The following is a 259,635-nucleotide window of genomic DNA, read 5'->3' as shown; positions in this document are numbered from 1 at the left end:
ATAGTATATCAATATTAAATAGCCTGATTTTGATAACTTGACTGTGGTTATGTAAGAGAATATCCTTATTCTTAGGAAATAAATATTGAAATAATTAGAAGCAGAGGGGCACGATACCCAGAACTTTTCTCATATGGTTTGGAGAGAAGGATTGATGGCAGAAAGGGGATGAAAAGCTCATGAGTTAACTCATGACTGAACCACTTGCCAAAGTCGTCTACTGGCATTAAGAAATTTCTTTTATCATCTGAAATCAAAAAATAATTGCTGAGGATTATATTAAAGGAAAATGTTGTAAGTCCTTAACTTTATTATAATAATGTCACTTCTGGCTATTTATTTTAAGGAAATAACGATGGAGAGGCACAATGGTTTTGTCAGAGGGATATTCATCAAAATTTGTATACGATTTTGGAAAATTGGAGGAAACTTACACATCTAACAATGTAGCTTTATGATTATGCAGTCCTTAAAATGCTATTGAATATCAATGATATGTAAAAGTGCCATTAAGTGGCAAAATGGTACACACAGAAAGACTCAATTTCTGCATATAGATGTACATACAAATATACCCACAATCCCATACACATAAAAGAGTACAAAATTATAAATTAATGTTACTGTGGTAATTTGAAGATGTAGTAGAAAAGGTAACTTTTAAACTTATTTTTATTTGTATTTTACAGTACTATGAAAATTTCCTAAAACAAATGTTATTTTGTTATTAAAAACAATAATTATAATAACAAGGAATCATAAAAAAACAAAGAAATAGTAAATCTTTAAAAAGAAGTAACCATAAATTTCAACAAAATCCCTGTTTTTTACACTCCCCCACTCCTCCAATTACATGCTATAACTTCTTTCCAATTCCGCAAGCTTTTGCTGCTGAATTTGGTGAGTGAAATTTAGAATATGACCCCTAAACTCTTTAGTGGAATATTAAAGGATAGGTCATCGAGAGGAAGTGACCACCGGTTAACCCATCAGCTGAACCCAGATAATTGGAGGCTCCTCACTCCCTCCGCTGTCCTTGGCATGAACGTTCAGCTCACCATTTACAAGGAGGGAACAAGATGTTGTTGACATCATCTGGACTGAATGTGTGACTGAATCCCTGGTTGAAACATCTGTATAGGGGCGCCTGGGGGGCTCAGTGGTTGAGTGTCTGCCTTGGGGTCAGGGCGTGACCCCAGGGTCCTGGGATTGAGTCCCACATCGGGCTCCCCACAGGGGATCTCTCCCCAGAGAAAAAAGGCTTATTTATATTCCCCAACCAGATTCCCCCACCATAATCTCCACTTCTCCTCCTGTAAGCACGTGACACACATGCATTGGTACCTTTCCTGGAATTTGGGATGAGAGCCAACTCACAGTCATCTGTGGTATGAGTGCCAGAGATGACTGGAAGAAATGACATCCATCAGACATTCCCAATGTCCATTTTAACCAGTAATTTTAACCTCCTCTATGATCCTAATTTTCTTTTGCTATTGATTTTAATGAACACAGAGAAGGCCACAATGAAAAGCATAGGGTCTAGTAAATTAAAAAAAACACATGATCAGGCAGCCTGGGTGGCTCAGCAGTTTAGCATTGCCTTCAGCCCAGGGCATGACCTGGGATCGAGTCCTGCATCAGGCTCCTTGCATGGAGGCTGCTTCTCCCTCTGCCTGTGTCTCTGCCTCACTCTCTCTCTCTCTCTGTCTCTCATGAATGGATGAATAAAATCTTAAAAAAAAAATACTCCTAACAATAATAGTAATAAACACTTATATAGGGCTTACTATTTGCTGTGAAGCTTCTAAAATGTAGTAATATTAAATCCTGATAACAACTCTATGAGGTCTGTAACTAGTTTTGTAAGACTAGTTTTGTAAGACTCACTTCTCACATGAAACTGAGGCACAGAGTAACTTGCGCAAGGTCTAATGGGTAGTTTCAACATAAGGTAGTAAAAATACAGAATATACCCTGGTCTCAGAGCTGCTGTAACTAGGGTGGTCAGAGATGCATCTCTGTGGTCATATATGAGCAGAGATGTGGAGAGATGAGGCGAACCAACGTGTGAAGCCAAGGTATTTTTGACCTGGACAGGAAGTATAAGGACTCTCATGTTTGAAAGACAGTGAGATCAGTGTGGCTGGAGCATGCTCCATGGCGAGAGAAGTCAGAGACGTAGACAAGAGTAGAAAATTTATAGGGGGTAGGCTTTGCATTCTGTTAACAATGCAAAAAGCCATTGGAGGGTAAGGGACAGGGTGGTGATATAATCTGTATTTCTAAAAGACCAGTCAACCTGCTCCATGGAAAATAGGCTAAAGAGAGGCAAGACAAACCTGGAAGATATGGTAGAGGAAATTTAAATCATCTCCTTAAATTATAACATGGCTAGGGCAAAGATGGTAGTAGTGGCAGTGATGAGAAGTGGTTGAATTTGGGCTGTATTTAGACTGTACTTCATATCAACAAGACTTGTTGATGGTTATAACCAAGAGAACAACTGAGAGAATACAATGACATGAGAGTCAGGAGAAAGAAGAAGTCAAGATTTCCAGCAATAGTCAACACTGTCTAGCACAAAAGAAACTTAGAAAAAACCCAAGGAGAAGAGAAAATGCCACTGGTTTTGACTTCTGAATGTCATGAGTGTTGAAAGTGTGTTTTCAGTGGAAAATGAACATGGATATCAGATTGCATTAGATTAAAGGAGTTGGCTTATATAGGTTATAAGCCCTATATAAGTGTTTATTACTATTATTGTTAGGAGTATTTTTTTAAGATTTTATTCATCCATTCATGAGAGACAGAGAGAGAGAGAGAGAGAGAGAGAGGCAGAGACACAGGCAGAGGGAGAAGCAGGCTCCATGCTGGGAGCCCGATGCAGGACTCAATCCCGGGTCTCCAGGATCACGCCCTGGGCCAAAGGTGGTGCCAAACTGCTGAGCCACCCGGGCTGCCCTTGTTAGGAGTATTTCTTATTTTCTTTCTTTTCCCATTCAAAATACAAATTCTAGGCATTATCTGTCTGTTCATCACTTTCTAAGGATATAGAAGAGTAAAATATATACTAAGCCTTCAGTAAGTAATCGTTAAATAAATAAATGAATGAAAATATTTAACCATTTCTTATGCCCTCACTGGTTCCTTTTCTTTTACCAACTTCTTGGTAAGAATGCTCTGTGACTCAGAGCAAACCACCACCTTTCCAGAGACTGTATTCTCCTGTAGGTAACAATTATTAATTATTGATAATTATTAATCTCTACTTTCCATCTCAGATAGTGCATTGAAACAAAGAGTTAATAAAAGTGAAAGTGTTTTGTAAATTGTTAAGCAGTACATATAGTTTTTTACTTGACGCTCTCAAATACCTCAAATATGCTATTTATATATCTATACCTGCTGCCACCTTAAATTAAACATATTTAAGGTAGATTAATTTCCTTTTTCCCAAACTGAATTTGGACTTTGGTTTCTCTCATTTGTCATATGCATCACTAAGCACTGTTCATACTCCTTCTGTTATGTGCCTAAAATTTGCTTCCTGCTCTCTCTTCTCCCAGACATAGTCTTACTCTAAACTTTCTTCAGTGTACAACTAGGTAGGTCACTTTACTCAATCAGTTGGTCTATTTCCAGCCTTTCTCTTGATCAGTCTTCTCAAATAATCTCATTTCAATCTTCCCAACATTGTATTAGATTTCCATTACTGCTGTGACAAATCACCACAAATTTAGCAGCTTAAAACAATAGAATCTATTGTATTATGGTCCTGTAGATCAGAAGCCCATCCAACTTAAGCCTCAGCCAGCTAAAATCAAGGTGTTGGCAGTGCTACATTATTTTCTAGAGGCTCTGAGGGAGCATACATATTCTTGCCTTCTCAAATTTCTATAGGCTACCTGCATTTCTGGGTTTGTGGCCCCTTTTTTGGCTTTCAAAGCCAGGAACTGTGGGTCAAGTCCTTCTCAGATCACAGCTCTTTAAACACAGATGGGAAGAATTCTCTATTTGTAAGGCTTTAGGCCCACTGGGCTAATCCAGTATTGTCTCCACATTTTAAGGTCTATAACCTTAATTACATTGCACTGTTCTTTTTGCCACATAGATGATATATTCACAGGTTCTAGGGATTAGGACATGGACATTCTTGGGGGATAAAGGGTATTATTCGGCTTACCACAGCAATTTAATGGTGTCATTCCCGGACCAAGTGCTTAAATGATTCCCTATTAGACATTAATGTAAAGTTTATCTTCTCAGTATGGCTTTGAAGATCCTTCAAATTATATTCTTTGCTATTCCAAAGCAGAGATCCTGTGCCACCGTCAGGATAGTCTTTGTGACACACCTATGATATGCTATGGTTTTCCTAGTGTTTTTGCTGATTATTCTTCCATTTGACATGTTCTACAATACTTCCTTTGCTTTCAAAGTTCTGTCAATTTTCCAAGTCGAGTTAGAGTCCTGCCCTCTCAATAAAAGCTTCCCAATTGATCCCATTTTTATCTAAATTGTTTGAATGATATTGTTTGGTTTATGTGGTGGACTTCTCTGTTTGTTCAGAACTCATTCAATCTTTCTCTAGTAATAGCACACTGGTTTCCCTTTGAGGGAAACTTTCCCCCCTTAGATTAAGAACTCAGTGGCTTCTCAAATAAAATGAATTGCCCTCTTGGTCAAGAGGTGAGTCTGTGGGGCAGTCCGGTGGCTCAGCGGTTTAGCACTGCCTTCAGCCTGGGCTGTGATCCTAGAGACCTGGGATCAAGTCCTATGTCGGGCTCCCTGCATGGAGCCTGCTTCTCCCTCTGCCTGTGTCTCTGCCTCTCTCTCTTTCTGTCTCTCATGAATGAATGAATGAATGAATGAATAAATAAATAAATAAATAAATAAATCTTAAAAATAAAAAAGGGTGAGTCTGTGATCCTGGCTAGGCAATCAGATGTATCTTTCTAGACTGCAGGCACCCAAGAAGTAAAAGTGACTGAACTTCACACTTTCTAGAAGCAGCTCACTGCTAAGAAAATCCCAGAATTTTCTTGGTTATTTGGCTCTTACTATAATTCTATCAACACCCCCCATATCCTTCCTACAAATTTTTGTCTTTTGGTTAAGACAAAATCATTTTCTGTTTCATTAAAATCAAAGAACCCTAACTGCTAAAGCCTTGCATTGTTCTTTAAATATACTCATGACTTCAAATTCTTTTTTTAAACTACAGTATATTTTATATGTCCTTTGAATACTCCAAAATCCCTTGTGTATTATTAGATGCAAAAATGCTTTTCAATAAATATTGGTTGAGTAATTCATAAAGCACTGATTTTTTTTCCAGAATGTGATTTGCTACTGATAGCAAGCTTGTGGGCAAGGAACATGACATGTACTTCCTTGGTTTCAATCTTGCCATCCCTAGAAGGGAAAATAGAAAAGCATTGCTCCCTCCTAATAGATGGATTGGAAGGGGCACCACTCCACTGACTATTTTTTATGCGTTTGTCTTCTATCTCCAATGTTTTCTATAATGTGATCACATGACCTCCATCTGCTTAGCATGTAATGGTCTACTCACAGTGCCTGCATTAAATGAGTCTAAGCTGTGCTTATTTTCTTAATAGATACATTGCACTTCAGGCTCATATGAAATGTTTAGAAGACTTTCCCCAAATTTTTCTCTGAAATTCAGATAAACTGAATGGACTATCTGTGTTTGGCTTCATATGGTGAGTAGTTACCATTAGCTGGCGACCAGATAGGTTATTGAAGAGAAACCCATGTTTTCTGTATCCTTCTTAATAAATCCATGTTAGAACCTAATGAATAGCACTATGTTTTATAATGTTTTGTGATCGTTTAGGAAGAAATATGTTTTAGAATGACTCAAAGTCAAATTAAAAGCCTATAATTTTCTCCTTTAGAAAGTTGTGATATTTTAACTCTGGTTTCCTGGAAATTTCTTCCCTCTGTATGATCTCTACAGAATGAATAATTTTGACATTACTATAAAAAGTTTAGGTTAATCTTCTCTGAAATCTCTTGAAAGTGATTCATTCAGCACTCCAGAGGATTATACCGTGTTTTCAATCTAGGGTACAGGACGGATAGAATTGAATTGAACTGAAATGGGAACAGTTTAGAAGGAACAACATTTTAGGGGAGGATCAGTGACTGAACATGTTACTTTTGGATGCCTAGTGGATATCCAAGTGAAATGTCACATAGGGAGTTGTATAAAGAAGTGTAGGACTACAATAGCCAAAATGTGGAAAGAGTTCAGATGTCTATCAAAAGATGAGTGACTAGAGGAGGGGCACAATGGCAGGAGGGTAGGGTCCCCAAGTCACCTGTCCCCACCAAATTCCCTAGATAACCTTCAAATCACCCTGAAAATCTACGAATTCGGCCTGAGATTTAAAGAGAGACCAGCTGGAAAGCTACAGTGAGAAGAGTTCGCGCTTCTATCAAGGTAGGAAGACGGGGAAAAAGAAATAAAGACACAAAAGGCCTCCAAGGGGGAGGGGCCCGCGAGGAGCCGGGCTGAGGCCGGGGCGAGTGTCCCCAGGACAGGAGAGCCCCGTCCCGGAGAGGCAGGAGCTGCACCAACCTTCCCGGGGGAAAGGGGCTGCAGGGAGGTGGAGCAGGACCCAGGAGGGCGGGGATGCCCTCGGGCTCCCGGGGACACTAACAGACACCTGCGCCCCAGGAGAGTGCGCCGAGCTCCCTAAGGGCTGCAGCGCGCACGGCGGGACCCGGAGCAGCTCGGAGGGGGGAGGGGAGAGGGCGGAGGAAGAGGCTCCGCGGAGGGGGCTGCGCGGCCCCCGGAGCGCAAATCCACCAGCGCAGGCCCCAGAGCACAGGGCGCCGGGACACAGCCCAGGATCCGGCCTCCCCCCGGGACAGGCAGAGGCCGGGAGGGCCCAGGACAGCAAGGACGCTCCTGCCCCAGCTGAGCAGATCAGCGGCCCCGCCCCGGAGCCTCCAGGCCCTGCAGACGGAGAGCTCTGGAGCTACTGAGGGAGCTGACTCCAGGGCTGCAGAGCTGCCGCCGCCACTGCGGTTGTTACTCCTGAGGCCTCACGGGGTGAACAACCCCCACTGAGCCCTGCACCAGGCAGAGGCAGAGCAGCTCCTCCAAGTGCTCACACCTGAAAATCAGCACAACAGGCCCCTCCCCCAGAAGACCAACTAGACGGACAAGTTCTAGGGGAAGTCAAGGGACTTAGAATATACAGAAACAGAAGATACACCCCCGTGGTTTTTTCTTTTTTCTTTTTGATTTCTGTTTGCTTCCCCCACCCTTTTTTTTCCCTTTTGTCTTTCTCTTTTACTTCTCTTTTTTTCTTCCTTTTTTCTTTTTCTCTTTTCTTTCCTTCTTTCTCTCCTCTCTTTATCTCCTTTTCCCAATACAACATGTTTTTGGCCACTCTGCACTGAGCAAAATGACTAGAAGGAAAACCTCACCTCAAAAGAAAGATTCAGAAACTGTCCTCTCTCCCACAGAGTTACAAAATCCGGATTACAATTCAGTGTCAGAAAGCCAATTCAGAAGCACTATTATACAGCTACTGGTGGCTCTAGAAAAAAGCATAAAGGACTCAAGAGACTTCATGACTGCAGAATTTAGATCCAATCAGGCAGAAATTAAAAATCAATTGAATGAGATGCAATCCAAACTAGAAGTCCTAACGACGAGGGTTAACGAGGTGGAAGAACAAGTGAGTGACATAGAAGACAAGTGGATGGCAAAGAGGGAAACTGAGGAAAAAAGAGACAGACAATTAAAAGACCATGAAGACAGATTAAGGGAAATAAACGACAGCCTGAGGAAGAAAAACCTGTGTTTAATTGGGGTTCCCGAGGGCACCAAAAGGGCCAGAGGGCCAGAATATGTATTTGAACAAATCCTAGCTGAAAACTTTCCTAATCTGGGAAGGGAAACAGGCATTCAGATCCAGGAAATAGAGAGATCCCCCCCTAAAATCAATAAAAACCGTTCAACACCTCGACATCTAATAGTTAAGCTTGCAAATTCCAAAGTTAAAGAGAAGATGCTTAAAGCAGCAAGAGACAAGAAATCCCTGACCTTTATGGGGAGGAGCATTAGGGTAACAGCAGACCTCTCCACAGAGACCTGGCAGGCCAGAAAGGGCTGGCAGGATATATTCAGGGTCCTCAATGAGAAGAACATGCAACCAAGAATACTTAATCCAGCAAGGCTCTCATTCAGAATGGAAGGAGAGATAAGGAGCTTCCACAACAGGCAGAAACTGAAAGACTAAGTGACCACCAAACCAGCTCTGCAAGAAATTTTAAGGGGGACTCTTAAAATCCCCCTTTAAGAAGTTCAGTGGAACAATCCACAAAAACAAGGACTGAATAGATATCATGATGACACTAAACTCATATCTGTCAATAGTAACTCTGAACGTGAACGGGCTTCATGACCCCATCAAAAGGCGCAGGGTTTCGGACTGGATAAAAAAGCAGGACCCATCTATTTGCTGTCTACAAGAGACTCATTTTAGACAGAAGGACACCTACAGCCTGAAAATAAAAGGTTGGAGAACCATTTACCATTCGAATGGTCCTCAAAAGAAAGCAGGGGTAGCCATCCTCATATCAGATAAACTAAAATTTACCCCGAAGACTGTAGTGAGAGATGAAGAGGGACACTTTCTATACTCGATAGGTCTTCTAAGCACAACATCTCCAAAGAAACGAGAGCTTTAAATGATACACTGGACCAGATGGATTTCACAGAAATCTACAGAACTTTACAATGAAACTCAACTGAATACACATTCTTCTCAAGTGCACATGGAACTTTCTCCAGAATAGACCACATACTGGGTCACAAATTGGGTCTGAACCGATACCAAAAGATTGGGATCGTCCCCTGCATATTCTCAGACCATAATGCCTTGAAATTAGAACTAAATCACAACAAGAAGTTTGGAAGGACCTCAAACATGTGGAGGTTAAGGACCATCTTGCTAAAAGATGAAAGGGTCAACCAGGAAATTAAGGAAGAATTAAAAAGATTCATGGAAACTAATGAGAATGAAGATACAACCATTCGAAATCTTTGGGATGCAGCAAAAGCAGTCCTAAGGGGGAAATACATCGCAATACAAGCATCCATTGAAAAACTGGAAACAACTCAAATACAAAAGCTAACCTTACACATAAAGGAGCTAGAGAAAAAACAGCAAATAGATCCTACACCCAGCAGAAGAAGTTAATAAAGATTCGAGCAGAACTCAACGAAATCAAGACCAGAAGAGCCTGGAACAGATCAACAGAACCAGGAGTTGGTTCTTTGAAAGAATTAATAAGATAGATAAACCATTAGCCAGCCTTATTAAAAAGAAGAGAGAGAAGACTCAAATTAATAAAATCATGAATGAGAATGGAGAGATCACTACCAACACCAAGGAAATACAAACGATTTTAAAAACATATTATGAGCAGCACTACGCCAATAAATTAGGCAATCTAGAAGAAATGGACGCATTCCTGGAAAGCCACAAGCTACCAAAACTGGAACAGAAAGAAGTAGAAAACCTATCTCCCTAAGTCTTTTTTTTTAAGATTTTTTAATTTATTTATTCATGAGAGACACAGAGAGAGGGAGAAAGCAGAGACAAGGCAGAAGGAGAAGTAGGTTCCATGCAGGGAGCCTGAATCAGGATTCAATCCCGGGACTCCAGGATCATGCCCTGAGCCAAAACCAGACACTCAACCACTGAGCTACCCAGGCATGCCTCCGTAAGGCTTTATATCTAAATATGTTGTAGTTCTGTCACTGCTTTTAAGTTAATTTATTAGGGAATAAAAAGAAAAAAAGAGAGAGACTACATTTATCAGTGAAACTCTTTTATGCATGATATTTAATGTATTTTTCTTTCTCAGTCATGTTTTTTTCTAGTTGCCAACAAAAATAAATAAACATTAACAACATCTTGTGAAGTATCTATATTCTCCTTCAATATCTTAAGGTACACAATTATCAAAGCTGATACTGAACACAAACAAATTGATACAATTCAGTACTCTGATAAAATCCATTCTCAAATAAGTTAAACTGCATGCATTACAAGTTTATGTTCCATAGCATCTTCAATATAAACTGTATACCAAAAAGGCTCTTCAAACTTAAAAAGTGCAATTACAAAGTGCAAAAACAGCAAAGATAAAAATGCACTATCTTACATTTAGCATTATCCAGTTTGAATAACAGACATGTTTTAGATAAAATTATTTTTTGCTAAAACATTAAAAATGTACAGTGCTTTGCAAGTTGTTACTCCCCTTCTCCCATATGAATAAGAGTAGGAAAAAAACCCAGAAAATATTGGGCAGTGAGTAAACACATCTTTTTCCCTTCAAAGTCTACAGAGTGGTTATTGGAGTAAAAATGACAATGTGGATCACAGATGAGCTTTTCAAAACAAGATTACTGAATTCAACAGAAAGTAGAAACTAGTGCATCTGTTTCCAGCATAAATATTGATTTGATGCCTGAAAGCAGTGTTCTCAGTATGTTGGATATATAGGCTCTGCTACAAATATATATAGTGAGAATCTGTAAAATAAGGAAGATAGACTAAATATTAATCCAAATCTTTCCATTGTTTGTAGGAAATCTGAGCTGATGGCAACCATCTGCTATGTTTGCTCAGCATTATCCTCATTAAAACAATTATTTCTGACTTATTTTCATCCATAGAACGCAATCTAGGTCATATTTTTAAAAAAATTTTAATATACATCTATAAAGATTTTGCTTTTACAGGGGCTAGTTTTTTAAGCACCCTTAAGATTAAAAACATTGCAAACTACATACAATCAGTTATATAATATGAAATAGGATGTTTAAGATAAACCAATATAACTCCCTTTTTGTAAATATAATAAGTGAATTGCTGTTGATTTCTCAGTAAACTGATTTTCTTTGACACAGTCAAGATCACTTAAAATAGGCAGACTTCATTTACATCTAGTAGGTGTCAATAACAATGTGAGGGACTTAAAATGTATTCTTACACAGCACATTTGACTTTAACTATATTAAATGTGAGACAGAAATGTGCTTTTAGATCTTCCTGAATTTTTATTTTGTTTCTCTGTTTCTTGTTTTTAAGTTTTACATATTTTTGAAAGAGCAACAAATGACTAATTCTATGATTGAGCTTATGTACAGGTGTGTATTTGCATATGAATTTGTATATTTTATACATTTGTATATTTTTATGTATGTATATATTACACACACACACACACACACACGTGTGTTTTTCCCCTATAGTAAGGGACCAGATCCAGCATTTTGGAAAATAGTCACATGAAACACCAGAGGACAAATGAAGGGATACATATGAAGGCAAGTCCTGGCACCTGGCACTTCAGAAGTCAGTCATTGTTGACTTTCTCGTTGTTGCCCTAGCACCTGCCAGAAAAAAAAGATGAAAAAAGAATAGTCCCTCCCCAGCAAGGTGTGTGATCCTGAGAGACTCTACTCAAAGGTCTAGTATTCAATGAGGCAGTCTCCCCTGAGACCAGGAGATGCTGAGAGCTGCAGCTCCTTCTGTGGTTGCCCCAAGTACCCTTAGGAACTCACTGAGACCATGGGCTCAAACACAAGAGAAACGTTTGTCTCTTCCCCCCAAAATAAACAAAAGACAGAAAACCGGGCCCTAGATTCATCTCAGTCTCCAAAAGAAGGCATGGTTAAGTCTCTAAATTTTACTTTTCAAATGAATTTGTTCATTTGGGAAAATATTATTCCACTTCCTCCTTCAAGATATCATTTTACAAATATATTTTTAAATTGTAGAAGGAGCTACTTACTGCATTGTTTTACACTAAAACTCTCTTACAGGGCAACCCTGGTGGCTTAGCAGTTTAGCACCGCCTTCAGCCCAGGGTGTGATCCTGGAGACCCAGGATCAAGTCCCACATCAGGCTCCATACAGGGAGCCTGCTTCTCCCTCTTCCTGTGTCTCTGCCTCCCTCTCTCTCTCTCTGTGTCTCTCATGAATAAATAAATAAAAAATCTTAAAAAATAAAAAATAAAAAAATAAAAATAAAACTCTCTTGCAAAGAAGATGAAATAACTGTATTTCCATCTTTGGACAATATATAGAATTACTGTCTTATGCTTTAAAATGGTGACCAGTCCATCAAATTTTGGACTACTATATAATCTTAGGATTCTTAATCAAAGTCCCTATGAAAATAAATACTCATAAAAAGAAGCCCAAATTTTGGCTCCAAGTGTGGATATCTTTTTTATTGTCTCCTAAAAAAGAAAAGAAAAGAAAAGAAAAGAAAGAAAAGAAAAGAAAAGAAAAGAAAAAATCTGAAAAGAAAAGAAACATCTGAAAAGAAAAGAAAAGAAAAAAGAAAAGAAAAGAAGAAAAGAAACATCACGAAGCTATATAATACCTACTATTTACATAAAAGGTGGTATAGAATGAAGTTGTCAACTCATTTAATGCAAGGAGAATCTGCAGATTGGTGACCAGTACCCACAGGAGCCATGAGTTGGAATAAGGAACTGCCCTCTCGGCGTACAGGACAGTAGACAGTAAACCTGGAGTCACAGCGGAGGATGGGGGTGGAGGGACACAGCCCTCCCTGGATTAATGTGTTCCCCGCATGTAGCTTCTCCCAATTCCCACCGCATTAGTGTTTTAATACAGAACATAATGGTGCCAAGTCATACATCGAAGTACGATACGGTGAATCCAATTATCGCTTGAGGGGTAGGAAAATCTACTTGTTGAGTTGATTTAACCATATATTTAAGCTTAACAAAAATCCGTCATTTGTGACACTTCCTGAGCGACAAACTGGATGTCACTCACTCTTAGGCATTGCATACCTGGCAACTGAGCTTTGGAGTGAAAGCGTTTAGTCCAGGAAATTATTTCTTACAAAAATATCAACTTTTTTCTATATTATTTGTTTTATATACATTATACATTAGCAAATATTCTGTCAAAAATAAAACAAAAAATAAAAAAAACTTGTCTATATTAAAAATGCACCATTGTTGACTTAACACATGATCCAACATAAATATTATTAATAAAATAGGAATATTAACATAACCAGGCATGCTGCGCATCCCTGTCTGTAGCTTGATGGCACCATTCAGACTTGTGGCAATGCTGGATCCCCTGACGTCACCCTTTTGTATTCCTGCTTTGGTTCTTTACTTTTTCGATTTCTGTACCTAGAAATATTCAGAAATGAAACTGTTAGCTCTCTAGTTAATAGTAGTAAGAACAAAGGATGCTAACAAAATAAACCAATAAATGGACTCAAAAGGTACATCAGCATAGTGTTTCCAAAGTGACGAAGGTCAACAAGTTTAGGTTGGACAAGAGAAAAAAAAAGGAGGGAGAAAGGGGTAGTGTTCTGTGGTCAAACAATTTGCAGGAGTGCAGGGAATAGTGAAAGATAGATAAAGGATTTCTCAGACACTAACATGTCATGAAAATTATACAATCCCAGGAGAGCATGTGACCAAATTTAAGCCTGGGTCTTTTGTTCTCTCTCTCTCTCTTCTCTTTCCATTTCCTTCCCTTCCCTTCTCTCTCTCAATCTCTCCCTCCCTCCCTCTCTCTCTCTCTCTTTCTTTCTTTCTTTCTTTCTTTCTTTCTTTCTTTCTTTCTTTCTTTCTTTCTTTCTTCTATTCTTCTTTATTTCCTACTAAAAACACACCATTTGTGGGGCGCCTGGGTGGCTCAGTCAGTTAAGCTTCTGACTCTTGATTTCGTCTCTGGTCATGATCTCAGGGTCGTGAGACTGAGCCCTGCATCAGGCTTGAACGCTGGACATGGAGTCTAACACTCTGCCCTTCCCTGCCCCTCTCTCTCTCTCTCTCTCTCTCTCTCTCTCAAAGAAAAAAACCCGAAGCCCCAGTATTTGCATATCACACATCATTACATTCTACCCATCACACTGATATAATGTTATCACCAATAGCAATTAGAATAGCTGCTGAGTTTAGGTGGCTGACAGTGCCCCAAGGGCTATATATGCATTATTCCTTCTATTCTCATATTTACCGGTATCATCCTCATTTTACATATGATGACAGTGAAGTACGAATGGGTCACATGAGCTGGCCAACTTTTTCCAGCTAGGATTCATAAATTTGTCACCATTCTGAATCTTCATTCATTCATTTGTTCAAGCAATCCTCCTAATATTTTGTGTTCATTTTTTACCCATTCTGGAGATGAAGCACGCAGCCCTGAGGAAAGTGCATGCTTATGCTTAGTGGAGGAACACAATTTGAAAGCTTTTGTTTAGACACAGTTCTGCCACTTGCCAACTCTCTGAGCTGGGGCATGTTGATTTACCTCCTTGAGTCTCATTTCCCCCATCCTTATAAAGGAAAGGATTATAGCCAAAGACTTTTTAGGGGTATTTCAGTTTTAATAGTATTCAGTTTTGTCATCATAATTCATCAGGGAGGCACTATAATTTGATGAATGCTTAGAATCAAACACAGGCAAAATAAATTTAATCTTACAAAAGTAGCACACTCTCAGACCTTCAAAAGTAGAAGTGTATTACTTTCAGCAAACAAATAAAATGAAATCCACTCAAATCTACACTGAACAGGCACCTGGGTGGCTTAGTTGATCAAGCATTCGAGTCTTGATTTTGGCTCAGGTCATGATCTCAGGGTTGTAAGGTTGCGAGATCAAGTCCCACCTCAGGTTTTTCTCTCTCTCCTTCCCTGTGCCCCACCCCACAGGCACACTTATGCTCTCTTTCTAAAAAATAAAACAAAAAACTGTACTGAAAAATCTGTATCAGTTACAAAATGAGACGGGTTTCATGGAGACATTTCAAAGCAGCTGTTATTAACAAATTTACATTTTTCCATACCCTAGTCCTAACCCTTAAACACTGCCAGTCTGATATACTGTCAGCAATATCAACGCTCGTTGTCTTTCTTTCTCAGTTATCAGCCTATATCAGTGTAGCATTGTACATCAGGTTGGAGTGTGAATGTTCTGGGGGACTGATCTGATGATTTTTTTAAAGTATGTTCTTAACAACTGTCTGGAAACTTCTACTAGTCTGCCTTAAATTTTAAGATCCTAAACTCTAGGGTTATTAATTTACAAAGCACATCTTTTATGAAATACAAAATTTGACCTCATAAATTAAATACAATTGGTTGAGTATAGCATAGACATCATGCTTTATGGTTTCTTTAACATGTATTATAACACTCAATATCGATCCTGTCACTAATGCAGGGGAGGATCTCTATCTGTATACAACAGAGGAAGGAACTGATACTCCAAGCTGGACTGGTATAAGGTTATAAAGATAAGAAATAGCAGAGCTAACAGTAGAGTCTAATCCACACATTCTGCTGCTGAAACTTCTTTGTAAATATAGTCAGTGCAGAGTCCATCTTATCCCTTAAAATAATACTTTGTCCATAGTTTTACCCAGTTTGTAAGTCTGTATTGCATGAAAATAATTTATAGATGCAAAGTATAAAAAACACTGGCTTACCATCTGCAGAAGTAGTATAGGGAACCGGCGACTATGATAAGAAACAAGATAATGAGAATCACAGTCAAAGCCACATATTCTTTGCTCAAGGGCTGTTGGACAGTTAAATAGAAGTGCTCGCATCGGACACCAGTGTAACCCACTTCACACCTAAAGGAAAATATGAGAAAAAGATCAGTTATTCAAAAAAGAAATTACTATTATGAATTGGTTTTTCTAAGAACTAATCTCACACTGTAATGCAAGAAATCAACCAGGTTTGCCAAAAGTTGTAAAGAGGATTTCAAAGACTGACCTAAGTGCAGGGCCAGCTTTGGTAAAGAGCTCCACGTAGCTCTCAGCTAAACCGCGGTGGTAAAGGGACAGGCTAGCTCAGCTGCACGGTGGCCAGCAGTCTACAATGGTGCTTTCTAAGTTTTGTAGGTTTGAGCTGCCTTTTGTCTAAAGCAGTGCAATGAATTCATAAAACAGGGGTTGATGTAGAGATCTAGTGGAGCTGCCATTTTGACAATATGAAGGAACAATCAGAGCCCTTCCCCGTCTGCACCCCTGAAGTATCTGTATGATTTGAGAGCTACCGTTTGTTCCCTAACTTTAAAAAACTCACTTAATAATAGTGCATATAACTGCATGCTAATAGTATGTATAAACTGCCCATAGGTCAACTTCAAAAAATATTAGAGAATATAAATTTTTAAAAAACACTGGTTTTTGTTGGTTTTTGCCAAATTACCTGCAGTACGTTTGACTCATGTCCACCAGGTAGATGCATTGTCCATGCAAACAGTAGCCATTCATGTCAGAGCCACACTTTATTATTGACACTTGAGCCACACGTGGGTTGTCTTCTATCTGAACTGTGAAGGGAATGGAAAGTTGGATATAAAAAAAAGCTGCAGCTTTCTTGAAGGCATTAATCTTAAACCTTTTCACATAATAAATGCTGAGCTACCCCAGCAAAGCAGGTCAGGTGCCAATCAGTTGAGGAGAATTTTTAGGACTAGGAAGTCCCTCTAGTTATGACATTCTCTACACCACTAAACAAACATTTGACCCCTAAGGAAAATATCCAACAGACTAAACAAACAAAATAAGACCTAGGGACCTAGGTCACAAAAGAGAACCTTGAAGGATAGAAAAGACAAGTTTAAGACACTCAAAAATTATTATCCTTAGTTACTCAGTTACCCCAAATTTGCCTGATGTTTTTTCAAATCTCAAAATAATTCTGCAGTTTCATTATTCCAAAATCAATTGCAAACTGAATCCATTAATTAATTCCAGAGAGCATTTTTTTTTTTTAGATTTTATTTACTTATTCATGAGAGACACACAGAGAGATGAAGAAGCACAGACAGAGGGAGAAGCAGGCTCCCTGCAGGGAGCCCGATGAAGGACTGGATCCCCACACAAGGATCATGCCCCGAGCCAAAGGCAGACTCTCAACCTCTGAGACACCCAGGCGTCCCCAGAGACCATAATTCTATAATGGGTTTTAAGCCAGGAATGCATGTTTTGGTGGGCGGTCCCAAATTTTTGAGGCTACCGTCAAAGAAACCAATTAAAGCCTCCCCAACATCTGTAACCATGAGAACTGAACTAGACAAATATTGACAGGTGCCTGGGTTAGACAATACAACAATGAAAATAGAAGCCTCATTAGAAATAGTGTTGCAGCCTATATGTAAAATTCACTTTAGGATGATTTAATTACTAAAATGTGAAGGATGCTTATGAAATAATCGAACAGTAGCATCTTGATTGTAATACTCCTGCTCCAAAAAACAAACAAAAACCTTCTAGAGAGCCCAATGATGAAGGAGGACAAGAGAACAAAAATACCATTCAGAGGGGTACACATACCCTGATTTTTTTTTAAGATTTTATTTATTCATGAGACACACAGAGACAGAGGCAGAGACACAGGCAGAGGGAGAAGCAGGCTCCACGCAGGGAGCCCGATGCGGGACTCGATCCCAGACCCCAGGGTCATGCCCAAGCCAAAGACAGCCACTCAACCACTAAGCCCCCCAGGCGTCCCACACCCCGATGTTTATAGCAGCATTATCTACAATAGGCAAACTCTGGAAACAGACCAAGTATCCACCAACCAATGAATGGATTAAAAAGTGGTATCTATATATGATGGAATATTATTCAGACATAAAAAAGTGAAATCTTGCCATTTGCAATGACATGGATGGGGCTAGAGAGTATTATGCTAAATGAAATAAGCCAGAAGAGGACAAATACCATATGATTTTGCTCATATACAGAATTTAAGAAACAAAACCAATGAGCAAAGGGAAAAAAAATAGAGAGAGAGAGAGAGAGAGAGAGAGAAAGAGACAAACCAAGACAGACTCACAACTACAGAGAACAAGCCGATGGTCACCAGAGGGGAGGTGGGTGTGAGGATGGGTGAGATAGAGGATGGGGATAGGAAGGCACTTGTGATGAGCACTTGGTGTTGTATGGAGGTGTTGAGTCACTATTTTGTACACTTGAAACTAATATTACATTGTATGTTAACTAACTGGAATTTAAATAAAAATTTTTTAGAAACCAAGTACATAGTGGAGGCATAACAAAAGAAGAAGAGATGGTGAAATCGTTGTGGGAAATACCCTGGCTCCTTGGGATAACTCTTGACTCAATACTGACACTGATCTCTCTTGAAGCACATCCGGAGTCCTTCCGGGGTCCCCAGAGAAACAGGCTGCACATAACTTCTCTTTGTATTCCTATGCCTAAGCGCGGTTTTTGATATGTATTAAGTGCTCCATAAAGGCTTTCTGAACAAATATTGTAACCAGAAAGGACATCATTTGTTCCTTTCACCAAAAAATAGCAACAAAGTATATTGATTATCTACTTTGTACAAAGTTTCAATTTCCTGTTTTGCCTGGGATCCAATCTCTAACAATGGTTTCCCAGCAAAACCAAGAGAAATAAGAATCTGATTTTCATTGTTTCCTATCTCTTTAATATCCAGTCTTTCTATATAACTAGATGCCCAGTCCCTCTCCCACCAGTTGTTCTTTTATATTATTTTTCCAGATCACTAGTTCATAAGGGTGTAAAAAAAATGATTCTAACACAGCGGCTATCCCCCTCTTTTCTCTACACTGTCACATATTCGTCTTTGGGTACATTTCCATTAAGAACCTGTGAAGCCAAGAAACGCCGGGACACCTGCACCCCGATGTCTCTAGCAGCAGTGTCCACAATAGCCAAACTGTGGAAGGAGCCTCGGTGTCCATCGAAAGATGAATGGATTAAGAAGATGTGGTCTATGTATACAATGGAATATTCCTCAGCCATTAGAAACGACAAATACCCACCATTTGCTTCAACGTGGATGGAACTGGAGGGTATTATGCTGAGTGAAATGAGTCAATCGGAGAAGGACAAACATTATATGGTCTCATTCATTTGGGGAATATAAAAATTAGTGAAAGGGAAAGGAGAGAAAATGAGTGGGAAAAATCAGAGATGGAGACAGAACACGAGAGACTCCTAACTCTGGGAAACGAACAAGGGACAGTGGAAAGGGAGGTGGGTGGGGGGTGGGGGTGACTGCGCGACAGGCACTGAGGGGGACACTTGACGGGATGAGCACTGGGTGTTATGCTATATGTCGGCAAATTGAACTCCAATAAAAACATAAAAAAACAAAAAAGAACCTGTGATCCTCTGGTGCAAGGCTGGCAAAGCGGCTTACCTAATGCCGTGCAATTATCTTCGGATTCTCCCGGCATGCAGGAAGGAATCACAGTGGTGCTGAGAACCGCGTGGAGAAGATGGAAACCTATTTATGGGGGAAAACCAAATATATAAACAGTGCCTCAAGGAAAAAAAAATTTGATCAGATTTCCATGTAACCACAGTACTATAGGGTTGTTTCAATTATTTCAAGAATTCAATCCATCAAAACAATAAAATAAACTAATTTGTGAAAACAGGCACATAATTGTCTCATACGGGGAATATAAGAAATAGTGAAAGGGATTATAGGGGAAAGGAGGGAAAATGAGTGGGAAAAATTAGAAAGGGAGACAAAACATGAGAGACTCCTAACTTTGGGGAATGAACAAGGAGTAGTGGAAGGGGAGCCTGGCAGGGGGATAGGATGTCTGGGTGAAGGGCACTTGACTGGATGAGCACTGGGTATTATACTATATCTTGGCAAATCAAACTTCAATAAAAACATATATATATATAAATATATATATATAAAATAATTAATTAACTAATTAAATCTTTTAAAAAATAAAAAAAGGAAACAGTCACATAATTGAAAATAAATGTCCTCCCCCACCTCCCTGTCCAAGGGTGAAAACCTTGGCATAATATTCCTAGTTACAGATTTGACCTGCTCTAAATGGCAAAGATCTGATTTTGAAGTTTGCTATTGCTAAGCTTAGCAATTGAACTTGTAGAATTTTCACTATTTTGCCCCATGATGTATTCAGAGCAATGCTCCAAGGGAAGGGCTCAGTAGGGATGCCTGGGTGGCTCAGTGATTGAGCTTCTGTCCTTGGCTCAGAGCGTGATCCTGGAGTCCCAAATCAAGTCCCACATCAGGCTCCCCACAGGGAGCCTGCTTCTCCTCTGCCTATGTCTCTGTCTCTTTCTCTCTGTGTCTCTCATGAATAAATAAATAAAATCCAAAAAAAAAAAAAGGGGGGCTTCAGTAAAACTCAGGTTCCATTTACAGTGACAACTAAACGAGACTCAACCTTAAATGTGTTCCTTATTAATCTAAATGCCAAGGTTACTCTTTGCATTGTATTACACACAAAAGTAGATTTTAATGGACAAAATGTAATCTAAGTCAGAACAGATCTAAGATGGGAAGAAGGTCCATGCTACATGAGCCCCTAAGCCCCAGGACCCAGTTTCTGTCAACCCAGTAAAAGCTTGAATGAGGTGTTTTATCATGTGTTCACCACTTGAAAGATAAATATTGGAAAACAGGCTCCAGAATGACTCAAGGAATTTCTGAATTGCCTGAAAGCGTAAGAAGAATCCTTCTAATTGCATGGATGTTTCCTGACTGCTTCTGTTTCGGGGCTGGGCACTTGCACTTCACCCCTCTTTCTGGTCAGTATGAGTAACTGTTATATAAATACTAACAGTGGTGGGAGCATTAGTTGCGGTAGTTGGCAGCAGTTAACATTTCATGAACATGCTTATCTAATGGTACTTTCGTCATTATCTCTGCTATAATACCCGAATTCTTCAGTTGGTTGTCATCTTTTTCTTATCTCCTTGAAAATTTTCATAAAATTAGAATTCTATCTGAAGGGGAAAATGTATTAAACCATTAATAACTATTGATCTTGATGTCAAAATAGAATATTAATTTCTGGGCGCCTGGGTGGCTCAGTGGTTGAGTGTCTGCCTTTGGCTCAGGTCATGACCCCGGGGTCCTGGGATCGAGTCCCACATCGGGCTCCCCAGGGAGCCTGCTTCTCCCTCTGCCTGTGTCTCTGCCTCTCTGTGTCTCTCATGAATAAGTAAATAAAAGCTTTAAAAAAAGAAGAAAAAAAAATTTTGTGAACATTGACTATATACAGGTGTGGTTCTTATCCTTTTTATCTATATTATCTCATTTAATCCAGTCAGTGACTGTTAACGCACCAGACGTGAGAGAAAACTGAGACTTAGAAAGAGTTAAACTAACTTTCGCAGGAGTGAGTAGCAATGTTGTTAATGGGCCACATTATAGAACTTGGACATGGGTGATAATACTGGAGTATAATGGCCATTATACAAACAAACCAGGGTAAATATAATTGAAGCAGGGTAATTTAATCCCATAGGAAGACAGCAGAGTATGATGGAAAGGCAATCCTGGGAGAAAGCTTGCATTATGTGATTTTGGAAAAATTAATTACCTTCTCTGGATCTCAGTTTCCTCTACCTTACAGAGTTTGGGTGTTGAATTAAATGGAAATGATATTTTTTCAAAATGCTTAACATACCAGAGACTCCCACAAATGTTCCATAAGACTCACGATCTGATTGGGCCTCTAATTTTAGCAGTGTATGCGGGTAGTTCCCTCTACTGGTCGGTAACAAGATTACAAATCTCTTTGTAATTGGGTATTTTAGTGTGACTGAATCCACAAAATAAAGGATTTTGTTTTATTTTTTCTCAATCAGAAGGGACGTGTATATGTTAAGCATATTGCATATTACTGAGGTGCTAAAAACTAAATTATACATCAGCATCATAGCTCATAATTTCATAATGTTTCAAACTTGACCCTTAGAACAGTCCTGTGAACTAGTTGTTAACCCCAACCTCAGTGCAATTAAATTGTCTTGTCCAAGACCAAGTATGTATTGACCCCAGAAAATAAGAGTCAGGAATCTATCTTTGGACAGCAAGTCTCATAATCTTTCATTGATTTGACAGTATGACTTGGAAAAGTTTAGATCTCCTCCCCACCCCATATTTCTCCTATAACATATACTGCTTCCATCGGTCTTAAAGGGAAAAAAATAATCATCTTTCTTAAATGACAAAAAGAAAAAAGGTTAAAGTTTGTATTTCATTGTCATATGAACAGAGATAGAGAAAGATGACTTTGTCTATGAAGCTTTTTATGGAGAGTAGGCTAGATTCTCATCCAAGCCAATTTTGTTCTACTTCTCAATATAACTCGGCCTTGCACTTTCTCGATCGAAGACTTAAACCCTTTGACTTACACCATCCGCTCAACACCAGCTGGGGCTCTAGATGTATGTTTTAACATCCTGACATTCCTATGCCTTCACGCTTCTCCAACTGAAGAAGGATTTGGCGAAAACATTAGAAATTCTCCTGCCAGCCCAGGCCACGGTGCAAACACACCTGTGAAGCTCATTTCTCTATCTCTTGTGGAAATCAGATACTAGCCTTTCCTGTTTGGATTTGCTGACAATGGCAACCTGCAATTATGACAGAATTCAGCTAATTGTTTTGGGCTGTTGCTTCTTCATCTTTTTTTTTTTTTTTTTAAGGTTTTTAGTGTTTGTTAGCTTTCCCACTGGTTCCACCTGGTCAAGCCACAGATGAAATATTTCTTTGTGAATTAAAGAATGTTCAGTGCAGGGTGTGCCTCCACAAAAACTGGGCTCTCCTAACCTGTGACGCTCCCTTGGACATCGTCCATGGCTTGGGGATGGTTTCTATGAGACTGGCTGCATGAATTCAACATCCGGGTCTTTTACGGATGAAACTGTAAATAATTTTAAATATTTTCCTGAAATGAAAAGCTGCAGTTCCATTGTGAATGTACATGACCAATAGAATAGCAAAATCAGTTTTAAATCTTGCATCCCTCTGCACAGCTCTATTGCTTTAAGAGTGATTCTCAAACTTCCATCAACTTCATCTCTGCCCCAGGCCCTTGCAAACTCAAGTAAAACAGTAGATGGAGCTATCAAAATATTCAGAGTCAACCCATGGAAAATTCTGATACCCACCACCTCATCACCCTTAAGAATCCCTACTCACTATTTTAAAATCATACAGGAAGGAATATATGGTAAAGGCATACACATATATTTCCTTAATCTTACAGGTTTTTTTCATGACTTCAGTGTTATTTGAACAATAATGGCCTATGATTTAATTGCAAATATTATATCTGAGATTTTGATCCTCAACCACAGGTCCCTGCTAAAAACATTATTCACTATGATATTAAGGATTTTGGATAGTGTCCATGTGTCAGAAAACAGGCCTGGCGGCAAGCTCCACATGAATAACTAAAGTATAGAGGAATTGTGTGCAAGGTGGTATGGGGGGAATGATCTATAAACTCAAAATTGGCTGTTGAAACTCTGTTTCAATAATGCAATAAAAGTCAAAATTCCTCTAGAGGCCATTATTCCTGTCAAATTTCCAAATGCGTTTGAGGAATTTGAAGCACACTTCTACATCTCTCTGCCTTCTTCACCTTTCAGAGATTGTGTTTCAATGAAATCTCCAACGTGCCAACAGGAAGTGGTACAGATGACTCACAGGATACAAATCAACCTCTACTCTGTGAGTCAGGACCAAGCCTACATCCTTACACAATATTGGGCCACTGTGCGTGGGAGAGGTTGAGGATCATCATCCGAGGGGGGTAGCTCTAAATGCCGTGGGCCCTGAGGCGCTAAGAAGTGCTTGCCCAACAGTCAGGAGAAATGCCAGATGTAGGAAATGTCCTTATTTCACAGTTTCTTTTGACCTCGCTTCCTTACGATTACATGGAGGTGCTCACTAGAAGGAGGCTGGGATTAGCTGACAAAGCCGATTCTGCAAAGTCCATTGGCACTTCTCAGGGATAAAACGACTCTTCTGAGTGACGATGAGGCAGATAAAAATGAGCCCAGAGAAAATGAGATCAGTTACAGAATGAAAGGAATGCACCCTATTTTCCTGACTTAAACTTTTAGAATATTTAGACCAGAACAGGAAACTTATAATGAATCATAATATTTGCCCAGCCCAAACAGGTAGAAAAATCCACTTTGTTCACGCTTTTGGTGTGGTAACATGCCTCCCCTGCTCATGGACTGTTAGTTTTCTACCTTCTTCCATGGCAGTCTATAATTTTAGGATTTGTCTGTAACACAGGAGGCTTGTTAGGACCTGTACACTTGCAAGGAGTCAAATGTCTTCAACATTTCCAGATGCCTTCCTATTTAAAATTAAAATCCACTATTAGAAAAGGTCTGGCTTCACCTTGGCACATCAGATCCTGAAAAGAACTCCTGTTACTGTTTCTTAATAACAGCCTACTTTTCAGAGAACTACAGAGAAAGAGGATATTAACCTTGTCTTTTTCTAGCCATTATCCTCTTCCCACAGTTTTCCAGCATTAACCTTATAAGTAAGCTTCATTAAAAAATAGATGTAAAAACCAACTATAACTATTTCAAATAAAACAAAATGAAACCAGAAGTTGTTATGTTACAAATAAGTATTTCTTTTAATTTTGAAGTTTTAAAAGTAGCCATAGGATCTTCCTTGTCAAATGGCAAGAGAAGATTTAATAGGCCATGCTTTTTAATTCATAGGCATTAAATAATACTCTTCAATTCTAGTAGTAATTCCTAAATCCATACTTCAATGTGCTCACATATTTTATTCATCGTACAAGACTGTTCTTAAAGCCATCCAATCAAGAATCAGTTAGTTAAAAAGTGAGAGTGCAGTTTAATTTACCCTAAAAATGGATTTAAGGATGCATATCTTATTCATAATGAAAGTGTTCTCTCTCTCTTTTTTAAGATTTTATTTATTTATTCATGAGAGACGAGAGAGAGGCAGAGACATAGGCAGAGGGAGAAGCTCCCTGCAGGGAGCCCAATGCAGGACCCCATCCCGGGACTCCAGGATCACACCCTGGGCCAAAGGCAGGCGCTAAACCGCTGAGCCACCCAGGGATCCCCGAAAGTGTTCTCATAATGCAGAAGAATGCATATCAACTCTTGTGCAAAGGGTACAATTTATATAAATCTGAGTGTTTGGAATTTGTGACAAAGAGCTCTAAATATGGGACTTGTATTCCCTAAAAGCCAAAGTTTCATCTCAAGAGTATTATTTCAAATGTTCTTTTGAAAATATTTTTTTCTTCAAGATGTTACATGAGGGAGTCTTTATACAACACTCTGTACCTTCATCCTGTTCCATCTTGCTTCTTACACCTATCCCTATTGATTCAAATCAGAAATTTAAATTATTGCATTACTATGTCAACACAAAAATCTCCTAAAGGAGCAACAGTCTAGAATGTTTGCCATTTGCCTTCGTTTCATTATGACCATATTGTGGCCTGAAGTTTTGAAAACTTAATGGTATTTGTAGAAGCATATTGACTATCATATCATCCATCCTTTATAGAAGCCTACTGCCAAAAATGAATTTGCAAAAAAATAAAAAATGGTTTTGAATAAGTGATCATCAAAGAAATGGGTATATAAAAGGTAATTTTAAAAGCCTCAAAGTTAATTACTTTTCATTCACAGAACCTGTGTAAGCAACTAGCACTTTGGAAGCGCTAAGAAATTTTATTTTGTGAACATACATCTTTTGGTTAACATGGGAAACTTGAACTTTGTGAGCAGCACATCTGCATCTGTAGTATGATAAGAGGGTAGAAAGGGCTTAGTTTTACTGCATAAAGGAGGAAGAAGGGGAGTAGCTTAGCCTAGATTTACTTCTAGTAACCACATGTCTCAAGTTATATCTGTTCAATAAATATTGAGATTTTTCTATATGCAAGAGATTGAACAAAATGCTAAAAGGAAAATTAATGCAAAAGACATAGTTTCTGTCCTCAACAGAGTTAATAGGCTAGAGTCTTATGGGTGGAGAGAAAAGGACGCAATTCATAGGTGATGCCAAGGTTTCTGAAAATACTAGGGACGGTGGTGCCATGAAAAGAGTGGAAGACATATGCAGAACAGTGGTTTTGTGGTGGCATTTGGAAATAGTGAACAGGAAGGGAAAACACAACAAGTAAAGGAATTTGAGTTTATAGTTCATATATTATCTTTTTATATTTAGGGGGCATTTGGGAATACAGTTCTTGAATAAGAGAATAAATGAGGGCAGCCCAGGTGGCTCAGCACTTCAGCGCCGCCTTCAGCCCAGGGCGTGATCCTGGAGACCCTGGATTAAGTCCCAGGTTGGGCTCCCTGCATGGAGCCTGCTTCTCCCTCTGCCTGTGTCTCTGCCTCTCTCTCTCTCTCTCTCTCTCTCTGTGTGTGTGTGTGTGTGTGTGTCTCATGAATAAACAAATAAAATCTTAAAAAAAAGAATAAATGAATTTGTGGAATCTATTTGAAAGTCAGATATGAAAATATGATCTTTAAAGGCATAGGAGCCATTCATATGTTCCAAAGGAAATAGTATGGAATGGAAAATACTAGCGCTTGGGGAAAGAAGTGATGAGGAATGGATAGAAATGGTCAAAGAAACGGGAGAAAAAAGGAAGCTCAGTGTTGTGGGATCCAAGAGAACACCGACTTTTAAAAGGAGGTGTGGGGGTGGTTAGTGACACAGTGATTGTAAGAAGTATGAGCGACTCTATCATAAATAAGATTCGGCTTTATTCAGGGCAACTGGCACTAAAATCAGTAATAAACACTGCTAACTTGATTTTTTTAAAACACTAGCATTGATTTTGTATTTGCATCCATCTTACCATTAATATCAATTTTGTTTTTCTTGGCAACTTGAGCACTTATTCAAACTGTGCATTATGAGTGGCAATTTGTGATAGCAATGGAAAATACATTAAGCTAGTGCTTCTCAACCTGGGGTACTGTCAACCAGGGACTTTTGGCCATGTCTGGAGACCTTTTCGTCACAGCTGGGTAAGCGCTACTGACACCTAACGGGCAGGGACCGAATTGCTGCTAAACACCCTGCAGAGGAATGCCCACAGCAAAGAATTCCCTAGACCATAATGTAAATAGAGCCAAGGCTGAAAAAAACCTGCTCTAGACCCCTGAGGCGTGGAGTCCACTTCTAGCTCAGGTAATACTTTGAAACCCCTGCTGCTGAGTTTCCTTATCTCTGAAAACATTGACCTAAGGAGTGGGGTAGGCTGGGGCAGGGGGGTGGCGTGAGGGGGGGAATGGAATTTCAATTAGATTACTCTAAGGATCCTTCCATTTCTAAGCCAATACTTGTCTTTGTCTTACTGACTATCCATCATCCAGTCATATCACTGCTTGTGAAATTTCTCTTCCTCTTCAACACACGCACACACACACACACACAGTACAGATATCCTTAAATTTTATTAGGTATACCATCAGTGAATCTGGATTATATTAAGTGATGGAAATAAGAAAAAAATCTTAAAATTTATCAAACAGAATTGAATTTTCAAAAACTATCGCATAGTCTCAAAATATCTTGCTTCTCAAGCACATTTTCAAAAAACAGCCTTGAAGTCTATAGCGGTGAGGACTCTGAAAAAAGGTAACATTCTAATCATCCATCCAGCAAACATGTAGAGGGCTTAAGTCTATCACAATATGGATGATCAAAGAGGAGCATGGGAGCAGCAAGGAGACATAGGGCGGACCCACACAGGCTGGCATGACGAAGGCAGGACCAAGGATGAAACTTCGCAAAGGAGGCAGAGGCCTGCTGCAGGCTGACTGTGGAGAGGTAGGACAAGGGAGGAGGCAAGTAACTGAGAAGCCTTGATACTTCTCTCCAGTCTTAAAGGATGAGTAGAGCTTTCACGAAAAGTGACATGTGAGCTCGGGTACAGTAGAGATCATGGCATACCTAACGAGGGAACCTTACACCCTGGGTTACTTGCTTCTTTTTATGTCTGTTCTCTCATTTGAAAAATGGGAATGATAATACATTTCCTAGCTTAAAGGGCTATAGTAAGGATCTAATGAAGCTTTTTCTAAGAAAGCACTTGATGATGATAGCTCTCATTTTTAAAGTGCTTTTTATTATTTTATAATAGCATCATATTTACCACATCTATCTACAATAACCTAACAACGCAGCTATGATCTTCATTTTACAGATAAGAAAACTCAAGGGATCCCTGGGTGGCGCAGCGGTTTGGCGTCTGCCTTTGGCCCGGGGCGCGATCCTGGAGACCCGGGATCGAATCCTACACTGGGCTCCCGGTGCATGGAGCCTGCTTCTCCCTCTGCCTGTGTCTCTGCCTCTCTTGCTCTCTGTGTGTGTGTGACTATCATAAATAAATAAAAATTTAAAAAAAATCTTAAAAAAAAAAAGAAAACTCAAACTCAAACTAAACTCTTCCTAAAAGTATGAAATAAAGGAGCAGGGGTGTGGAATGTGTGTTCTATTCACCATGTCTCTTGGTTCAAAACTATACAGTTTGACATTTATAAACATGGTTATATATAAATATGAGAGGGGGGCTTTTTCTCTCTTATCCTGAGAATATTTTTAGGAAACTTTGTATTTTAACTCACTTTCATGACTTAAATTTAAAATTCAGGATTTTTGACCTAAGAAATTAAGGGTTAACATTTTTTTCAGGAGTTGTCAGATCATCTTGTGTATTATAAATACTATTAGAGGAGTGCTTAGGTGGCTCCGTTGGTTAAGGGTCTGGCTCTTGGTTCTGGCTGGGGTGGTAGTCTTGGGATCCTGGGATCATGTCCTGTGACCTGCTCCATGCTCAGCATGGAGTCCACTTGGGATTCTCTCTCTCTCCCTCTGCCTCTGCCCCTGCCCTCCTCTCCTCCCCCCACCCTCACTCCCCACACTCCTCTCTCTCTCTTTCTGACGTGAATGAATAAATCTTTTTTAAAAATACTATTATAAAGAGCATCCTAGTTAAGAAATCATGACTTTAACCTAGAATGTCACCAAATCTTTACTTGCCCTGTAACTAAACACCAGTTTTGCATAAACTGCATTGCCAGAGGAGACTGAGTCTGTTGCATTATTTCACTTTTTCTTTTTCTTTTTTTTTTTTAATTTATTTCACTTTTTCAAAGGTTCCAGAATTGCCATACTAATGGCTGTCAGGGTGCTCCTCCCTAAGGATCTCTCCTATTAAAGCTCTGGTGAGTCTTCCCGTTGTCTTCCAAAGGAATGTTCCCAATAGCAGCCATATTACTTAGACTATTTGCATAGTCCTATATTCGGAGTAAAGCCCAATGGATGGGGAAACCACACCTTAACTTAGTCTCTTTGAAGAGGATTTCTTACATGCCATTTGCATCTCTTAACTCACCATTAACCAGGAAATCTAAGATTCTTGGGCAAAAATAGACAGAAGGCATTCAAATTCAAGTTTACCAAAGCGATTGTGTGAATATTATGCTTTTTTTCCCCAAGGAAGTATATTTATTTTCTTACTGCTAACAGACATATGCTAACAGGGGCACCTGGGTAGCACAGTCGGTTGGGCACCTTAGTTTTGCCTCGGGTCGTGATCTCAGGGTCATAGGATCCAGTCTGCATGGGCTCTGGGCTCAGCAGTGAGTCTGCTTGGGATCCTCTCTTCCTCTCCTCTGCCCCTCCCCATTATGCTCTCTCTCTCTCTAAAATAAAAAAATAAAACTTAAAAAGAAAAGAAATGTGCTGTAGATTCTAACTTAGTCCCTTAGTATCCCTTATTGATACTATATTAAATTCACAATAGTATAAAAAGATACAGGGAATAAAAAGGACATAGGTACACTTCTTGATTGATTTACTTAATATACATCTAGGCAAATTCAGAAATAAGGCCTCAGTCAAATGATGTAATGACTACTTGGAAATAAGATTCATTTCCTGGGAATTGTGTTGCTGAAAAATGCTGACTGAAGGTTCAGTAAAAATCCAACATATTTTAGCACAGCTTAAGGAAACAGTCACACGCTTTCTGTGCCTGATTTTGAGTGATACCATAAAGATACGATTTTTGTACATATGCTTGTCCCCACAACAGGTTCAGAGCCTTGGGACAGCCCCCAGACTACCCTGAAACTTCTTTATTAGAATCTGTGACTTTTATTATGCTTCTGATAATCCTGAGACCCTCTGGCTCCTCATACATTGTTCCAGAACGACCATGCCATTTACTGTCTCTAAGACCTTGTGAGATATTTGACTTCACTTAGGTTTAGTCTCTTCATCACAAGGGTTAATCATATCTACCTCATATATTGATTTTAAGGAATAAATGAGATGATATATATAAAGCACTTAACACACAACAGGGTTAGCTCACAGTAGGCATTTGGTAACTGTTTACTTCTTTCCCAACTCCTGGATTTGGGCCCTGGTGCCGAACCACACATCCTAATTACCCAAACTGTTCACATGGTGAGATATGATGGATGAAGGCAGGTAGGTGGTGCCAATACTCAGGCAGTCCATAAACTCTAAGGTCAACAGAAAAGATCAGGGGTGAGCCAATGTCTCATTGAGACCTGTGCTTCTCATATTCTCAGGAAAGAATGTTTATTCTGCTCAGTTTTCTGTCATTGTACAATTACAATGTCGAAGTAGGACTAAATTGCCTTGGAGATGGCATTCGGGAACATGCTCAAAAGCCCATTTGGGTATCAATGAAAATGTTGGATTTTAGATAGAGATCCTCTCTAAACCTTTATTGCAGTACTCAAGACAAAAATCTCTCCTCTTTGTTCTGGACCAATCATTATATTAGAAATGCTATTTCAGTTCTAAAGCTGTAAATTACTTATAAATGTGTTACCTAGTTTGGGGAATCTCAACCGCTTTACTTAATATTCAGCAAGCTAAAAGTGCCAGCAAATCCAGGTGTGAACCTTCTCAGTTTAGCCTTGGTTTTCTATGGGAACTTAAGTCGTACTTTCCCATTATGTAAGGCAAGAACATCAATATCGAATATTTATGAAATTTAAAAGTAAGCAATCGATCTTATAAATGTGTAGCAATTTAAATCTGCAGGTATTGGAACGGAAGATGAAACCAAAACATTTTTTCCAGTTATAAATAAACATAAATTCCACACACACACACACACACACACACACACACACACAAAAAGGTAACAAAATATTTGCCGAAATCTGAAATAAATACCTTCTTTGTAAAGCCGGACATTTGGGAAAAGTAGTTCTAGGTAACCTTTTATTTGGCATGGGGAGGCAATTTCAGAAATGCCGGTGGCCTTGTCATTTTTACATGTGCTCTGGAATAAAACTATTGGACTTGCATCCCTGATTAGAGTACAGAGATATGAAAGAGAACTTCAAACAGGAACTCTTCTAGTCGCGGGAAATATCTAAACAAACTGGGAAAACAGAAACTGACCTAGCTCATTTGGAAATGGGCTTGGTGGCTGATGAAATAGGTGAACTGTAATTAAGCTACGCAATAGAGGAGTTAAACACTTTCATGACAACAAAAACACACACAACACACTCTCTAAGTGGGCAGTAACCAGGTGGGAAGTAACCAGGTTATTCATAGGCTCTTTGCTGTCTCTAATTAGAATATTCAATGAGTGGCCCAGAACAGACACTGTCATTGTTCAGGTGGAACCGGACAATTGGGGGGAAAAAAAGCACGGAGCCATTCTGACCTCTAGGTTAATTCCTAACTCTAGGAAGACTCGCTTTTCCAATTGTGTTCTTTTCACAGAGCCTTCAAAACAAAGATAGCAAAGCCACTTTATTTACTGAGAATGTTCTAGCAAGTCATGCCTAGCACAGTGTTGGCGGAAGCCACAGATCCAGTATCTACTACTGTCCCTAAACTTGTACGAGTAAGTTCCAACTATGCATAGTATGCATGTCATTAGGTCTCCAAGCCCTGAGATAAGGCGTGTCGAAATAATAATTTAACTGTCACATCCTGCATAGGTCGAGTTAATTTGTTAGGGGAATTTGCCCCATTGCAACCCCAGAAGGAATGTGAGACTGGCAACTCTTACTTCCTTGTTAAAATTTTCCTATACACCTGCGAACTCCTCTTGAAACGTGAGCAATTAGAAACGATCTTTCTCTCAAACCAGAAAGCTCACCAAGGATTTTTGTCTTTCCCCCAGTCCGCGAGAGCTGAATCATCTCAAAACAGAAAGACAAAGACGGGCATTAAAAGTTCCAGACTAGGGATCCCTGGGTGGCGCAGCGGTTTGGCGCCTGCCTTCGGCCCAGGGCGCGATCCTGGAGACCCGGGATCGGATCCCACGTCGGGCTCCCGGTGCGTGGAGCCTGCTTCTCCCTCTGCCTGTGTCTCTGCCTCTCTCTATCATAAATAAATAAAAATCAAAAAAAAAAAAAAGTTCCAGACTACCGGGTGCAGCAGGAGGGCTTTCGGGGGGGAAACGCGAGGCCTCCAGGCGCAGGGCAGGTGCGCAGGTGCGTTTGCTTCGGCGCCTCCCGGAGCTCCCGCAAAGCTGCCCCGAGTGCGCCCCGGAAACTAACTGCGCTGGATGGAGGACACCGCGGTCGAGGCATTTGGGAGGAAAAGCATTTCTTCCCAAAAGGTCTAGTCTCCAGCCCCGAGCCCAGCCCTACAGGACAGGACAGAGCTTGGGATGCCGGCGGTGCTGCCCTGGTCTTTGGACTCCCAGACCTGGCAGCCTCCAAAGAAAGAAGCCAAGGCTTTCACCTTTTCATTTCGCCTGTTCGGAGCTGCGTGGACCCGTGCCGGACACCTACGGCAGCGAAGGACTCGGGTGCGACGGATGCGCCCCGCCCCGCCCGGCTGCACCCCCCGCCCCAGGCCGCGCGGGCCCTTACCCAGGCACAGCAGCAGGCGGCGCGGCTCCATCCTCCTCGCGGGGCTGCGGGGAGCGCGGCGGGAGGCGGGGACCAGGCGACGCCCCGGCCCTGGACACCCGGTCCGCCTGCGACTGGGCAGCGCGGCGGGGCGCGGCGGCCTTTATAGCGCCGGGGAGGGGCCTGGGGACTCGCTGGCGGGGCGAGGTGCGGGGAGCCCCGAGTTTCACAACGGGCCGGGGCGTGGCGGGGCCGCCCGAGGGTCATCCTCCCTTGGAACGCCCGGAGCGCTCGGGGACGGAAAGCGGCCTCCTGGCGAGCCGCGGAGCGCTCCCGGACTTCTCCATCCCGTCTCGGATCCGGGTGGGGGGGGGGGGGGGCGGACCAGGTGCATCGGTTCTCCCGCCGGGGGCACCTGCGCTGCAGGGGGTGGTGCAGCCGCTGCGGGCGACGGGCCCAACCCGAAGCGGGGCGGCCCGGGCGGCGTCCCAGGAGGTGCTCGCGGGGGCCTGGGCCGGGAGCCCCTGCGCCCCCCGCCCCGCGGCCCCATCCGGGCTGCTCTGCCCCGCGGGCTCCCCGCCGTTTGCCGCCCGCCCGCCTGCCGCGCCCGACCTTGCGCCCCGGATCCTGCGCTCGGCCTCGCGCACCCGCTCCGGGACCTTCCCGGGACGCCCGTGGCTCCTCCGACAAAGTCCGCCTCGGCGCGGGCCCAACCAGGCCGCCCCACGCCCGCCCCCATCCACGGCAGGCGCTGGGCCCCGCCGGCGCTGGAAGCCCTTTGCCCTCGCTGCCCCCGGCTCCCTCCTGCGCTGCTGGGGTCCCGGCTGCCTTTCACTGCAGCTTCTCGAATCCTCCCGGTTTTCCTGTTAGGCGGGAAGGGCCCGGATTCCCTGAGCCCGCAGGGATCCCCCTTCACTCGGACCTCTCACGGCTCCTGTTGTCTCTCTGCCCCTCAGGCTCACAGAATCCTAGATCTAGTACTTTACGCAGGATGAAAGGACTTTGTATTGGTTTCTTTTCTTTCCTTTTTTTCTTGTTTGTGAGCCTTATGTTCAGATCCGTGTGAATACATGAATCGTCTTTGCTTCGTCTTGCATTATTCCCCCGTAGGGTGCAAGAAGTGAGCCAGTTTAGAAGTAATGAAAACATATTCGAATGGAAAGTGGCCTCTGCTGGATGATGGTGGTTCCTTTCCTTTCTACCTTTTTATTGTTTTCTTCTTATTCTTTTTTTTTTCTTTTTCAATCTTGCCCTTTTTGTTCCTCCTCCCAAGGGGTGCCTGGTAATGTCTACAACTCTCATGTTGGAAACATACTTTACCCTTCCCTCAGTGGGGAAGATCATGGGTTTTGCATTTAGACTGTCTGCAAGTAAATCCCTTGACGTCTTATTTCATCTCCCTCAGTTTCCTCATATGTAAAATAAGGATAATAATAGTACCTCATAGGAAGATAATGAAAGTGCTTACCACAGTACCCAGCACAGAGTTTGCATGCATTAAAAATATTTATTATTGTACATAAACACTGACGCAGAGAATGATGGTACTTGACCGGTATTCATGAGTTAAATGAATTCATGAATGGGACCTTAGAGAGAGGATTTTGAGTTACTAAGTCTAGCTTCTGAACCTACCAAGAAAACAAGTAGTAAGTGACTTCTCATTTAACTGCTATTTTATAAGAGAACTAGCAGAACCAAGAAAGATGATCCCAGCAATGGGGTTAGTTTTATGGAGCATTGATAGGGATCACAAGTTTGATAAATTTGAATTTGGAAAGGGGACCACTGGCAACATAATGCCTTTTGTTTTACAAATTGCATTAGGAAAAGAAACAACACAAGTGTCTGGAAAACTAGAACAGGATTCCTAAGAATGGGGTGTCAACTGGAAATGTTTCCTTATTCCGCACAGGGATGCTGTCAGATACTTGCAAGGAGTGACAGGAAGAAAAATTTTATTAGTTCTGATTAATATCCTGTTTAATCAAATATACCTTGTGCTCTGTGCTCGAAAGAAGGAGAGGAGGGTGGGAACGCACTGGAGAGAATGGGGTCAGGCTGCAACAGTCAACTCCATGGTATTGATATGTGGGGAGGAATTTTTTGACTTTGTAGTGATGCCTTGCAAGCATGAGATATCATCATGAAAAAATCCTTGTGCTTATCCTAAAATTTTCCATGGTAGTGTGCTCTTCTATGTGCTGATTTCACATGGTGTGAAGAAATCTTTTCTTTATTGGTGCTTCTATGTTTACTCAATTTTCTAGCCATTAGTTTTTGAGAATGACTCCGTCATGACACATCAGGGAATATTTGCCACCTGCCTCGGCAAAACAGTCTTCTTTTTTTTTTTTTTTTTTAATAATTGGGGACAATTTTCATTAATTGTTCATTTAAATATATATACATAGTATGAAGTACAATCATAATTCCTCTTAAAGGCAAAAAACATATTTAAAGATAGAACAGTTTGGGAAGACAATAATCAAGTCATACGGAACTTTTTAGCGTCATTACGTTGTGATTATTTTTTTTTCCCGAGGGGTTAGTAAATCTACGTATTTATCTATAGGCTATAAATATATATCTATCTCCTGCTACTTTAATATATTGAGCCTTTAATGTGATGATTAAAATATATTCATTTTAAATTGATCCTGAATTCAAGGTGGCTTGGTGGCATATGATTTTCAATTGATACATAACAAACATGTAATCACCATCAGTTGGAGAATATGCTGCAAAAATAACGTTTTTACATTAAAAGGAGGTCCTTTTAGAAGTGAGGAACCCAGACTGGCAGCATAGACGTATGGGCCCAAACTGGTATCAGCATTACAGACTGTAGCCAGAATAGGTCCTGGGCCTGACCAGAGAGCCAGCACCTAGCCTCGGACGAGAAGTTAGAAAGTTTGCGATTCTTTCATCTCTTGCTTTCTTCCTCAACTTAGTGCTCTTTGGGACTGCAGCTGGCACTTGTTTATTATGAAATCACTGCTTTTCAAACTGACAACTAACCATACTTGCTTTGGTGAATTAGCTTTTATACAACACAAATGTTTAAAGTCTTTTATTAGCTAGTCCTTAGCAAGAGCCACTGAGATGGATTGGATTGCTTTTCTATAGGGAAGGCACTGACAAATCTAGGAAAGGGTCCAAGATCAGATTGTTAAATTTAATATTTAAAATATAAGACCTAGGGGAGCCTGGGTGGTTCAGTCAGTTGAGCATTGGACTCTTGATTTTACTCAGATCATGATCTCGGGGCCTGGGATTGAGCCCTGAGTCTGGCTCTGTGCTCAGGGCAGAGTCTGCTTGAGCTTCTTTCTCTCCCTCCCTTCCTCTCTCCCTCTGGCCCTTACCCTGCTCTCTCTCTGTCTCACTCTCAAATAAATAAATAAATAAAATCTTAAAATACATATTTGGGGCACCTGGATGGCTCAGTTAGTTAGTCAAGCATCTGCCTTTGACTCAAGTCATGATCTCAGGATCCTGGGATTTAGCCAGGGGCATTGGGCTCTCTTCTCAGTGGAGAGTCTGCTTCTCCCTCTGCCTCTGTCCCTCCCCTCCACTTTAGCTCTCTCTCCTGTACACTCTTTCCTTCTCTCTTTCTCTCTCCCTCTAAAAAGTAAAATCTTAAATAACTAAAATCTTTTAAAAATGGGGTCCCTGGGTGGCTCAGCAGTTTAGTGCCTGCCTTCGGTCCAGGGCGTGGTCCTGGAATCCGAGGATCGAGTCCCACGCCAGGCTCGGGGCATGGAGCCTGCTTCTCCCCCTACCTGTGTCTCTGCCTCTCTCTCTCTGTGTGTGTGTGTCTACCACAAATAAATAAATAAATAAGTCTTTAAAAAATAAAAAGAGGGACCCCTGTGTGGCTCAGTGGTTGAGCTTCTGCCTTCGGCTCAGGGAATGACCCTGGAGTGCCAGGATCAAGTCCCATATCAGGCTCCTTGCAGGGAGCTTGCTTCTCCCTCTGCCTATGTCTCTGCCTCTCTCTGTGTCTCTCAAAATAAATAAATAAATCTTTTTAAAAAAGAATTAAAAATGGAAAGTTCTCTTGTTTTACTTTCAGTGTATAATTAAAGTAGAAAAATAGAAATTGAGAATGCTTTCAAGTCTACTAAACAGTAAATTATATTTTCTCATTGATTGATCTGATAATTTGAGGTTCTTCTTAAATTAAAAATGATTCTGGTGCACCTGGCTGGCTCAGTCAGTATAGCATGCAACTCTCTATCCCAGGGTTGTAAGTTGAAGCCCCATGATGGTATAGAGACTACTTAAAAATAAAATCTAAAAAAAAAAAAAAAATATATATATATATATATATATATATATATTCCAATGTATTTGAAAATTTACATGGCATTTAAATGTTGAATGAATGGTGTGAGTGGCTAATTAACTGATTGGATGAGCAGAATCACTAAAAACAGTATCTTCTTTTTGTGGTTTAATTTGGATTCAGAACAGTAGGTAGAAGGAAACACGAAAGCAGTTGATATTTGTTCTTAAATCTAAATGAGATGAACCTAATACTACTAATAGCAACTAATCTTCACACCTAACATTTTTAACTCACTAGAGAGCTTAAAATATATTGGTAGAGTAACCCTATATTTTGTTTCTAGTACACAGATGAGACTAGGGCAAAAAATATTAAGAAGCTAGTGCAAGGCCCTTCAGCTCATGAACAGAGACAGGATTCAAATTAGACAGCCTGACTCTAACCAGCACTACACTCTTTACCACACGCTGCATGAATTTTACGTGTCATATTTAGTGCCCTGAAAGTTCAGGGCTTGCTCTATATATTTTCATTTCAGATTACTTGCAAAGAGCATTCATATCCCTTTGTGGATAGTTTTTATACCCTTCCATTAGGAAGAACATTCTATGTTGTTTTCCTATTAAGGAGAAAAGCATACACACACACACAAAAAGGGAGAAGATCACGTGTGCCAGTCTTCTAGATTCCTATGCCAAAGCACTTGTTAATCTTTTTTACTGTTCATTGCACTTATGAAAAACATTTTATTCTAAAAAACATCACATTAAAATGCCATTTGTGAGTCTCATCAACAGAATCCTCCAAAAATCACTTTGTAATCATAGGCTATAAAAAGATCCAGACACTATTTGGTTTGAGGAGCCCGCCGATTCAGAGGCTGCTGCTTCTTGGACTTGCCCTGAGTTGTGTCCCAGTAATAAAAGAGCCTCCCCTCCCATCACTTATGCGTGCCCACAGAGCATTAATCACACACGTAGTGATGATGAATTAGGAATGCAGCTACCCCTATTTAAAGCACTGCTATTTCACATTGAGCTAACGCCTAGTTGCCTGTAATCCTACATTGCTTTCATCCCTGATGCTACTCCTTCAACATTTTACATTAAAATGTTAACTTTCTTAAAATCATCAATTCAACAGCCATGTTTGGTCACTCAACAACCATTTTATGTCTCAAAGGATCACAAATCAGCCTTTGAGGAACTTTGCATTGTACTGCTAAATCATTGAATGAATGAATGAATGAATGAATCATTGTACTGCATGATCATTGAATGATTACAAATGGATTTACATGGTTTTATAAGTTTCTAACATTAATGTTCTTCTCAGGTGTGGAAAAAGGAGATAACTATACACAACAGACGTTTAAGTTTGAAGCTTCCTTGTCTTTCAATCTCCCAAAGTTACTTGAATTATTTTTATAAAGTTTTTTTTTTGTTTTTTATTTATTTATGATAGTCACACACAGAGAGAGAGAGAGAGAGAGAGGCAGAGACATAGGCAGAGGGAGAAGCAGGCTCCATGCACCGGGAGCCCGACGTGGGATTCGATCCCGGGTCTCCAGGATCGCGCCCCGGGCCAAAGGCAGGCGCTAAACCGCTGCGCCACCCAGGGATCCCTTGAATTATTTTTAAATTTAAGTCTCCATAAACTTTACCTAGGATCACCGAATTTATAAAGTCCCAGGGGTAAAAATACCTAGAAGACAGAATGGAATCCCACGAAAACCCTGGGAATATTTTTTGATCGATACTCTTGTTTTTGTTTGTTTGTTTAGCACTACCACTCGCAGACAAGTAAAAAATTGGTAGCAAAAGCAATAAAACAATAGTTATTAAAGTCTTTATTTAATGGTATTGTATATTACTGATAATATTTGATTTAAGAAATCTTACCAATAAAGTTACACACAAATAAAATTATACTCTATCTTGTAATACACTTTCTCTATAAGGAATTATTTATGTAAATTGTTAATTTGTTGTTTGGCTGGCTAGACACAGGTTCTCACCCATGGCTTCACTTAAAAATCACTTGATCAGCTTCAGAAAAAGTAGATGCTTGGGCTTTATCTTCTCAGAGATTCTGATTCACTTGGTGTTAGAAGGGCCTCAAATAAATTTATTTTTACGAACAGACAGCCTCAAGTTTTAACTAAAATATGGAAGGAGAAGTAATACTAAAGCACACATTTTAGATCCAAGTTCTAATCCTGCCTGAAAATAAATTGTTGGGTGATCTTGTATAGGTCACTTAACTGGGCCAGACTCTTCTCATCCTTAAAATGTGAAGTTGAACTACATGATGTCTAATGGAATGGCTTCCTATGACCTCTGAAATATCGTACTAAGATGGAACACAGCTTTATTATCTCTTGCTTTTCTCAGTTTTAGGCAAGTGTGCAAAGGCATTGGCTTAAATATCCCAGAGTGATAGCAGAGATAATAGCCTCCGGATATTCAAAGGTACTTAATCTTATAAACAGGCTTCTCCACTTTTCTAAAATCCTGCTTCAATCTCCTCTGGATCTTTGCTTAGCTTTGTTTTCCTTTTTTTAAAAAAAATTATTTCCTGGGGCACCTGGCTGGCCCAGTCAGTTCAATGTCCAACTCTTGATCTCAGCTCAGGTCTTGATCTCGGGGTCATGAGTTCAATTCCCACTTTGGGCTCCACACTGGGCATGGAGCCTACTTGAAAAAAACAATCTTCCTATTGCTCACAACTTAAGAATCATGAACTTCATAAAAAAAAAACAAAAAAAACTGGGAATTTAGAAAGTAGAAAATCTAGATCCTGTTGGACATAAAGAGGACTGTATTGTTGCATGACCCAAACCATATCCACAGAGAAAGTTTCACTTTCTGATGAAAAAACAATGTAAGACTTGGAGATAATTATTTCTGTCTTTCATTCACCTCAGTATTTTCCTGGGACTCAAATGAGATAATGTTTAATGAAATTGTGATATTGATTGTTGATATTAATGAATATCAGACATGTATTTAGTACCAAGATATATAACAAAGCTAAAGAAGTTTATTGAAAGTATAATGCTGGTGCCATATTCCCAAAGCAAAAGGAAGTGGGAGTTCCGAAGAAGAGGCAGATGCATCATTAGGTGAAGCAGTGAGGTCAAGACGGTAGGAATGGAGGAAGAGATTTAGCAATTATGAGCTCACTGGTTGGTAACCTTTCAGGAGAAAGTTCAGTCGAATGGAGAGGACAGAAGTCAATACCAAATATTACTATCTAAAATGTGTTGTCTCTGAGCCTCAACTCTCATAAATGGTCAAAATTAAGTGTAAAAACTCACATAATAAAGATGAGTCCTTCTTCCATGGGGGCCTTTGTTTAGTCCAAATGAATGAGATAGAGAAGCTGCTTATGCTGGGTTTTACTATGGCATACATTTCTTATCTTTTCCTTAATTTAGACAGAAACCACAAATAATTTTTTTTCAATATCACATAAGCTCTGAGAAGATACCCTCATATACTGTAATAGAGGGATTAGGGACAAAGTGATTTTCTGAGATACTGAGATTCTATACTTACTATCTCACTCCTTATTTAAATGTATTGGTCTTCCCTTATTTACTCCTTTCCCACCAATCCCTATTCTACTTGGTGTGGTGGGGGGCACAGAGATAAAGAACAGATATTGCATATATATGTATGTATATGTATGTATATATGTACACACACATATCTGTACACATACGTATATACATATACATACAGTTATCCTGTCATACCTTCAGTGAGGGCAATAGCTGACTCTAGAGAATCAGACATGAGTCAACATCTGCAGCCTTTATATGGTGCTTTGGAACATAAACTTCAGACATAAGATCAGAAAAGTGATAACATGGGAAAATATCGGCTTTATCACTCCTAGATACTACACTTAAGTTCCTGTGTCTCTTGGACCATAAATCCAGACTCAGTATCCTTCCAAACTGCTGTCATCCCACCCATCAACCCCACAAACTCCCTGGAACAGGATCAATTTTCCTTCCTCTAAGGGCACCTCTTAACACATACCTATTTATGAAATCCAGTTATCTTTCTACCTTTGTACGAGATGAAATAGTATTTTAGATTTATTCTTCCTGGTTTAGTACAACCACGGCATACCTAAGACTTTATGAAAAGTGAAGTTCAATAAAACCCCAAATCTCACTGAAAGAAAACCTGAGTTTTACATGAATCTTGAGACAATTTCCTAAGGGCCTTCTGTACCCTACCTAGATGACAGACTGTATCTTTGGATTTGGAAACTTATCACCCACGGAGCTATGGGGTTCCAAAAAGAATGGTTGTAAACTGCTCTTCTCTTTACACCTACCCTGTGCTCCCAGTCTTACAGTTGATAGTATGGCACCCAAAAATGAAACCTTCTGCTCTTTGTTACAATATCTGTTGTACCATAAAACTTATCAGTTCTTCATGCATTTGCTTCTTTGCTTCTCCCACTAAGAGATTAATTCTATGAGGAAGAGATCAACAACTATTTTTATTGAGTAATTTATATGCCAGGCCATGCTTTAAAACATGAAGTTAAAAATTTTAGAAGCCTTTCCCCTAAGATCAGGAACAAGACAGGGATGTCCACTCTCACCATTGCTATTCAACATAGTACTGGAAGTCCTAGCCTCAGCAATCAGACAACAAAAAGACATCAAAGGCATTCAAATTGGCAAAGAAGAAGTCAAACTCTCCCTCTTTGCTGATGACATGATACTCTACATAGAAAACCCAAAAGCCTCCACCCCAAGATTACAGCACTTTGGTAACTTGGCAGGATACAAAATCAATGCCCAGAAATCAATGGCATTTCTATACACTAACAATGAGACTGAAGAAAGAGAAATTAAGGAGTCAATCCCATTTACAATTGCACCCAAAAGCATAAGATACCTAGGAATGAACCTAACCAAAGAGGTAAAGGATCTATACCCTAAACACTATAGAACACTTCTGAAAGAAATTGAGGAAGACACAAAGAGGTGGAAAAATATTCCATGCGCATGGATTGGCAGAATTAATATTGTGAAAATGTCAATGTTACCCAGGGCAATGTACACGTTTAATGCAATCCCTATCAAAATACCATGGACTTTCTTCAGAGAGTGAGAACAAATTATTTTAAGATTTGTGTGGAATCAGAAGGACCCCGAATAGCCAGGGGAATATTAAAAAAGAAAACCATAGCTGGGGGCATCAAGACAGTGTGGTACTGGCATAAAAACAGACACATAGATCAATGGAACAGAATAGAGAACCCAGAAGTAGACCCTCAACTTTATGGTCAACTAATACTTGATAAAGGAGGAAAGACTATCCATTGGAAGAAAGACAGTCCCTTCAATAAATGGTGCTGGGACAATTGGACATCCACATGCAGAAGAATGAAACTAGAACACTCTCTTACACCAGACACAAAGATAAACTCAAAATGGATGAAAGATCTAAATGTGAGACAAGAGTCCATCAAAATCCTAGAGGAGAACACAGGCAACACCCTTTTTGAACTTGGCCACAGTAACTTCTTGCAAGGTACATCCATGAAGGCAAAAGAAACAAAAGCAAAAATGAACTATTGGGACTTCATCAAGATTAGAAGCTTTTGCACAGCAAAGGATACAGTCAACAAAACTAAAAGACAACCTACAGATGGGAGAAGAGATTTGCAAATGACGTATCAGATAAAGGGCTAGTTTCCAAGATCTTCCAAGGGCTAGTTTCCACTTCTTAAACTCAACACCAAAGAAACAAACAATCCAATCATGAAATGGGCAAAAGACATGAACAGAAATCTCACAGAGGAAGACATAGACATGGCCAACAGGCACATGAGAAAATGTTCCGCATCACTTGCCATCAGGGAAATACAAATCAAAACCACGGGATCCCTGGGTGGCGCAGCAGTTTGGCGCCTGCCTTTGGCCCAGGGCGCGATCCTGGAGACCTGGGATCGAATCCCATGTGGGGCTCCCAGTGCATGGAGCCTGCTTCTCCCTCTGCCTGTGTCTCTGCCTCTCTCTCTCTCTCTCTCTGTGTGTGTGTGATGACTATCATAAATAAATAAAAACATTAAAAAAAAAACAATCAAAACCACAATGAGATCCCACCTCACACCAGTGAGAATGGGGAAAATTAACAAGGCAGGAAACCACAAATGTTGGAGAGGCTGCGGAGAAAAGGGAACCCTCCTGCACTGTTGGTGGGAATGTGAACTGGTGCAGCCACTCTGGAAAACTGTGTGGAGGTTCCTCAAAGAGTTAAAAATAGACCTGCCCTACACCCAGCAATTGCACTGTTGGGGATTTACCCCAAAGATACAGATGCAGGGAAACGCCGGGACACCTGCACCCGATGTTTCTAGCAGCAATGTCCACAATAGCCAAACTGTGGAAGGAGCCTCAGTGTCCATCGAAAGATGAATGGATAAAGAAGATGTGGTCTATGTATACAATGGAATATTCCTCAGCCATTGGAAACGACAAATACCCACCATTTGCTTCGACGTGGACGGAACTGGAGGGTATGATGCTGAGTGAAGGAAGTCAATCGGAGAAGGACAAACATTATATGGTCTCATTCACTTAGGGAATATAAATAATAGTGAAAGGGAATAGAAGGGAAGGGAGAAGAAATGTGTGGGAAATATCAGAAAGGGAGACAGAACATAAAGACTCCTGACTCTGGGAAACGAAGTAGGGGTGGTTGTAGGGGAGGAGGGCGGGGGTAGGGGTGAATGGGTGACGGGCACTGAGGGGGGCACTTGACGGGATGAGCAGTGGGTGTTATTCTGTATGTTGGTAAATTGAACACCAATAAAAAATAGATTTATTATTAAAAAAATTTTAGAACATTGGCAGATATGAGTTACTCAGTATTGACTCTTGTTACTGTTAGTGGTGATTTAAAAGCTGTATTCTTTATTTTAATTTTTAATTTTTATTTTTTAAGTAATCTCTACACCCAGCGTCGGGCTGTAACCTATAAGCCTGAGATCAAGAGTCATGTGCTCTACCGACTGAGCCAGTCAGGTATCCCTAGGAGTTGTTTTCTCAATACCAAATTCGAATATTCTTGAAGTCAAAGTGATGCCTTGCTTGTGTTTGGATAATCCACTGCTGTGTCTTGTGTGTAATAGGTACCAAATACATACTTGTTGAATGAATTTGTTGATTACCAAAGCTGAATTCCATATTATAAATTATAGGAAGAGAAGGAAATTATGTTGGGACTCAGTCGTCCTATATTTGGTAGTGATCAGACATTACGATGTTAATAATTATTGCCATTGTAATTCCTATTATATTAATGACAGGCATATTATCTCAACTAGCTCCTGGACCAGTTTTGTTAGACACCTATGAATCAGATTTAGGGCTAATGGTGAGGAAGACTTGTCCATTAAACAGGCCTCTTAGCATTACTTCTTGGCATTCATTAGTACCACACACAGGTCACAGTGCCATAGGATGGGTTTGGTGTGGATAACTAAAGGCCTAATGATCAGAAGAAAAACTCAAGTCTTTAGAATATGCTGCTTGTTGAAGATTCTATAACGTCTTGAAACACACTGAGACCTGGTCAGATGATGAAGTAAATCATTTTCACATACACTACAGCGTTCTTCTATTGGAAACCACCAATTAGGAGCTCAACGAACACAAGACCCTGTGCTCCACGTGAAAAAGACTTGCTAACATTTGGATGCCCGTACTATGAAAATTACCACAGGAATGATCCTGAGACCTGAAAGATAAACATATCCGCGATGTTATTAAAAGAAGTGGCATCACCAACTCCATGGATTAACTAAGTTACTGTTATTGCCATTTTTCACATTTCAAGAATCTGCAATAGTTTTACATGTGCATCCCTCCCTGATTTTAAAGGACATACTGGGTGCAGCCACTCTGGAAAACTGTGTGGAGGTTCCTCAAAGAGTTAAAAATAGACCTGCCCTACGACCCAGCAATCGCACTGTTGGGGATTTACCCCAAAGATACAGATGCCATGAAACGCTGGGACACCTGCACCCCGATGTTTCTAGCAACAATGTCCACAATAGCCAAACTGGGTAAGGAGCCTCGGTGTCCATAGAAAGATGATGGATAAAGAAGATGTGGTCTATGTATACAGTGGAATATTCCTCAGCCATTAGAAACAACAGATACTCACCATTTGCTTCGACATGGACGGAACTGGAGGGTATAATGCTGAGTGAAGGAAGTCAATCGGAGAAGGACAAACAGTGTATGTTCTCATTCATTTGGGGAATATAAATAATAGTGAAAGGGAATATAAGGGAAGGGAGAAGAAATGTGTGGGAAATATCAGAAAGGGAGACAGAACATAAAGACTCCTAACTCTGGGAAACGAAGTAGGGGTGGTTGTAGGGGAGGAGGGCGGGGGGTAGGGGTGAATGGGTGACGGGCACTGAGGGGGGCACTTGACGGGATAAGCACTGGGTGTTATTCTGTATGTTGGTAAATTGAACACCAATAAATATAAATTTATTAAAAAAATTAAATAAATAAATAAATAAATAAATAAATAAATAAATAAAGGACATAGCGACTGTAATAGAGAGCACAAGAGGGCCCAAGTTATTCAACAATCTTAGGTTTGAAATTAAAACACTGTTTTTCATTGACAGGAAAAGGTTTTAGCATGGCACTTATAATTAATAAATTATAAAAAAAAATTAAATACAACATAATGCTTTTTTGACCCAGCTACGTCTTTTTATTGTTAACAAAAATTCTTTTCTCCAACTTCCTCACCAATTGACCTACACCTATGTTCAATCATGCATTTTTTCTGAATAGAGTTCCATTTATGTAGAGTTGTCATTACAAAGCCATCTTACCAAAATGTTATCATTTTCATGAGGTTTCCCAACCTCGCAAAATAGGTAGACTTTTCTGGATTGAGACCTGAATCAGTTTACATTATGATGCAGTATACCCAGGAATATATATATATTCATATATATCAGAAATAAATACTTTAAAAGCAATATGTTATCTTGTTCAGGTGCACTCTCGTTGAGATCACTCAGGTGATGTTTTCTGTTTTATTTCAGGGGAAAGAGTAAAAAAATAGCAGACTCATTAAAATCTATTGAATAACATATTAATTGATTGCAATATGCAATTTAGAAGAAAAACAAGTAAGTCAGCAGTGGTTTTCCTGTGGCTCCTGGAGCTCTATGAGGGATGTGAAGGGGTGGAGGACTCAGTCTCTGTAGTGGTCAGAGATGGCAGAGCAAATGCATATCCCTGGAGTGGATGGTTTCTACCTTTTCACTCTCACTTTTGATATGTTTTGTTGTGTGCCTGGGTCTTCCACATAAAATTTCACTTAAAGAAACATATCATTGGCTTAGAAGGTTTGGCAGTTACCTCTGTACATTATAATTTCCTTAACTTATAGGTCAAATTCTGTTATAACAAAAACCACTGCTTCTGAAATAATTGTATAAAATAAAAAATTTATCCTATGATGTTCTGTTTACTTCAAGTACTTCAAGTACTCTAGGCACAAAGTTTCGCTAAAACTCAAATATTTGCCTGGGTCCTTAGTATTTCCTTATAATGCAGTTTTCCTTACATTTCCTGACATTTTCTACCTGGCGTCAGGTAAAATTTCAAATTTATATTGTTAGGTTGTGTTAATCTGGTTAAATAATTTGCATGGATTTTAATCCCTTTGCTCAAAATTCAAGGCTAAATTTTGAGGGGTCACTGTTTTTGTTTCTGACAAGTGACTCTAGTTTATTCTTTAGAGGTTAAGATAGTTTATTGATTGCTTTATTCTTCATGCTGTTGCAGAGAAAGAACATTTCATTTCAGTCAATGGGAAAAGTCAAATCTTTCTTTAGACATTATCAGTTGACCAAAAATGAGAAGAGAATATTCCCAAAGAGATATGTGATATTTTAAGCACAAGAGTGACATCCTATGGCTTTAAACTAATTGGAAAGAATTTAGAATGGTTATTAGAACTTCCTAAAATTACGTGTCTTTGGAATAGAGACACAGAAGCAGTTTATAAAGATGAATCAAGATTCGGATGGAGTTGGGGGAGGAGAGGCATGGGAAGCAAAAGAAGGGCGAGAACTTGTGTTGATTGATGGGCTGTCTGTGAAACATTAAGCTAAGAGCATGACACATATTCCTTCTTTTAATCCTACAATATGAGGCGCCTGGGTGGCTCAATTGGTTAAATGTCTACTTTCAGCTCATTTCATGATCTCAGGGCCCTGGGATTGAGCCCTGCATTGGGCTCCCTGCTCAGCGAGAGCCTGCTTCTCCCTCTCCTCCCTGCTCATCCTCTCTCTCACTTTCTCTCTCTTTCTCAAATAAATAAAATATTTTTTTAAAAAAAAAAATCCTGCAACAACCCACTGAGTAGATATAATAATCATCAATTTACTGAGACTCAAATAACACATCCAAGGTCGTGCAGTGATGAAGCCGGGTTTGAAACTCAATTTGTTAGATTTCAAATTCCTGGTCTTTCCTGGTATTCTCTTTGCTTCTCAAGACCAGTCTACTGGTTCCCTAAGTTGCCTTCCTCTCTCCTGCCTAAGCACAGACTCTCTCACTGATCATGGTCAGAACCCTGAGCCACATTCATCTCACTCTCCCTCTCCTCAGCCCACTTATGGCCAAGCCCTTCGTGGCTCTTCCTCCCATTTGGGGACCCATCTCACCATTCAGACTCAGGTCTCTTAATCCTTAGCTTCCACTTAACCCCGTTTTAGTTTTAACTTTTGACTGCACAGCATAAGGCTACCTTGGGTTAATATGCCTCTTGGTTGAAAGCCGTACTAGAGCCCCACTTGAGTAATTCCTCCTATAAGAAAGTCACATCTCCAAAAGGAGAGGATTAACACTTACGCAGACACTTCACCTCCTTATGACTCAGGCTTTGGAGAGAAAGTATTCAGGCCTAAGATTTGAGATTTGAACTGTTAAGAACAGGTCTATTTGCATGAGGCTTTAGAGGAGCTGGAAAAAATTTTTAAAAGATTTTATTTATTTGAGAGAGAGAGAGAGAGATAGTGAGAGAGAGGGCAAGCAGGGAGAGACGGAGAATCAGGCTCCCTGCTGAGCAGGGAGCCAGATGTGGGGCTGGATCCCAGGACCCTGGGATCACGACCTGCGCCAAAGGCAGAGGCTCAACTGACTGAGCTACCCAGGTGTCCCGGAACTGGAGAATTGAGACTACTTGAGGCGAATATCTAGCTCCCAATGAAACCCTCAGGGGCATGCAGAGCGGAGTCAACCCTTTCCCCTACCCCAAGCCATATATCAGGTAATGAAGAGAGTCATTCAAAGGGGAAGATGGTAAGGTGTCCTTTGCCTGAAGTGGAAAAGAACTTGGTGGTTGCGGGTGGGAGACTACTGGGTACATAGAAGGCAGAAAATTCAGAATGTTTTATAGAAGGGCTTCAGAGGCTAAACAGAAAATGCTGGAATTGTAAGTAACCACAAAGCTATAGCATCCTGTTTTATAGAAAGCTGAGAGTATAGGGACATAGTTTCTTTGTAACATAACAACAGAATATAATGCTGTGAGGGAAAGGAGATTTCTCCCTGCTTTTAATCTTGAGTAAAAGAAAACAATGAAGAACTTTCTTCAAGTGAAGTATAGATCCTCAGGAATGGAAGTTTATTGCAACTAAAACCCTATTGACCATCTGGAAAACTCTGGTGTATAGTGTATAGAATTCCCAAGAGAACTTCCTCTTCTGTAGACTGGAGAAGGACATGGGGAGGATACTCAATTGCCCTAGGCCACACTAGAAAGGCCTGAGGAACACTTTTTTAAAGTTTCTCTCCTTTTCTGGATGGTGAAGCAGGCTCCATGTCTCCACTTTTTTCATCTTCTGTAGCACCTGGCTCTGTACCTGGAGTGTAATCAATGCTCCATCAATGTTCTTCAGGGTTGGGCATTAAACGAGATGACAGATGTGAAAGCATGGAAGAGGGGGGATGGTTAAAAATCATGGATTTGGAGCCAGATTTCCTAGGTTGAAATCCTACTACTCCATTTACTAATAGGGTGACCCTGGCAAGACACTTAACCTTTTAGTGCCTCAGTTTCCCCCTACTTATAAAGTAGAAATAATATTACTGTGTTTTAAAGATGTTATGATTCTTAAATAAGCATGAAGTGTTTAGAACTGTACCTGGCTCACTGTAAGAGTTCGGTAAAGCTTAACCACTTGGAATTTAGCAACTTGGAAACTATAAATTATACAAGGTTTTCATTGTTTTTAAAATGACTGAGATTGGATAAGAAGCTACTGTGATACAGTAAACCCATGACATTTGATTGCTTAATAATTTCCATTTGACTGTTTATTTCCATACCTGATTGTAACTTGGAGTAATTTGTAATTTGACTTGATCTTGCATGCAAGATGAATCTTTTCTCTGGAAAGTGTGCCCCAAAACATCATCCTCAGCACCTGAAACCTCCTATAACTACACAGTCTTTATCTATTTTCCTAATAAGCAATTTAAGAACAAGGATAATGTCTGTCTTATTTCTAGAGCCTGAAACAATAATAAAAATAGCTTAAAAATATGATGCATCTACTACTTGGCAGCTACTATGCTAAAAGCTTATATAATTGACCTCGATATCTCATTCAATACTCACAACAATCCTTTGAAGTTGACACCATTATTGTAATAGATTATTGTTCAAAAATATTCACTCCCCTTCCCCGCACTTACATGTGTTGAAGGTACTTCCCTATGTCTTGATTCTGCTTTCAGCCATATGACTTGCTTGGACAAATGGGATGTAAGCAGATCTGATGCTAGTTGAGGCTTGAAAAGCATGTGCATGGGTGCCCTTGCTTTCTCGAAGCTCTGCAGTTATCATGAGAACCAATGACTAGTCTACCCACTGGTCCCAGGGGAAGGATGAGGGACATGTGGAACAGAGCTAAGTCCCTAGCCAACACCAGTCAAGATCAACCCACCTCCAGACCGATTGCAAACTCATGAGGAAACTCATCCAAAATCAACAGAACTGGGCAGCCCAGGTGGCTCAGTGGTTTAGCGCTGCCTTCGGCCCAGGGAGTGATCCTGGAGACCTGGGATCAAGTCCCATGTCAGACTCCCTGCATGGAGCTTGCTTCTCCCTCTGCCTGTGTCTCTGCCTGTCTCTCTCTCTCTGTATCTCATGAATAAATAAATAAAATCTTAAAAAAAAAATCAACTGAACTTCCCGGCTTCCTGTAGAGGCACTGTATCCTATCAATTTTAATAAGTTGTATTTTTATTTTCACTTAGTTCAAAATGTTTTTATTTTCACTTGAGACTTCTTTGACTGTGTGTCACTTAGAAGTGTGTTGTTTAATTACAAAATTTTGAGGATTTTCAAGCTATTTTTGTTACTGATTTGAAGTTTAGCTCCACTGTGCTCTGAAATAATTTTTTGCATGATTTCTATTTTTTTTAAGCTTGTTGAGGTATGTTATATGGCCCAGTATGCGGTCTATCTTAGTGAATGTTCCATGTGAGCTTCAGAATAATGTGTTCTCTGCTTCTGTTGGATGGAGGATTCTATAAATGTCATTTAGGTCATTTTGACTGATATGAACTTCAGGTCAACTGTATCTTTCTGCCTGCTTGACCTATCAACTACTGAAAGAGAGTTGTTGAAGTCTCTAACTATAATAGCAAATTTGTCTATTTCTCTCGTCTATTTCTTCTATCAATTTTGGATTGATTTTTTTAATATTCTGTTACTGGATGCATACACATTTAGGATTGCTTTGTCTTCTTGGAGAATTGAACACTGTACTATTATCTAATGCCCTCTCTATCCCTGGTGATTTTCCCTATTCCAAAGTCTGCCTTTCCTGACATCAATACATCTCCTCCATCTATTTTCCATTAATTCAACATGGTATATCTTTCTCCATCCCTATACTTCTAACTTTTCTGAGTTTTTTTTTTATTTAAAATGAACTTCTTACAGACACTGTGTAGTTGGGTCACTAACAATCTGTCTTTTAATTGCTGTATTTAGACAATTCTCATTTAAATTGATTTTGTATACAGTGGGTTTAATATTGACCATACTTATATCTATTTTCCATTCATTGTATTTGTTCCCTGTTTTCATTCATGGCTTCTACTATTTTTCTGCTCTTGCTTTGTTTGTGTTTATTCTTGCCTTTTATCATATCTTGTAATTTTTTGTTGAAAGCTGGGCATTATGTATCAGGAAATAGAAACTGAGGTAAACTTTAGTGTCAGGTTTTATGTTAATCTGGCTAGTTAATTGGGCTATATGTAATGTTTCTTACAGTGGTCAGTATAACAGGCTTAAAAATTCCTCTAGAGTATTTGTGTGTGTGTGTTCCCTCATTACTTTGGGCTTCCCTAAGTACTTTTCTTCAGAGAGAGTCTGCAAATCTTGCTGCTCTTTCAGCTATAATCTACTCTTTTATACTGGAATCCCATTGCATTGGTATAAGTTTGTGGGAAGAGAGATGTTCTATAATCTTATGATGAAATCTGCTTTTTCATGAGTCTTTGTCTCTGGGCTGTGAGCTTGACAAGTGTTCCTTAGATTGTTTTATCCTCTGTCAGATGAGGTAAGAAGACTAGAGGGAGGTAGAGTGATATAAATGCCCTTGCCCCATGTGGGATAAGGCTGTGGTAAAGTATTTCCTGTGGAAAATAGATGTTTGTTCTGGAGAATGCTCTATGCATATTTTGTTTTTTTTCTATGCATATTTTGTAAGGTTATACTTCCTGTTCTCAGTCAGAGCCAGGAAGGTCTCTTTCTTAGCTCTTCACCAGGAGAAACTTATGGCTTCCTGGAGATAAAACCCATTAAAGTAGGGAGCCCCCTCTCTTCTCTGCCAACAATACAACCCCCAGACATTTCTCACTCCCAAAGAATTCCATACTCAGCCTCTAACAAGCCATCAGAATTACCGTCTATTTACTAGCAACATTTGATGAATTACCTATTTGTCAAAATTACTATCAGTGTGTAGCTCTAGGGGCATCTGTTTCAGATAGAAACAGCAGATTTCAGCAGTGACTCTAAATTCATCTGTCTCTTTAGATTTGGGTAGCAGTTTGTCCTGTGACCTTAGTTCTCTAATAGATCCAAGAAAATGAGTTGATTTTTAATTTGTTCAACAGTTTCTTTTTGTCAGAAGTGATGCCTTCTAAGCTCTTTACATGTTGGAACTGGAATCAGATAACCATCAAATCATTTTTTAAGTAGTGAAGATGTTAGTCATAAATTACATTCTTACTTGAAATAGATTAATCTCATTCTTTTTTTTTAATTTTTTTTATTTATGATAGCCACACAGAGAGAGAGAGAGAGAGAGAGAGAGAGGCAGAGGGAGAAGCAGGCTCCATGCACCGGGAGCCCGATGTGGGATTCGATCCCGGATCTCCAGGATCGCACCCTGGGCCAAAGGCAGGCGCCAAACCGCTGCGCCACCCAGGGATCCCAGATTAATCTCATTCTTAACAGCATTCCTCAAATAAACTCTACTCATACATTTTCCAATTTGTAAAAAGTCCATTAAAAATAATCTGAGACACAACAGTTTTGCCATTGAATATCAGATTAGTATGTGTATTTGTCTTCTATCAGTGAACTTATTTTCCTCTTGGGCCCACTCCCATCCCAATGGAACCTGTGATTTTAATTGTGCGATAAAAGTGTATAGTAACATCAGAGACCAGATAAAGACAGTTTCCAGAGAAGAAGTGCCTATGGATCCACTGTTTGTACCTGGAAACAAAGACAATGTTGGTCTTGCAAAGAAGCTATGTAATAATAATTATTATTATCATCACATAAGAATGAACAGTAATTATGTCATAGATATGGTTATAGAAATATACTGGTAAAAATACAGGTAAACCCCACTGGATTTCTTTCATTTATCTATTTGGTCAAATTTGTATGTATTTAAACTCATCTTATTTTCCTGTTCATCTTCTTGTTTAAATACTCATACAGGTATTTAAGATATCCTGAGTAAACCCCAAGAGTTTAATATCTAGCCCAACTCAGAGTCATTCTCATTTGAAATAAAAGCATAGATTAAGGCTGGCAGTTAGTCTGTTCATGTAAGTACCAGATAGACTCAGAATTTACCAGAACTGGGATTTGGTGGCAAGATCACCCTGGAAAGCCATGGTGAAACCTGAGAACAGATTCAGATCAGTGTCTGTGTTGGAATTTCTGGGCTGAGCAGAAAACCAAGAACAGCCACAGGAATGGGGTATGTTGAATGGAAGGAAAACCTTTAAATTTTGAGTCGTGGTGAACAGATTTTCTCTCAGTTGAAATGAGACAAATCAGGATGTCCTCAAAGGGTAAGATGTTTCCAGGAGGTACTCTGGGTGGTAAGTATAGAGACCGACTAGATCACAAAGGATTGGTGCAGTTGTTGTCTTTAAAAACGGAGGTGGGGTCTGGCAGGCAGATGGCTATCTATGGTTGGAGTGAGATTTTGCCAAAAGTCAGCAGAATGGATCAGATAGCTTCTTGAAGGTATTGAGTCTGCTATTGATGATTTTCACTCTTTTTAAACTTCAGCTCTACACACATTAGTGTGAAATTAACAAACTTGAATCAGTTTTATCTGTAGAATGCAGCTAACAGAATATTCACCGTGGGACACTTTTGAGGTTGAAATCATTTCACATATTCAGAAGAATTGCTGACCCATAGAAGGTACTCAAGAAATGATACGTCAATTCCCCCTAAACACACACATACACACACAGTAATCAAGAAACAATCATTGTCCATGATGAAGCTCACAGATAAACAGTATATGCCAAAATGTCAGAGAGGGCCCTTTAATTTTAATCTAAGATAAACAAAAGTTTAGCAGATATAGATTTCCTCATTGTATGGAGTGTTGCAATGCTGTGACAGTTTAAGCAATATTTTCACATATGCATAGGTGCTGGATATCAGAAGGATACTTAATTATAAACAATGAGAGGAGGGGCAGATGGCGGAGGAGTAGGGTCCCCAAGTCACCTGTCCCCACCAAATTCCCTAGATAACCTTCAAATCACCCTGAAACTCTACGAATTTGGCCTGAGATTTAAATAGAGACCAGCTGGAATGCTACAGTGAGAAGAGTTCACGCTTCTATCAAGGTAGGAAGACGGGAAAAAAAGAAATAAAGACACAAAAGGCCTCCAAGGGGGAGGGGCCCCACGAGGAGCCGGGCTGAGGCCGGGGCGAGTGTCCCCAGGACAGGAGAGCCCCGTCCCGGAGAAGCAGGAGCTGCACCAACCTTCCCGGGCGGAAAGGGGCTCGCAGGGAGTTGGAGCAGGACCCAGAAGGGCGAGGATGCCCTCGGGCTCCCGGGGACACTAACAGACACCTGCGCCCCGGGAGATGCGCCGAGCTCCCTAAGGGCTGCAGCGCACGGCGGGACCCGGAGCAGCTCGGAGGGGGCAGGGAGGCGGCTCCGCGGAGGGGGCTGAGGGCGGGAGCGGGAATCCAACAGCGCAGACCGGGAGCCCAGGGCGCCGGGACACAGCCCAGGATCCGGCCTCCCCCGGGACAGGCAGAGGCCGGGAGGGCCCAGGACAGGAGGACGCTCCTGCCCCGAGCTGAGCAGATCAGCGGCCCCGCCCCGGAGCCTCCAGGCCCTGCAGACGGAGAGCTCCGGAGCTACTGAGGGAGCTGACTCCAGGGCTGCAGAGCTGCCGCCGCCACTGCGGTTGTTCCTCCTGCGGCCTCACGGGGTGAACAACCCCCACTGAGCCCTGCACCAGGCAGGGGCACAGCAGCTCCCCCAAGTGCTAACACCTGAGAATCAGCACAACAGGCCCCTCCCCCGAAAGACCAGCTAGACGGACAAGTTCCAGGGGAGGTCAAGGGACTTAGAGTATACAGAATCAGAAGATACTCCCCCGTGGGTTTTTCTTTTTTCTTTTTTTCTTTTTGATTTCTGTTTGCTTCCCCCACCCTTTTTTTCCTTTCTTTCTTTTCCTTTCTTTTTTTTTCTTTTGTTCTTCCCTTTTTCTTTTTTCTTTTTCTCTTTTCTTCCCTTCTTTCTCTCTCTTTTTCTCCTTTTCCCAATACTACTTGTTTCTGGCCACTCTGCACTGAGCAAAATGACTAGAAGGAAAACCTCACCTCAAAAGAAAGAAGCAGAAACAGTCCTCTCTCCCACAGAGTTACAAAATCTGGATTACAATTCAATGTCAGAAAGCCAATTCAGAAGCACTATTATACAGTTACTGGTGGCTCTAGAAAAAAGCATAAAGGACTCAAGAGACTTCATGACTGCAGAATTTAGATCCAATCAGGCAGAAATTAAAAATCAATTGAATGAGATGCAATCCAAACTAGAAGTCCTAACGACGAGGGTTAACGAGGTGGAAGAACGAGTGAGTGACATAGAAGACAAGTTGATAGCAAAGAGGGAAACTGAGGAAAAAAGAGACAAACAATTAAAAGACCATGAAGATAGAATAAGGGAAATAAACGACAGCCTGAGGAAGAAAAACCTACGTTTAATTGGGGTTCCCGAGGGCGCCAAAAGGGCCAGAGGGCCAGAATATGTATTTGAACAAATCCTAGCTGAAAACTTTCCTAATCTGGGAAGGGAAACAGCATTCAGATCCAGGAAATAGAGAGATCCCCCCCTAAAATCAATAAACCGTTCAACACCTCGACATTTAATAGTGAAGCTTGCAAATTCCAAAGATAAAGAGAAGATCCTTAAAGCAGCAAGAGACAAGAAATGCCTGACTTTTATGGGGAGGAGTATTAGGGTAACAGCAGACCTCTCCACAGAGACCTGGCAGGCCAGAAAGGGCTGGCAGGATATATTCAGGGTCCTAAATGAGAAGAACATGCAACCAAGAATACTTTATCCAGCAAGGCTCTCATTCAGAATGGAAGGAGAGATAAGGAGCTTCCAAGACAGGCAGGAACTGAAAGAATATGTGGCCTCCAAACCAGCTCTGCAAGAAATTTTAAGGGGGACTCTTAAAATCCACCTTTACGAAGAAGTTCAGTGGAACAATCCACAAAAAACAAGGACTGAAAAGATATCATGATGACACTAAACTCATATCTGTCAATAGTAACTCTGAACGTGAACGGGCTTCATGACCCCATCAAAAGGCGCAGGGTTTCAGACTGGATAAAAAAGCAGGACCCATCTATTTGCTGTCTACAAGAGACTCATTTTAGACAGAAGGACACCTACAGCCTGAAAATAAAAGGTTGGAGAACCATTTACCATTCAAATGGTCCTCAAAAGAAAGCAGGGGTAGCCATCCTTATATTAGATAAACTAAAATTTACCCCAAAGACTGTAGTGAGAGATGAAGAGGGACACTATATCATACTTAAAGGATCTATCCAACAAGAGGACTTAACAATCCTCTACATATATGCCCTGAATGTGGGAGCTGCCAAATATATAAACCAATTAATAACCAAAGTGAAGAAATACTTAGATAATAATACACTTATACTTGGTGACTTCAATCTAGCTCTTTCTATACTCGATAGGTCTTCTAAGCACAACATCTCCAAAGAAACGAGAGCTTTAAATGATACACTGGACCAGATGGATTTCACAGATATCTACAGAACTTTACATCCAAACTCAACTGAATACACATTCTTCTCAAGTGCACATGGAACTTTCTCCAGAATAGACCACATACTGGGTCACAAATCAGGTCTGAACCGATACCAAAAGATTGGGATCGTCCCCTGCATATTCTCAGACCATAGTGCCTTGAAATCAGAACTAAATCACAACAAGAAGTTTGGAAGGACCTCAAACACGTGGAGGTTAAGGACCATCCTGCTAAAAGATGAAAGGGTCATCAGGAAATTAAGGAAGAATTAAAAAGATTCATGGAAACTAATGAGAATGAAGATACAACCGTTCAAAATCTTTGGGATGCAGCAAAAGCAGTCCTAAGGGGGAAATACATCACAATACAAGCATCCATTCAAAAACTCGAAAGAACTCAAATACAAAAGCTAACCTTACACATAAAGGAGCTAGAGAAAAAATAGCAAATAGATCCTACACCCAGCAGAAGAAGAGCGTTAAAGATTCGAGCAGAACTAACGAAATCGAGACCAGAAGAATTGTGGAACAGATCAACAGAACCAGGAGTTGGTTCTTTGAAAGAATTAATAAGATAGATAAACCATTAGCCAGCCTTATTAAAAAGAAGAGAGAGAAGACTCAAATTAATAAAATCATTAATGAGAAAGGAGAGATCACTACCAACACCAAGGAAATACAAACGATTTTAAAAACATATTATGAACAGCTATACTCCAATAAATTAGGCAATCTAGAAGAAATGGACGCATTCCTGGAAAGCCACAAACTACCAAAACTGGAACAGGAAGAAATAGAAAACCTGAACAGGCCTACAACCAGGGAGGAAATTGAAGCAGTCATCAAAAACCTCCCAAGACACAAGAGTCCAGGGCCAGCTGGCTTCCCAGGAGAATTCTATCAAACATTTAAAGAAGAAACCATACCTATCCTACTAAAGCTGTTTGGAAAGATAGTAAGAGATGGAGTACTTCCAAATTCGTTCTATGAGGCCAGCATCACCTTAATTCCAAAACCAGACTAAGACCCCACCAAAAAGGAGAATTACAGACCAATATCCCTGATGAACATGGTTGCAAAAATTCTCAACAAGATACTGGCCAATAGGATCCAACAGTACATTAAGAAAATTATTCACCATGACCAAGTAGGATTTATCCCCGGGACACAAAGCTGGTTCAACACTCGTAAAACAATCAATGTGATTCATCATATCAGCAAGAGAAAAACCAAGAACCATATTATCCTCTCATTAGATGCAGAGAAAGCATTTGACAAAATACAGAATCCATTCCTGATCAAAACTCTTCAGAGTGTAGGGATAGAGGGAACATTCCTCAGCGTCTTAAAAGCCATCTACGAAAAGCCCACAGCAAATATTATTCTCAATGGGGAAGCACTGGGAGCCTTTCCCCTAAGATCAGGAACACGGCAGGGATGTCCACTCTCACCACTGCCATTCAACATAGTACTGGAAGTCCTAGCCTCAGCAATCAGACAACAGAAAGAAATAAAGGCATTAAAATTGGCAAAGAAGAAGTCAAACTCTCCCTCTTAGCCAATGACATGATACTCTACACAGAAAACCCAGAAGTCTCCACCCCAAGATTGCTAGAACTCATACAGCAATTTGGTAGCGTGGCAGGATACAAAATCAATGCCCAGAAGTCAGTGGCATTTCTATACACTAACAATGAGACTGAAGAAAGAGAAATTAAGGAGTCAATCCCATTTACAATTGCACCCAAAAGCATAAGATACCTAGGAATGAACCTAACCAAAGAGGTAAAGGATCTATACCCTAAACACTATAGAACACTTCTGAAAGAAATTGAGGAAGACACAAAGAGGTGGAAAAATATTCCATGCTCATGGATTGGCAGAATTAATATTGTGAAAATGTCAATGTTACCCAGGGCAATATACACGTTTAATGCAATCCCTATCAAAATACCATGGACTTTCTTCAGAGAGTGAGAACAAATTATTTTAAGATTTGTGTGGAATCAGAAAAGACCCCGACTAGCCAGGGGAATTTTAAAAAAGAAAACCATAGCTGGGGGCCTCACAATGCCAGATTTCAGGTTGTACTACAAAGCTGTGGTCATCAAGACAGCGTGGTCCTGGCACAAAAACAGACGCATAGATCAATGGAACAGAATAGAGAACCCAGAAGTGGATCCTGAACTTTATGGTCAACTAATATTCGATAAAGGAGGAAAGACTATCCATTGGAAGAAAGACAGTCTCTTCAATAAATAGTGCTGGGAATATTGGACATCCACATGCAGAAGAATGAAACTAGACCACTCTCTTACACCAGACACAAAGATAAACTCAAAATGGATGAAAGATCTAAATGTGAGACAAGAATCCATCAAAATCCTAGAGGAGAACACAGACAACACCCTTTTTGAACTTGGCCACAGTAACTCCTTGCAAGATACATCCACGAAGGCAAAAGAAACAAAAGCAAAAATGAACTTCATTTGTCACTTCATCAAGATAAGAAGCTTTTGCACAGCAAAGGATACAGTCAACAAAACTCAAAGACAACCTACAGAAGGGAGAAGAGATTTGCAAATGACGTATCAGATAAAGGGCTAGTTTCCAAGATCTATAAAGAACTTATTAAACTCAACACCAGGGATCCCTGGGTGGCGCAGCGGTTTGGTGCCTGCCTTTGGCCCAGGGCACGATCCTGGAGACCCAGCATTGAATCCCACGTCGGGCTCCCGGTGCTTGGAGCCTGCTTCTCCCTCTGCCTATGTCTCTGCCTCTCTCTCTCTCTCTCTCTCTCTCTCTCTCTCTCTCTGTGACTATCATAAATAAATAAATAAATAAATAAATAAATAAATAAATAAAATATAAATAAATATTTTTAAAAAATAAAAAATAAACTCAACACCAAAGAAACAAACGATCCAATCACGAAATGGGCAAAAGACATGAAGAGAAATCTCACAGAGGAAGACATAGACATGGCCAACAAGCACATGAGAAAATGCTCCGCATCACTTGCCATCAGGGAAATACAAATCAAAACCACAATGAGATCCCACCTCACACCAGTGAGAATGGGGAAAATTAACAAAGCAAGAAACCATAAATGTTGGAGAGGAAGTGGAGAAAGGGGAACCCTCTTGCATTGTTGGAGGGAATGTGAACTGGTGCAGCCACTCTGGAAAACTGGGTGGAGGTTCCTCAAAGAGTTAAAAATAGACCTGCCCTACGACCCAGCAATTGCACTGCTGGGGATTTACCCCAAAGATACAGATGCAGTGAAACGCAGGGACACCTGCACCCCGATGTTCCTAGCAGCAATGTCCACAATAGCCACACTGTGGAAGGAGCCTCAGTGTCCATCGAAAGATGAGTGGATAAAGAAGATGTGGTCTATGTAGACAATGGAATATTCCTCAGCCATTAGAAACGACAAATACCCACCATTTGCTTCGACGTGGACGGAACTGGAGGGTATGATGCTGAGTGAAGTAAGTCAGTCGGAGAAGGACAAACATTGTATGATCTCATTCATTTGGGGAATATAAATAATAGTGAAAGGGAACAGAAGGGAAGGGAGGAGAAATGGGTAGGAAATACAGAAAGGGAGACAGAACATAAAGACTCCTAACTCTGGGAAATGAGCTAGGGGTGTTGGAAGGGGAGGAGGGCGGGGGGTGGGGGTGAATGGGTGACGGGCACTGAGGGGGGCACTTGATGGGATGAGCACTGGGTGTTATTCTGTATGTTGACAAATTGAACACCAATAAAAAATAAATTTATTAAAAAAAGAAAAAAATTATAAACAATGACTCTTCAAAATTTAGAATGGGAGGATCTTTTCCTTCTATAAAAGAGGGCTGAATAATAGGACATCTTTTCTTATGTCTAAATTTTGGGGAAATAAATAATGAAGAAAATAGAGGAGTATGTATACCATCAGGAACAATATGTGAACTATTTTTACTTTCAGCTATTTATATCATCCTACACATGTAAGCATAAAGGACAAAAAGAAGAATTAATTTGGGATGCCTCTGTGGCTCAATAGTTGAGCATCTGCCTTTGGCTCAGGGCGTGATCTTGGTCCGGGGAACGAGTCCTGCATCACGCTCCTGTATGGAGCCTGCTTCTCTCTCTGCTTCTCTCTTTGTCTCTCAGGAATAAATAAATAAAATCTTTTTAAAAAAAGAATTAATTTAATATATTTTCTTTCTCTAGTTTTTGTTTGCTTGTAAGTGTGACATCCATCTAAATTTTGGTTGTTAATTGACATCAATTTTATTTTGTAAATGCTGTAATATAAACTCTGTAAACCTGAACTTAATTTTTCCCTTAGAATTATTTTCAGAAAGCATAAACATTACAACAGGCTTGCAATAGCAGCATATTTGAAGTTTTATTTTGTTCAAGGACATATGAAGTTATTAAACAAGACTGGATAAAATCCAGAGTAGGGAACCCTTGAAAGCACAATGTTACTGATCTAAAGTTATAAAAGTTGTAAACATGCATCCTAAACAATAGCAACATTGTAGGCAATCTGAAAGATTCAGTAGTCTATAAATTCTGTAGTTATCATAAAACTACAGGTTAACTAATATTGACTACAAATACCCTTACATTATTTATTCACTTTAAACTTAGTCATACACCACAGTATTTTATTGCTAGCATTGACTATAATGAACTTTACAAACAATTATTTATATTTAAATAATTATTCTTCATACCTTTACTATCTCTACTGGTTAAACTAATTGTATTGGTTTCTTTAGAGTGAGAATAATTTTGTACTATCAAGATAAAAAACATATCATTTGAAACAGAAATGGACAATGATTTGTGTCCTGAGCTGAATTTTGTTCCTCCAAAATCCTTTTTTTGTTTTGTTTTGTTTTGAAGTTGTGGAATTCTATTGGTTTCTAATTTATAGGCCTCATCAGTGCCTCTGGTGGCACTGTTGAGACCAGTTTACGTAGTTTAGACCTAAATGGAGATTTTTCCATTGCAGTCACTTTCTACAGAAGTTAAGTTGTAAGACATTTCACTTAGCATTGTCATAAAATACAAAGTGTCCTGTATGCTTTCTGCCGCACTTCAAAGCAGCTTGAGAAACTGATTTCCCTTTCACAACGCAAAAGTTTTAGGATCAAATAGGGTCTTTCAAGAATGCTCAAATGGTCAAAATTCACATAGCAATATTTCAAATTTGCCAGCTTTCCAAAGCCAAGAATTTAATGGTTGTCACCCAAATTGTGTTAAATTCACAATATGTTATAAATTACCACTCATTTCTCAAGAGCTCTTTGCTTTTCATCCTATTTACCAACTTCAAACTGTCATCTTTCAATATTCCCTTCATTAGGCAATGTTATTGGAATGACACTTAGCAAAACCTCTAAGACATTTTCAGACTAAAAACAGAGCTTACCCTACACTCCAGTCCAAATGGATCCTTCCTCTCATTAGGTATTTCCCATTGCACCTCTTCAAACTTTGGGTTTACTCTCCAGTGTGGTAATGTTCCCTCTTCACCCAATCTTGCTCTTTAAAGATGAAAATTCCTACTTAAAACGGATTTCTAAGTTCTTAAGTGACTGTGAACTCCAGTAGCTTTTCTTCTACAATCTAGATACAATTAACACTACTATGAAGTAAAATGTTATCAAATGACTCTCATTTTAGGTATTTTTAGTTCAACATTTGTAAGTGTGGCAATGCATTCCAGTAAGTGAGAAAACTAAAACATGACATTCTATTAACAAGTTTACTTCATAGTGATAGAATACCAATTTTATACACAATACACTGACTTTGGTATTATAGAATTTAACCTGTTTTATAAACTATCTTATGGTGTTACTTATCGTGTTACTCTGCTTATCTAAGAGAAAATGTGTTGCACCAACACACCCCCTTTTCCCATAGCATTGTTTTTCTATGTATTTAAACAGTTTTTTTTCCCCTTAAACAAGGTGAAAATCCTCAAGTTCCCACCCAGGAAAACAGTTAACCCAAATTTTAGTTTAAACACTAGAAATAGATTCTGTGCAACTCTCATCTTTTACCCGAATACTATACAAGGTTACAGTGTTGACCAAAAGAAGACACAGGTTTCTCATTAAACTTTTGTTTTAATGGGTCTCAAAATTCTGTGACAGATTTTTGGTCAAGTGGTTTCCATTAAAAAGTACTGATTTTAAAAAATTAATAACTTAAAACTGCCACAAACGCACACACACACACACACACAAAAAAAAACCAAATGGTCCACACAACATTCTCCCTTCCTTCTGAGGGTTTTACGATGCGCTGTTCTCATTAACCAGACTTTTACTATTCAACCCAAGTGGCCGATTGACACAGTTCTGAGGCCGTTCTTCCACCACCGATCAAGACTGGGGTGGCAGGTGTTGGGGATAATACTCATTTAGCCTCCTGGGCTTTCTGGGCAGACTGGGGGACTCTGCCAGCTCCAGCTGCCTTCTTGTCCTCCGCTTTGAGGACATCCGCGCCACCGTCTGTCTCATGTCACGAGCAGCAAAACGGCCCAGAGGAGGGTGGTCAGAGAAGCTCTCAACACACATAGGTTTGCCAGGAACCACATCCCCAGATTTCACGAACTTGGGACCATCTTCCAGCTTCTTTCCAGACCGACGATCTACCTTCCCCTTCAGCTCAGCAAACCTGCAAGCGCTGTGAGCTGCGGGACGGCCCAGCACAGGTGCGTGTCCAGCACCGATTTGGCCTGGAGGTTCAGGAGAATCACCTGAGCCGCGAAGCCAGCTGCTTCCACGGGTGGGTCCTTGTTGCTGTCGCCGGCCGCGTCGCCGCGACGAACATCTTTGACAGACACGCTCTTGACATCGAAGCCCACGTTGTCCCCAGGAAGAGCCTCACTCCAGCGTCCCGGTGCATTTCCACAGACTTTCCTTCGGGTGTAACATTGACCGGAGCAAGGTGACCCCCTGCCAGGCCGAAGAACACCAGCCCCCCTCGGCCCCGGGCCGGTACCGACACCACCGATTTTGCAGGCGTCCCGGAGGGGCAGGTGCAAGGGCTTGGCAGGTGGACGAGTCGGCGGCGGGATGCAGCCAGAGCTCCGAGCAGTGGGTTCCCGCATCCCCGTCCTCACGGGGCACTTTCCGTCCCTGGCCCCACGGCGTGTTACCCCTGGCTCCAGCCTGTCGTCACCTTTCCAGCCAGAGACGGCACAAGTGGTGCTGCTGCGTGGGGGGTAGCCAAGCTCCGTGGTGCGGGTGCTGACTTCCTGGGCGATGTCCTCGGGGCTCCTCGGGCTGTGGGGTGGCTCAGTGGGATCCGTTTCGTTAACACCAACGATTAGTTGTTTCACGCCCAGTGTGTAAGCCAGAGGGCACGCTCACGGGTCTGCCCATTCCCCGAGACCCTGCTTCAAATTCACCGACACCAGCGGCAACGACCAGGACAGCACAGTCAGCCTGACGTGTGCCCGGAATCATGGTTTTGATAAAGTCTCTGTGTCCTGGGGCATCAGTGATGGTCACGTAACACTGCTGGTCTCCACGGGGAATTTCCACAGGGACACATCAGTGGTGATGGCACGGGATCCCTGGGCGGCGCGTAGATCAGATGGCCAGTAGTGGTAGACTTGCCCGAGTCTACGTGTCCAATGACGATGATGTTGTTGTGAGTCCTTTCCTGTCCCATTTTTGGTTTAGGTTTAGTGGTGGTTTTCACAACACCTGCTTTCTGGTGGCAAACCTGTTGTGAAAAAGCTGTCCTTCCAAAATTCTTATGCGACTGTATTTGGAGATAGAGTTTTTGAAGAGGTAACTAAGTTAAGATGAGGCCCTTTAGGTAGGCCCTAATCCATTCTGGCTGCAATGTGTATAAGGAGAGGAAATTTGGACATGGAGCGATATCAGACATAAACACCTGCACCAAGCAAAGAGCATGTGAAATCATGGCAGGAAGGCAAGCCCAGGAGACAGACCTCAGAAGAAACCAAACCTGCCAATACCTTGATCTTAGATGTCTCAGCCTTCAGAACTATCAGAAAGTAAATCTCTGCTGTTCAACCTACCTAATCTGTGGTATTTTGTGACAACAGCTGTAGCAAACTAATACAGATTTGATTCTTACAAACCCTTAGGAAGAAAGTATAGCTACTATTTTTTAAAATTTGTTGTTATTTTATAGAAAAGAAAAGAAAGAAAAAAGCAAAGGAACCAGGGTTTGATGTCGGCAGTAAAAATCAGAGTCTTGCCATTGACCTCCAAGCTTTCTTGTTCCTCTTACTGCTTATTATATACAATGTTATTAAAACCATATTTACATTATACATATTTTATTGTCGAATTGAGTATATTGTTATTAAAAGAACAAATTATAAGTTATGATAGGAATAAAGAAGAAAAGAAAAGAGAAAAGTGCAGGTTTAGAACATTCATAAGAAAAATATTTCCACTGAGCAGATAAAAACCATGACAATATATTGCCATAAACTTACATGGCTTGGAGTAATAATCAAAGTTCACGTAGATAACATAGAGGACCTCAGGACCTGTGATGAGACAACAGAATGACTGGAGGCCCATTGTCAGCGCTCAAAAATTATATAGAAGTAAACTTTCGTATAAATGAACACCTTTTTGAAATAGCAAGAAAAAAAAAGACAATATGCTTAAAACACATAAGGGACATAGAAGACAGAATCGAGAAACACAAGTGAAATAATGTATATAAACAAAATTACTGAGCAGAAAATCTTAGTTTATTTAAATTTTACAGTAATGATAAAAAGTGGAGAGACTATGGTATGTGGAATTAACCTCTCCACTAAGAATAATTAGAAAGACTGAAGCAAAATGAAAGAAGGCATTGATCTGAAGACATCAGACAGTAGGCCAGGCAGAAAGGAACGGAGGGACCTGCATCTAGACAGACCACTTTGGACTGCTCTTCCCTTGAGATGATTCCCAACACAGAGAATAGTGGATGAGGGACTGAAAAGCTGAATGGGACTATTGACATACTTACCAGGATGGAAACAAAAATTAGACTTTAGAACCAAATAAGAGGTTCCCTGTTAGCACATGTCCAGCCTTTCACTTGGGACTTGAAGAGTTACATGCAACTAGTGAGAAAGAACCAGAAATATACCAGGCCTCATATTTTACGTCAAGGAAACAGATATACAGAGAGGTTAAGTAATTTGCCAAAGGCCCTACAATTACTAGGAGCAGAACTGGTATTTGAGCTTGGCTAGTCTGGCTCCAGAGTTCATGCTTTTTACTATCACTATACAGTATTATCTCTGTATAATGTAGGCATCCAAATCCAACAACAACAGCACAAATGAGATCTTAGACCAATTTCACATATAAATTTTGATACAATAATCTGGAAAAAACCCAGAAAACAAAATTCAGCAGCACATTAAATAAATGATATAAAAAGAGCAGGTGTGATTTATGCTAACAGGGCAAAGAGGATTTACCATGAAGAAAATTCATTTTGGTGACTCTCTTTATTGTGCCTACACTACTGATTAATCTAGCTACAGGATTTTATTTAATCCCAAAGACTGAATTTAAGATTTTCACTTGTCTATTTTTCAATTCCTTACTCTTATTTTTATGATTTACTTTATCTCTTTGAACAATTTTAGCTACACATTTTAAAAAGTGTTTTAGATCACAAGTCCTCTAACTACTTAAGTGTTAATTCCACAATTCTTGGGTCTGTGGACTCTCCTCTCTGATATTCTTCATGTGTTTTCTAATTTTTGTTCATGTGGTCATCTTAAGTGGGAAACATACTCTCTGGAAGGCCATCATCTATCTACTGTTGGCTATGGAGATCTCTCTATAAGGTATCACGATGAACACAGCTTAGGTGCAATTAGAGTCATAGGCTTAATTTTTTTGTTTTTTCAAAAGATTTTATATATTTATTCATGAGAGACACAGAGAGAGAAGCAGAGACATAGACAAAGGGAGAAGGAGACTCCCTACAGGGAGCCTGGTGTGGGACTCGATCCTAGGACCCCAGGATCATGCCCTGAGCCAAAGGCTCAAGTACGCTCAACTATTGAGCCCAGGTCATAGGCTTTGAATCTTTCTCTCTTTTGTCTTACATTCAATTTCTCAGCTTGGTTGTCCCATGCTATATGAGTAATGTGATTTCTGGCCCCTGTATCATTATTTTGTATATCTTCAAGCTCTGCTCTCTTGAAATTGATTGTTTCTACTCACAGCCTAAACTGGGTATTTTTCCACCAACTGGGATCTTAGTTGACAGGTGGAACTTTTCTAGTCCTTGTACATAGATAGAGCAAAGCTTTTTGAGCTCAGGGCTCTAAATATTTGCCCAGAAGAAGATCTTAAAATCCTCAGCCCAAGACATATATCTATTATAGATTCCAATCACTTATCCCTTTCTTTCCATATAACTTCAGTTTCTACTCCATGACTCTGGGATCACTCTCTTTTTGAAACATAATCATATCCATTTCTTTCTTATGAGTTCAGTCATGCAACAGCAATTTCTGACACTAACATCATTTTCCAGGTTAAAATATAAGCATAAAAACGCAACAATTGTGATGATATCAGAAACCATAGAAAAAGAACTCTATGAAGTTATGTTTTGAACCCCTGTGATAGCATCAGACTCTGCAGCTGTGTTAAGTGACAATGCAGCAGATCTATATGCATAGTTTTGTTGTGACAGAGTTGTCTTAATGGTAAATGATCATTCCACTGAAGTGAGATTATTGAGATTCAACCTGTCTCACTTTGTACTTCAAAGTTTACAAAGTACTTCAAAACGGAACTGATAGGGCAGCCCGGGAAGCTCAGTGGTTTAGCGCCACCTTCAGCCCAGGGTGTGATGCTGGAGACCTGAGATCCAATCCCACGTCTAGCTCCCTGCATGGGGCCTGCTTCTCCCTCTACCTGTGTCTCTGCCTCCCTCCCTCTCTCTCTCTCTCTGTTTCTCATGAATGAATAAATAAAATCTTTTAAAAGACAAAAACAGAACTGATAGTTGAAAGGCCACCTATACTTTTGAAAAGATACTGTTTGGATAACATGATAGGCAATGAAAGTCAAATTACAAAAATGAATGTGCTAAAAGGTAGCAATTTGACACAAAAGAAAGTGTAGAACATTCCTAGTGCCAGCACAACAACGGGATTCAGAATCAATTTACATGTCAGAACATTTTCACATCTATTCTAAAAAGGAAAAATTTCCCCGCATTTATTATGGTGAAGGTGACACTAACCAAATTTTTATTTTGTCTGACAGTCCCACATTAATAAGAATTAGCATATGAAAAATTTTACATGGATGACACATAGGAAAAGCCATGACACATAATTTTAACTGCAATAAGATTTATTTCCTATTTTATTCATGTTTCCACTCAACAAGCTAGAACCAATGTACTCATATAATTTTAAAGCCAAAAAAAAATCTTATGGCTAAATTGTACATAAACATTTCTACCACATACTGTGAACAGGGGCTTTTAAGAGCAATCTGTTTGAAAATCTCTGATGCTAAATATTTCAGATTATTTTTCCTATCTTTTAAAAACATAAAGAATAAAATGATAGAGTTAGAAGCAATATTCCTCACAAAGAAAACTATCATATTGCTTGTTTTTCATCTCTACTATCAAAGATCTCCAACAATGTGTTTCTATGACTAATTGGGAATGGGGGGGAGGAGATACAGTACCATTGAAACTTCAACTCCTAGGACTGTCTCCTGGAATTCTGATTCTCTTGATCTGTGTCAGAGTTCAAAAATATGCATTTTAATGAATATCCCTTCCATATGATTCCTGGGCACACTAAATTTTGGCATAAAAATACTGATTGAAAGAGACACATGCACTCTGATGTTTATAGTGGCATTACCAACAATAGCTGGCTGGGACGCCTGGGTGGCTCAACGGTTGAGCATCTGCCTTTGGCTCAGGGCCTGATCCCAGGGTTCTGCTATCGAGTCCCACATCGGGATCCCTGCATGGAACCTGCTTCTCCCTCTGCCTGTGTCTCTGCCTCTCTCTGTGTGTCTCTCATGAATAAATAAATAAAATCTTTAAAAAACAAAACAATAGCTGGATTATGGAAAGAGCCCAAATGTCCATCAACTGATGAATAGATAACAAAGTTATTCGTGTGGTGTATAATGTATATATATATATATATATATATATATAAAATCTGTGTGTGTGTGTATATATAATATATATAATATTCCATTATTCCATATATTTATAATGAAATATTACTCGGCCATAAAAAGGAATGAAATCTTGCCATTTGCCATGACACGGTTGGAGCTTAGAGAGTACTATGTATGCTAGGCAGAATAAATCAGTCAGAGAAAGACAAGTACCATATGATTTCACTCATATGTGGAATTTAAGGAAAAAACAGATGAACATAGGAGAGAAAAAAAGGCAAACCATAAAATAAACTCTTAACTATAGAGAACAAACTGAGGGTTGCTGGAGGGGAGATTGGGTTAAATGGGTGTTGGGGATTAAGGAGTGCACTTGTATTAAGATGAGCATTGGGTATTGTATGTAAGTGATGAATACTATATTGTACACCTTAAACTAATATTACACTGTATGTTAACTAACTGGAATTTAAATAAAAACTTGAAAAAGAAAAAAAAGACCAAAAAACCAAAAAATATTATCCTGCAGTTTGAAATCCATACACTATGCACTAGATCTGAAGAATTAATTAGAGAATATTTTTCAGGGAGAAATGGCACCAGAGAAGTATTTAAAATGTAAATTAATAAAAAGAAGAATGTCTGAATCATAGGGATTTTGATAATGAGTCAACCCTAATATATCTGTTGGGAATTACTTATAATTATTATAATTTTCCGATGGATTAGGTAAACACACACACACACACACAAATTACTAGAATTTATAATTTACTTGAATTCAAGTAAATTGAATATACTACATTATCAGTGGCAGAAATTAACCCATAAAGTAAATGGCTGAAATTACAATCAAATTTATTATTCATGAAAACATTCACAGTACCTGATTGAGCAGTTTTAAAATTATTATTTGTTAAATAAGCCAGCTTTTAAACCTAATGCTATTAAGATAAGCCATTAATTGATTTTCCATTTTTAGCTTTTAAAAATTCATTGTTGGGGATCCCTGGGTGGCGCAGCGGTTTAGCGCCTGCCTTTGGCCCAGGGCGTGATCCTGGAGACCCACGTCGGGCTCCCTGCATGGAGCCTGCCTCTCCCTCTGCCTGTGTCTCTGCCTCTCTCACTCTCTCTGTGTGTGTGTGACTATCATAAATAAATAAAAATTTAAAAAAATTAATCGTTGCAATATTATTACTTTTTAATCATTAATATAGAAAACTATTACTCAATTTTAGGTTTGAAAACTGACAAGCACTTGTGTTCCTCTATACCAGCATATGAGTGGAACAAGTTTTCAAAGCCTTCTTATTTTATTGCTTATTAATTAATTTTCACTGTATTACACATTTGTCTAAAACAAAAACATTAAAACTTCTGTCATTTTTTATTTTGTTTTGTTTTAATAAATGTTAATATTTATATGAACCCATCAGACACATGGAGAAAAGCATGGAGCAGACTCTTTAAGACAAGGAGAGTCCAGCTACAGCACACAATGGCTTTGATATGGACCATCCCATCAGGAATTGTGTGTATAAATTTTATCTGTAGATGTATACATTGTACCTTTTTTCCAATCAATACCAAGGACCAAAAAACTCTTTAAAATGTCTTTGGTTGTTTTACCATTAAGCAGTTCAGAAATTTAAGTCTTTACCAATGTCATCCACAAATTTAGTAACAACATATTTTTTTTTAAGATTTTTTTTTAAGATTTTATTTTTTATTTATTCATGAGAGACACAGAGCGAGAGAGAGAGGCAGAGACACAGGCAGAGGGAGAAGCAGGCCCCATGCAGGGAGCCCACTGTGGGACTCGATCCTGGGACTCCAGGATGACACCCCGGGCTGCAGGCGGCACTAAACCACTGCACCACGGGGCTGCCCAACAACATATTTTATAGCAGTGAAATTTTCTGCTTCCATCCAATTTTAAGTTTAAAGAAAATTGGATTGAGCTCAATCTTTTAATCACTTGTTACTATGTGAGTTGTTTTATAACGGCACCTTCTTCAGCCTGGCTTCGGCCTATCGCTGCATGAGCAACATTCTTCAATCCAATTTATTATCCAAGGTGATTCTGAAATTGACTTTGAAGGAAGTTTTAAGCAATTGTAATTTGGCCCTCTGATTGGGTTTTCTATTCTACCAGGGGAAGACTTTTTTTTTTCTTTGAAGCTGCAAAATAGGATATTTTTCAAATGTACAGGATAGTATAAAATAGCAAGATGGATGATTTCATACAGTTATATCTCTGGATTTTAACGAGGGTTATAAACTTGAACCCCACGTTGGGTGTAGAGATTACTTAAAAATAAAATCTTTAATAAAATAAAATAAAAAGTCCAGGGACAGAGTTAGATCCTCCACCATAGCTCAAATGAGGGGTCAAAATCCCTTCCCTGTTTCTCATTGCTTCTCTCTGCTGTAATTTCCTTCTTAGGCAGGCTATTGTCATAGGGCAGCAATGGTGGCCTTTACAAAAATCCAAGATTTCATTCTGCTAATTTAGCAATCCAATGGAAAAGAGAGAACTTTTACAGTAGAGAGTTCCAATAAAAACCCAAGGTTTAGGACACCTGGGTGGTTCTGTTGGTAGAGCATGTGATTCTTGATCTCGGGGTCATGAGTTGGAGCCTCACATCAGGTACAAGATTCCAGAAAAAAAAAAGAAAAGAAAAGAAAAGAAAAGAAAAGAGAAAAGAAAAAGAAGAAAAAAGAAAAGAAAAAAAGAAAGAAAAAAGAAAAAAAAGAAAAAAAGAAAAGAAAAGAAAAGAAAAGAAAAGAAAAGAAAAGAAAAGAAAAGAAAAGAAAAGAAAAAAGAAAAAAAGACACCCAATGGCTGATTTTCATTGACTTGAATTAGGTCACAAGCCTGCATCTCAGTGAGTAGCTCGTATTAGGGGTGGTGGAAGTCTTTTGAGTGGCCCTGGGATTAGGGGTGAGGTAAGGACAGCTAACCCAGTTTTGGTGAAGGTGAAGGAGGATGGCACTCCCAAGCACCATAGGGGTGCTGTTTACAGAAGCAGCATGAATGCTGGCAAGGCAAACCCATGAATTTTTACTGCATGCTACTACATGTATTTCCTCAGCCATGCAAACAAACCACTGGAGGATAGTCAATCCTGATCTGAGGAGCATCTGAAGGTCTGCCCAGTGGCAGGGAAGCACTCCTGTTCCTCAGGCACATGGACTTCACTCTGCCCAGAGGCCCAGTTTGCAGACACACCTCCTTGCCCAGCCCACCCAGACAGGCCTGAGCCCTGAACAGTAGTGCTTTAGGCTCAAGCTGAGGACTCCAGCATATGCCAAGTTTGACTTTTCCTTCTTAGGAATTTCCTTTGGCTTAAGGGCCCCTTCTTTGTCATTCTGTTCATTCTTAAGAAGTCCTTGCTGCTAGAATGTCTGCAATTTAGCATAGTTTATTGCCTAATATAGCCCGCTGCAGGAAGCAAACTTTTTTTCCCTTTCTGCATCATTGAAAGATGTTTTAACAAAAGGAACAGTTTCCTCGGAGGGTGAGAAAAAAATAGGAAGGGAATAAATCATAATGAAAGGAAGAAAAATTGGATCTCTTCCCATTTGTACTGTAAGTCAGTAATATTTGGAGGGAAGCCATCTTAGTGTTAATTAATTTAAGAAGGGAAGAGGTCATGAGGTTTTCTATCCATTTAAGGAAGGAGCAAACACTATAATAACAAGTTTGTCTGAGAGAACTCAAATCCACAGTAACAGGGCCTTTGGAATGATGGCCTTGACATTCCTGTTAAAATTTAGTTGAGGAATCCCCCTTCAGTGCCTAATATAAGCAGAATACTTCAAGTGCTTCCTAATTATAATTAAGGTAGGTCGAGAGACAAAGGTCGTGATAATTTCAAGGTAGAGTCAGTTCTGTTTGAAAGCTTGTTTTGAAAACATCAATTTATTCTAACATAAAGGGATAATTTGAGCAGAATGAGGCTAGAACTGCTAGGGGAATGCACAGAGCTGCTGAGTGAGCTGCATGGGCTACTCAAACGCACATACACGTGCCGGGATCTCAAATATAAACCAGCTACGTTGGTTTATGTTTGTGTTATGAGCTATACCCATCCACTTCTGTTGGTACAAGTCTCCATCCCATTTCCATAATGCTTCCTCCATCACTTGACGATAATTCACAATCAACTCTTCCGACACTCACTTCTACAAGCAACTGCATGTGTTCTCCTAGAGTGCCCAGTATACTGAACTATTTATTTCTTAACCGTTTAAAATGTACCAAACTGTGCTGTGGTTTTTATTAGTTCTCATTTATTTCCCTTAAATGTATCGGGGACAGTTTTTGAATGTCACACCCCTAACCTCAGTTTTCCTGTAAGCCCTATGGTTTTTATTGCTCAATTTTGCAGGGTGATGATTTTTAGGAAGATATGTGTCACTTTAGAATAAAATCAACTGTATCAAGTATCAAAAAAGCTTCTTCAACAGAAGTTCTCAATATTAAATAATTTGAAGTAATATTTATTGAATGAGCACTGTGTTCTAGATTTTTACATGTATTGGCTAGCTAACTTAGGTGGGGTGTTGTTTTGTTTTGTTTTGTTTTGTTTTGTTTTGAGAGAGAGAGAAAGAGATAGAGTGCCTGGCATGTGTGCACGTTAGCAGGGGTGTGGAGCAGAAGGAGAGGGAGACAGAAAATCTTAAGCAGGCTCCACGCCCAGCATGATGCCAGTGCAGGGCTCTGCATCTCAAAACCCTGAGATGTGACCTGAGCCGAAATCAAGAGTCAGAGGCTTAATGACTGGGCCACTCAGATGGCCCAAATTTAACTTAGTCTTAAAATGACACAAGTTAGGTGTAATTATTATCCACATTTTATAATAGGATTTAGAGCAATTAAATACTTTATTCTCCATCACAGAACTAACAAACAGTTGGGATTCCAGCTCTCTGAGATTGCAGATCCTGCTTTGACTAGCAGGGCCACATATCAGCCATGGTCAAAGTACTGTGCCAAGGGAATCGGGCCCTGAAACTGGACATCCTTGAGGTCAAATCCAGGTTCCACCACTTACCTAGGTGTATATCATTGAACAAGTTACTAGAACTTTCTACATTCAGTTTCCTAATCTGAAAAATGGAAGTCAATCATAATAATAAAAAAAAAGCTAATATTTATTGAGCATTTCTTATTTCTCTCAAAACACTTAGGAGATAGAAATATGATCCCCTTTCTACAAATGACAAAACTCAGGCTTCGAAAAGTTAAGAAATTTGATCACAGTGGCATAGCTAGTAAGCAGTGGAGCAGGGATTTAACCTCAGTCTGTTAAACTCCAAAGACTCACCTGAACCACTATCTACCACAACCTCCAATAAAACCTTTCTCCGAGTGGGGTGCCTGGGTGGCTCAGCGGTTGAGCATCTGCCTTTGGCATGTTCCCAAGGTCCTGGGATCAAGTCCCACATCCGGCTCCCTGTGAGGAGCCTGCCTCTCTCTCTGTGTCTCTCATGAATAAATGAATAAAATCTTTAAAAACAGAACAAACAAAAACCTTTCTCCTGGCTGTCTCTGAGGTTTGAAAGAGAGGCTCTATAAATTGCTTAGCAATATGCCCAGTCTAAGGGATAAACTCAGTGAATGAAGTACAGTGTTATTACCACTGGAGATTAGCCGGGAACAAAAATCATTATAAAACAAGGTAAAATGTAAACAGTGTTGGGAGATGAAAAAGGCACAGTGTTGGGGCAGGGAGACGGGGGCCGTGAATATCCAGGGAGTTCAAAGGAAGGAAACATGCAAAAGAGGCAGACAGAGATGTTGGAGGGTAGGGGATGTGGAGTGAACAGCAGAGACCCCAACACAGGTAGGACTCGTGGGGAGTCTGTTCAGGGAGCAGAGCGCAGCTGTGGTCCGTGTAGGGAACCCTGAAGGGTAGATGAGAAAGAGACCAACTGGGTGTCCCCGGGGAGGGCTTCAAACTGCTAGGAGAGGAGTCTTTGTTGAATCTGGTGCATGATGGGGAGTCAGTTTGGTTTTTGAGCGCGGAGGTAACGTAAGCAGGGTTGAGCTCTGAGGAAACAACAAATCTGGTGAGGATTATAGCAGAGGGCGACTGAGGGCGTGGGCAGGACAGAGGCTTGAGCCATCAGATGCCGCCCCTGTCAGCTTCCAGGGGAGTGTGGGCTCCCAGAAGCACCTTCTAGGCAGCCCGGCCTCCGATGGTCCTTTCTGGCTTGTTGGGTTTGCTGTACAACAAGGCCCTCTGCAGGCAACCTGATGGCTACACTCAGAGGAACGGAGATGATGCAGGATCTTAAAATCAATCCAAAGAACTGAGGGTGCGGATTGAAAGGCCCATAAAACCCTGAACAAGTAGCGAGCGGTATGACAGAAGCGGGCTAGGTGTTGGGAGCAAGCGCCGCACCAAAGCACTGCAAGCATGTGGGACCAGCGCTCTCTATCTTCCATTTTCCAAAGGAAGCTCAAAAAAATAGCTAGATTTTTTAAAATACATTAAAATACCTAGATTTCTAAATGTGAGCTTGTTTTAAAATATACACCATGAGGGTCAAAGGAAATGTATCTTCAGGCTGGATGTGCTGTAAAGGCTGCCTGTTTTCCACACACAACTTTCACCCAAAAGGGGAATGTAGAGATCATCCTGAGTCTTAACTCCTCCGCTGAACAGATGAGGACATCATGTGCGAAGGGCCCCGACAAAGCTAAACTATCACGCAGCTGGACCAGATCGCAGGTCATTCAAGTGTCCCTCCCTTGCATCAATCCTTTTAATGTTGCTTCCAATTTTTACCCCTTGGTGGGCCACTGTCATTGAGCATCTTTCTTTAAAGTGTATGTGGGACTTGGGGTAGGATTGTAAGGGTGATGTGGTGGGAAGGAGATTAATAAAATTTTTCTGCAGATGGGGAAACCACGCATTCCCCATCCCCTCACCAAACTAAGCCAGGTGTGTCCCAATTAGGTGTGTCCCTTTTTCACAGGCTGGGGTCAGGTGTTCCCGAGTGACCTCCTCATCCTGGAGTCCTGAAGGTAAAACAGGGTTTTAACCTGAAGGTAAAACAGTCAACAGCCTCTCCCCAGAATGTACCTTCATCTGTCAGTGGGCACTGGAACCCTGTTCTGGCCCCACCCTAGGGATAGTATGCAGATTTTTTTTTTTTTTAGATTGTGTTTATTTATTCATGAGAGACACAGAGAGAGAGAGAGAGGTAGAGACGTAGCAGAAGGAGAAGCAGGCTGCATGCAGGAAGCTCGATGCGGGACTCAATCCCAGGACCCCTGGATCATGCCCTGAGACACAGGCAGACCCTCAACCATTGAGCCACCCAGGTGTCCCAGTATGCAGATCTTAATAATCAGCAGATGATAGCAGGGAGTTTCTGTGGTTGATCTATGACAAAGACTATTATTTTATATAATTTAAAGAACTTTTTTTCACTTGCATACAAACCACTTGGATATTATCTCTAAGCTCATCAAGAAACAAACCCCCTAACATCAATATTTTCCATAAAATATTGGGGAGCATTATCATACGGAGTTTAGATGTGGGGCTTTGGCATTAGGTCTATCTGTTCAAATCTAGGCTCTGCCACTGAAAGGCTAAGTGACCTTGACAAAGATTAGACTTTTCTCTTACCCTCGATTACACACAGTTGTGGATTCACTAAAATAATGCTAATAATGCTTTTCAAACATTGTAAGTGCTCGTGATTGGTAGCTATATTACACTATCAGTTTAACTCGATTTGTGAGGAAACTCAATATTGAATTGATATTTTCATGCAATTTTAAAGATCTATAGATGCCATTCTTTCCAGAAAGCTTGAAGCCTATATAATATCCTCTTAAAGATCAAAAGCACTGCTGGTTTGATAACCTGCTTGACTGTGGTCCTAACCGAATTTCAATCTAAGTGATTTATGCTCCAATAACACCTGAGACATAAAAACTATAAAGAAAAGTCATGAGATATATTATAAATGAGACCCAACTAAAAAATTCAATTCTCCTTGCTACCCTATAATCACACTCATAATCTTTATGGGATGTTTCTTTGGAGCCTGTGGGTGTTGCCCACAATCTGGAATAGCCATCATGCTTAGTCTTGGCAGAGGGGTGAAATAAAATGGTGGGACTCATTCATTCAGGTGGATATTCTACAGGGGCCTAACCTTTGCATTTTTAGGAAATGAACTGCTTGGCCTCGTGTACTCTGAGCTGTGCACTCATGGACTGAATAATTAACAGAAATCTGGAGGTGAATTTGGAAGATCTGCTCCTGAATGTGCTACTGAATAGGGCTGCGCCAAGATTTGGACAGAAATGTGGGCTCACCCAGATTAGCAGTACCCGACTGACAAATTAAATTTCAACACTTCTAGTTCATCTTGGCAGATGCTAGTAATCTGATGTCATGCAGCCATGATGTAAGCCAGAAAGAGTGGTATTTTGCAATAGAAAGATTCTGGTAACCCTTCCCATGAATGTGGGTTGCAGGATATCAATATTTACATCACACTACAGAGAGTCTGTGACATTTTGCAATACCAGAAGTTAGATGGCTTACTCATGGTGTTCTGCAGACAAAAACTGTCCTTACGTCCAACATCAAATGCTTAAATTGCTGATGTTGGCCTTGTGATTTTCTTAAAAATTTTTTTCAATTACATATAAGGAACAGAAATCTTCTTGACGTCACCAAAGTGGACAATTCAAAATTAAAGGATTAGGTTTTGTATTGTGCCAGGAAACACTAAAAGATAACCTATGTTTTAATTTCATCTACTTCAAACATCACAAAAACATAATATGCAAAAAGTAATTTGGGATGGGGCACCTGGCCAGTTCAGACAGTAGAATATGGGACTCTTGATCTCAGGGTCATGATTTTAAGCCCCATGTTGGTATAGAGATTATTTAAAAAAAAAAAAAAAAGTAATTTGGGGAAAGAGGATACAATAACAAGTAATTAAAATTCTTTTTTGTAAATTTACTGGTTCACATATGACTGAAGTTACAGTGTTTGCTCCTACCCCTAGCATGGTCCAATATACTAATTAATGAAGCACTCATGAATATCGAGACTTAAGAATGTGTTCTCAAAGATTGAAGGATAGACACAGGAAGAAGACAAAACGGGAATTGAATGAAATCAATGAACTCCTTATCCAGTTTGATTTAGTCAAAGATGCCAGAAACATTCCCATTTCTTCCCTAGATGATCCACCTCACCTAATAATTCATGACTGAAAGCTGTAAAGGTAGTGCTGAGGCAGGGCTTCCCTGGCAGACTTTTCCCAAGGTCTTTACTGCATACAGAGAAGAGGGAAAAAAAGACGGAAAATTTGCAAAACATCTTGTATGTTTTCTCACTCAAGTTCTACTCGCATATGTGAATATTGCTATAGGAATGCCAAGATTTCTCCCTGCAAAATTAAATCGAGGTGTTATGGGACCCGGAGACTATTTTGTATGATGGACCACAAACAGATGGCCTCTCTTAAGCCACACTCTACATTTCTGTCTCTCATGGGGTGAGGGAGGACATTTTATACCCTGAACGCACACTATTCCACAGTATTGGATTCTCTATTGGTCTCTGTTTTGCTTTGGCAATCTGGAAATTTTAATTCTCTGTCTGGTGTTATTTAATTTCAGTTATATTATGTTTACAATTTAGAAATATTTATAGACAGCAGATATTTATAACTTTTTAGGTTATCACCTCCCCAGATTCCGGCATTAATTCCTCTTTCCTTTCATCAGGAGGCAGTCCTTAGTTAAGCTTTATTGCTTCTTCCTGGACTCTCCTTAGCTTTTTAACACCTTTTTGAAATGCCCAGGAAGAGCATAGCTTTCTAGGTGCGGTTGCTGGAGTCACTGGGAGGAACCTTCACCTCCCCACTTTTTGGTATGATGTAACCTTTGCATACTTTGTGAGGACAAGCAGAAAGTGCTGACACGCACTTCATCTGCATTAAATTCCTTGTGGAGGAAAAACAAAGCTGGAGAAATACCTTCTACTCAAAGGAGACAGCCTGTAAAGTTTTGTTTAGGAGTGAGCGGAGGGACGCCTGGGTGGCTCCGTGGTTGAGCGTCTGCCTTCGGCTCAGGTTGTGATCCTGGGGCTCTGGGATCAAGTCCCACGTCGGGCTCCCTGCAGGGAGCCTGCTTCTCCCTCTGCCTGTGTCTCTGCCTCTCTCTCTCTGTCTCTCATGAATAAGTAGGTAAAATCTTTTTTTTTTTTTAAAGAACATTTGTGTTTGATTCTCTTTTAACCCATCTTGTGATCAGAACTGTTTTGCTTATCCACATCACAATGGAGGAAAACAAAGTCCATAGTTTCAGACTGAATCCAAAAGAAAATTAGTAGATAACATTATTCTTCAATTTCATATTTCACTTCCTTGCAAAACAAGTTTTTAATTAATTATTTTACAAACCAAACAGTAAAATGCACACCTGAGATGATATCCAGTGGTGTGTCTGGGGATTAGAGGTGGTGCAGAGGACAGAGGTGGGGTTGAGAATAATCCCACTAGCAGAACAAACACGGAAAACACTTTCAAATTTTAAAGCTATCAGGGCCTTGTAGAAATAAAACCAAAGCCCGAAGAAATTAAAGGACCTGCACAAGACTATTCGACGTACAGGGAAGAAATAGGATTAAAGAGGAAGGACTCTAATTTAAAAACAGGCATTTCTGCCATTGTTCCATTATCTCTCACTCTGTGCAAATCTGCTATCAAGTATCCAGAAATGGGAACGAAAGTTTCCAGATGCTGTTGGCTGATGAAAAAAATTCCTATAAAAAAAATTCCTATGTCCAGTTCTTCAGTTTCTATTTCAGGGCAAATGGTAGCATTTTATTTATTGGTAGAATTCTAGAATTTCAGCCAAAATGGATAGTCACCAGGTAGTTCCACTAACAACAGGAAGAGGCGATGAACATAAACATTAGGGGAGCAATAAGTCCAACACAGAGTTTTATAATCCGTGCAGAAACAGCAATGTTTCGCCTACTCAGGACTCAATTTCCAGAAAGCTTTCAGTCATTAAAAACTCTTTAGCTTATTCCATATTTCACAGATAAAGGCTACACATTATTGTCACAAGGTGGGCATGATGTATGTTTGCCTTGGACATGGCATTTTCTTTTTTCTGGTTTAGGCTTCAGGCACATGCTTGCATCCCTGGAGGGGTCATAATACTGACCTCATCTAGACAGTTGACATCACGTTCTTTTAGTTACCATGAAAGCAGCATGCCTGGGATGAGGTCCACAGAGCATTGATACAAAATACTGGCGGTAGCAAGGGCATGAAGAGCCCAAGCTTGGCACTGCTTTGACTTGCTGCAAGCTCGATCATTATTGCCATGAAAATTCACATCTGACATGGCCAGAAGCGTGAAACTCAGTCCTTCTGCAATCAGAACAATAACCACATAACAACAGCAACAAATCCAGAGTAGGACAATGAACCTGACTTCTGGCACTGTAGCTTGTTCCCTCGGCTCCCATGGCACCCTAACAATGACAAAGTCTGAAGACCGACGTTGAAGTTTATTCCCTCATTTCATCATGATCCCAACTTCCGTTATTTTCCAGTCCAGTCAGCTTGTTGTTTCAGTTGAAGATTTCAGTTTGGGGCCCGCTGACTTTTATAAATGCCTCATGAGAATTTCTTACAAAGGCCTCACAGGGGTCTTCCTCCAGAACAGATGTTGTAAGGTGATTTCAGGTTTAGACACCTAAAACAGAATGTTGGTTTCCATGTGAATCTGACTGCTGTCTGTATAATTTATTGAGGATGACATCTATCCTGTGGTATCGCTGTTGCTCCTGGTGTCCCCACCTCCAATCTGTGGGCTGGACCTACTCCCCACCCCCACCCCTCTGGGGCTACACCTGTCAACAAGCTCACAGCTGCCTCCTTCTCCAGAGGACGGCCCTTGGCCAACAGGGCACTTAGCCTGAAGATTCCTGGGAAATTGCAAGCCCTCGCCTTCTTTCCCACCGGGAGCACCCTGCCACCCATGCTTGATGACATAGGGCACTAAAACCAAGATCTGGGATGCTTGGGTGGCTCAGCGGTTGAGTGTCTGCCTTCTGCTCAGTGCATGATCCCAGGGTCCTGGGATAGAGTCCTGCATCCGGGCTCCCCACAGGGAGCTTTCCTCTCCCTCTGAGTCTCTCATGAATAAATAAGTAGAATCTTTAAAACAAACAAACAAACTCAAGATCCTTTACTCTCTTGGGAGACCATTTATATTTTAGGTCTTCCTATGCAATTGGGCCAAGGCTAGACAGAGTGAAAGTCATGTCCTCATCTTTGCTCACTTTCTTCCTCTAGTCCATTTTTCCATTCTCCATACCAGGGTTCACTTAGAGCACGCCCTCGGCCAATGACTTGCACAAGAATCCCCATCCTAGGTTTTGCTGCTAAGGAATCTGACCTCCAACAGTAGTCTTGTTAACATTAAAAGGTCAAGGGATGCCTGGATGGCTCAGCGGTTGGGCGTCTGCCTTTGGCTCAGGTCCTGATCTCGGGATGCAGGATTGAGTCCCACGTTGGGCTCCTTGTGGGGAGCCTGCTTCTCCCTCTGTCTCTGCCTCTCTCTGTGTGTCACTCATGAATAAATAAATAAAGTCTTTAAAAAAAATAAAAATAAGTAAAAGTTACTTCCTATTTTTTCTCTTCCTTTCTTGGTTTCTTAGGCAACTGACATAACGAAATCAATTGGTAGGACTGATTTAATATCAATTGATCTACAATTGACATAACAGATGTTCTTAGATGCCGTTACTAAGCAAACAATCTTTTTCTATTTTGCACAATCTGTTTTGGTCGTTTTAAAAATGGCAACTTAGTGAATAGGATACAGCAAAGGAAATGTATTTGCACTTTTTTCTTTAATGTAGCTCACATTATTTCTTGCCTTTTTCCTAGTTACATGGATTTAAGAAAAGATTACCAGTGCGGATAACACAAGTAATTTATACTTGTGGATCAAGCTTATTTTCTTAGGCTTTTAGCAGTAGACTAGAATCTCCTGAATAAACCCTCAACTGAAATCTGAAAAAAAAAAAAAAAAAAAGGCCCATGTTTGCCATACATTTTCTTTCTTTTTTTCTTCTCTTTTCTTCTTCTTCTTTTTTTTCTTTTTTTAAAGATTTTACTTATTTATTTATTTGAGAGAGTGAGAGCGAACATGAGTGAAGGGAAAGGCAGACTCTCTGCTGAGCAGGGAGCCCGATGTGGGGTTCAATCCCAGAACCCCGGAATCATAACCTGAGGCAAAGGCAACGCTTCACCGACTGAGCCACCTGGCTGCCCCTGCCACACATTTTCATTCCTTTAATACTCATTTCTTGATTTGTTCATTCAGCAAATATTTACTGAGTGTCTACTGTATGCCAGGCACAGTATTTAGCACTGAATATATAATTGCAAACAAGACATGCTTTACCTCTTCTCTTGTGGGACTTACTGTCCTCCTTACCTATAACTTTGACGTGGGCAGACAGAGATGAGGATGTAGGGAAATTGTAAATAGGAGCTATTCTAATGCAATTGCAGGTAAATTTGTACTGCTTCTCTGTGTTTATAAGAAAAAGCATCAAAACAAATATGAGGAAATTGCCATATCTGCAGCCATTTTTACTAAAAAATTATACATGTCAGTACTTGGTACATCATAGGGGCTCAATAAATATTCATCAAGTGAACAAGTGCCCAGTGACTTCCTATTTTATTTTTCTCATACCTCTTTCTTATGTAGCAGTAAAAAATAGCAAGAAAACCACTTAATAATAATCCAACGCCAATCCCAATTGCAATGTATTTTTCGTAAGAATCCACAGCATATGAAGTTAAGGTCAAGTGCTCACATCTTTCTCCAGTATAACCAGTAAAACACCTTTAAAAAAAGAAAAGAATATATAATTGTAAAACTCATAGTGGTAGAGATATAAAGAAATGACCAATTTCAAAGAATGAAAAATTTCCACAGAATGTAATTTAAAGCAGAAAATGCCAAATGAAAGCCAACTGTTAAATGTATTGAAGAAGCTCTGTATTTTGCAATAATCAAACCATTAAAGCCCCATATATTTTTTTAAAGCCCCATATTACTGTAACTTCCCTCATGGGTAGAAGGGCAAGGTAGTCCACTTCCGTGGGTTGATCGAGAAAATTGTTAATCTACTCTTTCATAGGAGAATGCCTAGCAAAGCAATGATCATAGAAATAGTACTTAATTGCTCTAGAACTTTGTATTCCTGTAGTGTGTTGCTATAGAGTCTTTATCACCTCATTCTGTAATCAACCAACCCCGTGAAAACTCAGAATCATCCTTGCATACTGCTAAAGTACACATTTGGACTCAGTAGTTTTGAGGTGGAGCATAAGCTTCTGCATTTCTAACAAGCTCCCAGGTTACACAGAAGCTGCTCATGTGGGAACCCTACTTTTGAGTAATGAGGATTAGGTAGTTTAGAGAAAGACTCCTTAGATATTCAAATACAGTGACTCATGTTCAGATGATGTACCCTTTTTACTAGATAAGAGAGAGGTGAGTGGAAATGTACTATGTGAAACGCATAGAGACATGTGAAACATAAATTCATCTCCTCCCATCTCTAGGACTTGGAAAGTTCTTTGCAATTACGTGCAGATGGCTTTCTCCAGCTCATGGTGGAATGCGCAAACGCCATTGATGCAGTAACTATTGTGGTCTTCCAGGCAAGGATGTGAGAACTTCAAGGCTATGGGTCCTTCTGTGGAGTCAACTAGGAAAAGCACATACAATGTTAACAGATGAAGTGGGTCATACTTTTATAGTATATTTGTTACACACAGGTAAAGAGATCTTTAATTTTAAGGATATTCTTTGGGTGCTCTGCCTTTTAAACTGTTGGCTAATTCGGTCGGCAGGTTATACTCACAAAGTTTAGGTTGATATCATTTAGACATATTATTAATTAATTAAGGGGTGGAGGTGGACCGACGATCTGTTCTTTAGAAGCCGCACAATGAGGTATAGATACAAGTTTGCCAAAAGGTGGCAGCATTGATTCTCGTTTTTTTAATTCTCCGCTTTACACCTAAGGAGTCCGCACTTAGGAAATTTGGGTTTACAGAGATCATGAACTTGAGAAGACGACCTCTCCCGTGGACTACCACTTGAGAAGGTAACTGCAAAGGGAGCACTGTGCCTGATTTCAGAAGAGGCCTTGTGATGACCTATACAAGAAGCCAGAAATAAGTTATAGCTCAAGCTTCACTAGTTGAGACAACACCTTTGAATATTAATTGGAAATTGTACTCAGTTAAGAGACATTATGAGATAGTGGGGAAAGCCCTCGAGACAGATAGAATGAGAAAATCTGGGTTTTGTCTTCTAACATCATGCAAATGACCGCATCTGGCAAAACTTTTGTGGTCAAGTGCCAGAAGTCTCTATGGGAAGTTTCCCTTTGGCATAATGCAAACGTTTCGCTTACTCCTTGTTCCCTGAGGTACTGAAGATACATGCCTAAGCCAATCTTGGGGTATATGCAGTGGGAATGACACTTGAGTCCTGTTTGGTAAAAACCTAATTACTGATTCTTAAATTTGTCTCAAGCATAATTAGTGGCATTTTATTTTGTCATTGTTATGAATAAACATATTTCCTCATCCTTAGTTATCATGTGACATCGTATTTGCCTTGCTAAGTAGATTAACAGAATCCCACTTACTTGTTTTTAGGGGAAAAAAAAAGATCTAAAAAGGCATATTTTTTTATATTGAAAATACTAAATCTTAGGTAAGCCGCCAATAAGATACTGTCATATAACTTCATTTTGGTTGAGAACACACAATGTTACCTTAAAATTCACCTTCATTTTCTTAATGTGGTGTTGTGAATCTAGTATCTCATTTTTTTTAGTATCACATTTTAATAATTAACTGTAAGCTAGTAAGAATTTCCCTTTATAAACTGTGTTAGGTTCTTCCTGCTTCAAGACTAAATAGATTGAATGAACCAAGCCTGAAGCAGGATTTGCTAGAAAATACGAGAATTGAAAGGAGATATCTTCAAACAAAGAGTATGCTGGAGAGCCTCATCTTTCTCCTAAGGAGAAGAATGTTAGTTATAAATTTATTAAAAATTTCCTGAGGTATTGGATGCAGATTTTTAAATTAAATTAAAAAGGGGAGGGCAGCCCCGGCGGCCCAGCGGTTTAGCGCCGCCGCCTTCAGCCCAGGGCGTGACCCTGGGATCCTGGGATCGAGTCCCACGTCGGGCTCCCTGCATGGAGCCTGCTCCTCCCTCTGCCTGTGTCTCTGCCTCTCTCCCTCTCTCTCTCTCTGTGCCTTTCATGGATAAATAAAATAAAATCTTTAAAAAAAAGGAGGGGGGGGAGGCTGAAGCTCTCCATCAAGAAAGCAAAGGAAACCTGTAGAGATGATATTTTCTGTGCCCTGTTTTCTATTATTATTCTCTGTAACTTGGAAAACTTTCACTATTAAGGAAGTAAAAAGGTGGTGCTGGGTGCACTGTTATGAAGTAAGTCACTGAGGGAAACTTGAATTTTCTGTAGTATTTATCTGCCGGTGAAGAACTTTCCTCTTTGCTCAAAGGCTCAGGAGACATGAAGAGGTTTGGCTAAAAATTATTCTAAAGCTCACACTGATTTGTTTTGCAAATGGATAGATATTCAAACCTCAAATGGGCAAAATATTATAAGTAAATTATTTTTAATTTAAAAATTATTGGTGAAGTGAGGAATGTTTAAATATTACTTGCCTTCATATTCAGGAACAAAATATCTATCTGACTTAATTTTTTTATTTGCCTGGCTCTGAGAGCAAGATATGGTGTTTCCTCTGTCCTATGTCACATTACCAATCTTCACAAGGGCGGGTGGGTAGTGATTTGTGTGAGAACCATCACCACCTGGTAACAGGTCTTGGCAGGTAACAAGTTTTCCAAGTTCACCTCTGAGAGTTCAAACAGGCTTAAAAAAATACTGATGCTCAACAACAGCCAGAAGCTATTCTAATAATAATAGTCATAGTAATAATATAGGAAAGAAAATATATCATCAAAATTGGGTCTAAGTGGTTAGGACATATAGCATAGGCTAAATAAAACAACAACAAAAGGCCCCCAAAACAAAACAAGAAAAAAGATCTTTCCAAAGATGGATTATGGCTTCATTTTGTCATAATTTCTTTGGCTTCAAAGTCCTGGTCACAGATTAAAACAGGATAGCAAAATACCAATCATCAAGAATGCCAAAACGGCGACAAAGTGCCTCAGGACATGCATGGGTTATTGGGAACCAAACAGGAGCCAAGCAGAAAATGTGGCGTGTTTCACATTCAGGGCAGTAACTAAAGACAACTTCTGTGTCTCTCAGTTCCTTTACTTGCCCCTTTTAAAAAGGCAATTCTTTGCTGGCACATTTGCCTGTCACTTTCATTTAATAGCATTCTGCTAAAAGAATTGACTGCTCATAATAAAATATATACCTAAAAACGTCCAACGTTGCTTTTTATCACAATCCAAATATCTCTCAAAGATAAAGAAAAAAAAAGTCACTTAAAATAACGAAAGCGTAAAGAAAATACCTTCTGTTTTGTTAGCTGTCCAGTTACTTTGCTGGATTGTGGTTGGAGGTGTTCCCGGCACGGCTGCCTCTTGAGTCAAGGCCGTCATTGCTACATGAAGGGGTAGGGGGAAAGGCATCTTTAGCAGGTGAGCCTCCTATGTGCAAGCCACAGATCAAAAGTTATGCACAAGTCACAGATCAAAAATTAGTCTACTTCTCCCCATTTGTGTCCATTCTTAATTCACTTACATTTGAGATCCAAAACCTGACAGGGGTAGTTTCCTGACAGTTTCCCATCCGCACCAATTCTACTGGCTACCTTATAATTCCAAAAAATAGAAATACATTAATTTTTAAGAGGCAGTGGGTACATGTGTACACTGATTCAGCCACAAGGATACCACGGCATAGTAGTTAGAATATGTCAACTGCTCTCCAGCTGTATGGAGCAAACACACAGGTCTCAAAAAAGGGGGTATCCCAACCTGGTAGGAGCCAAATCTACATTACATAAGGAACTCAATTAATTCACAGATTCCTTGCTCCCTTCTTTGTCACGAGAAACACGGCTGTTAAAAGCCAACTTCTCATTCATTCGGAGAAAACAAATCCTCTTCGTATTCTACAGGGATACAGAGTGAACAAGGCAGAAAGGAACTACCTACCTTTGAATAAGAGATAGACGGATACTGGAACTCCGAGAGCCATTGCCTGCTGCTGCTGCTGCTGCTGCTAACAGTATCCTTCGTATCCTCCTAGACTGACGGTGGAAGGTTTTTAATGCGCTCTCCTGAGTCTTTCTTGCATTTATATTTCATGAAGCGTCATCTGCTAGTTCTTACCAATCAAAAAAATATGTACTTCTGGCAGCAGCTGTAGGTAGAGCCCTCGAGGCGCTCACGCACTTGTTTAGAATACCTGTGTTATCTAGCAATGTGATCAAGTTTTCTTTTGAAACACTGGTTTCCTGTTACCTGTGGGCATGATCGTGTATGTAAAAGTACTTAAAACAACAAAAAAGAATCTAAATTCGGGAAAGGCCCCGTTGCCGGGACAGACTTGTACCAGCTCCAAAGTTGCTAGCCACCTACCTAGGAGTCCCACAAAGGAGAGTTCTGATATTTGCAAACCAGGAAGCAGCATCCCGGGATAGGAATCGAACATCTCGAAACTGTTGTCAGTCACACCACCTCTCGGTACAAGGCCATTCCACTGCAAGTGCAGATAGTTTGTAATTTAGGGGCAGGAGAGAAAATTAAATTTGGGTGAAAAGAGAGGTTTCATACTCCATTTTATTTTTTGCTACTTTGTTTTGCCATTACAAGTTCTGTAAAAATAATTATTTTTAACAGCATAACATTTGCCTTTATGTCATTCTGCCATTTAAGAAGTTTCTGAGTAAATGGATCAGGCTACCAATTTCCTTAGAGCTACAAAGCTTCAATCTATGCTCGATTAGGCTAGAGAGAACCAGTAAAGTACCAAAGTGATGATGATGATGTCATCTCCACTAAGATAAAATATTGAGGTTTGGTATGTCTAATGAACAGAAAGTTTTTAATGTAACATGACATTCAAATTTTTCTCACTGTTAATCTAGTTATGATTATTAAAATGCCATTTGAAAGGCCAAAAAGGTGATTAATCCTATTGGATTTTGTGAATATAGAGAGCTTCCCACAAATTTTCGCTTGCCCCAAATTATTATAAAGAACTTATATAAACATGGTTTACTGGGGTGTTGTGCCTTTCTACCAGGAATTTCAATTGCTTGTATTTTCTGTACCTTGGAAACCTGTTGTTAAGATAGGTTATCATTTGCATCATGTCCATCCAGCAAATTTGGTTTACCAGAAAGGATCTCTTTCACTACCGAAATATGAATTTGGCTTTAGAAATCACACAAGAATGAGCTTGTTGTGAACTCATTATAACTTGGGCAATCACCACAGGAGTCCTCATTTTACAGTTAAAAGAATATATAGCACTTGGCTCACTTTAAATGTGCATACGTTTTGTATTTCTACTTTTGTGGATTTTTAAAAACTCCTCATTATTAAGACAATTCCGGATAATATTTTCTCCAGGCAAATAATATTTGAATTATAAATCAAATAATCATCCTCTGCGCCACTGGTGTGAATTTAAGAAGACGAACATTTACAAAGGACTAAATAAACCCTCATGACAAATTGCAGTCTTTGGAGGGAAATGCTAGGACTGATGTTAAATATCTTTACTTGGAAGACTAAGACATAGTACAACAGCCAACTTGGCTGTAATTGTTAACTAGAGTTTCCATGGTGCTTTGCATTTTGCAGAAGGCTTTCACACACATCTCCGTGATTTCTTCAGTAATCCTGGCCCCAACGAATCCAGTGCCTAACATATGCTATTTACCTAATGAATCCATCTGAGTCAATAGAGAAATAAGCAATAGGCATTATTTCTATTCCCTTGGGACAACGGAGGGATGGAGGCTCAAAAGAGAGGATACGCCCTACAGTCAGGACTGGAATCTGCGTTCGGATTCCAGATCACACGCCCTTTCTACTTTGCTAGCTGTGTTCTCCGGTAGGAATCCGTAACACTGATCTCAGAGGAATTCTCTGAATAATCTCCTAAAAATCAAACTTTGAATAAATCACCTCTATCCTAAGAATTTAAATATTAAATGAACTGTGGCTTTCACGTACATTTGGGCTGAAAGGAATGGCCCATGCTCTTTCCTGATGTTCCCCTACTCTGGTGCGGTGAGCCACATAACACAGAAACTCGCTTACACTTTCCGGAAGGCTTATGCTCCACTTTCCAGAAGACTTCTTATACAACAAAATAGCTCTAGTCCGCTCTCACGCGTCTTGCCTCTGGGACTCCTACTGGGACTCATACTGCTGGACCCCATTTACACTCCCTTTAAGAGAGTCCCCTCGTTCAACCCTCTCACGAAAAGTGCCTTTCCCATTCCTGAAGATTGGGGAAGATGGGCACTATAAGGTGGCCTCACTGACTTCTTCCTTCTTTCTTGATACATATAGGAGCAACCTGCTCCAAGAGAAAGGGGAAAGAAGGCTAAGTACACTACACTTTCATTCTTCCCTTCTACCACTCTTTCTGTCTTTTTAATGTATTCATCTCTCTCGTCTTGTCATAAGCATCTCTGAAAGTGTCTTCCCTCCACCTCCTTTCCCCACTCCTCACTTCCCCTCCCTTGTCTTTTTTTTCCCTTTTTTTTCTTCTTTCTTGCTTTTTCACTAATTCAACAAAAATGTTGCTAGACATTGGCAGGAAATCAGTCCATTGCCTTATCTCTCTCGAAACTTATTCTGTAATTCTCATGGGTGCGGTTGCCATTCATTCATTCATTCATTCATTCATTCACTTATTCATTCATTCATAAAATATCGAATGCCTAGAATATCCATAGCACTGGGCTGGATGTGGTATTAGCAAGACAGACAAATCATGCATGGACTCTGACTTTCAGGTGCTGAAGGGAGTTAAGGAAAGTGCATACATAACTACAAAACTAGGTAGGAATTGATAAGTGCTGCGAATGTCTGCAGAAATAGCTGTGGGAGTTCAGGGGTAGGACTTAGTCAAATTCTCATGGCAGTTTTCATGAACAAGTTTCATTTGAGGTGAATCTGGAATAACAAGTAAGATTTAGATGTGTAATAAGAGAAAGGACTCCGGGGGATTGGGGAGGGACTGAGGGAAGCAGTGTGGTGTAACGGAGAGTGAGCTCCGGCTCATATCATCCCAGACCTTGTTTTGAATTCCAATCCCACGTCTACTATCCATTTAGCCCTGGCTGAAGGTTTTTAATAATCCCAAGGGTCAATTTTCTCATCTGTCAAATGGAGATTGTCAATAACAACAAGAATCCGTAAAGCATTTAGCACATGCCAGGTGCGCTCTTAAGGATAGCTGTTACAACAATAAATAAATAAATAAATAAATAAATAAATAAATAAATAAATAAAATAAAAGGATAGCTGTTAGGATTGAACAAGAGTAGAGGGACAGAGGGGGTGTATAATGGTCAACAAGGTCAGGGATTTAGTGGTTGATACATGGAATGGAGGGGCACCTGGGTGGCTCAGTTGGGTTAAGCACCTGCCTGCGGCTCGCCATGATCTCAGGGTCCTGGGATGGCCAGGCATCAGGCTCCCTACTCAGCTGAGAGTATGCTTCTCCCTCTCCCTCTACCCTTTCCTCCCTTCCCTCAGCTCATGCTCTTACATTCTCTCTCTTTCTCACGCTGTCTCCTTCTCTCAAATAAATCAATAAAATCTTAAAAAAGAAAAAAAAAACCCACTACAGTACTGAGTCCTAAATCTTCATTAGTCTCTTCCCAGACTGATGTTATGTCAGGACTTCTCTTTAGGTATCATGTTATCATCTGTTACTCTTAAGTTGAACATAATCTCTCCTCCAGAATCAGCTCCCTTTTACACCTTCCTTGTGATAATTAGTGATAACATCTTCCAGGGTCTAACTACAATTCTCCTAACTCATTAAACTCCAGGTACTCTCTAATCTATCCAGTTGGGCTTCTACCACTCTCCAACATACGCTTCTCATTTTAGTCTGACTCTTGCTCTCATAAATATATATATGCCAAACTCATTCTCACCTCCATATCTTTGTATTATTGTTCACTCCCCTTACTTCTTCAGGGTCCTTTTTGTAGATACTCGCAGGAGAAGGAAGGTTACTTCTCCAAAGCTCCTCTACATGGCCATGATATATCTATCTTTCATGCAGTCCAAATACCCATAAATAAAGTCATGGTACCAACAAATCAACTTTATCTCCTTTATGTATTGACAAAGGCTTCCTTCTTCTTGACTGGACTTCAGTCAGATTCCTCTGAGTCTTCTTGACTAGGCCTGCTGAGCCCCGTTTTAGCAAAGAATGCTGCTGAGTCAGTTAATGAAGACCATCCTCCCCACCACATCTGATCAAGTTCTCATGCCCCACCCTTGATATCTGGTCTGCCTTCAGCAAGAGTCCTGGTAAGTTAGTTTACCAAGACTCCCTCTATTTTTGATATATAATCCATTTCCTCTTATAGTAATTTCCCACCTACTGATCTCCTTACTCACTTACTGGATGTAGATCCATAGCTGTCTTTGCTGTATTTGGAGTTGAGTTGAATCTTCTCTATTGCAATAGTCTTGATCCCATTGCAATAGTCCTGGATAAAGTCTTCCTTATCATTTTTAACAAATGTCAGAACAATTTTTCTTTTACAGTATTTTAAGTCTCTAGAAAGATTCACTCCTGAATTTTAGCCTAGCCAAAGGTCAGAAACCTTCCAAAAATAACTCCTCCTGTACTTTGAGGGGTTGGAGGTGCTAGGCTCAAAACTACAGACTTCACCTTTTGCAGGTACCTGTACTTTGGGTCATTTTGTCTGTTTGGGGAATTTGGGGCCCTTAAGAATAAAATAGGCCCTTTCTGAGATGTTTGCTTGGAGCTTTGAATTTAAAATCTGTTGGTGTTATCAGACAAAGATTGGTCTGGACTGATTGTAGAATGGGCTGTAGAACCTTTTCTTACATGCTTAAAAAACCTGTACATTTCCTCAGCATGTTGGTAAAGAAATAGGTAACAATTCTACTCCTTTTTTAAAAAAATATTTTACTTATTTATTCATGAGAGAGAGAGAGAGAGTCAGAGACATAGGCAGAAGGAGAAATAGGCTCCCCATGGGGAAGCCTGATGTGGGAATACTTCCCAGGACCTCGGGATCATGACCTGAGCCAAAGGCAGATGCTCAACCAGCATCTGAGCCACCCAGGTGCCCCACAATTCTACTCCTGAAACTAATATTACACTGTATGTTAACTAACTGGAATATAAATAAGAACTTGAAACTACAAAAAAAAAAAAAAAAAAAAGAAGAAGAAGAAGGAGAAAGAAATAGGTAACAAATATATATTAACAAAAAAACCACAAATATCTTAAGGAAAAAAGACAGGTATTCTTCAAATTGCTTTTATTATACGGTTGAAATATTATTAATTATAAGTATCTAGTCTATTTTCACACAATTGATCAGAAACACACAGTGATAAAGACATGCACTGGGTAAGAATCATTGTTGGTGCCTAAACACACTGGAATTGGACATGAAAACAATACAATGAAGTGCTTAGGATAGTCTCAGAATAGCCTTCAACTGACATTCATGTGTATTTCCTAATTTAAATGGCGTTCGAAATATGGCATCTACTTTGAGAACCAAATGCCACAGCAGAAGAGGTAAGAACAGTGGGGAACAAAGCAGTAGACTTTTTGTCATAGCCTAAGACTTAGCTTTGGCACATTTTGTTAAGTGTCTTATTTTCCTATTAATTTCTGAATCTGTGAACAAATCTGGCAGTTTTTCTTTAATGCAGTTCTCACTCATTCTATACTATATTTTTCTAATATTTGTGGGAAAATACAACCATAGCTTTGTTGTATATGTTTGGTATTGGATTTTCCATTATTCTTCAAGGAAGGTATTATCCAAATATTTTTCTAGAATAAGAAAGAAATTACATGTAAACCTAAGATATTCTTATCACATTTTTACCATAGAAAGTAGTCATTGCAATTTGAAATGATCATTACCTTTCTAAGTGGCTCTGCATTTTTTGCCTTCTTTGTTTATTTTTATTTCCTTGAATAGAGTATCATTCTCATTAAGGGGCCTCACAGGATCCATTTGAGGAATAAATGAGATCAAGATCTTACTTTTAATATTTTATCTTTCTTTTAGCAAGTAAGCTCTTTTTCAGCATATGATAAACAAAATATATAAAAACTGAGCATACTTATGTCAAAACCTAAATTACATTTTATAAGGGCACCCATTTGGCTGACAGGACATTTGTTGAAAACATAGTGTGATATTTGTGTCAAAAATATATTCATTTATTATGAGCCCTTTTTGTTTAAAACTATGAACAAATATTATTCACAAAATAAACCGCTGTTACCAAAGCTTTCACTGGAATTGGGTTTTTTTTTCTCCCTAAAACTCAAAATCTGTTAGCAGGAAATGCATCAAGTTGTATGAATCATCTGATCCACAATGATTCCATCCATGAAAAAATAAATACAATGTAGAAATAAATAGCTTTGTAGTAAAATATAAAGATGTTTGCCCTTTGTCAAATAAATAAATAGCATGATTTCATTTTGCTTTATTCTTTCATGTGATCTAGTAAATGAGTTTTTTAGCTGCCAGAAGGGTGTTCTTCAGAAGCATTGCCACCGTCATGGGTCCCACGCCTCCTGGAACTGGAGTGATAAAGCTAGCCTTCTTCTTAACAGCTGATGGAGAAAACAGAAAGCCATCTTTATTTTTAATTTTTTCATATTTTTAAATAAACTGAACTGTTAAAAGGTAAACAGAGGTGTGTAAAAATTTTTAAAACATTTTTAAAAAGTAATCTTTACATTCAACATGGGGCTCAAACTTGTAACTCTGATACCAAGAGTTGCATGCTCTGGGCATCTGGGTGGCTCAGTTAGTTAAGCATCTGCCTTGGGCTCAGGTCATGATTTCAGGGTCCTGGGATCAAAAGCCCAGTATCCAGCTCCCTGCACAGTGGGGAGCCTGCTTCCCTCTCCCTCTCTCTCTCTCATGCTTTCTTTCTTTTTTTTTTTTTAAAAGATTTTATTTATTATTTATTCATGATAGAGAGAGAGAGAGAAGCAGAAGGAGAAGCAGGCTCCATGCAGGGAGCCCGACGTGGGACTCGATCCCAGGACTCCAGGATTGCACCCTGGGCTGAAGGCAGCACTAAACCACTGAGCCACCCAGGGATCCCCTCTCTCATGCTTTCTTTTGTGTGCTTTCTCTCTTTCTCTCTCAGATAAATAAATAAAATCTTAAAAAAAAAAAGTTGCATGCTCTCCCGACTGAGCCAGTCAAGTACCTCAAAAATTTTTAAGAGTTTATATTATCTATTTGAATTGCATAGCAGTAAACTGGAAGTAGTCAGGAGCGCTCTACCAACAAGAGGCTAGTGAGCGACTTTTAAGGGAACAGGTGGAAACAAAGCAAGGTCATTCAATAGTGACCTTTCAGTTTTGGCTATCACTTAAAACTCAATTGGCTCTTTGTGACTGGTTGTCCTTCGGTTTTGATTTTGTAACCTTGAGGCATTTTTAGGCTTAGATTTTGGTTGGCTTACATGGGCTGCCATGGCATTAGAGCCATATGAATCTAAAAGCCTCCTTGCTTAATTAATTTAACAGAATATAGTGGATTTTTCTGCATTACATATATAAGTCTAACAACCTCAAAACACTGTCAGAATAAGGTAGCCTGGAAACACTCACACACTTGGACCATCCTGTGTATGATACCTAATCAGCCTAAGACTATAGGTTGAATCTCCACGCAGTTAGTTTTACATGATTGAAAATCTATAATCCATGAGTGACCCAAGTACCTTTAATTTTAGTTAATTACTTCTAAAATACATGATATTAGTAACAAAGGGGGAACAGGATATAGACAGTTCAGCACACACCATTTGTTAAATTGATAAATTCCTGTTCTAACAACAGCATCATTTATGTGTGAATAATACATTCCCAGTGCAGTCTAATAAAAATCATCAAATATATTTGAATTACTGAGCATATACACATAGTCCTGTTCTAAGGTATGCAGACTTCTTATTCAGTGAATAGACTCAAAGAAAACACAGAGAACTTTCAGCAAGTCTTATTTAAGAATGTTTTCACACCCACATTATTACACGTGAATGGTCCCCTGCTTTGACCTGCTGGTTTTATGCTTTGTCATGTGAATATGAACAATGAAGTTTTCCCAGATAACTCTTTTATTGTCAGTTAGCACAGATAATACTTCTTTAACACATACTCTGACATTATTAGTTCACATGTTACTTAGATGCATTGCCTTTTACAAATTTCGCTCGCATATGCTTCTATAGGAATCTAAACTAACAACTTGGGCCCTGGGTGGCTCAGCTGCTGAGCATCTGCCTTTGGCTCAGGGCGTGATCCCGGGACTCCGGGGATTGAGTCCCACATCAGGCTTCCTGTATGAAGCCTGCTTCTCCCTCTGCCTATGTCTCTGTCTCTGTCTCTCTCTCTCTGTGTGTCTCTCATGAATAAATAAAATCTTAAAAAAACTAACAAGTTTTCTAGATCTCAAGTATTATTATTGTACGACTTATGTTGCCTTCTAGAAATAGGGTTTGTAAAGTTTACCCTTACCTTTAATTGAAGTTTAGTAGTACACTAGAATTTTTTTTAATCATAGGAAGAGCAAAGGAATAATATTCTTTTGCTTAAGTCCAAATAGGCTTAAAGACATCACCAAAAGAAAAAAAAAACCAGTTTGTATGTATTATCAATCATGGTATGTAACAAAGAAAAGATAAGAATACTTATGATTTGGAAGGCAATGGATTCGTTTTCCAAAAAGCTTCTCTACACACAAACATGTCTTTCCCTCATCACACTTCCATCCAATGTCAAAGTCTAGGCTAGGTCAATAGCCATTTCACAAATAGCTATGAATTAGCAATCCTTTCTTGCTTTGCTCTAGCTATTCCTTCCCCCTGGAATACTCTTCTACTTTATCCAAATAAGAAAATCCTTATTTAAAAGCCAATAAAATGTTACCTGGCTATAATTTTTCTCAAAAACTCACCCCTCCAATGTTGAATTAAAAGCCCCACCACCTGTATTTCCAGTAACTTTATATGTAACTCTGTCATGGAAATTAGCACACTGTGTTGCCTGCCCCCAGTAGCTACGCACTAGCACCTGGATGGTGGAAACCAAGGCTTTACAGCTGGTGCTATCGTCATTGGGCTTCATCTGAGAGTTGCACCATGCACAGGTCATGCATTCGGTAAATTTTGATGAAGTGAACTACATAGCCTTTGAGATTTAAAATCTAAAATCAATCTGCAGGAATGTGTCAGTGGATACAGACAATTTATTTCAAGCTAATTTACTGAAAAACTCAAGCTACTAATTTGCTTGATCATGACAAATTGCCCCTTCCCCCCTTTGTAATAGGCTGACTTGATAGCATGACCAGTGCCTTCCAGGACTTTTTCTACAGAATTGGAAATGCCATGCTTTTAAAATATCAGTGGATCTCTGGCAGAAATGTACTATGCTACGACTATTTACTCTGGTAGTATTTAAAATTATGTATTTGTAAAGTCCTGAGTTTGAAATACTAAAGGGTAAAAATAAAAGACTACTGGTAAATGAAGAATCAAGTACAAACCAACTGCAATGGAAAACAAAATTATTCATTTCACAGTCAAAAGGTAGATAAAATTCGTCATGTCAGGGGATCTGCTGTAGGTAAAGTCATTTTATATAATTTGGTTTTCAACTTTGAAAGGTAAAGTGGCTTGAAATTATGCATATAAAGATAATATTAACCATAGCTACTATCAATTAAATACCTTCTACTTGCCAAGAACTTTACAAATATTATTGTGATAATCCATATGGAATTATTATTTCATCTTAATAGATGAAGAAAGTGTTTCTCCCTGCGGTTAGAGTGACTTACCACTCCCTTATATGGTGGAGATGCTATCTACAGCCCAGTTTGAAACATTCTACGATTCCATGATTCCACCCCATCCCAATGCAACTGTATTACCATGACCTGAATAAGTAGAAAAGTCCCAGGAAAGATTCAGGGGCCAAAATTTGATGCAGTGTTCTCAAAGGGTTTGGAGGATTGTCTGAAAAAAGATATAAGGAGGGAAGTTCTAATAAAGTAACTTTCCTACATTTTTACTCTGAGTACTCACAGCTCATCATCTCTGAATTACATCCAGCACTTCAAATTACACAGCTGGCTTAGCAGTCTGAGTTGCTTTCTTCCTGGGTGTCAGATCAGATCAACCACTGGTCTGCTCAGGTACCATGACACTCCTCTTCCAAATTGTGTTTTTCACAATATGCTTATGTTGCATATTTCTGCTCAAAAAAGTGAGGTTTGGGGTGGAAGGACAGAGGAATGAGGATGAGCTGTTGCACAAAATAACATCTGCCTGAATCTGTAGCTTATGTCTGCTTTTTTGCGCATTCAACTTGTAGAAGGTAACACACCTTTACCTTGCCTTACCTATCACTTCATAGAAACACACTGTGTGATGGGTAGTGGGCCACCTGCCCTGGGCGAGGGCTTCTCTGGACATTCACAAGCGCTCAGTGGCACCAACAGAGCCCTGAACATCACTCACTAGGCAGAAGATTATATCACTATGAATATCCCTGGCTATCAAAAATTGTTCTTTTTTTTTAATTTTTGAAAGAAAGCGGATGAATATGAAAATTAAGTCTGTACACAGTCACGAGAGGTCAACTGTGATGAGTTTGATGGAAAACAACCCATACAAGGTCTCCATCCCTTTTGAGTTTCATGAGAATCTATATCGGAGGAAGAAATAGAAGTTTATTTGCTGCTGGCTAGGGTTAATGTATCATCTATTTACAGAAGAACCAGGATATGGAGGTACTGATTTCTCAAGAAAGGTAGGGAATTATCATTGGCAAATGCCAGTGGGTAAAGATGCCAATTCTTAAAAGAAATTCTCTAGACTGATGATTGTGCATAACTATCTCAGGGTTGTCCTACCTGACATATTTATGAAGCATCAGAAGTGGCTTGTGAGCTTAAATTAGTCTTGTGAGAAAGAGTTAAATCCAATATGTCTGATGCTCTGAAAAGCATCTTCCCCAATCATGTCTGCAAGAGCGTAAGTTAACAAGCATTACATCACCAGAAAAAGCTCTCCTTGGCTGATCTTTCCCTAAGGGCAGACAAAGGTTTGCACCTGCTTGTAGAAGAGGATGCTTTTAAAGATTAATCCTATTACGTGTGAGGAAAAGTGTTCTATATGCTATATTGAAAAGAATCACAGAAGCACTTTAAGGCAACAATCTCCTTCAGAGACTTATTTATTCTGTGTTTAGGTGTAAGGGAGTATATGTGTATGTTAAGGAAAATGCCAAAAATTCTGTATGTATGAAAACCAGGTACAGGATCCTCCCAGCAATCCAAAAAAACCTTTCTTATGCCATGATGGAGTAACAGAAGAAGCATATACCATTAATTTATAGGGGGAAATTTTTGAGCATTCTTAGTCCTAAAAAATAACCTTTTTGGCTCTTCTGACATCTTAGGACATATCTTGCTAACAGATGTGCAAAATAAATGGGGAGAAGCCTAAGTGCTCACAGACACAGTTCACAGCTCTGGCTGCTGGATACTGACATGCTGAAGTGTAGTTCCCAGGGAAGGAGCCTGGTGGGGCCCCCCTCCCTGCTGGGGGTGTGCACTGCCTCTGTGCACACTGTACGTCAGATGCTCACTGTGAAGCAAACACTGAATGCTTTTGGCTTTGCACCTATTCTTTGTTGTTGCTGTTGTTTTTTGCTTTTTTCAGAAAAGCTAAAAACCTCGGATTTCTTTCACTTAGTGAAAACAGATACTAATGTAGTTTTGCTTTGTTTTTTATTTTTTTTTTTTTTGTAACAGCAAAGTGGCAACATGAACTTTCAAGAAGCAGGGAACATGCCTTAGATCTTGATCAATGTCAGGATTTTCATGAGAGGCCCATGAACAGATACTGCGCAATCAGGATTAGATTCAATTTCATGAAGTTAACATGATTCTAGAGTTACTGAAACCATTTGACAGTGAACACAAATAAAACAACCATTAGATCCTATTGTTACTTGCATTGAGCTCACTCTGGGGAATGAGAGTCAGAGGAAAATGACTTGGTCGTGTCTAAAACAGGTTTCTGAAAATAAAGACTATTTTGAGGAAAGGCACTAATTACCACGGCAATTTGTTTCATTGGCCTTTCTATAAACTTTATAGACACCACAGAAGTAAATTCTATAGGCTTCCTTGAGGGTGAGAGGGTTCTGCTAGCATGATCTAGAATATCAGAGAGGATGCTCAGTTGTATAGAAGGGGAAAAGACGACCATTTAAAATCAGTCCTTTGGGATGCAACACTTGCCTCTGTACATGCTACTCTCTGTTTGACGTACCCTGCCTCTACTTTTCTACCTGATGAATATTTATTCTTCCTTTGCAGATCTAGCTAAATGTCACTTCCTTTGTGCTCATTAACTCTCCAGGCTGAATTAACTGTTCATTCACTGACCCATGAAACTTAGTAGAGTGGCTTTCAATTTGCAGTTATAATGAATGCTGTAATCTCCTGACAAATGTAGGCTCGCTCCTTATGGCTCCCTCCCACCTCAAGATTCTGGAGCACACTTCTGAGGATCATTTGCTGAAGGGAGAGAGATTTCTCTCTGGTGGTGTGAGGGGGCCAGTGTTGTACGTGTTAACAGTAGCAAAGAGGAAGTTTAAAACATGGCTGAAGTTCACTGCTTCATGAAGCTACTTCACTAGGGACTTCTGGTTTCCCTTTCAGGCCCCAGGCAAACCCCTAGGTGCAAATGCTTGAATCACAGCTGCTAATGCCCCATGGGTCAAAGCAGGTCACATGGCTAAACTCATATTTAAAATCATGGGATAAGAAGAATGATAAAGCCACATTGCCAAAGGGATGTCCATATGGGGACAGGAGAAATACGTAGTCATTTTTTTTATAATCTACTAAAATAGTCTTTTGGTTTAGAGACAAAAATCCTCTAACCTGCTGCCAGACTCATTCTTTGAAACACAGATTATTTCATTGATCATTTCAGCTTTGGAACATTTGATGAATCTTTACTGTCTTCAGGATAAAGTATAAACTGTTTGTCGTGGCAATAAAGCTCTTTGAGGATCTGGCCCTACATCCGGGTCTGGCATTATTTCCCAACCCTTGCACATTTTCCTAACTTATTCACTGTTCCCACACTGGCTCCAGTTTGGCCCAGATAGATTCACCACAAATATTTCTTGAGAAAGACAGCCAGAGCTGTCCCTCGGAGCTTATAGTGTAGCTAGGAGACAGATATTAAAAATATAAATTACCCCCTTTTTTTTCTGCAATAGGTTTGCCACCCATTGTTTCACACCCATCGTGAAAACCACCACTAAACCTAAACCAAAAATGGGACAGGAAAGGACTCACATCAACATCGTCATTGGACACGTAGACTCGGGCAAGTCTACCGCTACTGGCCATCTGATCCACAAATGTGGTGGGATCGACCAAAGAACTATCGAAGAATTTGAGAAGGAGGCTGCTGAGATGGGAAAAGGCTCCTTCAGGTATGCCTGGGCCTTGGATAAACTGAAAGCTGGACGTGAACGTGGTATCACCACTGATGTGTCCCCGTGGAGACCAGCAGTGTTATGTGACCATCACTGATGCCCCAGGACACAGAGACTTTATCAAAACCATGATTCCGGGCACACGTCAGGCTGACTGTGCTGTCCTGGTCGTTGCCGCTGGTGTCGGTGAATTTGAAGCAGGGTCTCGGGGAATGGGCAGACCCGTGAGCGTGCCCTCTGGCTTACACACTGGGCGTGAAACAACCAATCGTTGGTGTTAACGAAACGGATCCCACTGAGCCACCCCACAGCCCGAGGAGCCCCGAGGACATCGCCCAGGAAGTCAGCACCCGCACCACGGAGCTTGGCTACCCCCCACGCAGCAGCACCACTTGTGCCGTCTCTGGCTGGAAAGGTGACGACAGGCTGGAGCCAGGGGCTAACACGCCGTGGGGCCAGGGACGGAAAGTGCCCCGTGAGGACGGGGATGCGGGAACCCACTGCTCGGAGCTCTGGCTGCATCCCGCCGCCGACTCGTCCACCTGCCAAGCCCTTGCACCTGCCCCTCCGGGACGCCTGCAAAATCGGTGGTGTCGGTACCGGCCCGGGGCCGAGGGGGGCTGGTGTTCTTCGGCCTGGCAGGGGGTCACCTTGCTCCGGTCAATGTTACACCCGAAGGAAAGTCTGTGGAAATGCACCGGGACGCTGGAGTGAGGCTCTTCCTGGGGACAACGTGGGCTTCGATGTCAAGAGCGTGTCTGTCAAAGATGTTCGTCGCGGCGACGCGGCCGGCGACAGCAACAAGGACCCACCCGTGGAAGCAGCTGGCTTCGCGGCTCAGGTGATTCTCCTGAACCTCCAGGCCAAATCGGTGCTGGACACGCACCTGTGCTGGGCCGACCCGCAGCTCACAGCGCTTGCAGGTTTGCGGAGCTGAAGGGGAAGGTAGATCGTCGTTCTGGAAAGAAGCTGGAAGATGGTCCCAAGTTCGTGAAATCTGGGGATGTGGTTCCTGGCAAACCTATGTGTGTTGAGAGCTTCTCTGACCACCCTCCTCTGGGCCGTTTTGCTGCTCGTGACATGAGACAGACGGTGGCGCGGATGTCCTCAAAGCGGAGGACAAGAAGGCAGCTGGAGCTGGCAGAGTCCCCCAGTCTGCCCAGAAAGCCCAGGAGGCTAAATGAGTATTATCCCCAACACCTGCCACCCCAGTCTTGATCGGTGGTGGAAGAACGGCCTCAGAACTGTGTCAATCGGCCACTTGGGTTGAATAGTAAAAGTCTGGTTAATGAGAACAACGCATCGTAAAACCCTCAGAAGGAAGGGAGAATGTTGTGTGGACCATTTGGTTTTATTTTTTTGTGCGTGTGTGGCAGTTTTAAGTTATTTGTTTTAAAATCAGTACTTTTTATTGGAAACAACTTTTTAAAAAAGATTTTACTTATTTATTCATGACAGACAAAGAGAGGCAGAGACACAGGTTGAGGGAGAAGCAGGCTCTACGAAAAGAGCCCAATTTGGGACTCGATCCCATGACTCCGGGATCATGACCTGAGCTGAAGGCAGATGCTCAACCACTGAGCCACCCAGGCTTCCCTAATGGAAACAACTTGACCAAAAATCTGTCACAGAATTTTGAGACCCATTAAAATAAAAGTTCAATGAGGAAAAAAAAAAATATATATATATATATATAATTACCCCGAAAATAATTGAACTATGGTTATGAAATGTGCTACCCATGTGATTGTGAGGAGGCTCTAACTGAGCACTGCATACACATATGGGTTTTATCTATGCCAAGCCCAGAAACATGAAGGATAAATCAAACTTTTCCATGTGAAATGAAGAGGTGGGGCACAGACACTGTTGGTAGGTGGAACAATGTCTGTGGTGAAGGTGGAAAGAAGCTTCCTTCAGGTGGAAAGGAGCATGAACGCTTAGAAATGCTGCAATAAGGCCAGGGTTGCCAACATGTAGCTATGAAGGAGAAGATTCCTGCTCATGCAGAGCCCAGAAGTATTTTAAATTTAGAGGAAAAAAAATCTATCCTGAGCAAGATACGATCAAGTGGGGAAGCTGTCATCATCTGACACAGAGGAAAGGGAGATAATAAAAGTAAGAACATAAAGTAAGATGTGCTAAGACGGTAATAAATTCTAGTTCTCCAGTGAGTAGCTCAAGGAGGAAACAGAAATCAGATACGAGCATCAAAGAAAGATCTGTAGACAGAAAAGCTTCAAGATCTGATGGATGCCAGAGGCGTAAGAAAAAGGAGAGACTACAATGAAGACATAAGGAAATAGTAAAAGCGAAAGGAGGTTCGATCTGACAATGAATTTGATGCAACAGAGGAGCTGACAGTAGTTCATTATGACCAAAGTGCATGAGAAAAACAGAGTAGAGTGAGATGTAGTGGGGGATGTAGCCATGGGCTGCATGACCCCCAGGTGAGGGGGCAGGACATTTAGATGGGGTGATGGCAGCTGTAATTATTGTGTCCCGGCGAATAAACTTTCAAGTCTTTTGTGAAAAAACTTGGTTATTTTTATAGGTTGGAACAGCCAGTTTTGCAGAGCGAGAAATTGGGGGTGAAAAATGTATACTACATGATAATTTCAGAAAATGACAGAGAAATTCACATTGTATTTTCACAAAGTTTCAGGTCCTGGAACATTATTCAACTATTATCCAAGAAACCCTTTCTTTGCCTGAAGTCTGAAATCTAATCTGTCATGCTCCTTTTTCTCCACTCAGTGGGTGACTGACTACACTCTCCTGGTTACTAGATTCAGATTTCTAAAGTAAAGAATTCAGATGGGTGTGGCCTGACATCTTTTCCATTGAAGACAACTATGTATCAAGGTCAAGATTAGAACAAGAAGTATGGAGCAGAAGTCATTAGGTTATTTTATATTTAAAATTTGAGATGATGACAGGGATGATGGAGGAGACTGCATGTCCAGTGTCTATGTCTCAAAAAAATCCAGGAGTCACACGTGGTCACAAGGTGTGGAAAGATTACTCACGAAGGATACTAATAGCAACATAAGAGACATCAAAATGCCCTTTAACAAGTCAAGTAAGAATGAAAGGAAACGTATGTGACCATTATTAATCTTTGGCACCAGCAATCCATGTCTCATGACTGGATGTCTCTGGCTGGTATGTTCTGTGTCATTATTTTCTCTGGAAACTTTATGCTCCCAGGTTCCTAGGGCCTGGACTTCATAATTCAAATTCTTGCCTAAGACACTTTGTTAGACACTCCACAATTCTTTGGCAAATAGTGAATTTCTGCTTCAGTATATAATGTACTCCAAAGGTTCCAAATAATGGAATTTCCAGATGTATCTAAACAACTGGTTTTGCTAGTATGGCTTGGAAGTTGCATATTCTGGCAAAGTTAAAGAATATGTTTGTGCTTTATAAATGCATTTTTGGGTGGAGGATGAGGACCTCACATCTCAGGGTGCTGTAATATTGGTTTATTTCTCTTTGTATTTTGTCCAGTTCTCTATCACTTTTAAGGAAGTACTCCATGATCCATGTCAGATTTGCAACAACTGATTTTTAAAACCAACTTCCTTCCCCAAAAGGAAAAGATCCTTATGTGTGGCAAGGATCCCCAAAAGGGGATGTGTGTCCTTATCCCCAAAAGGAATGATTCCTTATGTGTGGCAAGACAGCAGATGAAAATTTCTTGTTTTTCTCATATGAATTTCAACCTTCTATATTCTAATATACCTGTGTAATTGTCTAAATTAAGTGCTTGGAGAATTTTCCCATGCTTCTAAATGTAGGCCATTTAGGCATGACCTCTCAAACACATCTACTATAATGAAGGGGGAGACAAGCTTCAGGAAAATGAAGTATGAGAATAACAACCAGAAAAACCTGACTGGCGTAGGACTGGAGAAATAGTATGACTCAGGAGGTAATATGGAAAACACTTCACTTTCTCATATGGTTGATATAAAAATGACACTTACGAGCATGATGAGTTAGAGGAAAGGGCTCCTTGACAAGTGAATGGCTCGCCACTGGACACTTGCAGGGCAACAAGGATTCAGATATCCCAAAGGCAATTCACTATGCTTCCTTTTGCATTTATCTGGCTGCCTGATTCTGGGGTTTCTACAAGATTTCTACATATATTAGGACATTCATTAGCACAGCACCTTTGGAGAAGCAATGGAACAGGCAGGATTATAGAGTTTGAGTATGAGACTGATCCACATGTCTAGACAGATTGTTTTGGCTTCATTAGCATTGTAAGTTGCACTTACCAATGCATCCCTCACCTATTTACCATACTATCTGTATGTGTAGGGTGGCTACGCCTTTGCTTTTTCTTTATTTTTTTTAAAGATTTTATTCATTTATTCATGAGAGACAGAGACAGAGAGAGGCAGAGACACAGGCAGAGGGAGAAGCAGGCTCAGTGCAGGGAGCCCGACATGGGACTGAACCCCGGGACTCCAGGATCCCCGGGACTCCCTGAGCTGAAGGCAGATGCTCAACCACTGAGCCACCCAGAGGTCCCGCCTTTGCTTTTTCTTTACATTAAATCCCATCTCTCCATATGCCCAGGTACCTGCCTCATAGATATGAATACCAAAAAACACCACTCACACTATTTGGAAGGCATTCAGTCGAGCCAAACAGCAAACCAATAACCAAATGAAAATCTGAAATTCCTTTCTGTAAACTCTGTCTATGGCTCATCCATGGAACCTCCTTTCTGACTATGGATGGTGTCAGCTATCAGGGCCAGTTTCCACTTTGGTAGGCAGGAGCAAGGATTACTGCCATGTGTATTTCTAGTACTCTACCCAAAAGACTAACAATATCTCCCTTTCATTATTTCTTTAGGAGAAACATAATTATCATTTACTCCTGTCATTCTCCCCAATCCTTTTTCCTCAAGCTACTGAACATCCCTATCATACAGTGAGAAATCTGTAAACTAGATAGGCTGTTTAAAGTGTCCTCCAAGTCTCTTGGCAAGGCCTCGATGTCAGGAATCTGCCATAATCAACCCAAGATACTAAAAGATAAAATCTCCTTCCATAGATAATTGTACTTTAATATGGAGCCCTGAGAAACAACTACAAAAAAACAAAACAAAACAAAATCTCATCATTAGGTATAAGAGAAGAAAGACTTGTAGATGTACCAGCACTTCTCTTGTTCTTGTGGATGTCCTTTTTGTGCTTCAACTTTTAACTTCTCTATGAAGGTAGATTGCTCAATGTCAAATATATTCCTCTGAAAATAAAATCTTTAAAGCTGACCTGATTTCAAAGACCTGGACTTCATAATGAGCACCATTATGCTCATTATGCTACATTGTAAAATGTAAGTGTGCCGTGAGCCACAGTGGAGGTAGCTGCTCACTAATAAGGATCTCATAGTGACCATTACTACTTGTTTTCTGAACTGAGCTGTATAGGCACTATGACCATGGTGTTTGTAACCGTCTCTCTAACAGAGGCTTTTGCAAATTTCCATCAACTTTTTAAAAAAGATTTTATTTATTTATTCATGAGAGACACAGAGAGAAAGAGACAGGGACACAGGCAGAGGGAGAAGCAGGTTCCCTGTGGGGAGCCTGACGTGAGAATAGAATCTAATTATGGTGGCACTGTGATCTTGGACTTCCAGCATCCAAAACTATAAGAAATAAATGCTTATTGTTTAAATTACCCAGTTTGTGGTAATTTGTTATAGCAGCCTGAACTAAGACACGTATCATCAAATTAAATGATTAACAATGAAAACTGAGTTGGTGGGAAGTCACTTTAACTTTGTTTTGTTTGTTTGTTTTACAATATCATAGATAATAGTTACGTCTAAGTGATCTACTTCAAAGATAGTACTCTTTCCTTAGAAACTGGCAATATTATCTTGCTTTCCCATCTTGTATAACACATACTTATGAGTAACTAGTGCCAAAGTCACTTCCAAAAGAAGCTTACTTTAAATCAAACAGATGAACACAGAGAAAAGAAGAAAAAAGAAAAGAAGGAAAACCATAAACAGACTCTTAACTACAGAGAATAATCTGAGGATTTGCTGGAAGGGAAGTGGGTGGAGGGATGGGCTAAATGGGTGATGGGCATTAAGGAGGGCACTTGTGATGAGCACTGGGTGTCACATATAAGTGATGAGTCACTAAATTCTACTTCCAAAACTAGTATTACACTATATGTTAACTGACTAGAATTTAAATAAAAGCTTGAAACATTGAAAAAAAAAAAGCAGCAGCAGCTTACTTTAACAATTAATCTGGAGAATATAAATTCCATGAAAGCAGGAACTTTATCCTGCACATGACTATGTCCCTGATACCTTCAAGGTATGCTGAAGGAGAAATATATGTTGAGTAAATCAACGAATGATTCAATGGATATATTATTACTGGACCTGGATTGTTGTGGGTTAATAATATGTTTGATGCTACCCTGAGTGGCAGCTTGTGTTCCCATTAAGGCAACTTTAAGGAATTACCTCTGTAATGCAACATTAGAGATTTGTAAGTACAGAGGATGGTCATGCACCTGACCAATGGTATGACTAAGAAGGCTGAGACCTGCTGTGGGATGGAGACAAAAGAAGTGTAGGACAAGAAGTTTATCTTACAGAGACATACAATTCAATAGATAACAACTAAGTAAAAGTGCAAGGTTGTACAGGATTAAGAACAAAATGAACAGGGGTACCTGGGTGGCTCAGTGGTTGAGTGTCTGCCTTTGACTTAGGTTGTGATCCTGGGTCCTGGGATCGATTCCCCCCCCCATGAGACTCCCCATGGAAAGCCTGCTTCTCCCTCTGCCTATGTCTCTGCCTCTCTCTGTGTGTCTCTCATGAATAAATAAAATCTTTTAAAAAATAAATTAATTAAAAAAAGAACAAAATGAACAAGGCAGATGAGACCTGCTATAGGAGTTTGGAGAAGATAGAGATAAACATGAGTGCTTTCAAGTTGGTTCATATGATTTTCGACTGAAGAACAGACTTGGCCAGAAGAGAGCTGAGGCCAGAAAAGCCCCTGAGGGACAGGGTCATAACAGCAATGCAAAGTTACATCTTTCTGGACTAGTACTGAAGTGAGAATGAAGAGGAAGGTGAATCATGTGCACACACAGATACTGTCTTCTGCTAGGCACTGTGCTCAGCTCATGTGAGGTGATTATTTCATTTACTCTTCATAACAACTTTCTAAGATAGCCATTATCATCTGCTTTTCAGATGATAAAATCAAGTCTCAGAGAGAGGTGAAGGGATTTGCCTAAGATCATAATTGTTTTATGCAACAGAACTAGGATTCAAACATAAGTAAGCCTGACTCCAAATCATACTCTTTTAAGAAAGATAGGACATAATATATACAGAGCATGGAGCGAAAAGGTAACTCAGCTTTCAAAGGTGAAATACTGTGCATACACAAGACATCCGGAAACGACTATTAAAGGAAGGGAAAATATAGATTAAAAGCTGCTTCAAAAGCACTCCAGGGGTTTTATTCCACATCTAGTAGTTTTTTAGAAAATGGTAGTGTGCTTCTGTAATAATTCTAGACCTCGTTTGTCCTCATATTTTGACTACTGGGTTAGAATTTTGAGAAATAATTCTGATCAGTAAAGTCCTAAATTATAGAGCCTTTTTTTTTTTTTTTTGTTCTAGGAGGGATTTCGTGTCAAGTAGAGATACTCTGAAGAATACAAAGTAAGCCTGTAGCTACTTGGGGCACAATATTCAGGATTGTTTCAATGTCATATTTCCCTTGTTCAACAATGGTGAGACTACTATTGGGTACAAAAGACCTTTTGCAATTTTTCTTCTTTGTTTTTTTTTTTTTTTTTTGGTATTTCAATAAAATTTTACTTATGGACATTTTTATTTTTTATTTTTTTTTTCTTTATGAGTTTTCTTTTTTTTTTTTATTGGTGTTCAATTTACTAACATACAGAATAACCCCCAGTGCCCGTCACCCATTCACTCCCACCCCCCGCCCTCCTCCCCTTCCAACACCCCTAGTTCGTTTCCCAGAGTTAGCAGTCTTTACGTTCTGTCTCCCTTTCTGATATTTCCCACACATTTCTTCTCCCTTCCCTTCTATTCCCTTTCACTATTATTTATATTCCCCAAATGAATGAGAACATATAATGTTTGTCCTTCTCCGACTGGCTTACTTCACTCAGCATAATACCCTCCAGTTCCATCCACGTTGAAGCAAATGGTGGGTATTTGTCATTTCTAATGGCTGAGGAATATTCCATTGTGTACAGAGACCACATCTTCTTTATCCATTCATCTTTCGTTGGACACCGAGGCTCCTTCCACAGTTTGGCTATCGTGGCCATTGCTGCTATAAACATCGGGGTGCAGGTGTCCCGGCGTTTCACTGCATCTGTATCTTTGGGGTAAATCCCCAACAGTGCAATTGCTGGGTCGTAGGGCAGGTCTATTTTTAACTCTTTGAGGAACCTCCACACAGTTTTCCAGAGTGGCTGCACCAGTTCACATTCCCACCAACAGTGTATGAGGGTTCCCTTTTCTCCACATCCTCTCCAACATTTGTTGTTTCCTGCCTTGTTAATTTTCCCCATTCTCACTGGTGTGAGGTGGTATCTCATTGTGGTTTTGATTTGTATTTCCCTGATGGCAAGTGATGCAGAGCATTTTCTCATGTGCATGTTGGCCATGTCTATGTCTTCCTCTGTGAGATTTCTCTTCATGTCTTTTGCCCATTTCATGATTGGATTGTTTGTTTCTTTGGTGTTGAGTTTAATAAGTTCTTTATAGATCTTGGAAACTAGCCCTTTATCTGATATGTCATTTGCAAATATCTTCTCCCATTCTGTAGGTTGTCTTTGAGTTTTGTTGACTGTATCCTTTGCTGTGCAAAAGCTTCTTATCTTGATTAAGTCCCAATAGTTCATTTTTGCTTTTGTTTCTTTTGCCTTCATGGATGTATCTTGCAAGAAGTTACTATGGCCGAGTTCAAAAAGGGTGTTGCCTGTGTTCTCCTCTAGGATTTTGATGGAATCTTGTCTCACATTTAGATCTTTCATCCATTTTGAGTTTGTCTTTGTGTATGGTGAAAGAGAGTGGTCTAGTTTCATTCTTCTGCATGTGGATGTCCAATTTTCCCAGCACCACTTATTGAAGAGACTGTCTTTCTTCCAATGGATAGTCTTTCCTCCTTTATCGAATATTAGTTGCATTTGCTATTTCTCACTTGGAAAGATCCCCCCCACCACCCCATCCACTCTCTACCCTATATACACACACTTGGTAAAATTCATCTTCTCAGACTCATCTCAAAAAGATTCTAGAACTGGCACCTTCACTCTTGCTTATTTGAAGACTCTTATAGAGCCATAATTGATTCTTCTCTTTCTTGTATATCTAATCATTCAGCCAATCATTCCAACTCTTCCTTTAAATTATATCTCCCATCTAACCACCTGTTAACACCTTCACCCATTACCATGTTGGCCTACATCCCATCTTGGATAATTTCTTACTTGGATAATTACAATAGCCTCCTAACAGGTCCCTATTTATATCCTAACCTCTCCAAGGTCTGTTTGCCATCAGTAGCCAGAGTGATTCTGTTAAGATGCAAGTCAACTGTCATTTCTCTGCCCCAAATCCTCTACTAGATTTCTACTGCACTAAAAGTAAAATCCACATTTCTTTCCACAGCCCTACATGATATGCCACCCTGCTGCTACCTCTTTGACCTTATTCCCCAAACTCTTCCCCTTATTTGCTCTGAGCCAGTTACAATGGCCTGATGGAGCTCATGACAGCCATTAGGCATGCTGATCCTCAAGGCCTTCACACTTGATGCTCCCTGTGTGTGGAATATTCCTCTCCCATATCCACATGGCTCTCTCCCTCACTTCGTTCTGGTTGGCAGTGTGCCTTCTCTGACCACCCCTTTTAAGCAACCTTGCTCTATAATTCTCTAGCCTTCCTTATCTTGTTTTCATTTTGTAACATAAACACTGCCCAGTATATTACATGGATATGTATGGATTTGTTTATTATCTGTCTTCTCCAACCAGATGTGAGTTCTTATAGGTTAGAACTTGGCCTACTTAGATCACTGCCACATCTCAAGTGTCTATCACAACACCTGACACACAGCTTCACTTCAAACCCACCTGCATCCCAGCCTCAGCCTCACTCTGCCCTCTAGGTATTCCTGAGAGGGCCAAGGGAGGCTCCATCCCTTCCCACTGTGCTCCTTATTTCTGTTTGCAAAAGGCTGTGGTGAGGGGCCAGAGAAGCCCCTTGGACTATACAGTACTAGGAATGATGGGCCAGAAAGAAAATCACTGGCAGGAAATGGGCTCAGCTGTTGTGAGCCCTGCAAGACCGGTGTATATCATTCTTGGTGTAGTTAAGAAAAGAGCAGGTTGTAAGACAGATGGATGAATTAGTCTAGGCTCTGGGCCTTCTCTTCTCCCTAACTGTCTTGGGCAGTTGGCCTAGGGGTCCCCTTTCTCTCCCTCCCTGGGACCATCCTCTCCCCATCCACACATTCTTCTTTAAGTTTAAGCTCAGACTCTCATGAAACTTGTTCTCCCTAGAGAATTGTGTTGGTCCTGTGTCATCCCTCTGCAGACTACAGGGTGAGGTAACCTAGCTTCAGGAGGGCACTTGGCCCATTGCTCTCCCAGCCTATTCACAGAAACTGTATATACAGTATATTCCTGTATATACAGGACCCCAAAGGAGGCTCCAAAGAGCAAGCAGGGCATTGAGGAGCCGAGAGCAAACAATTAACACTAGGAAGAAAACGCCCTACCCACACCCCAGTATACACCGTGTTCTGGTCTGAACCTAATTAAGATCCCTCGCACTGCATTTTTTAAAAAATTAATTGAAATATAATTTATATAAAACACTGTTTAAGTTAAAAATGTATAACCTGATGAACTGAAACATATATATATATATATATATATATATATATATATATATATATATATACTATGATTACCATCTTGGCTTTATTTAACACCTCTATCACACCACAGAATTATAATTTCTTTTTTGTGGGAAAACATTTAAGATCTAGTTTTTTGGCAATTTTGAAATATATAATATGGTATTGTTGACTATAATCACTATGCTGTGGATTAGAGCTCCAGAATTTATTCACTTTCTAGTTGCAAGTTTGCACTCTTTAACAACATCTTCCCAGTCCCCAACTCCCCACTGGGCCCCTGGTAACTACCATTCTACTTTGCTTCTACAAATTCAGCTTTTTCAGATTCCACATGTAAGTAATATCATACAGCATTTGTCTTTGTCTGACTTATCTCATTAAGCATAATGCCCTCCAGGTCCACCCATGTTGTCACAAATGGCAGGATTTCCTTCTATCTAATGGCTGAAAATGTTCAACTGAATATACCACATCTTTTTTACCCCTTCATCCATTGACTTGACACTGTTGTTTCCATATCTTGGGTATTGTGAATAATGCTGCAATAAATATGGTTACACAGATATCTTTTTTGATAACCTTTTCTCATTTCCTTTGGATACACACCCAGAAGTGGGATCACCGGATCATAAAATCAATACACAAAAATCAGTTTTTCACAAAAGTGGAAAGATATCCCATGTTCATGGACTGGAAGAACTAATAGTGCTAACGTATCTATATTACCCAAAGCCATCTATAGATCCATGCAATTCCTACCAAAATTCCAATAGTGTTTTTCACAGAAATAGGAAAAATAGGAAAAAAAAAATAATGGTATGAAACCACTAAGGCCCTGAATAGTCATTTCCTGATTTCAAACTATACTATAAAGCTATACTAAAGACATTATGGTACTGGCATAAAAACAGACACATAGAACAATGGAACAAAGTAGAAAGCCCAGAAATAAGCCACTGCATGTAACGTCAACTGTTGTTTGACAGAGAAGCCAAGAACACTTGAAGGGGAAAGGGTACACTCTTCAGTAAATGGTGCTAGGAAAACTACATGTAGAAAAATGAAATTGGACTCCTGTCTTATACTACTTACAAAAATCAAGTCCAAATGCATTAAAGACTTAAATATAAAACCTGATACCATAAAATTTCTAAAAGAGAACATAGGGGGAAAGTTCCTTGATGTTGGTCTTGGAAATGAGTTTATGAATACGACACCAAAACAAAGGAAACAAGAGCAAAAATCAACAAGCAGGACTACATCAAATAAAAAAAAAAAAAAAAAAAAAAAAAAGCTCCTGCACAATAAAAGAAATGCTCAACAAAATGAAAAGGCAACCTACAGAACAGGAGAAAATATTTGCAAATAATATATCACATAAGGGGTTATTATCCAAAATACTTTATAAAAATTACCTAAAGAATGCAAAACAACTCATTAACAAAAACTAATCCAATTAAAAAATGGACAGAAGACATAGATATTTTTCCAAAGAAGACTTCTAAATGGTCAACTAGTACATGAAAAGAAGTTCAATATCACTCATCTTCAGGAAAATGCCTTACAGAGCATACACACAAAAACCTTAGTACTTGAGCCAGGGACATGCAGAGTCTGTGTGGGCCCTGAGTCCATGATCAGCAGATGGGGCCTTTCTCACAGGCTTGTCCCTACTTCCTGCAGGTTTGACCAGAGCTTACTTACCTAAGCTGCCTAAAAGTACCATGTCTTCATTACTGGAGTCTCTCTGGGGTATGCCTGGCCCAGGCCTTTGGTCTCTAGCAGGGCCTTATGGCAGCAGCAATAGTTCCATTGCTTGAGGCTGGGGGCCTTGGGTCCCCTGCAGACTTCCACCCTGAGGCCTCCACCCCACTTCTTGGCCAAATGAGCCAATTCAGTCAAGGCTGGCTTGTCCTCTGTCCTTTTTCTATCTAACTGGGATCCTTGCCTCACCTACTATCATCTATCCTCAGACACTTTGGGAACCCTTTCTCAAGAGGCAGGTCACCTGTGGTCAGTTTGTGCCACAGTAAGACCAGCAGGGGTAGAAGGAAGCTTGGGAACTGTCCTAGCTGATCACCCTAAGCAGATCTCATGCTCTCTTGACACATTTCACTTTGTGGGTTTCTCTTTCCTGTCTGGTCACAATAGGTGGTAACTTATATGCCTTTCCTATTCAGGACCAGTTATAGATGGTGGCTGAGACAAGGCTGAGATCTAGATCTATTCCCCTTGCTATTTTTCCAACTCCTGAATATACTGTATGACATGGATTTCAATAAAAGCATGGCTTAGAGAATTTGAAGGGCTACACTGAAAACATCAGTAATGATCAAGAGATCAAAAGGTCAGTAAAGAGATATGGAAACCGCAAAGGGACTTGACATAATTTTCAACATTGCATGAAGTTGTCAAAAAGTGTCTAGTCTTCAGATGCCTGGGTGGCTCAGTTGGTTAAGCAATTCAACTCTTGAATGCTTAATCAACTCTTGATTTCAGCCTAGTTCATGATCTCAGGGTCATGAGACTGAGCCTTATGTCAGGCTCCATGCTAGGCATGGAGCCTGCTTGGGATTCTCTCTCTCTCCCTCTACTTACCCAGTTCCCAACACCACTCTCATGGACACTCTCTCTCAAAAAAATAAAAAAAATAAATAAAAAATAAAAAGTGTCTAGTCTCTACAAATGATTGAATAATAAAAATGAGTTTAGTTAGAACTGAAGACATTTTGGTGAAATTGTACTATCTACATATCTAAAGTATATCTACAGAGTTCACTGTTAATATTATTAAGATCTGAGTCATGATATGACTTCACTGACATTAGGCATCCACCAATCACACAGGAAGGAGTTAATAAGTGGGTCAGGCTTTGAAACTTACTAAAAAGCAAGCAGTGAGACTATACGATGAGGCTATCACAGCTGAATGAATTAAGGGTAGACTAAATAGTATATGGGGGTTAGAGGAAGATCTCTCTCTCTATTCCAAGTAAGAGATTAGTTTTCAAGTTCTTCTGTACATAATGGATCATTCTTCATCCAGGCATGCCTTTCCATCTAGAAACTATGGATTCCACATCTTTTCACTTCCATATACAATAGCCATATGGCTATATTCAGGTCAATAGGATGCTAGCAAAAGTGATGCATACATCCTCCAGTTCAATTTTCTTAAAGTGAAGCCACTTGTCCTCATCTCTCTTTCACTTTTCAGTGGAAGAAAACATGGATGAGGAGGCGACTGCTTCCAACTTCAACTGTATGGATAAGAATACTCAAGTGGAACAGTGATATGGGCTGTGTGTCTCCCCCAAATTCATATGTTGAAGTCCTAACCATCAGTACCTCAGAATGTCACTATGTTGGTAATTAAGATGATGCCATTAGGATGGACCCTAATCAAATATGACTAGTGTCCTCGTAAGAAGAGGAAAATTGGACATAGACATAGTACAGAGGAAAGCTAACGTGAAGACAGAGAGAAGCTGGCCATCTACAAGTCAAGGAGAGAGGCTGCAGAAGAAATAACCCTGGTGATACTTTGATCTCTGACTTCTAGCCTCCAGATGTGTGAAAAATAAATTTCTGTTGTTTAAACCACACAGTGTTTAGTACTTAGTTATGGCAGTTTTATCAAACTAATACCAACAGTAAGATAGATGAAAGCAGTATCCCCGAACGAAGAAGAGCTGTCTAACTCCAGACTTCAGTAGGTGACAGCTAAACTCCCTTGTTGGAGTTCATGTATTTTGGTGTCCCTTTCTTATAGCAGCATAACCTATACTCTAGTATAATATTTAGAGGGGGAAAAATAGAAACAACATTTAATAAAAGAGACAGAATGAGGCAAATTCTGAAAGATTCACTAAACATAACCATGAATCAGGGCTCCAGCATGGAAAACAGTTGCTAAAAATCTACGGCCCTAAGTCATATATTCCTCAAGATATGGAAAATATGCATACATGAACCGTTTGGAAGCAAGTACAGTTAAAAAATAATGGGTTGCATTAGAGCAGACATTCTTTTCCAAATAATGTGGCTTATCCATTTTTATAATTTAAATCTGTTTCATCAACACTGTAGTGCACCTAAGACTTATCTCTGTATTTCTATGTATTTCTATAACTTTAAGTCTGCAAAGAGACACTCTTAGACATTAGCCTCACCTTTTCAGACTTTGAGAAAAGAGCCTACACATTATTCCTACCTCTTTCTTTTCAGCAGTTCTTCCCAGCCTTTTTTTTAATTCCCTGTCTTGGGACAGACCAATGATTGGAGAGGTGTGGTCAGGAGTAGAAGGCAGGGAGGAAAGATGGGAGGAGAAAAGGAGCAGACATTCTAGTTCCTTTCATTCCACTGCAATCCCTGAAGAATTCATCGTAAAACTGAAGTAAAGCTATTAAAAGCTTCAAAAGATTATAGAAACATCTGTGTGGTAGCTAGGAGGTGCAAATGAGGCCTGAGAATTGGCCAGTGCAAACGAGGTTAGCTGAATTAACAGCACGGGAAGTCATTAATTAGACTGTTCAGCTCGCCAAATCCATTCAGAGAATTGCTGTCATAAAAGCAGTATAATTATGAGCTAGTCCAGCACTGCAGACTGCTTTCCAGTCAGAAGAAGCAATTTACAACTCATACCCCATAATCTCTTGTTTCGACCTCATGAGGATATGCTCTTCTTTGTGAGAAATGCATGAAGTTTCTTTCAAAGCTACTAATAGAAGATGACCAGGTTAGAGTAGATGAGCCCCATTGTTGTTATTTTTTTAAATCTGTAGAGCAGATCTAAATTTTTCAAGAGACATTATTTATTGTGTGATTGCTAGTAATGAGAAACAATTCTCAGACAGAGAAAATAATTTTATCACAGATGCTTTTAAGTACAGTTTCTTCTTTTCATGCCTTAAATTAGAGGGGAGAGGTAGGTTCAGGTAACTGAAGGGGAATGGGAAGTATTTGTCAGAGGTTGGAAGCAATGATGAGCTATCTTGAATTCTATAATTAAGGATCAATTCAAACCAAAATTGCATTTCAATTTAGTAATAACTTTAAGGCCCTATTAACTCAAGACACCCAGAGAGGAAAGGTGTTGTAGGGAGGGCCTAACTTGGATCTATATTGAGGAAAAACACCAGTGTGGATTCCCTGGGAGAGGTGTGACACAAACACAAGTGAATAATCAGGTAGTAGAGGTGATTGTGGCATTGGATAGAAGTTTGAACTCAATGACTCATTGCCAGCTAATTTCACTGGACAGGGAGTTAAATATGGGCAGTGCTCACCTTCCACAGTAGCAGAAAAGACCTTACAAACCCCTGTGCAAACTGAAACAGTACAAAGCCATTCTAATGATCGATGGAGGACATTACGTTTGTTCGACCTTTAGAAATTTTTGTCAAAACATTAAAAATCCTCTTTCTATGGTTTATAAATGTATAGGAATTGAAAATAGTACTAAAACATTTCTTTAGAGTGCCATAATATATTTAGAACATTAGAAACACTGAGAATTAAAGGGCTTTATTTATTTGCAGAAACTTCTCAAAAGTAGTTTGAGCAGTGTTTTGTGTTCTTCTGGTCACATACGGTACAGTATTGGGTGAGCACCTTTCCTGCGTCTTGGTGAATTTGGATTCCTTTCCAAATTTGGACCAGCTTCCAACATTTTGTATTTGCCCTTTCAACGCCATGAAAGAGGGTTTTTTAACATGAAGTTTTATGCCAGTCTCACTTCCTCTCGGATATCGTCGTCCTTTTAGCGGCAACCACTTCCTCGTTTGCATCGACATGTTGGATTTCACCAAGTTCCTCTGGCTGCGTAGCCAGAATCTCAAATGGCAAGTGGGGGCACTCTCGACATCCCATTGTCAGGTGTTCCAAATTCTATTTTCAGCATTATATGTTCATGTCAGGGTTTTTCTTTGCTTTCCATTTCTTTGCTGGCAATTCCCTCTTTCTTGATCTATCTTTGTAACATGTCATGTAGTTTATTAGCGAGAAACAAGGAGTCAATAGAATGACACACTTTGTTGTTTGAGCTGAGTAACGGGTGTGCCACGACTGACCATGAATAGACTTGAAGTAAGTGATGTCATTGGCCACAGATCACAGTGCACATTTGTTATTTGCATAATGATCTGTAGATTGAAGGGCTAGCAGAGAAGTTTGCACTTTATGCAGCTACAGTTAATATAGCAGGCTCACTGAAATTTGGGCCACATTGTTGCAGGACTGGTGTTATTTACCTAAATCACAGTAACTGAAATTGTGCATATCAGACCATGTAGAGAGGACTGACATATGTTGATATTGTTGTCTAGGCACTCTTAGAACTTGCTATTATACATATCCTGGGGGAAACATAAAAGAAATAATTTCACATCTCAAAAGGAAAGTATTAATCCAGTGAAATACAGGATAGTGAAGATAATGCAGGATAGAAATTCCAAGTTCCTGGTTATGAACCCACTGTGCTGCATCACATGTCATCTCAGGGAGGATGCCCAGGTTCTGTGTGCTTCTGTGAAATGAGGGATAATAGTAATGCCTGATAGGGCTATAATAAGGATTAAATGAATAATTCAGGTAAAAGTCTGAGGACAGTAAGCATCTCTCAAACACTGCTATTATTATAAAATGAAGAATAATTCCAAGCGATCTGAGAAGAGGGTATCCCCATGTAAGAAAGCCTCTTCCACCTTCCCCACCCTCAATATAATTTTCTACTAGATATGCTTGCTTCCTTTCTAAGAACATTGGCAATTTTATGACTGAGGTGGCAGGGAATTGTTGGAGGAGCAGTGAAGGGAGGGACAATCATTTGTCTCCAGGCCATTTGAGTCCTGACCCCCATATCAGTCCACCAGTTCAAGAAGGGCTATAAATGTATATATTCCATTCAATTTTATTTTGAGCTCCAGAGAAGGAGAACAAAGCAAGAAGGAAGCAAAGAATGGAGCAGTGAAAAAATAAGAATGAGAAACCCTTGTATATGAAGGAAGATGTGGTCTAGAGCAAATTATATCTAAATTAAAAACCCTGACATTAACATCAAAAAGAAATATTTAGAGTGATTTGTGTCCCCTTTCATCAAGAACTATAGTAAGGGATGAGGCAACCTTCATGTTGTGTCTAATATAAAATATCACCCATAAATGAGGAGCCTGATTCAAAACTGACACCAAAACATCGAATAACAAAGAAGATTACAAATAAGCATCCACATCTTCTTAGAAAGAAAATAGATAAAATGCCTCCTGGTTTAACAAATCATTGAATTTGCAATTATTCACATATTCTTGCTATTTCCCAAGGTGGGGTGAATAATGAAATTGTTATTTAAAAAATCGTTCCTGCCAAAGGCCATCCCGTTTTCCTTTATTAGACAGCTGAACATTTCTGCAAGGACAATTTATTTTAGCACTTGATTTTACCTGCATTCACATGTTTCTGTTGGCTGAAATGTTGGAGTGAAATGCTCACCGATACTCACAAAGTAGCCACACTTTGCCTATGGCAATTGGCAGCCAAGTGCTACCTATAAGTTCTGCAGCATAACCCAAGTTAAAGTTCCTCCCGCTCAGCCAAGGGATCATCCCTTACCTCAGGTTAAGTCCTGACGAACAACCTGACGAGCAACATGTCAAAACCTATCATTTGCCTGCTCCTCTGGGTGGCTGAGTCATGGCCTCATTCGCAAGGCCTTCTTTACCAGGTCCGGGTCTTCCCTAGGGTCCTGGGACTATGAACCAGGGGGTAGCAGGAGTAATATTATCAATCAGATGAGCATATCTTATTACTGGATCAGAAAAACCTGACCTTCCAAAAGTTTCTGTGTTTTCACAGGATCACCTGGTCGCAATCAGCTAAATGTCCAAGATGCACCAAGTGTTCGGGCTGGGGAGAGCCACTGCCAGGACGGCTGCCATTTAACTGCTAATACCCCTGATGGTCAAGCAAAGCTGCAAAGTTACTGGGCTACAATGCTAGGTCTAAAAAGTACCTCTCTGTCTCCCAGTCCAATGCTCTTTCATTTATCTTATACCTTTCTGTCACTTCCTCTTTTTTAGAAAAAAAATTAATGTATGTTTAGATACACATAACTGCAATTCAACCTAATAGAGTCTACCAAGTACAGTGTACACCATCTGAAGTACATCATCTATGTGTGACTGCGCATGGGCACATACCCCAAAACGCTCACTTTTTTAAAAAATGTTTTTAGAATACCCCCATAAACAAAATACATTCTCAGCTACACATAAGGATGCATGGAAACGGTCTGAGACCAATGAACAATCATATGAGAGAAGGGTTTGTTTTTTTTTTTTAAGATTTTATTTATTTATTCATGAGAGACAGAGAGATAGAGGCAGAGACACAGGCAGAGGGAGAAGCAGGCTCCATGCAGGGAGCCAGACGTGGGCCTCAATCCCGGGACCCCAGGATCATGCCCTGGGCCAAAGGCAGGCGCTAAGCTGCTGAGCCACCCAGGGACCCCCGAGAGAAGGGTCTTAAAAGATGTGTCAAACTGCTGGGTAAGCCTGCCCTACAAGCACAGTCAAGGTTGTGAACTGTAAATGTCTCTGCTTTCCTTGCCTCGAGCTGGTTATCGTGCTCTGTCCATGCCATCTGGATGCATCATAAGCATATGGTGATTTTGCAACAGACACACGGTTACTGTAATGTTATCAAGAAGCAGAATGACAGTGCAAGAATAAGCAATAAAATAAGGTCAGGTTTTATTTTTTTTTAAGATTTTATTTATTTATTCACGAGAGACACACAGAGAGAGGCAGGCAGAGACCCAGGCAGAGGTCAGAAGCAGGCTCCATGCAGGGAGCCCGACCTGGGATTTGATCCCGGGTCTCCAGGATCACGCCCTGGGCCGAAGGCAGGCTCTAAACCACTGAGCCACTCAGGGATCCCAAGGTCAGGTTTTAGAATGAAATGTATCCTTACTCTTTCAGGTTGAGAAATTCAGATAGATTATTGATATCTGACATTACTGACTGAACATGACAAATGAAATAAAGAAATGAGGTCACTTCCTAAAGAGTTTAACACGCACATATATGCAGACAGACACCCATGGTTGCTTAGAGAGCCACATCTGCTAGACTGGAAGCTCCATCACTGGCAGGAACTTATGAATGACGGCCTAGGTGGGCAGCAGTGTGCTGTTTGTACTTTGCTCTTATTTGCCCTTCTGTCCCCAAAATGTATTGCTACACATGTGCCCTCAGGTTTTTCTTTTCTGTTTCAGCACCAGGCTCAGATTGCCTACCCGATGCTCCCTGGAATATCACAAACATAGGGCCAATACCCTAGAACACTTGGATGCCTGCGTGTTTGGTTTCATTCAATACCATGCTAGGACTTGGATAAAACATCAGCTGATGATCAGATTCCAGGAGGAAATGTAAAATTTGGAATTATTTTTAAAATGGCATCATCTATTATTCCTTTCAGTTTTTCTATAAAGACATACCTATAACTGATAAAGTTCCTGACATGGTCCAGATTCAACCCCCCCCCCCCGCCGCCCTCCCCCCCCAAAAAAAAGTTCTTGACATGGCCTTGCTTTGTTTGGCCAGAAGATCAATCTAATATAGATGATATTTCTTTTTTTTAAATATTTTATTTATTTATTTATTTATTCATATATATATATATATATATATATAGAGAGAGAGAGAGAGAGAGAGAGAGAGGCAGAGACACAGGCAGAGGGAGAGCAGGCTCCATGCAGGGAGCCCGACGTGGGGCTCGATCCCGGGTCTCCAGGATCATGCCCTGGGCTGCAGGCGGCACTAAACCGCTGAGCCACCGGAACTGCCCTAGATGATATTTCTAATATGAACATATCTCCATTTACTTTACTAAATTAATATCTCATTGGACATCTAAGATTCATTATACTGAAAACCTGAATGCCTCTAAGTATCTGATCCTCTTCCACATCTTTAAAACACAGGTGAGAATGTTGACTTGAATTAACAAGGTAACTCTCTAGATCTGAAATATTGCTAGGATTAGCAAACACATCCCAAGATGCCTTCTGGCATTATTTTTTTAAATATTTATTTATTTATTCATGAAAGACATAGAGAGAGAGGCAGAGACATCGGCAGAGGGAGAAGCAGGCTCCATGCAGGGAGCCCCGCCTTCTGGCTTTAAGTGTGAACGGCGGAATACATAGCATGATGGTAAAGTATAGAGACACACTCTCAAAAATCAAAATAATGCCTGGTAGAGAAGGTCACCTGAATTCTTTCACTAAAAACCTGCACTATAAGGAATTTAATCCTAAAACTAAATATTAATAGTGTAATTATACTTTCCTCCCAAGAAGTGAGAGGAAAAAAGAAGGAAGGAAGGAATAAAGGAAGGAAGTGGGGGAGGGAAGAAGAGAGGCTGGAAATATGTAAGTGACTAAGCTCTTTTCCCTCAGAGGAAGGAGGTAGAATGATTAATAACCTAATAGTGCCTGCATCAAACACAAAGTTTCTCTCTCTACCATCAGAACATGCAAAGTAGAATCTTTCACTTTCCCCTTCACTCATCAAAAGAGATATAGTTTATTACCTTCAAAGTCCACATCTCCAACCAGTTTTGTCTTTCCTGTCACTGGGTCATGGACATAGTTGATACCCACATCAATTACAGCAGCACCTTCTTTAACCATATCAGATGTAATCAACTTTGGAATACCTGAAAGCAAAACAGAGTTGTAAGACACTCTGGAAAAGACTTCAACTTCATCCTTGAGCCTAACAATGTATACGTCTAATGCTTTGTTGTCATGGTTTTAAACACTGTATAAAAATACACTGTTTCTAGGAAGACACTAACTGCACTTGATCCTTTCTGATCAAGCAGAAGAACAAAGGCAGCACATGGGAGCTTCTGTGCATCAAACCCTACCTGGATTTACCCTTTCACCTCAGAGATTTCTCCAGATGAGTTCCCACTGGAGGAGCATCCTTTTGTATTTCATGCACTATAAACAGCACGGGGACATTATAGATATGAATAACAGGCTCCTGGAAAATTATTTGGAAATTGGAGAGAAGGAAGGGTGGAGTGGAGTGCAGGGGAGGAATCAAAAGAAAAAAGATGAAGCAATAATAATTCGAATACTCAGGGTTGTGGTAAATGATAAAGTGTTGTACACATAGTGGTATCAACTCTAAATATGAGGTATTATCTTGGGCTTTCTTATTTTTTCTTGGTTTCTTTGATTCATTATGTTTTTATATGACTTGGAAAGGTATAAGACATTCTAAGCTCTACTCACTATTTCCTCATTGCAGTTTGAAAGATGGCTCTACAGGGAGCCCGGGGGGGGGGGGGGCGCTCAGCGGTTTAGCGCCGCCTTCAGCCCAGGGCCAGATCCTGGAGATCTGGGATCGAGTCCCACGTTGGGTTCCCTGCATGGAGCCTGCTTCTCCCTCTGCCTGTGTCTCCGCCTCTCTGTCTCTCATGAATAAATAAGTGAAATCTTAAAAAAAAAAAGAAAGAAAGAAAAGAAATATACCTCTACAGGGGTCTTACGTTACCATTCATTTTCTATATTTTCAAACTTTATTTCAAGTACAACATCACAAGGTAACAATGGTTGATGTTTCAATTATTTTTGTTAATAATTAAGATATCATCCCCAAACTTAGTGTCTTAAACAACACTTCGTTATTACATTTCATAGTTCTGTGGGTTGACTGAGCTCAGTTGGATGGATCTTCCTTGGGGTCTTTCATCTACTTGGAATCCGACAGTGGCTGAGGCTGGAGTTATCCTAAGATGTGACTGGGCTGACTATCCAAGACGGCTCACTCACATGCCTGCAGTTGCCGCACATGCTTGGAGCTCAGCTGGGACTATCAACTGGAGTAAGTAGGTGTGGCCTCTCCTGTGGCTTGGGCTTCCTGGCAGCTGGCTTCCAAAAAAGAGTGCTCCAAGAAACACGGAGCAGAAGTTGCCAGTCACTTAAGGCTGGAACCTGGAAGCTGTGTTATACCACCTCTGTTATATTTTACCAGCTAAGCAGTGGCAGAGATTTCACTTTTCAGTGAGAGGAAAATCCAAGGTTGTGGCCATCTTTACCACCACCGTGTCTAGGAGGTGACTCACTCATTTTCACATTCTGCATCCCTTGCAAGAAAAGGACACATGTTGTGTTGTCAGAAGCTTTCTTCTACATTTAAACTATCCATTTAAGCATTCCAGATGGCTTAAATGTCACCTTGTTGTCATAAGAGTTTTAGTACAAGAATTTAAAGGCTATAAAGAAATGGTCAGTACTAAAGTAGATGTAGCTATTTGATAGGTTCCTCAACCACATAATATTATAACCAATGAGGCATTGATGTTTGAAATGTTTTTTCTCTAGCTTTCCTATCCTAGCCCATAGAACTTTTTCCTTTTAAATCAGTTCTAGTTTAAATATTGAGTATTTTTCTAAAGATAGTCAGAAATCCTGTTTCTTTTTGGCATCCAACAGAAAAAGAAAACATAGCCTTTTGGCTCTCTGAGCAGCGCCATGGCAGTTGGCAAGAATAAGCACCTTATGGAAGGCAGCGAAAAGGGAGCCAAGAAGTAAATGGTTGATCCATCTTCGAAGAAAGATTGGTATGATATAAAAGCACCAGCTACGTTCAATACAATAAATTTTGGAAAAACATTAGTTATTCAAAGAGCCAAAACAGGATCTGATGGCCTCAAGGGCAGTGTTTTCAAAGTGAGCTTTGCTGATCTGTTGAACAATGAAATTGCGTTTAGAAAATTCAAGCTAATTACTGAGGATGTTCAGGGCAAAAACTGCCTAATTTCCATGGTGTGGATCATTTCATTACCCATGACGGTATGTGCTCCATGGTCAAAAAGTGGCAGACTCATGTTGATGTTAAGACTACTCATGATTATTTGCTTTGTCTGTTCTGTGTTGGTTTTACTAAAAAAAACCACAATGATCAGATTCAGAAGACCTGCTATGTTCAGCACCAACAGGTATGCCAAACTCAGAAAAAGATGGTGCAAAATCATGACCTAAGAGATGCAGGCAAAAGACCTGAAAGAAATGGCCAAAAAATTGATTCCAGATAGCATCAGAAAAGATACAGAAATACCTTGTCAGTCTACTTATTCACTCCATGATGTCTTTCTTTGTCAGAAAAGTAAAAATGCTGAAGAAGCCCAAGTTTGAAATAGGAAAGCTCATGGGGCTTCATGATGATGGTAGTAGTTCTGCTACTGGGGATGAGATAGGTGCTAAAGTTGAATGAGCTGATAGATAGGAGTCACCAGTCCAAGAATCTCTTTAAAACTCAGACTTTTAATGGTGACAAAAAATCTTATTTGTGATGCTTAATTTCTAATCATTCTTTTTTTTTTTAAATTTTTATTTATTTGTGATAGTCACAGAGAGAGAGAGAGAATGAGGCAGAGACACAGGCAGAGGGAGAAGCAGGCTCCATGCACCGGGAGCCCGACGTGGGATTCGATCCCGGGTCTCCAGGATCGCGCCCTGGGCCAAAGGCAGGCGCCAAACCGCTGCGCCACCCAGGGATCCCTCTAATCATTCTTTTTAAATAATCTAAGCTTAGTGAATCAGATGTTCTGAACTAATGGTGAAATGAACTTTTCTTAACTGCTGTATGGATTTTATCCACTGCTCTTAGGTACTAAAGAGCTCTAAAAGATTAGTGATCTTTTTTTAAGCCATAGTGATCTGGATGGAAGTTTTATAGATGGTTAATAAAAGGAAAACTTTTCTTTAAAAAAAAAAAGGAAACATACATTGATTATAATTTCAGGAACTCCTTTTAAGATGAAAATGTTGATGAAATAGTTATTAAAATTCAGCTACTATGCTTCTGAGAAAGATCCAAATTTCCCTCCCAATTGTAGTTGTTCATTACATTTTCTCAGTGAATATCAGACTGGCAATAATAAATGCACAATTTACAAAATGGAGGGAAATGTGTGTTTGATTTTAATTCTCAGGAAAATTACAAAATGGAAAAACCTTAAATACATGTTTATTTTTTTCCGAGGATGACATCACATATACCCATTGTAGAAAATCTAGAAAATATCTAGGTTTAAGATGAAAAAAAAATCACTATAATCATGCCATTCAAAGACAGTAAGCATATATTTTTTTAAGATTTTATTTATTTATTCATGAGAAACAGAGAGACAGAGAAGTAGAGACACAGGCAGAGGCAGAAGCAGGCTCCCTGCAGGGAGCCCGACGTGGGACTCGATCCCGGGTCTCCAGGATCATGCCCTGGGCCAAAGGTGGCGCTAAACCACTGAGCTACCCAGGCTGCCCAGTAAGCATATTTTTATTGTGTTTCTAGGATTTCAAAATATTTATATGTCATATATAAAATACTTATAACTTTGCTAATATTGCATTTATGTACCCTACCATTTTGTCATTAAAATTAAATTGTGAGCATTTTCCCGTTTTATCAATTATTTGACATTTAAAACCCACATGAAATAATTTATTATATGAATTACCATAAGTTACATAGTTCTGAACTTTTTAATATTTTGCTATTATAATTAAATGCAGTGATAAAAAAAATGCAGTGATGATCATTTCTGTTCAGAAAACTACAGATGATTTTTTTAAAAGATTTTATTTATTTATTCATGAGAGACACACAAAGAAAGAGGCAGAGACACAGGCAGAGGGAGAGGCAGGCTCCAGCAGGGAACCCAATGTGGGACTTGATCCCGGGACTCCAGGATCACGCCCTGGGCCAAAGGCAGGCGCTAAACCGCTGAGCCACCCAGGGATCCCTGATTTCTTTCTTTCTTTTTTTTTTTTTATGCATCCCTGATTTCTTAATTACAGCATCAAATTTGACAAAATTTTTCACTAAACCCTTATTAACTTGGTGGAAAGACATGGGTTGGACAAAAGCTACTATTGTTATAGGTCATGGATAGTTAAATAACGTTTTCCAAAAAATGGTGATCAATGCATCTGTAAAAAGGTCTATTGAGGTCTTCCATGAAAAGTATTTGTTGATGCCATTTTAAAATTTTTTTATGGGGATCCCTGGGTGGCGCAGTGGTTTGGCGCCTGCCTTTGGCCCAGGGCGCGATCCTGGAGACCCGGGATCGAATCCCACGTCGGGCTCCCTGCATGGAGCCTGCTTCTCCCTCTGCCTGTGTCTCTGCCTCTCTCTCTGTGTGTGACTATCATAAATAAATAAATAAATAAATAAATAAATAAATAAATAAATAAATAAATAAAAATAAAAAAAGAATAAAAAAATGCTCCACAAAGAAAGTATATACTGTCCTTATTCCTCACTAGGGATATTCACAATCACATAAAGAAGGAATTAATCTGGGAAGGTTATAATGCCTTCCATTTCTACGATATTTTTAAAAAAGATTTTATTTATTTATCTGAGACAGAGTGCCAGAGAGAGAACACGAGCAAAAGGGAGGGGCAGAGGTAGACTCAGACTCCCCACTAAGCAGGGAGCCCAATGCAGGGCTCAATCCCAGGACCCTGGAATCATGACCTGAGCTAAAGGCAGATACTTAACTAACTGAGCCACCCAGGCACTTCCATTTCTAGGATTCATTTTATTATTTTATTTTATTTTATTTTATTATTTTTTAAAAGATTTTATTTATTTATTCATGAAAGACACACAGAGAGAGGCAGAGAGAGAACAGGCTCCGTGCAGGGAGCCCGATGTGGGACTTGATCCCAGGACTCCAGGACCACGGAGTTCATTAATTATATTTTTAAAGGCACTGAAAAGAGATTTCTTAGACATGATATATATTTAGCTCCCCAAGTATACAAATGCAATATATTTAAATTCTTATCACTTGAGTTACAGTGGTATAGAATTAAAAACTATTTAAATATTTGGTAAAAGGGACTCCTGGGGTAGCTCAGCGGCTTAGTGCCTGCCTTTGGCTCAGGGTGTGATCCTGGAGTCCCAGGATTGAGTCCCACATCAGGCTCCTTGCATCGAGCCTGCTTCTCCCTCTGCCTATGTCTCTGCCTCTCTCTCTGTCTCTCATGAATAAATAAATAAAATCTTAAAAATAAATAAATAAATAAATAAATAAATAAATAAATAAATATTTGGTGAATATTTAACACCAATAGGTTTTAAATGCTATTAGTTGTTGTTTTCTGTTTTTTGGGGTTTTGGGTTTTTTTTTTTTTTTTTTTTACATTTTGTGAAAGTTGAAAATGAACTTTTCTTATAGTTCAAATAACTATTTCCTATGAGCTTTATTTTTATTGATTGATTTATTAATTTATTTTTGCTGTGATCATTCCATGGAAACCTATCCTTAATTCTTACATAATTCGAAGACTCAAGCATTGTAGGTGAGAACCGAAACTATCCACACCCACATAGCTTACTGTATACATTAATATGACTTTATTATTCTACTATCTTCATCAAGATGACTTTATTATTCCAGGAAACTCTTGCTCTGAAAGACAGAAGTTGCAAATAATTTCACTGTCTTGAGAAGTTATTTAAAAACTCATTTTAATTAACATCCAATTGTTTGACTTTTCAGTAGATAGTATCAAATGACTCTTTGTTCTCTAAGACTCTCGAAAATCCTTGCTTCAAAATCCTCTCCTTGTTTACCCACCAATCCTAGCCTTTTATATTATGATCTTTACCTAATTCTAAGCAAGCCTCCACATTAAAAGATTTGCCTTAAAACAAATTTCGACATCTAAGAATCCCAAATTTGCTTCTATACCCCAAGACACTACTAAGGCAAACTGGCTTTTGGGAGCTGAGGGGGCATCCCTGATTTGTGGAATTTTATGATTTCTGTGGTATAAATACTGTTCTATGGCAAATGACATCAACTGAACATAGAAAGAGAAGCTCAGAATCAACCTTCACAGGCTGGATGATTTTAGGAAGCTCCAGGACAGCGCTCTTCCTAAAAGACTGCTAAGACAGTGTTTTCTCACGCTTCTATAACCATAAGCTCAGATTGTTTTATCAATGGATTGTTTGGGTATTTAGGGAGAGCCAGTACTCAACAATATTGGGGACCCATGAAGATCTCATCAATAATCACTCTTGGCCATGACTCAAGATCTCAACTCAAAACCATGGGTGCCTCTGTGGCCCCTAGAGCCTCTTGCTGAGATAGGGAGCTATTGGTCTCTCTGACTGGAATGATGAGGTCAGTCTTGTTTTGAGTCTGAACTTTGGTTTCTTTTATTAAAGCTCCCCAAATGCTGGATTTATTTTGTCTTCTATGAATAAGGAACCCTCTTTAGGAATCTTTGATTACCTGATCATTTAAAAATCTTTTTTTTTTAATTTAAAAATCTTTTATCCTTAGTAGAGATCAGTCATTACTTAGAATGAAATTTGTCTATGTCCCTGTCATTTTTGTTGTATATCTATATGGGAGAAGTTCACAGGGAGGATATGTGAGTAACCTGGATAAATCCATTCTTCAAACTGGCCCTAGGAATTGAGAAATTCAGAGAGTATCTTCTGAACTTTGGAAAATCCTGTGGAAAAACTATGCCTCAGGTCACTAAGTAAAATTTTATGAGAACTTTTTTCATAAAACAAGAGCCTTGTTTTGTCTGTGAAATCTCCCCAAACCTTTCTGTCTGGGGAGAGCCACAAATTGGTCAGGTTTGTAGCTGGAGACAGGCCAGCCATTAGACAAGGGGGGCGGGGGGGTGAGGCACAAGGTATACAAGCAGCACTTTCAACTCACCAGTCCCAGACTCTCCTGGATTTGCCTCAGTACCAACACTCTTATTCCCTCTGATATAGACTCCTGCTTCTTACATGTTTATACCAATTCCCAAATTCTTATGATTACCTTTCTAGATGGCATTATTCCACCAAGAATAATTTAGAATTATAATAGCCATCTTGAAGAACTTTTGAGGTGAACAAAAGTGTTTGTTGGAGACTTATGTTACAGCGTAAAGGAACAGAATTCCACACATCCAGTGGTCTGCGTTTTTTACTGTTTTTGAGGAATTTTCCAAAGGTATTCAGAATCCAAAACTGTTCCCTTAAAAGATGTCTTGGCCACGGCAAACAAAAGATAAAAACCTAAAATTGGTGTCTCTTCTAGATTCCTCCAAATCTCAGTACAATCCTAATAGCCTTCATCCTATTATTCCTCAGCTATTTCTGCCATTTTCTTCTGACTTGTTCCTTTCTCTCCTGGCTGGCCAGAAACCTCCAGAGTGCAAGGAAAACTGCTTTGGTTTTAAGATCCAGTCTTATTCTGAGCTGAAAGCCAGTGTTAAAGATTTTCCAAAATCTAGAAAGGTTTGTTTTCCAAAATAAGCTCAAGTTAGAGTAAAACTAATAGAGAACTGATCCTTAAAACATTCATCCTCCTAGTTAAAAACCCCAGTGGGTAAGGATGTATTTTCATTCAGAATTTTAGAGCCATAAATGGAATATCCATTCCCTGTTTCCTATAGTAGCAAACTCAAATTCTATTGTCTTTGAACCTCCTGAGGCAATATATTGTGGTTTTAGATTTGTATTTTGTTTTCTTTAGTGTCTCTTTAGATCATAATAATCAATACTTATTTGCCTTCTTCTGAAAATATCAACACTGTACCCATCTGGGCCTGCTATGCCTAGAGTCTACTAAGGCACTTCACACCACACTTCTCACAAGTCCTCAGCCAGGGCCTAAAGAATTCCTGGAATTCTACTCTTTCATTCAGATGAGGACTCAGGACAGAGAATCCATTTCAGAAGATAAGAATCAGAAGTGGAATCTGAAGTTTCTAACAGTTCAAAGTACTTTTATATTAAGCTGGTCCATCAGCAAATATATTCCAGAAGTACAGACGACAGAAGAAACATTACTTATGTATAATAAAGTAGGTATTAGATTTTACAGAAGCATTTGCTGTTATGAACTCCCATCCTGATATTTAATAGTTTTCAAAACTCTCAATTGGCTAAATTCCTGATAAAACATTTCAATTCTATATACTGGGATATTCAGTAATACATGAAATTTAATTGCTACATACTTATGATATCATCATTAAAAAATTCTAGCTTACAAATATAATTACACGGTAAAGCCCAAGGCCAGTTTATAGAGGAAGGCTTATATTTTTTTCCCCAAGCCAATTAATCCATCTATGAATTTATTTCTGAGAGAAAAAAAAGACCTATTATTAATACAGATTTTCAGAAATAATTGGGATAATTATTTTATGGTGAACTATTCTCATTAGAAAATTTAGTAAGTGGATTTCTGATTTATCTAGGATTTCTCTATTGTAGGTGAAAATCTCTTTCATTGATAAGTAGACTAACCCATGGGTGAGCTACACTGAATCACGCTACTTCAAAAGTTATGACTATCTTATTAGATGACTACAAATCTGTTATTGGGTGATTCCTTATATGACAAATATGAAATAAATCACCAGTGTTTTCTTAGTGAAATATAATGAATAAACATAACACCTTAAAAACAATGCCAATAAGGGGCACCTGGATGCCTCAGTCAGTTAAGCATCTGACTCTAGTTCAGGTCATGATCTCAGGGTCTCCTTGCTCTGTGAGGCGTCTGCATGTCCCTCTGCCCCTCCCCCACTTGTACTCTTGTGCTTTCTCAAATAACTAAATAAAATCTTTAAAAGGGGGCCACCTCGGTGGCTCAATGATTGAGTGTTCACCTTTGGCTCAGGTTGTGATCCCAGGGTCCTGGGGGATCCCTGTGGGGAGCCTGCTTCTCCCTCTGCCTATGTCTCTGCCTCTCTCTCTGTGTTGCTCATGAATAGATAAAATCTTTAAAAAATCTTTAAAAAAACCCCCAACAACACCAATACCTAAAGCACACACAGAGCACAATAGTATAGCCTAGGTGCTAAGTTTACCCTGATATGAAGGTGTAACCATTACCCCTTGAGCAAGTTTGAGGCTATATCCTTAGTCCTATTAATTAGAATTCAAACTGAATATTTTCAGATGTCTATTTGACAATGTCAGAATTGAGTTCACATGAACTAAAAAAAAAAAAAAAATCCCTTCCTTATGAATCCTCCTATCGTGGTCATCTTTAAGTCTTTATGAAACGGCTCAGTCAAGGCATCCTGATAAAAGGAAGCACCATATTTACACATCAATTTAATTAGTAGAGTTCAAAGGGCTGTGCAAACATTATCTAATTAAACTTCACAACAATTCAGTGAAGCAAGAGAAGGTTTACCCATTATCCTCATTCACAGAAGAGAGATTTTGAGGTGCTGAGAGGCTAAATGATTTCTTAGTTTCACAATGATGAGTCAGAGGTGAGGCTGGGAACAAAACCAGAACTCTTGTTCAGATATAAAAGTAACACCATGGAAATGCTTATTCAGGTGGATCACTCCTGCCGATGGAAGTTGTCCTTCTACATAAATAACAAGAGTAATTGCAGTGGAATTTGTATGAATGTGTACGTTTCTCTCTAGATTAGAAAAGCTTTCTTCAGCATTATTTGCTTTGAGAGTCATATGATGGCTAACTGTATCCTAAATAGAACCTACAATACTAGTAAGAGTACTTCAGTGTCTTCCTCCCAAAGCCCCCCTGTTATTTCTAGGAACCTTCAAAAAGTTATTTATAAACTAGTGAGTCAGTGGCAATGACTACAGAGCATATTTTCTTTTTCTCTGGCTTCTTTGGTTCCTATTGGGTATTATTTGGCTGTGATGCATATCATTAGAATATACTGTCCATACCAAGGACAATCTCTGGATATCTAACAAAGCCTCTAATCCTTGGGGTGCCAGAACAATGCCAGGTTTCTCACAGAACTGAGGGCTAGCAGGATCCTGCTCTTTGCCATATTTGATCATTTAGGAGTATGGAATCCCTTTGTTCTCAGAAATTCACAGGATCACTCTTGAGTAGTTCCCTCAGCTTCTGCCTTGAATCTTTTCTCTCCAAAATCCAGTGAACTTGTAGGAGCTGGATGCACACTTCTCTTTTCTTCCTCTCATCAACCAAACCTTGTTCCCTTCAAATAGACATTGGTGCATCTGGGGCATGAGTAGAGGTTGAAGGACAGTGGGGGTAATGGGCAGGGGGCTATATTACTAACCACTATGCTATATACACAGAGTATTAAAGTCAAATGGAATGGATTTCAAACATTTTTAACCCCTTTCTTTAAAGGAAAAATGTTTACCAAGCTCAATATGTAACATTATCAAAGCAAGGAGAAATGTACTAGTTGCAAAGAGATGGGGTTGGGGGGTGGTGCTCTACAGCCAGCCAACAGCCCCTTAGGTTCCCCAGAGTCAAATTTGAAAACTAGGGAGTCCAATTCCTTTTCTTTAAGGATGTAGCTCCTAAAGGCCAGATAGTCTCAATAATGCATACAAAAGAGACCCGATATTCAGGAAACACAAAACATTTTTGGATAATCCCTGTAATTCCCTTTGTCTATAGTCCTAGACCTTCCCTTCTCCTGTCTCATTGTGGGCTGGTGTCAGCCTATTGGTAACCAGTTTTGTGGCTGGACCAGCCCTTGTGGCTTTTATTATGACTGTAAGACATTGTCAGCAATAACCATCAGGAAACTTTGAGAAAAAGGAAAAGTTTATTATTTATATGACAGCACACCATGGGCACACAGTGAAGTCACCCATAAGGAGAGATATACAGGCCTGGGATTCTGCTTTCATTGTGGGTTAGGGTGGAAATTTAAAGTGCAGGAAGAGAAAACACAAAGCAGCCCAAGTGCTCAGTTATCAAAACCAACCAAGATCTCTGGCAGGGAGGGCCAGCCTGGCTCTTTATCTAGTAGCTGGAGAGGTGTTTACTGGAGATAGCCATCTTTGAAATGGATGCCTCTTTGAAGTGTATGCCTTGGCAATCAAAACTCTTAGGCCTAGCTTATTAGGCACTTGGTTTACAAAAAGCAGCCATCAGAGCTTAATGCCACACACCTCCTTGAAGCAGTCAAGCTGTGGCTGAGACCATCTGTGCTTACAGACTCAGAGAAGTGATACAGACAGGAAAGAGGAGAGAGAAGAAGGAATTCCTCTCTGGCTCTTGGATTTCAAAAGACTAACACTTAGGAAAGATAGAGGGACTCAAGCTAGAAAAAGGGCTAAATATAAAGTCAGGACAGTTGGAAGAGGTGGTGAGAGCTTAAGACTTGAGAGGTTCCCAGGGAGACGTTGCCAGTCAATGTGCCTTGGGCTGTGTCTTGGAGAGTTGGCAAAAAATCCAGTATTGGTTTGGGATGTTCAAAGACAAAGGCATTTTTTCCTCATGGTCTGGGTGGAGGTTCAGAAGGTGTCATGGCTCCAAATAATTAAATGGATCTAAGAAGAGCCTAGGCAGATGCCTTAGACACTTAGTTAAGAGTTTACCACTGCAGGGATGCCTGGGTGGCTCAGTGGTTGAGTGTCTGCCTTTGGTTCAGGTTGTGATCCCGGGGTCCTGGGATCGAGTCCCGCATCAGGCTCTGTGTCTCTGTCTCTCTCTCTCTCTTTCTGTGTCTCTCATGAATAAATAAAGTCTTAAACAACAACAACAAAAAAATAGAGTTTCCTGTTGCAGAGTGATAAGCCACTGGAAACACAAGGGCCAGTGCATGTGTAGACAGTTGGCTGAGGACCAGATGAGATGAAGGATAGTTCATTGGAAGACAGTTAAGGAGCATAATAGTGAGAACTAAGTGCCCCACCATGTCTGGGTCCTTACACACAACCTCAGGGAAGCTAGAAGGAGAGTCCAAATAGATGAAGCTTGAGTTTTTTACTACTTCAAATGAACTTTTAAAAGATATTAATGAAAAAGTCAATAACAATTGGGAGGGGGTAGGCTAACAGATGTTTAAGGATACAGCGGTTGGTCTAGATAATTGATCACCAAAAAACTGAAATGTTTTTAGAATTAAACCAGGGCACCTGGGTGGCTCAGTGGTTTAGCGCCGCCTTCAGCCCAGGGCCAGATCCTGGAGACCTGGGATCAAGTCCCATGTCAGGCTCCCTGCATGGAGCCTGCTTCTCCCTCTGCCTGTGTCTCTCCCTCTCTCTCTCTCTCTCTCTCTCTCTGTGTCTATCACGAATAAATAAATAAAATCTTTAAAAAAAAAAAAAAGAATTAAGCCAGATCTACAACTACCAGAATCTCAAGCATAGATAACTGACTTTAATCTATCATGTTTAAAGTATGTTGGGAAGACAATTTAACAGTGCTTTGCTTCTTAAAAGAAAATAATGAAAAAAAAAAAAAGAAAATAATGAAGCCTCCACATGTGCGAATTAGATAAACTGCCTTTCTTCTTTATCTACCACATAAAACTAGGGATCTTGTCTAGATTTTTACTAGACAAGTACTGCTCTAGAAAGCTTGTTGCTAGACAAGTGTTGATAAAGAAATATTAAACTTGGCAGGTTGTATATGTATCAAATTACTATTTTACTAATCTATATATTTAGGATTATCCATGACAAAAATACTAGCCATGGCAAAGTTTAAATGCTTGTCTAGCCTCCTCTGTTCCTTGCCCAACATCTAAGATTCAGGTTTAAATCTCAGGCTGTACAGTTAAAACCTGGGTAACCTTGAAGAAATGCCTATTTCAATTTCAGTCCCAGTTTCTTTACCTATATATCTAGAATAATAACAACTTCATAAAAATGGCTAGAGAAGTAAATGAAATGATGCATATAAAATGCCTAGCACATTGCCTGGCATCTGGAAATTACCCAATTCATGCTCAGGATATGCCAGAATTCACACATTATTCTGGACAAAAAAAAAAAAAAAAAAAAGTGGAAAAAGAGAAAGTTATCGTACCTGCATATGCTATGTTATAACATGGTATTGATAGTTAGACGGGAGCTAGAAGCAAGGACGGCGATACATAGGTTACACATTAGAAGCACAACATCACACCTTAGAAGCCTGGGACCACATCATCCTGACTTTGTGGCTTCCCAGACCCCTCAACATCTTAGCCTTGTGGCTTCCAAGACCTCAGAGCAGAACCCGTGCTCTCCTCTCTCACCTCTGCCCCGAAGGAAATTCCTAAATGCAATTTGCATTGCGGTTTTACTGCCCTCCCCACCAGGGGGGAAAGCTACCGTGACATTTCCGGTACAAACCTTGTAGCATCAAACACTCCCCTTCCCAACCTGTGGGAGGAGTCTGTCAAATGACTGGAAGCAGCTTCCATTAGAGACTACCCTGTCTGTGACCCAAGACCCTGCCCACATAAAAGGAAAGGACCCCTGTGGCCTCAGGGTGGTTGCCAAGTAAGTCTGGGTCTGCCCATCCTCCCATTGAGAGTGTCCAGTCCTTATAAACTGCTTTGTGTTTGCTACTCTGCTTCCTGCTGTCTTTATGCAAGTGAAGATCCTCCTGTAAAAGCCTTCCCTCTGGAACCCAGGAACTGAAACTTCCATTCACACAACACAGTCTCTCCCACTGATGAGAGTATTTTTTAAACTGTGGTCTGTGACCCATTAATGAGTCTTGAAACAATCCAGTACCCATCAGCATTTTTTTTTTTTTAAGAAATAGCATAGCATGACATAAGAGGAAGACACATAATAAAAAAATCCTTCATAAAAATGTGTTTTATGTTTACATATATAAGTATATATTAAGTCGTGAAATGCATTAAAGGCCCTAATTCTTTATCCCTATTCCCCCTGTATTCAAACTCCTTAACACATGACTTTGCAGTCTCTTTATTTAAGAGATGGAGTCTATTTTCCATGCTTAGAATCTGAGCCTGGCTGTAGAAATCAATCAGTCCAACAGAATAAGGCAGAAATGACAATATGCTAGTTCAAAACCTCCCCCCAAAAGGTCTTGCATCTTTCCACTTGCCCTTTGGCAACCCCGCAATCACTATAAACTCACATCTGGGCCTGTGTGCTGGTCCCAGGTTAAGGAGCAGAGGAGAGACCCAGCAGACTCACAGACACTTCTAGAGACACAAATCAATCAATCTGAGGTCAGCTCAGCCTAGCCCAGGGATCAATCTCCCAGCAAACCAGAGCTGGGAGTTATAATAATGACTGTTGTTTTGTGCCACAGAATTTTGGCATGACTTGTTCTACTACAACAGTATGAAGTAAGACAAACAAACAAATTGGTCATAAATAAAATACTTGAAAGATGCAAGTTAGAAATCGACGTATATTCTACCAATTGTAATGGGCAGTGAATTTGTTTTCTAAGAGATCCCTAATACCTCCACTTATGATAACATGAAAGGTCTTTTATTACTCCTTCAGACCACTGTACATCAGAACTTCTCATTTATGATGTTATATAAAAATCACCTCCTTTTTGTTTCTGGAAATTTAAACAACATAGAGAAGTAACATAGAAAGATATATGAAAAACAAAGTAATAACGCAGAAAGTAGAAAGAAAAAAAAAGAACCCCTCATAATGCCACCACTCAGATTTAACAAATATAAACACTTGGCATATTTACTTCAAGTGTTTTTTCTATGTTTGCACTTTATTGTCCTTTAAAATATTAGAACTGTAGATATAGGTAAAGTATAACTCGAACTTAATCCCCATTCTTATCCCCTTGCTAGACTGCTGTGTATTCTCCTAATCTTCTAATCTTTTTCTCATTCCTTTGTCTACATTTATATGCTCCTGCATATAAACTACACATAAAACATGGAGAGGCTCTTAAAACATAGGGATGGAATAAGAAGCACATACTAGATGCAAGTTACTGGTAATATTTTACTTCTTGGGAAGGGGTAAGCACATAGGTATTAATGATTATTATATAATTATTATATAATTACTATTATTATACTGACCATATATCTTGCGAACTTGCCAACCTGACTCACAAATTCTAGCAGTTGTTTTGTAGATTCCACAGGATTTTCAGATAATCATGTTGTCTGAAAATAAAGACCATTTTACTTCTTCCTTCCCAACCTGGATACACTCTATCACTTTCCTTACCTGATTACACTGGACAGAACCTCCAGTAGAATGTTAGATTGAAGTGGTCAGAGGGCAGACTTTGTCTTGTTCTTGATCTTCGGGGGAAAGTATTCATTCTTTTACTGTGAAGTATGATGTTAGCTGGAAGGTTTTCATAAATGCTATTTATTAGGTTGAAGAAGTCTCTTTCTCACTCTGCTGAGAGTTTTTGTGGGACGAATGATGGATTTGGTCAACTGTGATTTCTGGGGCTATTGAGATTTTTAAAAATTATTATTTTTTTGGGCAGCCCCAGTGGCCCAGCAGTTTAGCGCCACCGTCAGCCTGGGGTGTGATCTTGGAGACCCAGGATGGAGTCTTACGTAGGGTTCCCTGCATGGAGCCTGCTTCTCCCTCTGCCTGTGTCTCTGCCTCTCTCTCTCTCTCTCTCTCTCTCTCTCTCTCTCTCTCTCTCTCTCTCTGTGTGTGTCTCTCATGAATAAATAAATAAAATCTTTAAAAAATATATTATTATTTTTGTTTGGTCGGTTTTAGTTTGTTAAAATGGTGAATTACATGGGTTGCTCTTTTTGAAAGTTAGACCAATCTTGCATTCCTGTGGTAGACTTCATTTGGTCATGATGCATTATTCTTTTAATATATTAAATTTGCAAAAGTTTTGGTCAGAATATTTGCATCTATATTCACAAGAGATAGCAGTCTATAGTTTTCTACTCTTGTAATCTTTGTCTAGTTTTAGTATCAGAGTAATGCTGGCCAGTTGGGAAGTGTTCCTTCTTTTTCAATTTTCTGGAAGAGTTGGTATAGAACTGGTAATACTTCTTTATTTTTTTTAAATTTTATTTATTTATTCGTGACAGATAGAGAGAGAGAGAGAGAGAGAGAGAGAGAGAGAGAGGCAGAGACACAGGCAGAGGGAGAAGCAGGCTCCATGCACTGGGAGCCCGACGTGGGACTCGATCCAGGGTCTCCAAGATCACACCCCAGGCTGAAGGTGGTGCTAAACCGCTGGGCCACCGGGGCTGCCCCAATACTTCTTTAAATGCTAGGTAAAATTCACCAGTGAAGCCATTTGGGCATTGAGATTTCTTTGTGGGATGAACTTTATAAATGTAATTCCTTTGATAGATATAGGGCTATTTAGGTTCTAGCTTTCTTCTTTTTTTCTGTTTTTAAAGATTTTATTTATTTATTCATGGGAGACACACAGAGAGAGGCAGAGACATAGGCTGAGGGAGAAACAAGCTCCTTGCAGGGAGCCCGATGTGGGACTCGATCCCAGGACCACGGGATCATGACCTGAGCTGAAGGCAGATGCTCAATCACTGAGCCACCCAGGAGCCCCTCTAGCTTTCTTCTTGAGTGAGCTTTGGTACTTCGTGTCTTTCAAAAAAAATTGGTTCATTTCATCTAACCTGTTAAATTTATTGGCATACATTTTTCATCATATTCCCTTATTATCCTTTTAACATGTTAGAATTTGTAATTACATCAACTCTCTCATTCTTGATACTGGCAATTTGTCTTTTCTATTTGTTTTCCCTAATCAGTCTGGCTAGAGGTATGTTCAACTGCATATATTTTCTATGTATTCCACCCAAAGGTCTGTGGATCTTGGGTTTTTCCGGTCTGGAAAATAGAAATAGGCACTATTCCTGGCTCTATGTAGGTGCTGGGCACTGTTCTCTCCATTCCTTTTAGGTGATTCTTTCTCTGTATAAGTTTCCTTATATACATGCACCCTGAGTACTGAATGCCCCCCCCCACCCACCCCCACCCCCCCCATCTGAGTCTCTCTCTCTGCAGCCTCTTAGCGATACTGTGTCCTGTGAACTTCAGCCACTATGGTCTTCCCAGACTCAAGGCTCATTCTCCTCAGCTCAGAAAGTCCTGTGTGCTTTACCAGGGTGACCCCCATCTCATGGCACAGCCTTGAAACCCTCAAGCCCAGATGGGATAATCAAAGTGCTCACCTTACTAGTTTCTTATGTCTCAAGGGAGAGTTGCTGAGTCTAGTGAATGTAAATTGCTTTTTCATATATCTTGTGTGTGTGTGTGTGTGTGTTTTCCAGTTGTTTCAGGCAAGGAAAACACCCTGTTCCTATATCTTGGTCAGAAGCAGAGTCCCATGATCATATTATTTTAGGTGAATACATTTTTATAAAGAAGGTTCACATCAATACCTATAAGTCTACAGTATTCAAGTGTTATCTGTTGTATGCATGCACCCATTCTATTTATCTATTCCTCTACTGGTGAACACTTTCACTATTTTTAGTTATTCACTATTAAAACAAACTGCAGTAAACATTTTTGATTATACCAGCAGATTTCTCTTTAGTCACTTGAAAAATGAGATCTCTACACCATATGATAGGCACATTTTCAGATTTATTAGCATTTTCAAGTTACCTTCTGGAGTGACTGCCATGAAGCACATCTCTTTCAGCGTGTTTACAAGTATATGCTTTCCTACATCCCTGTCAACATTTAATATCATCAGACTTTATTCTTTGCCAATCTGATGTGTGAAAAAGTATCTCATTTTGAGTTGGCATTTACCTGATTATTAGTGACATTGAGAAATTTTTCATATTTACTGACTATTTAAACGTCTTTTATAAATCACCCCTTTTAAAATTAGGTTTTTGTATTTTTCATGATCATTTAAAAAGATTTATTTATATGAGACTGTTCCTTACCATGGTAAGTTTCTGTCACCATTGGATCCAGGGTGGCTTCCCAAGACCTGAGGTCTCAAGCTCACTGGCCCCACCCACTGTGTTGTCTTCTCATAAGACTTTCAGGGTCATGCAATTTCTGGCCAAGAAATAAAAGTAGAAGCTGTGCATTCCCCGGTGCATTTGGATGGAAGCTGGATACAATCAGAGACAACCTCAAGAGGAGACATGGGAGAGAGCCAAGCTGGGCCTACAAGTAATCGCACATGATATGGCACATGTATATGTGCTATACGATATCCCTTGCTCCTACCGCATCATGCTGTAACATCATGTCCCCTGGACAATAGACATGTTTTACTGGGAAAACCATTTTCTACCATTTCTATGCTTCTGTCCTAGTAGGTTGGTTCAGTGATAAATATGTGAGACCTTAGGTTTACATAATAAATATGTATATATATATACTGGATATAATGAAGATTTTTTGTCCCAATATAATGCTTTATATTTTATTTTAACTTTAATGGGCACCTTGTCTATAGGTTTTAAAAATTTGATATGTTGGGGGCCTCTGGGTGGCTCAATTGACTGAGTTTCTGACTTGATTTCAGCCTAGGTCATGAACTCAGGGTTGTGAGACTGAGCCTAGCATAAGGCTCCATGCTCAACGGTGATTCTTTTTTTCTCTCTCTCAAATAAATAAATAAACAAACAAATCTGATGCATTGAATTGTGTCATTTTTTTTTTGTTGTTGTTGATTTTTCATTTGTGTCTGTATCTTTTCTAAGAAAGCTTTACCTGGTTGAAATTCATGGAGATGTTTTTCCATTAAAATCTCCAATAATTCATTTTATTATTATTATTATTACTTCCATCTGTAATTAATTTTTATGTATGGTATGAGGTAGGAACCTAATTGGATTTTTTTTCTTCCAAAACAGGAAGCCAATTGTTCTAATACTATGTATTGGATTGCTATTTCTCTCAAAGTTTGACAACACCTTTATTTCATACATACATACATACATACATATGTGTTTGTCTCTGAGTTGTTTTTTTTTTTTTTGTCTCTGAGTTTTAAAATTTCCTCTTGGGATCCCTGGGTGGTGCAGTGTTTTGCCGCCTGCCTTTGGCCCAGGGCTGATCCTGGAGACCCGGGATCGAATCCCACGTCGGGCTCCCGGTGCATGGAGCCTGCTTCTCCCTCTGCCTGTGTCTCTGCCTCTCCCTCTCTCTCTGTGTGACTATCATAAATAAATAAAAATTAAAAAAAATAAAAAAATAAAATAAAATTTCCTCTCCCCTTCTCCTTTCCCTTTCTTCTTTTCCCACAAATCAGTTTGTATCAGGCACAATAATATATTTTATAAAGAATTAACAGAAATTATCTCAGAGCCTCTTATTACTTTTATTTTTTAAATATGAAGAACCCTAGTCTTTCGACTTATTTTATACTTAATAATCAGATTTCCTACATCTTAGGTTAGTTTTGGTCATGTTTTCCCCTTAGGTTTAAAAATACTGCTTTTTTTTTTCCTGCAACAGTTTTGCCACCAGAACACAGGTGTCGTGAAAACCACCGCTAAACCTAAACCAAAAATGGGACAGGAAAGGACTCACAACAACATCATCGTCATTGGACACGTAGACTCGGGCAAGTCTACCACTACTGGCCATCTGATCCACAAATGTGGTGGGATCGACCAAAGAACTATCGAAGAATTTGAGAAGGAGGCTGCTGAGATGGGAAAAGGCTCCTTCACGTATGCCTGGGCCTTGGATAAACTGAAAGCTGGACGTGAACGTGGTATCACCACTGATGTGTCCCTGTGGAAATTCCCCGTGGAGACCAGCAGTGTTATGTGACCATCACTGATGTGACCATCACTGATGCCCCAGGACACAGAGACTTTATCAAAACCATGATTCCGGGCACACGTCAGGCTGACTGTGCTGTCCTGGTCGTTGCCGCTGGTGTCGGTGAATTTGAAGCAGGGTCTCGGGGAATGGGCAGACCCGTGAGCGTGCCCTCTGGCTTACACACTGGGCGTGAAACAACTAATCGTTGGTGTTAACGAAACGGATCCCACTGAGCCACCCCACAGCCCGAGGAGCCCCGAGGACATCGCCCAGGAAGTCAGCACCCGCACCACGGAGCTTGGCTACCCCCCACGCAGCAGCACCACTTGTGCCGTCTCTGGCTGGAAAGGTGACGACAGGCTGGAGCCAGGGGTAACACGCCGTGGGGCCAGGGACGGAAAGTGCCCCGTGAGGACGGGGATGCGGGAACCCACTGCTCGGAGCTCTGGCTGCATCCCGCCGCCGACTCGTCCACCTGCCAAGCCCTTGCACCTGCCTCTCCGGGACGCCTGCAAAATCGGTGGTGTCGGTACCGGCCTGGGGCCGAGGGGGGCTGGTGTTCTTCGGCCTGGCAGGGGGTCACCTTGCTCCGGTCAATGTTACACCCGAAGGAAAGTCTGTGGAAATGCACCGGGACGCTGGAGTGAGGCTCTTCCTGGGGACAACGTGGGCTTCGATGTCAAGAGCGTGTCTGTCAAAGATGTTCGTCGTGGCGACGCGGCCGGCGACAGCAACAAGGACCCACCCGTGGAAGCAGCTGGCTTCGCGGCTCAGGTGATTCTCCTGAACCTCCAGGCCAAATCGGTGCTGGACACGCACCTGTGCTGGGCCGACCCGCAGCTCACAGCACTTGCAGGTTTGCGGAGCTGAAGGGGAAGGTAGATCGTCGGTCTGGAAAGAAGCTGGAAGATGGTCCCAAGTTCGTGAAATCTGGGGATGTGGTTCCTGGCAAACCTATGTGTGTTGAGAGCTTCTCTGACCACCCTCCTCTGGGCCGTTTTGCTGCTCGTGACATGAAACAGACGGTGGCGCGGATGTCCTCAAAGCGGAGGACAAGAAGGCAGCTGGAGCTGGCAGAGTCCCCCAGTCTGCCCAGAAAGCCCAGGAGGCTAAATGAGTATTATCCCCAACACCTGCCACCCCAGTCTTGATCGGTGGTGGAAGAACGGCCTCAGAACTGTGTCAATCGGCCACTTGGGTTGAATAGTAAAAGTCTGGTTAATGAGAACAGCGCATCCTAAAACCCTCAGAAGGAAGGGAGAATGTTGTGTGGACCATTTGGTTTTATTTTTTTGTGTGTGTGTGGCAGTTTTAAGTTATTAGTTTTTAAAATCAGTACTTTTTAATGGAAACCACTTGACCAAAATTCTGTCACAGAATTTTGAGACCCATTAAAACAAAAGTTTAATAAAAAAATAAAAAATAAAAATATCGAGGTTCTAAAATTTCATGGCATAAATTTATTTATATAATTCTTTATTGTAAAATGTTCCACAATCTAGTTACACGCAACTTAAATTTTTGTGATGTTACGTTTTGTGCCATCACTTTCTTTTTTCCTCCTCTCTCCTAATTTTGCTCCTGATGACTACACACATCCAGGAAAATTGTAGTGTATTCTATAGTAGAGATTATAAATTTATTTTAGTCTTTCACTGTTGGTATCAAACCCAGCTTTTAGGCTCCACTAATTGTCAATTGATTGCTCTAGTGTTTCAACAATACCTTGAGGAACAAATTGCTCTGTAGTGTGAATCAGTTAGATTTAAGCTTCTTTACAGAGATAATCTTTGAGGCCAGTTGTTTGTCCCACTCACAGGAGGCGTTTTCCTGGTTCTATTTTTCCTTGTATCTCTGTTAAACATACAGCTGATCTGTGATTTAGCATGTTGCTCTCAAGAACTCCTCGCCTCCACGTCTACCACCAAAATCTCCATTATTTTTAAAAGTGCCTTCAAGGCTTGATCTTCTCTTTAGTCTCTCCAAATAAAGTCATTGTCCTTAGAAAGACCTACATTGCTCTCCGTTCTTCCAGCCAGTCTCCCTATGCAAAAACTCTGAGCTACTTCTCCAGGCCTGAGGGTGGGGACAGTGGCCCATGGCTTTAATGAGTTTCAGAGAAGAGACAGAGGCTCTGAAGAGCTGAGCTGATGTGGTTTTCTTTGTCCCACACTTTTACTCAGCCTCCATAATCTTTCTTCACACAGATCCTGTAGTATTGTTGGTTGAAAATTTTATTTCCAACTTCAGCCATATTAGATTGAGTGTTACTCTACACATTCTGCCCTCAGACAGACATATTTTGGAGGGAGAGCTCACCTTAACATCATGCCTTCTACTGATGTTTTAGGGACTCATTCTAAAGGAGACAAACTTTGAGTCCTTATATATCTAGAACTTTCTTTGTTTCACTATCACTTCTGAGTGATAGTTCGACTAGGTAAGAACCTTAATTTTTTCCCCCTCAGCGCACCTAGATGGCTCAGATGGTTAAGCATGTGCCTTAGGCTCAGGTCATGATCTTGAGGTCCTGGGATGGAGCCGCACAACCCGCTCCCTCCTCAGCGGGGAGTCTGCTTCTTCCTCTCACTCTGCCCCTCCCCCTCAATCATTTTCTCTCTCTCAAATAAATCAGTAAATCTTTAAAAAAAAATCAATCAGTTTTCTTCCTCAAATTTTTGAAGACATTACTCCATTGTCTTCCGGCATCCACAACCATTGATAATTAATCAGTCTTCACTCAGATCCTTGTTCATTTACAAATACTTTCTTTTACCCTTGTAAATCTTAGGATTGTTAATGTTCTGAAGTTTTAATATTATGTGTCTAAATATAATTATTTTGCTTTAGTATTTCTCATCACAGTGAATCTTTTCAAACTCATTATCTCTCTTTAGTGTCATAAAATTATCAGTGATCCTCCTTTAAGATGCTATCTATATTATCCCTACTATCCTCTCCTGGAGGAGTTTCTTGAATTATTGTCCATATCACAAGTTGAATTCTGAGATAAGTTCATTTAATTATCCCAGTGGACTTATTTTTCTGCTGTGCTCATTGCTATTCAGTTTGCTTTTAAAGTTTTATTTTTTAATTCCAATAACTACATTTTTTATTGCCAATGTTTCTTATTATTTATTCTTCATAATTATCTATTCTTGTGGCATAACCCCATATTCTTGTTTTTAAACTTTCATTCTTCTCTCATGGCTGAAATCTCTTATCTTACTAATGGCATCAAAAGTCCTTATTTTGAAGTCCTTTTTTGGTTGTACTAGTATATCTATTTTCCTCACTATCAGCTTTTCTTGTTTACCAGTTTGTTGTTTGTCTTTCATTGTCTTTGTGAAGTGCCTATGTAGTCATTTTCCACAGAGTGTCTCCTCCGAGAGCATCCTGCTGTCTTTTTTTTTTTTTCCATTCTGCTCTCTTATAAGCAAGGTTGTGGTGGCCTCTGCACAGGCTCCACTGGCAGTCTGGCTCCTCTGCAAGTCTGACACTCAGGGCTACACTCTTTACAGTTCTATTTCTAGAAATGCTCCTGTTAAGGCTCAGCTCTGGGCTCCCATAACTGTATGAACTGTGTTGCAGGAGCCCCAAGCTAAATGTCAGGAGGTATTGCTGTCCTTAGGTCAGCCGAGAGTCAAAAGCAGGTGGCATTTTTCCCAGCACCCAGTTTTACACAAGTTGTATAGATGTGGCTGTGAGCTACACACACAACTTGTGTGGGCATAAAGATACTGGCACCTTTTTCCAAGCACTCACTTGGGTTCCAACCCTTGCCTGCCTATGGACTGATTTCACAGCTCTGACTGTTCTGAACTTTATTTGTTCCCCATTGCCTTTTTCTTTCTTTTTTTTTTTTTTGCCTTTTTCTTTTAGGAAAATATCCTTACTCTGGTCTACAGAGATCTCTTGTTCTTGTTTTCTAGAACAACTATGTTTATTAATTTTAAAAATGTTTTGCTCTGATGTCTGTTTGTAGCAGGTAGGACAATATGTGTACAATTCAACATTATTGACCAGAAAATAATACAAATAATTTCTTTATATAAAATGTTATATATTAGCAATGATATAATATATACAGAACATATGATACACAATATATACCATAAAATATGCAGAAATCTTATTTTCCCATACATATAGAAAAATCCTACCTAATGGGATAATAGGTTTTAAGGTCTATGAAAATTGTTCTTGAAGGTACCATGCTGGAGAACAATCTACTGCCTCTCAGTGAATCCAACATGGCTGGTTTTTCTCTCCAGTACTTGATAAGATCAGTTTCTCTGATTGATACCAGAGGTGGTGGCTGTCTCAGGTTTATGGGCCATGCTGAATGAACAATAAGTCATATCTTTCATCTACAGACTCACATATAATGAAGTATGATGCCTGAGTTCTAAGAGACATGTAGGAAGCAAGACTGTCTGAAGGTAGAGCATATTTATATTTCTATGTTATGTTCACTCCTGGACATTCCTAATTAAATAGAATGTCAAGTAACATAGCCTGTATTATTTAATATACTATTTCTCATTGTTTTTTACTCTTACTATTGCTTTAAAAATTTATCTAGGTTAAGTGCAAGTACTATGCAATTCATATTACCATATGCTGTGATATATTAATGATTTTATGTACTTCAAAGGGAATATTTAAGCATATACCATGGGATGTCAACAGGTATGGTTTCAACTATTAGAGCAGAGAGCATGAGTTGTGGTAATTGAGCAGCTTAGGAATTTAGACACTCTCCCCAAATATCTAACTTATACTCAGGAAAGTGCTTTCTCACATAGCAGCACCTAAATCATTCTTAACCAAAATCGAAGCCAAGCAACACAATATCAATTTAAAAAACCTACAGGGGACACCTGGGTGGCTCAGTGGTTGGGTGTCTGCCTTCAGCCCAGGGCATGGTCCTAGAGTCCTGGGATCGAGTCCTGCATTGGGCTCCCTGCATGGAGCCTGCTTCTCCCTCTGCCTGTGTCTCTGCCTCTCTCTCTCTCTGTCTCTCATGAATAAATAAATAAAATCTTAAAAAAAAAAAAAAACTACAGAAAATTCTGAACAGCACGGGCACTGAATTAAAGTCAGGAATTCAAAAAAATAATAATAATAAAGTCAGGAATTCTTTTGTCTAGGACCCAACAACTAGGGAGTATGACCCAAGATACATCATATGACTGTTTGGACAACACATGTAAAGTAAAAGTTATAGACATCTCCTCCCTAAGAACACCTCAAATATAAATATTTCATAAAATATTCACTAACTTTTCCCAACATATAATAGGCACTTATTGATGGTTTAATGCACTATGCTCTGTCTGCGTACTGACAATGCAAAAATTAAGAAAAATACATGGTCTGTTTTTAGGAGTTCATGATTAGAGAGTCAGACAACTGTAACAGAAAATGGCAGTGTAGTGTAGAAATTTGTAGGATGAGAAGGAAAATCAATCAAGGAGGGCACACCTAACCTGGCTTGTGGTAGTGAAGGCTTGTTTTCCAGAGGACTGTGATGATTCTGAGATGCCTCAAAATATGTCAGGTAAAAGGGTAAGAAAAGCTGTTCCAAACACAGGAACCCAACTCTACAAACAAATATGTACTTTCTCATAAACTTCTTAGGTTTAAGGAAACTGAAAAGAGTTTGAGATTGTTAGTCTAGGATGCACATTGGGGGCAATGGCTGGAGATGGAGCAGGAGTCTGAAGATAACTACCAAATGACAGAGAAGATACTTTATTTCCCACTGTGCACTTAGGAGAAGAGGAAGGCTGATTCCCATTCAATTGATCACATTCCAGTTCAGATACATCCTGAATTTACAAGACTGTTTCTCCATTGGACAGGTCAGAAATAGCTTAGTTGCTTGGAATTCAATTCTTAGAAGAAATTATGGCTGGGTTTATGCAATGATCTGGGGGGAGGGACACAAGAGAAGTCCCTTTGGGGAGGACTGAATAGTCTCTGAGGGACAACTCACCCAGGTCAGCACATTAGAATCATCTGGGGAGTTTTTTTTTTTTTTTTTTTTGTATTTTTTTTTATTGGAGTTCAATTTGCCAACATATAGTATAACACCCAGTGCTCATCCCGTCAAGTGCCACACTCAGTGCCCAACACCCAGTCATTCCATCCCCCCCCACCACCACCCCTTCCACTGTCCCTTGTTCGTTTCCCAGAGTTAGGAGTCTCCCATGTTCTGTCACCCTCACTGATATTTCCCACTCATTTTCTCTCCTTTCTCCTTTAATCCCTTTCACTATTTTTTATATTCCCCAAATGAATGAAACCATATAATGTTTGTCCTTCTCCAAATGGACTTACTTCACTCAGCATAATACCCTCCAGTTCTATCCATGTTGAAGCAAATGGTCGGTATTTGTCATTTCTAGTGGCTGAGGAATATTCCATTGTATACATAGACCACATCTTCTTTATCCATTCATCTTTCGATGGACACCGAGGCTCCTTCCACAGTCTGGGTACTGTGGACATTGCTGCTATAAACATTGGGGTCCAGGTGTCTTGGGTTTTCACTGCATCTGTATCTTTGGGGTAAATCCCCAGTAGAGCAATTGCTTGGTCATAGGGCAGGTCTATTTTACTCTTTGAGGAACCTCCACACAATTTTACAGAGTGGCTGTACCAGTTCACCTTATCTGGGGAGCTTTGAATATTCTCACTGATTAGGCTGCATCCCAGATTAACTAAGGCAGAATTTCTGTGGGTGGAACATAATAATCGGTATTTTGAAGATTCTCAATGGATTCAAATGTATATATAGCCAAGGTTGAGATCCTGCTCTAAAGAAAGAAGTCAGGTGTATGTAAGGAGCTTACACCAGCATAGTATTTTTTGTTAGGGGAGAGATGAGTCTAAGTAGATAGTGTTCTTAACTTAGATTGGACTTACATTCTCCCATGAAGTTCACGCAGGGTCTCTGGAGAGGGAGAAGTCAAAAACAATGGGAAGGGCTCTTTCCTTAAAAATTCTATAGCATGTTTTGTGCCCCTCTAAGAGAGTACCACGAAGAGGTATTCATTTCCATTTTGCAATAGAACTTCAAGCAGTTCTAGCTTGAGGTCTCCAGCATACCTAGAATGGGGTGTGTAATTAAGAGACTGTGTCTGGCCACGGTGACAGTTGTTGTTGTCAGGAAATATGGAACCTCATACCCATATGAATGTGTCGTGGGGAGAGGGTGCTGGGGAACACCATGTGAAAACTGACTGGATATGTCAGCTAGTATAAAAACCCATGACAGACTAAAAAATAATACCAAAAGTGTGAGGCATAATTAAAAAGAATTACACATGGAGTCTCTAAAGCTTTAGTACTACAGGGAAAATATCCACATAGGAAATATTTTCATTATTTCAATAGATATTTGCTGAATAGCTACTATGTGCCAGGTACTATAGTAGGTGAAGGAAATAAGGTAATGGACAAGACAGACAAACATCTTTCTTAACAGAACCTATACTTTCAAAGAGAAGATAGCAAAGAAAAAAATAGATACATAATGCAATGTCTGATAATGAGAAGTGCCAGAACGAAAAATAAAAGGCTGCTATTTTTAGATAGGCCTCTCTAAACATAAGCCATTTGAATAGAGACATGAATGAAAAGAGTATTACTATGCAAATTATTGGCTTGGGAAACATTGTTTTCAAGACTACATTCTTAAAAATTATTAAAGATTCAAAGGAGCTTTGCTTATGTAACTTATATACACTGATTTTATCATATAAGCAATTAAAACTGGTAGACTGTTTAAATATTTTTTAATTATTTGGAAAAAAATAATAAACCTATTTATTAATAGGTTTGTTATAACCCTATTTATTAATTATTAATAAATAAATAAAACTATTACATGTCAAAATAAACAATAAAGTTTATTTAAAATAACTATATATTCAAAGACAAAAAAATAGTGAGAAGAGAGGCACTGTTTTACCATTGATAATCTTTTTATGTTCAGCTTAGGAGAAGACAGCTGGATTCTCAAATCTGCTTCTGTATCCAGCATCAGACACATATGTAGTTGAAGTAAAAGGCTAATAAAAATAGCCTTTTAAGATTCATGACCAAATAGTCACCATTATGTTTTCCAGTATGAATGAGTGTGTTAAAGGAAAAAAAAAAAAAAAAAAAAAGAACAGGTATATGCAGATGAGGACTGACCCTCATATTTAAGTGTCTTTATATCTGACTGGATATTGTTCCAAAGTCTTCCTTAAGGGACACCTGTCGGTTGTCTGTCCTGCATCTTCTTTTTTTTTTTTTTTTTTTTTTTTTTTAAATTTTTATTTATTTATGATAGTCACACACAGAGAGAGAGAGAGAGAGAGGCTGAGACACAGGCAGAGGGAGAAGCAGGCTCCATGCACCGGGAGCCCGACGTGGGATTCGATCCCGGGTCTCCAGGATCACGCCCTGGGCCAAAGGCAGGCGCCAAACCGCTGCGCCACCCAGGGATCCCATGCATCTTCTTTCTAACTAAGACTTTACCCTTTTGGTGTCTCTTCTCATCCATATGGTTGCACAGAAGCAGCTATGTGAGGATAGCATGAGTCGTAACCCCTCTTTAGACTGGAAAAAATAATTGCAACTTAAAGTAAAGCTTCGTGTCAAATCCTTTGGTAAATTAAAGACCTTTTTATAGTGCAAATATTCCCAACAAAATTAATACATTTTGTGAGATTAAACAAGTGTTTCTATATGCTTGAACTTTCTTAAAATATGTTCATTTCAAACTATATGAATGTACATTTTTATGAACCATAAATATTTTCAAAAGCATACCAGGCCCATAAATTATTTCCTCTTTTGCAGTTGATGAAATGCTAAAATGTAAGCCACAGAAGTTTGTCAAATAAATCATTTTAAACTGCAAAAAAAAAAAAAAAAAAAAAGGCTTTTTAAGATAATCATGGTTATCTTTCCCTGAATCTACACCAAAACTTTACAAGCGGTAATTTCTCAAAGATTAGTTAAATGTGGAATTTGAAGCCAGTTCAATGAGCTTCCCATATTCTGTAATATTAAAGTCCAATATTGGTCTATCTTCTATTATTAATGGATTTGGTGACATCATGCATTGCTTATTTGGAAAACATTACTTTATTGAGTCATACAGATGTACCAAATGCTGTCACTTATCATTACACAATAAAAAACATCACATCTATTGATACCACCATTAATCTCACGAGAAAAAAAAAACATTAGTATCGGGAAGCTGTCAAGTTTACGGGGAAAACACTACATTTGCAAAATTCTAAGTTTTAATTTAATCAAACTAGAGCCTAATCCAGAGGGCTAGGGCATGTCCTACCACAACTCACTGGGTGCCTTCTGTACCCATACCATAGCTTCCTTCCCACAGACAAAAGCAGACCACTGAGTTACCTGATTTATTTCCTTCAAAGCCAATAGAAGGGTCTATCTCAGCTAGTAGGCACAGACCGCCCCACCCCATCCATCTTTCTGGTCTAAAAATCATACCACTCCCCAGCAGATTGGAAAGACTGTGTTGATAAATATAATGAATGATCCCACTCTTCACTTGAGACCCCACCCCCCACATAAAGGAGTGGCCTTAAACACATGATCACATAACAACTGTTGAAATAAATAGTAATGAGAAGATTGGTCTGTCACACTTATTAACAAACTGAATGGTGTTATTTCTAATTTTCGTCCTCCAAAAGGTGTAAAAACAATACAATATTAAACAATAATTAAGGCCAAACCTGACAGAGTCCACTGCCATAGATGAGCTCAGTGTGTAAGCCAAAGTCAGGAAAGAAGGGGCACTTTGAGAGAATGAAGAAAGCTCTCTGTTCTCTCAGGGATTTAATGGGTGGCTCTGTTACCTTGCCTACAGCTTTGTTTTGGGAGTATTACTAGTGGTTGCAATGTAAAAACCAAACACATTCATATTCACTTGGAAACACCACAGATATGCAGAGCATGGAGTTCTGAAGAGGCCTGAGAGGAAAGTAGGGAAATCACAGGAATAGTTTTTTGATGTTTAAAAAAAAAAATGCAGGGGGATCCCTGGGCGGCGCAGCGGTTTGGCGCCGCCTGCAGTCCGGGGTGTGATCCTGGGGACCCGGGATCGAGTCCCATGTCGGGCTCCCTGCATGGAGCCTGCTTCTCCCTCTGCCTGTGTCTCTGCCTCTCTCTTTCTCTGTCTCTATGAATAAATAAATAAGATCTTTAAAAAAAAGTTTTTTGTAACCAAAAAAAAAAAAAAAAATGAAATGAAGGGATAATTTTGCCTTTTTTAACAGATTATTAATTCTTCAAGAATGTCAATGTCACTCTATGAGAGTATGCTCTTCATCATGGTCACACATTATGAAAAGGATATACATGGCATGCGGTGTTTTAGAAAAGCACAGCTAGAATAAAGATATAATGATACTCTACTCAGCTAAGGGAAATCCCAAGTTTTCTTGCCATTTGAACACATGAATGTGAAATGTTATTTACTGGCCGGGGAGTTACAGAATTGTAGCCACAATTCCTTGAGCTTTGCAAATTTTTTTTTTTTTATTCATTATATATACAAATTTATTTATTTATTTATTTATTTTGCTTCTACCTTTTTTTTTATTTTTTATTTTTTATTTTTTTTTTGACTTTGTTTTTTTTTTATTTTTATTTTTTTATTGGTGTTCAATTTACTAACATACAGAATAACCCCCAGTGCCCGTCACCCATTCACTCCCACCCCCCGCCCTCCTCCCCTTCTACCACCCCTAGTTCGTTTCCCAGAGTTAGCAGTCTTTACGTTCTGTCTCCCTTTCTGATATTTCCCACACATTTCTTCTCCCTTCCCTTCTATTCCCTTTCACTATTATTTATATTCCCCAAATGAATGAGAACATATAATGTTTGTCCTTCTCCGACTGGCTTACTTCACTCAGCATAATACCCTCCAGTTCCATCCACGTTGAAGCAAATGGTGGGTATTTGTCATTTCTAATAGCTGAGTAATATTCCATTGTATACATAAACCACATCTTCTTTATCCATTCATCTTTCGTTGGACACCGAGGTTCCTTCCACAGTTTGGCTATCGTGGCCATTGCTGCTAGAAACATCGGGGTGCAGGTGTCCCGGCGTTTCACTGCATCTGTATCTTTGGGGTAAATCCCCAGCAGTGCAATTGCTGGGTCGTAGGGCAGGTCTATTTTTAACTCTTTGAGGAACCTCCACACAGTTTTCCAGAGTGGCTGCACCAGTTCACATTCCCACCAACAGTGTATGAGGGTTCCCTTTTCTCCGCATCCTCTCCAACATTTGTTGTTTCCTGCCTTGTTAATTTTCCCCATTCTCACTGGTGGGAGGTGGTATCTCATTGTGGTTTTGATTTGTATTTCCCTGATGGCAAGTGATGCAGAGCATTTTCTCATGTGCATGTTGGCCATGTCTATGTCTTCCTCTGTGAGATTTCTGTTCATGTCTTTTGCCCATTTCATGATTGGATTGTTTGTTTCTTTGGTGTTGAGTTTAATAAGTTCTTTATAGATCTTGGAAACTAGCCCTTTATCTGATATGTCATTTGCAAATATCTTCTCCCATTCTGTAGGTTGTCTTTGAGTTTTGTTGACTGTATCCTTTGCTGTGCAAAAGCTTCTTATCTTGATGAAGTCCCAATAGTTCATTTTTGCTTTTGTTTCTTTTGCCTTCGTGGATGTATCTTGCAAGGAGCTTTGCAAATTTAAACACATGCTAGCTTTCTGTATCCCTTAGATATGTTCCTTTGGTTCTATTGAAAAGTGTTACTAATAAAATGTAAAGTGTGACCAACATAACTACAGAGTCTTGAGAAACAGTTAATGCTGCTGGATGCCTGCCCTTTCAATTATTATAACACACGTAAGATAAAGCAAATAAACAAGGAAGATAAAAGCCCATCCCACTTCCCAAAATCATGGTGGGAAGTGCCAAAAACAAAATGAAGAATCAAGATCAAAGGCTCTAGAGTAAGATGTGGTTAGCAGTCCTGGTTTGGATCTTCATTATATGACCATGGGCAAATCAATTCACTTTAAGCCTCAACTGTATGCATATATTATATAAGAGCTGTAACCTTATTGACCTCCTAGGGGTGTTGTGAGATTTAAATAATATCATGTTTCAGAAATGCTTAATAAATATTTGTCATTATTATTATTAAAACAAATATTATGAACACTGGGGATTGTGGCTGGCTCAGTTGGTGGAACATGTGACTTCTCATCTTGGGTTTTGAGTTCGAGTGCCACGTTGGGCATAGAGAGTGAAAATAAAATCTTGAAAAAAATATTATGAACACTGATATTTAAATAAATAAAATGATGAAATGCCTATCCTGAAAATTCTCTATTCAAAGACTATTTTAAATCTGTTTGATAACTACAATATTAGAAAGAAAATCTCATACTCAGAAATATGAGAATGTATTATTTAATGTTATAGAAAAAAATTTGTTAATATCCCTATACATGCCTTTTTAGGAAACACCAAGAACTAGCTAGTGCTGGAGATAAATCAGATTAATTTGAAACTATATAGATTTTCCTAATGATTAAAATATTTATATAAGGGCAAAAAAAGAAGTGAAAGTACTCCTATTTATTACAAAGCTTGCTACAGGCCAAATCTGAATTTGCCCTCAGGTGACTAAAGCAGACAGAGGTACTAAAGACCTGTGACTAGTCCCGGAGTGTGAGGCAAGAAGAGCTTCAGCACCAAGGAATGTTCAAGATACAAGGGCAAGGGGGAGGTCAGGAACTCAACGGAGAGTAGCCAGAGACTTTCCTTTCCAATCTCCCTCCCTCATATTCTTGCCCCTCTTGCCCTGCTCCAATCTTTCCGGTGCTCACTGAAATCGGGATGACTTCTTTCTACTATATTCTTGAAAATGAACTTCAAAGCCACAGTTACCCTCAATGTTGGCAACCCTAGGTCTTTCAGCTTCCCGTCGCTCTTTTTTAAATAAGCCATACTGAGATATAATTTACACACCATATAATCCACCCAGGCGCTTCTCTTTTCATTTCTTCTTTTCTACCAAGAAAAGCCATTTGATTAGCATATATGGCCCCTGGTAGGAGATGAGCCATTTCAGTTTAGTACACCTCTCTCACGCTCTTCCTCCATAGTAAAAGGTCAACAGCCTCAGCAGACAAATGGACAGCAGGCAAAATCTTGCCAGGAACAGGGAATGAGTCATCTTAATATTTTGTATTTCATTTTGTAATTATAAAATCAATATCACTTGGAGAATTTACTTGGAGAATTCAGAGGAAGATGAAGAAGGAATCAACATTTACCTATCATCTATTATTACCCATTAGCCAGAAGTAACTACTCAAGTTGTATTTTTTCTTCCCTCTTTGTATCCCTGTCAGTGTGTGTGTGTGCGTGTGTTCCTATTTGAATTTCTACCATAGATGCAATCTAATATAATTATTTTCAAATATAATTGGCCCTAAAAATCCCTTTTTATAACTATATCATCATTCACAGTAGATGTTTCCATGTTGTTGGATGTTTAGGCTGTTCCCAGCTTTTTTGCTACCATAGATAACTCTGTGATCTTTGAATAACGTCTCTGTAGACTTCCTTACCATTCTTTTTTTTTCCTAAAGATTTTATTTATTTGAGAGAGAGACAGAGAGCGGGCAAGAGCGAGCATGAGTGGTGGGAGGGGCAGAGGGAGAAGCAGACTCTCCACTGAACAGGAGCCCGATGCGGCGCTCTATCCCAGGAGCCTGGGATCATGACCTGAGCCAAAATTAGATGCTTAACCAACTGAGCCACCCAGGCACCCCTACAATTCTCTTTAGGATAAATTCCTGCATGCAGTACTTTGGGGATTGAGATAATATCTGTTCACAGGCTTATATCCAAAACAAGTTTTTAAATATATTTATTTGTATTTGGAGAAATTTACCCCGGTTCACTATCTAATCCAGCACCCATGGTAAACTAATGCCATTTCTGAGTTCTTTCCAAGCCATCTAGTACTCCTTTGCAGAGCTTCCAAAAAAGTCAAAAAATTTATCATAGAAGGGGAAACTCCTTCAAATAGTTTTTTATTCAAATAAAGTAAAGTTGAGGTGATATCTTAGTAACCTAAAAGAACTTCTGGTTCTTGAATACTGTTAGTATTCAAGAAGCAATTCTCATTCATTCTGACGTGGTGTGCCACATTATTTTACCACAAATATCCTGACCAACTACTCTGGGGAGACTGTGTATTATAATGTGTCCTTTGTTGTGTGTGTCTATGTGTCCTGGGTGTGTGTGTATCCCTGTATGTGTGTGTTTGTATTTTATAAAGACAAGGAATCATCCTGGTTATTTTAAAAATAAATGAAAGTGTGAATTATAAAACACAATAGAAACTCAACAGAAACATTATTGAAATACACCTGCCTTGCTTTGCAGTGAAATATATGATCCCTGATATGGACTGCTCTCTTGATTTAGAGGGCACATATTAGGATAGTAAGAGTGAATTGCCGGCAATCTGAACACTCAGAGAAGAACTATGACTTATTTGAATTTGTTCCAACCACAGTCATAAAGCCCACATTCATGCATAGAACTCATTAATCCTCAGGTTTTGTTAACAAAGGTACGTCACTCTAAAATAAGCAATTATTAATTAGCCAAATCAGAAATAAATTTGGGGGAAATGCACTTTGGCATCAGACGAAGAACCAGAGCCAGAAACCTTTCTGACTATATAAATGGGCAAAAAGAAAGGACTTTCATAGAAAGCTGCCAGAGGAGATCTATGCCAACACCGTGATTCCTTACTTCTCATTGCTCTCCTTCTAGAACCAGAGCCACACCTAAAGCAGGTAGCCAGGTGCACAGAGTCTCCACAGCACATTTCAAACACCACCTCTGGGTGGATGATTACACAAGTGCTGACAGGTGACATTTTGATCCCCAAATTTTTTAATTTTCAATTTTCCTGGAGTTTAATGAGATGAGTGGATGTTATTGCAAAGCCACAACTAATGACACAGATCTAATGAAATCATTTCACTTTCCACCAGTCAACACACGTTTAGAGGAGACATCCCACACCACACACTCCAATCTACCACAGGAATGCTGACTTCACCAGAGAAGGGCTCATATTCTTACCCACACTAGAAATGAGAGCTATAGTATTTTCTTGTTCTCTCACTGAAGACAGTCATCATTTCTCAGATGTTTCTCTGCCTCCTCCCTATCTTACCTTTGAACCCTGCAGGTGTGAGCTCTGAGTCAATGATGTTGATGCAATGCCATATTAAATCTTCGTGAAGTGGAATAGTCCCAAACAAGGTATTAAGGAGAGTCTAAGGCTGAATGGACCTGAAAGAGATCATCTGCTTCTCTGAAGGCCCTCCTCAACTTCTAGGGGAAAAAAAGCCTTTAAAACCAAATAGGGGAAAAACAAAACAAAACAAAACAAAAAACCAAGATAGGCACCTGAATTCTAAAGAAAGAAGCATATTCATCCAACAGCGAGTTTTCTAGTCCCTGGTGCAGGGTTCTTATAAAAATACAAGGATAAATAAGGTATGGTCCTGGCTACTGGAGGTCACAGTACAGTGTGAGTTACTTCTCACTATTCTGTATCCATCACATGTTTCATCTAGGTGCTCTAGATTTCCATCCCCTTCTCCTCTTTTATTATTTTGTTATACTTCAAAATTTGTACCCACCCATCTTCGCCTCCTTCCACACCTGCTTCCTTCTATGCATTCTTCCTCGTCCACGGTCATGCCACACATCCAGGATGCAAAGCCAGAAAGTCTCTCTAGTCTACTTTCTGCTTCTCCATCTCACTTTCAAAACCCCCTGTATTAGTTTAGAGCCACGTCAGTGCTACTTCCAGCCTCATCCCTGCCCAGAAGCTACCAGAGCAACCCTCCTAGAATTTAAATACGATCATGTTATTCCAATGCTTACAACTTTAACAGTTGCCCCTGGCCTACAGGATAAAAATCCAAATCTCTTCATTTCTTCAGCTGTCTGGTCTTTCCTAAAGACTCAGCTTCACCATTTGATGACCACAGACAGGCATCTATCATTTTGACAGGTGTCTAATATTTCCTTTGATACATGCATAGTGTTCTACAGCTCGAAGCTGTCAGAAGTCCCCTTCCCTTGGATTCTGCCCAGTGCCTCTCTGTTCATTCTGTGGGCTGTCACCCAGCTCCATCATTTCATCTTCCAAAGGAGGAAGGAGGTGGTCATTGCTCCTCAGTTATGCTCTCTCTCTCTCTCACTCTCCCTCCAAGTCTCTGTCTCCGTGTTTCTCCCTTTCTGTGTCTCCATCCTTCTTGGTCTCTGTCTCTCTATCTTAGTCCCAGTCTCTATCTCTCTTGTCTCTGTCTTTGTCTGTTTCTGTCTTTGTCCTTCTTGGTTTCTGTCTCTTTGTCTCTCTTTTTCCCTTTTTCTAGATAATGGATTGTTAGCCAGACACACATACACACACACACAAACACACATACACAGGACTCTAATACTATATGAGTGAACCATATCATACTGATTTGTTTGTGCATCATCTTTTTTCTCTGTTAAGACTCTGTTCTCAAGAATTGGAACTATAGAAATAAGTCAACTGGAGAAGGACAAACATTATATGGTCTCATTCATTTGGGGAATATAAAAATTAGGGAAAGGGAATAGAGGGGAAAGGAGTGAAAATATCAGTGAGGGTAACAAAACATGAGAGACACCTAACTCTGGGAAACAAACAAGGGGTAGTGGAAAGGGAGGTAGGCGTGGGGTTGGGGTGACTGGGTGATGGGCACCGAAGGGGGCACTTGGCGGGATGAGCCCTGGGTGTTATGCTATATGTTGGCAAATTGAACTCCAATAAAAAAATTAAAAAATAAAAAATAAAAAATAATTAAAATTAAAAAAAAAGAATTGGAACTATATTTTACTTATTTTTGTTTTCCAGCCCCTGATGTAGGGCCCAAGTAGAGGCAAAATTAATATCTAAGGAAATATCACCCTTACACACCATAGCACTGTTTATAAAACAGTAAATGAGAACATACGTATCTATCAACAGAAAATGGACACTCCGTCAACTGAGAATTATAAAGTAGTAGTATATGCTACATGTATCTGCATAAACAGATCTCGAAAACATAATGTTAAGCAGAACAAAACGAGTTTGCAGAAATGTACAGTATGTAGAAGTTAAAAACATCTATAATGATATTCAGATTAGACAAACCTGGCTGGTGGGATGTATAGGTGGTAACATTGTTTTGTGGCTCACTTTTATGTGCATTTTTAATATTTTGTTGTTTTTTTTAAGATTTTATTTATTTATTAATGAGACACACAGAGAGAAGGCAGAGACATAGGCAGAGGGAGAAGCAGGCTCCATGCAGGGAGCCTGATGCGGGACTTGATCCCGGGACTCTGGGATCATGCCCTGAGCCGAAGGCAGATGCTCAACCTGTGTCTCTGGCTTTGGCTCTCTCTTTCTGTGTCTCTCATGAATAATAAATAAAATCTTTTAAATAAACAAATTATATTAGTTTTGTTTTTGAGAACACAAATAACCATTCATTAGCAAATAATGAACTAAAGACCAATCTAATAAATATAATAGGTTCCTTGTGCAAATAATTGTAGGTGTTTATAAAGATGTTCACAGTTGTTTACTGCAATGTTTATAATAGTAAAACACTGGGAACAATCTAAATGTCCAACCCTCAAGAACTGAATAAATGAATTATACCTATGGCATAGAATACTATTAAGTTAGTAGAAATCATGCTTTAAAAGAATACATTTTACAAGGAAACATGTACATAGTGCGGAGCTGTAAAACACAAATAATCCGTGCAGGGTGAAAGAACCGTGTAAATATTTATATGTAAATACAAAATAGGGAAAGGCTCAACATCAAACTGTTAACTGGTTGGTTTACACTGGCTTATTGCGCACGTTTGCTAGGTTTTTATGGTAGGGATGAATTACTGATGCCAGGGAAATAATCAATAGTTAAGCATCCTCTCTACATTGATGAAGCCTAATTGTTGCGGATCAGGGAGGCTCTGGGGCTGGGTTGTAGAGGATACAATGGGGGAGGGGAAAGCGGTAGAAGGAAGGAGAGGGAGACTGAGAGGGTCGGGGTAAAGTCTGAGAGAAGAAACCCCTCACAAAGTCCAACTGTTCCAAAAGAGAGGGCCACAGGGATTCATCCAGGGACAAAAGAATACACAGCTATGAGCAAAAGTTGGTGTCATCCCGAGAAGCCACAAATCTTAAGTAAAAATAGAGCTTTTATGAAGCTGGTCTCGTATCTGTAAGTCACTTTCTTTAAGTTTATGATGACCAGTCAATTTTGATACTATGTTAGTATCAAAAGTAACCAAAAGTATATTCCTTTAGTTATGCAGAAGTTGTAGATTAATAATAAACTGATCTATTGTTTCTAAATTATTGTTTAAATTAATGTGCAATGGTCTAAGAAGGACTAACATACAACATATTAGCATTCAACACTTTTTGAGTATTTGCAATAGGCTAGTCACTGCCATATTCTTTGCCTGGATTGGCTGGCTTAACAATGCTATGTTAGAGATTATTCTTCACATTAAAGAGACTGAGGCTCAGAGGCAGGATGACTTGACTAAGATTAGACAATTAGCGAGTGACAGGTAGAATTTAAATTCTAGAATTCTCACTCTGGCAAGGCCAGTGCATTTACAGTACTCAGTGTATTTACAGTGCATTTACGGCATGAAAATAACTGATAAAATTGAGATAAATGACATTTAGGAGGGCAGGAAGGACTTCTAAGTGGAGAAACAGAGGCTAAAGGGGCAAGATGAAAAATAAGAAATAAGATAAGAACAAAAGCAATAGTGAAGCCGTGAAACGTGTTGGCATGCACTCAGAAAGCACCCAGGGCTGTAAAGGAACAAGTTCCACTCCCAAGTTGCATGAGCTATGGATGATGATGGGGCAGATTTCCATCCCTCAACCCTTAGAATTTCTCAGTGTCCTGGCCTCCTGAAAATAATTAACCCTACTCCAAGGAAGAGGAAATCCACCGGAAGCCTATTGAGAACCTAAGAGGGCATTTGATGGCAGCACATGCAAAACTTGATGATATGATGGGAGAAGTCATGAAGAGAAGTTGGTTGGTCATCTTTATTTTATGACGAGTAAGTATGAATACTCCAAATTACTCGACCGAATTGCCTATTTATCCTGTTTTATATTACAGTGTCTATCATTAAAAGTGTTGCAATAGAGACGCTGGAGTTATGACTGTAAAGGTTCATTCATCATGCTGGAGGGGATGGCTTAGTGGACACACTGCCAGCTTTCACCGACTATGATACTCTGTATGCAGAAGATAGTATGCAAGTGGCATTGACTCAGCAGCTCATCATCTGAATGAAGCTAGTTCCACAGTTTCCTCATATTGGTGGAGGGTCCTTCAGACGGTGGCTGGAAAAAACTTGCCTATCCTATTTAAATAATGAAGATTCTTAGAACTTTTATAGACAGGATTTCCCACACTTTCCTGGAAGCATGAGATAGAAGTGAACGAAGGGTCTTCAAATACACTCTTAGCATTGTGCCCTAATCTGGCAACTTTCCTTTCTCCTGCTCAGAATTTTGTAATCTTATTATTTCAAATCAAGTCAGTCCAATTATCCACTTAATGATACAAACTGCTTTTTTATGAACAAATCTTTTACCTTTATGACTTTATATCAATTTACTTCACAATGACAAACTATGAATGTTTAGTAGTTACTAACGCTACCACTATGTGAATCAACTAATAACTAGAATGATTCCATCTTCATAAGATTATATTCTTAAAAATTCATCAGCTAAATTTGTATCAATTTGAAGTCCTTGCTCCAATTGTAATTTCAAAAGGAATACAACACACATTAATGGAGTACTCACTACGTGTCAGATATTGTTTGAAGCACTTATGTACCATGTTAAAAAAAAAGAAATACCAGTCCCATTCTTACTACAGTCTAGTGAAGATAATGGACACCCATACAGGTAAGTGTCATAACCATGGTACAGTAAAGTACCCCAGAAACAGTTTAATTCTCTCTGTGAACTCAGAGAGTAGCTCTGAGGAGTGACTTGAAGTTTCTTATTTCTAAATGCATGGCTTGACAAGATCAGATTTTCAGATTTGAGCTAAATTAATCTAAATCCTGAATGCACAGGGATATGTTTAAAACGGAAGCAATACAGAGTTCAACCTATAAGGATAGGACTATGAGAATCTGAAAAACTGGAGGGGTAAGATGAATATTAACCTAAGCTAATTCTATTCATGCCTCAGGATCTTTACACAATGATTTCCTTTTTTTACTTTTTCTTCTGCAAGCCCATTCCGAGATTTCGTCAGTACATTCTTCGCTGTCATCCCTCAGACATTATCAAAAGACGTTATCGACCTTGCTGATACATCATGCACCACTCCTCCTTCTACTCTTCCTGACTTCCAGATGGGATGCTTCCATATATGCTGACATTCTAGTTATGACAACGATCCAGCCCTCCCGGTTCCAGCTACCTCTGCCATTAGATCACTATCTCCTTCTTTAATACCCACTAATTGTATTCGTTTATTTCCCACACATAATGCATGATGTGGTTCATTTTAGTAAGATTTCATTCCTATTGTCTGGTGATACGGAATTTCTTTTTTTATGTTAATTTGTGCATTCTTTATAATTTCACTGTAAGTTACTGATACCTACCTATTTTATCCTTAAATTTTCCAAGTGATTATTAAGGATGTGGAAATGAGCACTCTTTATTATTTCTTATAAACTCTCAATGTTCTTCCCCCAGATTTCCCATTATCCAAATATTTATTCTTCAGGACAACTGCAGGGTTATCTACAGGGCTGTCTTCTAGCATTCTGCATAGCTTTGTATTTAGTTACAGGCATTAAGGCTGGAATACAAGGCAGGGCACAAGACCTGTTCATACCACCATCATTCAAAATGTCCTCCAGCCAGGACGGGGATGGAGTGTGAATGGAGTTTGGCTGTCTACACAGCTGGTACCCGCCTGCTGCCCTCTAGTGGTACCAAGATGCCTGACTCAGATGGCTGCTAGACAGAGCCTCAAAACTGCATCCACATCTAGGGGCCTGAGTACCTCCAGGCTCCTACTTTGTTAATTTTATATAGGCTTGGTCTTTCCTTTCCCTTCCCTGCCTTACTTTCCTTTTTCTTTTCCCATCTTCTTTTTTAACACCTCGTAGTCAGTGCCTATTTAGGCCTTTACAAAGGAGCATACAGTGAGTCTGTAGGAGACACTGAAAAATGAAGACAGTGGTAGCAATAATGTCTGTAACATAAAGCTTGCTTTATTCACAAGAGAATGTTGTCGGTTCTTGAGAGAGGAGGATTTTTTTTCTTTTTTTTTTATAATTTTCTTTTATTTATTTTTTTATTTATTTATGATAGTCACACAGAGAGAGAGGGAGAGGCAGACACACAGGCAGAGGGAGAAGCAGGCTCCATGCACCGGGAGCCCGACATGGGATTTGATCCCGGGTCTCCAGGATCACGCCCTGGGCCAAAGGCAGGCGCTAAACCACTGCGCCACCCAGGGATCCCGAGAGAGGATTTTCTATATGCCACTTCCCATGACAAGAAAAACATAACCATAAATGCACATAGAGGGATTTTTTTCTCACTAGAAGAAAGTATTCACTATTATAACTGGAAAATAGAAACTAAAATAAACTGCGAATTATTATTTACAAGTGTTGACATTAGAATCAAGGAGTACTTTTTCAAGAATGTGTAGATTTCATTCTTTGAGATGAACAAAGATGGCCAAACACCTCTCTACTCACCAAATGTGGACGCCTGTATGTGAATCCAAGTGACTTCTAAAAAGAAGTCGCTATAATATTTGTCTTCTGCAAATATATCAGTTGCTGCAGCAGTATATCACTTAATGTTATGTGGGGTCTGAAAAAGTTTATTGCTTCTCCAAAGACCTGTCTTCCTTCTGTTAATTCTGTTCAAAAATTAGCATTTATTGTCACCTGAATATAATGTCTCAGAAAAACCAGAAATGTAATTAGCTGTACCAGCTTACTGGAGACTTTTGGAGTATAAGTATTTGTATTTTTTCTCTATCAGGAAGCAAATTAATTTACCTGGAGTCATCACATATATATCCCAAATTTTAAGGAGGGGCCTAGATCAGATTAAGAAAGCAAACTAAATTTGGTTGAAACTAATTTTTTTTTAAAGATTTTATGTATTTATTTATTCATGAGAGACAGAGAGAGAGAGAGAGAGAGAGAGAGAGAGGCAGAGACACAGGCAGAGGGAGAAGCAGACTCCATGCAGGGAGCCTGATGTGGGACTCAATCCCGTCTCCAAGATCAGGCCCTCGGCTGAAGACCGAGCTAAACTGCTAGCCACCAGGGCTGCCTGAAACTAATTTAAACTATCATTAGCCTCTTCTTCAAACTCAATTTCCTCTGGAACTTCTATTTTACAGTTTGTCACTACCCAGCAATTCAAATATAAAGTCTAGAAATTATCAGCAACATCTCATTGATAAACAAAATGAAAAAGGCTCTCAGTCAAGCCTTGGATAAATCAAGAAGAATCACAATCATCTGCAATGTAGAAATACCATGTGGCAAGAGTAGAGGTAGAAGTAGAATAAAATTATTTTGTATGTTCAAATATAAAACAAATTAGGAAAAATCCCAGGTCCCGTAAATGAAAACACAATACCTCTTCCTTCTCTGTGCCTCCTCTTGCCCCTCTTGGGTCCACACTCTTTGACATAGTTTAAGCACTCTTTTAAAATCATAAGCCAGGCCACATCAATCTGCATTCAGCTGTCCTTGGCTTATATCCAGGTCCTTGCCAAGGTCCTATATGAGCTAGCCCTGGCTATCTTTTAAAGAGCATTTCCTACTTGTTTCCCCATAACTCATTCATGTTTAGACTCAACCCTGTCTGTGAAGAACTGGCCATGTGCATGTTTGTTCTTGTGCTTCATCTGTCACCCCAAAGGCGATTTGGGTTTTCCATAATGAACTGACAAATTTTTTTTTTTTTGGAACTGACAAATGTTAATGTAGGCACAAGGAACCAATATAATAACTGCCAAGAGACAGGATCCAGTCGATGGAAGTTAGTCATACGTATTCCTACCTCTCCCGAGAAGCTGTTTTTACAGACATGTCAGCAATTAGGGGAGGAATTACTCTGCTGATGACATTCTACCAAATAACAGCTACTAAAGACTTACCGGCAGCTACTATGATAATATCTGCCAGCTGAGTATGGATCTTCAGTTGTTCTTTGGGAGTGTATCTGTGAGCTATTGTCACCGTTGCATCACCTGGAATGAAGAATAATTTCCATGAATGGTTACTGAGTTTTTTCAAAATTTATGAATGCTCCAATTCTAGAGGAGATTCAGTTACATTCTAAGAGTAGGGAAATTAAGAACAAAAGCTAGATAAGAAAACCTACATGACCCTAAATACTGTAACCTTCAATTAATCAGTGGAAAATCAACTAAGACTGAATGAGAGTATGTGCTGACCATCATAAGGGAGCTGTAAGTTAAGTTTCTAGAAACACAACAGTTGAAAGTTCTGTGCTGACAGGTTAACATATAAAAGCAGGGGATACTCATTGGCCTGATAACAAAGTATATAAATACGGAAAACAGCAAGATAAGTGCACCAAAAATGGAGCAATGTATTGTGAAAGCACAGCTAAGAGATTAATCCTACCTCTTCTTTTGAAGGTGTCTAGGAAGGGTTCCTAAAGGAGGCAGTATACTTTTTTTCGGTCTCAAGTATGAGCTAGGGCATACTAATTAGGGAAAGGGCGTTCCAAGCCAACAGAATAACAGGAAAAAAAGTGGACTAATTTTGAAGTTATATGTTTAGGAAATGACAAAGAGGTCTAAGATGTAACAGGTGGTATTCACACATGCTTTAAGGAACTGATGTATGAATAAGAGAAGTTAGCAGACTGAGGGGTTCCAGTGCTTCAAGTGTGAACCAAGGAGGAGGAGTGAAAGAAGGCCAGGAGGAAGGAAGTCAAAGGATTCCTGGTGAGGACATAGCTGCGTGAGACAGTGCCTTTTTTCTTCTCCTGTAGATAACATACAAATGCTACACAATGAATTAAAAAAAAACTCCATAATGTCCATTTTTAGCAAAACTAGAAGACATATTTTCCACAGCCTCCAAAAAATATGTGAGAGTTACCCAGGCCCAGTAGAGTTAGCGTATACTGCACAAGAATAAAGGCAGCAAAGCAATGCAGAGAGTAAGATGGCCAGTAGCAGCGATCTCTGAAAATGACTGCAAAAATATACTGCTTGTAGGTGCAGGGTTCATGTCAAAATGCAAAACATATCTCTTATAGAAGAAGCCTTCTTGGATCCAGTAAAGTTCCTAGTGGCTAGACTCCCATGGAGGAGCCATTTCAACAGGAGGCAGTTGGAGTCTGTGTAAGTGATGAAGGAGGGATCTGAGGACTGCCAGGCACCTCCTCTCCAACCCCCAGCGGAAGTACCCTAAGAATAGCAGATCCAAGAAATCCAACTCATTCAAGGATAAGTAATAAAACAAAGAAACAAAAAAAGGATTTGACATAGAATTAGCCAAAGGATGCTATGTAAAAATTAGCCCAGGAATTTGGGGAAGGATGGATCTTTTCTGATTCTAGTGGTGGTTACATGACAATATTCATTTGTCTAAATTCATGGAACTGTACACCCAGAAGAGTGGATTTTACTATTTTTTTTAAGTAAATGAAAGAATACATTTTAAAAATAGCAGACCCTTGTTAAAAAAAAAAAATAGCAGACCCAAGGAAAAAAACAAAAGGCAATAAACAAAAAATACTTTTTAAAGAATTTACTAACAGGGCAGCCCCAGTGGCGCAGCGGTTTAGCGCCGCCTGCAGCCCGGAGTGTGATCCTGGAGACCTGGGATCGAGTCCCACGTCGGGCTCCCTGCATGGATGGAGCCTGCTTCTCCCTCTGCCTGTGTCTCTGCCTCTCTCTCTCTCTCTGAATAAGTAAATAAATAAATCTTTAAAAAAATAATAATAGGGATCCCTGGGTGGCGCAGCGGTTTGGCGCCTGCCTTTGGCCCAGGGTGCGATCCTGGAGACCCAGGATCGAATCCCACATCAGGCTCCCGGTGCATGGAGCCTGCTTCTCCCTCTGCCTGTGTCTCTGCCTCTCTCTCTCTCTCTCTGTGACTATCATAAATAAATAAAAATTAAAAAAAAAAATTTAAATCTTAAAAAAAAAAATAAATAATAATAATAATTTTTAAAAAAAGAATTTACTAACATACCAATATACTCAACAACAAAAAGTGTTGCAATGGAAAAGCTGAATATTATGGCCAAATATTACACCAAAAATTTAAAAATTAAGAACATAAAGTCACAAAATCTGGGAAAAGAAGATTTGAATTCATATAAAGTGACCTATAAAGGTCAACATTAAGAAAAATTTCAGTAATGTAAAGTTTAAAAAAAGAATAGTAAAAGCAAAAATTCAGATTGGTACATTCAACTCCAGAAAACAGCAGAGCAATATTTACAGGAGACTCATCTAAAAAAATTGGGAGACTTTATATCCAGTCATATCATCTTCCAAGATTAAAAGTTACAGAAAGCATTTGACAAAATACAGCATCCATTCCTGATCAAAACTCTTCAGAGTGTAGGGATAGAGGGAACATTCCTCAGCATCTTAAAAGCCATCTATGAAAAGCCCACAGCAAATATCATTCTCAATGGGGAAGCACTGGGAGCCTTTCCCCTAAGATCAGGAACAAGACAGGGATGTCCACTCTCACCACTGCTGTTCAACATAGTACTGGAAGTCCTAGCCTCAGCAATCAGACAACAAAAAGACATTAAAGGCATTCAAATTGGCAAATTTTAAGAACTTGGAATATTGTTCCCATGTTTTTCTTTTTTTCCCTGAGGAACTTGCTAAATGACTAAATTTAATAAATCAAGTATCATATATCATAAACTAGCAAAAGGATTATTGGAGAGTTTGGGATATATTTAGCCATAAAACTGAGACTTAAAAAAATATGAGGATGGGGGTGACAGACAAAAATGTAAATACTATTTGCTCTGATTATGGAGAAATGTTACAACCAACTAAACTGGAATGGGAAGGGCGAAGATGAGAAAGTTCGCTGATCATCTACTATTTAATGAGCAGGATCAACAGAAAAACATTTAAAGCTGATCAATCAACTAATGGAAGTATAAGGATTTTAGAAGTATAAGGTAAAAGTGTTAAAAGATCATTTTTATTGGCAAATATCAAGTAGGAGACAAAAGAAATGGAATCAGGGAAGAAAAAGAAAGTATTTTATCATTTTTAAAATTAGAGTATCAATAGATACCATATGAAGAAGAGACAACTAAGAGTACTGTGTAAAGTTAAAATAACTATTAGAGTAACAACAAACCTTCCTAAGTATCAGAAGAACCATCCACAAAAAAGGGAAAAAATGTAAAAAATGAATAAAAACAACAAATAGAACAGAGAATATTATGACAGTTCAGATCTTACATATTTATCATCACACCAACTTTTCATTTTCCTAAGCTATTTAAAATAATAATACTTCCAAATTGGCTTGCAAAGCAAAAACAAAATTTAATTCTATGCTGGATATAAGGCACATCTAAAACAAAGCTGTTTGGAAATGTTAAAAAATGGGCAAATGTATAGCAGGACAACTACAAAAAAAGAGATGATGTTCTTATTGTTAAATACGGAGTAATTTTACATTAGATAAGACAATGAAGTGCACATCGTAATGCAAAGACATGATTCAAATGAGCACACAACAATGATAAATAGATAACATATAAAGGAGAAACATAATTCATATAGCAGAAATTATAGGGGCTACAAATTGAAAAAGAAACACACTGTATTTGCTAAATTTAATTCACCTTTCTCAATCAACAACAGATCAAAGATATAGAAAATGTATATAGCATAATTCATGTTATGTACCTGATTGTAATACATCACATTTTGAAAGTAGAATATATATTTTCTTTTCATGTGATCAAAGAATACTTTTAAATGGTATGATTTTAACCACAGAGTATTTTAATTAATACTCAAAAATAGACAACAAGATAAACTTTAGTATTTTCTTTAATCACAAATCAATAAAGTTATAATTATTGAAAAAATCAGAAATTAGAGTTCTTCCATTGGAATTTTTAAAAATCCTATTTTAAATAATTTTTGGATCAAAAAGAAAACACAAACAACAGTGTGGAATTTCTAGAAACATTTATAATGAAATCACTACATATTAGATCCTATAAAATAAAGATAAAGCATAGAGGAAAACTCATAGATCTAAAATTATTATATCAATAAAATAAAAATAAGAAAATAAGTAAATCAATCACTTCACTTAAAAGTTAAAGAACAAAAAAGAAACAAAAGAAATTAGGAGGTAAGGTGTTAATATTAAATAAGTTTAAAAGCTGTAATATCATAAGCAGTGAGAGAATTCAATAAATTGCCAAGTAAAAAATAAACATACAGTAATAAATAGCTTTCATTTATAACAACATATTAGAAGAAACAGTAAAAGAAAAGACTCCACTACAATAGCAATACAAAAGGTAAAATACTCAGAAATAAACCTAACGAGAAATATGGAAAATCTATCTGATAAAAGAAAATCTCCAGAACAACACCAAAGACATAAGACTGAAGAACTAGAAGGATAAAACATGTTCTTGGATAAAAGACTCAAAATAATATGTGAGAGTTACCCAGATGATAATTCTCTCTGTTCATTACATATTTAATACAATTCCAATAAAAACTGGTAGTTATGCTTTTTTTTTTTTTAAAGAATATGATTTCATCTTAAAGTTAGTAAGGACAAATAAAAGACAACAACAAGGAAAGCTTTGAAAAGGAAGAACAATGAGAAGATAGTAGTACTTGAGAGTCTCTTATTTCGGTTAACGGTACCACCATCTGCCCAGCTATACAGAGCAAAGTCTATGAAGTCTCGTGTTTCTTCTTTTTCTCATTTGCTATAAACCATCAATAAATGTAGAATATGTGTTTCAAAGCATCCCAAGGCAAAACTGTGAAGCTTCCCCCCATCTCTTAGTACAGTTCCCCTACATGCAGAAAGGTCCTCTTACACATTAGCAACCTATGTAAGCGTGTTCTCCTGCATGAGAGCCTCCCAATGCCCACAAAAATCAAACCACACTAAAACCTCCCCTTTCATCAGTGCTGATGATTTCAGCAAGGAATTGAGGGATACATAATAATCCACTGAGTTGTATATACAGATAACAACCTGTAAAGTTTTGAGTAAAAGAAAAAAAATATGAAGGTGAATTTCAGTAAGCATAGAAAGCTCTTTTAGGCAACTCCACCTTCCCCTCAATAACGTCTAGTTAACTTGTTATTACTCCTGAGTGAGTCTGGCCAGTGAAACCCATGGGGAAATATCAAAACCATAATTAAACTCGATTGGTGAGTTTCTGATTATAACCATATCACCCTGCGGAAAGGCTTTCAGCCTATTACTCAGGTGACCAGAGGATGATAGCAAAGGAGAGGTAACTCGTCGGAGTGAAAGGCAAATGTGTTCAAATCATGCCTCAGTCTCTTCTGCCTTTGCCTCCTGTGGATGAGCACCTTGGTACCTGTCCCTGCCCCTGGGAACCAGCTGTCCTGCAAACTAAATGCTTAGTTAACCTGTGAAAATTCTTGTCATTCCTGTTTCCAGTTTTGGTGCCCTCTTAATTTTTCTTCAGCAAATCCTCTGGCTTGCTGCACCTAATCCCTTCTAACTCCTCAACTCTTCCCTGGGGTAACCAGTACTAACAAGTTACAGCAGCTACTCTGCAGAATGATGAATATCTCTGACCCTCAGATGACTTTCTCCCACACTCGGTTTCATCCTCTTACTGTGCATATGATATCAGCCTGGGCGAGGACCTAATTTTTCTAATGATCACACGGACCCAGATAAAAAACATTTATAAGCAGAGTCTTAAGCAACTTCATGGTGCCCAGAGCTTTACATCATGTTTGTAAAATAGAGTAAGAATAAAAAACTTAGAACCTATCTCCTGGAATCTGAGAGTTCTGTTAGAACTTAATAATTAACTGCTGGGCAAGATACACTTCTTACTATATAAAAGTCCACAGTCAATCAAGAATTGTCTACTGGGAGCTGTCTGAGCAGTTTTCTAGGCTATTATTACACTGTAATTTGTGTAAAATTGCAGATTGTAGTGAAGAGTTTTGGCAACTAGCACAGAGTGCCAATTTGAGACAAATGATATTTGCTATAAGATGCTAGAACAAACGGCACAATATACTTCATTTTAGAGTAGCACTTTTTGGTTTAAATTACTTAAAATGAAGAGTTTATATTTTTCTTGGCCATTTCTAGGTCATTCTCTAGCTCCATTTATTCAATTATCAAGAAGTAATCCCAGAATCATGCTAAGCAATGGAAACACACAATTCCATACTCTCACATGAGAAACAGATATGTAAACCGGAATGAGAATACAGTGTGGTACGTTCCACATTAAAAGGAGTTATAAGTTACAGTGTTGGCACAGAGCATCACTATCTTCTCTAACTAAGAACAGCGCAGGGGCAGTTAAAGGTCTTAGAGAAGACAGATTCTTGATGTAAGCAGAACTTATTTTTCTTCTGCTTCAATACCCCCATCCTTACGCATCAATAAATCATTTTCCATAAAAATGTACAAAGGCATGTTATTTAGCCCAGACAGAAACTTCTTCCTTGCAAAAGCCAGTTTACCTTTTTGCAACTTTTACCATAATTCTAGATCTGTCTTCAACAGTAACACAGAACAAGTCTCAACTTCCTTTTCCATGAGGCAAATTTTCAAATAGCAGCTTGAACCTGAATTGACAGATGAAGCAAAATGGCAAATCCAATAGGAGCTAGAATCTCACATGTAGGCTTTGGCTTTGCCACTTTCGCTGGATAAGAGAAAACGGAGTCATTCTCAATACATTAACTCATACCATGGTCTGGTTTTAAAGGAGGGGTGCTTGGGTGGCTCAGTCAGATGAGCACCCAACTCTTGATTTCAGCTCAGGTCATGCTTTCAGGGTTGTGAGACTAACTCCTGAGTCAGACTCTGGTGCTGGGTGTGCAGTCTGCTTAGGATTCTCCCTCTCTCTCTCTCCCTCCTCCCTCTCCAATAAGGAAAGAAAGAAAAGAAAGAAAGAAAGAGAAAAAGAAAGAAAAGAAAGAAGAAAGAAAGAAAAAAAGAAAGAAAAGAAAGAAAAAGAAAGAAAGAAAGAAAGAAGAAAGAAGAAAGAAAGAAAGAAAGAAAGAAAGAAAGAAAGAAAGAAAGAAAGAAAGAAAGAAAGACAAAACGCTGAGGAAATTACAGGCAAGAAAACTGTATTCATCACCAGAACAGCATCCAAAGGAGAAAAGCAGCCTGAGTTGTTTTTGGACAAATGCCTACAGAGGTCTAAAGATTCTGGATTGGAATGTTTCTTTTATTTTTTTTAAAAGATTTTATTGATTTATTCATGAGACACACAGAGAGAGAGAGAGGCAGAGACACAGGCAGGAGAAGCAGGCTCCATGCAGGGAGCCCGACGTGGGACTCGATCCCGGGTCTCCAGGATCACGCCCTGGGCTGAAGGTGGCGCTAAACCGCTGAGCCACCCGGGCAGCCCTGACTGTGTGTTTCTTACTCAATTTGTAAGATGTGATTGTATCTTGTAGCATAACACACACACACACACACACACACACACACCTCTCCACAGAGAAATTCTCTGTAGCAGCTAAATGGACAGAGTCTAGATATAAGATAACCCTTATATAAGAACTTACTACACATCTAACACTGTTCTAGCACCTTACACATATTATCATACATTTCCATATCACACAATCTTCACAAGACACTGTTAGAGTACTTTTTATAGGGCAGTGAGTAATGCTATTTGTATTTTATAAATGAAGAAACCAAGGAGACACAAAAAGTCCAGTCATTTGTCCAAGGTCATATAAACTATGTAAGAGCCAGAATTCAAACTAATTTAGTCTGGCTCTAGAGCCCAGGCTGCTCATCACGGCACTCGACAGCCTCTGACCACACTGGGCAGAAAGCAGCAGCTCTGCTGGAGTTCACAGTGCTAAAATCAGAGCTGGCAACCACTATGTAGTCACTTCGGAACACCATTTCTGGACAATTGTCCTGCCTGTGAGGGATCTTGGATGACACTTCTTCTTTCATAGGGATAAATTCTGCCTTCAGATCCTACCTGGTGTGCACTGGTAGTAGTGATAAGAGGCCAGCTAATGACAGAAAACACATGTGCCTCTAATACAAAAAGGGCAGTTTTAGCTTCCATTTTTATCATTTATAAAATGATCATGGGGCCATTTCCCAGATCTTGAAATAGTACTGCATTCTCTTGACTCCTAAATTCCATTTACTCTAAGTTTTCTAGTTCTTTGTTTTACTCTATTTCTTTTAAGATTTTATTTATTTCTTTGAGAGAGAGAGAGAGAGCACAAGCAGGATGGAGGGGCAGAGAGAGGAGAAAAGGAAGCAGACTCCCCGCAGAGCAGGAGCCCAACGATGTGGAGCTCCACCCCAGGACTCCGGGATCATGACCTGAGTTGAAGGCAGACATTTAACTGACTGAGCCACCCAGGCACCTCTTCAAGTTTTCTATTTCAACTGCAGCTGCTTTTTCTGGATTAAATCACCCAAATAATTTTAGGGATAGTTACAGAGCACTCAGATCTAAGCCTTCTTTTCATGCTTAAAATGGGCCAGGTTTCTTTTTTTTTTTTTTTTTTTAATTTTTATTTATTTATGATAGTCACAGAGAGAGAGAGAGAGAGGCGCAGAGACACAGGCAGAGGGAGAAGCAGGCTCCATGCACCGGGAGCCCGATGTGGGATTCGATCCCGGGTCTCCAGGATCGCGCCCTGGGCCAAAGGCAGGCGCCAAACCGCTGCGCCACCCAGGGATCCCAAAATGGGCCAGGTTTCAAATGCATTTTTATCTGGTTAAGACCTGGCTGGTCTGATTTGTTGTAGATCCTTCAGTTATCTTCCAAACACATGGACGATTAGGTAGATGACAACTAAGGAAGACAGTTTCACTTTTAAATAGTCAAATACCATTTCAAGCTTACTTCTTTTAAACAACTATCTCAAAGTACCTTTGAAACAAACAGTATTAGGGAGGAATGACAGAGCCCTGACCACCAATGTTTCTAGATATTGAAAAATATCTGCCCCTTTATTTGGCCAAAGATTATTGAAGTCAAAGATTCATCTCTTCAATAAAGATAATACATAAGTGAAAAAAAAAGGCATAATAAAATTCTACATAGTAATTTATGTTATGAAGACAGGAATGCAGAGTAAGTGAATACAGAATAATAGCATGGGTGTTATTTTGATAAGGTGGCAAGGGACAATGTGAGAAGTTAACATTCAGAGAGAAACCCAAAGGAAATTAGAAAAATAACTTATGTAAATAATTTCAAAAAAGAGCATTTCAGTCGGAAGGAAAACCAAGTCAAAGACCCTGACACAAGAGTGTGGATGACATTCTTGGGAAGCAAAGGGCAGCTGCAGCTGGAGGGCAGTGATGGAGGGTGAGGATGGTAGGAAGCGAGTGAAAAGATGCAGCCCAGGTCAGTTCCTGTAAGGTCTTGCATATCACATTAAGGAATCTGGATTTTATTCTGATGTAATGTTGTTCTGAATGTTACAGGAAACCATGGGTGATTGAGACCCACTGTGTAGAACGTATGGAAGAAGGGACAAGGGTGGATGCAGAGAAACTAGTTTGTAAATTTGATAGTGCTCCAAGTGAAAGACGATGGCTATCTTGACTAGGATCATTTTGGTGGAAGTGATCATGGGTATATTTTAAATAGATTGCTAATGGATAAGACATGAAATGGGAGCGAGACGTCAAGGGTGGCCGGAGCACCTGGGTGAAGTGACAGTGGTATGTCCTAAGACAGGACAGACTATGAGGAGTAAAATTAAGATTGAAGGTTTGCATATGGTAAGTTGGGAAGCGTCTATTGGCCGTGCAAGTGGACTTGTCAAGTGAACAGTGGTTACATGGGTCTTGACATATTGGGAATACAGAGGGCATTTAAAGCTAAGGTACTAGAAAGGATGACCCAGGAATGGCTCTAGAATGAGAAGTGAAGCTCTAGGCTTATCCCAGTGTTTTGAGTAATTGTTCTCAACCTTGACCAACCTTAGAATCTTCTATGGAGCTTTCTAAAAAATACTGATACTCAGGTCCAACTTGGAGATTCTGATTTGGGCAGCCTGGGTGGCTCAGTGGTTTAGCGCTGCCTTCAGCCCAGGGTGTGGACCTGGAGACCCGGGATGGAGTCCCAAGTCGGGCTCCCTGCATGGTGCCTGCTTCTCTCTCTGCCTGTGTCTCTGCCTCTCTCTCTCTCTCTGTGTCTCTCATGAATAAATAAATAAAATCTTAAAAAAAAAAAAAGATTCTGATTCAATTATTCTGTGTTGGGCTCAGGCAGCCATATTTTCAAAAGCCCCTCAATGATTCTAGTGGGCGGCAAAGGTTGAGAACCACTGTTTTAGAGTTGGGAAGAACAGAATGACCCAGAAATAGAGAATGAGAAGAAATATCTAGTGAAATAAAAGAAATGCATGCCAGTGGTAGCTTTAATCTGTGCTTAAGCAATAAAAGAAATAGCCCTATAAGATGTGGCCATTTCATTAAATTAAAAAGCATGTTGAGGGCAGCCCTGGTGGCTCAGCGGTTTAGTGCTGCCTGCAGCCTGGGGTGTGATCCTGGAGACCTGGGATCGAGTCCCACGTCGGGCTCCCTGCATGGAGCCTGCTTCTCCCTCTGCCTGTGTCTCTGCCTCTCTTTCTCTCAGTATCTCTCATAAATAAATAAATAAAATCTTTAAAAAGAAATAAATTAAAAAAATAAAAAGCATGTTGTGAATATTACTCAGTTTATTATATAGTTTCCTGTTTATAAGTACCCTCAGGAGAAATTATTTTTCAGTCTTAACACCAGAAAATGTTTTCTTTATCCTGAGCATGTGTTTTTTTTTAATCCTAAAGACACTTAATTGGGTAACTAATCATTTCTTTTCCTGCTAAAGAGCTCTCAAGATGAAATTAGTGACTCAATCCTAGAAAGTATAGTTTAGATTCAAACAAATTCACCAAACATACATTCAGCACTAGTATATGAAAAGCAATGTGCTTGACAGTAGTAATATACCTATTAAGATTTAATGATATGCCCATTTTTAATAGCCTTATTCTTGGCTCTGTTTTAGTTTAGGCCTTGCTTCCCCCCTTTTAACTATTTCTCATTGGCAATGTGTTTTATATATTGCTATGGCATACCTTAAATGCTTTTTATTTATTTATTTTTAAAAATTGAGACAGGTGTATTTTTTTTTTTTAAGATTTTATTGATTTATTCGTGAGAGACACACAGAGAGAGAGAGGCAGAGACACAGGCAGAGCCAGAAGGAGAAGCAGGCTCCATGCACCGGGAGCCCGACATGGGATTCGATCCCTGGTCTCCAGGATCGTGCCCTGGGCTGAAGGTGGCGCTGCTCCTCTAAAAATACTTTTTAGAGTGAGTATACTGTAATAGCTAACATGTGTGAATACTAAATACTTTACAGGTATCAGTTCACTTAATTCGTCCAACAATTGTGCTGTGCATACCCAGATCTCATAGTGATATACAAGAACAGAATGTGTATTTAGGCAATAAGAACAAAGAGTCTATCCTCATCAACTAGGTTCTCCCGCTCCAGAAGCCAATCTTCACCAGTCAAAACTGCAGCTATGGTGTGAACAACATGGCAGCCATAAATGAAGATGTTGGCTTTGAAGCATTCTATTTCTAGGACTACTTTCCTATGAATGGGAATGAAACGTTGTGAGTCATCTACATGAATCAATTCCCCAGGTGACCAAATTCCCCATGGTGCCAAATTGCCAAGTCAGGATTGATAGTGTTTCTGATTGTGAAATAGATTTTAAACTATAAAAAACTAAAGCAATCAGATCCCTCCAAATTTTAGCCAAAACAAGCTGGCCAGCTCAGCCATGGGCAATGGGTGCTGACATGAGCCAAAGTATTGTTTTTTCCTTTCTAGTTGCTTTGGCTAGAAGAGGGGTGTGTGTGTGTGTGTGTGTGTGTGTGTGTGTGTGTGTGTTTGCTACAGCTGTATATAATTTTTGCATTTATTTTCCACTTTCCAAGATTAACAGATGAAAATAAAACTCAAGGGCCTAACAGCAATGTCTGATTCTGCAAGCATGCTTAGAAGATCAAAAATGAATACTAAGTAAGTATTTGCAAGATTTCTGCCTGCATTTGAGAGTGAAACATACAGACGTTTCCAAGAACATTGTGCTGCTTACTGCCCTTCTATTCATCCTCTCTATGGAAAAAGGCTAGGGCTCTGGGGGTATACTAGCACAAATATAGCAAACATGTAGATACAAATATAGCAAACATAAATACAAATATATGTATTTTGTTAGGGAAAACAAAAAACAAAAAACCAACTTCCCAGAATCAAATACTAAATATTGTCACCCTGTCAGAGAATCACAGTGCTTACCATGTTAGAGGCTATACTATATATTATTATTATATTAAAGTTTCTGAGAAATATCACAGTCAAGTTATAGGTTCAATTTTGTTTAATCCAGATTTCCCAAACTTATTTGACCAACTCCTCTCCCTTTTTTAAAAAATTCAAATCCATTTATATCAGTGTTGCTTAGAATACAGCTTATGAGTAGCTGTATTAAATCTTTCATGATACTCTTCGTCTACAAATAAAGTAAATGTACCCATTCATCTGTTGAACAAAGACTTTCTGGACAGCTATTGTGTGAGGTGTTGGAGATAAGATGGGAAGATAAACAGAGGCGGTCTTTGCTTTTGTGGGGTTAACAGTCAAGTAGGTGTGATGAACATTAATCAAATAATGACACTAAGAAACACTAATCACCAACTGATGTATGATGTGAAGGAGAAGTCCTTCAGTGTGTCCGTGGTGGGACAGGCTATCAGAGAAGCCTGCTCAAGAAGTTATATCTGCGCGGACATATAATACATGAGTAAGAAGGAGCACTCCTATCTGCAAGGCTGAAGAATGGCAATTAAGGGGTTAAAACAGAACAAAGAGGGAGGTAGCAAAGAGAAGCAGCACTGGGAAGTCCTGAAAGTCTGCAGAAATATTCACAAAGGGAAATAGAAAAAGATTTCAGAATTTAAAAAAGCAACAAATTAGAAGAAGAAGAAAAAAAAAAAAAAACAAGAAACTTCAGAGATACTTCTTGATCAAACAGACTAGACCCTACACTATTTAAGCACATTTAGGATCTTTATATAACAACACTTTGGGGACTGACTTTATTTTTTTTTTTAATAGATTTATTTATTTTGGAGAGACAGCAAGTGCATGTGGGGAGGGGTCAAGGGAGGGGAGGAGAGAGAGAAAGAGAATCTTCTAGCAAACTCTCCGCTGAGTGTGGAGCCTGATCCAGCGTTCGATCTCATGAACCTGAGATCATGACCTGAGCCAAAACCAAGACTTGGACACTCAACCAACTAAGCCACCCAGGCGCCCCTGACTTTGTTTTAAATCACTAATGCATCATTTATATGTATGGTATGAATTATTTATTTTGTAGAGAGAGAAAAGTTTTCTCCCAGATTTTAGGAATTTTTAATAATTTCAGATGAGATCAAGTGTGTTCAGGGTGGTAATGGCCCCAGACATAATTTTTAATAATTTCAAGTAGAAGATAGCTTTGTTTTCACCTATTAGTAGTCTGAAGTACAGAATGGTAACAGAAGGTAGACAACAGAAGGGTGTAACATTCATATATAACCATAATTAGAAATTCTTCCTATAGCTAAACTCTTATTATAGAAAGCTCTCTCTTTTGCAGCACTTTGCACAATTATGGTGATTAATCATTCATCCCTGTTTAATGGCTGTCTTTCCTACTAGACTGTAAGCTCAAGAGGACAGAGCAATAGCTGGTTTATTTACCATCGTATTCCCCATGTTTAGTGACAGAAAAAATCAGCTCTTTTGTAAGAAAGCAGTATCTATCAACAGCTTGACAGGAAAAAAAGTTAGTCTAAAAAAGGATAGATCCTAAATGTTTTTCCTGGAAAAGTATGGTAACATCTTTGAATTAATGCTGCCAGGAATATCCTCCCCTCCGTTCCAGTGTCCTGAGGTCTCCTCCCTGTCCTCTGATGGTGATGAAGCACTCCTCTCCCCTGTGATCTGATTCTTGGGGAGAGGGGAGTCTTAAATTATACTTTTATAATAAATGTCTGTAACTTTAATTTTTTAAAAGATGTATTTATTTATTCATGAGAGACACAGAGACAGAGAGAGAGAGAGGTAGAGACACAGGCAGAGGGAGAAGTAGGTTTTCCGCAGGGAGCTGGATATGGAACTTGATCCCAGGACCCCGGGATCATGCCCTGAGCCGAAGGCAGGTGCTCAATCGCTGAGCCTCCCAGGTGTCCCAATGTCTGTAACTTTAAAATACGAAGGAATTAGTGTGTGGTAAGCTCCTAGCTAGCTACTAGCTACTTCTCTCACCCTTTTTCCCTTCCTTCTCAAGATACAAGGATTTCTGTAAATGACAATATTTTATTTTAAATTCCTAGCCTGTAGCCTCATTTTCTACAATACCAGCACATTACTTGGCACATAGGAGACACTAAATAAACTTTCATTGATGGGCTGGCTGGTTACATTATTACGTGCCAAGTCCTGTGCTGAATTTCAGAGATATGAAAAAGCCAGAGACACATGTTTGTCATGGAGAAGTTCACATTCACCAAACATGTGTAGGAAAGAACAGGTAGATGATCAACATGAGAGAGGAGAAGTATTGCGATTGCAGCATCTACAACATGTGTAAGGTCAGAAGATTTGGGCCGCGTCTAAAAACATGGGTGTGAAGTGGTGAAGCGAGCAGGTGAGCGGTGAGAAGTGGCATCCCATGCAGAGGGAACAGGATATACAAGGGCAAGGAGGTGTGGAAAGGATGGCATGTTTGGATGGCATCCAGCCTGGGATTCCATGGCCTTCAGCATCAGGTCCCAGGAAGAAAGCGACAAGAGGAATGTACTGAAAGGCAGTGTAGAGCAGATCACAATAACCTTATGAGTGGTACCTGGAATAAGCTGGCTTACAAACGCTAGAAAAGGGATGCTTTGTACTGGTAATAAATACCTCGTACTCTGAGGTCATGGGGAAAGAGAGAAAATGAAAGGGAAAAAGAAAGACGGGGATGTCACTTTATATTTTAAATAATGTTTAATGTTAGATCCAAGAGTGTAATAGTTCCAGCTGTCTTATGTAAGAATACGTGCTATGTTCCAAGTACAGTGCTTTCTAGATAAGAACTGGCTGAATTTAGGAGATGTTAAAAATTAAGCAGTACTCGGTGCACCTGAGTGTCTCAATTGGTTAAGTGTCTGACTTCAGCTCAGGTCATGATCTAGGAGTCCCGGGATCCAGCCCAACACTGGGCACCCTGCTCAGTGGGGAGCCTGCTTCTCCCTCTCCCACTGCCTTCCCCCTCCCCCTATGCTCTCTTTCAAATACATAAAATCTTTAAAAATAAATTAAGCAGTACCCTTATTATTCAGCTTAGAAAAGGAGACTAGAACAAGCATTTTTTTTCTGTTACTTTCCACTATGCAAACTCAGTGCTGGAATTCAGTAAAGTCTAACCAACATGGAAGCATCACAAGACATAATATTTGCAATATCTTATTATGAGTACTTCTAACTTAGGGGTAGTGGGATGGGAGGGAGAGAGACTAAATGCCTGCCATCCTCCCTGCCCCAGTTTGACAATGGTTCATTCCATGGAGGTAGCAAACGTCTCACTCCACTCTGCTGCCAACAATGTCTCCAGTCCTTGTGGTGTGATCCTTTGCATGACTCCTGCATTCCCAGGCGTTCCTATTTGGCTCCTCTCTTTGAAATCCAAAAAGTGCCTGGCCCAACCTGGCACTGGTCTGAGCTTAATCACACATACCACTCACATCACGTTGCACTGCTCGGAACATCCACTCCTGTGTTACCACCTGAAAGCATGTCCTATAGGTAAGAGATAATGCTTCCAGTCCGGCAAAAGTGTTCATTTTCACAACTGGAGCCAATTTTCACAAAGGAAGGGCATTCTCTTGGCAAAATGTCTCATGGTTTTCCATTTTGATAAGATTCCCCTTGAGTAAAAATTACCCGATATACAGAAAGTTGCAGCAGAAGGGCAGCTTGAATCCAAAGCTGCTCACCAATGCAAAAGCAGTGTTTTGAGAAAACAGTCTTCAAAGATGAACTCTGAAGATGCGGACTATCATCTTCCAGAAACAGAACTAAGTCTTTTCTACCAGTCTTCTCTACAGTGTTTCACAGAGAATTAAGTACTGAATGCATATTGCATGAAATTAAGAAGATCCCTGAGCCTACTGAACTCTAAGCACAATTAGCTTGTTGTTCTTCCTTTTAAAATGCTCTTTGAAAAAGTCCCTGCATCAGGGCACCTGGATGGCTCAATTGTTGAGTGTCCAACTCTTGGTTTTGGCTCAGGTCATGATCTCAAGCTCATGAGATAAGAGCCCCAAATCAGGCTCCATGCTCATTGAGAAGTTTGCTTGGGATTCTCTCCCTCTCCCTCTGCCCCTCCCCCCTCCAGCATGCATGCTTGCTCTCTCTAAAATACATAAATAAATCTTTTTTTAAAAAAAAAAGTAAAAGTAAATCCCTACATCAATGCAAGGATTGCAATGATACAACAACCTTTCAGCTAGAGGAGAAGCGTGTAACTACATGCTGTAGTCGTCTAGGGGTAATCTATATAGATGCAATGTCCTATGTAAGAATATAAACTACGCAGAAAGACACTTACTCTAAAAAACCCTGAAATAAAATCAGAATCTCATTCCTTTGGTGACAATTAATAATCTTAACACCTGGTCATCATGCCACTTTGTTATCTTGGAGGAATTTCTATTTTAGAGAAACTGAAGAACTTCTCTCTTGCTTCCTCACAGTAAAGCTACAAATAAAGACATTGGGCTGAAACCAATGGTATTCAGTTTCCATTCTAAAGAAAAGTGAGACTGGGTAGGTTACCATATACAAAGAAGTTAAAAGAATACACAGTGTCTTCTAGGTAGTCACAATGGCATTCAAGTATCCTTGTAAGTAGTGGAGCTCAAGAGAAGAGATTCTCCATTATCATTATCTTTACACCCCCTCAATTAACCACAGGCTTCCCTAAGCAAATGCAGTGTTTTCTTAGAGATGTCAAAATTTATTTTGTGCCATTGAATATTTACAATTTAAAACATGCAAAAATAAATAAATAAATAAATAAATAAATAAATAAATAAATAAATAACAATCATGCATACTTGTATATCATGCACCTCTGTATCTATCTCCCCCTTTACCACCAAGACTCTAAGCTCTTGAAAGACAGGAACCATCTCTGACCTACTCTACATAAATTATAGAGTGGCTCAAATGCCATGTCCTCAACAAAGCCTTCTGTGATGACATGTCCTCAACAGAAGATGATCTCCCTGCAGCATCCTGCTGTGTCAAGCACCAGCACTACCCTTTTGCCTCTAGATTTTAGCACATTCTCAGTGCTTTATATATTTCAAGCCCTTGAGGAATTAAAAGAAACTCTTTCTCACCAAACAACTGGGATTTATGTCCTAAATAATCAGGACTAAAAGCTAGCCAAAAGTGACACATATTAATCAAGCTAAATTACAGTATAGCCATTTTTCTTCTAGTACAATTATCTTTGGCTCTAAGACACAAATGAATCATTAGGGTTCTGAATCTCTTCTGGCAAAGAAATACAGTAGGAGCTGAACGCTCAACCTTGTGAGTGTCATCAGAACAGTTCCATAGATATGAATTTGCCTAGTTAATCCCCCTTCATTATCTCCATTAGCTAACAATGCACATGTAGTCACTGCACATAATTACTGCTCTAACAGACAGGAACGTTTGAAATATTAACTTTCCCACAGACTCCAAATCTTCAGTAAGCAGCTCTCAACAATTCATTATATTAATCATATATGTCACCACATTCCCATTAAATATGCATGAGATTAAACACCACTCATTTTACAAACTGTCCAACATCATTTTTAATATAATTTATTACCTTTTAGATACTGCAATTATAACGGCACCTAGGTGCTGCTATAATAAATGCAACTTTAACTACCTGGCATATAAATAACCAATATTATAACTAATTCCACTTTTATTCAATTTTTAACATGCATTCAAGTGAGAATATTTTGTAATACACAACATAAAATGTTTATAAAGTTAATATGTATTATGACATGGGGATGTCTAATTTAAAGTCGCATAAAAAAGGGATAAATTGATTTTCTTAGACTTAGGTATTCTAGACAAATAAATAATTCAAAATGCAAACCTACCAAGAAATTAGCATAAAATACATTGATAACCTATGAGAAAAAGTACAATGGGAAGTACGATTATGTACATTATGATGTCATATTTCTAATCACTTTACAGACTTTATAAATTCTATGTTTATGTAAATTATTGCAACAAAGACTAGCAGAAAAAGACAAAATGAAGGGGAAAAATACATCATTAACTTGGATCATGTCACTCTAAACTTTATAGTTAATATGGCCGCAGATTATTAAGTTAAACATATAATGGAAATAATAGTAACAGCCACAGTTTACACTTACTGAGCGCTAACTTAACTTACTGTGTCAGGCACTATAATTAGGGCTTTACACTCATATCTCATCTAATTTTCACAAAAACTCAGAGAAGGAGATATTAATATTATTTGCATTTTACGGATGTGGGAAGTGGAAACTTGCATGGCATAAATGTCTCGCCCAAGCACACATGGCTTGGCAGGACAGGGTCTGACTCCAAGTCTATCCTCCTAAACCCGGTCAACACCCAGCTCCCAGCTCTGGATTCACCACTTCTTTGTGTGCCTTAGGTAAGTCACCTAAAGTCTGGAGAGCTCATTCCTTTAGCTGCAAAATTAAAATAATCTATGCCAGAATTACTAAGAATGAAAAAGATGGTTTATGAGAAAGTACCATGTAGGTTGTGGAACAACATAATGCTGCTTGTTATGTCATCAATGAAGTAAGAAAATAAAAGGTTGAAAATGAAGAAAAAAATGGCAAACTGACACCGAGTCAAAATTTTCCAAAAAAATGGTATACCTAGGTAAATGTTTCTGGTTGTTTTAACTTGCTTAATGTAGAAAATACTCCACAAAGGCAAATATGAATCAATATTATATCCTAAGAGACAGCACTAGTAGATGGAGTTAGACATAAATAATAACACTAGAATTGTAGGTGTTCACCATGATATTGTGTTCATATTACTAGATTTAGCCTTTCAAAAAGCTCCTCAAAACTAAGGCTTTTTAAAGTTACCTGGAATCATTACCAGGCCCTAATTTACTGCAATCCACATACACATTTTGATTAGCGGCAACATTTAAATCCTCAGGCCCAGGAAGGAAAAGTAATACTCAAAAGTCTCATTCATCATTTAAGATAGTGATATGTCATCACTGGGCTTCTTTTTCCATAGGGCTTTGTGACTTAAAAAGTTATTTCATGTGCCTTATGTCAACAAAGATCCTAAAAGAAAGATCTAAAAATTTAAGATCAAGACACTGGAATTCACCCAGGTTAATAATTATAAGAAATCTATATATCTATACCTCAGTGTGTGTGTGTGCCTCTGAGCATGCAGACGTCCATCAACATGTGATTGTTACGTATTTAGTGGCTTTCTACTTTTCTTAATGTTTATATTGTCAATTATTTAAAGAAAATGTATAAGGCCAAAATAATAACAGTAATAGGGACAAAGGGGCTGTATATTCCCAGCAACTCTTTTATTCATTTTCAAGGTGCTCATGTCATTAGATGAAAAAGGGAAGCCTTAATTTGCATCAACTCACGAATATACCAAGTCACATTTTTAAACATCCTTACTTGATGGCTTTCACAATAAAGAAAATTGTAAGAGTATATGGAATCTCTAAGGTCCTACCTACCTCCTGGCCGTTCGTGTTCTCCATCAGTGTGTAAAAGCATGGCAATGGGCATCCCTACATTCTTGGATCTTCCAGCTACAACCACATTTTTCCCAAATGTTTCAATTCCTTAAAACACAGAGTTTGATTTAAATGAAGAATCAAAAACAAGAAGCAAATTAAACATTTGAACAGCCAAGTAAAACATTCTTTAAAAACTTCTAATTAAATTTGAATTACTGTGTGGCTAGTCTATAATGTGCCCACATTCATTATTTATAAATATTCTTCTTATGTTTCTTGGATTTGTCACTTCCTCTTTAATTGTCCTTGTTAAAAAACTACATTTTTCAAGTTGTCATTAAATTACTTTTAAATATGGAGATTCACATGAAGAGTTAGACATGCAAAAAACTTAAAATATAAGTAATAATTACTACTAATTATAAAGTAAGCAAAGTACAACAATGTCAAGCTTAATTGGTAATCAAACTTTCAGCAAATTTGGAACAAAATGAATTGGGAAAAAGGGTATTTCTTACAAAACTCATGCACTTTACCCCATAGGAGAAAGGTACTGAACTTTAGGGATTCAGAAAGTTATGAAAGATAAAACTTGCAGATATAGCACACTCTACCTCCTTTGGGCATAGTTGCTTCATAAGTGAAATGAAGAAGTTAGAATTATGGCTTTTACAAGTAGTAATGTCCTAAGAGGATGGTTCTAGGATCTACTTTCTCTTGAAATTTTCTCCTTTAGAAAACAGCACATTTGAAAGGAGAAGATGCTGTCAGAAGTGGAAGAGACAGTGAGAGAGAGAGAGGCAGGACAATCACAAACATATGGAATATGTTCCATATGGCAATATGGAACTGATTAATGTAGAGGTATATATCTCTCTATATACCTCCAGGGTCCAAGAGAATATTTGTATTGTATTCAGAGCACAATTCAAATGTAAATGTCTACAGTAAACACTGAAGTCATTAGAGATGGCTCAAATATGTTCATCACATTTTGTTTGTTTCTAAAGGTAAGGAAAATCACAATTCGTTCTGGAAAATGCACAGTAAGTTTATAATTTAAAAGCAGGGACACAATCCTACTATTGGGAAAAATCCACTCCTATAAGGTGCAACAGTAGTTACCAGTAAGCTGACATGCGTTCCTTATTTTATTTTATTTACTTTGGATTATTCTTTGACTTCTATGATTTTATAACTTTCTACAGACTGAAGTTTTATGGCTTATCATTTTCTTTCACTCAATAGTGAAATGGTTCCATCAAGGAACTGCACAAATGCTCAGTGTGGCACTTCATACATATGTCCAGTGGACCACAAGTTACCAACCTGTTCTCTTGATTATTTCCCAAACTGCACTGGCAGTGGCGGGTATGAGAGAATGCTGATCAAGGCACAGTCTTCCAATATTGATAATATGAAATCCATCTACATCTTTTTCAGGGGCAATTCCATTGCACACTGTTCGCTCATCCACATGGTCTGAAAAGTAAATAAATTGGCTATTTTTATTTTTATTTATTTTTTAAATTTTATTTATTCACTACAGACACACACACAGAGCGAGAGAGAGAGAGAAAGAGAGAGAGGCAGAGACACAGGCCGAGGGAGAAGGAGGCTCCCATAGGGAGCCTGACGTGGGACTCGATCCCGAGTCTCCAGGATCAACCTCGGGTTGAAGGTGGTGCTAAACCGCTGGGCCATGGGGTCTGCCCTGGTCTATTTTTAAATGGTCATTTATTTGGAGGTCTTTACTTGAGATCTGAAGATCTACATTATGAGTTAGCCTCAGGAAAGGTGTAAAATCATTACTTCGCCCTTTTTCTTTCCACCAAAATAGTAAGCCAAAAAGTGCTTTGGCTGATGGCTATAATTAACCACTGTAATGGTATAAGGCAATTGCGGGGCCGGAGTGGCTGGCCTGGTGAAAGGGTAAAATGTCTGAAATAAAACAATACCAATGAGATCTGGAAACAGCCAGGTCCTAAGTCTTTGCCTCAATTAGTTTCCCTACTTAGTGGTTTAGATCTATGTTTTTCCTACACAAGACATTTCCATGAATAGTCTTCTATTAAATATTTCCACTATCACAGATTAAAAGGGCTTTGCTGGTGTTAAAATATTCATAACATCATTTGTGTGCCTAACTTCCTCCCAAATGACATAACAAAAAAGCAAATCACACACACACCTACACATACATACACGTATATTTCTCTGAAGCACTAGCACACTGATATCCAAAATATCATTTTGGTTTTCTATTTGGAAGGAAAAGAACATATAGATAGGAAGTGTCAGTCATCATCTCATTTTGAAAAGTAATAAGTAAAAGTAATAAGGCTTTTATTACTCTATGCAGAGTGGCTTAGGTTACCCTAAACCCAACAATCAGCCCATCTGCCTAATATTACTGAAGTAAAGTTACTATTTGCTACATAAAAGTTTCTTTGTTCATTACACAATGGATGGCATTTAGATATATATTTTTTTAAGATTTTATTTATTTATTCATGAGAGACACACAGAGAGAGGCAGAGACATAGACAGAGGGAGTAGCAGCCTCCTGAGGGGAGCCTGATGTGGGAATCGATCCCACAACCCTGGGATCATGACCTGAGCCAAAGGCAGACGCTCAATCACTGAGCCACTCAGGTGTCCCTAAATATAATTTTTAAGAACATTACCAAAGTCAAAGTTTAAATTGTTTTCAAGAGCTATGCCTTGTACCTTCGATCTTCTATATTCTAAATGGGATACTACTATTTTACTTTAAATCCAATTTTCCAGCATTAAACTACTGAAGTCTTTTATATGTATGAAAGTAGTAATTTGAATTATGTTCATATAGAAACGGGGTCTTTGGAATGTCTTTCCAATCAACAGTTGTTCACTTTCAATAACTGTATTTATTCTGTAATGTTCTAGCAGAGTAAGTATCCCTCTGTTTTCTCTGAAACCAGAAAATGATTATACAGGTTCTAGTAAAAATTCTTAAAAACCACATGTTCACTATTTGAGAATAAAAACAGTGGCTCATTTTTTAACCTGGATGATATTGATGATTCATTTCTTAGACATTAACCATTTATGTTGAAGCTCCATGCCATGGATATACGGCATATGGATATATGGCACAGTTAATCAAAAGCTTTGTAAATGAAAAGAAAAATAATTGTATTTAAGATCTCCATTATTGACCTAGGGCTTAAATTAGTTCATTTCTAAGCTTAAAATTGGCTAATTTTAATTTTAACATGGACTGATTGAAAGAACTCAGGTCTCTTGTAGGTTTGGAGAGTCATCCCCTTACCAATAAGTCTGAGCTACACTTAATGTCACCACCTATTGGTCTGTGCTCTTCCATTCACTAACAATAACACTGAAGTTATAGCAAATAATTTATCTCATGCAATGGCTAAAATTCTTAAGAAGCTCTATAAACATGTGAGAATATGGGGGCCAGCACTAGAGACCAGTCCTCTCAGGTATGCCTTCCAGTGAAACTCCGTTCATAACCAGGCCACCAATTCCAAGCAATTTTTTCTTAAGCCACTTCATTAATAGTTATTTAAAAGATGTGTGGACATACAAAGGTGTAACACAGAGAGCATATGAAAACTGAGGTTATTTAGTCTAAAAGGAAAAGAACCTATATGAGTAGATTTTTATAAGAATCAAGGAAACTGATTCATACATTACATATACATACATACATACATACATACATTTTTATAGAACTCTATGTTATCTCAGCAGTGAATTAAATCTCACTTGCAGTCTTTGCCAGGAAAGATACACTTTTTATTATGTAATATGCAGTGAATGGCAATAATACAAATTAGTATAACTTATATCTACATAGTGCTTTATAATGTTCATGTTACTATCATATCCACTTCCTTTTTGATATTCATAGTTACTGGAGACTAAAATGAAAAAAGGTATTATCATCTCCATTTTCAAGACAAAGCTCAGAGTTGGGAGATTCAGCTAATTTCAAGCCAGTATGAAGAGGAAGATCCAGAATTAAAATCTACATCTTTTTGCCCTAAAGCCAGTTTTTCCTTATGTATATAGAAGTCATAAGTATCCAATCATCTCAAATACCATTCAAAAATTAAAATTTGGGGGCTCCGAGTGGCTTAGTTGGTTAAAAATCTGCCTTTGGCTCAGGTCATGATCCCAGGGCCCTGGGATAGAGTCCCACATTGGGCCCCTGCTCAAGAGGGAGTCTGCTGCTCGCCCTCCCCCCTCCGCTTCTGCCCCCTCCCTCACTCATGCTCTCTCTCTCACTCTCTCTCAAATAAATAAAATCCTTAAAAAAAGTTAAAATTGGGGGTGGCTGGGTGACTCTGTCGGTTGAGAGTCCGACTCTTGCTTTCAGCTCAGGTCATGATCTCAGGGTCATGAGATAGAGCCCCACTTTGGGCTCCATGCTCAGCAGGGAGTCTGCTTGAGATTCTCCCTCTCTCTTTGTTCCTCCCCCTGCTCACACACTATAAATCAATCAATATATAAATAAATACTATTTTTTTAAAAGTTAAAATTGGAGGAGCCCCCCACCTTCTAATCAAGACATTTGATAATCCTAACATATCCCAAGGAATGCACTGTTTCTTTTAGGCCTACAAATACAACACAATTTCTAGGTTAATACATGCCTAAACATGTGCAGAAAAGCACTGAATACTTTATTATATGAGTAAGAGAAATAAATATATTTTCTGTTTTTGACTGACATCTAGTGGAAGTCCCCTGAAGTCCTTGGGTCCATGACTTGAAGAAACAATCCTAAGACTCAGTAGCATCAATTTTTTCACAATGGTTATAAAATATTTTTGACCCACAGAATACAGCGGCTAATAAATAACCAGTCAACATCCTACCAAATGAATGGGAAAACTGGCAGTATTCACTTTATGTTTCCCCTCTATTTATGATCATGAGAGGTCATTAAATCATGTAAAAAAAAAAAAAAAGGCCTTCAAATTATAACCATCATGTTGCAAGAAAACAACCCAGAGAATGCCTTGAGACCATTCTATAGAACTACTACACTATGTGTATGATTGTGTGTGTGTGTGGGTATGTGTATGCTTAACTGCCTTTGGACAATGAACACACTCAAAAAGGAACAAATTATTGGTCTATTCTCTATCCAAGGATTTTTATGTTACTGTTTAAAAGTACCTCCTCTTGGGGCGCCTGGATGGCTCAGTGGGTTAAGCATCTGCCCGTGGCTCGGGTTTGGGGATGCAGCTCCAGGCTCCCTGCTCAGTGGGGAGTTGGCTTTTCCCTCTGCCCCTCACCTGGCTCATGCCTGCTTTATTGCTTTCTCTCTCTCAAATAAATAAATAAAATCTTAAAAAAAAAAAAAAGTACCTTCTCCTACTGCCTCAATAGCTATAGGTTAAGCGCAAGCTCATTAGCATAATAAATAATACTGTCCTCAGCCTGGTTATATCTTTTTCCTAAAACCTCCTCTCCAAAGGCTCCATCTCTTTCCCAACCACCATAGTCAAATTGGTCACATCAAGCAATGTCCCACTCCCTCATTTCCTTAGAATTAACTTTGTATTTCTGTACTATTGTTCATGAAATGCATGACTCTTCCATAACTAATTCCTTCTTCCCTGTCTTTCCCACCCTAGTCATTCCTCAACACGTTGATTGGCACCTGTTCCTTCATCACAAATTGAAATGATACATTTTCCTCCTCTGCTCTCCCACAGAACTGCTATAAAGAATACTTAGCACATTAGCTCAGTCAGTTGATAACATTAGTTATTTAACTCTCTCTCTCACTTATGAGTGTGAGCCTTCTAGGGCACAGATCTTTTTTTATTAAACTGATTTGCCCATAGTTTTCTCCATTTCAGTTGATGGCAATTCCATCCTCCCGTGCTGCTTGCCAAAAAAGTCTGGAGCCATTCTGACTCACACTCAATATCTATTCCATCTACTCAATCTTTGCTTAAATGTTACATTATTTGTAAGGACTATTCTGATCATGTTATTTAAAGTAGGTTCCATTTCTGATAATCGTGAAGTAGTTTAGGTTAGACCAAACTTCTCACAATTACTGTAAACACTGGAAAACAAACATGAAAAACAATGACCTATAGTTGTAATGTACATTATTGATGTAGTGTACAGCAGGATGACTACAGTGAATAATATTGTATTGTGTATTTGAAAATTGTTAAGAGAATAGATCTTAAAAGTTCTTATTATAAGAAAAAAATCTTGTATCTATGTATGGTGATAGATGTTCACTAGACTTACCATGGTGAGTATTTCACAATATATCCAAATACTGAAGCGTTGTGTTATACACTGGAAACTAATACAATGTTATATGCCAATTATATCTCAATAAAAAATTTTCAAATAACTACTATTTTATAAAAGCCATCTGTAAAACACTGGAGAATCACTAGACCCAGACAGATTTGGAGGAGAGTGGGCATCTGAAAGACAGGAATGTCACTCAAAGAGTCCCCCCCCCTTTTTTTTTTTAAGATTTTATTTATTTATTCATGAGAGACACAGAGAGAGAGAGGCAGAGACACAGGCAGAGGGAGAAGCAGGCTCCATGCAGGAAGCCCGACGTAGGACTTGATCCCGGGTCTCCAGGATCACACCCTGGGCCGAAGGTGGTGCTAGACCACTGAGCCACCTGGGCTGCCCAAGTTTCCCATTTTGGAGGTTTTCCTTAGGCACAGAACAGCTAGAACTTTGATAGATATCTGCAGTCCTACTTGCTTAAGGAATCAAAGCATAAAGTTTGAGGCTACCACAGCAGCTGAAAATTGGAGGGAGATATCCAGAAAAGAAGAAAGCCACAGAGTGGAGACTCAAAGTATATCTGTAAATTCTGCTCAAATCTCTGACCCCTGAACAACACACACAGGAAGAAAACTCCAAGAAGCCCATCCAAGCCTCGGAGAACTACACAAAGATAGTACCAGTGGTTTGGCAAAGGCAATGCAAGGCTTAAAGTCCTCAATATAATAGGCATTTACAAAAAAACTTATAGCTAAGTTTATACTTAATAATGAAATACTGAATCTTTTTCTCCAAAAAAAAGAAGACAAGGGTATCTCCGCTACCATTACTATCCAATATTTTACTGGAGATCCTAGCTAGTGTGATGATATAAGAAAAAGAAAAAAAGAAGCCTAAATCAGAAAGGAAGAATTGAAATGCTCTAGTCACAGATGGCATGGTTATTTACACAGAATATTCTAAAGAATTTACAAAACAATGAAAGAACTAATAAAGTGGACTTAGCAAGATCACAGAATACAAAGTCAAAATCAATACAAAAAAAATCAGTTGTATTTCTGTATACAAACAGCAACTACTTGGAAATGAAATGTTAAAAATATTACTTATAATAGTTAACTAATCATAAAGCACTTAGGAGTAAATTTTTAAATTTGAGAATGGCCTCTATAAGAACAACTATAAAACCCTGCTGACAGATGACCTAAACAAATGGAAGGCATGTTGTGCTCATGGACTGGAAGATTCAACAGTACTAAGATGTCAAGTCTTCCAAATTGATCTATAGGTTCAATGTAATCTCAATCAAAATTCTATGAGTTTTTTTGGTAGAGGCTGACTGATTCTAAGATTTATATGAGCAGGCACAGGAATATCCAAAGCAATCTTGAAAGTGAGTGAAGTTAGAGGACTTATAATATCTGACTTGAAGACCTGCTATATAGCTAAGTGATCAGGACAGTGTGGTACTGATATAAGGGCAGAAAAATACATCAAAGAAACAGAATAAAGAGCCCAGTTTCATTCATTCATTCATTTATTTATTTATTTATTTATTTATTTATTTATTTATTTATTTATTTATTTAAAAGATTTTATTCATTCATTCATGACAGACAAAGAGAGAGGCAGAGGGAGAAGCAGGCTCCACGCACCGGGAGCCCGACGCGGGACTTGATCCTGGGTCTCCAGGATCACACCCCAGGCCGAAGGCGGCACTAAACCGGTGGGCCACCGGGGCTGCCCAAGAGCCCAGCTTTAGATTCACATTTATACAATCATTTGATTTTTTATAAAGATGCCAAAGCAATTCAGTGGAGGAAGGAAAATCTTTTGAACAAAAAGTCCTTGAATAACTTGATAGCCATTTGGCAGTGGGGCGGGATACTGAACTATAATAAATCTAAACATAAAAGTTAAAACTGGGTTCTGGGTGAAAACTTTAATTTGTGCTAGATACAGGCAAAGTTTCTTAGAATACAAAAGCATAAAGCACAAAAGAAAAAAACTGATGAATTAGACTTCAGAAACATTAAAATCTTATACCAACTAAAAAATAATATTAACAAAACGGATACCAAGCCAAAAACTGGGAGAAAAAAAAAAAAAGACTGGGAGAAAATATTTGTAAAATATATATCTGACAAAGAACTTGTATCCAGATATATAAAGAACTCTCAAAGCAAAATCATTAAAAGATAAATCAGTTTTTAAAAATGAGCCAAATACATAAATAGGTATTTTTCAAAGGAATGTATTCAAATGGGAAATATGCATATAAAAAAAAAACAGACCAGCGGTTCCTTGAGGATTAGGATGGAGGCAGGGACAGGAATTGACTGGAAACGAACATGAGAAAACTCTCTCAGTTGATAAACACACACCCACACACACTATATTCTGCTAGGGGGTTTACATTATTTCAAAATTTATTAAAACTTACATTCAATATGCTTAAAATGTATGTATTTCAATGCAACATAAATTTTACATAAAAACATACATACTGACCTGTGGTTAATGATATGCATGCTGAAGTTTTAGGGATACATTGTATGTTCTTACTTTTAAATGTCTCAAAAACAAGAGGGATTGATGAATGAATCAATGGGTAGATATGACAAAGCAAAATAGCAACATGTTAACAATTATAGTATTTAGGTTGGGATTATATGGGTGTTCCCTGTATCATTCTTTTAACTCTTCTGTAAGTTTGAGATTTTTCATAATAAAATGTTGAAGAAACAAAAATACAATCTGTCCCCCAATATCTTGATTCTCTATTCTATGCTCTACTTTTTTTCTCATAGCACATCAACTTCTAATAAATATAAATGTATATTTATCACATTTATTTTTTATCGTCTGTCTCTCCTGCTACTCCACAAGGACAGAAATTTTTGTCTTTTTTTCCTTGATGTCTTCCTAGCACAAAGAACAATGCCTGGGATAGGAGGGACTCAATAAATACCTGTTAGATAAATGAGTACTATTACCCCTGACTTAGAGATGAAACTAGACAAAATCAGTGGACAACCAGGAACAATTAGAACAGATGTCTGATCCTTCTACAACCTCTGACATCTACCCTTTAAAAATAAAACGAAAAACCAAAGGTGGCTTTCATTAAAATCTTTGTCAGTATCTTTGCATCTGCATTGTTATGTATCTGGCATGTTTACATCTTCCAATATAAATTTGAAGTAAAAGATTCACATTTGTCTGTTTTTTATTGATTTCTTCATTTCAGGATTTGAAAAGTCTGAAATTTAAGGCAAAGCTTTGTGATAGGTTGAAGTCCACACTCTAAACACAATATACAGGCCCTTGAAAATTCGCTCACTTGTTCACTCAACAAATATTTACTGGGTGTCTACCATGTGCCCCGTATTGTTCTAAGGATTGAGGATCCATAGTGAACCAAACAGACAAAATCCTTACCCTCTGGAGCCTATATTCTAATGGAATAAATGTCTGCCTGATCAAATTATTTAGCTATAGTCTCTTAACGAGTTAATTATTTTGTAGGCGTAAGTAAGAGAGATACCTCTGGAAGCTGTGTTTCCTGTTCTCAAGCCAATAAGTAATATTTAAATTATACCCTTTTGGTTCTACATCAAGGTTTCGAGACAGAAAATACTTATCAGGTGCTTACCACTTGCCCAACATCATTTAAGAGTTGTTTCATCATCAAAGAGTAAGCGGACAAGAAAGGAATGGGAAGTGAGTCTAATCTCATTCTGCTACTCCACCTCCAAATTTGAGAATTAGTAGAGCTTGGAGGTGGAGTGGGAGGTGGTGACTAGGCCAGGAGGGGTGGATTTGGCCCTCCACCCCTCCTTAGCCTCTTTCTCCTATAGCCATAGAAGCTGCACAGGATATCCCTAGGCAGGCCTATTTCACAGGCTGGCAAGGAAAAAAAAAAAAAAAAAAAAGAATGGAGTGGGAACCTATACACAACACAAAGGTTGCGACCTTTGCTCTTCATAATTCTCTCGAGTAACCTGAAGGGGACACAGAGATGCAAAAGTTGCCTTATTCTTCAGAAGTAGTATTGAAAACAGCCTGGTTAATTAAGCTCTTGGTACCCTATATACTAGACACACTGACTTCTGATAAATGTACCATATAGCCCTCGAAGCAGTGTGTATTCTATGAAGAAAAACCCTCAGATGAGTGAGCATGTCTGTTCTAACGAGCTTCCTCTGACACACAAGGGGAAAGAAGAGATTGTTGTGTTTGGGGGACCTTGCCTGCAAACTTTGCGAGGATGGTTAGACTCAACTGTTTTCTAACTACCTGTCTCCCCTAGTGCCTGGCACAGAGTCATATGCAGATTAGATTCTAGGTAAATATTGTATGAACTGGTAGATGAATGAAGAGGGCCAGAAAGCAATCATATGAACAGATCTTTCAAAAGACTTTCTACGAAGAAATATTCAGATGTTTTGAAGAGCTTTTTGATTTCGGTAAATTTTTTATCAATGTTGAATGCACTCAAAAATAGATAAGGACATCATAGTAAAGGAAAAAGAAAAAGGAAAAAAGGAAAAGAAGTAATCACTGCGTTCCCCAAAATTCTGGATTTTTGAAGGTACTTTAGAGTAGTCAGGCATCTTGAGTTACATGATATAACCTGTCTATGATAGCAATTGCTCACAAAGGGGTAGTTCTATAGAGTTCGGTGACCTCTTGAAATGGTTTCTACCTGGGAATAAATAAGGAGAGACGTACATGGCGATAGGGACCAACGAATCGTACTAATATGTAAATCATACCAAAGTAATTTACTTGGCTTCCAGGATAAACCATTAGTCTTAAAAATAAAACAAACAAAAAAACCCCTGCACTGCTTACTCAATGCTGCCACCACTTGGTTAACATAGCCACATGCAGGAGAACCCACCTCCACTGTTGAGCTTGCATATAAATTCTTTGATAAAAATATTACCTGTTAAGAAATTTTTTTTAAAGTTAAGCATCTGCCTTTGGCTCACATCATGATCCCAGGCCCCGCACCAGGCTACCTGTTCAGTGGGGAGCCTGATTCTCACTCTATCTCTGCCCAACGCCTGCTTGTATTCTCTCTCGTGTTCTCTTTCTCTGTCAAATAATAAATAAATAAATAAAATCTTTAAAATAAATAAATAAATAAAATGGAAAATGCTATCATAGGGATGGCTTTTTTTTCTATGTAAACACTCAAATCACGTAACAAAGGATTTGAGCAGAATATTGTTAGAAATCTGGCCTTTTTTCTTTGAGTAAGCCTCAAATGCATCAATTGGGTACATCATAATTCATGGCTTGTGACACAATCTCAATATTGGTCCAAGTGCGGTCCAACCTTAAACAATTATTTTTCACAATAAGCTAGGCATATGCAAATCCATCACCCAAAACAAAAGTTATGGCCTTGATAGTAATCTATATTTAAGCACACAATACAATCAACTGCTCCAACTTAATGGAAACTTCATCCTACATCCTGTGCTTATCAGTCCTTTGACTTCCTTTCCACACACTTCCATTGCATTTATTTGCATTCTTAAAAGATTTGTTTTTTTAAACACAGCTTTACTTAAGAATATTTGAATATAAGAGACTGTATACATTTGAAGTATATAATTTGATAAATCTTCACATATGTATATACGTGTGAAACCATCACAATCAATGAACACATCTACCACCTGGAATTTCTCAAGCCCCTTTCCCTCCCTCTTTCCTGTCCCCTAACCTCCAACCATAGGTAACCACTTGCTATGGACTCAGTTGTGTCCCCCCAAATGTACATACTGAAGCCCCAAATCCTAATGTAATAGTATTTGGAGATGGGGCCTTTAGGAAGTAATTAGGTGTAGATGAGGTCATCAGGATGGAACCATCATGATGGAATTAGTGCCCTTATACAAAGAGATACCAGAGAGTTTGCTCTCTTTCTCCACCATGTGAGGATACAGAAAATACAAAAGACAGGAAGAGAACTCTCCCAAATCTGACCATGCTGGCACTCTGATTGCAGATTTTTAGCCTCCAGAATTATAAGAAAATAAAGCTTCTATGAACATGCATATACAAGTCTTTATATCAGTATGTGTTTGCTTTTCTTTTAGGTAAATACTTAAGACACAGAATGGCTGCACCATATAGTATATACATATGTATAACTTTTTAAGACACTAACAAACTATTTTCAAGGTCAACCTTTTTTGCATTTTCACCAGCAATACATCCTCACCAATATATGGTATGGTCAGTAGTCATTTTAATTTCAGTCATTTCAACAGGTGTGTAATAGTATCTTATTATAGTTTCCATTTGAATTTCCCTAGTAACTACTTATGTTGAGTATCTACTCATGTAATTATGTCTTCTGTGGTGAAGTGTCTGTTAAATCTTTCAATGATTTTGGTGTTTATCCTGTTTGGTGTTCTCTGTGGTTTGTTGTCGGTCACTAATTTTGGAAAGTTTCAGCCATTATTACTTCAAATATTTCTTTTGCCCTGTTTCTCTCTTCCCTTGGAATTCCAATTGCATGTGTGCTATACCTTTTCAAAATGTCCTATGGTTCTTCGATGTTTTGGGGTTTATTCTTTTCCGTTTTTATTTCTCTGCATTTCAATTTGAGAAGTTTCTCCTGGCATATTCTCAAGTGTATAATTCTTGGCATGTCCAGTCTGCAACAGAGCCCATCAAAGCATTCTTCATTTCTGTTAGAGTAGCTTTGATTTCTACCATTTCTTTTTTATTCTTTCTGAGAGTTTCCCTCTCTCTGCTTTCATTGCCCATCTTTTCTTGCATGTTATCTACTTTTTCCATGAGAGCCCTTAATATATTAATCAAAGTTATTTTAAATTCCCTGTCCAATAATTCCAAAATCGATGTCATATATGAATCTTGTTCTGATGCTCGTTTTGTTCCTTCAGACTGTTTTCATTTGCTTTTGTCATGCCTTGTGATTTTTTTTGCTGAAAGCCACACCCAAAACTATGGGTTCAGGAGTTTCTCATTCTTATGCTAATACACATTCTGCCTCCAAAAATTCATCAAAATTCCATTTAAGTGTTCCTATCAGTTTATAGCTCCAGTAGCTTCCATTCAATGGGAGTAGATCTTGGTTGTGACTCTCTGGATTTACCTCTATCCAGATTTTGGGATAGTGGTTTGCCCTACAACCTCAGTTCTCCGATGGGTCAAGAAAAGGACTGATTTTTAGTTTGTTCAGCTTTTTCTTGTTTTAAGAACAAAAGGACTTACATTATTCTGGCTAGGAGTTGGGCTTTTTTCACTTGGGTTGTTTTTAATTTCCTGAGAGTGATTTTTGAGAATTCTTCACATATTCTATATATTCTATACATTATACAAGATATGCTTTGCAAATCTTTCTTCTGGTCCGTGTCTTACCTTTTCTTTCTTTTAACAGTATCTTTTGACGAACACAGGTTTTACATTTTGATAACGTCTAATTTATCAAGTTGTTGTTTCATATCCATAAGTAGTCTAATTTTCCAGTACCTTTTGTTGAAAAGCACATTCTTTCTGCATTAATTTGTCTTCCCATCCTTGGAAAAACTCAGATGTTGATATAGGTATGAATCTATTTCTGGACTTTTAATTTCTTCTATTAATCTGGGTGACTTCAATACTATATTGCCTTGATTATTGTAGTAGCTTTATAGTCTTTTTTAAAAATTTGTTGTTATGAAGGTACAATTGACCTATAACATTATATTAGTTTCAGTTGTACATGATTTTATATTTATATATATTGCAAAATATATGTATATAAACAAATCTAGTTAACATCCATCACTATACAGTTACATTTTTTCTCATGAGAACTTTCAAGATCTACTCTTAGTAACTTTCAAATATGCAATATAGTATTAATAATTTTAGTACACACTGCACATTATATCCCCATGAATTATTTATTTTAAAACTGGAAGTTTGTACCTTTTAATTTTAAGATTTCTGATTGCCTTGAATCTACAAATCAATGTAAAAATAACTGACATTTTAAGAATACTTAGTTTTCTCATCTATAAACATAGTATATTGATCCATTTATTTAGGTTTTACTTCATCTCTCTTAGGAGTGTTCTACAGTTTTCAATGTACAGGTTTTTCAGATCTTCTGTCAAATTTATGCCTAACAGTTTCATTTTTTGATGTTATTTTTTTCATTTTAATACCTGATATTTGATGCTAATATACAAAACAGCAATTGTGTTTAACATATTACTCTTTTATCTTCCAACCTCGCTAGAATCACTTAATAGTATCAGTAGTCTTTTACTTAGGTGCCATTGGATTTTATACATAGACAGTCGTATTTTCTGCCTTTTTTCTTTTTCTTGCCTTATTGCTCCACTTAGAATCTCCAGTGCAGTGTCACACACAAATGGCAGGAGTGGACCTTTACTTCCTCTGGATCACAGGAGGAAAACATTAATTCTTTCATGATCAACTACGACATTAGCTGGAAATTTTTTTTAATTTTATTTATTTGTTCATAAGAGACACACACACACACAGAGAGAGAGAGGCAGAGACACAGGCAGAGGGAGAAGCAGGCTCCATGCAGGGAACCTGATGTGGGACTTGATCCTGGGACTACAGGATCACGCCCTGGGCCAAGGGCAGACGCTCTACGGCTGAGCCACCCTGGTGTCCCAGCTGGAAATTTTTCATACTTGCCCCTTAATCAGCTTGAGAACACTCCCTTTATTATTAGTTAGATGACAACTTTCATCAAGAATCAATGATAGATCTTATTCAATATTTTAACCTATATCTATCAAGATATTCATATGATTTTCATATTTAGTTTGTTAACTGATTAATTGTTTGATTTTCTAATGTTAAAGCAATGTTGCATTCTTAGAACAAAATCCTTTTAGCGTCATGAAGAATGATCCCTTTTAGGTATTGTTAGACATTGTTAATATCTTTTACATTTATGTTCATAAAGGATACTGGCCTATGGTTTTCCTGTTTTGTAATGTCTTTGTCTGGTTTTGATATCAGGGTGATGGTGCCTCATATAAAGAGTTTGAGAGTATTCATTCCTTTTTGAGCATTATTTTTCCTTAAATAGCTGGTAGAATTCACCAGTGAAGCCATATGAACAGGGACCTTTCTTTGTGGAATGAATTTTACCTAAAAAGTCAATTTTTTAATAGAATTATTCACATTATCCACTTCTTAAATGGGCCCTGGCAGTGTGTGTCTTTTAAGAAAGTTGTCCATTTCAAATTACTTGGCATAAAGCTGTTCAAAATATTCCCTTGTACCCTTTTATTATTTTTTAAAGATTTTATTTATTTGAGATACAGAGAGAGAGAGAGGCAGAGACACAGGCAAAGAGAGAAGCAGGCTCCATGCAGGGAGCCCGACGCGGGACTGGATCCTGGGTCTCCAGGATCCCGCCCTGGACCAAAGGTGGCGCTAAACTGCTGAGCCACCTCTTTTACCCTTTTAATTGCTTTAGAATCTGTAGTGATGTTCTCTCTCTCATTCCTGATATTAGTAATTTGTATCTTCTTTTGCTTTGATCCATCTAGCTTTTGTTTCATTCATTTTCTTCATTATTTGTTTTCTATTTTGTTTTTTTAAAGATTTTATTTATTTATTCATGAGAGACACAGAAAGAGGCAGAGACACAGGCGGAGGGAGAAGCAGGCTCCACACAGGGAGCCTGATGTGGGACTCGATCCTCACACCATGAGCCAAAAGCAGACGGTCAACTGCTGAGCCACCCAGGTGTCCCTGTTTTCTATCATATTAATCTCTGCTTTGATCTTTATTATTTTCTTTTCTGTCTTTCCTTTGTTTTAACTTGCTCTTTTTTTCTAGTATCTTTAGGTGAAAGCTAAGGTTATTGATTTGGGATCTTTCTTCTTTTCTAAGATAAGTATTTAGTACCAAATATATTAATGGGATTTTCCCCTTCTTGCTACTTTCTTTTTTTTTTTTTAAAGATTTTATTTATTTACTCATGAGAGACACAGAGAGAGAGAGAGAGAGAGAGAGAGGCAGAGACACAGGCAGTGGGAGAAACAGGCTCCCCTCGAGGAGCCTGATGTGGGACTTGATCCCAGGATCCCAGGACCACGACCTGAATGAAAGGTAGATGCTCAACCACGGAGCCACCCAGGTGCCCTCTCCTTGCTACTTTTAATATTTTTTCTATCACACTGCTTTTGAACAACTTGATTGTTTTTTGGTATAGTTTTCTTCATATTGCATAGGCTTGGAGTTTGTTGAGCTTCTTAGGTCAGTGGGTTTATAGTTGTCATCAAATTTGTACGTGTGTGTGTGTGTGAGTTTTAATCTGAAATCTGAGTCATTTATGAAAGGATACTTAATTCTTATTCATGTAAAGCTCCACAAGCATCCCACTTTCCTCCTTCTTATAATTTACTATCATTTGTAACACCTACCTTCTGTGATAATTGCAACAAAAAAAAAAAGAGTGGGAGTGGAGCGCAGTAGCTTTTAGCCACTCAGTCCAGAAATGGCTCAAAAAAAGTCACTTCCCCTTATAGTCCAGTGGAAAGTAGTCACATGGCCCCAACCCAGTTACTCTGAGAAGCTGGGACATGGAAAGGAGCATGTGGATTTTGGAGAACTTTTTCTGCCACTGAGAAAGGCAACACTATAACAGAAAATAGCAGAATTAAAATAATTTCAGAGGGTGTGGGCTGGGAAGGGCTCGGTGAGGCAGTGGCATTTAAACTAAGACCTGAAGGATGGAGAGAAGTCGGCTCTATGTTTGAAAGATAACCAATATAGTTAAGGGGTCAGAGGCTAAAGCTCTATTCAAGAAATAAAATATACATTATCTTGGCGTGTCTTCTGTATAATAAATACTATAGCTATAGGAAGCTTGCAGGGGTGGAGAGACAGAAGATCCTCATCAAATCTTGAACAGGGTCAGAACTTATACACAACTCTTAGAAAATATGCAGAAGAATGAGGCTTGAATTAAAACAAACAAACAAAAAAAAGCAGTTGCTGAGAAACTAGAAGGTTCATTCATTCCAGCAGTAACATTCACTAAAAGGCTACCATAATACAGAGTGGATTCAGAATAAAATGTTGACTGCAATATTCTCCCTACTTTGGTGGAACTAGCACTCCAGCAGAGGAAACATATTACTAAAAAAGTAATAAAATATTCCATGTGGAATTGTTCTGAACACTCAAACACAGAACTGGGCTCTCTCCCCAGAGAAAGAGAGAAAATGTTGTTAACAAAGGTCAAGGCAAAATCTGGAAATCAGTTAGAAATAAACAGAATAGGGAACCCTGGGTGGCGCAGCGGTTTAGCGCCTGCCTTTGGCCCAGGGCGCGATCCTGGAGACCCGGGATCGAATCCCACGTCGGGCTCCCAGCGTGGAGCCTGCTTCTCCCTCTGCCTGTGTCTCTGCCTCTCTCTCTCTCTGTATGACTATCATAAATAAATAAAAAAATAAAAAAAAGAAATAAACAGAATAAATGGCCCTACAAACATGAAGAGGTCCAGTGATGAAAATCTCCCACTCTTGTCAAGAACATTAAAAATAGAGCAACAAGTATTCTGCATACATAAACTGCACAATCTTTTAAGAAAAGCAATTATGGCAAGACTTTTTTCCTCTGAACAAGTTTTAGGCAGTGCATATACCTCTATCCTTACTAATTAGGTAAATATCCCCATTTTGATGCCTACTAATTATTAGAAAAGTTTATCTTTGTTAAATCTCCACAGCAAACTCTAACCCTTCTTACTCAATCCCTCCAAATTTAATCCTATATTTCATTCTAATTTCTCTGTTTAATACCCTTGCATAATTTGGAAGATGTTAACATTCAAAGGGAATGACTGAAGGGAAACATTTGAAAAACTATTTAGAAAAAGATAAGATGGAATAAGTTTTCCCATTCTATCTAATGATTTTGTTTTAAAAATAGGTGAAAAGTTGACTTGAGGAAGCAAGAAAACAAGAGGAAATGAGCAAGCATCTCTCTTGGCACCTGCCCTGCAGTCTCCATCTTAGGACAGTGATTATGGTTGAAAGGATACTATCACTGATTCTCCCAGCATTGCTCTGCTACTCGCTACCTCCCTAACCTTATACAAGTTTCTTGGTTCACTTACTATCCTTAACTTTAAGCCACTGACCAAAAGAAATAGCACCTACTGGTAAGAATTGCTGTGAGTGTTAAATGATTTACTATATCAAAGCAGTTTAGACCAGTGTCTGCCAACAGTAAATGGTAAATATTTGCAATTACTAATACTAGTAATAGTTGTCAAGTAAAATATCACATTAAAATCTCATTAAGTAAAAAAAAATAATAATAAATAAATAAATAAATAAAATCTCATTAAGTGACTGTTGTTTTATAGGCTTACACTTGATTGCTTTCACACAATTCATTTAATTGAAATGCTTTTAAACCAAACTTCCCCTGTACCAAATCCCATACTATAACAAATATTTATAGCAAATTTCCAGTGTGCTTTAAGATTCTAGATATTGTAATTTCCCTTTCATTATTTTAGTAGAAAAAAATGTCTCTCAATTTTTAAAGATCATTATTTTAGCTTTTCTTCACATTACATACTGATACATACCCTACAAAGGACATAACTTTTAATATAATATCACTTCAGTAGGTATTACTCAATAAAAGCTAAAAGCAAAAACTACCTGATTAGGAGAAAAAAATCCACAGAACATGAATATCAGATATCTTTGTGGCCTTGGCAAAATGCCCAATTATTGATACTGACAGACTGCTTACAGTCAGAATAGGAACAGGAAAGCATTGTATATGGCTTTATTTCTCCAAAGTCTGAGGATCAGCTATAGGAAAAACATCCAGGCTGTATGACTGTGGATACACAATTATATCCCAAATACTTCCAATCCTGACCAAAGTTGTGCAGCCTCTAAACATAAAAAGGGGGCTGGCCTAAGACAGACTCAATACCACCAAATAGGGCAGAATTCTATCTTATTTCTTTGGGTTTTGTCCAAATGAGATGCTTGGAAGCTGTTTGTATACTCTGATTAATCTATGCAAACTTGCCCTGAGACATCAGAATAATTCTAATTTAGAATTTCTTTTACTTGGGATCCCTGGGTGGCGCAACGGTTTGGCACCTGCCTTTGGCCCAGGGCGTGATCCTGGAGACCCGGGATCGAATCCCATGTCGGGCTCCCAGTGCATGGAGCCTGCTTCTCCCTCTGCCTGTGTCTCTGCCTCTCTCTCTCTCTCTCTCTCTCTCTCTCTGTGTGTGTGTGACTATCATAAATAATAAATAAAAATTAAAGAAAAAAAAGAATTTCTTTTACTCAAATATTGCCCCAAATTGTGAAAAATAATCTCCCATTTCTAATCATGACATTATTAGCCAAATGATTGAAAACTGGAGGTATTATCCACTAGAATCATTTCATTTGTTCATTTGCTCTTTGTTTCACTTATTCATTGTAACAATCTTATTAAGACCTGGACAGGGATGAGCTATCTCAACCTACTTCCACATAACTAGCCTACCAAAATGACTAAAGGAGTTCCATTTCTTCTGCAAAACACAGAAGCTGATGCTCAGGGCTTGCTGAACAAATCAGAAAGCAGTTAAGAAAACTACTTTTATGATAATCAAAAGACAGTTCTGTATATTTCCTAATCCATTTTTTTTGCTAGTTCTTTCACAGTAAAATATGTAATTTAATTAAAAGTTGTATAAAAAATGACAAGGAATGTGAGAAGATAAACAGTTGCTATTTCTATAAAAAATAAATTGAATGTTTTGGAAACACTCTTGAAAACTAAAATGAATTAGTAAGGATTTAGATATGGACAAGACAATCATGAAGATTGGGAGATTTTTTTTATGTATTTAATTAATTTATTTAGTTAGAGAGCACAAGTAGGGGAAGGGGAAGAGGGAAAGGGAGAAAGAATTTCAAGCAGACTCCAAGCTAAGTGCAGAGCCTGATGTGGGGCTTGATCTCAACGACCCTGAGATCAGGGCCTGAGTCAAAATCAAGAGTTGGATGCTTAACCCACTGAGCCACCCAGGCACCCCACATTGGGAGATATTTTAAAAATCAATATGAAGGGACGCCTGGGTGGCTCAGTGGTTGAGCATCTGTCTGCCTTGGCTCAGGGCCTGATCCTGCAGTCCTGGGATCAAGTTCCACATCGGGCTCCCTATAGGGAGCCTCCTTCTCCCCCTGCCTCTGTCTTTCTCTGTGTGTCTCTCATGAATAGATGAATAAAATCTTTTTTAAAAAATCAATATGAATTTTCACGGAGATAGTTTCACCTCAAACTGAAAATGAGAGGCAATGAATCACAGGTATTATTAATGCCAGAAGATGATTCATAATTCTAATCAGTAGGTTCCAAAGAGCTGTGGATCCACATCAAAAGATTGATGAATAAATATTTAAGTGATATATGTTATAATAGATTATACAATATAATACAAATATGCATTGTTTTAGGATTTCCTACTTTAGCCAACTTTTCTATCAATCAACAAACCATCTGTCCCAGTATAATATAGATTAAGTAGGGTAAGTAATATAGACAAGTCTCCTTATATATAAAATAAAGAAGATAATTCCTACTCACAAGGCTGTGTGAGAATTAGATAAAACCATCCATATAAAGAAATACTTGCCACACGGTATGTGACATTACTTACTAGCTAACACTGATATGCTGGTGAGGGGTAACATAGTGGTTAAGAGGAAGAGCATGAGGAAGCAGTCTTTCTGGAATCACATCCCAGCTCAATTACTTACCAGCTCCAGTGACCTTAAGGGAAGTTACTTAACCTCTCTGTGCCTCAAATCCTTCATTAGTAAAATGAAACCTCCCTCTTCCCATTCCCATTATTGAGGACTCAACGAAGTAATAAATGTAAAGTGCTTGAGAATAAATGCTTAATATAATAAATTTTAGCCAGTATTATTTTATATATTAGTGGTTTTGCAGCAAGATAGAGATTGTCCTTTCTTAGAGCATCTAGATATTTGTTATTACCACAGTTCCTTTGCCTCTACTCTTCTCACTAAATGAACACAGGACTAAGCAGTTTTAGTACAGACACATCAACAGTGCCATCTAGTGGCAATTTTCTAATAAATTTGCCAAATGAGAAAGGTTGCCCAAAAAGGGTATAAAATTTCTACAGGTAAGAACTTAATTTTTAAGACAAACTAAATCTAATGTTTTATATTTGGAAATTGGGAAATTTGTGACATGTTTTCTATAACTATTTGAATTCAGTACAAATAGAAGTGGGAGAAATTTAAAAAACTACAAACTACAACAAGATTGCTTTGCAAATACAGTAGAAAAAAAAGACTTGTTAAATATGAGCCAAACAATTGGATGTGAGCCCACTGCCAAATTTTGGGGGAAAGATTTGTGATGTTAATAAACCCCTACAAGAATCAGAAATATGTATTTTTGGTACAATTTAAATAGCACAAAAGTTCTATACTAAGGCATCAGGTTATATTGCTGGGTACAGTATAATATTAATGTCCTACAAAGATCCCATGCCATAGCACCATTCAGCTTCTGCTTTCTGAAAGTCAAAATTTACAGAACTCAAAACTACTGTAATCTATAGTATGCTGGCAGTCCTCACTGTACTTAGCTGAAATATGCATGAATTTCAGAGCCACAATTTAGTTAAATAACACTAGACATCCGATAACACAGTTCAAATGTAGTTATAGTGGTAAAATTAACTGTGAGTAATTACATAAGAGCGGCCGGTCCTCTGGTCTACAAATTGCTATGTAAATAAAGATGAGCATCAGGTTAAACGAGCAACATGTCACTTCTTTACAAGTCTGTTGATGACTGGCCACTGTACATTTGTTATTCCGCTCAAACATAAACAGCAAATCATACTTGCCAGTGTCTCCCAGTGATCAATTCACATGACATCTGACAAAAAGAATTAAACCTGTAAAGATGACAGGGCAACTATGAAACAAAATGTGGGGGTGCTGGAAGTGAAATTAGATGGGAACAGAAGGTCTGAAAATGGCAACAACAAAGCAAAGACAGCAGAAGCCCAGGTCCACGTGAAGGTAAGAACTACAAATGCAGAAAACAAGATTAAGTCACTTCAGTAGAATTCTAACTGAATGGGAATAGGTTGTCCAAGAACTAAGTGACCTGGAATGTTGATGCTGCCCTTTGGAGCGGTGTGGCTACGCAGCCACATGGGCTTAGTGAGGGCCAACTGTTTCACACAAAGGAAGAAGGTTCTTGTGACCAAAAGGGGACAGCATCCCAGAGTAAGTGGCACCAGTGTAAAGCATCGCACTAAAGAAACTCTCAGAGATATTTCACAGTGTTGAAAAAAACTATAAATGACAAGAAGATTGCTAATATAGCAGCTAGTCCCTTGATGAACTATTTTCTAAATTACTTGCGGTATCATGATACAATGTTAAAAGATGCCCTTTAACCTACAACCAAAGCAGACATATAGAAGCGCCTGATGTACCTGGCAGTGGCAACTGAACTAATATACCACTGACTCTTGGGTCCATATTCAATTGATCAGTTATGTCCAAAAGTTCTTCCTGAGAAACATCCTTAGGTTTTAGAATGATCTCACTACAGATACCTGGAAGAAAAACAAATACAGAGAGTCACTGGACTAACAAAGATGTCGCTTTTCATTAATGGTGTCTTACGTGGTATGCAAATTGGTTTTCTCTGCTCCTGTCCCACTGGAAGGAAAAATCCTTCTACAAACATAATGTTCAAAGCACCATTAAAAGGATTTCTCAAATAGCACAGATGCTTTCTCATGATTCACATGCATTTTTCGGCCCAGCATCCCACTGCATTTATTTGTAATAAGCTACTGTTAGTAGATTTGAATACAGTAAAGATACCAATACTACTGCCACCACTATCAGGCCAAGTTCAGCAGAGTGAACTGGCCAAGTTTATTATCTGATTCAAGCAAATATAATAAAAATGGGCAATTAAAAAACTTGAAATATATAGTTGACATACAATACTACTTAGTTTTCAGGTGTACAATATGGTTTTTTGACAAATCTATTCATTTTGCTGTGCTCATCACAAGTGTAGCTACCACCTGTCACCATACAATCCTATTACAATACCACTGACTACATTCCATTTGCTGTACCTAAAAGTGGGCCCTTTAAATGTGCAGTGTTCCTCTGACATGTCACCATATGACCCAAAATCACAATGAGTTAATTCAGTAAGAAAGCTGAAGAAAAAGATTAAGAAATGAACATATACCTTGGTAACTAATGTCTAACATAACAATAATAATAAATGCTATTCAAATAGCACTTATTTGACAATTATCATTGAGAATTATCAGACTTTGAAGAAAAACAAGAACACGTGATTTAGTAAAAAGAACAACTAAAATGCATTCCCACCTACAGCAGAGGCGGCTCTGATCTTCTTCCTGACGTACGTATGGCTTGCTGGGTTATCGCCCACTAAGATGATACTGAGGTGAGGTCTTCTGTTCCCAAGGGAAATCCATGATTCCACACCTCTCTGTATTTCTTTCTGAATTTGTTTGGCCATTTCAGTTCCTGAGATAATAATGGCATCATGTCTGTGGAAAACAAAAGAATAAATAGAGCACTAAAAGTACAATAAGGAACACTCAGTCACATAAAGGTATAAGGTCCAAGAATGAGTAACACATCTATGACTCTCCGAGTGAGCAACCATATATCAATCCCTAAAAAGGCACAGAGCAATGCGTATATTGAAAGGGCTCTCTTGCTCCCCATGATTTCAAACTTAAAAGTGGTGAATTAAGGTTGCTCTTACTGTGTGTCCATTTCTTTTTAAGGTACCTGATAGAGGCTAAGATGGTTCTTCCTTCCTGCTGCCCTTGTCCTTTCACTATTGAAAGATGGTGGAAGCAACATCTGTATGTAGCATATGATTATTACACAAACACCAAATGCGGGTCAATGAATATTATAAAGAAAGGAAAAGGAGGAAGGGGAAGAAGCAGAAGAGAAAAAATAAGAAAAGGAAACCTTATGGCACCTGAATTCTTTCTAGTACCTGTACTCTTTTTATTTTCTAACGGGGGCAGGCATCATTAATATCAACCAACCCAAACAAAATGCAAATTTGCTGCCCCTTCCAAATAAGTCAACTGTCCTTTCTAAGAGGCTGGTGTATATACATATACACATACATATATCAAGAAGAATAGTCCACTTCAATCTGGCACTAGCAGTCCGTAGTGTCCATCCGGGTTCATACAATTTTGACATGAACATTGTTCTACTAAGAAGTGATTCTGAAATGTGGTCTATGGAAACATACACCAAAACTGCCTGGGAAGCTGGCTGAAGTTGAAGATTCCCACCCCCATCATTCAGAACAGGCTGGAAATTGTACATCTAACAAATTCCCACAGGTATTCTTGTGCATGACCATGTTCGAAAACCACTTCTTCAGTTCAACACAAAAGTATATTTTAAAAATAATCCTTACTGTAGGTAAACAATTTAACTAAGCAAATAAACTGATTAGACAATACAATCATAACTAGACTCCATAACTGTAAGTAAACTCAACTTTTGTTTCTACTTTTCACTAGAATTTCATAGCTTTCAAGGCAAAGAAAATCATGGCAAATTCAGTGTATCAATCTTGCTCCACTGTCCTAATTTTGTAAGTTTTATTGAAGTATAACTGAATAATATATACTGCACATGTTTAAAGTGTGCAATTGGATGTTTTACTCTATGTATATACTTGGGAAACTACCATCATAATCAAATAAACAAAACCCCCAAAAGAATTCTGGTACTCCTTTGTAATCTCATCATTCCCCCATCCTTGCCATGCTCCCTTCCCCATCCCTAGACAACCACTGATCTGCTTTCCATCACTATATATTAGTTTATATTATCACAAATTTTATAAAAACGGAAGCATGCATTACATGGTCCATTTTCTCCAGTTACTTTCACTCAGCATAATTAAGATTCATTCATGTTGTTGCATGTATCAAAACTTCATTTTTTTTTAGTAGATGTGCTGCTGAAGCAAGCACTACTTCATTTCTTTTTATTGCTGAGTAGTTTTCCATTGTATGGATATATCAAAATTTGTTTATCTGTTCAGTCGTTGATAGATATTTACGTTGTTTCCAGTTTTTAGTAGTGCCAAATAAAGCTGTGATAAACATTCATGTTCAAGTCATTGTATGCACATATGCACGGTATGCACATATATACAAGTCATTGTAAGTACATATTTTCTCTTGAGCAAATACCCAGGAGTGGAATGGCTGGGTCATATGTCTACATTTGTAAGAATCTTTCAATCTGTTTTCCATAGTGGGTGTACCATTTTACATTTCCACAGACAGTATATGAGAGTTCCAGTTGCACCACATACTTGCCATAACTTCATATGGCTGGTCTTTCAAATTTTAGACTGCAAGTGGCTACGTGGTGGTATCTCACTATGCCCATTTCAGTCCATATGCTGGAAGAACTAGTAAACACATTCATTATTTAGCTTGCATAGTCTTTCAACATGCACATTTTTGAAAAATGTTAAATATCAATAATAGTGCAAATATTCAGCCATAGAAGCATACAGCTGCTAGGGTTCTCCCTGACTCAAGTCATTCTCTGCCAACCCATTTTCCACACATAGCCAGAGTGATTTTCCAAATTTAACAATGCCAGTTCCCTGGTTAAAACTCCTCACTATAAGCCTACTGTTTATCAATTTAATAAATACACACTGAAAACTTTCTATCTACCAGGCAGTATTCTAGGCACTGGAAATATAAGTAACAGTACAAAAAACAAACTGCCCACCTTTATGGGAACTATATCCTAGTTGAAGAAGAGGTAAGCTTTTTTATTTTTTTATAAGAAGACATAAATCTTTTTAAGGCAAATATTTAACATATCATTTAACATATCATGTGAAGAACAGAGGAAAAGGGCGTATCTGGAAGCCAGAGTTATCATTTTAAAGATTTTATTTATTTATTTAGAAAGCTTGCGAGTGCCCAGGGGGAGGGGCAGAGGGAGATGGAGAGAGAGAATATCGAGCAGACTCTGTGCTGAGTGCCAGCCTAATGCAGGACTTGATCTCATGATTCTCAGATCATGACCTCAGCTGAAACCAAGAGTTGGACACTTAACTGACTGAGCTACCCAGGCATCCCAGAGAGTTGTCATTTTATATGGACGGGTTAGGTGTTTCTTCTCTGACTAATCAGGTGATATTTTATCATAATCGAAGGAAATGAGGGAATGTGTCATGAAGGTATCAGGACAAAATAATTCTAGGCCAAGGGAAGTGCATAGTAAGTACTTTAGGCAGGAGCACACCTGGCATGGCTAATGAACAGCAAGGTGGAAACAAGTGTACCAGGACAGGACACAAGTCAGAGAAGTCATGGAGCATCAGATCACATAAGGTGCTGCAGACCTTCAAAGGGATGTTGGCTTTTACTGTGATACAGAAAGCCATTTGGTGATTTTGCAGAATGCTATTACCCGATTTTCATTATTCCCTAACTGGTTAAAATGTGGGGAGACTCTATGATAACAAGGGAGGAGTGGGGGTACCAATCAGAGGCTAGTGTGGTATCCCAGGCAGGAGATGATGGTGGCTTGGACAAAGAGGGTAGTTCTGAGTTAATTTTGAGGCTGGAACCACTGGATTTACTGAGACTGGGTGTAAGGTGTGAGGACAAGAACATAAGACAAATAGAACTCCAATACTTTTGACTGGAAAAATTGAGCAAAGGGAATTTTAACTAAAACTCAAATTTCCTGTAGCTTACGAGCCCCTTGCTTGAGCTTTCTTTTACCTCACTGCTAAAGAACACTATGCTCACCAAGTCCCACATTAGACGCAGCTGCATTTCAATTTTTTTTTTAAGATTTTATTTATTCACCCATGAGAGACACAGAGAGAGAGAGACACTGGTAGAGGGAGAAGCAGGCTCCACGCAAGGAGCCCAATGTGGGACTCGATCCCGGGTCTCCAGCATCAGGCCCTGAGCTGAAGGCAGGTGCTAAACCGCTGAGCCACCCGGGCTGCCCAGCAGCTGCATTTCAATGTACTGACTGTGCCAGGGTGTTTCTGGGCCTTTACATACACTACTCCCTCTTTCTGAAACTCTACTCCTTCTGACCTCCCCAACGTCCTACCAAGTCTGTTCCTCCTTCACTCCCACACATTCCTCAAGTCTCAGCTTGGAAAGTTCTCTGGGAAATGTTCTCTAACCCATCTGCCCCAGGGAACTGCCTCTGCTGTGAGCCCCTGCAGGACCCTGCCCTGACCTTTCTATCACATAGCAAACCCTTGTGAAAACCACTGCCTCACACCCCTACACGCACACACCATGCTCTAAGCCTGGAGGGCAGGAAGTTTATATTTACTACCATTTTCTTACTACCCAAGAGTATTTCGCACATTGTATGTGTTTATTAAATACCTGTGGAATCACCAGAGTTAAAATAAATTGTTCACTGTATTATAAGTTGTTGGAATTCTTACGCTGCACCACTGAAAACAGTAACTACAAAAACAGCAATATGTGAACACATTCTGCATAAAGTTAAGTGAAAATATGGGATGAAAAGTTGTAGGTACATAATTTTAATTGTCAAAATGTGCCTGCATACGACTAAAGATTAAAAGGGAATATGTGATGTAAAATGGTGAGACGGTATTCTAGATATTTATCCATCTTTTTTTTTTTTTTAAGATTTATTCATTCATGAGAGACATAGAGACATAGGCAGAGGGAAAAGCAGGTTCCTTGATCCTGGGACTCCAGGATCCTGGGACCACACCCTGAGCCCAAGCCAGACGCTCAACCACTGAGCCACCAGTGGGTGTCCCTAGTTATTTATCCATCTTAAAATGTTTTTTTAAATGTTATCAAAAGAGGTATTATTGAACTATATTTAGAAGAGAACTGAAAGTACCTATAAAACGTATAAAAAGGAAAAATAATACAATTAACAACCTTACAACCCAGCTTAAGGTATCACCACAATCACCAAAATCATCTTGTAACCCTCTCCATCCAAACCCTATCCTCTCCCAGAGTTAAGCACTTTCCTGAAATGTGGGTTTAGAATTCCATTGCTTTCCTTTATTAACCAATGTTTGTAACTCTAAACATTGAAGATATAACATTATCTATAAAATACAATATATGCATGTTTCTTAAAGGTATACACTCCATAATGGAATTGCTGATTATAGGATACATGTGTTCAGCTGTGTCCCAACTTGTTTTCCAAAGCTGCTGCACTAGCTCACAAGTCCATCAGTGGTGTACAATAGTTTCTATTGCTCTACTTCCTTGGTATTGTCAAAGTTTTTAACTGAACCAATTAGTTCAATGGTATTTAATTGTGGTCTTAATATGCATTTTCCTAATTACTAAAGGTTGAAGGTCTTATAGGTTAATAGGCCATTTGGAGCTCCTCTCCTTTGGAATGCCTGTTCATCACTCCTGACCCTTTTTCTAATGAAATATTAATCTGTGTCTATTTTGTAGTAGTTATTTACACATTCATGTCAGGTAGGTTTGTGTATCAAGTATCACCATTATGTGGTTTGTCTTTTCACTTCTTTTGATTACATTTGATGAAAAGTTCTTAATTCTAATGAAAAACTCAACCAGTTTTGCTTCTAGTTTGCACAAGAAGTGCAAACTCTGGCAAAATTCCTGTCATAGAATACAACTGGATTCAGCTGATGAAACAAACTGGCTAAGAAATTGCCAGGAACTTCTTGAGACTCTATAGACTAGATTTTAAAATCCCATAGTATTGTATTTAAGCAGGTATAAAGCAGTTCTGCTGAGCCTCAGTTAAGAACCACTTCTTGAGGGGTGGAGCGCATGCCTTTGGCTCAGGACATGATCCTGGGATCAAATATCACATGGGGCTCCCAGCAGGGAGCCTGCTTCTCCCTCTGCCTATGTCTCTGCTTCTCTGTGTCTCTCATGAATAAATAAATAAAATCTTAAAAAAAAAAAAGAACTTCTTTAGGCCCGCATCACTCCCAGAGCAGGAATCCTCACTCTATATTCCTGACAGGGGGCCAGTCACTTTCAATATGAAGAAACCTGTGAAACATATATGCCCGAAATGGGTCACGGCACAAATTATAGCTATGTGCAAACAAGTCATAAGCTACTATTATCTAAAATGTAAATCAAAACCAAAATTAGCAAATACCGTACACATAAATCCAGTTACTGTAACTAAACTGCAAGCCTTATTATATTTTGAATATAAAAAAATTATTTTACTATGGCAGAATTTACTCTCCTCACTGCCTATGTCAGATTTTAGAAATAAATGTTTGAAATTTTACTTTGTAAATTAATCTAAAGTCCGAAAAGTGTTGCATTTTGGTCAAAATCTGTTGGAAATTGCTAATCAACACATTCAAAGAAAACACCAAGTGGAAAGGGGACTTGAGATCTGAAACTTTTAGTGAATTGTAATCCCTGAAACCAAAGCTTATAAAAAGAAATGTGTCCCTTCAAAAGCAAGGGAAGAAATGTATCCCTTCAAAAGTATGAGAAGCAATATAAGAACTGAACAAAGGCTTGAACAACATAAAAGCAATTCTGAAAGTCTACTGTGGGCTGAATTATGTCTCCCAAAAACATGTGTTCAAATTTGAATCCTCTGTACCTGTGACTGTGACCTTATTCAAAATAAGATATTTGCAAATATAATCAAGATGTAGGATGAAGATGAGGCCATACGAAGTAAAGTGAGCCCTTAATCCAATATGCCTGCCGTCCCTATCAGAAAAGACACAGAGATATTCACAGAGAACTCCATTTGAAGACACACAGGGAAGATGGCCCTGCGACCACAGAGGCAGAGATTGGGAGTTTATGAAACTACAAACCAAGGAAAACTAAAGATTGCCAGCAAGAAGAGGAGAGAACAAAGCTCCACACTATCCCGATTTCAGTTTTCTAGCTTCCAGAAGTGTGAGGCTAATTTTCCATTGTTTTAAACCATCTAGTTTAGGGTACCTTAGTAAACAAATACATCTATAATCCTAATTTAAAATATACCAATTTAGGCAGCCCTGGTGGCTCAGCGGTTTAGCGCCGCCTTCAGCCCAGGGCATGATCCTGGAGACCGGGGATCAAGTCCCCCGTCGGGCTCCCTGCAGGGAGCCTGCTTCTCCCTCTGCCTGTGTCCTGCCTCTCTCTCTCTCTCTCTCTCTCTCTCTGTCTCTCATGAATAAATAAAATCTTTAAAAAATAAAACTAAATAAAATATACCAATTTGTGGGAAGAATCTTTTGATGGAGCTACTTTTCACTGAATACATTTATATTTGGGAATGTAATGGCATATAATTAAAAAGACCTATAATTTTAGCACATCTAAACACGGCAAAATATTTTAAAAGGCATAGATAGAAACAACTTATGTGATGACATTTAACATAAGTATTTGTCAAAGAGAAGTATTCAGAAAGGAGACACAAAGACAGTAATGGTGAAAATATTTACGCTAAAATATCTTATTTCAATATTTAAAAAACTAGAATTGAAATGATGTTCCACTTAGAAGTTTGCTCTGAGCTTAATAGGTGCTTTAGTATCTGTAGAAAAAGTACTCTGAAAACTAAAACTACATTGTCTAAAGAATAATTTCCAACTTAAGAAAAAAACTGTAGCATATTTAATTTTTAAATTAAGCATAAGATTTTCTCCAGGAGGGCAGCCCCGGTGGTGCAGCAGTTTAGCGCCTTCAGCCCAGGGCGTGATCCTGGAGACCCTGGATGAGTCCCACATCGGGCTCCCTGCATGGAGCCTGCTTCTGTCTCTGCCTCTCTCTCTCTGTCTCTATGAATAAATAAAAAATCTTAAAAAAAAAATTTAAAAAAAGATTTTCTCCAGGAAATGATCAATGTCAAGGTATTAAATAAACAGCTAAGAAACTGATTCAATAAGTACCAAGAATTCAGCATGTTGAAAGTTAGTAGTCACATAATTAACATTAAAAAATTAATACAAAACTAAGATCAAAATTTTTCAATGGTTTTAATGTATAAGGATATAAATTACCTTTTAAAATGTTAATGTTGAAAAAGTTTTGAACAGGACTCTTTTATAGGGCCTAAAATATTTGTAAGTCAGTAAAATATTCCAAATATGTAATTTTCATTATTTTAATGTCTCATTTTACTCTTAAAAATGTTTTTTGATCAAAAAATTATAGTCATATTGCCATTAATATACACCAAGAGTGCAATTTGATCCCTTAGATTTTTTTTTAAGATTTTATTTATTTATTCATGAGAAACGGAGAGAGAGGCAGAGACACAGGCAGAGGGAGATGCAGGCTCCATGCAGGGAACCCCACACAGGACTCATCCCAGGTCCCCAGGATCACACCCTGGGCTGAAGACGGCGCCAATCGCTGAGCCAGTTGGACTACCGACCCTTTAGATATTACTCACACAATGCACCCTGTCATTACTTGCTCAGGTGACATCTTCTGAATAGGTAATATTGCAAGTGACCCCCAAAAGCTGCAGGACAAAGAGCTCTCCCTTTCAGTATTCTCCCCCCATTGCCTGGCTGGCACTAAATGTGGCTTCATTAAAAAGCAATAAATCAGTTTTGGGAGTTTGGGGAGCAGGGAGTATTAGGGCAGGATAATGCATTACAAATTATTTATTCTAAGCCGTAAGTCAGCCCTGACTTTACCATTAATAGTGTAAAAGGAGATTTTAAAATGGAGCCTGCAAGTCTAAAAAAGTCTCTTTTAAATTGGGTGGAAAGGCTGTAGGAAGGAGGAATTTATGCAAGCCCTCACTGGAGGAACTCAACTTTATTGCCAGCTACAGCCCTCAGCCTAGACTTAACCTCCTCACCTCAAATCCCTCATTTGAGTATTAACCCAGCCAATCCGAGTTAACCTAGTTTCAATCTGTTTTGCATTGATGACTTAAATGAGAACTACACTCGTAACCTTTAGCCTTTATAATTCTGTCCCCTCTGTGTCTTTCTCAGGAGTCAGCTTTCTACCTGAATCTGGGTTTCCCAAATTGCAATTCTAATTGCCCAAATAAATGCCTGTTTGCTTACATTTCCAGTGGAGTCTTTCTTAGTAGATGGGAGCTGTAATGAGGCTGGACACTTAACTGCTCTGAATGCAATTTCCTTATCTACATAATGTTCTGTTTAATTTACAGAAAAGGATTTGGCTAAAAGTTCACTGGCTGATTTGCAAAAATGGCTCTTTTAAGTGACAGATGGTGATATACTCAAATAACCAGGAGCAAATGAGACCAGAAACCTCACTTAGTGTTGTTTCCATGAGGTTGTTGATTTCTCCATATTTTCCAGGAAATAAACTGTAATCATTCTAATCTATGGTTATTAGAACAAAATGTATTTAACTATAGTAAAGGAGTAAAGAGATGAAAAAAATCACTACTTTTCTGGGGTATCAAAATATTCCTTCGTAAAATAGTAAAATAACAACAAATAAAATATACCCAGGATCAGCAGTATATTTAATTTGTATTCTTGGTATCTTGCTTCTGCATCTAGGTTTCAATCTCATTTTTTTTTAAAGATTTATTTATTCATGAGAGACACAGAGAGAGGGGGAGGCAGAGACACAGGCAGAGGGAGAAGCAGGCTCCATGCAAGAAGCCCGATGTGGGACCTGATCCTGAGACCCCAGGGCCGAAGGCAGGCGCTAAACCACGGAGCCACCCAGGGATCCCCTCAATCTCATTTTCAACCACAACTTTTTTAAATTAGGGCTGCAATGGACTGGTTTATGATCTATCAAGATAAAAAAGTCTAATATGATCATTAGCAATTCAAATTTCTCTGCAGGTCATACCATCGCTTAATCACTGTGTATTTTAGGGCCTCACTTGGAGATTCTGAGTCTGAATTAAAGAGTAGAAATGTCTCTACTCTAGTACTAGGGAGCCTTCTGAAGTAAATAAATTTTTTGAAAGTGACTAATATTTAGGAATGTGAAGTTTATGGAATTTTAAAAACATTTCATTTCACATAATTTCTATACTTATACCTTAACGTTATTTTACCAGAAATTATACTTTTGTAACCAGAAGCATAACCTAAAAACAAGTTCTTTTCATTATGCATAATTCTGTGACTCAATTTTGCAATTTCTCTTTCAGGTCCCTTAACCTGTAAAATAGAACATTAGCTACCTAAATATTTCCGCTTTTTTCAGAATCTTAGATGCTAAGTTTTGTACCATTAGAACCCCTGGGCAGTCTGCTGAATCATATGGACAGCTTCTCAAAATAATCTTTTGAATATTTAATGTAAAATACACAGGTTTACAAGGCAGTCAGTTTTATTGAAATATTGCTATCACTTTTTTTTTCTAAAGCATTAAGAGGATCATCCAGTGGCAGGTCTAATAACTACCACAACAACAAAGTAGTGGTAAGCGTATATGATATTTTGATATCTCTACATCAAATACTGTAATACTTAAGTATCTGTGGTTTTTACTGGCAATATCTCAACTAATGCTAATATTACCGTGATTTGTTGCCAACATTCACAACTGAAGAATATGCTAAGTTTGTTACAGGCGAGTAATCTATTCCATAAAGTCTCAAGTTAAAAAATACCCTTCATTAAGGGAATCTGACACAATAACTTTTAAGATTTATATGCAAAATAAGCTTTCTTGTTTCACAAAACTTCTATGAAATTTAATAAATTTTCAAAAAGAGGAAAATAGTGAGGTATGTCAACAATTATAAATTGCTTATAGATAGAGCCAAACCCTGTCTTCACTATTTATTTACTATTAATCTGGGCAAGTTATTTAGTTTCTCTAAGCCTCAATTACCCAATCTATTAAGAATAGTAATAGTCTATTTCAGCTGTTCTGAGAATAAAAGGATATACTTACAACAAAAAATCTCAGCAAAGTGCTTAGCACAAAGGTTCACTGAACACCAGTAAAAATTTATTTTTCAGAGATCCCTGGGTGGCGCAGCGGTTTGGCGCCTGTCTTTGGCTCAGGGCACGATCCTGGAGACCCGGGATCGAATCCCACGTCAGGCTCCCGGTGCATGGAGCCTGCTTCTCCCTCTGCTTGTGTCTCTGCCTCTCTCTCTCTCTCTCTCTCTGTGTGACTATCATAAATAAATTTAAAAAAAATTTTTTTAAAAAAATTAAAAAAAAAAATTTTATTTTTCAACACAACTGGATTAAAGGCAAGATGATATTCATTCCAGCTATTCATAACCAAAGGGGGTTAAAATTTTAAAAATATATAAAATTAAAAATTATATTTAAAATTTTTCATTTTTAAATTTATATTCAAAAATATATAATGTAATAACATATTAATGTATTATTGGTTTCAGAGGTAGAGGTGATTCATCAGCTATACGTTATACCCATTGCTCATTACATCACATCCTCCTTAATGTCCTTCACCCAGTTACCCCATCCCTCTACCTCCTCCCCTCAGCAATCCTCAGGTTGTTTTCTATGGTTAAAAAGTCTCTTTATGTTTGGTCTCCCTCCCTGATTTCATCACTTTATACCATCTCACTCATGTGAAATTTAAGAAACAAAACAGAGGATCATAGGGAAAGAGAAAGACATCTATTTTAAACTATAAATGTCCTAACTTTAAAATTATGAATCTTTAGTCTTTTGGTTCTAGGCACACTCTTTATTGTAATCACAGAAATCTACACACATCATTGATCACTTTCAGATCATTAAGTGAACGAATCTCATTGGTACAATGTTGACAAGAACATGACCTGAATCTGAGAGTAAATTATTTCGTATGTTCTAAGAACTAGACACTGAACAATGCCAAGATGGTTATGTTATGACCAACTGACTTAATGTAATATAATGCAGCCAATAAAATGTTAGTAAAGACAACAGCAACACAGAAAATGGACATGATGTAATGTTAAGTGGAACAGCTTGGATAAGCATTCTTGGCTAATCCCCAACCATGAGTTCTTTGACATTAATTTAGGCTTAGATTATGTTCCATTATGACCACAAAGTTTTCTTTTAGGGTTGTTTTTTTTTTTTTTTTTTTTTTTTCTGGTCCAAATGGCACTTAATAGCGAATCTCATTTACTACTAATCTTTAATTTATCCCACGGACAGTTCAAATTCCTCCCAAGTTCCAAGCTCTTTAAACCTCCCTCTACAACTTAATCATCTCCAAGCCAAACTATTTTAAAACCTGTCATCGGGCTCCAGAGAATTCCAGAAAGTATGTGATCATGGAAAATTATGTGGTGCTTGGTTTTCTCCTGCTGTTTTTAATCATCCAATCAAGGTATTAACATGAAAAGATAACATTTGAAAAACAAGGTCAGATCATTAAAGAAACTGCTAAATATTCCTAACACCATGACTGAGTAACAAGATCTGAGATTAATGCCAGTCTTTTTTCATCTATTGATCTATTTTAATCAGGAAACTTGATTTTAGAGACATTACATTGAACACATTATCTGTAAACAGCTGGGACGAGGACATAAAACTCAGATATAGATACTAAAAGGTAAAACATTTAGGTTCCACATTTAAAATGACATTAAGAACTGCTTATAAAATCAACATTGTAGCCAGACAGCTATCTCATTAGATTGATAAAGCATTAAGATAGGAAAACCACACTATCACATTTCCCAACAAAATATGATTTTGAGAAACTGCTTTTGCTAGTCATTGGAACTCGTATCTTGGTTGAAATCAGTCTATGGAAAACCAGCTTTAGTCAGGGTCCTAAGTGGAGTCTGAGTCCCTCAAGCTTCACATGATAAAAGGATTTTTAAATCAAGTACTTCTTTCGTAGAGACAGAAATGTTGCATAAATACTAACAGGGAGAGTATGAATAAAAATGAACAGCCTTACTTGCCAAATTTGGGCTTTTCTCAATTATAAAATTCAACTACTCCCTCTATAAGACATGAATATTTAAATAACATAAACCAGTATCTTTTACTAGCTCCAAAACTGTAGTGGTGTTTGTTGTTGTTAAGATTTGATTTATGAGAGAGAGAGAGAGAGAGAGAGAGAGAGGGAGAGAGAGCTCAGGAATAAGGGGCAGAGGGAGAATCTGACCAGGGAGCCTGATGCAGCTGCGTACTGGACTGAGCCACCCAGGCAATCCCGTTTTTTTTTTTTTTTTAAATGCTGATCTAGCTGCAAAATTGTAACGCCATTGGCAATGAGACATAAAGTAAGGTGAGGCTTCTATTAAGAGCTATAGACTGGAATTAAAATTTTAAATATTAAAAGGCATCACAGCAGGAGCAGGGAACAAAAGAAAATCTGCCAAATAAATTATTTTAGGAATCACTTTGCAACAGGATAAACGTGGAACCAAAGCTTAAGAGATCCATTTAATTATTGAAAATGAGTTCAGGTGGGATGATCAAAAGCTGCATTTGAGCTCTTCTTGCAGGATACCTGCAAATCTGCTTTGACCTTGGCATTAACGTACAAGGTGCAGAACCTCCCCTCCAAATGGGAAATGCTGCTGCCTACCTCCATACGTTGAAAGCACTGGGCCAAAGATTCATGTGATATTTATAATCCAAAGAAATTTTGATTTGTAAATTCACACAGAAAGGCAAAACAATACAAATTTAATCACTACTTTTTCTTTTAAATTTTTAACCTTTTGGCGCTTTAGATATTTCAAGAAATAATAAGCCGCAACAAATATAAGGGCTTAAATAATCTCTGACATTAAATATATTTTCTTCAAATTAATAAGACTAATTTCTCATGAAATAAGAAAAAAATCTCACTGTAAATCTAAAAAATGAGAGAAAACTTAAATACTTCAAGATTTTATAATTTTCAAATCCCGTCAAACATTACTTTTTGAGGGCAGCCCAGGTGGCTCAGTGGTTTAGCACCGCCTTCAGCCCAGGGCCTGATCCTGGAGACCTGGGATCCAGTCCCAGGTTGGGCTCCCTGCATGGAGCCTGCTTCTCCCTCTGCCTGTGTCTCTGCCTCTCTCTCTCTGTCTCATGAATAAATAAATAAAATCTAAAAAAAAAAAAAGATTACTTTTTGAAATTCTAATAAAAAAAAAATACTTCATTGAAGAAGTACTTATATGTTCCATTATCGTAGGTATCTAATCAAAAATATGAAAAATAGGGCAGCCTGGGTAGCTCACCAGTTTAGTGCTACCTTCGGCCCAGGGCCTGATCCTGGAGACCCGGGATCGAGTCCCACCTCGGGCTCCCTGCATGGAGCCTGCTTCTCCCTTTGCCTGCGTATCTGCCTCTCTCTCTCTCTCTGTGTGTGTCTCTCATGGGTGAATGAATAAAATCATCAAAAAAAATATATGAAAAATAATCAAAAATGCTTTTTCGTTTTGCATTTAAGGCTCTCTATATATATAGCTCAGAAACTGGTAATAAACCTGTTAATTTAACACAGTCCATACCGGGGAGAGTTTACCAAACTCAAGATAATTTTCAGTAAAAATAACACTAAGGCTCAAATTTCAAGTCAGTAAGAGTGTCGTCAGATTAAACTACACTCACTATGAAGAACCAGACAACTGGCGTGTAACTACACATTCAAAAAGATGACTGAGGATGGGGGCAAGTGGGGAGGCAGACAGTGGCGACCTCTGGAAGATGGAATCTCTTCTCTCTGCTGGTCCTAGAAGAGAAAAGAGACACCAATAAGCATCAACACTGTCCGAATTCCTCCCCACGAGACCCAGCAGTCCACAGGTGTCCCTCGACCTGACGCTACCGTCACCTTCGTATACGGTGTTCAGTGACAAGAGGTCAAACACACCGCCCTGTCCTGACTTGATTAGTGCTGCCTTGAGAAAATAAAAGCTAAATAATAATTTATTTTTGTGATTATGACCTGTATCGGGGATCCCTGGGTGGCTCAATGGTTTGGCGCCGGCCTTTGGCCCAGGGCGTGACCCTGGGGTCCCGGGATCGAGGCCCAGGTCGGGCTCCCTCTGCCTCTCTCTCTCTCTCTCTCTCTGTGACTCTCATAAATAAATAAAATAAACATAAAAATAAAGATTCTTTAGATTTGGGTCTGTAACCCCAACAAGAGGGCGGAAAAGTGAAGAGTCCGGAGCCGCAGGGTCGAAACCACGGCTCGTTGTTCGCAGCGCGCAGGGCGCCGGCCCCCGCGGCCCGGAGATGCGAGGATGCGGGGCCGGGGCGGGTCGCTTCACTCTCGGCCCAGAGGTTCGGGGGCTGCCGCGCACAAGGCCCCGGGAGACCAAGGCCGACCTCGGGGCCGGAGAAGACCTCGCACGGCCAACGGCCGAGTCCGGAAACGCCGGCGCTGTGCTCCCGGGCGGACCACGCGGCCCGCTCCGCCCGCGACGCATCCACCGCCCGAGCGCAGCAGCTCCTCGAGGCGCGCGGGTCGCCCGAGCCCCCGCACCTGCCCGACGGCCGCCTGCCCCGAGCGCCCTGCGCCGCCGCCCGGAGCCGGCCACGTGCACGCTGCGCCCGAACGAGGCCCACGCGACCCGCCCGCAGCCCCCCGCCCGCAGCCCCCCGCCCGCAGCCCCGGCCTCGGGCCCCACCGGGGAGCTCGCCAGCGGCCCCTCGGCCCCCGCCCTCCCCCCGCCCGCGGTCCCGCTCGCCGGGCACCGGCACCAGCACGGGAGCGTCCCGGGCGCCTACCTCACGCCGCTGCTCCGAAGGCCCCGGGACACGCGCCCCGCGGCCGCCGACGCCCCCAGGGGCAGCGCGGGGCCCCCCGCCAGCGCCCGCGCGCGGCTCAGGCGGCCGCCGACCAGGGAGACGCCGCGGCCCGGCACCGCCATGACAGCGACTCGCCGGCTTCCGGACGGAGGCTCCACCCCCGCCGGTCCCTGCAGCTTCGCGCGCCAAGCTCGGGCCTGGGGGCGGGGCCGAGGGGGAGGGATGCTGGGGGCGGGGCCGGGGGACGCCGGGGGGCGGGGCCGAGGGGACGCCGGGGGAGACGGGGCCGAGGGGACGCCGGGGCGGGGCCGGGGGGACGCCGGGGGCGGGGCCGAGGGGACGCCGGGGGCGGGGCCGGGGGGACGCCGGGGGCGGGGCCGAGGGGACGCCGGGGGGCGGGGCCGGGGGGACGCCGGGGGCGGGGCCGAGGGGACGCCGGGGGGCGGGGCCGGGGGGACGCCGGGGGCGGGGCCGAGGGGACGCCGGGGGGCGGGGCCGGGCGGGACGCCGGGGGACGGGGCCGAGGGGACGCAGGGGGCGGGGCCGAGGGGACGCCGGGGGGCGGGGCCGAGGGGACGCCGGGGGCGGGGCCGGGGGACGCCGGGGGGCGGGGCCGAGGGGGACGACGGGGGGGCGGGGCGGAGCCGGTGGGGGGCGGACGCCGGGGTAACGGGGCCAAGTGGGACGCAGGGGGCGGGGCCGAGGGGGACGCCGGGGCGGGGCCGAGGGGACGCAGGGGGCGGGGCCGGGGGCGGGGCCGAGGGGACGCCGGGGGCGGGGCCAGGACGTAAGCCGCAGGCCGAGCGCAGTATGGCTGCCGGGGGCGCGGCCCTGGGGCCCGCGGCTGGCGCTGCGACTCTCAGCCCCATACACCGCGGACCTTCCTGGAGCCAGGACGCGGGGTCAAGTGTGTAGGTAAACCAGTCCAAGCAGCATGCCTCCTGTTTCTGCAGCCGGAGCCCTGTCCTGCCGCCTCCAGGGCTCTGGGGAACGGACTCAAAGCCCGGAGGGCGTCCCCGGGCATCCATCCCTCTTGGGACACCGGGAAGCCGGAGGGAAGCCGGAGGGAGTGTGCGGAGGGCGAGGCGGACCAACCCTAGAAGGCGCGAGCTTTAGGGTTTCTGTGGCCCTACCCTGCCTCCACTTTTGGAAGGAAAGGCTGATCGATGTCCGTCATTTTCCAGAGCCGATGACCAGGTCGGCGCAGCCGAGGAACCTGCATCGTGTGGCGAATGGACAGCTAAGGAGGGAGCAAAGCATCCACCCCCTCTGAAGAAGTGAGAATCAGACTGGCCATTTCCCATGCTGGGGTATGTGAAAAGATAGACCGAAGCGTATTTTCGGATATTCAAGAGTTTCTTTGAACAAAAAAAAAACACCGATTTGGATGAGGCAGCATCCAGCCCGGCGGCCAGAATGGCGTTCACGGGAGCTGTGCAAAATGAAGGACTTCGGGGCATCAGGGAGTGGGAACGAGAAAGTCAGACTAGCCACGAAGTGAGAAAGTGAGTCTGTCGATTGCCAAGTTACTTACCTTCAGGGGGTGGCGGGGATCTTGTCACGCAGACACCTAACTAGTGCGTGATCGGCTGGTGCAAGATTCTGTCTGGGACAAATGAAACTCACGGGGAGGAAGAATTAGGAAGGTCCTTCTAGCTAGACGAGAATCAAATGGACATGAAGCAGGTTAACAGGAGAAAACCAAATTTAACACCACGTACAGGGAATCAAATCCAAGAGTAATAGTGTGCATATGGGGGAATCTGCACAGACATGGAAATTCCAAAGGCAGGAAGCAGGATGCTTATATGAGCTTAGGAGAGGGCTGGGGGTCTGAGGATACAAAGGGAGGGAGACCACTACTGGGAAGGTGAAGGAGAGAGGTTTGGAAAACAAAGGTGACCTATTATGCAAATAAGTTTCTTAGGTAAAGAGGCAGCTCTATGAATAGCTCACTTCCTAGTAAGGCCTGCAGTTGAGGGGGAAGTAAAAAGTTTTTTCTGGATCTGCTGGGTTTGGATTGTTTTTAACTCAAAATGATGTTCATGCCAAAGCGGCTTATCTTGGGGCGATCTGCCATTGGCCCCTACACTAATTCTCAGTTTGGTGAAGTGAGGCTTAACCTAAGCAACTTCATTTAGGACCCATTGTCTTGTTTTTTTTTTTTTTTGTTTTGTTTTGTTTTGTGACAAATAACAGACACAGATAAGAGACAGATAAAACCAGCTGCAAAGGTAAAGGAAACAATATTTCTTTTTTTTTTTATTTTTATTTATTGATGATAGTCACAGAGAGAGAGGGAGAGGCAGAGACACAGGCAGAGGGAGAAGCAGGCTCCACGCACCGGGAGCCCGACGTGGGATTCGATCCCGGGTCTCCAGGATCAGGCCCTGGGCCAAAGGCAGGCGCCAAACCGCTGCGCCACCCAGGGATCCGAAGGAAACAATATTTCTACCACAGGCTGCAGCTGCGAAGTGTCCTCACAATCCCTTTGACCACCGCTTTCTTACTTAGAATCCTTGTTCTCTAAAATCATGTGTCAGAAAACTTACTGTTTAAAGTCGTATCAATAAGAATGAAACATCCTGTTCTTCCTATTTTGCATGATCTAAGTGAATTTCAAAGAAGCAGCCTTTATCTCCATTTTACCTAAAAAGCCTCTAATAAAGGCTTTCTGAACATATTCAGCATCTATCTTAACTTTATCAATTCCAAGGAATAGGCCCCTGGGTCCACTTTACAGTCCAACCTAATATTGATCTCTTTACACACAGCTCTTTTCTGCTTTGAGCCTACCAAAATATTGCTTTATTTAGATTCCACCTAACCTTTGCCCTTCCCAAATCTGATAATAACTTTATAGCTCTCTCTAATTGATGAGACACTTCTGGATTCTGCAGTGCAATCTCCCTCATTGCAAGGAACCAGTTATCCTAATTTCATCTTGCTATAGATTTGTCCCCGGCAGTTGTGTAGTCTGATTAGCAGCCAGGAGTGATCATCCTACAGAAGGGATTCCAGCTCAGGAGTAGTTATCAGTCTAGCAAAGTAGGCAGTATTCTCTGCTCTATGTGGGATGGAGGAAGACATGCCCTTCATGAAGTCAGGTACCACATAGTCCACTTCTTTTACATCCCCGTTGTTGGGCTGGTGAGATTGGGGACCTCAGAATGGCCGACCCGAGGCCAGCAACCTCGCAATTACGCGCCTTGCCACCCCACCCCCATCTTCCCCGCCTACGCCACCTGGCCGCCCTATCCAACTTAGTTTACAAAGACCTGTAACCCTTAATCGGAATGCCCCACCCCCATCTTCCCTCTGAAAACTCCTTATAAGCCCCCCCTGCGGTTTCCCTGACTTGGGCCTCCTCTCCGAGTCACGAAACCTCGCCCAGGAGCGCTCCTCATTAAAGCACTCTCAACTTACCACCTTGCTCTACTGTCTTTAATTTTCTCCGCGGATCAGGGATCCCTGGGTGGCGCAGCGGTTTGGCGCCTGCCTTTGGCCCAGGGCGCGATCCTGGAGACCCGGGATCGAATCCCACGTCGGGCTCCCGGTGCATGGAGCCTGCTTCTCCCCCTGCCTGTGTCTCTGCCTCTCTCTCTCTTTTCTGTGTGACTATCATAAATAAATGAAAATTAAAAAAAAAAATTTTCTCCGCCGATCATTAAAAGAAACCCTAACACCCGTTATACCTAGCATAGCATTGGGCAAAGAGTGGGTGTTCAGTAATTTCTTGAAAATTAATTTATGAAGGTGCCTGGGTGACTCAATTGGTTAAGCGTCTGTCTTCTCTCTGTGCCTGTCATGAATAAATAAAATCTTAGAAAAAAATGGATAAGATGGTGAATTTTGTTATGTATATACACCACCATTTAAAAAAATTTAATGTAAAAATTAGTGAAAAATATCTTATTGTTAACTTGGGAATTTTCAGTCCCAAATGGCAGTGAATAAATTATTGAGTCACAACCTTAGCAAAGTTTTGTATTCTCAGTCTTTCAAATTTGAGGCAGTTTAGTTTGCAACAAATAATATTCATTGAGGTATTAATTTATATTTTCTTGACCACTAATGTGTGAGACATCTATTTACTTATTAGCCATTTTAACTTTCTTTTTCAAAGGGTGTATTTTTTATTGATATAGGGATTACTTATATTTTCAATGTCAGTACTTTTTTGTCACTTGCATGTGTAACAAATAGATTTACCAATCTATTCTTTTGTGGTCAGAGTTTAATGTTCAAGCAATCCTTTCATATTTCCAGATTATAGAGATGTAGTCTTACTAATTTACTCTAGAGCTTTTATAGTTTTGACTTTCACATTTGAGTCCCTAATTAATTATTACCATGTAAAGTGTGAAGTAGAGAGAAAACTTCTTTAAAAAATGTACGTTTTCATTTTTAAGATTCTTCCTTTTTGACTTTCATATTTCTACAATTACAAGTCCTAGATAATTTTTCCACTTCTAGATTCCCTTCAACATACTCAACTTAATTTGGGGAGATATACAAGATATGGGGTTTTGTTTGTTTGTTTGTTTTGTGTTTTTTTGTTTTCTCTGCCTCATTTTATTCTCCAATGGCAGAAGTTAATACCTTCTAAAACATGACCAGCATGCGCCCAGAACCAAGTGGAATACCATGTTGGTTCGTTCTGTGAGATTCCTCATTCCCATTCAGTCCCCTCTTTTATCTCATTTATGTTTTGGTGGTCAATGTTGGGGCCTTCTACAAGTGTTTCAGGTTTATATAAGTTTGGGATTAAGCATTTTCTAACATAGAGAACTTAATATACTTAGAAACAAGAGGATCACAATCTAGAACCCCTCAGGTAGAATAATTCTCCCTCCACTAAACTTCATAACCACCACCATCTCCCAGTACCCCTCCCTTTATATTTTCTTCTCCTTTTTTTCATTTTTCTTTTTTTTTTTTTTTTTTTCCTCTTCTTCTTTGGGATTCCTGGCCTTTTATTTTTTACTACTTTGTTTTAAAATATGGTTGTCACTTTAGTGGTCCTTTCTTGTTTCATTCTGATCTTTGTTTTCAATTTCTGGTCTCTGACCTGGGCAGAATCATCTAGGGTGAAATTTACTTAGGTCATGGTTGATATTCTTGACTCAGCCCGCTCATACAGCCACTCTGCACTGAGCAAAATGACTAGAAAGAAGAACTCACCACAAAAGAAAGAATTCGAAACAGTACTCTCTGACACAGTTACAGAATTTGGACTACAATTCAATGTCAGAAAGCCAATTCAGAAGCACGATTATAAAGCTACTGGTGGCTCTGGAAAAAAGCATAAAGGAATCAAGAGACTTCATGACTGCAGAATTTAGATCTGATCAGGCCAAAATTAAAAAATCAATTAAATGAGATGCAATCCAAACTGAAGGTCCTAATGACGAGGGTCAATGAGGTAGAAGGAAGAGTGAGTGACATAGAAGACAAGTTGATGGCAAGGAAGGAAGCTGAGGAAAAAAGAGAAAAACAAAAGACCACGAGGAGGGGATCCCTGGGTGACTCAGGGGTTTGGTGCCTGCCTTTGGCCGGGGCGTGGTCCTGGGGTCCCGGGGTCAATTCCCACATCGAAATAAAGATGATTTTAAAAACATATTATGAGCAGCTATACACCAATAAATTAGGCAATCTAGAAGAAATGGACGCATTTCTGGAAAACCACAAACTACCAAAACTGGAACAGGAAGAAATAGAAAACCTGAACAGGCCAATAACCAGGGAGGAAATTGAAGCAGTCATCAAAAAACCTCCCAAGACAAAAGTCCAGGGCCGGATGGCTTCCCAGGGGAATTTTATCAAACGTTTAAAGAAGAAACAATACCTATTCTACTAAAGCTGTTCCAAAAGATAGAAAGGGACAGAATACTTCCAAACTCGTTTTATGAGGCCAACATCACCTTAATTCCAAAACCAAAGACTCCACCGAAAAGGAGAATTATAGACCAATATCCCTGATGAACACAGATGCAAAAACTCTCAACAAGATACTAGCCAATAGGATCCAACAATACATTAAGAAGATTATTCACCATGACCAAGTGGGATTTATCCCTGGGATGCAAGGCTGGTTCAACACTCATAAAACAATCAACGTGATAGATCATATTAACAAGAGAGAAAACAAGAGCCATATGATCCTCTCAATAGATGCAGAGAAAGCATTTGACAAAATACAGCATCCATTCCTGATCAAAACTCTTCAGAGTGTAGGCATAGAGGAAACATTCCTCAGCATCTTAAAAGCCATCCACAAAAAGCCCACAGCAAATATCATTCTCTCTTTTTTTAAAAATTTATTTATGATAGTCACAGAGAGAGAGAGAGGCAGAGACACAAGCAGAGGGAGAAGCAGGCTCCATGCACCGGGAGCCCGATGTGGGATTCGATCCTGGGTCTCCAGGATCGCGCCCTGGGCCAAAGGCAGGCGCCAAACTGCTGCACCACCCAGGGATCCCCGCAAATATCATTCTCAATGGGGAAACACTGGGAGCCTTTCCCCTAAGATGAGGAACACAACAGAGATGTCCACTCTCAACACTGCTATTCAACATAGGACTAGAAGTCCTAGCCTCAGCAATCAGGCAACAAAAAGAAATAAATGGCATTAAAATTGGTAAAGAAGAAGTCAAACTCTCCCTCTTTGCAGATGACATAATACTATACATAGAACACCCAAAGACTCCACCCCAAGATTGGTAGAACTCATACAGCAATTTGGCAGTGTGGCAGGATACAAACTCAATGCCCAGAAATCAAATCAATGGCATTTCTATACACTAACAATGATACTGAAGAAAGAGAAGTTAAGGAGTCAATCCCATTTACAATTGCACCCAGAAGCATAAGATACCGAGGAATATACCTAGCCAAAGAGGTAAAGGATCTATACCCTAAAAACTACAGAACACTTCTGAAAGAAATTGAGGAAGACACAAAGAGATGGAAAAATATTCCATGCTCATGGATTGGAAGAATTAATATTGTGAAAATGTCAATGCTACCCAGGACAATTTACACATTCAATGCAATCCCTATCAAAATACCATGGGCTTTCTTTAGAGAGTTGGAACAAATCATCTTAAGATTTGTGTGAAATCAGAAAAGACCCTAAATAGCCAGGGGAATATTGAAAAAGAAAGCCAGAGCTGGGGGCATCACAATGCCAGATTTCAAGTTGTCCTACAAAGCTGTGATCATCAAGACAGTGTGGTACTGGCACAAAAACAGACACATAGATCAATGGAACAGAACAGAGAACCCAGAAATGGGCACTCAACTCTATGGTCCACTAATATTCGACAAAGTAGGAAAGACTATCCACTGGAACAAAGACAGTCTCTTCAATAAATGTGCTGGGAAAATTAGACAGCCACATGCAGAAGAATGAAACTAGACCATTCTTTTACACCATACACAAAGATAAACTCAAAGTGGATGAAAGATCTAAATGTGAGACAAGAATCCATCGAAATCCTAGAGGAGAACACAGGCAACACCCTTTTTGAACTTGGCCACAGCAACTTCTTGCAAGACACATCTATGAAGGAAAGGGAAACAAAGAAAAAATGAACTATTGGGACTTGATTAAGATAAAAAGCTTCTGCACAGCAAAAGAAACAGTCAACAAAACTAAAAGACAACCTACAGAATGGGAGGAGATATTTGCAAATGACATATCAGATAAAGGGCTAGTATCCGAGATCTATAAAAAACTTATTACATTCAACAGCAAAGAAACAAACAATCCAATCATGAAATGGGCAAAAGACATGAAGAGAAATCTCACAGAGGAAGACATAGACATGGCCAACAAGCACATGAGAAAATGCTCTGCATCACTTATCATCACGGAAATACAAATCAAAACTACAGGAGATCCCACCTCACACCAGTGAGAATGGTGAACATTAACAAGACAGGAAACCACAAATGTTGGAGAGGTTTTGGAGAAAGGGGAACCCTCTTGCACTGTTGGTGGGAATGTGAACTGGTGCAGCCACTCTGGAAAACTGTGTGGAGGTTCCTCAAAGAGTTAAAAATAGACCTGCCCTATGACCCAGCAATTCACTACTGGAGATTTACCCCAAAGATACAGATGCAGTGAAATGCAGGGACACCTGCACCCCGATGTTTCTAGCAGCAATGTCCACAATAGCCAAACTGTGGAAGGAGCCTCGGTGTCCATTGAAAGATGAATGGATAGAGAAGATGTGGTCTATGTATACAATGGAATATTCCTCAGCCATTAGAAACAAATACCCACCATTTGCTTCCACGTGGATGGAACTGGAGGGCATTATGCTGAGTGAAGTAAGTCAATCAGAAAAGGACAAACATATGATTTCATTCATTTGGGGAATATAAAAAATAGCGAAAGAGATTAAAGGGGAAAGAAGAGCAAATGAGTGGGAAAAATCAGAGATGGAGACAAAACATGAGAGACTTCTAACTCTGGGAAATGAACAAGGGGTAGTGGAAGAGGAGGTAGGAGGGGGGTTGGGATGACTGGGTGACAGGCACCTGAGGGGGGCACTGACAGGATGAGCACTGGTGTTATACTATATGTTGCCAAATTGAACTCCAATAAAAAAATATACAAAAAAATAGAAAAATCTTTTCAAAGAAGTAATGGTAAAATATTTTCCAAATTTGGTGAAAAGTATAAACCCACAGATAAGAAGCTCAGTGAACCCAAAGCAGAGGAAACATGAAGAAAACTATACCAAACCATATAATCAAATTGCTCAAAACCAGTGATAAAATAAAATAAAATAAAATAATTAAGCAGCCAGATGGAGAAAAAACACTGTAAGTACAGAGGAAGTAGATAAGAACAGCAGGTTTCTCAACAATTTAGCACAGTAGTAGGATATAAAACAATATACTCAAATCCATATTAGCAATATGCCATGTAATAAGTTTTGAAATCAGAAAGTGTGAGACCTCCAACTTTGTTCTTTTTTTTTCTTTTTTAAGATTTATTTATTTATGATAGACATAGAGGGAGAGAGATAGAGAGAGGCAGAGACACAGGCAGAGGGAGAAGCAGGCTCTATTCCGGGAGCCCGACGCAGGCCTCGATCCTGGGACTCCAGGATCGTGCCCTGGGCCAAAGGCAGGCGCTAAACTGCTGAGCCACCCAGGGATCCCCCCCCCTTTTTTCTTTTCAACATTATTTGACTATTCAGGGTCCCTTGAGACTCTACGAATTCGGGGATAGGTTTTTCTATTCTATTTCTGCAAAAATCACCTTTAGGACTTTGATAGGCATTGCATTAAATCTAGTAATGTAAACTGCTTTGGGTATATTGGTATCTTAGAAATATTAAGTCCTCCAATCCATGAACACAGGATGTCTTTCTGTTTAATTTGTGTCTCTAATTTCTTTCAGCAGCATTTTGTAGTTTTCAGTATACAAGTCCTCCTTGGTTAGGTTTATTACTATCAATTTCATATGAACTTTTGGTGCTATTATAAATGGAATTTTTCCTTCATTTCCCTTCTGGATTGGTCATTTTTGGCAACTACTTTTGCTATAACAAGTTTCTTTGTCTCTGTCTTCTGTAAGTGTTCATAAAACTGTGGAAGGCTAATTTAGCAGAATGTAGGTAGGGCAAATTAACTCCCTCACAAGCTCACAAGTTGTTATGATAATGAGTGAAAGAGGAAATATCACTACAGCTGCTGAAGACATTAAAATATTAATAAAGTAATAATATAAAAAACAGTTTATATTATTAAAAATAATATAAACAGCTTTAATGCAGTCTATGTGACTATTGAAATAAAATAGACAAGTTTATTTAAAAACACAAATCATCTAAAACTGACCCAAAAAGAAATTTAAAAACGTAATAGCTCCATATAGATTTTAAAAAACAAATTAGTAATTAATAACCATCTGACAAAGGAACTTCGGCCAGGGGACTTCACTGGCCAATTCTCTCAAACATTTAAGAGAGCAATAATAACCCTATGTAAATCTCTCAGACAACAGAAGAAGGAACACTTCCCAACTCACCATATGAGGCCACTGTTGCCCTGATATCAAAACATTACAAGAAAGGTCAACTACAGAGTAACAAGAATATTTAAAACAATAGCAAATTTAATAGCAATATGTATAAATATATGTAATGTATCATGTTTAAGAGGGGCTTATTCTGGAAATGTAAGTCTGGTTCAACATTAAAAGAACAATCAATGTGGGCAGCCCCAGTGGCGCAGCGGTTTAGCGCCGCCTGCAGCCCGGGGCATGATCCTGGAGACCCGGTATGGAGTCCCGCGTCCGGCTCCCTGCATGGAGCCTGCTTCTCCCTCTGCCTGTGTCTCTGCCTCTCTCTCGCTCTCTCTGAATGAATAAATAAATAAATCTTTAAAAAACAAAACAAAACAATCAATGTAATTGGCCATAGCAACAAATTAAAGAAGAAAAAACAATGATGTTCTCAATAGATATAGAAAAAGTATTTGATAGAATTAGATATTTATTCATGATAAAAGGAACTCTCATAAAACTAGAAGTATAGGGGTATTCATCAAGCTGATAAAGGACATCCAGGAATAACCCACCACGTAGGTTATACTTCATGATGAAAGACTCCTAAGATTAAGAACAGGGCAAGGATGTCTTTTCTCACCATTTCTATTCATATTGTGCTACTGTCTGTGACTGAATGAAAGGGGTACAAAAGAACTTTTGAGGTTGATGGAACAGAACACAAAATGTTCTGTATTTTGATCATGGTCTATACATTGTGAAAACATCAAATTACACATTTAAAAAAGAATGTTTTATTATGCGTAAATTATGGTGAATCAAAATTGTTAAAAACATTTGTTGGTTTTCTTTAGATGTAATCCACATCCCTCTCTCACGAAGAAGCCCCCCCCCCTCCTTTTTAAAGATTTTATTTATTCTTGAGAGATGCAGAAAGGCAGAGACATAGGCAGAGGGAGAAGCAGGCTCTATGCAGGGAGCCCGATGTGGGACTCAATCCCAGGACCCTGGGATCACACTCTGAGCTAAAGGTGGAAGGAAGCTCAACCACTGAGCCACAAAGGCACCTAAGACCCTCTTCTAAGAGTACTGTGCATCTGTTTGATTTTCTGTAATTATGTTGGCCTCTAGAGGGCACCCATAATTCATGAACTCAAAAGCTTGGGAATGATTTAAAAAGTGCATCATTTATGCATGTAAACGCACAGAAAAGAATAATAAGTATGAAAAATTTTCAGTAGACTTGTAAGAATTTAGTAATAAAATTTGCTAAAAGCTTTTTATGACCATAAAACTGAAAATAAAAATGTTGCTTGTAAAAGAGATGAAGCTTGTTTCATCAGTGTATTTAAATAGTGGACTCTGTTGACTTTCACCATAACCTTGGAATTCTTTTAAAATAAAGCTTCTATTCTTGGTTACAAAAATTATACATGATCATTATAGAAAATGTGAAAGTTACAGAAAAACTGAATGACAGAAGAAGAGGAGAAGAAGAATCAGTAGAAGGCACTATTGTCATAATATGAAGGCTGTCAACTTTTGGGCATATTGCCCCCAGAGATTTCATTTATACATTATTTTTACTTGATTTTAATCACATGTATCAAAATGTTAGAATGTAAGCACCCTTTGATATCTGGCCATGAAAATGAAGTATAGGGGCTTCTGGGTGGCTCAATCAGTGAAGCATCTGCTTTTGGCTCATGTCATGATCCCAGGGTCTGGTAATCTAGCTCTGAAGCAGGCTCCCTGCTCAGTGGAGAGCCTGCTTCTCCCTCTCCCTCTCCCTGCCGCTACCCTGCTTGTGCTCACTCCTCTCTATCTCTGTCAAGTGAATAAATAAAATACTTAAAAAAATAAGTATAAATTAAATACTTATTCATAATGTAAAATGTTCATAATTAATTGGTTATGTTCCTTTGAAGTGCTTTTAATAGTACTCAACTAGAAAAGTTAAAATGCTATTAATATTTAGTAGTCACATAAAATTGTCCTATTTCTCTGGTGGCTCTACCTCCCCTATGTAGGAACATCTACTTGAGTCATCACAACTGAAAAGGGATGGCCAAATGATCTCCACTGAAGTTGTCAGAGGGGAAGAAAATGTAATATATGAGCAGTAAAAAGTCTCAGATGAACATTTAAAAAAACAATTTACATACTATACTATTGTACATTTCCAAGGAAAAAAGAAACTGTACCTACATTGCAACTCAGCTTGCCACATAACAATAACATGCTTATGTTTAGGTGGAAAGGACAATGAAATGGACAGTAAGCATAAGTCTTGAACCATTTGTGGAATTACCTGTATTTTTATTAAAATCCACTTGGCACAAAGAGTTGTATGTAGATTTTAGCTGATGAGAGGAATAAAGGGAAGAGAGTTAATGTGAATGTCAACAATTATATTTAAAATAAGTAGTATTTACTAATATTTATTGGAAACTTATATTCCTGGTACTGTAGGTACTATGTTACATGCATTACCTTTCCTTTTCAGGACCAGATAATGCAATTAGACAGGGGAAATTAATGAGAGGGTAATGAGAGCAAAAGCCTAGAAGCTCCACAATTTTATCAATATAAAACTTTTTAAGTAAATAATGATGCTTCCAACAATAAAACACTATGTCTCATGTCTCTCTACCTGTAGGGAAATACTTGAAGATATTCACTGAAATTCACCATTCACCAAAACGTGTTTGTACACAAAGCAAGCAAGGTGCAGAACAGTATGCATGGTATTTCCCAATGTGTATCATAGAAGAAGTGTGTGTGTGTGTGTGTGTGTGTGTGCATATCTACATGCACACACGCAAACATGTATGCTGGTAGACACTATTTTTTCCTTTTTAAAGATTTTATTTATTTATTCATGAGAAACAGAGAGAGAGAGAGGCAGAGGCATAGGCAGAAGAAGAAGCAGGCTCCCCTCAGGGAGCCCGATGTGGGACTCAACCCGAATCCCAGGATCACACCCTGAGACGAAAGCAGACACTCAACCGGAGAGCCATCCAGGAGTCCCCTGGACTATTTTTTCAAAGATATCTACACATAGAAAATGAGTAATCGGGCAGCCCGGGTGGCTCAGCGGTTTAGCACTGCCTTCAGCCCAGGGCATGATCCTGGAGACCTGGGATCGAGTCTCATGTCCAGCTCCCTGCATGGAGCCTGCTTCTCCCTCTGTCTGTGTCTCTGCCTCTTTTTATCTCTGTGTGTCTCATGAATAAATAAATTTTAAGAATATTAAAAAAATTAGTAATCCTAATAGGCTCTCAGAAGGAGAAACAAAGATCTGTAATAGGAAGGAGAGATTTGGGGTTGATTGTGGGGATTTTTTGTTTTTGTTTGTTTTCTACTGTATAACCCTTTTTACCCATTGAATTTTTGTAACACATATATTTTTTCTTCAACAAATAAATATAGCCAGTTTACCTACTCAATGGTGTAAACTTTAGCTTCTGAGTGATTAATAGCATGTTGAGTTAAGTAATTATGGAATGATTATAAAAGCAGTTTGGAATTTAGATCTCTTTCTGCCAGAGGAATATTAAATTTTGAAAGGTTCAAGGAAGACTGGCCTAGTTTTGGGGCCAACTACTGTATATTTTGTGTATTTTAAGGCATATCATGAGTATAAATAAGAATTTTTATAGAAAATCAAAAGAGTAAGCCACTTGTTATTTTGCCCCCTAAAATTTATAGGCTGAAGTGGTGTCAGTACCTCAGAATGGGACCTTATTTGGAGATAGGCTATTTTAAAAAGTAATAAGGTTGAAATAGTGTCATTGGGGTGGGCCTAATCCACGATGACTTGTGGTCTCATAAAAAAAGGAGATTAAGGACAGACCCGTGTACAGGGGGAAGACCACATGAACCTACGGGGAAATTATGACCATAGGCAAGTCAAGGAGAGAGGCTTCAGAAGAAAACCCTGAGGACACCTTGATCTTGGGCTTCTAGCCTCCTGAGCTATGAGAAAAACAAATTTCTGTTGTTCAAGTCCCTCAGCCCCTTTGTTTTGGCAGCCGGAGCAAAGCAGTACTCAACCTAAACTCAGCAATTTTGGCTGCAGGTGATAGGCAGCCATCGCAGAATCTCAAGGAGAAGAATGACCTTTTAAGATCTGCTCATTAGAACAATGGCTTTGCAATGAATAAGATTGATTGGAAGGGATAACCAGGGGTCTGGGGGACTTGCTAGGAAGCTACATCCATGATGCAGTGAAAGCTGATGAGAGGCATAATTCAGGCAATTTCACAGGAAATTGAGAGGAGGAATTATCTGTGAGATTTGTTAACAGGATAGAAGTTACAGGATCCAGAGACCATTTGGGTGCAAAACAGAGAGGGTCAGCCTGTGATGAAACCTACATCCCTGGGTTAAGCAGCTAAGTGAATTGTTTATAAAGTAAAATGGAACAAACAGGAGCAGTGGGCTCCCCACGTGAACTCTGGGGAGAGCTAACTAAATTGCAGCAGTGACATGTTAACACTGGCAGCAAGGAGAAACTACAGGGAGATAGGCATCAATCCAGATTAAGATCAAAGCATTTGATGACCCAGTGAGGGGAAGGCTCATAGAGCTGGCAAGCGGTAGCAGTCAGGATGTTTGAGACACCTGATGACTTACCATGTCATGGAGAAGAAATGAACCTCACCCAGAAACACACAGAGGGTCTCTTTGTGGAGGGAAGGCTCAGCATTCCAAGAGGCTGGGTGCAGTCAGGGTGGAGCTGGCCATAACTGAAGCAGAAGTAATGACAGAAAAGGAATATAACAATCCTGGCATCATTCCTTGGCTCTGCCCTTGACAGGCTTTATAACCTTGGGCAAGTCAGTTGACTTCTCTTGGCCTCATTCCCTTGCACTAGCAAATCAGGGCAAAAATGAAGTGATTGTAATAATAACACTTCATTAGCTAATTAATACTTAGAGGGTCAGAAAAAACCTCCTGGAGGTAATTTATAAACTAAGAGCTGAAGAATGAGTTAAAAATAAGCCAGATAAAATGGCTAGGAGGTGTGGAAGTGAAAGATGTGCTGGTGACAGGGAACAGCATCTGTAAGACCCTGAGCCCAAACAGAAAATGGTATTTTTCAGAGAACCAAGAAGTGATGTGATATAATGAGAACATAAGAGTTCCATCGGGATGAAATGAGAAAATAGAAATTGAAGCAGCGTAGTAATTTGTTCAAGGTCGCATAGCACTAAGGGTCTGATCTGTGAATTAAGCATGCCTGCAGCAGGACTTACATTTAAACTTAACAGTAACATCCTGGAGGTGCCTGGGCAGCTCAGTCGGTTAAGTGTCCGACTCTGGACTTGGGCTCGGGTCATGATTTCAGGATCTTAGGATCAAGCCCCACATTGAGCCCTGAATCAGGCTCCAGGCTCAGCCCAGAGTCTGCTTGAGGACTCTCTCCCTCTGCTCCTTCCCCTGCCATGCTCTCTGTCTTTCTCTCTCTCATTCAAATAAATAAATCTTTAAACTATTATTTCTATACAACCTCCCTACAGCACTATACAAAAAGACCGCTGCCAAGGGTGATACAAACTTAATATTTCTCAATGTGTTTAGAAAATTACAGAGGGAATGTTCACTTGAGCTTAAATAGAAAAATCCTGATGAGAATGTTAGAAACAGTGTCAGTTATACAGAATTAGGCCACAAAAGCAAGTAAGCTAAACTTAGTCAAATAATTCAACCAACAGCCTACTAGTCCTTGCTTCTACTCTAGTCTTCCAGAAAATATAGAAACCGTCTCAGAATGGATTTTGTGACTAACACAAGAGTTTGATGATTAGTTTTCTATTGTATACTACCATTCATTAAATAGAAAATGAGGTCTAAAAAGCCACAATAGTTGCATTTATTTTACAAAACCTAGATCCAGATCCCTCCAGTTTTTTTTTTTTTTTTCCCTCCAGTTTTATAATGAACTTAGCAGTTGGGTGGTTGTGTTACATACTCTCCAGAGACTGGATGAACTGGTCTGTCTATACCTCTTCCCTGGAGCATTGATCACAGAAGATTACACATGTTGATTATAAGGTCTTTTTGTCCTCCATGTTCTAATGTTTTGCCATGAAGTGCTAAGTTGTAGAATTATTTTTGTTTGTCCTGCATATGATTTGGTGGGATTCCTAAATCTGATGCTTGTTGTTTGATGACCATGGGGATGTATCACTCAGATCTTCCTCCAAAAGCACCTGCTGGAGGAGCTCAGCTGATGTCCCAGGGTGGCAGCTGGCACCTTTTTTAGTGGTGTTCTCATTTCAGTGTTGTTTTCATACACTTCTCTGCTGACTACCCCTGTACCTCCCAAATGCATACTTACAGTTCAACCCTGAGGCTTTCCTTATTTTCCTAGTTGTACCCAGTGATTTGTCAACTGTGCTTGAAGTTGGACTCCCTTCTTATAAAGGACTTCCTCCTAAGGTGGGCCGGTGGGGGGAGGGAAATTTTGCTCAAAATTCCTCATAGCTCAAATACCTATGCTTTGATCTGCATAAGATAATTTATGACCATTTTAATCACTTACATGTTTAGTGGACATAATTATAACAGGACTTGCCACATTATATAAAAAGTATAGTCAGAATTCACTAAAATCTATAGCAGAGCCTTTATTTAAATATCAGTCTACTTAAGAAGAAAAATCTTTGCCTCAGGACATTTGGCATGTAGTATACCTGTCTTCAATCTTTTTAATAATACATCCTCAGGAATAAAGCAAATTCATTTTCCGTCTTTCTTTTTTTTAAAAAAAATATTTGTTTATTTATTCATGAGAGACATAGAGAGCGAGAGAGAGGCAGAGACACAGGCAGAGGGAGAAGCAGGCTCCATGCAGGGAGCCCGATGTGGGACTCGATCCCAGGACTCCAGGATCACACTCTGGGCCAAAGGCAGGCGCTAAACCACTGAGCCACCCAGGCATCCCAATTTTCCATCTTTCAATGCAACTCTGAAAGGAGAACATTTGGGTTACTAAAAATGAGAGTACTTCCTTTTAAAAAGTGTTTTACTTAAAATTCTAAAATGATTTAATGTTATTTATTTTTAAAAACTACAAAATAAGCATATTTCTTTTTTTAAATTTTTTTAAATTTTTATTTATTTATGATAGTCACAGAGAGAGAGAGAGAGAGAGAGAGGCAGAGACATAGGCAGAGGAAGAAGCAGGCTCCATGCACCGGGAGCCAGATGTGGGATTCGATCCCGGGTCTCCAGGATCGTGCCCTGGGCCAAAGGCAGGTGCCAAACCGCTGCGCCACCCAGGGATCCCCAATAAACATATTTCAAAATAAATTTGTCTCAGACATTGCACCAACCAGGTATTTAGGATACAGTGTTCTGTATGTACTACCACAATTTTCTACCATTGACTATGAATAATGTCAGCTAAAATATAAGGTAGAATCCATTGCGCAATAAACCAATCAGAAAGCACTTATTACTGTGTATGTAATATATATAGTACATGTAGCTCTATGCACAAGGTTTTGTGTTAGGTCTGATCATTTACACGTAGATGTCCCAAGCTGCCACCAGAGGATATCCTTTTGTGTATTGTTTAGCAGTCTTTTTTGGGGCCTATTATGTTTGTTCTGCTCTCAGAATCTCACTAAAATCTCATTTATTATGGAGTAGGGAGAGGTTGTGTTGTCTAAATCATAAGGAACGTGTTCTGTGAAGTGAACATGTTCTACTGAAGTTCCATTTAAATTAGTTCTGAAGTCTCCACTGCTGTTCACAGACCAAAGGGCTCTACTTGCATCTCCAGAGTCCAGAAGTTCATTAAGTTCAGACATGACCGTCTCACCATAGTTTGAACTCAGTGTGGAAATTCCAGGATTTAAACATAATATATTCAACGTTCACTTCTGGTTTAAAAAAAAACTCTTTAGAAATGATTAATAGCAGGTGACTTCCTTGAACTTAGAAAGCTAAAAAACATCTGTGATAAGTAGTATACTCAGTGGTGAAAAGTATAAGAGGTTTGTTGAGAACAAAGTACCTGCTATCATCACTTCTATTAAGCTTGTGCTGAAAATTTGAGCCGATGCAGTAAGACTAGAAAAAAAAACATAAAAATTTATAAAGAATGGAAAAAAAAAACCTGCCATTAAGAGCAGATGGTATAATTGTCTATGTGAAAGATTCAAAATAATTAAAAAATACATAATTAGGAGACTGTTGGATACAGAATTAAAAAAATCAGGAAATGCAATTTGATAGACAGCACTTACAGTAATTAGCATCAGAATGCAAAAGTCCCTAGAAATAAGCTTAACGTATAATGTTCAAGAAGTTTACTTATATTTATTTTTAAAAAATATTTTATTTATTTATTCATGAGAGACACAGAGAGAGAGAGAATGGCACAGACACAGGGAGAAGCAGGCTCCATGCAGGGAGGCCTACGGGACTTGATCACAGGTCTCCAGGGTTACACCCTGGGCTGAAGGCGGCGCTAAACCACTGGGCCACCAGGGCTGCCCAAAATGTTCAAGAAGTTTAAATGTTATTTAAAGATCTCAATTTATGAACCCTCTCAAGGTCACAATATGGAAGATTTCCTATTTTATTTATTTTTAGTTTTTAAAAAATATTTTATTTATTCATGAGAGACCCAGAGAGAGGCAGAGACACAAACAGACTCCCCGCGGAGAGCCCAATTCAGGACTTGATCCCAGGATCAGGGATCACGACCTGAACTAAAGGCAGACACTCAAGCACTGAGCCATCCAGGTGTCTCAAGAGTTGCTATTTTAAAGATGCATCAACTACTCTTACCCGAAATGATTTATAAATCCAATGCTCTTGCACTCAATATTCCCATACTGGCAAGTTGACTCTAAGATATATTTGAATGAAGAGCTAAGACACTCCTAAAGAAGAGCAGCAGTACACAAGACATGTTTTTAAAAACTTTTATGAAATAGCAAAATAAAACAAATGAGCAAAAAACACTTCACATAGGGTCAAATACACTTATAATTGTGCAAAAAGATATTCGATCTCATTTGTGATAAGGGAAAGGCATATAAAACGACAGTAAGATAATCATTTTACATTAGTCAACAATTCAAAAAGTCGGCCGAATGCAAGTGTTGGCCAGTAGGGGGAGGAAGAGGAACATTCAGAAATTGATTGTAGGTGGACTAAGTCTGTACAACCCTTTGGAAAATAGCATTATTTGATGAAGTTGAAGAGGTGTATACAGCCTTCTCTGCCCCTAGATTCCCATATCTGGTGATGACGATATGTCTTCACTTCCTGATGCAGGATGAGTACCTTTCACGTGGGAGTTTTTTTCTCTGCTTTCAGGGGGACAGAGGGGAGTCTGAATGTCCTTACATAAGCTGTTTCCTAAGTAGTTTTTACTTAAACTAATCAATGTGCCAAAGTGGCACATTTTGGGACAGCCTGCCCTTGGCTCCTATAGTTTCATCAAGATAACCAATATAAGCATAAAGTCAACTATTTCAGGGATAATCTTTTTTTAAAATATCTTATTTATTTATTCATGAGAGACAGAGAGAGAGGCAGAGACATAGGCAGAGGGAGAAGCAGGCTCCCCACGGGGAAGTGGGATGTGGGAGATGTGGGACTTGATCCCAGGACCCCGGATCACGCCCTGGGCGGAAGGCAGATGCTCAACCACTGAGCCCCCAGGCGTCCCTCATTCTGAAAATTTATTAATATGGTAATTAATTGTGAGACCTCACGAATATAATAATTTCATCCGCAACCCAACATTAAAATAAACGTCCGAGATTGACTTTAAGTCTTATGACTACTATCATCCTTAGTAAGAGAAGTACAAGCCATCGTAGTCCGTATTTCAAGGTAATTAAATAGATTTTATTCTGCCTCTACTTAGACTTCTTGACAATCTGCATGTATGTGTGGTTTAATTGTAGATACTTCAGTTTTTGTTTTGCTTAAAGCAAAAGAAAAAAATTCTCTTTAGATATAGTTTCTTTTTTATGAAACTTTCCAGTGGATAAAAGGAAAAAAATATAAAAAGTTTGTAAGCTCTCAGTAGGCACTTTTGATTTCAGACCTGGGTGGATTCAGCATTATAATGTTCTTTATGCACCGCAATCTGGAGATTAATTTTTATTGCTTTCCCTTTCCCTGTTGAAGAATGAAAGGAGAAGATTCTCAAAGGGGTATTTATTAGTTACAAGTCAATAAGGAAGTATAATCTATTTTTCTAGTTTGTTTATTTGGAAGGGATGGGGAGCAAGAAATGTAATAAATTTGTTAACAGAGTTATAAACTTTTTGCTTTATTACTTTCTGGGAATGGAACTATGCAACCTTGAAAGATCTATAAAACAAAAAGCATGAAAAAAAACAAAAGAAATTTAGAAAACCCCTACAAGACATCCCTTGGATTAAAGCCCCAAGTCAGTAAACCAAGACTTACTACCTTATCTAACTGCAGTTTCAATTGTACTCCTCAAAGATTGCACACTTTAGCCATTCAAGATGGAATCTCCTGGTCAGTACTAGGAAATTTACTGATAGACCCCTTCCATTTTCCTTAGGAGGACTGCTTTGTCTTAACAATGCATTCCTTGCTAATATAGTCCTTCCTTTCTCTTCCTTCCTTTTATTTATTTATTTTTAAAATGCCGCCTCTCTACCTTTAACAACCTTTTTTGTTGGGGGCACCTGGGTGGCTCAGTAGATGGAACTTTGGATTCTTCTGTTCAGCTGGCTCAGGTCAAGATCTCAGGGTTGTGAGTTTGAGCTCTGAGTTGGGTTCTGCACTCAGGACAGTGTACCTGGGATTCTCTCCCACTCCCTCCCCCCTGCTGCTTCTCTCCCTGTGTGCCCTTGCATGTTGAAGGCTCTCTTCCTGTCTCTAAAATAAATACATAAATAATTTTTTGTTGTTGTTGTTGCTTGGCTCAGTGGAGCTCCCTTCTACCTGCTAGATGGAATTCTACCTAATTCATTAATCATTTAATGAAGCCAATCAGATCTTCAAATTTAGCAGATCCAATGCCATTTTCAGTTAATGATGATTTAGAGAATATCATCATGAGAAAGTCTGTGCATCTTTTTAAAAATCATGTTTGCACAAAGCAGGAAATGAATATACTTTAATGTATCTTTGCCTTTGTCTATTTGCCCAATCATATTTAAGGTCTTATTGGAATCTACCATCAGTTGATAAATTAAAAATTCTTGTCTTGTCAAGAGCAGTGTGTTTAGGTTTAAAGTTCTCAAAACTGGGACGCCAGGGTGGCTCAGCAGTTGGGTGTCTGCCTTTGGCTCAGGGCGTGATCCCAGAGTCAGTCCCACATTGGGCTCTCCACAGGGAGCCTGCTTCTCCCTCTGCCTGTGTCTCTGCCTCTCTCTGTGTGTCTCTCATGAATAAATAAATAAAATCCTTTAAAAAACAAAACAAAAACAACAAAGTTCTCAAAACTGAATTACTGACAGTGGCATATTAGATCAAATTCTACTCATTGTTTTGTTAAATGGCCTTGGTTGTGTGACATTTAACACATTTTCTGCATCAATAAATCAAACCGTTTAAATAATTCAGTTATTGATACAATGCCACTATACACATAACCTCAATAATCAGAATATCTCATTTGTTTTTACAGGAAAAGTGTCATTGAGTTGTGTCTACAAAGACAAATAAAAGCTCAGGATACTGAAAAAAGGCTGATAAACATTGTACTCATAATCATGCTCCAAGAGGCACAGCTTTTGACAGGGTTGGCTTATTAGGGAAAAATCTCAACATAAAATAAGATGGAATGAATTTATAACTTTCAACTGATTACTGGGTTCTTGGACTTTATGCCAAAAGAAAAGCAACCTCAATGAATCAGAAACACTAAGATATAATCATGAGTCTCAATTCTCTATGTTGAAGTAATGGTGATTATATTGTGGGTTACGAGCATTTTGTAGTCACCGTGATAAGAAAATACATGTACAAACATAAGATAAAAAAATATGTGGGGAATCAAAATAAAAGGAGTTTCTAACATGAAATTACAGTTCAGGATTTAATGGAATTAAAATGAATTATTATGGAATTTGTCAAAGTCATCATGGTTAGGTTTTCAGGGACCTTTTACTTTCAAATATGGATCTCTAACTTGAGAACTTTGACCCAATGCCAGGTTAATAGTACATTTCATTTGCAGTGAATTCTAGACTCTTAATATTCTAAGATGATCAAATTCTCACATTTTACCATGGTCTTCAAGCTGCTGTGAGGGCTATACAAGTTTCTAAGTCACATCAAATAGTCCATTTTGAACTGCGTCATCCTTTTCACTCCTCAGAAATAATAATGTATTCTGACACAGGAACCATATACTATACTAATAGTAACAACCATTTGTTTAGTTGGGATTTTTTAAGAGTTTTTTTAAAAAGATTTTATTTATTTATTCATGAGAGACATACAGAGAGAGGCAGAGACACAGGCAGAGGGAGAAGCAGGCTCCCTGTGGGGAGCCCGATGTGGGACTCAACTCCAGGATCACAACCTGAGCCGAAGGCAGATGCCCAGGTGCCCCTGTTGAGAATTGTCTTATGCCAGTACTACTCGACACAATTTTAGTGTATTATCCTGAAACCTTACAATGATGATGCAAGGATTGTTTTTATTTTGCCAATGAGGACATTGAAACTCAGATGAGGTAAGTAATTTGGCAAGGTCCCGAGAAGAGGAAGAGATTGTTTTTTCTTTCAAGTGTGTGTGGCCACAAGGCCCATAACTTTTCTTCACCCCACACTGCAGTGGCTCATGGAGAAGGGTCTAAGGGGAATCTGGAGAAGCCAAGGGAAATGGTGGCTTTACCATGTGTTCACAGAGGATGCTAGCGTCACAGTCAACCCACAGGCCTCTTTGACAGTCGTGTGAATTGGACTAATATTCAAAAACCTTGGTTCTCCTTCTTGTTTTGTACTTAGATAGCTCTGAGGGTGCTGACTTAGGCAGTCTGTGTCATGGTGTGTGTCTTGTGGCCCAAAGAGCAGAATTCTGAGTTCTAATTGGCTGCTACAGGTCCGGGTCCATTTGATTTGTTCACGACTGCCCAGGCCAGCCTCATTTTCTTTTCAGAGGACTGCTAAAAGTAAAAGGTACAATCCCAGTCACCTGTCTCTGTCGCTTTGAAGGCAGAGGGTAAAATGTTTCCCTGGGAATACCACATGCACAGGTGAAGATAAGGTTCCAGATGTGAGCTAGAGAACTTAATACAGTGCTAGCAGGAAGACTTCGGCCTCAGGCTCTGGTTTAGGGAAAACTTTATTCTATTTATTTTTTTTTAAAGATTCTATCTATTCACTCATGAGAGAGACAAACACACAGAGGCAGAGACACAGGCAGAGGGAGAAGCAGGCTCCACGCAGGGAGACCGACGCGGGACCTGATCCGGGGACCTGGATCCTGGGACCTCAGGCCCACGCCCTGGGCCCAAGGCAGGCGCTAAACCACCGAGCCACCCAGGGACCCCCTATGGAAAACTTTAGATAAAGCAGGACTCTCCTCTTATAATTTCTCTGTTCCAGCAGAGAAAACATTACCCCGTATTGGTATTGCCCTACCGCCGTCTCTCTTATGTCTCACAGCCTGTCCGTTTCTGGAAGTCTCTAGAGATAACTCAGAACTCTCAAGTAAGGAATCATGTTCACAGAGTGGGATCATCCATCATTCCTCTTCTTTTGCTCTGGCTTCTTTTCCCCAGGAAACCTCAGGCACTGCTGCCATCACTGTTTCCTGATGGCTTCTCAAAGTCAATGGTCATACTGCATCTCACTGTTCTAAGACTGATCTGAAGAAAGAACATCTTTCCTGCCCTCATCGTGTGACCATCCTCCCAATTACTCTTTCCACCACTTCATACCTTGGTATTCCCAATGGAAGGCTGTCTCATACTCCAAATCTCAACTTCATGTAGACAATTTAATGTGATACCCTCTCTTGCCTTTTCTGTTTGCTCCAAGAAAGCTTTCATATCTATGAGAGTGTCAGCCGAGAGAAAAGGAGATGAAACTGAAAAACAAAGGCCTTTATTTGAAGTCTCAGAATTGCAATTCTAGGAGCACAGTTTCCAATATAACCAGAAAAGTGTCACACCAGAGCTGAGACGGCAGTTTTTATGAGAGGAAGAAGAGAGGGTAGCCACAGGACTTGAATTGGGGAGGAGGAGGAAAAATAAGTCATGACTGGTACTAATAGATTGAGCCACCTTTGTTGACACTTTGATCAACTCATATGTTGGTGTTGTCTAATGAGGCCACTTGTGGTATGCACTAATTAACTACTCTGCTCTCAGAAAGTACGTACTGGCAGTTTTATGGTCTGCCTGCCAACTGCCCTGTTGGTTTTCAGAGCAACTGCTTGCAAAACAATCACTCTGACTGGCCCAGTTTAAAAGTTCATTTTGTCCAGTTGGAAAGTTCATGAGAAAGGAAAATGTAGCTTCCAAACAGAGTTGCTCGTGTTCAGAAATTGTATAGTCTCTCAAGAGCAAGCCGGAGGACCAATGCTTAATGCAGATGGAGACCCTCCTCTTGCTCTTCCAGTCATTCATGTCTTCCTTCCAGTTATGTGATAAATATATTTTGGTTCACTTCGAAGCTTTCCAGTAGTAGCAGTCTGGAGAAATGACTTAAATTTCCTTTTGTTAACCTTAGGAACATTAACAGTAGCTGCATTTATTGAACATTAGCCAGTGTTGGCACCATTTTGGCTTCTCCCACAACTTCCAACTTCTCTTCTACAATATGTGTGTTGTGTTAGCCTCATGAAAAGTGCTCTGAACACTGAAATTCAAGCCTCTTGTGGAAGGCTGCCTAATGGTTCCTGGAAGATGTCCACCCCCTCTCCCCAGAACCTATGCAATTTGTAGATAGCCTTTACCTTCATTGTAAAATAAACTTTGTTGATATGATTACATTAAGGATCTTACAATGGGAAGATCCATTATTCTGGAGTATCCTGGAGAATCCTGACTAGGCCTGGAAGAATCACAAAGATTCTTATAAAAGGGTTGTGAGAGAAGTCAGAAGGACAGGAAGAAAGAGATTGAAAAGCCTATGCTGACGGCTGGGAAGTTGCAGGAGGATGGTCATGAGCTTCGGAAGACTGATGGCCTCTGGAAGTTGGAAGGATCAAATCAATGGATCCTCTCTCCTGCGGTTTTCAGACGGAACCAGTACTGAAGCCACCTTGACTTTTGCCTGGTTGAACTAACTTAGGTCTTCTAACCTCCAGGACTGTAAGAGAATAAGTTTGTGTTTGTTTTAAGCTGCTGAAGTTGTGATAGGAGAAATGGGATTTCCATGAATTAAGAATTTTGACCGTGAATCACATAGAAAGTGTTAGGGCTAGAAAGCCATTGTGAAACCAGTCTAATTCTTTTTTTTTAAGTTTTATTCATTTATTCATTAGAGACACAGGCAGAGAGGCAGGGACATAGGCAGAGGGAGAAGCAAGCTCCTTTCAGGCAGAGGGAGCCTGATACAGACTCGATCTCGGGACCCTGAGATCATGACCTGAGCCAAAGGCAGACACTCAACCACTGAGCCACCCAGGCGTCCCCAGACCAGTCTAATTCTTCACCACAGCCACTGTTCTCGATCAACATATGAACCACTCGAAACTTCATCTTTCTTTTCATTCACCAAGTTAACATGGCCTATGTGGAAATTTAATATTCATACTTTAACATTTTATCCTGAATGCATCAGACAGATTTCTTAGTAATTACCTCCCAGTAAATGAAGTGTCACTCTCTGCTTGCCTCTGGCCTGATGCCTGGGGTAATGTGATGAGAACCAGATCAGTTGTCCCACTTCAAAGGTGTGGGGATGGTTACTGGGAGGAAAACAAGCAGTTCTGCTTATAAAGGGGAAGGAAGACTTTGTTCTATTGCCCTCCTAAAAGGGTCTCCTTCAAAAAGCAGTAAGCCTAAATCCCAACTCTAACCTCTTATGGTGTAAGTAAACCTTTCCAAGGATCAGATTGCCCCTAATCTCCTCTGGTAAGGCCTATGGATATATCTAAATTCTATGGCTTTATCTCTTTTGACATGTAAATACCCAGAGAGATAGCATTCCAGTCTCCCCAGCACCCCCAGGTTATCCTGACACCTGGATGTAAACCACTGGGTCCTCTTTCAGGATATTAGAAAATTTTACTGTTAGGATCAGAGCAATTAACTAGACAAATGTCAGATTTGATACTCATGATCTGTGAAGAGGCAAGGACACTGAGAAATAAGAACACTGAGAAATCCAAAGAGTTTCAATTCCCACAGCCTAAAATATATTGCTCTCTACTGGGGGATAAGGAAGGTGTCATGCTGGCATGTCTGGAGCTGCCAGAATGGTTTGCATGTGTTTACCTCTATACAACTTAAAGATTGCTGTTCTGTCTTATCTCATTTGTTCTGAGCACGTATCACTGAAGTTAGGAAGAGACTATTAGACTTAATTTTCAGGGGAGGACACAGAGGCTCATAATAGCTGTTTCTTGTCCATAGTTACCCAGCTACTTAACAAGGGTGGGCATGTGCCACCCCTTTCCTCCTGCTAAAAGCTATCCACGTGCCCAGGAACAGGTCCTGAATCAGAGACAAGCCCACACTGTAGCTGGCCTTTCCCACAGGTGCACAAAGTCTCTTCCCTTTCAAATTTAGAACACATTCTCTTCCAGATGCCTCAGATCTTTCCACATCAGGATATGCCTTTGTTTCTATTGTGAAATCTGGATGTATTCCAGATGTGCCCTGGGACCATTTAAATTAAAGTTTGCAGATTTAGAACCATTTAAACCATCACCAGACTCGTGAAGCACCTGAACAGCCTTACACTTGGCGATTGTTATCTTGCCATGAAGATAAGAAAACAAAGACCTTCACATTTAGACCTTCAGATGAAACACTTACCAGCTCCCTTTTTCCCATTACACAATTGTTTGAGTTCTAAAGAAGAATGCAATTTACAGTTTAGCTCCTAGCACCATTAAGAGGGAAAAGAATGTATAATTGAAAAACCATTTAAGAAGAAAATTTAAATAAGATCTCTTTTTAAGATATTTATAAACATTCGCAAAATTTCAAAGAGCTACCATTGAATAATGGTTGGTTATGCTGAAACAAAATGGGAATTTTATGTAAAACAGATTCTCAAGATGGGGGACTGCAAGGACCTGGAAAAAGCATCAGATAGGCCTTCATGAACAGAAGTGGTACTAAGAAGTGTCCACTAGTGGCAGTCTCCAGGTGGATGTGACCTACAATCTGTCCTAAATTGACAGTGCTTGGGTATTCAGGAGGAACAGCAGATCAAGAAGAAAAAAACGAAGCAAGGAACTTTTGTAAAAAGCTTTTATTTTCATGCTCTTTGTAAAAATACATCAATAAATATTTAAACATCTCTATTCCAAGATATAGAGAAATACCATATAATGAACACTAAACAAGGCATTATGCCTTACATGGAAGACATAAAATGTCCAAGGGATATTTAAAACATTGGAGTTTTTAAAGCTTCAACATCAGAAATGTTGACCACATAACTGTGAAACTGTCTCAATAAATAACAACTGGCTTTGTTCTCAACAGTACAAAGACAGATGCATACATTCCACAACCTTAACAGTGATATATTTGCTTGGATCCCACACTATCTCCAGCCTTTATCATGGTGAATCACCATACGGCATGGTTACCCCCACCACCACTCCCCCAGAACTTAACGAAGAATATTTAAGACTTATCATCTACAAACTAAATAACAAAACCGAACCAACTTTGATGGAACATCAAAAATACCTTTTAGAAATAATAGCACAGCACATCAGCAAATCCACGAGCTGGGACGTTAATATGTGTCAACTTCGAGAAAATAAATAAATAAATAAATACATATGTCAAAAAATAATGAATACTCATAGGAAATAACCAAATGGCATTAAACAGTCCAGGTGGTCTCAGGAGGTTTTTGTCTCTCTTCTCTTGCTTCCGTTGCACTCAGGCTGCTGCGGTTAGGCCGTAGGCTGCTGCATTCTCTCTAGCTCAGGTTGCGAGGCCCTGCGAGGAGAAAATGATCGCGTTAATAGGGCTTCATAAATGAACTGCAGAGTCTGCGCCTCGCAGTCACCATCTACATCACTGTCTTTTGTGGCAGAAAATGCCAGGGTCCCGGATGCTGTTTAATTAGGAATTAAGGGCCTATTAAGGGCCTGTGATCGCAGCTATATTACTAGCTTCAAACAGCCAGCTTGTAACGTCACTAAGGAGAACATTCGGGTCGTCACTTAAACCTCACAGCAAACACCTCGAAATGGCTATTTTTACTATTCTATATTATTGAGACTTAAAGAGACTCGATGCTTTCCCTGGAGTTATAGAAGTAATAAAATCATGTTAAGGGCAGGGATTCACTGCAAAGTCCCCGCTTTCCAGTCCTTCAGCTAAACCCTGGGTTTACAAATGCCCTGCAGGTGTCTGTGACCAGCAGCGCTAGTCCCAGGCGCGGATGAAAGGCACAACTCACTTGCTCAGCATCTTCTGGATCATTCTCTTGACCAGCGGGGCCTCGGGGTTGAGACACACCTCCCGTCCGTCCTTGAGAGTGGCTCTGCGGAGGGAGGGCAGCGTCCCGGTGGGCAGGAGGCGGGGCTGGGGGCTGGGGCAGGGGCTGGGGCTGGGGCTGGGGCTGGGGCAGGGGCTGGGGGCTGGGGCTGGAGCAGGAGCTGGGGGTGGGGCAGGGGCTGGGGCTGGGGCAGGGGCTGGGGCTGGGGGTTGGAGCTGGGGCTGGGGCTGGGGTTGGAGCTGGGGCAGGGGCTGGGGCTGAGCTGGGGCAGGGGGCTGGGGCTGGGGCAGGAGCTGGGGCTGGGGCTGGGCTGGGGCTGGGGCTGGGGCTGGGGCTGGGGCCGGGGCAGGAGCTGGGGCTGGGGCTGGGGCAGGAGCTGGGGCAGGGGCCGGGGCAGGAGCTGGGGCTGGGGCTGGGGCCGGGGCAGGAGCTGGGGCTGGGGCAGGGGCTGGGGCTGGGGCAGGAGCTGGGGCTGGGGCTGGGGCTGGGGCCGGGGCAGGAGCTGGGGCTGGGGCAGGGGCTGGGGCAAGGGCAGGAGCTGGGGCTGGGCCGGGGCTGGGCTGGGGCTGGGCTGGGGCCGCGGGCGGCGGGCGGCGGGGCGTCACTTACACGACCTCGGTTCGGGCGCAGTGGGGGCCCGAGGGCGTCACCTGGACGTTCTGGATGTTCCTGAGGTGGATGCCCTGCAAGGTCTGCAAGCACTGGCAGCGCAGCTCGGCGACCACGGGCGCCCCTGCGGGGACGGGGAGCAGCCTGGGTGGGCGCGCTGGCCCCGGGGGCGCCCACCGGCCCGCGTCCCGCCCGTGGCCCCGGGGCGCGGAGTCTCACCTGCGGCGCGGCGGCCGGCGGGGCCCAGGAGCAGGAGCAGGAGCAGGAGCAGGAGCAGCCGCGCGGCGCCGAGGGGCCGGGGGGCGCGGGGGGCGCGGGGGGCGCGGGGGGCGCGGGGCGCGGCGGGGGCCATGGGCTCGCTCGGAGGGGCGGGCGGCGCGGGAGCCGGGGGCCGGGGGGTCGGGGGGCCGGGGAGCCGGGGCGGGCGGCGCGGCCTCTGGGGCTCCCGGAGCCGGGGAAGCCCTTTTATCCGCGGCCGGCGGGGGACGGGGATTCCCGGGTCCGGAAGGGGAGGGCAGGGGAGGGCAGGGGAGGGCAGAGGACAGCCCCCCCCCCCCCCCGGCCTCCCCCGGGCCTCCCGCCAGGCCGTGCCGCGGAGCCACCTCCTCCCTGCGGAGCCCCCGGGGTGGGGGCGGGCCGGGCCCTGCTGCGTCCGCGCCTGGAACCAGGGTCAGGCTTCCTGGGGGTCAGTTACCCGCACGGGGGAGGCCGGGGGGGGGGGGATGACGCACGTGTCTGTGTCTGTGTCACTTAGCGCACCGGTGCCTCCCGCCTGGGATCTCGCTCGGGTCGCAGGAGCCGACAGTGTTAAGGCCCCTTTGTCATCGCGCAGTGGACGCGGGGATGTCCGTGTTCCTGGCACTTGACAATCAGATAAATCAGAGTCTGTGTCACATCCTGAGGGGACGAGGCGATGACCGCGTCCGGAGCTGAACCCGGTGCTCAAGGCGGAGCGCCCCCCTCCTCTATGCAATTCTGGAACTTCCAGAGCTGGAAATCCGTGTGATCCACGAATATCACCTTTTCGGTGTAGACAGCCCGGATGGATCCGCGAGGCAAGCGGCTTAGGGCTCAGCTCAGAGGGCGGCGGGGAAGGGACTCGGCCTCGGGCTCCCGCCGTCCGCAGTGGCTGGTTTCGTCCAAGCACAGAACTGCTCAGAGGAACCAGGAGCCGAAGCCCAGGGCGAGCAGCATCCTCTGCTCCCCGAATAGCAAAGACGGGTGAAATACCGAAGTGCTAGATCACGAATCTAATGACGCTTCCTTGTTTCATGCTCACGGATCTCATTTCGTTGGTGGACTTTCCCGCCCCCCGGGATTCGATGTCCCCTCTAGAGAAATAACCGCAGTCGTATTTGGTTTTTTACTGATTCCCGATCAGACGTTTCAAGCCCTAACTCTGGCCCTTGTCGTTCAGTAGCTCATGCTTCGCCCTTAGTTTTCATGTTTGCTGTTGGGCTGTACGTGGGTTCCAGGTGACTCAGGGGTGATCCTGGATGCAGGTGCGAGTGCTCTGGGGCTGCGCACTGCACCGGCTGCGGCGGGGACGGAGACCAGAGGGAGGAGGGAGGAGCGCTCGGGGCGCTCAGGGCCGCAGCGCAGCGCTTTGCTCCGTGCTCCTCGCTGCCACGGCGGGAAGTGCCCTCTGCCCTCCACAGGTATCAGACATTTAACTGCTCTTTGCTTCCCTCTCTCACCTGTAAAATGCAGATTAAAAGTAGCATCTGCCTCAACAGGTTGTGATGATGAATAAATAAATGTGTTAACATTCGTAAGACACCAGTACATACAATATGCTTTAAGCCATTTTTTAAATAAATGAAATAGAAATTGCTTTTTTTTGACACTACTAAACTGAAACTCACTTGGAGATAAAAAAAAAAAAAATCCCTGTACAAAGAGAAATGACATTTAAAAAAGAAAAACACCGCCTTCAATCAATATATGATTTTTGTACTATGCTTTTTCCTTAAGAGAAAACTCAAAATGAATTTTTTTGTGGGCTAGTTTGTCCCATAATTTTCATTGTTCAGTAATCTCATAATTCTAATTTCAGTAATTTCAACAAAAAATGAGAATAAAAATAAAGATGATCCATCTTACTAGAAAAGATTACAAATGGCTAAATTACAGATAAAGATTTGTCTTTACATTTTTTTCAGTAATCATCAATCCTGCAGAAAAAACCACAAGAAATCTAATTTTTTTAAAAAGAAGTAGGAAATGAAAGATGACCTAACATATTTATAAAATATTAGTAACTTAGCAATCTTTGAGAATCTGTGTCTAGTGTTATCCTCATTTTTCTAGGATTCTCAATTGAAAATACTGTGGGGGTTTTGTGGGGTTTTTAAGATAATTAGTAGCTCAGAATTATAATAACTATTCTTTATATTTTAAAAATATGGTTTTATATTTCTGATTTTAGTTGTGTATCTGCTTATTATAGATAAATTATGAAGGACAGAAAACACTAAGAGATTGTTATGAAGACTTTTTCAGAGGCACCTGGGTGGCTCCATCTGCTAAGCATTTGCCTTTGGCTCAGGTAATTTGCCGAGGTCTTGTAGTTAACAAAATTCACAATTTGAGCTCAAGCCAGTGCTGCGTTAGCCACTGCATCTTAAAAAAAAAAAGAAAGAAAAAATTAAGACAAGTATTAGATAACCAGGAGAGCAGATTTGTTTTGTTTTAGTTGGTTTAAATGTTTGCTATTCTCAAGGCTAAATAGTTCAACTTCACCTTTCCTAAGGCTTAAAAATTGCTAACTGCTCAGAAGTCTCCAGTGTTTTATTTCACTGGTGAGAAGTTTCTTTTGTGGAATGAATAAGCTATACTTAAATTCAATAAAATCTACATTTATCTATCTCTCTGATTTTCCACATCAATGGATTTATGCTTCCAAAATCAGGTCAGTGGGATGAACACTCTACTCAGAGCTTCCCAGAAGGGAACTGGGCATTTTAGCTCTCATTTGCTGAAATAAGGATCACAGTTTTCTGCTTGATGCAGTTTGGGTACTTTATCATATTTTATTATGGAAATATTTTGCCTCCAGCATTAGCAGGAGGCTATCCAGAACTTTATTCTCTTTAAAGTTAAAAAAAAAAACAGTAAAATATTGTTCTAATGCTTTCCAGATCCAGTCCAAAGTATTGACATAAGCAAATAAGAAGGGTGAATGAATAGAGCATCAAAAAATATATACTAGTGGCCAAGGCCAAGAAGCAGCCTCATATTTACAGAACTATCTATCATTTTACATCTAAGACTTTCTTGATAAGCATCAGTTGCTTACAAAATGAAGTACAAAAGAAAGGGTCTTTCTACCTGAATATATCAATTCTCCTAATTCAATCCCTAACAGTCCCATATTTGTTTTTTTCAGACAATTTAAAGAGCAATGGTGTTCTAAAACCTAAAAAATAATCCAATTTGATGTTTTTGCAAGTGTCTTCCCCAGCTAATTATTCATTTTGAGCTGAATGACAGATTTCTATGCCCAAACTTTAATGCAATCACCAATCTTAAAAGAATAGAGCATCCCTAAAATAAAAACATTGGTGACTAAGTCCCATTGTGAGCTACCATATTTACTACATCTTGCAGATCTGATGGACATTATCTAATCTGCCTTTGCAATCCAGACCTGGTGCTGCCTCCTGAGATGATGGGGCCAAAGAAATGGGTGGTAGAGTGCTGCTGTCCCCACTCTGGCCTCGGAGAAAGTATGACATCACAACTGTCACCTCTATTTTGTTGCAATTACTACTTCTGATGGAATGACTGATGCTGGGATGCCCGGGTGGCTCAGCAGTTTAGCGCCTGCCTTCAGCCCAGGGCATGATCCTGGAGTCCTGGGATCAAGTCCCACATCAGGCTCCCTGCATGGAGCCTGCTTCTCCCTCTGCCTGTCTCTGCCTCTCTCTCTCTCTATGTGTGTGTGTCTCTCATGACTAAATAAATAAAAAATCTTAAAAAAAAAAAAAAGAATGGCGCTGAGGGGAGAAGAATGAAGATGTCTGAATGTGACGTTAAAACCCACTTCTTCAATCCAGAGCATTTTGTCCAATGTTAACATTGTAAACCTGATCCAGTCTCTAATGCATTGGCCATTTCTAGCTGGCTTGAGCGTCCTCCTGGTTATAGAATCCTGCTTTTCTTTTGGGACCGTCCCTTCTCCCTTCCAATCTGGCAGTTCACATAGGGTGATGCTGCCCCAAAGCTCGGGAGTGGGCTAGTGACTCCCCTGAGTGGGCTGATTGGTCACCCCTTCCAGTCTGGGTCTAACCCCCACCCCTGTTCTGTTAGGTACATTCCTGTGGGCAAGTGACCTAAGTAAGCCCAGCCAAGTCAGAAAAATTTCCTGGAATCTTTTTTATCAGGAAATGGTTGGAAAAACAAGTCCTTGTTTCCTGTGGGGTTGTACCTACTAGAACAGAAACTTAAAACTTTGTTAGTACTTGAGGGGAGCTTGTGCAAGGGAGCACAGAGAACAGCAGCCTGATACGGAGTGACACTAATTACTAGAGACATTTTTTGAACTGCAGCATCCGGTTTTACCTTATCTACTCATCAGTCTTTTACAGGTTGAATGATTTGCCTTTTCATGAAGCCATTTTGAGTTTTTTTTTAAGATTTTATTTATTTATTCATGAGAGACACAGAGAGAGAAGCAGAGATACAGGCAGGGGGAGAAGCAGGCTCCATGCAGGGAGCCCGACGTGGGACCCGATCTCAGGTCTCCAGGATCATGTCCCGAGCTGAAGGCAAACGCTCAACTGCTGAGCCACCCAGGCATCCCTGAGTTGAGTTTTTGATACTGATTCCACGTATTGTTAGTTTTCTCTCTAGCACGAATTGAATTCCTTTCTTTTTCCGTTTCTTTCAGTGTTGTCATTGATCATTTACTGAGGGGCTATGAGGTGGGAATGAGGTGTGGCCAGGGATCTGGAGAGGGATAAGGCTCTGCTGCTCTCTAACTCTGAATGCAATAGGGGAAATGAATGTACAAATAGAAGATTTGGGTTGGTAGGATCCTATTTGTCAGTCAGGATCCAGGATGGTTGGTGTCTCAACCGGGAGGCTTCTGAAGGCAGCACGTTTCCATGGCCCTACCACAGAGACCACACTGTGACCTTCACTGGCTATCTACCATAGGGTGGGTGGGGTATAACCTACGATTCAGGATGTGGGCAAAAATTGAGGGGCTCATAGATATTAAATTAAAAGACATTTACTAGGCTCATGCAAGATACAAGGCCCTGTGGTCAGTTTTGCAAAAGATGTATGGGGATAACAGTGAAACTCCCAATGTGAAGTTCTTCAGTATTTACCCGCATACTTCTTCCTTTTGGAACACAGGACACAGATAGTCTTTCCTTCTGTTCTCATGGTAAGGCCATCCTGATGCTTTGAACCATCTATAATTATTTAAACTCATTTCAATTAACTCTGAGAACCATCCAATATATTAGATTTGGGCATTATTCAAGGCTTTAAAAATGATAAATTTCAATATAAACTTTGTATTTCCATTTTCTTAAGATTGTTTCAATAAAAGAAAAACACAAAAGATTGTTTTATTTACCTGGAGTGGGGGAAGAGGGAGAGAGAAGGGGCAGAGGGAGAAGAATCTCAAGCAGACTATACCTGCTTAGCACAAAGCTTGAAGAGGGGCGCCATCCCATGACCCTGAGAC

The 259,635-nt window shown here is 39.8% G+C and overlaps 5 protein-coding genes, 2 long non-coding RNA genes and 1 pseudogene across 17 annotated transcripts; 2 read left to right on the top strand and 6 right to left on the bottom strand.

Annotated features, from left to right (window-relative positions):
• Positions 1–9,865: 9,865 nt before the first annotated feature.
• On the bottom strand, positions 9,866–32,895 carry EREG (epiregulin). The gene is made up of 5 exons (XM_038556329.1): positions 32,785–32,895; positions 19,283–19,369; positions 16,292–16,415; positions 15,559–15,708; positions 9,866–13,246 (listed from the first exon to the last, which is right to left on the bottom strand). The coding sequence occupies exons 1-5, from the start codon at positions 32,813–32,815 to the stop codon at positions 13,165–13,167; spliced, it is 474 nt and encodes a 157-aa protein (XP_038412257.1). The 5' UTR covers positions 32,816–32,895; the 3' UTR covers positions 9,866–13,164.
• A 28,284-nt stretch (positions 32,896–61,179) lies between these two features.
• On the bottom strand, positions 61,180–64,203 carry LOC119876919 (annotated as a pseudogene).
• Positions 64,204–79,306: 15,103 nt separating this feature from the next.
• EPGN (epithelial mitogen) lies at positions 79,307–87,324 on the bottom strand. Its single transcript, XM_038556326.1, has 5 exons — positions 87,185–87,324; positions 86,539–86,628; positions 83,588–83,708; positions 82,685–82,837; positions 79,307–80,668 (listed from the first exon to the last, which is right to left on the bottom strand). Exons 1-5 carry the CDS (start codon positions 87,225–87,227, stop codon positions 80,614–80,616), a joined length of 462 nt encoding a protein of 153 aa, XP_038412254.1. The 5' UTR covers positions 87,228–87,324; the 3' UTR covers positions 79,307–80,613.
• LOC111098640 lies at positions 83,523–84,104 on the top strand. Its single transcript, XR_005369099.1, has 2 exons — positions 83,523–83,778; positions 84,029–84,104. It is a non-coding gene; the product is annotated as an uncharacterized LOC111098640 (long non-coding RNA).
• Positions 87,325–87,352: 28 nt separating the features above from the next.
• MTHFD2L (methylenetetrahydrofolate dehydrogenase (NADP+ dependent) 2 like) lies at positions 87,353–224,729 on the bottom strand. Of its 9 annotated transcripts, none has more exons than XR_005369093.1 (8): positions 209,363–209,547; positions 208,438–208,560; positions 186,933–187,085; positions 185,601–185,708; positions 165,624–165,716; positions 122,350–122,475; positions 87,611–87,731; positions 87,353–87,493 (listed from the first exon to the last, which is right to left on the bottom strand). XR_005369093.1 is itself a non-coding variant. In XM_038556320.1 (8 exons), exons 2-8 carry the CDS (start codon positions 209,514–209,516, stop codon positions 93,739–93,741), a joined length of 870 nt encoding a protein of 289 aa, XP_038412248.1. In that variant the 5' UTR covers positions 209,517–209,547; positions 224,673–224,729; the 3' UTR covers positions 92,512–93,738. The 9 variants fall into 9 exon arrangements, 7 of the variants coding, with proteins under 7 accessions (XP_038412249.1, XP_038412253.1, XP_038412248.1 ...); XM_038556320.1 differs by lacking the exons at positions 87,353–87,493; positions 87,611–87,731 and adding exons at positions 92,512–93,851; positions 224,673–224,729; XM_038556319.1 differs by lacking the exons at positions 87,353–87,493; positions 87,611–87,731 and adding exons at positions 92,512–93,851; positions 223,638–223,671.
• On the bottom strand, positions 209,511–224,815 carry LOC119874473 (probable bifunctional methylenetetrahydrofolate dehydrogenase/cyclohydrolase 2). 3 transcript variants are annotated; one of them, XR_005369096.1, is made up of 4 exons: positions 224,673–224,815; positions 223,551–223,671; positions 211,362–211,460; positions 209,511–209,547 (listed from the first exon to the last, which is right to left on the bottom strand). XR_005369096.1 is itself a non-coding variant. In XM_038556327.1 (3 exons), exons 1-2 carry the CDS (start codon positions 224,813–224,815, stop codon positions 223,587–223,589), a joined length of 228 nt encoding a protein of 75 aa, XP_038412255.1. In that variant the 3' UTR covers positions 209,526–209,547; positions 223,551–223,586. The 3 variants fall into 3 exon arrangements, 2 of the variants coding, with proteins under 2 accessions (XP_038412255.1, XP_038412256.1); XM_038556327.1 differs by lacking the exon at positions 211,362–211,460 and having other exon boundaries at positions 209,526–209,547; XM_038556328.1 differs by lacking the exons at positions 209,511–209,547; positions 211,362–211,460 and having other exon boundaries at positions 223,382–223,671.
• Positions 224,816–225,477: 662 nt separating this feature from the next.
• LOC102154125 lies at positions 225,478–228,119 on the top strand. Its single transcript, XR_005369097.1, has 2 exons — positions 225,478–226,198; positions 226,979–228,119. It is a non-coding gene; the product is annotated as an uncharacterized LOC102154125 (long non-coding RNA).
• Positions 228,120–252,101: 23,982 nt separating this feature from the next.
• Positions 252,102–254,226, bottom strand: LOC119874472 (growth-regulated protein homolog gamma-like; the record flags this gene model as incomplete). Its single annotated transcript, XM_038555088.1, has 4 exons — positions 252,102–252,820; positions 253,287–253,370; positions 253,935–254,058; positions 254,154–254,226. Coding segments are annotated over 4 exons (327 nt in total), but the record flags the coding sequence as incomplete, so codon positions are not given.
• Between the last annotated feature and the right edge of the window lie 5,409 nt (positions 254,227–259,635).

This window comes from Canis lupus, chromosome 13 (genome assembly GCF_011100685.1).
Source record: "Canis lupus familiaris isolate Mischka breed German Shepherd chromosome 13, alternate assembly UU_Cfam_GSD_1.0, whole genome shotgun sequence".
Classification (NCBI taxonomy): domain Eukaryota; kingdom Metazoa; phylum Chordata; class Mammalia; order Carnivora; family Canidae; genus Canis; species Canis lupus.
Note: the sequence above shows the minus strand (reverse complement) of the source record. Positions and strands in the feature narration are given on the sequence as shown.

Bases quoted from the DNA above. Each gene is read 5' to 3' on its own strand.
- EREG (XM_038556329.1), bottom strand. From the start codon at position 32,815: ATGGAGCCGCGCCGCCTGCTGCTGTGCCTGG. The intron at 19,370-32,784 runs GTAAGGGCCCGC...CCCCATAAATAG, and splicing joins CCGCCTGCTGCTGTGCCTGG to GTTTCCATCTTCTCCACGCG. The intron at 13,247-15,558 runs GTAAGCCAGTGT...GAATATTTCTAG, and splicing joins CTATACTACTTCTGCAGATG to GTACAGAAATCGAAAAAGTA.
- LOC119874473 (XM_038556327.1), bottom strand. From the start codon at position 224,815: ATGGCGGTGCCGGGCCGCGGCGTCTCCCTGGTCGGCGGCCGCCTGAGC. The intron at 223,672-224,672 runs GTAGGCGCCCGG...TTTCTCTTCTAG, and splicing joins CTTCGGAGCAGCGGCGTGAG to GACCAGCAGAGAGAAGAGAT.
- MTHFD2L (XM_038556320.1), bottom strand. From the start codon at position 209,516: ATGGCCAAACAAATTCAGAAAGAAATACAGAGAGGTGTGGAATCATGG. The intron at 187,086-208,437 runs GTACATCAGGCG...TTTACTTTTCAG, and splicing joins AGTTCAGTTGCCACTGCCAG to ACCATGTGGATGAGCGAACA. The intron at 93,852-122,349 runs GTAATAAACTAT...TTTCTCCATCAG, and splicing joins TGGAGATGTGGACTTTGAAG to CTGTTAAGAAGAAGGCTAGC.
- EPGN (XM_038556326.1), bottom strand. From the start codon at position 87,227: ATGGCTCTCGGAGTTCCAGTATCCGTCTATCTCTTATTCAAAG. The intron at 86,629-87,184 runs GTAGGTAGTTCC...CCCTTCATGTAG, and splicing joins CGTCTATCTCTTATTCAAAG to CAATGACGGCCTTGACTCAA. The intron at 82,838-83,587 runs GTAATTGCAAAG...CTTTTTTTAAAG, and splicing joins CTGGAGAAAGCCATCTGCAC to GTGTTTTACTGGTTATACTG.